Source organism: Ranitomeya imitator, chromosome 8, assembly GCF_032444005.1.
Source record: "Ranitomeya imitator isolate aRanImi1 chromosome 8, aRanImi1.pri, whole genome shotgun sequence".
NCBI classification, from domain to species: Eukaryota; Metazoa; Chordata; class Amphibia; order Anura; family Dendrobatidae; genus Ranitomeya; species Ranitomeya imitator.
The window spans coordinates 88,554,791-88,843,148 of record NC_091289.1 but is presented as its reverse complement, the minus strand read 5'-3'; the positions used below and the strand labels follow the sequence as shown (position 1 = coordinate 88,843,148).

At 45.7% G+C, this 288,358-nt stretch overlaps 1 protein-coding gene across 4 annotated transcripts; it reads right to left on the bottom strand.

Moving 5' to 3' along the window:
• Nucleotides 1–59,966: 59,966 nt before the first annotated feature.
• GORAB (golgin, RAB6 interacting) lies at nt 59,967–277,798 on the bottom strand. Of its 4 annotated transcripts, XM_069737144.1 has the most exons (5): nt 277,648–277,796; nt 229,593–229,899; nt 223,975–224,076; nt 167,327–167,467; nt 59,967–60,561 (listed from the first exon to the last, which is right to left on the bottom strand). In XM_069737144.1, exons 1-5 carry the CDS (start codon nt 277,721–277,723, stop codon nt 60,117–60,119), a joined length of 1,071 nt encoding a protein of 356 aa, XP_069593245.1. In that variant the 5' UTR covers nt 277,724–277,796; the 3' UTR covers nt 59,967–60,116. The 4 variants fall into 4 exon arrangements, 3 of the variants coding, with proteins under 3 accessions (XP_069593245.1, XP_069593247.1, XP_069593246.1); XM_069737146.1 differs by lacking the exon at nt 167,327–167,467 and having other exon boundaries at nt 277,648–277,798; XM_069737145.1 differs by lacking the exon at nt 223,975–224,076 and having other exon boundaries at nt 277,648–277,798.
• Nucleotides 277,799–288,358: the final 10,560 nt, after the last annotated feature.

Below are 288,358 nucleotides of genomic sequence, written 5' to 3'. Positions count from 1 at the left end.
TGCAGACGCCTGCTCCTTTATGTGCGTCAAACTTTGCATCAGCAGATGCATTAGGGGGATGCTCATGCTTATTATGGCGTTGTCTGCACTAACCATCCGTGTGCATTCCTCAAAACACTGAAGGACTTGACAGAGGTCTTGTAGCTTCGACCACTGCACACCTGACAACTCCATGTCTGCCATCCAACTGCCTGCCTGTGTATGTGTATCACCCCACAAATGCATAACAGCACGCCTCTGTTCGTACAGTCTCTGAAGCATGTGCAGTGTGAAGTTCCACCTTGTTGCAACGTCGATGATTAGGCGATGCTGGGGAAGGTTCAAAGATCGCTGATGGTTCTGAATACTGCTGGTGTACGGGCGAACGGCGGATGTGCGCGCAAAGTCTGCGCACCTTCACGAGCAGGTCGGGTAACCCTGGATAACTTTTCAGGAAGCACTGCACCACCAGGTTTAAGGTGTGAGCCAGGCAAGGAATGTTTTTCAGTTGTGAAAGGGCTATGGCAGCCATAAAATTCCTTCCGTTATCACTGACTACCTTGCCTGCCTCAAGATGTACACTGCCCAGCCATGACTGAGTTTCTTGCTGCAAGAACTCGGACAGAACTTCCGCGGTGTGTCTGTTGTCGCCCAAACACTTCATAGCCAATACAGCCTGCTGACGCTTGCCACTAGCTGTTCCATAATGGGACACCTCGTGTGCAACAGTGGCAGCTGCGGATGGAGTGGTTGTGCGACTGCGGTCTGTGGATGAGCTCTTGCTTCTGCTGGAGGATGAGGAGGAGGAGGGGAGAACGCCTACAGCCAACTGTTTCCTAGACCATGGGCTAGGCAGAACAGTCCCAATATTGCTGTCCCCTGCATCCACCACATTAACCCAGTGTGCCGTGATGGACACGTAACGCCCCTGGCCATGCCTACTGGTCCATGCATCTGTTGTCAGGTGCACCTTTCTACTCACAGATTGCCTGAGTACATGGACAATGCGGTCTTTTACATGCTGGTGGAGGGCTGGGATGGCTTTTCTTGAAAAGCAGTGTCAACTGGGTAGCTCGTAGCGTGGTACAGCGTAGTCCATCAGGGCTTTGAAAACTTTGATTTGAACTAACAGGTAGGGCATAATCTATAACGAGATTAGTCTAGCAATGTGGGCGTTCAAACCCTGTGTACGCTGGTGAGAGGATGAGTACTTCCTTTTCCTAATGAGAGTCTCTTGTAGGGTGAGCTGCATTGGAGAGCTGCATATGGTGGAACTAGCGGGGGTGCCGGTGGACATGGCAGTCAGAGAGGGTTGGTGATGGTATTCTTGCTGTTGGCCTACATACAGTGTTTCCTACCAAGAACCTGGTGATTCCCTGAGTGCTTTGGCCTTGCGACGAAACCTCCACATTTGCTGCAGGTGGTGTGGTAAACTGTGGGCTTACAGTGAGGGAAGGGATGTAGCGTTGCTGACTAACTTCATTGTGAGAGGGTGCAACAACGTTAAGGGACATTTGGTAGTTAGTCCAGGCTTGCAAGTGCATGGTCGTTAAATGTCTACGCATGCAACTTGTATTTAGCTTTTAACATTCTGACCTCTGCCGAAGGTCCTTGAGCATTTCTTACAGATGACTTTGCACTGATCATTTGGATCTTGGTTAAAAAAATGCCAGACTGCACTCTTCCTACTATCAGATACCTTTTCAGGCATTGCACACTGAGATACTTTAACCGGATGGCCACGCTGTCCTACAACTGGTTTTTGACAGATACGGGCCTGCCAGATGGAACCTGTTGCGATGTTGATGCCTGCTGCGGCTCCTCCTCCGCTTCAGAGCTACTGGCGGCTGCACCCTGTTCCCCCAATGGCTGCCAATCGGGGTCAACAACTGGGTCATCTATGACCTCCTCTTCTATGTCCTGTGCACCTTCCTCTGTGCTATAGCGTTCGTGGCGGGGCTCCATAGTCTCATCTGGGTCAGATTCTGGATCAGTACACTGCGAGGGCAATGTTGTGATCTGAGTCAAAGGAACAGCATAATAATCTGGCTGTGGCTGTGCATCTGTGCACTCCATGTCCGATTCATCTTGTAATGGGCATGGCCTGTTAACAATTTCCCTTTCTAACCCAGGAACGGTATGTGTAAAGAGCTCCATGGAGTAACCCGTTGTGTCGCCTGACGCATCCTTCTCTGTTGTTCTGGGTGAAGAACGCAAGGAAGAGACTCGTCCCTGAACGGGAACATCCACTGACGACGCGCTGCTTTTACATTTTGCACTTTCTGAAGAGGCAAAAGAGCTAGAGGCAGAGTCCGCAAGGAAAGTCAAAACTTGTTCCTGCTGCTCCGGCTTTATAAGCGGTTTTCCTACTCCCAGAAAAGGGAGCGTTCGAGGCCTTGTGTAGCCAGACGATGACGGTGGCTGAACAACTCGAGACTTAGGTGCTATATTGCTTTTCCCACGACCACCTGATGCTCCACCACCACTACCATCATTACCAGCTGGCAATGACCGCCCACGGCCACAACCTCTTCCACCAGACTTCCTCATTCTTGGAAATATGTAACCAAACTAACAAACAGTATTTGGTATTGTAAAACCAGTTACAAGGTGGACGCAAACTTGTGAATTTAAATCTCTCTTTGTAGGTGTGTGAGACTGCAGGGAAAATCAGGCCCACTGTATTACAGTACACAGCTTCAGTGGCAGATAGTGGCTGACAGATTCCACTAATAGGACTGATGCAGATGCATACACTGGAAATAAAAATCTCCCCTTCTAGACTAGTGAATAAATCTGGTCCACTGTTTTACAGTATAGTTTCTGTGGCAGAAAATGACTGACAGACGGATACCACAGACTGGACTGGCACAGATTTGCCAATATTAATCTCCCCTTTTTGTTTTAATATGGAAGACTAGTGAATAAATCTGGCCCACTGTTTTACAGTATAGTTTCTGTGGCAGAGAATGACTGACAGACGGATACCACAGACTGGACTGGCACAGATTTGCCAATATTAATCTCCCCTTTTTGTTTTAATATGGAAGACTAGTGAATAAATCTGGCCCACTGTTTTACAGTATAGTTTCTGTGGCAGAAAATGACAGACAGATACCACAGACTGGACTGACACAGATGCACAGATTTGCCAATATTAATCTCCCCTTCTTTTTTTTATATGGGAGACTAGTGAATAAATCTGGCCCACTGTTTTACAGTATAGTTTCTGTGGCAGAGAATGAAAGACAGATACCACAGACTGGACTGGCACAGATGCACAGATTTGCCAATATTAATCTCCCTTTTGTTTTTATATGGAAGACTAGTGAATAAATCTGGCCCACTGTTTTACAGTATTGTTTCTGTGGCAGAAAATGACTGACAGATAACACAGACTGGACTGGCACAGATTTGCCAATATTAATCTCCCCTTTTTGTTTTTATATGGAAGACTAGTGAATAAATCTGGCACACTGTTTTACAGTATTGTTTCTGTGGCAGAAAATGACTCTCACCCTATTTTATCTTTCTAAATTTTCTGGTTGTTTATTTACTTTTTGCTATTTTTTCAGTTTTTTTCATCATTTATGCAGTTGTTTTTTCCTTTTGTTTTTTTCTTGTAGTTCTCTCGTTTTTCCTCGTTTGGTCTTTTTCTTTAGTGCATTATTTTCATATATGCTTTTACTTTTATTTTTTATTTATTTATATTTTTTTTATAATTTTTTTATATTTATGCACAGCTCTTTATTTTTTCATCTCTCATCCCTACTGGAGTGAGTATATACCTTCATTTTAGCTTGCTTACTTGGAACAGGTAAAACTCTCCTTACTTAAAACATACAAAACTTCCTCTCTCCTCATTCTTTCATTATTATATTTTTATCTTTTTTTTTTTTTAGTTTTCCATTTTTTCCATTTCCTTTTTTTTTTTTGACTCTGTGACACTCCTGCTTACCCACCTACACCTCCGACACACATACATCCGGTTCCCAGCTTCCCTTTTTCCGTCTTCCCTCTTCTTTCTTTTCCTGTATCTACATGGTACACGCTCCCTAAGATTTCCCTTGCTAGTATCAACATACACGCTCCCTTAGAGCACTACGCATGCGCTGTACCTCCACGCTAGTTACATAGACTCCGATCTAGCGTGCAGCTGTTAGTCACAGTGCAGGCTCCTTCAGGACCCAGCCTCCCTTCCGCCCACAGCCACTGCGCATTGTACTGCGCAGATCTGCATATCGCCGTATAGGCTCCCCGAGCACACTACGCATGCGCCGTATCAATACGCTGTCGGCGCATACCTCTATTCACTCTACGGCCCTCAGCAGCCACAGCGCAGACTCTGTGAGGACATACAGCGTTCCTAGCCTCTTTTTCACCAATAGCCACTGCGCACTGGACTGCGCAGACCCAGATATTGCCATACGGGCCCTCTGCATAAATACCCGCTGCCTTGCACATTTGCTTCTACATCACCCACCAGACGGACACGCTTTCACACAACTCCACCGGAGCTAGTAAATACTAAATCTCTCTCCTCTTCCTTCCAGTGGTCTACATGTTTTACTATTTGTTTTCTCATTCTTTTTCTCTCCCTTCCTTCTGCTTTCCTTTAGCCCTATGGGGACTCGCTCTCTCTTCTCCCCTCTACCTCTTTGGCATAAGGTCAGTATGTTACATCAGCGACTTGATCGCTGCACCTGGTTATCCTGTTTTAGACATATACATGTGCTCTATATGATTGTTTCTCCGTAATAGCCTTACTCCTGCCTGCAAATTTGGGACTTTCCACCCCCATGATATGGTCTTCACAGCATGTTTTTGTAATTGTATGGGACAGATTATTGATGTTACAGCTGTCAAAAAGTACCATTATAAATCTTGGACCAGAAGTTATTGTTGTTTTTGTTGTGGTTTTTCTTGGTTCTTTTTAATATATTACATGTATATACAGTTAGGTCCATATATATTTGGACAGAGACAACATTTTTCTAATTTTTGTTATAGACATTACCACAATGAATTTTAAACAAAACAATTCAGGTGCAGTTAAAGTTCAGACTTTCAGCTTTCATTTGAGGGTATCCACATTAAAATTGGATGAAGGGTTTAGGAGTTTCAGCTCCTTATCATGTGCCACCCTGTTTTTAAAAGGACCAAAAGTAATTGGACAATTGACTCCAGGGCTATTTCATGGACAGGTGTGGGCAATCCCTTCGTTATGTCATTCTCAATTAAGCAGATAAAAGGCCTGGAGTTGATTTGAGGTGTGGTGCTTGCATTTGGAAGGTTTTGCTGTGAAGAAAACATGCGGTCAATGGAGCTCTCCATGCAGGTGAAACAAGCCATTCCTGAGCTGCGAAAACCGAAAAAACCCATCCAAGAAATTGCTATAATATTAGGAGTGGCAAAATCTACAGTTTGGTACATCCTGAGAAAGAAAGAAAGCACTGGTGAACTCGTCAATGCAAAAAGACCTGGGCGCCCACGGAAGACAACAGTGGTGGATGATCGCAGAATAATCTCCATGGTGAAGAGAAACCCCTTCACAACAGCCAACCAAGTGAACAACACTCTCCAGGAGGTAGGCGTATCAATATCCAAATCTACCATAAAGAGAAGACTGCATGAAAGTAAATACAGAGGGTTCACTGCACGGTGCAAGTCACTCATAAACATCAAAAATAAAAAGGCTAGACTGGACTTTGCTAAAAAACATCTAAAAAAGCCAGCAGAGTTCTGGAAGAACATTCTTTGGACAGATGAAACCAAGATCAACCTCTACCACTACCTCTATGCACTACCTAGGATAATACGATTAATCCCCAATCCCCACAGTTTTAAGCGTGCCCTAAAAACTCATTTGTTCAGACTGGCCTACCGCCTCAATGCATTAACCTAACGATCCCTGTGTGGCCTATATTAAAAAAAAAAAAAAAAAATTAATTAACTGGTTCATGCAGCTTTACATGAACACCCAAGCCTTACACTATGGCTGGTCCGAATAACTATAGCAATTGTTACCATCCACCTCTCGTGTCTCCCCTTTTCCTCATAGTTTGTAAGCTTACGAGCAGGGCCCTCACTCCTCTTGATATCTGTTTTGAACTGTATTTCTGTTATGCTGTAATGTCTATTGTATGTACAAGTCCCCTCTATAATTTGTAAAGCGCTGCGGAATATGTTGGCGCTATATAAATAAAAATTATTATTATTATTATTATTATTATTATTACCAGAATGATGGAAAGAGAAAAGTATGGCGAAGGCGTGGTACAGCTCATGATCCAAAGCATACCACATCATCTGTAAAACACCGCGGAGGCAGTGTGATGGCTTGGGCATACATGGCTGCCTGTGGCACTGGGTCACTAGTGTTTATTGATGATGTGACACAGGACAGAAGCAGCCAAATTAATTCAGAGGTATTCAGAGACATACTATGTGCTCAGATCCAGCCAAATGCAGCCAAACTGATTGTCCATTTGTAGTATGAAACGACGACCAATGACCCAAAACATAATGCCAAAGCAACCCAGGAGTTTATTAAAGCAAAGAAGTGGAATATTATTGAGTGGCCAAGTCAGTCACCTGATCTCAACCCAATTGAGCATGCATTTCACTTGTTAAAAACTAAACTTCAGACAGAAACAAACAGCAACTGAAAACCACCACAGTGAAGGCCTGGCAGAGCAACAAAAAGGAGGAAACACAGCGTCTGATGATGTCCATGAGTTCAAGACTTCAGGCAGTCATTGCCAAAAACGGGTTTTCAACCAAGTACTAAAAATGAACATTTTATTTAAAATTATTGAATCTGTCCAATTACTTTTGGTCCCTTTAGAAACAGGGTGGTACATGTTAAAGAGCTGAAACTCCTAAACCCATCATCCAATTTTAATGTGGATACCCTCAAATGAAAGCTGAAAGTATGAACTTCAACTGCATCTGAATTGTTTTGTTTCAAATTCATTGTGGCAATGTCTATAACCAAAATTAGAAAAATGTTGTCTCTGTCCAAAAATATATGGACCTAACTGTATGTACAGTTCACTTATATGTCTATATCTGTTTTACAGTGAGGTTTTGATAAAGACCCGTTTGGGTCGAAACGTTACCCGATTTGAATAGTCCGCCACCTATTTACCTCCAAAAAAGCACCTGGTGATGTTTATTGTATATGTTAATAAAGAAACTACACAGTTTGCAGAACTTTTAACCATTTGAGAACGGCTGATTTTTCCTATACTTGCAGAAAATGACTAACAGATACAACAGACTGGACTGGCACAGATGCACTGATTGGCAATATAAATCTCCCTTTTTAGGTGTGGGACAGTGCAGAAAAATACAGGCCCACTATTTCACACTACAGAGTTTCAGGGGCAGAAAGTGGATGGAAGATATATATATATATATATATATATATATATATATATATATAAGGGACTGTACTACAATTACTATCTCCCTGCAGTAATCTCAGAAAAGTATGGCAGGCAGCAATAAAAAGGACTGCTGCACACAAAATTGTGGACAAACAAACAAGATAGCTGTGCAGAAAGGAAGGAGCAACAGGATCTGTGCTTTGAAAAAAGCAGTTGGTTTGCAGAGCGGCGTACAAACAGCAATGCAGCTATCGGGGAGCCTTCTAGGGCAGCCCAATAAGCTACAGAGCTGATGCACAGAAATCTAGCCTCCACTGTCCCTGCAAGGAAAAGGTGGTGTTGGACAGTGGAAATTGCTACAGCACAAGCGGTTTGGGGGTTTATATTCCCTGCCTAACGCTATCCCTGCTTCTGACGAAGCGGCAGCAACCTCTCCCTATGCTCAGATCAGAGATAATCCAAAAGAAAAGGAAAAGATCATGTCCACATGAATGGGAGCACCACAAACAATTATATAAAGGTTATAAAGTTTTTATTGAAACAATAACACAATAATCAAAGATACATCACACAAAAAAAAAATAAGACTAAAAACATTTAAAAATGCAATGCACAAAACAAACGTGCACAACAGACATTTCCTAGTATAGGGAAAATGACTAGCCACATCCCCCTCCCCTCCCAAGGATAGTGATGGATATACTCAGCACAATGGCCAATGATTTAACCATATAACAGTGCATACAATGCAAATAATCTCTATACAGTACTAATAATAGCTGTGAAATATTGACTCACTAATATCACAGTGCCATATAGTCCCATAGACAATTAAAGCCAAAGAACAGTTGATAATAGCAAAACATATAACAATCAGTGCCTCAATGGCTGCTGGGACAAAGACTCATGCCCCATAAATGCAAATGCAAGTGCACAGGGTAATAAACATAATGATCTGAAATTTGCCTGGATAATGCATAATCCAATATACCTGTGCCTAAAAAGAAGCGCTCCCTATGCTCAGATCAGCAGCAGTAAGATGGCAGTCGGCGTGCACGCCCCTTTATAGCCCCTGTGACGCCGCAGAAAGCAAGCCAATCACTGCCATGCCCTTCTCTAAGATGGTGGGGACTGAGAACCATGTCATCACCCTGCCCACTCTTTGCGTCCTCCTTCATTGGCTGAGAAATGGCGCTGAACGCGTCATATGAAACGCGACTTTGGCGCGAAGGTCGCCGACCGCGTGGCCGACCCCACACAGGGATTGGGTCAGGTTTCATGAAACCCGACTTTGCCAAAAGTCGGCGACTTATGAAAATGACCGATCCGTTTCGCTCAACCCTAGTGTTTATGACTATGATATGGACTTTTAACATGTCTAATTGGAAAATATCTTCTAGATTTCCCCAATGTCAATCACATCTCTTTGACATGGAAATGGGAATAGAACAATGGTTTGGGAAAAGAATCCCAGCACAAGTTAGAAGAGGGGAGTGTTAGAAGGTATTTTGGGAGGATTAGAACAGTAGGAAGTCTAATTAACAATATGGACATCCATACACTTAAATCAGATCTGGAAAATATTAGGTATATTGGAGGTAAAGGGGTAAAAATTCAGAAAAGTTTGAATCAAGTCCTTGAAAAGATGGTTTTGAACACTGCTGCTGTATTGGGATCTACTGTATCACATCTACATGATGCTACTTTAGCTTTAATAGAAATTGAACAGGAATCTCAAGTGGCAAAAACATGTCTAGAAATTCAGATTGAATATTCCACCAATCTGAAAATTATTGCACAAGCATTACAAAGTGGAATTACACCTTTAGGACTAATAAGAAATTTGCCTTAAGAATATAATTTTGCATTAAATCATACAGATTTGTGGGTAAATAAGTGGTTAGGATGTGAACAGAACATTTGTGTAGGGACATCATTGATTCCAGTGTCGGGAAGAGAAGAAACCTTGGTTCCTATAACTGTTTTGGGAATTCCTGTTAGTCATACACAGTTGCTATATTATCAATTACAGTACACAGATTTTGCATTTGACGGTACAAACACTGAACAATTAGACATTTCCTCATGCTTAACCCCTTTCTGCCAATGGACGTACTATTCTGTCCATGTGGGGTGGAACCTACTTTCCAAGCACGGGGAGAGCGCGGCCGATCGCGGACCGGTGTCAGCTGCCTATCACAGCTGACATCCGGAACTATGTGCCAGGAGTGGTCACGGACCGCCCCCGGCACATTAACCCCCGGCACACCACGATCAAACATGATCGCGGTGTGCCGGCGGTATAGGGAAGCATCGCGCAGGGAGGGGGCTCCCTGCGTGCTTCCCTGAGACCCCCACAGCAACGCAATGTTATCGCTTTGCTGTGAGGGTCTCCTTACCTCCCTCCCTGCTCCAGGCCCGGATCCAATATGGCCGCGGCATCCGGGTCCTGCAGGGAGGGAGGTGGCTTACCAAGTGCCTGCTCAGAGCAGGTGCTTGGTAAACCTGCAGGGCTCTGAGACAGATCGGTGATCTGACAGAGTGCTGTGCGAACTGTCAGATCACCGATCTGTGATGTCCCCCCTGGGACAAAGTAAAAAAGTAAAAAAAAATTTTTCCAAATGTGTAAAAAAATAAATAAAAATAAATTCTAAATGAAAAAAAAAATATTCCCATAAATACATTTCTTTATGTAAATAAAAAAAAACAAAACAATAAAAATACACATTTAGTATCGCCGCGTCCATAACGACCCGACCTATAAAACTGGCCCACTAGTTAACCCCTTCAGTAAACACCGTAAGAAAAAAAAAAAAAAGGCAAAAAACAACGCTTTGTTATCATACTGCCGAACAAAAAGAATAACACGCGATCAAAAAGACGGATATAAATAACCATGGTATCACTGGAAGTGTCATCTTGTCCTGCAAAAAATGAGCCGCCATACAGCATCATTAGCAAAAAAATAAAAAAGTTATAGTCCTCAGAATAAAGTGATGCAAAAATAATTATTTTTTCTATAAAATAGTTTTTATCGTATAAAAGCGCCAAAACACAAAAAAAATGATATAAATGAGGTATCGCTGTAATCGTACTGAACCAAAGAATAAAACTGCTTTATCAATTTTACTAAACGCGGAACGGCATAAACGCCTCCCCCAAAAAGAAATTCATGAATAGCTGGTTTTTGGTCATTCTGCCTCACAAAAATCGGAATAAAAAGCGATCAAAACATGTCACGTGCCCGAAAATAAATAAAAACGTCAACTCGTCCCGCAAAAAACAAGACCTCACATGACTCTGTGGACTCAAATATGGAAAAATTATAGCTCTCAAAATGTGGTAACGCAAAAAATATTTTTTGCAATAAAAAGCATCTTTCAGTGTGTGATGGCTGCCAATCATAAAAATCCGCTAAAAAACCCGCCATAAAAGTAAATCAAACCCCCCTTAGTTAGGGAAAATTTTAAAAATTAAAAAAATGTATTTATTTCCATTTTCCCATTAGGGCTAGGGTTAGGGCTAGGGTTAGGGCTACAGTTAGGGTTGGGGCTAAAGTTAGGGTTAGGATTACATTTACGGTTGGGATTAGGGTTAGGGGTGTGTCTGGGTTAGAGGTGTGGTTAGGGTTACCATTGGAATTAGGGTTAGGGGTGTGTTTGGATTAGGGTTTCAGTTATAATTGGGGGGTTTCCACTGTTTAGGCACATCAGGGGCTCTCCAAACGCGACATGGCGTCCGATCTCAATTCCAGCCAATTCTGCGTTGAAAAAGTAAAACAGTGCCCAAACAGGAGTTTACCCCAACATATGGGGTATCAGCGTACTCAGGACAAATTGGACAACAACTTTTGGGGTCCAATTTCTCCTGTTACCCTTGGGAAAATACAAAACTGGGGGCTTAAAAATAATTTTTGTGGGAAAAAAAGATTTTTTATTTTCACGGCTCTGCGCTATAAACTGTAGTGAAACACTTGGGGGCTCAAAGTTCTCACAACACATCTAGATAAGTTCCTTGGGGGGTCTAGTTTCCAATATGGGGTCACTTGTGGGGGGTTTCTACTGTTTAGGTACATTAGGGGCTCTGTAAACGCAATGTGATGCCTGCAGACCATTCCATCTAAGTCTGTATTCCAAATGGCGCTCCTTCCCTTTCGAGCCCTCCCATGCGCCCAAACGGTGGTTCCCCCCACATATAGGGTATCAGCGCACTCAGGACAAATTGCACAACAACTTTTGGGGTCCAATTTCTCCTGTTACCCTTGGGAAAATACAAAACTGGGGGCTAAAAAATAATTTTTGTGGGAAAAAAAGATTTTTTATTTTCACGGCTCTGCGCTATAAACTGTAGTGAAACACTTGGGGGCTCAAAGTTCTCACAACACATCTAGATAAGTTCCTTGGGGGGTCTAGTTTACAATATGGGGTCACTTGTGGGGGGTTTCTACTGTTTAGGTACATTAGGGGCTCTGTAAACGCAATGTGATGCCTGCAGACCATTCCATCTAAGTCTGTATTCCAAATGGCGCTCCTTCCCTTTCGAGCCCTCCCATGCGCCCAAACGGTGGTTCCCCCCACATATAGGGTATCAGCGCACTCAGGACAAATTGCACAACAACTTTTGGGGTCCAATTTCTCCTGTTACCCTCGGGAAAATACAAAACTGGGGGCTAAAAAATAATTTTTGTGGGAAAAAATTTTTTGTTATATTTTTACGGCTCTGCTTTATAAACTTCTGTGAAGCTCTTGGTGGGTCAAAGTGCTCACCACACATCTAGATAAGTTCCTTAGGGGGTCCACTTTCCAAAATGGTGTCACTTGTGGGGGGTTTCAATGTTTAGGCACATCAGTGGCTCTCCAAATGCAACATGGCGTCCCATCTCAATTCCTGTCAATTTTGCATTGAAAAGTCAAACGGCGCTCCTTCCCTTCCGATCTCTCCCATGCGCCCAAACAGTGGTTTACCGCCACATATGGGGTATCAACGTACTCAGGACAAATTGTGAAACAACTTTTGGGGTCCAATTTCTTCTCTTACCCTTGGGAAAATAAAAAATTGGGGGCAAAAAGAAGATTTTTGTGAAAAAAGATTTTTTATTTTTACAGTTCTGCATTATAAACTTCTGTGAACCACTTGGTGGGTCAAAGTGCTCACCACACCTCTAGATAAGTTCCTTAGGGGGTCTAGTTTCCAATATGGGGTCACTTGTGGGGGGTTTCAATGTTTAGACACATCAGTGGCTCTCCAAATGCAACATGGCGTCCCATCTCAATTCCTGTCAATTTTGCATTGAAAAGTCAAATGGCGCTCCTTCGATTCCGATCTCTCCCATGCGCCCAAACAGTGGTTTACCTCCACATATGGGGTATCAGCGTACTCAGGACAAATTGTACAACAATGTTTGGTGTCCATTTTCTCCTGTTACCCTTGGTAAAATAAAACAAATTGGAGCTGAAGTAAATTTTTTGTGAAAAAAAGTTAAATGTTCATTTTTATTTAAACATTCCAAAAATTTCTGTGAAACACCTGAAGGGTTAATAAACTTCTTGAATGTGGTTTTGAAAACCTTGAGGGGTGCAGTTTTTAGAATGGTGTCACACTTGGGTATTTTCTATCATATAGACCCCTCAAAATGACTTCAAATGAGATGTGGTCCCTAAAATAAAATGGTGTTGCAAAAATGAGAAATTGCTGGTCAACTTTTAACCCTTATAACTCCCTAACAAAAAAAAAATTTGGTTCCAAAATTATGCTGATGTAAAGTAGACTGTTAGGGCTAGCGTAACGCACCAAATAATAAGATAGATTAAGGTGCGTTCGCAGCCCGGGGTCCACCGTGCAGAGATGGAACCTGCTGCCAAGTAATGACGGACTACATGGCGGTACAATGTGAATACACACACGGGTTAACTTCACCCTGTGTGAAGGAAGCGAACCCTGTTAAGTCACAGGGCCGCAGTACCGCACACAAGAGCGCAAACAAGGAGTCACAAAGCTCAGACCCAAGACTTGGGATCCGAGTCCGACTAGACTACTTGCGCTCGACACCGCTAATGGGGTGTCAGCGTAACCAAAGTAATAAAAGATGCACAAGAGTGCATGCGTTGCCGCACTGGCAGACGCCACTAACCATGCAGGCTTGGGTCAGGAAAGCGCTGTGAAAGCGCACGGCGCCGCACTGGTGGTCACAGCAATAGACGCTGAATAGTGTGTAACGTGCTGGTAGCTGAGTCGGGCGCTAGATAGCAATCACCCACCTTCCGCGAACAGACATCCAATAGGGAGGGGATTTTAATGAACAACTTTCACTCACAACACACACACGTTTACAAATGTACACTAGCGCATGGCCGTGTGGCCATGCGAGCCTTAAATAGCTGCAGCATGTATAGGACCTTCCAAAGAAGGACCAATGGAATTGCTGCAGTACCTGAGCATGTGACCCTAGATCTCCACGGAGAGATCTTGCCCTGGGCATGCTCAGTGTGTGCAAAGTAGGACTTAGTCTCAAAAACGTCTGCTCGCCGCTGCCCAGCACTGGCTTCAATGGCAGAAGCTGGAAAAGCAGCAGCAACCCTATGCACAGAGTGAGAATGAACAAGACGCTGGGACCGACGTCTCCGCTCATCAGACTCCACTGTGGCTGGAGAAGAATGGGAGACCGCAGCAGAGATGGTTCGAGATTCCCCCTGTGCAGAGGCGGGAACTCGACACCTAACAGTAGACATGTGCAAAATGTTACTTATTAAGTATTTTGTGTGACATATCATATAAAAATTCAAAGTTTGAAAATTGCGAAATTTTCGCCAAATTTCCATTTTTTTCACAAATAAACGCAGGTAATATCAAAGAAATTTTACCACTATCATGAAGTACAATATGTCACGAGAAAACAATGTCAGAATCACCGGGATCCGTTGAAGCGTTCCAGAGTTATAACCTCATAAAGGGACAGTGGTCAGAATTGTAAAAATTGGCCCGGTCCATAACGTGCAAACCACCCTTGGGGGTAAAGGGGTTAAATTTTGTTTCTAAGATAATGTGTTTACCTTGACAGGATAAAGTCATTTATCATTCATGTTTCCATAATCATACCTCATGTCATGCCAGAGTTGAGAATGTACACACGATACATGACTTGGTGACACCAATAAGCGCTAATAAGATTTGTTTCCAAGTTATGTCAGAAAAATAAGTTGTTTCTGCATTTTTTTCATCCTGTGTACATGCTGAAAATCTGACAATAGGTTTATATTGTATTGAGGGAAATGTGAAAACTCAAAGAAGGAAAGAAGTATTAATATTACGTTAATAGCTTCAAGAAATCTAAAAATCCTTCCAATACAGTTCAATTTGTCCCAAATAAATAATTTTCCTTGGAATAAGTGGACAAATGAGATAAGGCAATACAAGGGTTTGTTAAATTTGTTAAAACAATTATAAGAAGCCAAAATTGTATTCAGACATGAGCAAGGAAGTTTAAATGATATTGAACATGAATGGACGAGTATGTCAGGCTCATCTTGGTGGAGAAATTTAGGAAAATCAGTAACTAGTTGGTCACAGTCTTCAGCGAAAATGGCAGCAGGAAATGTATTATCTAATCCGTTTGTTATTATATTTATTATAGTTTTGCTGTGTATAATATATCAAATAGTTATTATGTGTAAAATTAAGAACATTTATAAAAAGATAAAGACAGAAATGAAAAAGGAAGATGACATTTTACGAGAAATGCTAAAAAGAAAAATTTAACTCTCCGATTTAATTTTAATTTAGTCTTCAAAATTTAGATGAAATTCAAGACAGATGTTGATACAAGGTTTTCAGAATAAAGAATGAATGTGATACGAATGGTGAGAGAAAAAGTTTAGGATTGATTATGATATTTCTCAAATTATAATCAGGGGGGAATGTAAAATCATAATAATGAAAATATTAAAGATTACTTAACTTATATACAGAGTTCAATTAATGAAACTAAGTTGGATCAACATGTTAGGGCATGTTAGGTTAGGCTATGGGTTGAACTAGATGGACTTATAGTCTTCCTTCAACCTTAATAACTATGTAACTATGTAAGTTCTAGGCAGTGTGTGACTGAGCTATTCTGAGGATCTTGGCTTACATCTGTTCTCTGTATGTCAAAGTTAGAGGACACTTGTCAAAATGAGGCTATAAGTGGATGACTAATGTTACTTGTAATGAACACAAGCAATATATATTTCGGCAATATGGATTGAGGTAATGTACAGAACCAATATGCATATTCTGCAAGCTACTAGGTTCTGCTAATATGGTACGAGCTATGAACATAATGGTAGATCACCATATGTGGTTATGAGGTAGGAAAATAGTAACCAATGTAAGCCTGTGGGTCAAAAGAGTATATAAGGAAAGACCCAGCTCCAGCTTGGGCAGATCTCTCATTTCTTGAGACTCTCCACATGGACCACGTCATACCTCAGGACCCTATATAAGATCAATGCTTGATTTCGCTTTTATAATCTAATACTTAATTTGTGTGCTATGAACTTATGAATTTACTTTTTCTTCATTTTTGTAATCACTTTTTGAATGGACATTAAACAAGATGTGTTTTATCCACACAATTCAATTTTGCTTTCCTTTTCTATTCTCACCGTATTATTACTTGAAAAAGTAAGAAAGAGTTATTTTTTTCTAACAAATTCCAGTCAATTTTGCATTGAAAAAGTCAAATGGCGCTCCTTCCCTTCTGAGCTCTGCCATGCGCCCAAACAGTGGTTTACCCCCACATATGGGGTATAGGCGTACTCAGGACAAATTGGACAACAACTTTTGGGGTCCAATTTCTCCTGTTAGCCTTGGTAAAATAAAACAAATTGGAGCTGAATCAATTTTTTTGTGAAAAAAAGTTAAATGTTCATTTTTTTAAACATTCCAAAAATTCCTGTGAAACACCTGAAGGGTTAATAAACTTTTTGAATGTGGTTTTGAGCACCTTGAGGGGTGCAGTTTTTAGAATGGTGTCACACTTGGTTATTTTCTATCATATAGACCCCTCAAAATGACTTCAAATGTGATGTGGTCCCTAAAAAAAAAATGGTGTTGTAAAAATGAGAAATTGCTGGTCAACTTTTAACCCTTATAACTCCCTAACAAAAAAAATTTTGGTTCCAAAATTGTGCTGATCTAAAGTAGACATGTGGGAAATGTCTGTCTTTTTGATCACGTGTTATTCCACTTTTTGTTCGGCGGTATGATAATAAAGCGTTGTTTTTTGCCTCTTTTTTTTTTTTTCTTACGGTGTTTACTGAAGGGGTTAACTAGTGGGACAGTTTTATATGTCGGGTCGTTACGGATGCGGCAATACTAAATATGTGCACTTTTATTGGGTTTTTTTTTAATTTAGATGAAGAAATGTATTTATGGGAATATTTTTTATTTTTTTTCATTATTTTGGAATATTTTTTTTTATTTTTTTTTTACACATTTGGAATTTTTTTTTTTAACTTTTTAACTTTGTCCCAGGGGGGGACATCACAGATCAGTGATCTGACAGTTTGCACAGCACTCTGTCAGATCACTGATCTGACTAGCAGCACTGCAGGCTTCACAGTGCCTGCTCTGAGCAGGCTCTGTGAAGCCACCTCCCTCCCTGCAGGACCCGGATCCGCAGCCAAATTGGATCCGGGACTGGAGCAGGCAGGGAGGGAGGTAAGACCCCCGCAGCAACGCGATCACATCGCGTTGCTGCGGGGGGCTCAGGGAAGCCCGCAGGGAGCCCCCTTCCTGCGGGAAGCTTCCCTGCACCGCCGGCACATCGCGATCATGTTTGATCGCGGTGTGCCAGGGGTTAATGTGCCGGGGGCGGTAAGCAGCTGACACCCGGCCGCGATCGGCGGCGCTCCCCCCGTGAGCGCGGCCGATCGCGTATGACGTACTATCCCGTCCAGGGTCAGATAAGCCCAGGGCACCTCGACGGGATAGTATGTCTAAGCTCACAGAGGGGTTAAGGGTATAAAAATTCAAATTTGGAGAATTGCGAAATTTTCCAAATTTTCGTCAAATTTCAGTTTTTTCACAAATAAGCATAGATAATATCAAATACATTTTACCACTATCATGAAGTACAATATGTCACGAGAAAACAATGTCAGAATCACCAGGATCCGTTGAAGCATTCCAGAGTTATAACCTCAAAAGGGACAGTGGTCAGAATTATAAAAATTGTCCTGGTCACTAATGTGCAAACCACACTTGGGGGTAAAGGGGTTAAATTATCTGGTCTTTTTTTACTGCAAAATTGTGTCAATAACTAGGCTAAGACACAGCAAAAACAGTTCAATAGAGCACAAAAATGCCCCAATTTTTAGCCCATAGATTGTTGAGGCGTGACACAGATACCCCACTTTACAATGTCTGTCCTGTTTTTTTTCTTGGCAGCAAAATGTTGTCAATAACTAGACTAATACACAACAAAAAAATGGATTGGAGCCGTGAAATGGCACAATTTTGAGAATAAAAACAGGGGATCCGTGTGGCGGACAAAAAATATAGTTCTTACCGATAATGGTATTTCTCTGAGCCCATGACGGCACCACGGAGAGAGGGGATCCGCCCACCAAGGACAGGAAACCTACAGATAAAAAGGGCGGTACCACTCTCCCGCATCAGTTGTTTACTAGAGAACAATGGGAGACTATGGAACAGCTTATTAGTTTCAATATTACTTAACTTAATTGAGAAACCGCGTGACCTGTCATAAATAAACTATGGCACTATATTAACGTGCACACCCATGAGTGAAGGGAGGGAATGTACGGGTGCCGTCATGGGCTCAGAGAAATACCGTTATCGTTAAGAACTATATTTTTCTCTGTCGCCCATGACGGCACCACGGAGAGATTTCGTAGATTTGTACATTCAGGGAGGGACCACCGCTTCCAGAACCCTTTACCGAAAGTAAGGTCCGAAGAGGAGATAAGGTCCAATCTATAGTGCCTATAGAATGTGGAAGGTGATGACCAAATAGCAGCTCTACATATCTGGTCAATCGAAGCTCCGGCCTTCTCCGCCCAAGAAGCTGCCACTGCTCTCGTTGAGTGAGCCTTCACCTCCACTGGAACAGACATTCCACTTGATGAGTATGATAGGCTGATAGCATCTGTGATCCATCTCGCCAAAGTAGCTTTGGAGGCCTTTTTCCCCTTCCAGGGATCCTGAAAGCACACAGAAAGAGAGGCATCCTCCCTACTCTCTCTGGTGGCTTCTAAGTACTGTATGAAGCATCTCCTGACATCTAGTGTATGCAATGATACCTCCTCCCTATTTTTAGGGTTAAGACAAAAGGAGGGTAGAGATATCTCTTGACTTCTGCGGAACCGGGATGCCACCTTCGGGAGGTATGCTGGATCTATTTTGAGAGTAACACTATCCTCTAAATATTTTGCTTATTCTACGAGTAGATGAGAGGGCGACAAGCAGGTATGTTTTGAGGGAAAGGAGTTTGAATGGGATATCCTCCAAGGGTGCAAAGGCAGTTTAGACAGGGTTTTAAGGACCGAAAATAAATCCCATTGAAGGGAACTTTACTGGAAGTGGCCTCGAACTACCTGCTGCCCTGATGAACATGGAAACCCACCGATTCATAAAGTGATGTTTTAAGGGACAGATTCCCAGAGAAGCCTCTGACCGGGGTTCAAAAGGAGGTTTGGATAGGGATATAATATTCAAGTTTAAATTCCAAGGAGGAGTAAACCGAGAGGGGATGGGTCTAGACCTGGCCAACGCTTTGATGAACCTGGATATCCCCGATACCCAAGCCGGGTCGTAATTGTACAGGGCTCTTAAAGCCAAGACCTGAACTTTTAAAGTATTTGTGGTTAGTCCCTGTTCCAATTCCTTGCAGAAACTCTAAGACAGTTGTTATTGGAGACTCCCTCTTCTAACTTGGAACCTGAAAGGAAGTTCCTCCAGGTATCCCTCCCCCAGAAGTTTGGTGGTTCCTATATGGTCTTCTCTACTCCTGGAAACATTCACGATCAATATTATGGCTAATATTCTGAGGAGTTGCACCAGAGAAGTCTGGGTGACCAGCCTTTTGACCATTGCCACATATTAGGGCTCAGAGTAATGGCCCCCGACCACCTGCTCTATATTTCCCCGAGGAGGGGACTTGGAGAAGCAACATGTGCCTGTTCAGACTGGATTACCCAGTCATGCACCGCGGCGTCTGCTTGCGTCATAAGGGCGCGCTCTCACCCCGCGCGTGTGCACTAGCCTCCGGTCCTGGACTGCGGGAAGATCAAACCAATAACAGTTAGTACATGGATAATGGCAGAGCATTAATAATAATAATAATTTTATTTATATAGCGCCAACATATTCCGCAGCGCTTTACAAATTATAGAGGGGACTTGTACAGACAATAGACATTACAGCATAACAGAAATACAGTTCAAAACAGATACCAGGAGGAGTGAGGGCCCTGCTCGCAAGCTTACAAACTATGGGGAAAAGGGGAGACACGAGAGGTGGATGGTAACAATTGCTTTAGTTATTCGGACCAGCTATAGTGTAAGGCTCAGGTGTTCATGTAAAGCTGCATGAACCAGTTACCTGCCTAAGTATGTAGCAGTACAGACACAGAGGGCTAATACTGCATAAAGTGTATGAGAACATGATGCGAGGAACCTTTTTTTCTTTTTTTTTTATTATAAATAGGCCACACAGGGATCGTTAGGTTAATGCATTGAGGCGGTAGGCCAGTCTGAACAAATGAGTTTTTAGGGCACGCTTAAAACTGTGGGGATTGGGGATTAATCGTATTAACCTAGGTAGTGCATTCCAAAGAATCGGCGCAGCACGTGTAAAGTCTTGGAGACGGGAGTGGGAGGTTCTGATTATTGAGGATGCTAACCTGAGGTCATTAGCGGAGCGGAGGGCACGGGTAGGGGGGTAGACTGAGACCAGAGAGGAGATGTAGGGTGGTGCTGAGCCATGGAGTGCTTTGTGGATGAGGGTAGTAGTTTTGTACTGGATTCTGGAGTGGATGGGTAGCCAGTGTAATGACTGGCACAGGGTAGAGGCATCGGTGTAACGGTTGGTGAGGAATATGATCCTGGCTGCAGCATTCAGGACAGATTGGAGCGGGGAGAGTTTTGCAAGAGGGAGACCGATTAGTAGAGAGTTACAATAGTCCAGACGAGAATGAATAAGTGAAACAGTCAGAGTTTTTGCAGAGTCGAAATTAAGAAAAGGGCGAATTCTAGAAGCATTAGGATGTACACACATTACTCATCCAGGAGATCACGTCTATTCCGAATCCTTAGGTGTTTAAACCCTAAACAAGAGTCAGGTGTTATTGCAACTAAGGAATACACAATCCGGCAGGTAATATTTTCTAATATTACCAGAGTTGGCCTTCTCATTAGAAACGTTGAAAGGGAAACGTGGATCATCACTCCTATTTTACTGATATTACACGCATACACATATCCTAAGAGGCAAGCTTGTCAGTATTATCTATCCACCCAGACAGCCATGGAGGGAGTAGCCATACTCTATGGCTAGAGAAAAGCAGGATTCTTCCCACCAGAGAGGTGCTGATTCGCCACAAGATGCCAAAGGCAGACATGCCGTCCCTGGTAACCATAATGCAATAGACTTATGGGACAAGAATCTGTCTACTAGATGTTAATCAAGGAAACCAGCCTGATTGTCACATGTGGATTTGGGAAATATTTTTTCCTTCCACCTCTTGGTATTTTCTGCTCCCAGGACAGTAGTCTGTCTCTTTATAGGTTGAGAAAAACTGTTCCATACAGAAGAACTGCTAATTTACTCAGACAATTCAAGCAAAGTTGCTTGCTCAGCTAAGCCCTGTTGTAAAGAATGAATCAACAGAAGTTAGAACTGGGTACAAAACCACTAGGACTCTATAAGCCAGGGTTGGGGCCCAAGACAAAAATGTGAAATGGTAGACCAATGATATGCCTTGTGCGTGGCTCCATAACCTAAATCAGAAGGTCTAACCCAGAGCCAACCGAAGTACTAGAAAGCACAGAGGCACTATGATACTAATGATACCCCCTGAGCACAGGGGCACTGAAGTAATATGATGCAAGATGACCGTAAGCACACATTTTGATGCATGGAGGCGCTATTGATGCAATGTGAAGCAAAAAAGCACAATGAAGCACCACGATGCAATATGATGCAATACAAAGCATAAAGGCAAAATGAAGCACTATGATGCAACATGATGTAATATGATGCAACATGATGCACAGAGGCACTGTCAACTATGATGCACAGAGGTAATAAGAAACACTATAATACAACATGATGCACAGAGGCACCATGATGCAATATGATACACAGAGGCACTCGATATGATGTATAGAGGCACTAAGATGCAACATGATGCACATAGGCACTCAATATGATGCAATATGAAGCAGAGGTACACAATATGATGCATAAAGGCACTATAATGCAACATGATGCACAGCGCACTCAATATGATGCATAGAGGCACTGATGCAACATGAAACACGGAGGCACTTAATATCATGCATAAAGGCACCATGATGCAACACGATGCATAGAGGCTCTCAGTATGATGCATAGAGGCACAATAATGCAATATGAAGCACAGAGGCACCCAGTATGAAGCATAGATGCACTATGGTACAATATGACACCCAGAGGCACTCAGTACGATGCATAGAGGCACCATGATGCAATACAACGCGCAGAGGCACTCAATACGATGCCTAGAGGTACCCTGGTGCAACATGATACATAGAGGCATGCAATATAATGCACAAAAACACTATGATGCAATATGATACACAGAGACATGCCATATAATGCATAGAGGCGCCAAGATGCAATATTATGCACAGAGGAACCTAGTATAATGCATAGAGGCACTATGATGCCATATGACGCACAGAGGCACTCCGTAAGATGCACAGAGGCACCATGCTGCAACATGATGCAGGCACGCAACATAAGGCATAGAGGCACCATGATGCAATATGATACGTAGAGGCATGTAATATAATGCATAGAAGCACTATGATGTGACATGATACAGAGGCACGCGATATAATGCATAGAAGCAATATGATACACAGACACGCAATATAATGCATAGAGGCACCGTGACACAGGGGCACTTGGTTAGATGCATAGAGGCTCTAAGATGCAATATGACCCACAGAGTCACTCGATACGATGCACAGAGGAATCATAATGCAACGTGTTGCACTCAATATAATGCATAAAAGTATCAACATGCCATATGATGTCCAGCCACACACAATATAAAGCATAGAGCTACAGTCATGCTTGAAGATGTCAAACCGGCCCATAGTTAAAAGCAAAAGAACAATCTCTCAGAGATACTGATAAGCCTCCACTTTGAATAGTACTCATTTGTCAGACTGACCCCACCCGAAGGAGCTAGCTAATCAGCCTCAGCTGAAGGGCAGTCTTCATGGAGACAAAGTGCTTCATCAACACTATATGTCCTCCCAAGGCATAGAGTAGTTAAGTTGCAAAGAAAAGTGAGACACCTGTTTATCAGACCCCCCCAAAAAAAGAAAACCATGCTTCCAAAGGTCACTTTTGAAGTCCAATCATAAGGCTCTGCGCGGACAAGACTTGCAACTAACTTAAGCCAAATCATGAGATGTAGCCTGGACATATGGCCTTATTATAGCCTAGAGGTCCAAGGTCTGGATGTGTATATGTGAAAACATACCTCGCATATGAAGCTCTAGCACAACTTAGCACAAAGGCATGAGCTATCAACAGAACATTCCGCCATGCACTTACCTGTGCTGGCTCCATATCTGCTAAAAAACAGAGGGAGCTGATAACGCCGAGAGCCCATCATGAGGGGAAGCGGCGTCCCATCAGGAATGCTGTATTGCTGTCAATGATTTTCTCTCCCCCATGAAGTCCAAGCCTGGCAACCGAGGTAGCGGTGGCTTGCCAGTCGGTGTTGGCGCAGAGTGCCTCCACTGTGGGCGGAAGCGCTCCACCCAGGAGTCTTCACTGGTCTCTGTGGCTGAGGGACTCCCCCCTGGAGGGTTTCAGCCCCGGGCTCAGCTCCCGTGCTTCTCTGGAGAAGATTCTGGGAGAGGCAGCATGTGTTTTTTTTTGTTTTTTTTTTCATGCTGCACACCTGGGGCCCCGGCTTTAGCAGATTGCAGGCTTACGCTTCAGGAGAGAGAGCGCCACTCTCCTCTTAACCACAGAGGGACCGCCCTGTATGTTTATCGCTGCTGCGGAATCTTTTTTTTTTTTTGTGGCTAGTGCTGCAGTTTGCGCTGCGGCTCCTTTAACAACTGATTACTGAAGCAGCCTCTTTTTATGCGGCGGCAATTCCCGCCGCTTGATTCAATTATGCGACTGCGCAGAAGCGTCTCTTCCGGCGCCTGTGCAGGAACGCTGTTTGATGGCGCCTGCGGAGTGTGCCATTATCGCTCTTTCCACCAGCTCGCGCACGCGCAGTTTGCTCAAGATGGTGCCGCACAAGACCCGCTGCCCACCGGAGCTCCCGGTCTCTTTGCAGCCTGCCCTAACGCGCGGTCCCTGCATGCCGTTCGGCTATGCAGTGTGCAGGCTGACGCTTCCAAAGGGAGAGCTGCGCCGCTCCTCCTGCAACCACAGAGGGACCCCCCTGGATGTTGCCGCTGCTGCATCTTACCTGGGGAGGTGACCACGAACTCCATGTCACCTCCCCCACACACCCTGAAGGCCTACTAGCCCTAGTGGTGGTGCCTCGGGTCACCACACCAGCCAAGGCAGAGGGACCCCAGCTGCCTGAGTCGGACTGATTGGCCCCGGAATCCCACGACGATCTTCCTTCTGGTAAGTCTGTAAGTCTCCCATCAAGGACAGGAAACCAACTGATGCGGGAGAGTGGTACCGCCCTTTTTATCTATAGGTTTCCTGTCCTTGGTGGGCGGATCCCTTCTCTCCGTGGTGCCGTCATGGGCGACAGAGAAAAACAGTGTAAAATAACTGCCCTGTAGGTAATTTTTTTTAAAGAAAACTGGTGTCAAGAACTTGTATAAGACACTCCAAAAAAATGTTACAGTACCACAAAATGGCAGAATGTTATGCACACTCACATGTGATCACTGTGATGGCCAAACCCCTGTTTAAAATAGCTGTATTTTAATGCTGTAGTATGGAAAGGATCTGGCTGTATTCTGCAGAGGCAACAAGCAAATTGAGAAAATTAAAGTGTGCTCTGGTCTGCTTTTAAATAAAATAATTAGGATTAAGAGGCAAAAAAAATATTCCTTGCCACTGATACTATGTATATGTATATATGGTCAATATCTGTAATAGGCAGCAGACCATAATAGAATGGACCCCCTTGCTGTATGCAATAAAGTATGCCACATACACTGCCTGACTACCTATCACTGATATCTATATTTCCCATAATTAGTCCTTAGAAGGACTTTGTTTAGCTGAATACAATGGTATACTCACACTAACTGATACCCCACCTATTTTGACCCTAGCTCAGCAGCAACTCTCCCTACACTGGTGATTCCAGGGCTGAGTGTGACGAGCAGGGCAGCGCCAGGTCTGACATAGACCTGATGATGCTGTGCGGTCTGTCAATCACCGTAATGCCACAACCAACAGGGCTGCAGCATTACAGTGTGTGGCAGACAATCCCTGCATGTAGATTGGCACTCTAAAGAGCACCAAACATGCAGGGCGGGGACCCGAACTCCCGCCGAGCAACCCCGGAAATGCTTGGCTCTCGCCGAGAATCACGAGCACTGCGATACTCGGGCGAGTACCGAGCATGCGCGATCATCAGTAGTAAGAGAATATCTGTGTACGGTTACAGTATGAGACCCAATCATCTATACAGTATCAATAGCATTTCAATGTTAACAGGATAAAACAAGGAGAGGGGGAAAGCGGGAAAGAGTTAAAATGGAAAATATAAAGCTGAAAATAAAGATAATACTAATGAGAAAAAAACCGTATGGGAGAAAAAATATGGAAAAAAATAAAAATGAATACAATAAATAAATAAAAATAATAAGAAAAAATAGATAAATAATAAATAGCAACAATAAACATTAAATTTAAAAAATACAGAAAAAGAAAATGGTAAGAAAAAGAGATGTAATTTAGTGGCAGTGAAATTCAGCTGTCTGCATAGCTCATGCAGATTACAAAAACAATTTGTGATATAGCCTGCCATATTACATGTTGTAATTTTGTGGTGGTGAAATTGTTTTGTGTGTAGAGGTGTTGCACAGTAGAAAAAACTTTTTTTGGCAGTTGCTAACGTGATTCAGCACGCCATATATCACCTGGGAGACTCACTACTGAGAGGCACAGAAGCAGCCATCTGCAGACCGGACATAACTGCAAGAGAAGTATGCTGCCTTCCAGGTGCGATGATCAAGGATGTGACCGATAGGATACCAAAGCTCTTCAACTCCAAGGACGTCCACCCATTTCTTCTGATACATGTTGGCACCAATGACACGGCAAGGAAGGACCTACCGACAATCTGCAAAGACTTTGAAGAGTTGGGGAAGAAAGTAAAGGAACTGGATGCACAGGTAGTTTTTTCTTCTATCCTTCCAGTAGACGGGCATGGCACCAGGAGATGGAACAGGATCCTTGATGCAAACAACTGGCTAAGACGATGGTGCAGACAACAAGGATTCGGATTCCTGGACCACGGTGTGAATTACTTGTACGATGGACTCCTCGCCAGAGACGGACTACACCTCAACAAACCTGGGAAACACACATTCGCCAGAAGACTCGCTACACTCATCAGGAGGGCGTTAAACTAGAAGAAGAGGGGACGGGAAGAAAAACATTAGACTTGAACAAAGAAGATCCAGGAAAACATACTCAGAAGGGCGGTAAGAACATTTCTAAAACAATCCACAGCGAGGAGATTGGAACAAAACAAAATCCTCTAAACTGCATGCTTGCAAACGCCAGAAGCCTGACAAACAAGATGGAAGAACTAGAAGCAGAAATATCTAGAGGTAACTTTGACATAGTGGGAATAACCGAGACATGGTTAGATGATAGCTATGACTGGGCAGTTAACTTACAGGGTTACAGTCTGTTTAGAAAGGATCGTAAAAATCAGAGAGGAGGAGGGGTTTGTCTCTATGTAAAGTCTTGTCTAAAGTCCACTTTAAGGGAGGATATTAGCGAAGGAAATGAGGATGTCGAGTCCATATGGGTCGAAATTCATGGAGGGAAAAATGGTAACAAAATTCTCATTGGGGTCTGTTACAAACCCCCAAATATGACAGAAACCATGGAAAGTCTACTTCTAAAGCAGATATATGAAGCTGCAACCCATAATGAGGTCCTGGTTATGGGGGACTTTAACTACCCGGATATTAACTGGGAAACAGAAACCTGTGAAACCCATAAAGGCAACAGGTTTCTGCTAATAACCAAGAAAAATTATCTTTCACAATTGGTGCAGAATCCAACCAGAGGAGCAGCACTTTTAGACCTAATACTATCTAATAGACCTGACAGAATAACAAATCTGCAGGTGGTCGGGCATCTAGGAAATAGCGACCACAATATTGTACAGTTTCACCTGTCTTTCACTAGGGGGACTTGTCAGGGAGTCACAAAAACACTGAACTTTAGGAAGGCAAAGTTTGACCAGCTTAGAGATGCCCTTAATCTGGTAGACTGGGACAATATCCTCAGAAATAAGAATACAGATAATAAATGGGAAATGTTTAAGAACATCCTAAAAAGGCAGTGTAAGCGGTTTATACCTTGTGGGAATAAAAGGACTAGAAATAGGAAAAACCCAATGTGGCTAAACAAAGAAGTAAGACAGGCAATTAACAGTAAAAAGAAAGCATTTGCACTACTAAAGCAGGATGGCACCATTGAAGCTCTAAAAAACTATAGGGAGAAAAATACTTTATCTAAAAAACTAATTAAAGCTGCCAAAAAGGAAACAGAGAAGCACATTGCTAAGGAGAGTAAAACTAATCCCAAACTGTTCTTCAACTATATCAATAGTAAAAGAATAAAAACTGAAAATGTAGGCCCCTTAAAAAATAGTGAGGAAAGAATGGTTGTAGATGACGAGGAAAAAGCTAACATATTAAACACCTTCTTCTCCACGGTATTCACGGTGGAAAATGAAATGCTAGGTGAAATCCCAAGAAACAATGAAAACCCTATATTAAGGGTCACCAATCTAACCCAAGAAGAGGTGCGAAACCGGCTAAATAAGATTAAAATAGATAAATCTCCGGGTCCGGATGGCATACACCCACGAGTACTAAGAGAACTAAGTAATGTAATAGATAAACCATTATTTCTTATTTTTAGGGACTCTATAGCGACAGGGTCTGTTCCGCAGGATTGGCGCATAGCAAATGTGGTGCCAATATTCAAAAAGGGCTCTAAAAGTGAACCTGGAAATTACAGGCCAGTAAGTCTAACCTCTATTGTTGGTAAAATATTTGAATGGTTTCTGAGGGATGTTATTCTGGATTATCTCAATGAGAATAACTGTTTAACTCCATATCAGCATGGGTTTATGAGAAATCGCTCCTGTCAAACCAATCTAATCAGTTTTTATGAAGAGGTAAGCTATAGGCTGGACCACGGTGAGTCATTGGACGTGGTATATCTCGATTTTTCCAAAGCGTTTGATACCGTGCCGCACAAGAGGTTGGTACACAAAATGAGAATGCTTGGTCTGGGGGAAATTGTGTGTAAATGGGTTAGTAACTGGCTTAGTGATAGAAAGCAGAGGGTGGTTATAAATGGTATAGTCTCTAACTGGGTCGCTGTGACCAGTGGGGTACCGCAGGGGTCAGTATTGGGACCTGTTCTCTTCAACATATTCATTAATGATCTGGTAGAAGGTTTACACAGTAAAATATCGATATTTGCAGATGATACAAAACTATGTAAAGCAGTTAATACAAGAGAAGATAGTATTCTGCTACAGATGGATCTGGATAAGTTGGAAACTTGGGCTGAAAGGTGGCAGATGAGGTTTAACAATGATAAATGTAAGGTTATACACATGGGAAGAAGGAATCAATGTCACCATTACACACTGAATGGGAAACCACTGGGTAAATCTGACAGGGAGAAGGACTTGGGGATCCTAGTTAATGATAAACTTACCTGGAGCAGCCAGTGCCAGGCAGCAGCTGCCAAGGCAAACAGGATCATGGGGTGCATTAAAAGAGGTCTGGATACACATGATGAGAGCATTATACTGCCTCTGTACAAATCCCTAGTTAGACCGCACATGGAGTACTGTGTCCAGTTTTGGGCACCGGTGCTCAGGAAGGATATAATGGAACTAGAGAGAGTACAAAGGAGGGCAACAAAATTAATAAAGGGGATGGGAGAACTACAATACCCAGATAGATTAGCGAAATTAGGATTATTTAGTCTAGAAAAAAGACGACTGAGGGGCGATCTAATAACCATGTATAAGTATATAAGGGGACAATACAAATATCTCGCTGAGGATCTGTTTATACCAAGGAAGGTGACGGGCACAAGGGGGCATTCTTTGCGTCTGGAGGAGAGAAGGTTTTTCCACCAACATAGAAGAGGATTCTTTACTGTTAGGGCAGTGAGAATCTGGAATTGCTTGCCTGAGGAGGTGGTGATGGTGAACTCAGTCGAGGGGTTCAAGAGAGGCCTGGATGTCTTCCTGGAGCAGAACAATATTGTATCATACAATTAGGTTCTGTAGAAGGACGTAGATCTGGGAATTTATTATGATGGAATATAGGCTGAACTGGATGGACAAATGTCTTATTTCGGCCTTACTAACTATGTTACTATGTTACCTTGTGGTTTAGTGGCGGTGAAATTCAACTCTCTGCATAGCTCATGCAGAATAATAAAAAAACTTTATGTTGCTAAACGTGATACAGCCTTCCATGTCCCACCTTGTCATCTAGTGGCGGTGAAATTGTTCTGTGTACAGAGCTGTTGCACATTAAAAATATATATATATATTTTTTTTTACAAATATGATACAGCAGGATAGATCAGAGTTTGAAATTGCTCGGAGCATATCTTCTTTTTGACCTTGAGAGCCACATTTCGCACTGAGAGAGGGTCGCGAGCCACATTCAGCTCCTGAGAGGTGGTCACGAGCAACATTCTGCTTCTGTCCCCCTCAAAGTTGTGTCAACCAAAGCCACCATTGCGGATATAATGATAACCGAACTTTTCCACAGAAATCACTCCAATGCAGTACACTGAGATCCAGAGGTTCCCGCAATGCTCCAATTCAGTATTATCCTATCAAGGACTCCCAACACACTGTTGAATCCAGCTTTAAGAACCTCCTCTAATAGGTAGTATCATGCTCCAGCATACCATACCTAAAACATCTCTAAACCCTTAAGACCAGTATATGCACATCCAGATCTGCACTTCTGTGCAGGGCAACTCACAAAATTCACCATTTTGAGATGTTCTCTTCATACTAGTTTGCTAGACATGGAGCTAATGCACCAAGCTGGCAGACAGTCGCGAGCCACAATTCCTGGGACCGCGAGCCACATGTGGCTCCCGAGCTACAGATTGGGGACCCCTGTTCTAGATTATACACTCAAACAATTCTTTCTTCTGTTACTAACATCATACAGTAGGGGAGATCTTAGTTTGAAATTGGAGCTTCTATTCTATGTCATACAGGCATCATACAATAAAATATTCTGTTATTAATGTCATACAGTAGGGGACATCTAATTTTGAAATTGTTTGGAGCATATCTTCTTTGTCCTACAGGCCTCATCCACACAAAAAATTTCTTCTGTTACTAACGTTCTAGTTAGGTAGATCTCAGTTTGAAATTGTTTGGAGCATCTAGGCTATGCTATACAGGCCTCATCCACACACACACAAAAAATTATTCTGTTACTAACGTCATACAGTAGGGGAGAGCTTAGTTTCAAATTGTTTGGAGCATGTCTTCTTTGTCATACAGGCCTCATCCACACTCAAACAATTATTTCTTCTGTTACTAATGTCATACAGTCAGGGAGATCTCATTTTGAAAATGTTTGGAGCATGTCTCCTTGGTCATACAGGCCTCATTCATAGGCCGGGGTCACACTTACGAGTGCAATGCTAGAAACTCGCGTGAATCTCTCACATCAATACCCGGCACTGCCGACAGCACTCGGGATCGAAGTGTGCAGCTGTATAGAAATACATGCAGCTCCGGTCCCGAGTGCCGGCAACAGTGCTGGGTATTGATGAGAGTTTCTCGCTTTGCACTTGGAAGTGTGACCCCGGCCTTACTCAAACAATTCTTTCTTCTGTGACTAATCATAAAAAAGCCATAATAGACTTGGGACAAGAAAGGGTACAAGATGAAGCAGTGGTAGTGATTGCCCCAACAAGTCACCGCCATACACAAATGACGTGCGGACCGGAAAACCTCAGGCTACCACAGAGGACATGAATAAAAATGTGGTGAATATTTACATACACTGGTACATCAGATTGCTACCTATATAATAAGATGTCAAAATCCATATTTACAGAAAAAATATATATATTCCTCAGTGGGGTACTAGCGTAAAATAATGCAGCAACCTCGATGGTAGTATAGCAGTATATGGCCAACAGCATCACTCTGGATGTGTAAAAGGGCTATCACATATCTTTGTCCCTCCCCCTTGGTCATGAACAACCGTAAAACTCCCAGTAAGACTGCCCGGTAAATACCAGGGCTAGCCGCCGCAAATGCGTCTTCAGAGTTACCTGTCACAGGGGGGAGTAGAGATAGCCAGGTCCGGTCCCACACGTGCGCCCGCAGATTAAGAGGATAAAGGCAACAATAGGGTGTTCATTAGGATTTAGGATTGATATTTGTGTTTTTTGCTTTTTTTTAATCTTTTTTTTTCAGTAAATATATTTATTGAAATTTTAAACAGGAAAAACAATAAAACGAATCATTACAATGTCCAGAGCTAAACATTACGCCTCTGAGAACACAGCACAAGTGTAGTTGAACAAGGACTCTAGCACATAAAGGATACATGCTTCTCATCTTGAGAATCACCTTGGGACATGGACCTTATATACAGGATACAGAACCTGTAAGAAAAGCAATTGTAGAGATAAGAGAAAAAGAAAGAAAGAGAAGAAGAGAGAGAGAAAAAAAAGGGGGGGGGGGGGGAATGGGGAAGAAGGGGAGTAAGGAGGGGGAAGGAAGGGGGGGTTAAGGGAGACCCAGCAATGTATACACCCACGTATTGAGAATTATGAGTATGTACGCAGCCAAGTCAGGAACCCTGTGCTCTCCTTGAAGGATTGCCAGAGGAACCAGGTGCGTCCCTGGACATATGCAGCATCACCATCACCCGCCACCAGCGACTCTAGATGATGTAATCTATCCATTTCAGCTATCCATTCCTCCGTGGAGGGGACCTCAGTGGACCTCCAATGTCGGGGAATAACTGCCCTGGCAGCTATGAGGCAAAATCTCAGGATCCCCTTTTTAACGGAAGCTATCGAACTGGGTATCAGGGACAGTAGGGCCATTTGGGGGGAGGGCTCGTGGCGGATCCCAGTCATCAAATGAAAGGCATCGAAGACTGAGTTCCAGAAGGGTTGCAGGGGACCACAGGACCACCAAACATGAAGCATAGAGCCCGTGGCGGAGCCACATCTCCAGCAGGCGTCCGAGATCTCCGGGTTAATCCTGTGGAGAAGCGTGTCAGTAATTTATAATTCCTCTCCTGCGCCTGACTGGACATCGTCATCTTATGTGCAAGAGTGAAGATTTTTAGACTATCCGCCTCAGAAAAGGTGATCCCCAGGTCCCTCTCCCAAGCCTCCATAAATCCAAGCGTAGTAGGGGGAAGTGAATTCAAGACCAGGCCATAGAGCACCGAAACCACGTGGGAGGGACCCTCGGTAGGGAGCATTAGGGACTCAAATGGTGTCAGCACCCCCATCGGCCCACTGGAAAGAAAGCTACGCAATTGCAGAAACTCTAGCCAGGACAGCGGTGTCGTAAGATCAGAAACTCGTAACCCCCGCACGCTGGAGAGCCCCGCAAGCTTATCCTTCACCTGACCCAGTCCCACCCCGTCAAGTTGTGACCAACACAGATACGTAGATCTATTCATTGCTGGGGGAAAGGCCGGATTGTCAAAAAGGGGACTCAGTCTGCTCAATCGGGAGGTCAGGCGTAATTTCACATAGGATCTATCCAAGAACCTCAAAACAATCTGTGTGAGTGGAGCAAAACTCGACACAGGTGGGCGTCCGGTCCCCCCCAGCCAAGGCAGCCAGTACAAAGAAGAGGGCGATAAAAGTTTCTCCAGGAGCACCCAGTGTTTATGAGCATCACCGAACCTCCAGTCGACAATCCTAGAGAGCAAGACTGCCTGATAATAACATTTAAAATCAGGAAGGCCTACCCCCCCTTTAGTCTTGGGTCTCACTAACACTGAGAATCGAGTCCGCGGCTTCTTAGTTCCCCAAATAAAGTTATTGATAGCTGACTGCAGGCGCCTGAAAAAGCAATCCAGAACCTGCACTGGAGCAGTCTGAAAAAGATAGAGGAATCGGGGTAAAATATTCATTTTGACCACTCCCACCCGTCCGAACCAAGGTAGCGGAGGTCTGCCATACCGTTTAAGGTCCGAGATAGTTTTCTGCAGGAGCGGGACGTAGTTCAGAGCATATGTTGCGCTAACGTCAGCGGGTATTAAGACTCCTAAATATTTTAAGGCATCGGTCTTTCACTTAAAAGAGAAGGACGCCTGGAGCTGAGAGACTAGATCATCAGGCAGGGAGATATTGAGCGCCTCCGTCTTGGAGTAGTTGACTTTAAAGTTTGAAACCTCCCCGAACCTACGGAACTCTCGGAGGAGTACAGGAAAAGCCACGGTCAGGTTGGTAATGTACAGCAATAAATCATCCGCATACAGGGATATCTTAAACTCATGTTGGCCAATCCGCAGACCCTCAATATCAGGAGTCTTCCATAATGCCACTGCCAGATGCTCCATCGCAAGGATATAAAGTAAGGGGGAAAGGGGGCAACCCTGACGGGTCCCGTTTCTTACGTCAATGGGCGGGGAAAGAGTACCGTTCACTCTAAGACGGGCCGTAGGCCTATGATACAGAGCAAAAATCCTTTCCAACATGTTAGGTCCCACTCCCAGTTGCTTCAGGGAGGCACGTAGAAAGGTCCAGCCTAGGCGATCAAACGCCTTCTCAGCGTCAATAGGTAATAAACATACTGGTACCTTTCCTGTGCGCATGTACAAGGTCAGAATCAACGTCTTCACCGTGTTATCCTTGGCCTCCCTGTGTGGCACAAAGCCCACCTGATCATTATGGATGGACCCAGGGAGAATAGGGTTCAGTCTACCAGCTAACAATTTCGTGAACACCTTCACATACACATTAATGAGGGATATGGGCCTATAGCTTGCACGCAATAGGGGATCTTTTCCCGGTTTAGGAATCACGGTGATTGTGGCCATCAGCGTTTGGGGGGCAAAGGGGCAGCTGGCCAAGATGGAGTTAAACAGTTTGGTCATGAAGGGGACCAGGGCTCCACACAAAATCCCACCCCGTGGGGTCAGAATGATCACAAGAACGGTGAGCAAAAATCCCAGAACCACGCGGGGGGACCTAGTGAATGAACTGCAGAGAGCTGGGACCAATGTAACAAGGCCTACCATAAGTAACACATTACGCCACCATGGACTCAGATCCTGCAGTGCCAGACGTGTCCACCTGCTTAAGCCAGTACATGTCCAGGCCCGTCTGAAGTTTGCTAGAGAGCATTTGGATGATCCAGAGGAGTTTTGGGAGAATGTCCTATGGTCTGATGAAACCAAACTGGAACTGTTTGGTAGAAACACAACTTGTCGTGTTTGGAGGAAAAAGAATACTGAGTTGCATCCATCAAACACCATACCTACTGTAAAGCATGGTGGTGGAAACATCATGCTTTGGGGCTGTTTCTCTGCAAAGGGGCCAGGACGACTGATCCGGGTACATGAAAGAATGAATGGGGCCATGTATTGTGAGATTTTGAGTGCAAACCTCCTTCCATCAGCAAGGGCATTGAAGATGAAATGTGGCTGGGTCTTTCAACATGACAATGATCCAAAGCACACCGCCAGGGCAACGAAGGAGTGGCTTCGTAAGAAGCATTTCAAGGTCCTGGAGTGGCCTAGCCAGTCTCCAGATCTCAACCCTATAGAAAACCTTTGGAGGGAGTTGAAAGTCCGTGTTGCCAAGCGAAAAGCCAAAAACATCACTGCTCTAGAGGAGATCTGCATGGAGGAATGGGCCAACATACCAACAACAGTGTGTGGCAACCTTGTGAAGACTTACAGAAAACGTTTGACCTCTGTCATTGTCAACAAAGGATATATTACAAAGTATTGAGATGAAATTTTGTTTCTGACCAAATACTTATTTTCCACCATAATATGCAAATAAAATAATAAAAAAACAGACAATGTGATTTTCTGGATTTTTTTTTCTCAGTTTGTCTCCCATAGTTGAGGTCTACCTATGATGTAAATTACAGATGCCTATCATCTTTTTAAGTGGTGGAACTTGCACTATTGCTGACTGACTAAATACTTTTTTGCCCCACTGTAACTTATAGAAGGCGGCGGAGAATCCGTCAGGACCAGGGCTTTTACCATTAGCCAACGATTTTATGTCTAAAACCTCCTGTTCCGAGAGAGGACTCTCCAGGGCATCAGACTCCTCCACCGACATAGGCGGGAGCTCAGTGTCCCGGATGTAGTCGTCCACCCGTGCTTGAAACTCGGAAGGGGACATAGACAACGGGCCGCTTAAATTGTAGAGAGAGTCGTAATATGCTCTGAATGAGTCCACAATCTCCTCAGGAAAATGGACCAGTTCACCCGTAGCAGACCTCATGGTAGGGATATAAGTGGTGGGGGCACGGGGGTGCAAAAACCTCGCTAGAGCTCTCCCGGGTTTATCAGAGTACTTATACAGAAATTTATGAAAGCGGTCCCTCTGTCGTGCTAACGTCGTGTCCAACAAGGCACTCAACTCACAGCGTGCCGGAGGAGATCAGCCAGCACCCCAGCATCTCTAGTCTGTTTATGATCCAACTCCAGAGTTTGGATACGAGTCAACAAACCCACAATGTTAGTCTCCCTCTCTCTCTTCAGTCGGGCCCCCTGTTGTATAAATACTCCCCGTATAACTCCTTTCAAAGCCTCCCATTGGTATGGGATGGCCGTGGGGTCATGCTTGTGAAAATCTAAAAAGTCTGAGATTGCTGGCCGCCTGACATGTTAGATCTCCAAGGAGACCAGGGTTTAAGGATCAGGTCCATTCTCTCGGAGAAAGGCTCGGCAGCCAAAGGGAGAGCAAAACTGGGGCATGGTCTGACCACAACATCGTGTCAATGTCAGACTTTGGGTCAAGAGACAGGAGCCCATGGCTGATCAAAAAATAATCCAATCTACTAAAGGAATTATGTACTGTGGAGAAGTAGGTATAATCTCGGGTAGTGGGGTATAATAACCTCCATACATCCACCAACCTTGAGTCCTTCAAGGCCCGCCGCAGTCTCTCCAGCTGTGAGAGGGACACCGCCGACCTGCCCGAAGAGGAATCCACAGCGCGGTCCAACACCATATTGAAGTCCCCTCCTATAATCACATAGCCTTCCGCAAAGGCCGAGAGGTCCCGTAGGTACTTTCTGCACGCTCGGACCTGGTCTTAATTGGGGAGGTAAATGTTAGCTAGAGTGAACAAATCATGGGCAATTTTGAGCTTTAAAAACACATATCGACCATTAGAATGCGCTTTAGAGGCAACTACCTGAGCATGGAAAGACTTGTGCAATGCAATGCTGACACCTTTAGACTTGGAGTCAGAGTTACTGCCATGGAACCACTGTGTGTAGTATTTATGGTTAAGCTTAGTGATTCTGTCTGATCGGAAATGCGTCTCCTGCAACAGAAGTATGTCAACCCGTTTCTTATGCATACCGTATAAAACCTTTGATCGCTTTTCAGGGACATTAAACCCCCTGACTTTAAGCAAGCAGAGTTGTAGGGATGCCATAGGAACTATCGGGCCTGCGGGTGGTACAATCGGGTCGGAAAGGAGTAGGAGGGGTGGAAAGTGGGGAAAAATAGAAACAGAGAAAGTAAAGTAAAGCACCAAGGAAAGAGAGTAGTTCAGCCGGAAGACAGGGTTCCGACCAAAAAGAAAGAGAAAAACCAAGAAGCCACTAGGCTTCAAGGGTACAGGACAATATCAGAGAAAACTCTGAGAAGTAGTGTCAGAGACACACCCTAGTGGGGAGGTGATTGAGCAGAGAGCAACCAGCCGAGCCCCTACAGCAAAAAAGAAAATAAAAAAAATCCAACTCTACCCAGTGGGCCCATGACCCTGGTAACATAAACATTGTTAATGAACATAACAGCGGATCGTGGGCCAAGTACATTTGTCGAAATGAGCAGAGTCATAACAAGCCCCTGAAGGGGTATCATCAAAAGTCACATTTCAGGAGAAAGAGCAGCGTTAGCCAACATAAAATAACATTAACACATTAATGCGGTAGTGCAACAGTTGAGCACAGTACATGAGGAGTCAATTGACGTCGGTGGACATTCAGAAAGAGTGCAAAATGAACCATGCTAGGAACCCCGCCCAGAAGTCCCAGGAAGAATCAAATAAATATGTCATCGCTACAAAACATGTGGCTCCAATTCATCCACAATTAACAGGCTAAAGCAAAGTCACGACCAAGCCCACCGTGGGAGCCTGGCAACATGGAGGGAAAATGTAGGCGGCAAGAAAGCAAAAAGAGAAAAGGGGCAATAGTGATCATAAGGTCTGAATTAGGTGATCAAGTGTCATCAGCATGAGTAACGGAGGCACATCTACGACGGGAGCCCCGTTTCCTCTTTCCCAGCGACCTGGTGGGGGGCCTCCAGCACGGCGTGGGCCCCATAGGTCAGATGCAGTAAGGTGAGGCCAGTCTCCCAGTGTGACCATGGGTAAGCCCAGTGCAGTGAAGTTCTGCAGATCTGACGGGGATCTCAAAATTATCAATCCTTTATCACTGCGTACTTGTAATTGAAATGGGTAACCCCAACTGTAGGGGATCTTATTTTCCCGCAGCACCTCCAGGAGGGGGCGCAGTGCACTCCGTTTAGCCAGGGTGAAGCGTGAGAGGTCAGACAAGAGAAGGACATCAGACCCATTAAAATCAAAAGCATCGTGGTCCCTCGCCTTACGCATGATGTCATCCTTAGTTTGGAAGTAGTGAATCCTGCAGATGATGTCCCTCGGCTTAGATGTATCGGGGTTCTTTGGGCCTAGCGAGCGGTGGGCTCTGTCAATTTCAATGTGTTCAGTGGGTGACCTCCCCAAGAGAGAATTGAAAATGCCATGGAGGGCCGAGGAGAGGTCACGTGGGGCTACGGACTCAGGGATCCCACGGAGCCTGATATTATTCCTCCGGTTCCTGTTCTCAGAGTCCTCCAGCATATCTAAGACCACATTGAAAGTCTCTGAGTGTAGGTCCAGAAGCTGCTGCTGACTCTGCAATTGTGAGGAAAGCGACTCCACTTTAGCTTCTAATGCAGAGACAGTGGTGGTAAGGTGGGACACGTCTTCCTTAAGGGACCCTACTTCACTCCTGCACACTGCCTCCAGACGCTGTATATAGCCCTCCATGTCAACCTTTGTAGGGAAGGCACTCAACTGCGCTCTCAGCTCAGAGGCAGTTATATAGTCATCAGAGGCCAGGGACCTAACAGGAGCCTGTGTGTGGAGGCCATGAGATGCAGTGATGGTGGGCACAATGTCCTGGGGCACTAGGCTGGAAGAGGCCCCTCTCTCATGTCTCCCTGGTGGTAGTAGAGGGGGCCCATTTCAGTTTCCTGAGCCTGATAAGGGTGCAGTATAGTGGGAGACAGGTCCTCAGCCTGTGACACAGTCTGTCCAGGGGGGAGGGGCAGGTCACAGCTCTCACCTCTCCCTTGCTCTGTGCTCGGCTCCCTCCTGTCAGCTTCTGTGGTGAGTGGCTGGTCCCTGGTGCAGCAATCACTCGTCCTCTCTCCTGTGCCTTCTCTGCTGTGGCCCCATTCTTCTGAGTGCCTGCATTTCCAGGTGGAGAGCTCCTGTGTGGGTGCTGCTGCAAGCAGGAGGATGCACCTCCCCCTCCACCATGGCTGAAGGAGCTGCTCTCTTTCCCACCCTCCCAGACACCGACATGTATCTGGTGATACCGGAGCCTGCGGGACCCGCTGTGAGCTCCCTGGGTGCCTGGGAGCGGAGCCCGACCTTGCTCTTCAACATGGGTGGGTGAGTGGAGCTGATGGTGGCTATATAATTGCTGCAGAGGTCTCAGGCACGCTGGAGCTCAGGAGAGATGTGTGCTCACAGCTCCATGCCCAAGCCACGCCCCGCTTTTTTTTTAATGTAATAAAATTTGATTTTTAAGGTTTTTCTATCTTTTGCTGAATTTATAACCTTAGTAAGATTTTATATATTGTTGGGTCTGTATGACAGAAAATACCAAAAAAATAACATTTTAAAAACTGCACCCCTCAAGGTGCTCAAAACCACATTCAAGAAGTGTATTAACCTCCAGGTGCTTCACAGGAATTAATGTAATGTGGAAGGAAAAAAAATAAAATTTAACTTTTTTTTTTTTTACAAATTTTTCTTTAAACTCTAATTTTTAGTTTTTCAAAGTGAAACAGGAGAAAATGGACCCCAAAATGTGTTGTGCTATTTCTCATGAGCATGCGGATACCCCATATGTGGGCTAAACTAATGTTTGGGAGCACATCAGGGCTCAGAAGGGAAAGATCACCATTTCACATTTTGAATGCAAACTTTGCTGGAATCATTAGCGGGCGCCATGTCACGTTTGAAGAGTCACTGATGTGCCTAAACCGTGGAAATCCCCCACAAGTAACCCCATTTTGGAAACTAGACCCCTGAAGGAATGTATGTAGATGTGTGGTGAGCACCTTGAAACTCCTAGTGCATCACAGAATTTTACAACGTTAAGATGTGAAAAAAAATCATTTTTCCCACAAAAATTTTGTTTTAGCTCCTCATTGTTTTTTTCATTTTCATGAGGACAGCGGGAGAAAATGGACCCCAAAAATTGTTATACAATTTCTCCTGATTAAACCAATACCTCATATGTGGTTTAAAACTACTTTAGAGACACAGTGTAAAGCTCAGAAGGGATGGAGCGCCATACTAGAGTTCAGTTTTTGCTGGACTAATTTGAGGGTGCCATGTCACGCTGGCAGAGCCCCTGAGGTGCCAGAACTACAAAACTCCCCATAATGGACCCCATTTTACAAACTAACTTCTCAATGAATTCATCTAGTGGTGCAGTGATCATATTGACACCAAAAGTGGGGAACAGAATTTTATATCATTGGGCAGTGAAGAAAAATATACATTTTTACCACCAAAACCAGATTTTACATTTTCACAATGGGAAATGGATAACGATGGCACCAAAATTTGTACCACAATTTCTGCTAAATCTAGAATTACCCCATTTTCGGCTGTACAGTACTACTTGGCCATGTGGCGAGACCTGGAAGGAATAGAATGAAATTTGCCTCCTGGAGCGCAGAATAGCTTGCAGGCTCCATATAGAAAGCCCCTAAGTGCTAGAAGAACAGAATTCCCCCTCAAATGACCCTATTTTGGAAATTATACCCCTTTAGGATTTTATCTACAGGTGTAGTGATGATTTGACATCATGGATGTTTTCCAGAAACCGGCAGCAGTGGATGTTGCTAAATGAAACTTGCAAACAGCAATTGTAGTGCCCAGCTCATGCTTATGGAGAGACACCCCAGTAAATTAGGCGGGCTCTCATCGCTACAGAAATGCCTAAGGGTATGTGCACACGCTGTGGACTACTCTGCAGATTTTTCCGGACTGATTTTGGTAAATCCGCACTGCGGATTTCCTGCGGAGTTACCGTGTTTTTTTTTTTGCGGATTTCACCTGCGGTTTTACACCTGCGGATCCATTCCTATTATGGAGCAGGTGTAAACTGCTGCGGAATCCGCAAAAAGAATTGACACGCTTTGAAATAAACAACACTGTTTCCGCGCGTTTTTGTCCGCAGCATGTGCACTGCAGATTTTGCATCTCGGCTTTGGGAAAATGGCCGCCGCGATCTCTTCTGCGCACGCACGGCATCCCGTTGCCATTTTCCTGAAGCCCCGTGCAGCAGAGCACTCCATCTGCGCACGCGCGGCCCCAGGAAGATGGCCGCCCCCACCGATGACAGGGGGTGATAGCGCAGATCGCGCGCTGCTTGTTCACGTGCCCACAGTGGATTAGTCACAGCGACATGCGCACACCACTACGCCACCAACGGAAAGCTGAGGAAGAAAGGAGCGATGTCACCACGCCCATCCGACCTGACCAGCCTGATTGACAGGCGAAAACGGCGACTTTGGTAATGTATTTCTCAGCATAGGTGGGGAATCAGGGTACACTACATACACTATAGTAACGCACAGCGCAGGCCCTATTTAACAGTATTTATATCGCAATCTGAAAAAACGGGGTGACAGGTTCCCTTTAAAGGGCCACTGTCACCCCCCTCCAGCCGTTATAAACTAAAAGAGCCACCTTGTGTAGCAGTAATGTTGCATTCTAACAAGGTGGCTCTTTTAGTTTTAGGTTCAAGTATACCCCAAATAAAGCGTTTTTATACTTAGCCACAATTCCTGTCTCTAGCCAGGGAGGTGGGTCCTCACTCCCCAGCTCTAACCGCTCCTCTGCCATCACTCCAATCTTCCTGCGCTTTCGGCGCCACCCCCTCAGCGCTGTGTACGTTTCAAAACCGGCGCCTGCGCAGTGTACTGCGCAGACGCAGTAAGCTCTGGCCGTCTGACGTCCCAGCCAGGCTTGCAGACTGCGCCTGCACGGGCATTGTGGCATGCCACCTTTGGAATCCTGCCCCGCACTGTGTTATGCATTATACACAGTGCGGCGCAGGGATTCCAAAGGTGGCTGGCCGCAATGCCCACGCAGGCGCAGTCTGCAAGCTTGGCTGGGACGTCAGACGGCCAGAGCTTACTGCGTCTGCGCAGCACAGCAGTACACTGCGCAGGCTCCGGTTTTGAAACGTACACAGCGCAGAGGGGGCGGCGCCGAAAGCGCAGGAAGAGTGGAGTGACGGGAGAGGAGCGGTTAGAGCTGGAGAGTGAGGACCCGCTTCCCTGGCTAGAGACAAGAATTGTGGCTAAGTATAAAAACGCTTTATTTGGGGTATACTTGAAGCTAAAACTGAAAGAGCCACCTTGTTAGAATGCAGCATTACTGCTGCACAAGGTGGCTCTTTTAGTTTATAACGGTTGGAGGGGGGTGACAGTGGCCCTTTAATAACTATGTTACTATGACGTATATACTGCACAAGTCAGGAAGGGGTTAAAGTCAAGTTTGCAAGTCTGTATTTTGGTACTTTTCCATGTGTATATATTTTGACATCTACTCTAAAAACGGAACCCGTCACCTCCAAAAATGCCATTTACCTGCAGTTATAGCATTAATGTAACATGTCCAGATCTTTGAGACTGTAATTCGATATACTATGGAGTTGCCAATAGAGTTTTCCACAACTGTGCTTTCTTAGGCCAGGTTCAAATTACATTTAACGCAGTCTGTTAGACGGACTGCGTTACACCGCGGCATAACGCAATCCGTTAATGCTGCCATTAAACTATTTCGGGTGCATTTTGGTCGTGCGCTAGCGATGTGCTGTCATGGAGTGACGGACCCTGGGACGCGGGCTGCAGCGTTTCCGGGTCCGTCACTGCTATCTATCTGCGCTAGCGCAATCGAATTTTGGCACTTTAACGCATGTGTTGAATGGGCTGCATTAACAGTATGTGAACCTAGCCTTATACACATGCAAACATTCAACACAAAATGTCTTCGCTCATTGGTTCCCCCATCCACCACCACAGGTAGTGCCTGCTCCCATTAATCCAATATTAATACATTAATTATTCAAAGTTATTACCGATATTGATATATTTCTTTTTTTACTAGCGTATCTATACCTCACACTTGTGTTTGTAAGTAAGTGGTCAAATGAAGATCCCACTCGGGCATCCAAACACCTATTCATTGTCTGTTACAGCCTTACACATCTATGAGTCCTGGGATATTGTTGTTCAGCTGTGTGAATATCCTAATTCTTCATTAAAACAAGTATTATTGACATTACTGCTGATATTGGTTTGCCAAGACCCAGCAGCTTTACAATGCAGAGGACATTTGGCATCCATGTCCACCAGAGACACTGCTGTGCACAGCATTTTCATCACTTAGTTCATTACCTTGTAAAGATTTATTTTCAGTTTACTATATATCACAGCCAACTCATCACCCAGAGCACTCGGGCAAGTGCAAGGGGTGAGTGGGGATGGGGGAGGGGATATAGCACTAGCCACTTGCCCCCGCATTGTACTTTAAACTGTATGACATACTTACCTCTCCCCGATCCTATGCAGCTACATTCTCTTCAGTGTATTCTAACTCTGTGACAGCTCAGGGCAGATGAAGCAATGATGTTAATACAGCACTCTACGCTGAGCAGTGCAGAGGGTCAGAAAACACAGAGATTTGAGCTGCAGCCAGCAAGGGACGAGGAAAGGTAAGTATTTCATAAAATATAGAGCATTCTATGGGGCCAATTCTGTATGGAGCATTATATTGGGCCCAGTAAACTGTATATAGCAATGTATGGGGCAATTATACTGTATGGAGCACCATGTGGTGCCCATAACAATGCTGTAAGGAGGACCATGTGGTGCCCATAATACTATAAGGACTATGTGGTGCCCACAATACTGTAAGGAGGACTATGTGGTGCCCATAATACTGTAAGGACCATTGTGCCCATAATATTGTAAGGAGCACTATGTCGTGCCCACAGTATTGTAAGGAGCACTATGTGGTGCCCACAATACTGTAAGGAGGACTATGTGGTGCCCACAATACTGTAAGGAGGACTATGTGGTGCCCGCAATACTGCAAGGAGGACTATGTGGTGTCCATAATACTGTAAGGAGGACTATGTGGTGCCCATAATACTGCAAGGAGGACTATGTGGTGTCCATAATACTGTAAGGAGGACTATGTGGTGCCCACAATACTGTAAGGAGGACTATGTGGTGCCCGCAATACTGCAAGGAGGACTATGTGGTGTCCATAATACTGTAAGGAGGACTATGTGGTGCCCATAATACTGTAAGGACTATGTGGTGCCCGTAATATTGTAATGAGCACTATGTGGTGCCCACAATATTGTAAGGAGCACTATGTTTTGCACACAATATTGTACGGAGCACTATGTGGTGCCCACAATACTGTAAGGAGGACTATGTGGCGCCCACAATACTGTAAGGAGGACTATGTGGTGTCCATAATACTGTGAGGACTATGTGGTGTCCATAATACTGTAAGGACTATGTGGTGCCCGTAATATTGTAAGGAGCACTATGTGGTGCCCACAATATTGTAAGGAGCACTATGTGGTGCCCACAGTATTGGAAGGAGAACTATGTGGTGCCCGCAATACTGTAAGGAGGACTATGTAGTGCCCATAATACTGTAAGAAGGACTATGTGGTGCCCACAATATTGTAAGGAGCACTATGTGGTGCCCACAATACTGTAAGGAGGACTATGTGCTGCCCATAATACTGTAAGGAGAACTATGTGGTGCCCATAATACTGTAAGGAAAACTATGTGGTGCCCATAATACTGTAAGGAGGACTATGTGGTGCCCATAATACTTATTGGAGGACTATACTGTCTGGTCCAAAATGAAAAGTCTGCAGTCACTCTGACTGCAGACTTTTGAATCCCCCAAGGGCACCCACTGTGAGACATGAACTTCCACCCCTGAAGAAGCCACATTGTTAGTGGCGATATGTGTGGGGTTCACCCGCTACTAACTCTTGCTCACATGGCTCTTTGCTGGACTTCCAGGTGTCCCAATGGGATCTGAGCACTGGCCTCCTTCTCTGTCTCTTTATTTGTTAGGTGGATAACAGGTTTTGTATAGCAACCGGACAGGGGCATTGGATCAGATACACACAGTTGGGTCATTAGATAGTGTCATTTAAGTTTTCTTTCAAGACCTTTTTTTACATCTTGGATACTATTATCCCCTTTTTGTCCGAGCATGGTTTTTATTGTGTGCTAAAAAAGCCTGTGTATATTTGTTTCCATGTACGCTAATTTTTTTTTTTTTGTACAGGACATATATGCATATATACACCCTTTCCCACCACATATTTTATATGGTACTGTGAATAGATGGGGGCTGCTCTTATTGATATTTTTCCTGTATTTAACATTTATTGTTGAGTCCATGTACACAGCATCGAGCATATTTTTGGTAGTTACGGAATGTCCATGATCCATATTATTAGACATGGCCTTTGTGGATTTTCAGAATTATTTTAAATGTTTTTAAATTGTTGTGTTAGTAGTGTCATGTTTTTTCCATAATAAATTGAGTGTTTAATTTGTTTGGTTGTTCCCTATGTATATGGGCATTTCTTTTCTTGTGTTTTGCATGTTATATACTTATACTGCCCATGGGTGAACCCCATTCTTTAAAAATCTTCTTCATTTCAGTGGTGCCCTCCACATCTTCTCTAATTATCACAATATTGTAAAAAGCACTATGTGTTGCCCACAGTATTGTACGGAGCACTATGTGGTGCCCACAATACTGTAAGGAGGACTATGTGGTACCCATAATACTGTAAGGACTATGTGGTGCCCATAATACTGTAAGCACTATGTGGTGCCCGTAATATTGTAAGGAGCACTATGTGGTGCCCACAATATTGTAAGGAGCATTATGTGGTGCCCACAGTATTGTAAGGAGAACTATGTGGTGCCCACAATACTGTAAGGAGGACTATGTGCTGCCCATAATACTGTAAGGAGAACTATGTGGTGCCCATAATATTGTAAGGAAGACTATGTGGTGCCCATAATACTATAAGGAGGACTATGTGGTGCCCATAATACTTATTGGAGGACTATACTGTCTGGTCCAAAATGAAGAGTCTGCAGTCACTCTGACTGCAGACTTTTGAATCCCCCAAGGGCACCCACTGTCTGATGCGAAGATTTGTGATTTTCTGAGCTTTTGTAAAATTTACAATAAATATCAGTAATGTAATGTAAGAAGTGAAATCTTTGGCATTGTACTATACCTATATTTCTTATCTGTGCATCATGAATTGTGGTATGTGGTAAAGGGGCCCACAGACTCTTTTGCCCAGGGCCCACAAAAACCTGGAGCAAGCCATGCTGTATACAGTACTTGTGGTTCAGCAGCATGAAGAAATTAACCCACCAAAGATTTTGCTTGTAATTCTGCTTACGCATTGAAACAACGCAATCTAACACAGACTTCTGCAAACTCAAATATTTAAAAAATGCGGCTTCAATTTAATAATGTACAGATAAATACATGTAAAATGCTTAGAAATCTAAAAAGCTTTAAAAATAAATGCCTTATACAGAATGATTAAACACCTCCATAATTATCCAAGAAAACCGAGTAGTGTCGTCAAACAATGATCCATAGTGAAAATATTAATCTTACTTTACCTTACTTTCTAAAATAAAAGGTGATTTAGATTTACAAATACATAAACTTTGTGCAAGGATAATCATTAATACCATACAACCATAATATTTTAAGGGCATTTAAGAAGGGATTGTCAGAGCAGTGAACAAGTCTCCAGAGTAAAATAAAAGCTTCCTCCCATGTTGGCATCATTCCAGCGAGGCGGGTGCAAGGATTCCCAGCGCTTGAGTGACATTACTATGTAACTTTAGCACTGCAGCAAACTCAGTCAAAGCAGATATCTAGACTTCAAAGAAAAAAGACGGCGCCACAATGGATGGTGAAAAAATAAAAACTCACATTTATTCTGCCTAAATGAGTTTTTATTTTTTCACCATCCATTGTGGCGCTGTCTTTTTTTCTTTGAATTCTTGGTACGTTGTCCGGGATGGGCTCCCTGGTTCTAGACGTGCGCCCCTGTGTCCACTGACACCTTTATTTGCAAAGTAAAAAAAAAGGGGTGCGGTTTTGACTTTTTTCTGTCCTAAAGCAGATATCTAGTCTGATGGAAAACTGATGAGCACAGCCAATCAGCAACTGCTGACTTATAAGATCATAAGCGTTGCAGCAGCTGCTGATTTGAGATGAGCTGTGTTCGAGTCGAACTGTTCGCCAATTTCAAATTCGAGCCGTTTTGGGCGGTGTTCGAGTCGTTCGACGAACCCGAACAATTTGCTGAAAATTCGGCTGTTCGAGTTTCTGTTCGATAACTAAGTTCACCAAAAGCCTCGCTTGATTCGCACATTAAAACTGTTTATCATTGTTAATAGACTGTTTCAGTGTATAGTGGGCGGGGGTGCGGGGGATAGATCTTTGCTGAAGTAACGCCGATCTCAATTTTTTTTTCTTTCTCGCATTTACAGTGGGGCGGTGCAGTCTCTCAGCCTATCAGCAGTGCGCACACACAGCAATGTGCATGTGATGCACACAAGGGCATGTCATTGGCTGTGTATGTCACATGTCCTTGCCCTATAAGAACCAGCCATTTGCCCCATCGCCACCATTTTCTCACTGATGCAGCTTAGTGTTAGACGGCACCGCTGCTGCTGTGGGCGCTATACATACTAAGTGTTTTTTGGAGCGAATTGTCAGAGAGATAGGTTTAGGGATCCGGGAGGAGTTGGGACTAGTTGTAATATCAGCCCTTTTCAGGGTAGGTTACAGCTGTTTGCCAGCCAGTGCTGTGCAAGTGTTTGTAATCTGAGTAGCCCGCCTGTGAAGCTAGCTACACCGCCTGTGTATCTCAATTTTCACTGCATCTAATCCAGTTATTAGTTTTGGGGCTAGGAGCAGTGTCTGCACGTCAGCAGAGTAGCCCGCCTGTGAAACTAACTACACCGCCTGTGTATCTCTATTTTCACTGCATCTAATCCAGTTATTAGTTTTGGGCCTAGGAGCAGTGTCTGCACGTCAGCAGAGTAGCCCGCCTGTGAAACAAACTAATGGGGTACAATGGTGGAGAACAATGTGGGCCGCAGATTACTTCTCAGACCCCTAGGGATTTTGTTCTGTTGGTGGTACTCCGCCAACGTAGTGCAATGAAGGTCATAAGATACCAATTTCTTTTTGGCTCTTTCGTAGTCTCGTGTCCTCAAGTCCAACACTGGGATTTTGAGGAAATCAGTTGAACTAGTGACCTGGGATAAAATGGTGGTGCTAGTTGCTAGATCGTAGGCAAACGTATCAGATGTCATTTAGGAGGACAGGTGCAAACACCAAGAAACTTCAGCAACATAATGGGGTACAATGGTGTGCACTCAGTCAATTTGGGACGAGGTGCTAGTGCCACGGACTGGAAAGTCCTAGTAATCAAATATTATTTGGAAGACACTGCACACTCTAGTGATAATTTATGCAAGATAATTTGAGTTTATTAGACATAAGTAACACATGGGAGCACATCTACAAACATTGGATAAGCGACCTAATATAATAACACAACATGTATGGGATGGTGAATAAAGAGAACCCTTAATTAGGGATCGTGATGTATAGACTTAATAGGCGCCACCACTGGCCGGCTCTTTATTCACCATCCCCCATTCTATTCTAGGTCCCACTCACAGGGCAGCGTACAGCCATTGGCTTGTGTTTACCTTAACAGCAACTAGGTATTTAAGCAATGACTCCTTCCTTTTTTAATTACCATCAGCCAGCCACACTGGTATTTCCATGTTACTGACCTATATCCCCAATTAACCCTCTACAGCACTACCCACATATCCAAAAGGATATGCTACATTTGCGTATCATTATCACCATAATAAGGTAACTAGTATTTTCTGTCACCTCTCCTGTCTACCTCCTTCCGGTCTAAACCACAACTTCTGGACCACCTATATTCTACATCTCCATGATGGCATTAGCAGCTTATTCACTTTGGTGTACTCATTGGTGCCTTGAAGGTTCTATGGTTGCTGGTCATGCCTCTTTGTGTGTATATATATATATATATATATATATATATATATATATATAAAGACATATATATATATATATGTATATATATATATATATATATATATATATATATATATATATATATACACATATATATATGTACATATTATATGTTGTATTTATCTATGTGTATTTTTTTGTCTTTTAGCGATGGTATGATTAAGGCTCGGGAGAGTCGAAACGTCATGTTGTGTTATTATATTAGGTCGCTTATCCAATGTTTGTAGATGTGCTCTCATGTGTTACTTATGTCTAATAAACACATATCTTGCATAAATTAACACTAGAGTGTGCAGTGTCTTACAAATAATATTTGATTACTAGCACCTCGTCCCAAATTGACTGAGTGCACACCATTGTGAAACAAACTATATGTGTATCTCAATTTTCACTGCATCTAATCCAGTTAATAGTTTTGGGCCTAGTACCACAGTTTGGCCACTCGGTTCTGCTCGGTTTTCATCCATCGGTTGCTGTGCCAATAACTACAGATACAGAGTTGCCAATTAGTTAAGCACTAAAATGAGTGGCAAAAGGCCTGCTGATGGTGGAAAGGGGAATAGGCGTGTTGGAAAGGGAAAAAAAGGTTGTCTCCGTGGGGTAGGTGGTAAAGCAACAGTAACATCTGCAGAAGAAAGACCATCTTCCAGCCAAAGTAAGATGTCTACTTCTTTTCGTGGACAATCGGATATGATCCCTTTCTTACGACCATCGCTATAAGCATCGCCAAAAATTCCAGATGAGGCACAAAAACAGCAGGTGCTTGAATGGATATCAAGTGCTCGTTCAAGTGGGCTCTCCTCCATGTCAACTTCAACATCACAACTATTCCAGTCCTCAGAGTTGTCACCCCAATGGCACTTGCTTCCTCACAGCTCCCAAGTCTCCAGCTGCCCGTCTGAGCATGGGGTAACACACATGGTTGAGTCTGTAGAGCTGTTTACGCATACTATAGCCTGGGAATCAGAGGTCTGTTCCGGAGCTTCTGTGAATCCAGACGAGGAAATGATCTGCACTGTGCCCAGAATCTTTGTGAGTCGGATCCAGGCTCAGATGAAGAAGGTTCTGAGCATAATGTAGACCCTCGTTCCCAAACTAACTCCTGTTGGTGGAGACAATGAGTAAGATGATGATGAGACAGATACCTGATTGGAACGAAAACTTGGCTTTTCGGTCGGGGCAGGAAGAGGTTGGCTCTGAGGACGACGGGTGTGAGAACACACAGGATGATGATGACAAGGTTGTAGACCCCACTTACTGTCAACCCCCAGTCCGCCAGTCCATGAGGTCAGCAGAGGAAGTGGAGGAGGATGCTAGTGACGAGTCTGACGACAAGGTAACGGTACGCCTTCCTGGACAGAGACAGAGTACTGGAAGCACGTCAACAACTGCATCCTCAACCCCAACTGTGCCTCAGACCAGAAGTCGTGGTGGCTCTTCATGTTGCACGGGCTCTAAGCCTTGCATAGCCTGGGCATTTTTTTTACATGAAAAGGATGACCCAACTCAAGTTGTCTGTAAGATTTGTCAACAAAATCGCAGTAGAGGCCAAAAAATCACTAGCTTGAGTACTTCACATGGATATGAGGCATAAGTTGCAGTGGGAAGCTCACTGTGCTACAATGCGGCCCTATTAAGTGCATCCGCGTCCTCTTCATCCTAGGACTGTGGGGACAGCAGTCGCACATGGTTTTGCATGCAGACCTTCGAACTCTTTACCCGCAACAGCCAGTGTGATTGGCAGGTCGTCAGGACATTTGCAAGTGGAAACACCTGCTGGTGTTGAGCGCTCTCCGACATCGACACCACATTTTGATCAAGGCAACATAACATCTCCGCCTGCACTTTTCTCACAGACCAGCAGTTTGCCGGGACACCCTACTCAACTCCGTCTAAGCACGGCAGCCAGCCATCAGTCCCTCAGATGTGGACAAGTAAAAGACCATTTCCTCCTAGCCATGACAAAGCTAAGAGGTTGAATTTCTCCATCTGCAAGCTGTTGGCTACAGAAATGCTGCCTTTCCGCCTGGTGGACACAGAGGAATTTCGAGACCTTATGTCCCTCGCAGTGCCCCAGTACCAGATGCCCATTCGCCACTACTTCTCAAAGAAAGTTGTGCCTGCGCTTCATTGAGAAACTCTGTGTGTGACAGGATGCATTTCACCACAGAGACTTGGACGACTGGACATGGACAGGGGCGTTACATGTCGGTGACTGGGCACTGGGTAACTACGGCGACATCAGGAGAAGGGGCTGCTTTCCAAGTCTTGCAGTCGCCCCGAGTTGCTCGTCGATCCTCTGTATCTAGAAGTTCCTCCACTGCTTCTGCCTCCTCAACCTCCTCTCGGTCCTCCACCTGCACCCAAAGCCTGTCTGGTAATGCCACCCACGTTGTAACTGCGCAGAAGGAATCCTGCACACCTCCTCACTATGCTATCACCAGGGCTCAACGGAATCAGGCAGTAGTCCAGTCAAAATACGAAAAAAAAATACTTTACCCTGAATAAATTCCAAGAAAGCGTTTTATAGTTTTTTTTTGTAGTATTACATGTAGGGAAAAACATACTAAAAGTTTACCAAGATAGGGCTACCACAAAGGGTCCAAATGTGACGTCAAAAATATGGCCGCCAAAGCTGTAAAATGTTAAATGCGACTCGCCTTGCAGTGTCTATCAAATTGTCCACCTCTTGTCCACCAAAAGAAACGGATTATCTGCTCACTCTCATACCAGTAAACTATGGCTGAATTACCAACAGATGGTTGGAATAGCAAGGGAGCTTATCGAGGCCGATCGTACAGGATCCTGGCTGATGCACCTTCATGCTGTAACCGAATGTTTGCCCATTCTTGCAGCTGCTGGGCATGGGAACTATGTGAAGGCCGCCTACCTTTACCTCCAGTCTATGATCACTCTGGAAGATGATATGCCACCAGTCTTCCATAGATTTATGAATGGCTTGCATGTTGTAAGGCGGACTGATCAGTACTGGGCAGGCCTGGGTGGCGACCTAGTCATCGAGCAAGCTCTGATGTACTCCCTAAAAACTGCAGGAGGACTCACCAGAGGAAGTGGAATGTCCAAACATCAGAGGGCCTTGTGGACTCGGTCTGTGCCAGTGTCCTCTTCCTACAGTGATGCAATGCAGGGTTTCACTCGCCAGAGCTTTGTCACCAGTGAACAACACAAGGAGGCAAGAACGTCAAGGACGAGAAGAGATTGTGAAGACCTGGAGAAAATTGTAGATAAACTCAAGACCTTTTCACCTTTCTCTGATTAAGTGTCTCTTCGCAACATTATCACCGGTGTCAATGCAAATAAGGATGTGAATGTTCATAACCTGTTCACCATTGGCAGAGAAATAGTGGCAACAATAGAGGGTCAATCACTGTTTGAGTTAAGTACAAGCGGTCAATGAAAGCCAAGACCCTGGCATCCAGTGAGGCTATTGACGTTGATAAGGACAAAACAATAGACCCCGCTCTTTTGTTCCAAAGGTTTCTTGTGGTGTCTCAAACTGCTGATCTTTCACTTGATGAGGTGATGGCCTATGAACTTTCACCATACCCACCATCCCTCTTTGAGGTAAAACATCTCTTACGCGAACCAAACAAAGCACAACTGATGGCTGCTATAAAAGAACAGAGTTCACATGACGCAGTACTCAAGGATGTACCCGAAGTGGAACATTATGTTCTTGACGGAGGTTCTCTTCTCCATCGACTGAAGTGGTCAGAAGGAAAGACATATTGTTCAATCGCTGAAGACTATGCATCTTTCACACTAAAGCAATATGGTAAGGCTATAGTATTTTATGGTTACATTGGAGGAAAAAAGACTAAGGACATTACCCATCAGCGACAGCGCAAAAAACAAACAAGTAACAAAGTGAACATTGCTGAAGGAACAAAATTTGTCGGGAAAAAGGAAGACTTCCTTTCGAAAGTGGAGAACAAACAGTCTTGTATCAATCTCGTTTCACAGCGCATGAATGACAGAGGTTGCCACATAATACAATTAGAGGGGGATGCAGATGTGGAGATTGCTAAGGCAGCAGTGTCAATGTCATCCAACAAAAGTACTAGTCTCATTGGCGAAGATACAGATCTTTTAGTGTTGTAACTTCATCACGCGTCAACCAGCGATGGCAGCAAGCTTTATTTCTACTCAGATAAAGGGAGTCCTGCAACAGTATACGACATTAAGGTTATGAAGAAGTTCCTGGGAAACCATGCCTGCAGCAGTCTTCTGTTCCTTCATGCATTCACGAGTTGCGATACAACTTCCGCGGTTTTGAAGGGAGACTCGGTCTTAAATAGCTGTGCTAAAATCTTTTCCCCACCTAACAAAAACAGAGCTAAGATTGAAGACGCTGGGTGTAAAGCGATGGTGGCATTGTTTGGGGGCAAACCTGGAGACAATCTGTCTGCAATCAGGTATTTTACTCTCTGCAAAAAAGTTGGTTCAGCCAAAATCTTTGTTACACCTGAATGACTGCCACTGACCTCCTCTGTAACGAAGTATCATGCCCTTTGGAGTTACCTCCAAGTCATGCTTTGGATGGACAATGGTGAGGCCATAGACACTACTGAATGGGGATGGGAATTGCAGAACAACAGTCTAGTTCCAGTGATGATGGATACTTCACCTGCGCCAGAAACACTTCTGAAAATAATTCACTGCAATTGTTCTCGTGGTTGTAGTACACTTCGGTGCACTTGTAAAAGACACAGACTTAAGGCCCCTTCACATTTAGCGACGCTGCAGCGATACCGACAACGATCCGAATCGCTGCAGCGTCGCTGTTTGGTCGCTGGAGAGCTGTCACACAGACCGCTCTCCAGCGACCAACGATGCCGGTAACCAGGGTAAACATCGGGTAACTAAGCGCAGGGCCGCGCTTAGTAACCCGATGTTTACCCTGGTTACCATGCTAAAAGTAAAAAAACAAACAAACAGTACATACTTACCTACAGCTGTCTGTCCTCCAGCGCTGCGCTCTGCTTCTCTGCTCTCCTCCTGTACTGTCTGTGAGCCGGAAAGCAAAGCGGTGACGTCACCGCTCTGCTTTCCGGCTCACAGCCAGTACAGGAGGAGAGCAGAGCGCAGCGCTGGAGGACAGACAGCTGTAGGCAAGTATGTACTGTTTTTTTTTTTTTACTTTTAGCATGGTAACCAGGGTAAACATCGGGTTACTAAGCGCGGCCCTGCGCTTAGTTACCCGATGTTTACCCTGGTTACCAGTGAAGACATCGCTGGATCGGTGTCACACACGCCGATCCAGCGATGTCTCCAGGGAGTCCAGCGACGAAATAAAGTTCTGGACTTTATTCAGCGACCAACGATCTCCCAGCAGGGGCCTGATCGTTGGTCGCTGTCACACATAACGATTTCATTAACGATATCGTTGCTACGTCACAAATAGCAACGATATCGTTAACAATATCGTTATGTGTGAAGGTACCTTTACCTGTTCACGGGTATGCGGACCATGTCAAGAAGGGCATTGTGACAATATGAGTGAGGAAGCAGTGTCTGATGATGAAAATAGTGACTACTGACCTGACACGCTTATTCAGTGATGAAGTAGGTCTTAAAATGCACTGTGTATTAGTTCTATAATTTGTAGAAATGTACATGTATGTCATGACGTCATGGATGACGTCATGACCTCGCCTGTACATGTACTTAGCTAGTATAAAACTTTGTGTAAAAATTGTTATATGAAAATATATAGTATACAAAATGCAAACTCTTCTGTAACCTAAAGCTACAGCTTTGAAATATGGAAATATTCGTTATTTTTAGTGCGATGGCTGTCATCGTCTTATGACATCATAGTTAGGACCTTTGTGGTGATCAATTTTTGGAAAACTTTTAATATGTTGTTCCCCACATATAATAGTAATAAAAAAAATCATAAAACGCTTTCTTGGAATTTGTTCCGAGTCAAACCTTATTTTGACTGGACTACAGTGTTTACATTGAAATGTCTGGGAAATGTGAGTCACAGCTGAGGAGTTGTGGTCAGCTCTGGAGACCGAGTTCCATCAATGGTTGTCTCCACTCAACCTGCAGCCAGGGAAGGCTGTGTGCGACAATGCTGCAAACCTGGGTGCGGCCCTTCGCCGGGGCAGTCACACACGTGCCTTGTGTGGCTCACGTTTTGGACCTGTTGTCCGGCAATTTTTATCACACTATCCTGGACTAGATGGGCTTCTGCAGAGGGCACGGTCGCTGTGTGCTCACTTCCACCGTTCGCATCCCGCAGCTCGAAGACTTGCATCTCTACAGAAGTCGTTGGGCCTGCCAGTTCACCGGCTGAAATGTGCCCACACGGTGGAATTCAACTCTGCACATGTTGCAACGACTCTGGCAGCACCGACGAGCCCTGGTGCAATACGTTATGATGTATAGCCTGGGCTAATGAGATCAAGAGGTGGGGCAAATCACACTGCAGGAGTGGTCTCAGATCAGGGACCTATGCACCCTTCTGCACAGTTTTGAAATAGCAACGAAGATGTTTAGTGCTGACGATGCCATTATCAGCATGACCATTCCGGTGATTTACATGTTGGAGCACACCTTACACAGTGTTCGGAGTCAGGTGGTGGAACAAGAGGAGGAGGAGGAGGAACAGGAGGAGTCATATGCAGAAGGGATCATGTCTCCAAGGTCAAGAAGGTTGGCAGCATCAAGGCGGCATGCATTGGAGGCTGGGGGAGAGGGATTACCGAGGGCGCATGGTAGCAGCCAAACTGTTGAGGAAGGTGCAGGAGGCGAGGAAGAAGTGGAGGATGAACTGGCGCTGGGCATGGAAGACTCATCAGATGAGGGAGACCTTGATCAAATTTCTGTTGTGCGAGGTTTGGGGGAGAGGGCAGACAAAGGAAGCAAGATTCTCACCTCCCCACCAACAAGACAACAAGGACTTGGTCCTCCTGGATGTGCAAGACACATGAGCGCCTTCTTGCTGCACTACCTGCAACATGACCCTTGGATTGTCAGAATCCGAAGTAATGCAGACTACTGGGTTGCCACACTCTTAGATCCCCGGTACAAAAGCAAATTTGACGAAATAATTCCCGCCATTAGAAAGGGATTCACGCATGCAGGAGTATCAGCAGAGACTGTTACAGAATCTAACATCTGCTTTTCCATAAAACACCAGTGGTGCACGTAGTAAATCTATGAGTTCTAACTTGTCAACCGTGGGACTACCGAGTCATCACTCAAACCGTAACAGTAACATCGTATCTGGTGGTAACAGCAATTTTTTCTAAACCGTTTCAAGATTTTTTTAGACCATCCTTTGCAAGGCCACAGGAGACAAGAAGTCTGACGTACAGCCTACCCCTAGAAAGGATGGTACAAGAGTATCTCCAAGTTAACATCGATGCCATGACTGTGGAACTGGACCCCTGCTCATTTTGGGCTTCGAATCTTGAAAAATGGCCTGAGCTTGCCACTCACGCCTTGGAGATCTTGTCATGCCCCGCAGCCAGCGTTCTCTCTGAACGTGTGTTCAGCGCTGCTGGTGGTGTGCTGACAGATAAGCGCACGCAGCTGTCCAGTGATAATGTAGACAGACTAACATTCATCAAGATGAACAAATCCTGGATCCGCAAGGACTTTTCTACCCCTGTGTCATCTTGGGTAGACTGAAAGCTTGATGATTTTTGAAAATCACCTCACCAACCATTTTAAAAAACCTCTGGCGAAATTGATGCCACTTAAGTGGTGTCTGTGGCCGAATTTTTGGAAAACATGGAGACTCTTATTTGATCCCCTTGCTGAGTTTTACATGACGTTGCCATCGTTAATTCCAGGTGGGTAGGGTCATCTGCAGAGTTGTTTCCTTATACTGTCGCCTGGGATTCAGAGGTCTGCTCCAAAGCTTCAGTGTCTGCTTGTCAGCATAGGAGCCCAGCCACCCACCGCCTGTTTACCTAAGCGTATATACTCGAGTATAAGCCGACCCCCCTAATTTTGCCACAAAAAAACTGGGAAAACTTATTGACTCGAGTATAAGCCTAGGGTGGAAAATGCAGCAGCTACCGGTGAATTTCAAAAATAAAAATAGATGCTCCATACCGTTCATTATGGCCCCATATCTGTGCCATATAGTGCTCTGCACCGTTCATTCTTGCCCCATATCTCTGCCATATAGTGCTCTGCACTGTTCATTATTGCCCCATAGCTGTGCCATATACTGCTCTGCACCGTTCATTCTTGCCCCATAGCTCTGCCATATAGTGCTCTGCACCCTTCATTCTTGCCCCATAGCTGCGCCATATAGTGCTCTGCACCGTTCATTTTTGCCCCATAGTTGCTCCATATAGTGCTTTGCTCCGTTCATTCTTGCCCCATAGCTGTGCCATATAGTGCTCTGCACCGTTCATTATTGTCCCATAGCTGTGCCATATAGTGCTCTGCACCGTTCATTAATGCCCCATATCTGTGCCATATAGTGCTCTGCACCGTTCATTAATGCCCCATATCTGTGCCATATAGTGCTCTGCACCGTTCATTCTTGCCCCATAGCTGTGCCCCATATAGTGCTCTGCACCGTTCATTATTGCCCCATATATGCTCCTTATAAAACTCTGCCATTGCTGCTGCTGCTGCTGCTGCAATAAAAAAAAAAAAAAGCCATACTCACCTCTCTTGATTGCAGCTCCCGGTGTCTCTCCCCTCTGACTGATCAGGCAGAGGGCGCCGCGCACACTATATACGTCATCGCGCCCTCTGACCGGAACAGTCAGAGCGCAGAGACGCCGGGAAGACAGAGCGGCGCCGGGAAGATGGCGCGACGCCCGGCGTGTGGAACGGGGACAGGTGAATATAAAATACTCACCTAGTCCTGCCGCTGCCTGTCACACTGTCTCCGGGTGCCGCAGCTCTTCCTGTCAGCGGTCACTGGCACCGCTCAGAGGAATGAATATGTGGCTCCACCCCTATGGGAGTGGAGTTCATATTCATAAGTTTAATGAGCGGTCCCACATGACCGCTGAAGAGGAAGAGCTGCGGCACCCGGAGACAGTGTGACAGGCAGGGGCAGCGTCAGGAGCGCCAGGACTAGGTAAGTATGCCTCAGCGCCCTCTCCCCCTCACCCGCCGACCCTGCCGCCCACCGTGACTCGAGTATAAGCCGAGAGGGGCACTTTCAGCCCAAAAGTTTGGGCTGAAAATCTCGGCTTATACTCGAGTATATACGGTACTATTTTTAACGGCATCTAGCTCAGGAAATCCTTTTGGGCCTAGTAGAATTTGGTGCAACTCAGCAGCGTACCCCACCCATGAAGAAAGCTACACCGCCTGTTTACCTAAGTACTATTTTTTAACGGCATCTAGCCCAGGAAATCCTTTTGGGCCTAGGAGAATTTGGTGCTACTCAGCAGCGTACTTCACCCATGAAGCAAGCTACACCGCCTGTTTACCTAACTACTATTTTGTAAGGCTAGGTTCATATTGCGTTAGAGCAATCCGTTTAGCGCCTAGCGCTAGCGGATTGCGCTAACGCAATGTTGTTTTATGGGGTCGCGTTAACGTCCCCGCTCTCGCAGATCAGAGAACACCGGCACATTGCTAGCGCGTGCCGAAGATGGCACGCGCTAGTGATGAGCGTCCCCATTGCTGTTAATGGGCGTGCTAACGGATGCATTGCACGGCGTTAATTTCGCTGTGCAATGCTGTCCGTTAGCGCGGTCCCATTAACGTAATGGGAACCTAGCCTAACAGCATATAGCCCAGGAAATCCTTTTGGGCCTAGCAGAATTTGGTGCTACTCAGTAGCGTACTTCACCCATGAAGCAAGCTACACCACCTGTTTACCTAACTACTATTTTGTAACGGCATCTAGCCCAGGAAATCCTTTTGGGCCTAGTAGAATTTAGTGATACTCAGCAGCGTACCCCACCCATGAAGAAAGCTACACCGCCTGTTGATCTAATTACTAATTTTTAACTGCATCTAGCCCAGGAAATCGTTTTGTACCTAATAGCATTTTGTGCTACTCAACACAGTATCCCACCCATGAAGCAAGCTACACCGCCTGTTTACCTAATTACTATTTTTTAACGGCATCTGGCCCAGGAAATCCTTTTGGGCCTAGTAGAATTTGGTGCTACTCAGCAGCGTAACTCACCCATGAAGCAAGCTACACCGCCTGTTTACCTAAGTAATGTTTTTTAATGCCATTTGGCCCAGGAAATCCTTTTGGGATTAGTAGCAATTTCTGCTACTCAGCAGAGTACCCCACCCATGAAGCAAGCTACACCGCCTTCTTTCTTTCTCAATCTAACCCCTCGGCTCTGGGGTGTCCACTCTCCCTCCAGCTCTCTCCTTCTCACAGGTGGACTACCGCGTGTTCTCACACTGTGGCGAATCTTTTGGACCCAGGCATAAGAAGTCGTCGAGGTAATGGATATGTGCTGCCTTACAAACGTCCATGACAACACATTCGAGGAAGCAACTAAACGCCTCAAATAGTGAGCAGGATATGGAGCACCCCATGGGCAAACAGCTATCTATGTAGTATGCTCCTTCGCAGAAGCAGCCCAATGGGAGGACACTATTCGGAGGCACAGGTAGTAACCTGAACACCCCCTCAATGTCTCTGTTGGCCATTAGGGTGCCCCTTACCAACTTCTTGACCCGCCTGATTGCCTCGTCAAAGGAGGTACAGTACATAGTACTGTACTTGGTTCCGCGTCAATGTTGTCGTTTACTGACCTGCCCCGTGGATATGACAAATGGTGGATTAGTCTGAATGTATTGGGTTCATTTTTTGGCACAACTCCCAACGGGGGTACCACTTCGCCTTCTAAGGAAAGTGTTCTGATTGGACCCACGGCCATTCTACCTAAAGATATTTATTTTTTATTTTTTTTGTCAAGATGTCTGGGTGTTGGTAGAGTGATTTTAGATTTTTACTCCAGCCTTTCCTGATTTTACAAGGGCACAACATGCCTATATCTGTGTCTCCTCCTCCTTTTACTCCTCCACCTCTTTTCTTTTCGCATGACTATATGTAGTTGTGACTTTTCCATGTGTTTGTGGTGTCTTCTGAGCAGTTTGTCAGCTTTTGGACACCTTTTAACGTGTTTTCTATGTGTTTTCCATGTGTTTGTATGTGTTTGCCTCCCATTGGTTTCAATGGGGTTTGACGGTGTTCGACGAACACGTTCCTGTTTGACGAACCGAACCCGAACACTAGGGAGGTGGCTCAACACTACTGCTGATCCACTGATCTTTGTCAATAGTGCAACAGAGAGGATGTCTGTTTGGACAAAATAGTAAAGGCTGCATCTTCTCAGCATCTGCTGATTGGCTGCAGTGCTCATGTTACATAGAAATATCACGCATCTGGAGATTCACACATCATAGGAAAGGTGCCAGGGAGGTAAGTAAAAGATTTTTATATTTCAGTCTGGAAAAATGGGTATTTATGAAGGAGTTTACCAAGTAGTGGACAACCCTTTAAGAAAAACAAAATTGGAATTCCTTCCTAGAAAGCAACCTACAATATCACCACAGAACTTTTTGGAACTGTCTCAAGAAATTATATCGTCTCCCTGTGAACTTGGACAAGTTTCTCTCTGATTACATTTGCTGGTGTCATCTAAGTCACTAGTTGGCTTAATCTTAGACTGTCCTGAGTGACTTTCTGCACTAGACTCTTTTTCTGAAGGCGACTCAATGGAATCTGGGTTTAAAACCAGCTGGCTCTTATCTGATGCAGAGGGCACTAGCTGCTTCTTTGCTTCAGCTTCTTGTAGTTGTAAAATTTGCTCTACTTCAATTTCCAAGTCCAATCTCTCTTCATCAGCTTCTACTTCCAACTGCTGCATAAGCTCCTCCAGCTTCTTAGCTTTTCGAAGTTCATTCTGTTGTATGATGGTACATAGGTGCTCGGTTAGTTGCTCCTTGATCTGGGTTTTCTTATAAAAGTCTAATTTTGCAGAAACATATTCGGATTCTGCTTTGTCATAACGTTTCCTGTAGGATAAAGAGAAAGCAAGCTATTACAATGTAATGAGTACACTGTTACACAATTCCCATGAGACTTGATTGGGACAAGCTTTTATGCTCACACCAGAAGGTCTGCCTAATTTTGGTCGGGAACACGTTTACTGCTCAATCTACATCTCTAGATTTACAGTATAATAAGCAGCTACACAAGTCAAGGCCTAAATGACTGTTTAACATCCAAAAGTACCCCCTGAAATAGGCCTGTAATGCGCTTTACATACAAGTATATGGACTGCATCTAAACTTACGGTACTTTTCCTGTCTACGATTCTATAACCATTATCACACGCCTTCCCGCCAAGGACAATTTTGGATTTTTCATTCTTTCCTCCAAGAGCCATAACTTTTTTTTATTTTTCCATTCACATAATTGTATGATGGCTTGTTTTTTTGCGAGACAAATTTTAGTTTTGAATGAAAAATATTTAGAATTGAGAGTCCTCAGTGGTTGATACCTTTTAATGGCTAACTGAAAAGATGGTAACAAATTGCAAGCTTTCGAGACTACATATGTCTCTTCATCAGGCAAAGACTAAAACAAATTCTGAAGTTTTGAATGACACTGGAGAGCAGAAAAAAAAACAAATGCATTCAAATTGCAAATAGAGCGCTATTCCAGAATGTATTACTTTTTTTTTTATTTACCATGTTACATATACGGTAAAACTGACCTCACAGTATGAGTCTATGATTCTCCAGGTCAGTACCATTATTAACCCCTTCATGACCCAGCCTATTTTGACCTTAATGACCTGGCCTTTTTTTGCAATTCTGACCAGTATCCCTTTATGAGGTAATAACTCAGGAACACCAACGGATCCTAGTGGTTCTGAGATTGTTTTTTCGTGACATATTGGGCTTCATGTTAGTGGTAAATTTAGGTCGATAATTTTTGAGTTTACTAGTGAAAAAAATGAATATTTGGCTAAAATTTTGAAAATTTCGCAATTTTAACATTTTGAATTTTTATTCTGTTAAACGAGAGAGTTATGTGACACAAAATAATTAATAAATAACATTACCCACATGTCTACTTTACATCAGCACAATTTTGGAAACAATTTTTTTTGCTACAAAGTTATAAGGGTTAAAATTTGACCAGCGATTTCTCATTTTTACAACAAAATTATTTACAAAACCATTTTTTTTAGGGACCACCTCACATTTGAAATCAGTTTGAGGGGTCTATATGGCTGAAAATACCCAAAAGTGACACCATTCTAAAAGCTGCACCCCTCAAGGTGCTCAAAATCACATTCAAGAAGTTTATTAACCCTTCAGGTGCTTCACAGCAGCAGAAGCAACATGGAAGGAAAAAATGAACATTTCACTTTTCAGTCACAAAAATGATCTTTTAGCAACAATTTTTTTATTTTCCCAAGTTTAAAAGGAGAAACTGGACCCCAAAAGTTATTGCACAATTTGTCCTGAGTACGCCGAAACCCCATATGTGGGGGAGAGGGGGGGGGGGGCTGTGGAGGGACCACTGTTTGGGCGCACGACAGGCCTTGGAAGTGAAGGAGCGCCATTTGACTTTTTCAATGAAAAATTGGCTCCAATCTTTAGCGAACACCATGTCGCGTTTGGAGAGCCCCTGTGTGCCTAAACATTGGAGATCCCCCTGGGCAGAGAGGTCAAGATATTCCCCTTTTGACCTTCCCCACCTTTGTAATTCCCACAGTAAATATCGGCAGGCTCTGGCCACCTGCGGCTATGGTAATGAATGTCTGGCCTGCCGCTTTTCAATTGGCCCGCCCTCTGTATCTGTGTGATATATTTTCTGTGTCCTGTGAGTAAAGTGTTGTCATACTGGAAATATGTGGAGACGCAGTGATCTTTTACATGAGCCCATAAAATCAAGGAATTCCAGCCAGCGTCCTTCATTCCGACTCCAGCCAAAGCAGACTGGACCTCCTGAAACACGGGGTGGTACTGAAAGAGGTACTCCAGCACAGCAGACCCCGTTACACTGGTGGCAGACAGCGGGATGTGATAGTCTACAGGAGGAAAGGAATGAATGGAAAACAACTACCAGAAGTTAAAGAGGACTACATTAAAAGATCTGGTGGAAGCTCGAGGGTTAATCGCCAGCAACAAAACAAAAGCAGATTTGATAGCAGCCATCATGGAACACGACAGTGCAGCGCCCCCTAATGTGAACGTGGAGGAGACTGAATTCCAGAGGGAGGTAAAGAACAGACTGGCGTTCTATGGCCCAAACCCTGCAGTAGAGAGCATACGAGATGTGTTGGCTGATGTGCGTACTGATCTGAAGGAAAAGATGGCCGAGCAGACCAGGATACAGTTAACCAAGATGGAGTTGGCAGAGCGGACCAAAGTGGAGCTGGCCAAGATGGAAAGTCAGCGAGCAGGGGGAGCTCTGGCCTCCGCCCAGGTACCTTCAACAGTAAGCCACAAAAAATAGAATTATTCTTACCGTTAATTCGGTTTCTAGGAACCTTCCACGACAGCCACTTCGGAGGTTGTCTTCCCCGCCCTAATAGGGGACAGGAACACAAGAGGTTAAATACCCCTCCCCTTCCTGCACCGCCAGTGTTTTCCTGGACACAGTAGCATGTATAGTTACCACAAAAGTGCAGGAATCATCCAATAAGAATATCAGGTAGGGAGGGAAATTAGTGCTGTCGTGGAAGGTTCCTAGAAACCGAATTAACGGTAAGAATAATTCTATTTTCTCTAGTCACCTTCCACGACAGCCACTTCGGAGTAGTACCAACAGCTAATTTCTCTAGGGAGGGACTACAGCCTGCAGAACACGTCTGCCAAACGTTAAATCCCTATTGAAATTTAGCCGGTAATGTCTGGTGAACGTATGGATGGACGACCAGGTGGCGGCTCTGCATATCTGCTCTGCTGAGGCATTCCCCCTCTCTGCCCACGATGTTGCCATTGCTCGGGTAGAGTGTGCCTTCAGAGAGGCAGGTGGATCTAGTCCCTGCGATGAATAAGCCAAGCAAATAGACTGTTTGATCCAGTTTGCGATGGTGTTTTTTGCCGCCTTCTTTCCCTTATTTCGTCCGGAGAACTGAATGAATAAATTTTGATCAATTCGCCAGGCTTCAGTTTGTTGTAAGTAAAATAGAACCACCCTGCGAACATCCAAGGTGTGGAAGGCCTGTTCTTTAGGGTTGGAGGGGTTTGGGCAAAAAGAAGGAAGTAGAATGTCCTGATCTCTGTGGAAATTTGAGACCACCTTGGGTAAAAAGGATCGGTCTAGTTTTAGTACAATGCTATCCGCAGTGACCGTTAAATAGGGTTCCTGTATTGACAGGGCCTGTAATTCACCAATACGTCTAGCCGTAGTGATTGCGACTAGAAAGATTGTTTTCAAAGTTAAGTTTTTTATGGATATAGCATCCAGGGGTTCGAATGGATCCTGGGTTAGTGCGTTAAGCACAGTATTGAGGTCCCAGGAGGGTACCCTAGTACGGAGTGTAGGACGAATTCTGGATGCGGCTGTCATAAATCGCTTGATCCAGCGGTGATTGGCTAAATTTGAGTCAAAAAAGCTACTAAGGGCCGATACTTGTACTTTGAGTGTGCTAGGGGTAAGGCCTATATCCAAGCCCTTCTGTAAAAATTGTAAGATCCTTGCTATATCAGGATTGAAGGGGTCTGGAACTTCTGGGAAGCACCAGGACGTAAATTTTTTCCAGACCTTAGTGTAGATGGCATTGGTTACTGCCTTTCTGCTTTTTTGAAGGGTCTGGATTACGTCATCTGAGAGTCCTTTAGCTTTTAAGATTGTGGCTTCAGTAGCCATGCAGCCAAGTTCAGTCTGTCTAGGTCCGGATGTAGTAGAGGACCCTGGTGTAGGAGATCGGTCTTTTGAGGTAGAAGGCAGGGACCTTCCAGGGCCATATCTAATAGGGCGCCGTACCAACTCCTCCTGGGCCACAATGGGGCAACCAAGATTGTGGTCACTTCGTCTGTCCTGATTTTTTGCAGGGTTTTCGCCAGCATGGGAATGGGAGGAAAGGCATATGCAAGGTTGAATTTCCACTGGTGTGAAAAGGCATCTATTCCCTGTGCCTTGTCTTTGTAATGAAGGGAGAAAAATGTTTCCACCTTCGCATTTTGCCTGTTGGCGAATAAATCCACCTCTGGAGTACCCCATTTTTCGGCTAGGGACTGAAATACTGCTTGGTTTAGGGACCACTCTCCCGGATGAACGTCTTTCCTGCTGAGGAAATCCGCCTGAGTGTTGTCCAATCCCCTCAGATGTACTGCTGTGACCGATAGAAGGTTCCTCTCTGCCCAGAAGAATATTCTTGCGGCCACTTCTTTTAGAGAGGCATACTTTGTCCCCCCCTGATGTCGTAGATAGGCCACTGTGGTCATATTGTCCGAGTAAATACGAACGTGATGATTTTTGATCAGTGCTGATGATGCCTTTAGGGCCTCCTCCACAGCTTTCAATTCTCTTAGATTCGAGGAGCTGCTGCTGGAGTGTTTTTAGGGGAAGGTGGTCCCAGCTGACCCCTCTCTGGAGATTTTGATAATCTAGCCACCATTTTAGCGCCGATTTCACATGGCCAGGGAGAAGAATCTTCTGATTCAATGGAGTCTGTCGTCTCCTGGAATGTAGGAGAACATAAGTCTGGAGAGTTCGTGTGTGAGCCTGGGCCCAGGAAACCGATTGTATACATGCGGTCAGGGACCCTAGTACAGACATCGATTCTCTGAGGGTCGGTGCACGCTGGCCTCTGAATTTGGTTACCTTGCGGACAAGGTTGATTTGATGATCTTTGGGTAGAAAAGATGTTCTTACATCCGAGTCCAGTAGCACCCCCAGGAATTTTCTTCTTGTGGAGGGATGGACCTCCGATTTCTCCAGATTTGGGATCCAACCCAGGGTTTGTAATATCTCTAGGGACTTTGATACGTCTGTTTCCAGACGGGAGGCAGATGGAGCCATGATAAGCAGGTCGTCTAGATACGGGACTATGCATATTCCCTGCTGACGGATGAAGATTATCGCTTCCGCCATAATCTTTGTGAAGACCCGAGGGGCCGAAGAGATGCCGAAGGGGAGAACATTGAACTGAAAATGTTTGATTTGGTGACCCTTGGAGACTGCGAACCTGAGGAATTTCCTGTGCTCTGGATGGATTGGCACATGGTAGTACGCATCCCTCAGGTCCACAGTCGCCATCATCCAACCCTGACCGATGAGGGGAATCACGGATTTGACTGTCTCCATTTTGAATCTCCTGTATCGGACAGAATCGTTTAAGGGTTTCAAATTTATGATAATTCTGTTCTTCCCCGACGGCTTGGTTATTAGAAAAAGGCGTGAATAATGACCACGTCCTTCCTCTAACTTCGGCACCTGAGAAATCACATTTGATTGTATTAATTTTTGTAGATCTTGTAACAAGGAGTTTTGGAGATCTGGGTTTTGAAGGGAGGTTATCTTTACGCAATGTGGGGGTGGTCTCACGAATTCTATTTTTAATCCTTCTTGAATGGTACGAAGGACCCACTGATTTGTGGAGATGTTTTGCCACTCGGTGAAAAATCGTGAGAGTCGACCCCCGACCGGAGTACAGTCATTGTTTATCTGGGGTTTGCTGGGCCTGAGGGGCCAGGATATTTTTTCCCCTGCCTCCCTTAGGATAACTCCATCTTCCCGTTTTGCCTTTTCCTCTCTGTGAGGTTTGATCACGGGAGGGACGAAAAAAGCGTTTTTTTGGGGTCTTTTGCTCAGGGAGAGATTTCTTTTTATCTGCCGCCTTATCCAAAATATCGTCCAGGACGGGTCCAAATACATTATGACCCTGAAAGGGTATGCTACATAATTTGGACTTGGAGACAAAATCGCCTCCCCAGGATTTTATCCAGAGTGCTCTCCTGGACGAGTTAGAGAGAACGGCAGCTTTCGCGGCTACTCGAACCGATTCAGCAGATGCATCGGCTAGGAACCCTGTAGCTTTCTGTAGTAAGGGTAGGGAGTCTAAAATCTCCTCTCTTGGGGTGCCTTGAGTCAAGTGATCCTCAAGTTTGCGTAACCAGATAAATAGAGATCTGGCCACGCAAGTAGAGGCTATATTAGATTTTAGCAGATTTGTGGAGGTGTCCCAGGACTTTTTTAATAAACTCTCTATTTTACGATCCATCGGATCCTTGAGTTGCGAAGAGTCCTCAAAGGGGAGGGCAGTTTTTTTAGTTACCCTAGACACCTGAACATCTACTTTCGGGGTCTCCCATAAGGAGTTATCCCCATCTAATGGGTACCGGTTTTTCAGTTCCGATGGTATAGTCAGACCTTTTTCAGGGAGGTCCCATTCATGCAGAATTAGATCTCGTAAGTTCTTATGCACCGGGAACCCTTTTTGGTCTTTGGGTTTCAGACCCTCAAACATCTCATCATGTACTGTGAGTGTAACTTCTTCATCCTCTACCCCCATGGTGCTTCTTACTAAACCGATTAGTTCACTCATGTCCTCAGAACTAAAATAATATTTTTTGTTTTCTGATCTACAGGTGGGGGTAGAAGTGGAGCCTTCGTTTTCCCAGTTATCCTCTGAACCTGAGGACTGGATTTCTCCCGAGTCCGGGTCGGATTCTACTGGGGCTTTTTTCCTCTTTTTTGGAGGGGGTGGCTGAGGCACCGACATCTGCGAGAAGGTAGCCATAGAAGAATGGACCTCATCTTTAATGAGGGATCTAATGCTATCCAACAGCGAGGGTTGTTCGGCGCGCAGGACCTCATCCGTACAGGATTGGCAGAGCTTTTTCCCGTATGTTGATGGGAGTTTGGCCGTACACACTTTGCATTTGCGGCTTGACTTTTTAGGGTCGGAAACCTTTTCTCCCTAAGAGAGAGAGAGAGAGGGTTTGCTAAGCCACTTAGAGGAATATCTATATATACATATATACATAAAAGCACATATGTATATAGGGGATAGCTGGGCCCAACACCTGCTACTTACTTTGGTAGGAGGGGGAACGCTGGCATCTGCAGATGCAGAGCAAGGGGGTCTGTCACTGTCCATGTCCGTCAGGTTGCTAACAGTCAGACAGCTTACCTTGCTACCCGGATCTTTTTATAAGGATCGGTGGTCCAGCGTGCAGTGCTCCTCCCCCCACGTGTGGCCCGATTGGGGTAGGTCCAAGAACGCCCCCGACGCTGTTTGTATGGCGTGCTTCTGCTGCTGGACGCCATTGCCGGCCGGCGTGCGCTCCATGGCACGCTTCCTGGTTGAACCGGAAGTGGCGCGCTTTAACCCGGAAGTCATCAGGCTCTCCGGCCCCAGCCCGGGACGCGCGCCACCTCCAGCGCTGCAGCTGTGGAGGAGGGAACCGGGGGGCTGCAGGAGGCCCCCGGCAAGCACATCACCGCCCCGCATTGCCCCCAAAGGGAGCGCCGGAGGGGCGGGAGGGTCCCGAGTCGCTCCGAAGAGAGGAGACGGGAGCGGCATTATCAAGGAGGGAAACCCGACCTTCTTGCCGCCCGGCTTCTGGGTAAGTGGAGCTCCGTCGCCGGCCACGGCAGCCCCTTCAGAAACTCTTCATGCCCCATAGGGGACAGGAAAACACTGGCGGTGCAGGAAGGGGAGGGGTATTTAACCTCTTGTGTTCCTGTCCCCTATTAGGGCGGGGAAGACAACCTCCGAAGTGGCTGTCGTGGAAGGTGACTAGAGAAAGATCCAGTATAATGCCTTCCGGCAGTTGGGGGAGGCAGAGGAAGACATAAATGGCTTTCTGCAGGACTTTGAGCGACAGTGTGCCCTTCATCATGTGAAGCCAGAGGAACGGGTTCAGATTCTGGCCAGCGGACGCCTATCGCACGGTACCGGATGAGGACTGTATGCACTATGAGCGGATCAAAGAAGTGATCTTGGTCCGGTATGCGCTGACACCTGAGGCATACCACCAAAAGTTCCACGGACTTATAAAACGAGTAACCGATACCCACGGTGAATGGGCCTGTAAATGACATAGTTACATAGTTATTAAGGTTGAAGGAAGACTAAGTCCATCTAGTTCAACCCATAGCCTAACCTAACATGCCCAAACATGTTGATCCAGAGGAAGGCAAAAAAAACCCATGTGGCAAAGAGTAAGTTCCACATTGGGGAAAAAAATTCCTTCCTGACTCCACAAACGGCAATCAGACTAGTTCCCTGGATCAACGCCCTATCAAGGAATCTAGTATATATACCCTGCAACATTATACTTTTCCAGAAAGGTATCCAGCCCCCTCTTAAATTTAAGTAATGAATCACTCATTACAACATCATACGGCAGAGAGTTCCATAGTCTCACTGCTCTTACAGTAAAGAATCCGCGTCTGTTATTATGCTTAAACTTTTTTCCTCCAAACGCAGAGGATGCCCCCTTGTCCCTGTTTCAGGTCTACGATTAAAAAGATCATCAGAAAGGTCTTTGTACTGTCCCCTCATATATTAATACATTAAAATAAGATCACCCCTTAGTATTCGTTTTTCCAAACTAAATAGCCCCAAGTGTAATAACCTATCTTGGTATTGCAGACCCCCCAGTCCTCTAATAACCTTGGTCGCTCTTCTCTGCATCCGCTCTAGTTCAGCTATGTCTTTTTATACACCGGAGACCAGAACTGTGCATAGTATTCTAAGTGTGGTCAAACAAGTGACCTGTATAGAGGTAAAATTATGTTCTCCTCATGAGCATCTATGCCTCTTTTAATGCATCCCATTATTTTATTTGCCTTTGTAGCAGCTGCCTGACACTGGCCACTGAATATGAGTTTGTCCTCCACCCATACACCCAGGTCTTTTTCATTGACGGTTTTGCCCAGAGTTTTAGAATTAAGCACATAATTATACATCTTATTACTTCTACCCAAATGCATGACCTTACATTTATCCCCATTAACCCCTTCATGACCCAGCCTATTTTGACCTTAAAGACCTTGCCGTTTTTTGCAATTCTGACCAGTGTCCCTTTATGAGGTAATAACTCAGGAACGCTTCAACGGATCCTAGCGGTTCTGAGATTGTTTTTTTCGTGACATATTGGGCTTCATGTTAGTGGTAAATTTAAGTCAATAAATTCTGCGTTTATTTGTGATAAAAACGGAAATTTGGCGAAAATTTTGAAAATTTCGCAATTTTCACATTTTGAATTTTTATTCTGTTAAACCAGAGAGTTATGTGACACAAAATAGTTAATAAATAACATTTCCCACATGTATACTTTACATCAGCACAATTTTGGAAACAAAATTTTTTTTTTGCTAGGAAGTTATAAGGGTTAAAATTTGACCAGCGATTTCTCATTTTTACAACGAAATTTACAAAACCATTTTTTTTAGGGACCACCTCACATTTGAAGTCAGTTTGAGGGGTCTATATGGCTGAAAATACCCAAAAGTGACACCATTCTAAAAAATGCACCCCTCAAGGTACTCAAAACCACATTCAAGAAGTTTATTAACCCTTCAGGTACTTCACAGCAGCAGAAGCAACATGGAAGGAAAAAATGAACATTTAACTTTTTAGTTACAAAAATTATCTTTTAGCAACAATTTTTTTATTTTCCCAATGGTAAAAGGAGAAACTGAACCACGAATGTTGTTGTCCAATTCGTCCTGAGTACGCTGATACCTCATATATGGGGGTAAACCACTGTTTGGGCGCACGGCAGGGCTTGGAAGGGAAGGAGCGCCATTTGACTATTTGAATGAAAAATTATCTCCATCTTAGCGGACATCATGTCGCGTTTGGAGAGCCCGTGTGCCTAAACATTGGAGCTCCCCCACAAGTGACCCCATTTTGGAAACTAGACCCCCCAAGGAACTTATCAAGATGCATACTGAGCACTTTAAACCCCCAGGTGCTTCACAGAAGTTTATAACGCAGAGCCATGAAAATAAAAAATAATTTTTCTTTCCTCAAAAATGATTTTTTAGCCTGGAACTTCCTATTTTGCCAAGGGTAATAGGAGAAATTGGACCCCAAATGTTGTTGTCCAGTTTGTCCTAACTATGTTGATACCCCATATGTGGGGGTAAACCACTGTTTGGGCGCACGGCAGGGCTCGGAAGCGAAGGCACGCCATTTGGCTTTTTAAATGGAAAATTAGCTCCAATAATTAGCGGACACCATGTCACGTTTGGAGAGCCCCTGTGTGCCTAAACATTGGAGATCCCCCACAAATGACCCCATTTTGGAAACTAGACCCCCAAAGGAACTAATCTAGATGTGTGGTGAGGACTTTGAACCCCCAAGTGCTTCACAGAAGTTTATAATGCAGAGCCATGAAAAAAAAAAAAAAAAAACTATTTTCTCAAAAATGATCTTTTAGCCTACAATTTTTTATTTTCCCAAGGGTAACAGGAGAAATTTGACCCCAAAAGTTGTTGTCCAGTTTCTCCTGAGTACGCTGATACCCCATATGTGGGGGTAAACCACTTTTTGGGCACATGCCCGGGCTCGGAAGTGAAGTAGTGACGTTTTGAAATGCAGACTTTGATGGAATGCTCTGCGGGCGTCACGTTGCGTTTGCAGAGCCCCTGATGTGGCTAAACAGTAGAAACCCCCCTCAAGTGACCCCATTTTGGAAACTAGACCCCGAAAGGAACTTATCTAGATGTGTGGTGAGCACTTTGAACCCCCAAGTGCTTCACAGAAGTTTATAATGCAGAGCTGTGAAAATAATAAATACATTTTCTTTCCTCAAAAATGATGTTTTAGCAAGCATTTTTTTTATTTTCACAAGGGTAACAGGAGAAATTGGACCCCAGTAATTGTTGCGCAGTTTGTCCTGAGTACACTGGTACCCCATATGTGGGGGTAAACCACTGTTTGGGCACACGTCGGGGCTCGGAAGTGAGGGAGCACAATTTGACTTTTTGAATACAAGATTGGCTGGAATCAATGGTGGCGCCATGTTGCGTTTGGAGACCCCTGATGTGCCTAAACAGTGGAAACCCCTCAATTCTACCTCCAACACTAACCCCCCCACACCCCTAACCCTAATCCCAACTGTAGCCATAACCCTAACCACAACCCTAATTCCAACCCTAACCCTAAGGCTATGTGCCCATGTTGCGGATTCATGTGAGATTTTTCAGCATAATTTTTTAAAAATCCGCGGGTAAAAGGCACTGCGTTTTACCTGCGGATTTCCAGCATTTTTTGTGCGGATTTCACCTGTGGATTCCTATTGAGGAACAGGTGTAAAACGCTGCAGAATCCGCACAAAGAATTTACATGCTGCGGAAAATACAACGCAGCGTTTCCGCGCGGTATTTTCCGCACCATGGTCACAGAGGATTTGGTTTTCCATAGGTTTACATGGTACTGTAAACCTGATGGAACACTGCTGCGAATCCTCAGCGGCCAATCCGCTGCGGATCCTCAGCCAAATCCGCACCGTGTGCACATAGCCTAATTCTAAAGGTATGTGCACACACTGCGGAAAACGCTGCGGATCCGCACCAGTTTCCCATGAGTTTACAGTTCAATGTAAACCTATGGGAAACAAAAATCGCTGTACACATGCTGCGGAAAAACTGCACGGAAACGCAGCGGTTTACATTCCGCAGCATGTCACTTGTTTCTGCGGATTCCGCAGCGGTTTTACAACTGCTCCAATAGAAAATCGCAGTTGTAAAACCGCAGTGAAATGCGCAGAAAAACAGCGGTAAATCTGCCATAAATCCGCAGAGGTTTAGCACTGCAGATTTATCAAATCCGCAGCGGAAAAATCCGCAGAGGAACAGAATACGTGTGCACATACCGAAACCCTAACCCTAGCCCTAACCCTAACCATAGTGGAAAAAAAAAATTCTTTATTTTTTTAACGTCCCTACCTATGGGGGTGACAAAGGGAAGGGGGGGGGGGGTGTCATTTATTATTTTTTTGATTTTGATCACTGTGATATAATCTATCACAGTGATCAAAATGCACTTTGGAACGAATCTGCCGACCGGCACATTCAGCGGGCGCACTGCGCATGCGCCCGCCATTTTGGAAGATGGCGGCGCACAGGGAGAAGACGGACGGACCCCGGCAGGATCGGTAAGTATGATGGGGTGGGGGAGGAACACGGGGGGGGGAGGGGGGAATTTGAAGCCACCCCCCCTGGGCTAAACTACCACTCCCCCTGTCCCTGGAGATCGGGTGAAATGGGAGTTAACCCTTTCACCGTATCTGCAGGGACGCGACCTTTCCATGACGCCACATAGGCATCATGGGTCAGATTGGCACCGACTTTCATGACGCCTACGTGGCGTTATGGGTCGGGAAGGGGTTAGAGCTCATTTGCCATCTATCAGCCCAAGCTTCTAGTTTACATAAATCATCCTGTAATATAAAATTGTCCTCCTCTGTATTGATTACTCTGCAGAGTTTAGTGTCATCTGCAAATATTGAAATTCTACTCTAAATTCCCCTTACAAGGTCATTAATAAATATGTTAAAAAGAAGAGGGCCCAATACTGACCCCTTTGGTACCCCACTGCTAACCGCTACCCAGTCTGAGTGTGCTCCATTAATAACCACCCTTTGTTTCCTATCCCTGAGCCAGCTCTCAACCCACTTGCACATATTTTCCCCTATCCCGATTATTCTCATTTTATGTATCGACCTTTTGTGTGGCACCGTATCAAAAGCTTTTGAAAAATCCATATACACTACATCCACTGGGTTCCCTTGGTCCAATCCGGAACTTATCTCTTCATAGAAACTGACCAAATTAGTCTGACATGAACGGTCCCTAGTAAATCCGTGCTGATACTGGGTCATGAGGTTATTCCTCTTCAGATACTCCAGTATAGCATCTCTTAGAATGCCCTCCAGGATTTTACCCATAGTAGAGGCTTACTGGCCTATAATTTCCGAGTTCAGTTTTTGTCCCCTTTTTGAATATTGGCACATTTGCTACACGCCAGTCCTGTGGTACAGACCCTGTTATTATGGAGTCTTTAAAGATTAAAAATAATGGTCTATCAATGACTGTACTTAATTCCTGCAGTACTCGAGGGTGTATCCCATTCGGGCCCGGAGATTTGTCAATTTTAGTGATTTTTAGACGCCGCCGCACTTCCTGCTGGGTTAAGCAGGTGACATTTAATTGGGAATTTTTATCACTAGTCATTTTGTCTGCCATGGAATTTTCTTGTGTAAATACTGATGAAAAAAAGTCATTTAGCATATTGGCTTTTTCCTCGTCTTCATCCACCATTTCACCCAGACTATTTTTAAGGGGGCCAACACTATCATTTTTTAGTTTCTCACTATTTATGTAGTTAAAGAATATTTTAGGATTATTTTTACTCTCTCTGGCAATGAGTCTCACTGTCTCAATCTTTGGTGCCTTGATTTGCTTTTTACAGAATTTATTTAATTTTCTGTATTTAATGCATCCTCACTACCTACTTCCTTTAATTCTCTAAATGCTTTCTTTTTGTCACTTATTGCGCCCCTTACAGCTCTATTTAGCCATATTGGTTTCCTCCTATTTCTAGTATGTTTATTCCCATACGGTATATACTGTGCACAGGTCCTATCCAGGATGCTAATAAATGTCTCCCATTTTCTTTGTGTATTTTTGTGTCTCAGGATATCGTCCCAGTTAATTGCACCAAGATCCTCTCTCATCCGTTGGAAATTTGCCCTCCTGAAGTTTAGTGTCCTTGTAACCCCTCTATTACATATCTTTTTAAAGGATACATGAAAACTTATTATTTTGTGATCGCTATTTCCCAAGTGACCCCCAACCCTTATATTTGCTATGCGGTCTGGCCTGTTGGTTAACATTAGGTCTAGCAGTGCCCCCCTTCTTGTTGGGTCCTGAACCAGTTGTAAAAGGTTATTGTCTCTCATAGTTGTCAAAAACCGATTACCTTTGCTGGTACTGCAGGTTTCTGTTCCCCAATCTATTTCAGGGTAGTTGAAATCCCCCATAATAATGACTTCTCCTTGAGTCGCAGCTTCATCTATTTGCTTTACTTGGATATTGTCCATTGCTGCCATTATTTTTGGAGATTTATAACAAACCCCTATCAGTAATTTATTATTTTTCCCCCCTCCCCTTATCTCCACCCACAGGGATTCTACATTTTCATTAAATTCACCTATATTATCACGCAGGATGGGTTTTAAGGACGATTTTACATACAGACACACCCCTCCCCCTCGCTTATCTGTACGGTCATTTCTGAACAAGCTATAGCCCTGCAAGTTAACAGCCCAGTCATGGCTCTCATCCAGCCATGTTTCAGATATCCCTACCATGTCATAATTATGCTCCAACAACATTAGTTCTAATTCATCCATTTTGTTAGCGAGGCTTCTGGCATTAGTATACATGCACTTGATGTTCCTCTCTGTACCTCTATTTCTTAAATTATTAACTGTTCTAATCCCACCCCCCGGCGGTCACTGCTACATTGGGTACAAGGGAGCCAAGCAACCACTAAGGAGGACGTCCTCCAGCTCTGCTTGTTAGGACAACACTTTAATGGACTAACCCCGGAGAAACAGGAATGGCTTCGGGACAGGCGGCCAACGACTCTTGAGGAGGCTGCTCGTCTGGCCGATGAACATCATGATGCTAGAAGGCCTCAGCTGTCTGGATCAAAGATGGTCTCTAGGGATCTGCACATGGACCTGGAGGCCCCCAAACCACAGAAGATTGTAGGGGGACCAGCTAAAAACCCGGCCTACCACAGTCCCCCTGGGGCGCGATGCCACACCTGCCATCAGCTGGGCCACCTGCAAAGACAATGTCCCAACCGGACTCAGCATACCCAGTGGCCAAAGGCGGGAACAGCTACCCTCTGCCGGGCCGCTGTACACTGCTACCAAGGCGAAGCTGACCCGGCATTGGGGGCTACGACTAACCAGGGGGTGGAAGAGATGGGGGAAGTGCTGCATGAAGTAGACCCCATGCAGGCAGCCCAGGCAGATAATCGACAACAGCATCGACAGGTCGTGTGGGTTAATTGGAAATGTATGCAGGGACTAAGATTCCGGGGCAACATTGACCCTGGTGAAGCCTAATCTCGTCCGGGACCAAGAGAAGACTGACCGGACAGTGACAGTCCGTGTAGCAGGGGGAGCCATACATCGACTGCCCACTGCCAGGATTCACCTGAACTGGGGAGTCGGGGATGGCCTTGTTGAGGTCAGCTTGATGGAGGATTTGCCTGCAGACGTCTTGCTGGGAAATGACTTGGGGCCCATGTTTTCTGCCTTCTCGGTTGCCCCTTTGGCTGAGACATATCCTGTGACCACCCGGAGACAAGCTCGAGCTGCAGAGGCACAGGTAAGACATCCCAGCCCTACACGTATTCCCATAGCCAGACACATTCCTTGGGCCACTCCAGCTGAATTTAAGAGGGAGTTATTTGAGGATACTTCATTGGAGGGATATCGTGGGAAGGCACAGGAGGGGAGAGGGGTACTGGAAGGGGAACAGTTTGTATGGAAGCAGGGACTCCTCTACTAGATCACAGAGCAGCATCACACAGGGACGAGCCCCACTATAAAACGACAGCTGGTAGTTCCCAAGAAGTATAGGCAGGAGTTAGTGCGAATCTCTCATGACATACCCTTGGCCGGGCACTACGGCGTCAGTCACACCAGGCATCATCTGACACAAAATTTCTTTTGGCCGGGGGTAACCTATGATGTTCTTCATTACTGCCAGACCTGCGACAGTTGCCAGCGCATTGGCAAGAGAGGAGATTGATGCAAGGCCAAATTATGCCCCCTCCCCATTGTGGAGGAACCATTTAACCGAGTAGCGGTCAATCTGATAGGGCCGTTAGCCAAACCCAGTCCGTCAGGGAAAAGGTATATATTGACAGCGGCAGATTATGCCACACGGTATCCAGAGGCGGTTGCGTTACCTAACATACTGGCAGAGACGGTGGCGGCCACCCTGCTCCAGGTTTTCTCACGGGTTGGATTTCCCCGGGAGATTCTCTCGGACCAGGGTACTCAGTTTACAGCAGAGGTGACCAACCAACTGTGGAAGCTGTGTGGCGTAAAGTCCATTAGAAGCGCCCCGTACCACCCGCAAAAACCAATGGGTTGTGTGAACGCTTTAGCGGGACGTTTAAACAACTCATTGGGACTTTTACCAGGACCTACAGGGACTGGGAGAAATTCTTGCCACACCTCCTGTTTGCCTATCGGGAGGTGCCCCAAGAATCCACGGGGTTCTCCCCATTCAAACTGGTATATGGGAGGCGGGTAAGGGGACCCCTAGACTTAGTGCTAGAACACTGGGAAGGGGAGGGCATCATAGAAGGGGTACCTATTGTACCCTATGTGCTGGAATTCCGGGACCGCCCACAGGAGCTGACCCAGGCTGTACGAGGGAACATGCAGGTGGCCCAGCGGCGCCAGCGCGTATGGTACGATCAGAGGGCCAGAGAACGCACCTTTGAAATAGGACAGAAGGTCCTGGTGTTAGAGCCCACTAGGCAGGACAAGTTCCAAGCTGCATGGCAGGGGCCCTACCAGGTTGTGGAGAAAATAGCCGACACCACCTATAATGTCGCCGATTGTGACAACCCCAGGGTTATCCGCATAATCCACTAGTCTGGCTTAATCGGGTCTCCGGATAAAACTCCAGATTAGTGCGGTAGAGTTTATCCCTACAACCTCTGGACTTCACCATCCACTACAGACCCGGCAAACAAAACGGTAACGCCGATGGACTAAGTCAACAAACGGAACTTTTACCAACCCCATAAACTTCGGTCATCCCCAAACCGATCTGTTAAGGATCAGACTGTGTATGCCGATCGCGTTGCTGAAAAGGGGAGCCGTGTTACGGAACCCCACCGCACCAAGAATATGTTGTGCAGTTATATGTATGTATAATAGGTTCCAGGTGAGATGCATGTCCCTAATGCATCAGCCCACAGGCTGTGCCCCTGGGCATAGAGGACAAGATATTCCCCTTTTGACCTTCCCCACCTTTGTAATTCCCACAGTAAATATCGGCAGGCTCCGGCCACCTGCGGCTATGGTAATGAATGTCTGGCCTGCCGCTTTTCAATTGGCCCGCCCTCTGTATCTGTGTGATATATATTCTGTGTCCTGTGAGTAAAGTGTTGTCATACTGGAAATATGTGGAGACGCTGTGATCTTTCATATGCGCCCATGTAATCAAGGAATTCCAGCCAGCGTCCTTCATTCAGACCCCAGCCAAAGCAGAGTGGACCTTCTAAAACACGGAGTGGTACTTTAAGAGGTACTCTAGCACGGCAGACCCCATTACACGGGGGTAAACCACTGTTTGGGCACACGGCAGGGCTTGGAAGGGAAGGAGCGCCATTTGACTTTTTGAATGAAAATTTAGCTCCTATCGTTAGCAGACACCATGTCACGTTGGGAGAGCCCCTGTGTGCCTAAACATTGGAACTCCCCCATAAGTGACCCCATTTTGGAAACTTTACCTCCCAAGGAACTAATCTAGATGTGCTGTGACAACTTTAAACCCCCAAGTGCATCACAGAAGTTTATAACGCAGAGCCGTGAAAATGAAAAATCATTTTTCTTTCCTCAAAAATTTTTTTTTTAGCCCGCAATATTTTATTTTCACAAGAGTAACAGGAGAAATTGGACCCCAAAAGTTGTTGTCCAGATTGTTCCGAGTACGCCGATACCCCATATGTGGGGGGGAACCACTGTTTGGGCTCATGTCGGGGCTCGGAAGGGAAGTAGTGACGTTTTGAAATGCAGACTTTGATGTAATGGTCTGCTGGCGTCATGTTACGTTTGCAGAGCCCATGATGTGCCTAAACAGTAGACATCCCACACAAGTGACCCCATTTTGGAAACTAGACCCCCCAAGGAACTTATCTAGATATGTGGTGAGCACTTTGAACCCCCAAGTGCTTCACAGAAGTTTACAACGCAGAGCCGTAAAAATAAAAAATCATTTTTCTTTCCTCAAAAATTATGTTTTAGCATGCAATTTTTTTTATTTTCACAAAGGTAACAGCATAAATCGGAACCCAATAGTTGCTGCCCAGTTTGTCCTGAGTACACAGATACCCCATATGTGGGGGTAAACCACTGTTTGGGCACACGTCGGGGCTCGGAAAGGAAGTAGTGACGTTTTAAAATGCAGACTTTGATGGAATAGTTCGGGCATCATGTCGTGTTTGGAGAGCCCCTGATGTGCCTAAACAGTGGAAACCTCCCAATTTTAACTCCAACCCTAACACACCCCTAATCCCAACCCTACCCCTAATCCCAACCCTAACTTTAGGCACCAACCCTATCCCTAATTTTAGTCCCAACCCTAATGGAAAAACTGGGGCTGGGGGGTGATCAGCGGGACAGGGAGTGATCAGTGGGGCAGGGGGGACATCTGCTGGGCAGGGGGACATCTGCGGGGCAGGGGGACATCTGCGGGGCAGGGGGGACACCAGCGGGGCAGGAGGCAATCCACAGGGCAGGGGGAGATCAGCGGGGGAAGGGGGGAGATCAGCGGGGGAAGGGAGAGATCGGGGGGGAAGGGAGAGATCAGCGGGGCAGGGGGGACATCAGGGGGCAGAAGACATCAGCAGGGCAGGGGGCGATTCACAGGGCAGGGGAGGACATCAGCGGGGCAGAGGGGACAGCAGCGGGGCAGGGGAGGACAGCAGCGGGGCAGAAGGGACAGCAGCGGGGCAGAAGGGACAGCAGCGGGGCAGAAGGGACAGCAGCGGGGCAGAAGGGACAGCAGCGGGGCAGAAGGGACAGCAGCGGGGCAGAAGGGACAGCAGCGGGGCAGAGGGGACAGCAGCGGGGCAGAGGGGACAGCAGCGGGGCAGGGGAGGACAGCAGTGGGGCAGGGGAGGACAGCAATGGGGCAGGGGAGGACAGCAGTGGGGCAGGGGAGGACAGCAGTGGGGCAGGGGAGGACAGCAGTGGGGCAGGGGAGGACAGCAGTGGGGCGATCCACAGGGCAGGGGGGCGATCAGTGGGGGAAGATCAGGGGGGCGATCAGTGGGGAAGATCAGGGGGGGGAAATCAGGGGGGGCGATCAGTGGGGAAGATCAGGGAGGGCGATCAGTGGGGAAGATCAGGGAGGGCGATCAGTGGGGAATATCAGGGGGGCGATCAGTGGGGGGAGATCAGGGGGCGATCAGTGGGGGAAGTTCAGGAGGGCGATCAGTGGGCCGATCAGGGGGATCACTGGGGCGGGGGCTGTCAGGTGCGATGCAGCAGGAGGAAATGCAGCCGGCAGCAGGAGGAAATGCAGCCGGCAGCAGCAGGGGGGTTGATCTCCGGGGCAGGGGGGAGGGGTGATCACTGGGGGGCAGGGGGGAGGGAGCAAAGGTCGGGGGCGTGGAATCGAAGGCAGGGGGGAAGAGAAGCAGAGGGGAGTACCTGGCGGCGGTGGTGATGGCGGCGGCGGTGACTGCAGCGGCGGCGATCGCAGTATGTGGCAGGGCAGCATGCAGGCACCTCGCTGTTCAGCTTCCACGGAAGGCATGAAGTTGGACAGCGAGGCAGCCATGATTTTCTCCGCCCCCCCCCCCCCCCCGGGCTAAAGTACAAGTCCCCTTGTACCTGCAGGTCGGGTGCAATTTCAGTTAACCCTTTCACCTGACCTGCAGGAACGCGATGCCGCCATGACGCATACACTGCGTCACAGGTCGGATTGGCACCGACTTTCATGATGCAGCGTATGAGTCATAGGTCGGGAAGGGGTTAAGATACCAAACATACATTTTTTTATTAATTTATTTTTTTTTAGTGGTGGAAAAAAAATTCCAGAAATGTCTGAAAAAAAAAATTAGCTTGTCGTCATTTTTTGAGTCCTGTAACGGTTTCAATTTTGGTAGATGGTGCTGTGTGAGGCTTATTTTTGTGCACTGAGCTGACATTTTTATTGATACCATTTTGTGTTAGATACAAATTTCTCAATTGCCGTTATTGTATTTCATTAAACCAAAAAGAGGCACACAATAAACAAGCTCTACCATGCAAGGCTATAAGAAAACCAAAGGGAAATGGACACCTGAGCTAAGTAAAATTCTCTTAATTTTATTACAGAATCATTAAACAAATATAAACAAATGCAATAAAGACTAAGAAATTAAAAACAGGAAACGACACCAAAGTGCCACGTCCAAGCAGGAAGAAAATAAACAAGCCTATCCGTAAAACTGAGGGATATCAGTTAAGATTAATGTATACAATGATGGTTTAAATACAGAGGATGTGATCAAACAAGTTGGAGATAGATACTATAGACAATAAAAAGAATATTTTTACAATATTTATACCTGCGCTAAACAAAGTACTTTAGTCAACATTCACGGTGGTTGGTTACCTGTTTGGTGAGAGGATTGTTGGAGGTTCGCCTGTGAGCGTGTGTGACAGTTCAGGGATTGATCGTGGGAAGGGACTGAAATGGGAAACAGTACAAAAATAAAAATAAGATGACAAATACTGAGTAACTTGTGTGTCACTTGGTTATTAAAATAGGGTAGTACCACCTAAAAAGTGATTAGTATATTATGCAGGACTACTATTAGTCCACGTGTAATAAATCACTTGTGTAGAGCTTAAAAACTAATACCCCGCAAAGTGTGTTGCCTGAGATAAGAAGTATGTGCTTCTCTAGTTAACAAGCTAAATGCTCAATAGGTGAAAATCCAATACCTGTAATACTGATGCTTATAGGGAAAAAAGAGGTGAAGTTATATTTAGAAATGTCCATAAATCCTTGGCGATAGTAGTGAAGCAGGCAAGGTAGTTTTGCTTAGCTGAATGGGAGCTGTTCTTGTTGTCTCTCAGGCGGCTTGTGCAGGTGCCGTCCCGGCCGGTGACGGGCGCTCGCGCGGCCTGTGCTTGGTAAGCCTTGTGCGATGCTGTGCAGGACCTGCGGTGACGTTCGGGTCACGTGATCGTTAATCACGTGGTGCCCCTAGTGTTGCTACGGAGCGTTGTGGGAGCCACAAACCAACGCGTTTCGGAAATCCTTCGGTTTCCTTCATCAGGGTTGGCTCCCCCTGCGCTTACTGGCTTTTTATACCAATGGCCTCCTCCTCCATAGGTTCAATTAAATGCAAATAGTTCCACCTCGTTGTTCAGGCCCCTGGGCTTTAGTGTATCCAGTTCAAAAATATGCCTGGTTTCTTCCCGGGACATCTGCTTAATAAAGTCCCCATTACGCCAGTCACGTTGGACTACTTTAATTCCTGCGACTTTAATTCCCTGTATGGATCCTTTATGGTGAATATGAAAATGGTAATGGATGTGTGTCATATTTATTGCGTATGTTCCTAAGGTGTTTATTGATCCTTTTGCATAGGGGACGTTTGGTGCGCCCCACGTATTGTTTACCACATGGGCATTCCATGACGTAAATAACCCCTTGTGTGCTGCATGTTATAAAATCTGTAATGGGGATTTCTCTACCAGTCTTTGATGACACACATTTGTGTTTCATTGGTTTCAGTAGAAGGCACATTGTGTATTTTTGACATGGGAAAAAACAATTAATTATTTGTTTAAAGGAGCCCTTTGTATTACCTATGGGATTGGGATTACGTACCGTGGGGGCAACAATTAAACCTAAATTGTGCGCTTTCCTGAAAACAAAACGCAGGCGGTTTGGTAGTATGTCCCCTAGGAGGCCCCAATGTTTATTCACAATTTTCCTCATTATGTGAATATTCGAATTGTACTGAGTAATGATCGGTATTGCAATTTGGGCCTGTTGATCAGGGGAACAAACATCATCCTTTCCTGCTTCTATATTCTTATCATTTTCACCTAGACGTTTTATTCTGGGGATTTTTCACCTCCTTCTTTGCCGTAAGCAAGGATTCTTTATCATACCCCTTGTTTAGAAATTTATTAATAAGTACATCCGCTTCCCTCTCATAATCCGCAATATTTGTACAGTTACGGTTTGCTCTTATAAGTTGACTACGGGGGACATTTAGTAACCACCTTGGCAGGTGGCAGCTGTTCATAGAAATGAAACTATTAGAGTCTGTAGGTTTCGTATACGTGCATGTCTGCAATTTGCCTTCATTGATTGAAATGTTGAGATCTAAAAATTGTACCCTCTCTTTGCTGGTGTGAGCAGTAAATAGTAAATAAAATTCATTTTTATTCAAATCTATTAAAAATTCCTTAAGATCATCTTCCATCCCTTCACCAAATAAAGAAAATATCATCTATAAAACGCAGCCACAGGGCCAGACCCGTGCGCAGCACACCTCCCCGGTAGATATGGAGCTCCTCCCATCCACCCACATAGAGGTTTGCAAAGCTGGGCGCGAATCTGGTTCCCATGGCTGTACCCCATTGCTGGGTGTAGTAGTCCTTCTCATGTTTAAAAAAAATTATGAGTGAGAATAAAAGTGGCACGTTCTTTGATAAAATTCACCTTGTCTGGTGAAAAATTTTGTGACTTATTAAGAAAGTGTCCCATTGCCGTTTGTCATGTTGTATCACCGTGTATAGTGATGCAATGTCTAGAGTCCCTAGAACATAATGATTTTGCCATTGAAAATTACCCAATACTTGTAGAATATGTTTAGACTCCTTCAGATAGGCGGGTAGAGAAGGTACTATTTTCTGTAAAAAACAATCCACATAGTGTGACAAATTGGATGTCAGATTCCCAATTCCCGAAATAATCGGATGGCCTGGTGGATCTTTGAGGTCCTTATGGCTCTTAGGGAGATAGTAAAAAACTGACGACCTTGGATGCGGTGTGTATATATACTCGTATTCTTGTTTGTTAATGTCCGCCATCCAGACCTTTGATTAGTAAATTTTTCAAATCCTCCGTGAATTTGGCCGAGGGATCACTAGACAATTTCATGTAAGTTCTTGTGTGTTTTATAGATGATATTTTCTTATTTGGTGAAGGGAGGGAAGATGATCTTAAGGAATTTTTAATAGATTTGAATAAAAATGAATTTTATTTACTATTTACTGCTCACACCAGCAAAGAGAGGGTACAATTTTTAGATCTCAACATTTCAATCAATGAAGGCAAATTGCAGACATGCACATATACGAAACCTACAGACTAATAGTTTCATTTCTATGAACAGCTGCCACCTGCCAAGGTGGTTACTAAATGTCCCCCGTAGTCAACTTATAAGAGCAAACCGTAACTGTAAAAATATTGCGGATTATGAGAGGGAAGCGGATGTACTTATTAATAAATTTCTAAACAAGGGGTATGATAAAGAATCCTTGCTTACGGCAAAGAAGGAGGTGAAAAATCCCCAGAATAAAACGTCTAGGTGAAAATGATAAGAATATAGAAGCAGGAAAGGATGATGTTTGTTCCCCTGATCAACAGGCCCAAATTGCAATACCGATCATTACTCAGTACAATTCGAATATTCACATAATGAGGAAAATTGTGAATAAACATTGGGGCCTCCTAAAGGAGGATAAAACAATAGGGAACATACTACCAAACCGCCTGCGTTTTGTTTTCAGGAAAGTGCGCAATTTAGGTTTAATTGTTGTCCCCACGGTACGTAATCCCAATCCCGTGGTAATACAAAGGGCCCCTTTAAACAAATAATTCATGTTTTTTTTCCCTTGTCAAAAATGCAAAATGTGCAAACTACTGAAACCAATGAAACAAAAATGTGTGTCAAAGACTGGTAGAGAAATCCCCATTACAGATTTTATAACATGCAGCACACAAGGGGTTATTTATGTAATGGAATGCCCATGTGGTAAACAATACGTGAGGCGCACCAAACGTCCCCTATGCAAAAGGATCAATGAACACCTTAGGAAAATACGCAATAAATATGACGCACATCCATTATCCAAGCATTTTCTTATTCACCATAAAGGATCCATACAGGGAATTAAAGTCGCAGGAATTAAAGTAGTCCAACGTGACTGGCGTAATGGGGACTTTATTAAGCAGATGTCCCGGGAAGAAGCCAGGCATATTTTTGAACTGGATACACTAAAGCCCAGGGGCCTGAACAACGAGGTGGAACTATTTGCATTTAATTGAACCTATGGAGGAGGTAGCCATTGGTATAAAAAGCCAGTAAGCGCAGGGGGAGCCAACCATGATGAAAGAAACCGAAGGATTTCCAAAACGCGTTGGTTTGTGGCTCCCACAGCACTCCGTAGCATCACTAGGGGCACCACGTGATTAACGATCACGTGACCCGAACGTCACCGCAGGTCCTGCACAGCATCGCACAAGGCTTAGGCCTCTTTCACACTTCAGTGTTTTGGCGTCAGTCACTACCGACATAGTGACGGATTGACGGATCCGTCACAATTGTTGCGAAAACGGTTCTAACGGATCCGTTTTTTTGACGGATCCGTTACTTGGGGGTTGTCTGGGAGAAGTATCTACTTTTTGGAGCATGCGCAATTGAAAAAACGGATTGGGGCGACGGATCCGCCGAAAAAACGGTTGCGGCGGATCCGTCGCCCATAGGCGCCCATTCTATGGAATGGCGGACGCGACGGATCCGTCGCGATCCGCCATTTCGGCGTTGACAAAAAACGTTCCAATGTCCGTCTATTTTCAGAAAACGTCCGCCAAATTTCAACGGATCCGTCGCATGGCGGATGGAACGGACGACCATCCGTCACTAATGCAAGTCTATGGGAAAATAACGGATCCGTCAAAAAAAAAAATGACGGATCCGTTATTTGAGGAAAATGGCGGTTTTAGACTGACGCCAAATAACTGAAGTGTGAAAGAGGCCTTACCAAGCACAGACCGCGCGAGCGCCCGTCACCGGCCGGGACGGCGCCTGCACAAGCCGCCTGAGAGACAACAAGGACAGCTCCCATTCAGCTAAGCAAAACTACCTTGCCTGCTTCACTACTATCGCCAAGGATTTATGGACATTTCTAAATATAACTTCACCTCTTTTTTCCCTATAAGCATCAGTATTACAGGTATTGGATTTTCACCTATTGAGCATTTAGCTTGTTAACTGGAGAAGCACATACTTCTTATCTCAGGCAACGCACTTTGCAGGGTATTAGTTTTTAAGCTCTACACAAGTGATTTATTACACGTGGACTAATAGTAGTCCTGCATAATATACTAATCACTTTTTAGTTGGTACTACCCTATTTTAATAACCAAGTGACACACAAGTTACTCAGTATTTGTCATCTTATTTTTATTTTTGTACTGTTTCCCATTTCAGTCCCTTCCCACGATCAATCCCTGAACTGTCACACACGCTCACAGGAGAACCTCCAACAATCCTCTCACCAAACAGGTAACCACACACCGTGAATGTTGACTAAAGTACTTTAAAGTTTAGCGCAGGTATAAATATTGTAAAAATATTCTTTTTATTGTCTATAGCTCCCTCTTCTCTTTTGTGTGGTAAGGAGCAGTACCCGCAGCCATCCCTATCCATCTCACGAGCGCCGCTACCCCATAAACTTTTGTCCTTGGAGATAGATACTATGTGTAATTTAACCCCTTCATGACCCTGGGTATTTTCGTTTTTAGCTCCCCTCCTTCCCATAGCCATAACTTTTTTGCAGGACGACTTGCACTTTTGAACGACATCATTGGTTTTAGCATGTCATGTACTAGAAAAAAATTCCAAGTACGGTGAAATTCCAGAAAAAGTGCAATCCCACACTGGTTTTTTTGTTTGGCTTTTTTGCTAGGTTCACTAAATTTTAAAACTGACCTGCAATTATGATTCTCCAGATCATTACGAGTTCATAGACACCAAACATGTCTAGGTTATTTTTTATCTAAGTGGTGAAAAAAAACAAGGTCTCCCGATCTGACCCCCTTAGACTTTTATCTTTGGGGTCATTTGAAAGCAATTGTCTATGCTGTGAAAATACGAGATGTGCAGCATCTGAAACAACCAATACTGGAAGCCTGTGCTAGCATTTCTTCTGCGGTGTTGATATCAGTGTGTCATGTGTGGTAGAAGAGGGTTGCATTGACAATCCAACACAATGGGCAGCACTTTGAACACATTTTATAAGTGGTCATAAACTTGTAAATACCTCATGAAAGAATAAAGTTGTGTTAAAACCAAGCACAACATTGTTTTCTTTTGTGAAATTCTCAATAAGTTTGATGTGTCACATGACCCTCTACCCATTGAAAAAAATAAAGTTGGATAAAAATGGCTGACTTCAAAATGGCCGCCATGGTCACCACCCATCTTGAAAGGTTTTCCCCCTCCCATCTAATATATAAAGCTGTGTGTGTGTGTGTGTGTGTGTGTCCGGGATTGGCATCTGAACCGTCACAGCTACAGCCACAAAATTTTGCACAGTCACAAGTCTAGACCCCGAGAGCGTCATAGGCTATGTTGTGAGGTGAAATTTTAACCCCGCGCTTTCCAATTCACCAAACAATTTTGCCCCTATCTACATAATGGGGAAAAAGTGAAAGGAAAAGTGTTGGAGGCAAATTGACAGCTGCCAGATGTGAACAAGGGGGACTTAAAGAATGAGAGCGATAGCGCCAAAGAGTATATACCGTACAGTTGCTAAGGTGGGGCCCCGACATGGGATACTCACCACACACGGGGATATAAACACACCCACAAAATGCGCCACACACTACCACGTGCTTGAACACATATACCACACTCAGCACACATTTCACCACACATACACCAACCTCGCCACATAAAAGTCGAAGCTCAAAACTCGCCACGCGTAATACTCGCTACATGCAAAACTCGCCACACGTGCAAAACTCACCTCATGGGAAAACTCGCCACACGCAAAACTTGCACCTGCGGAAAAATTGCCACATGCACAAAAGTTGCAACACATGCAAAAGTTGCCTCACACAACACTTGCACATACTCAAAAGGCACCACACAAAACTCGCCACGCGCAAAACTCGCCATGCGCAAAACTTGCTGCACACAACTTGCTACACTAACCTGTCACATGCAACTCGACACACAAAAAGTTGCTACACGCATGTCGCCACACAACTCATCTCACAAAAGACGCTACATGCATGTCGCCACACGCAACTCAACACACACAACTTGACACACGAAACTGACCCTAAAACACACACAAGTCTGGTATTATCCTTCAAAAATAAAAATCTGATTAATAAGCAGACACACTACAAGAGCAACAACTGTACCATATAGGAAATACGGCAGCTGTCAGTCACATGACCTGTCTATTATGTGTATGTGTGAGCTAATATACAGTGGGGCAAAAAAGTATTTAGTCAGTCAGCAATAGTGCAAGTTCCACCACTTAAAAAGATGAGAGGCGTCTGTAATTTACATCATAGGTAGACCTCAACTATGGGAGACAAACTGAGAAAAAAAAATCCAGAAAATCACATTGTCTGTTTTTTTAACATTTTATTTGCATATTATGGTGGAAAATAAGTATTTGGTCAGAAACAAACAATCAAGATTTCTGGCTCTCACAGACCTGTAACTTCTTCTTTAAGAGTCTCCTCTTTCCTCCACTCATTACCTGTAGTAATGGCTCCTGTTTAAACTTGTTATCAGTATAAAAAGACACCTGTGCACACCCTCAAACAGTCTGACTCCAAACTCCACTATGGTGAAGACAAAAGAGCTGTCAAAGGACACCAGAAACAAAATTGTAGCCCTGCACCTGGCTGGGAAGACTGAATCTGCAATAGCCAACCAGCTTGGAGTGAAGAAATCAACAGTGGGAGCAATAATTAGAAAATGGAAGACATACAAGACCACTGATAATCTCCCTCAATCTGGGGCTCCACGCAAAATCGCACCCCGTGGGGTCAGAATGATCACAAGAACGGTGAGCAAAAATCCCAGAACCACGCGGGGGGACCTAGTGAATGAACTGCAGAGAGCTGGGACCAATGTAACAAGGCCTACCATAAGTAACACACTACGCCACCATGGACTCAGATCCTGCAGTGCCAGACGTGTCCCACTGCTTAAGCCAGTACATGTCCGGGCCCGTCTGAAGTTTGCTAGAGAGCATTTGGATGATCCAGAGGAGTTTTGGGAGAATGCCCTATGGTCTGATGAAACCAAACTGGAACTGTTTGGTAGAAACACAACTTGTCGTGTTTGGAGGAAAAAGAATACTGAGTTGCATACATCAAACACCATACCTACTGTAAAGCATGGTGGTGGAAACATCATGCTTTGGGGCTGTTTCTCTGCAAAGGGGCCAGGACGACTGATCCGGGTACATGAAAGAATGAATGGGGCCATGTATTGTGAGATTTTGAGTGCAAACCTCCTTCCATCAGCAAGGGCATTGAAGATGAAACGTGGCTGGGTCTTTCAACATGACAATGATCCAAAGCACACCGCCAGGGCAACGAAGGAGTGGCTTCGTAAGAAGCATTTCAAGGTCCTGGAGTGCCCTAGCCAGTCTCCAGATCTCAACCCTATAGAAAACCTTTGGAGGGAGTTGAAAGTCCGTGTTGCCAAGCGAAAAGCCAAAAACATCACTGCTCTAGAGGAGATCTGCATGGAGGAATGGGCCAACATACCAACAACAGTGTGTGGCAACCTTGTGAAGACTTACAGAAAACGTTTGACCTCTGTCATTGCCAACAAAGGATATATTACAAAGTATTGAGATGAAATTTTGTTTCTGACCAAATACTTTTTTTCCACCATAATATGCAAATAAAATGTTAAAAAAACAGACAATGTGATTTTCTGGATTTTTTTTTCTCAGTTTGTCTCCCATAGTTGAGGTCTACCTATGATGTAAATTACAGACGCCTCTCATCTTTTTAAGTGGTGGAACTTGCACTATTGCTGACTGACTAAATACTTTTTTGCCCCACTGTATACTGCCAGGGGGAGGGCTTCCTGTTGGCTGGGGATTTATCAGGCTGCCAATTTAGCTTACAAATACTGAGGTAAAAATACTGACCAAATAATGTGTGAACAAGGTCTAACACAGGAGGAGATGACATACAGATATATACTATGTACAGGGGAGATAACACAGGTATATACTATATACAGAAGAGATGACACACAGGTATATATTATATAGAGGAGGAGATGACATACAGGTACATACTATATACAGGAGGAGATGACCTACAGGTATATACTATATACAGGAGGAGATGACATACAGGTATATGCTATATATAGGAGGAGATGACATACAGGTATATACTATATACAGGGGAGATGACACAGGTATATACTATATACAGGAGGAGATGACAGGTATATACTATATATAGGAGGAGATGACATACAGGTATATACTATATACAGGGGAGATGACATACAGGTATATACTATATACAGGTGATGACATACAGGTGTATACTATATATAAGGGAGATAACAAACATGTATATACTGAGGTGAAAATGAGAGGTGTGAGGTGAAAATGAAAAGGTGTGAGTGCAAAATGAGAGGAGTGAGGGAAAATAGTGGAGTGATCGGAAAATGACAGATGTGAGGTCGAAATGACAAGTGTTAGGGGGGAATGAGAGGAGTGAGGGGGAAAATAAGAGGAGTGAGGGGAAAATGAGAGGTGTGATGGGAAAATAAGAGAAGTGAGGTGCTATAACTAACCACAGATATTTACTATGCCCAGCCAACGCCGGGCTCTTCAGCTAGTATACTAATATACTACAAACAGGAAGTTAATATCACCAACTATTCCCATTTTATTTAGGTGTATCCATATAAATGGCCCACCCTGTATATATAACTGCACCCCAGTAATTTAAATATGCATATATAAAAAAAATCATTGTAAAAGTTTAAGACATACCGTATATACTCGAGTATAAGCCGAGATTTTCAGCCCAAATTTTAGGGCTGAAAGTGCCCCCCTCGGCTTATACTCGAGTCACGGTAGCGGTGGGGTCGGCAGGTGAGGGGCTGAGGGCGCTGGGGTATACTTACCTAGTCCCAGCGATCCTCGCGCTGTCCCTGCCGTCCCACGGGCTTCGGCGCTGCAGCTTCTTCCTCTCTTCAGCGGTCACGTGGGACCGCTCATTACAGAAATGAATAAGCGGCTCCACCTCCCATAGGGGCGGAGCCGCTTATTCATTTCTCTAATCAGCGGTGCCGGTGACCGCTGATAGAGAAAGAAGCTGCAGCGCCGAAGACAGGAGGGGACAGCGCGAGGATCGCCAGGACTAGGTGAGTATGTTATATTCACCTGTCCTCGTTCCAGCCGCCGGGCGCCGATCCATCTTCCCGGCCGGCGCCTCCATCTTCCCGGCGTCTGCGCTCTCTGACTGATCAGGCAGAGGGCGCGATGACGCATATAGTGTGCGCGGCGCCCTCTGCCTGATCAGTCAGAGCAGAGACGCCGGGAAGATGGAGGCGCCGGAACGAGACGCTGGGAGCTGCAATCAAGGGAGGTGAGTATGTGTTTTTTTTTTTTTTATTGCAGCAGTAGCAGCGGCAGCACAGATTAATGTGGAGCATCTATGGGGCACAGTGAACGGTGCAGAGCACCGTATAAGGCACAGCTAGGGGGCACAATGAACGGTGCAGAGCACCGTATAAGGCACAGCTAGGGGGCACAATGAACGGTGCAGAGCACCGTATAAGGCACAGCTAGGGGGCACAATGAACGGTGCAGAGCACCGTATAAGGCACAGCTAGGGGGCACAATGAACGGTGCAGAGCACCGTATAAGGCACAGCTAGGGGGCACAGTGAACGGTGCAGAGCACCGTATATGGCACAGCTAGGGGGCACAGTGAACGGTGCAGAGCACCGTATAAGGCACAGCTAGGGGGCACAATGAACGGTGCAGAGCACCGTATAAGGCACAGCTAGGGGGCACAATGAACGGTGCAGAGCACCGTATAAGGCACAGCTAGGGTGCACAATGAACGGTGCAGAGCACCGTATAAGGCACAGCTAGGGGGCACAATGAACGGTGCAGAGCACCGTATAAGGCACAGCTAGGGGGCACAGTGAACGGTGCAGAGCACCGTATATGGCACAGCTAGGGGGCACAATGAACGGTGCAGAGCACCGTATATGGCACAGCTATGGGGCACAGTGAACGGTGCAGAGCACTGTATATGGCACAGCTAGGGGGCACAGTGAACGGTGCAGAGCACTATATGGGGCACAGCTATGGGGAAATATGAATGGTGTAGAGCACTATATGGCACAGCTATGGGGAAATAATGATCTATTTTTATTTTTGAAATTCACCGGTAAATGCTGCATTTCCACCCTAGGCTTATACTCGAGTCAATAAGTTTTCCCAGTTTTTTGTGGCAAAATTAGGGGGGTCGGCTTATACTCGGGTCGGCTTATACTCGAGTATATACGGTAATCAAATTTCAACATGAGTAAATAATGTAAATAGACTCAATAAGGTGCATAGTGCCATACAGAGTAAAGAATGATATAACCACAATTTGCTAAAAAAATAAAGATATTCTCTTATATACCGTATATAGTTGAGTATAAGCCGAACAGAGTATAAGCCAACCCCTCTAATTTTGCCACAAAAAAGTGGGAAAACTTAATGACTCAAGTATAAGCCTAGGGTGAAAAATGCAGCAGCTACAGGTAAATGTCAAAAATAAAAATAAATACCAATAAAAGTAAAATTAATCGAGACATCAGTAGGCTAAGTGTTTTTGAATATCCATATTGAATCAAGAGCCCCATATAATGCTCCATACAGTTCATGATGGGCCCCATAAAATGCTCCATTCAAAATACGCCCCATATAATGCTGCACAAATGCGGATTATGGCCCCATAAAATGTTCAATAGACATTTGCCCCATATAATGCTCCACAAATGCGGATTATGGCCCCATAAGATGCTCCATACAGTCATTTGCCCCATATAATGCTCCATAAATGTTGATTATGGCCCCATAAGTTGCTCCATACAGTCATTTGCCCCATGTAATGCTCCAGAAATGCCGATAATGGCCCCATAAGATGCTCCATACAGTCATTTGCCCCATGTAATGCTCCATAAATGCTGATTATGGCCCCATAAGATGCTCTATACCAGAGGTGTCAAACTGCATTCCTTGAGGGCCGCAAACAGGTCATGTTTTCAGGATTTCCTTGTATTGCACAGGTGATATTTTAATCACCTGCACAGAATGATTCCAGCACCTTGTGCAATACAAGGAAATCCTGAAAACATGACCTGTTTGCGGCCCTCGAGGAATGCAGTTTGACACCTCTGCTCTATACAGTCATTTGCCCTATATGCTGTTGCTGCGATAAAAATTTTTTTTTAAAAAATCACATACTCACCTCTCGTTGCTCAGGCCCCTGGCATTTTCTATATTCACCTGCTCCGCGTTCCACCACCACCAGCCGCCGCTACGTTCCCCGTCCATTGCACTGACTGCTCAGGCAGAGGGTGGCGCGCACTAATTGCGTCACTGCGCCCTCTGACCTGAGCGTCAGTGCAGAGGATGCAGAAGACGCAGCAGCGGCTGGCGACGGTGGAACGGGGAGCAGGTGAATATAGCGCACTGCTTATACTCACCTGCTCCTGGAGCGGTCCCTGCATCCCCGGCAGCTTCTTCCTGTAGTGAGCGGTCACATGGTACCGCTCATTACAGTAATGCATATGCGGCTCCACCAATATGGGAGTGGAGTGGGGTCCATATAAATTACTGTAATGAGCGGTACCATGTGACAGCTCACTACAGGAAGAAGCTGCCGACGCCGGCAAACCAAGGACCGCGCCAGGAGGTGAGTATGCTTAGACAGCTGCCACTCCACCTCCCCTGACGACCCCTGGGTATGACTCGAGTATAAGCCGAGAGGGGCAGTTTCAGCCTAAAAAAATGGGCTGAAATTCTTAGCTTATACTCGTGTATATACGGTACATGGGCGTCAAGGAGTAAAAGAAGGACAAAAAGACCTAATCATATAAGAGATACTGCAACCATATAGGAGACATCGCAACACTAAAATTAAATCAAATGCAAATGACAAAATATTGCACAGATAGACCAACCTGCAGAGGAAGTGGAGGAAGGGAGACCCCAACTGTGCATTTTGCAGAACGCTTCTTCCGGGGTCGTGGCACATCCTCTGCAGGTCGGACTATCTGTGCAACATTTTGTCATTTGCATTTGATTTCATTTTAGTGTTGCGGTGTCTTCAATATGGTTGTGGTATCTCTTATATGATTAGGTCTTTTTGTCCTTTTACTCCTTGACACATACATATATATATATATATATATATATATATATATATATATATATATATATATATATATATATATATATATATGAATATATTTATCTTTTAGCCAATTGTGGTTACATCATTTTTTACTCTGTATTGCACTATGGCACTATGCACCTTATTGAATCTATGTACATTAATGACTCATGTTGAAATTTGATTATATTTTGAGCTTTTACAAGGATTTCTTTATATATGCATATTTAAACTACTGGGGGTGTGGTTTAATATATATATATATAGTTTATAATTATGTCACTGGGACTATATATTTATGTATAACAACACTTTATATATAAAAAATTACACGTATTTATCGCCAACTTGTTTGATCACATCCTCTGTATTTAAACCATCATTGTATACATTAATCTTAACTGATATCGCTCAGTTTTACAGATAGGCTTGTTTATTTTCTTCCTGTTTGGACATGGCACTTTGGTGTCATCTCCTGTTTCTAATTTGTCTGTGTCTTTATTGCATTTGTTTATATTTGTTTAATGATTCTGTAATAAAATTAGGAGAATTTCTTAGCTCAGATGTCCATTTTACTTTGGTTTTCTTTTCTTTGTTTTTTCTCATTGCGCCATTTACCGATTACATTGATTTATTTTATATATTGATCAGACTTTTACGTATATAGCAGTAACAAATATGTGGTATTTAATTTCTTTATTTTAATGGGTCGGGGGAAAGGGGTGATTTGAACGTTTTTAAAAATATTTTTACATATTTTTTTCCCAGTTTTTAGTGAACTTTTAAGTCCCATTAGGGAACTTGAACCTACGACCATACGATCACTTGTTCTATACACAGAAGTGTTACAATACTGTTTTGTATAGCAAAAAATATGGTCTATGAGTTTTAGTGACAAAACTGGCTTTCACAGATGAACAGTCATGACAAGTACGGAGGTCTTTAGCAGACCCCGACTGTCATGGCAACCCATCAGCGCCCTGCAATCATGTTACTGGGGTGCCGATGGGAGCATAAAATGACATGCTCCACTGAAGTTAAGTCGCGATGTCTGCTCCACCCGCGGCTGTTACAGGCAGATGAAGGCTAAATAATTCAGCCATCATCTGTGGAATTAAAATTTCAATTAAAGCAACTTAGAATTAAAATATTGCATTATTTCAAATAAAATGTTGCTTTGCAACATTTTTTCAAACTGAGTGTTTTTGGTTTTACTATTCTCTTTTGTGTCTTCAGGTTTCTTGGTGGTGTGTGAACATGATCATACAGACTTGTTCACTGTGCAAGTAGCCCATGTGTTCCTGTTTCCATAATTGTTCTCTTGTGTCTACAAGACTGGGGAGTTCCACCACTCCTCTTGGGCTATCTGCACAAAAGCTGTTCTACCCTGTATGCACACATGGATTTTTCCTCTCTGAACCCTGTTCACACAGGTTATATACAGATGATCAGGTTTTTAAATACATCAGATAGGGATTGCATACATTAGTTAGGACTGCTCTGATAAGGGTATACCGTGAAGATTGGTAGAGCAGCTTAGTATACATTTTTTGCAAAAAACGTATCAACCAAATACCCTGTTTTTTACATTTTTTACTAGCACTTGCGGATTACTGCAACATTTTTTCAAACTGAGTGTTTTTGGTTTTACTATTCTCTTTTGTGTCTTCAGGTTTCTTGGTGGTGTGTGAACATGATCATACAGACTTGTTCACTGTGCAAGTAGCCCATGTGTTCCTGTTCCTGTTTCCTGTGTTCCTGTTCCTGTTTAGAATTAAAATATTGCATTATTTCAAATAAAATGTTGCTTTAGCCTCAAAGTTTCATTTTCACAAGCTGTTATTTAGAGAAAATGCACTCCAAGATGTCAGTAAAAGATGTGATCAAAAGTCAAATTGTGTACTACTAGACTGCGTATGCCATTTCCCAGAGGTGTTAAGAACAGTAGAAAACCCGCTAAAATGACCTCATTTCCAAAGCTACACACTTTCATCTATAGGTGTAATGACCATTTTTACCAACAGGTGTGGTTTTACGGTTTTCTTCACAATTGATACCAACTAGATTTAAAGGAACCTGTTACCCCCCTCAGGCGTTGGTAACTAAAAGAGCCACCTTGTGTAGCACTAATGCTGCATTCTGACAAGTTGGCTCTTTTAGTTATGATGCCTGCACACGCTGAAATAAACGTTGATAAAATGTGCCCCCTCATACCCTTAAATCGTCCCGGGGCGGGATTTTCCTTCCTAATCACAGCACAGCCGTCACTCCGGGCCTGTGCGCACCACGGGCGCCGCCTCCTCTTGCTGCATGATCGTCCCCGGTGCCTGCGCTGTAAGTACAAAGGGCAGCGCAACTGTGCATGCCCGAAAAAAAAATTAATGCGCAGGCGCCGGGGACGATAAAGCTGCAAGAGGCGGCACCAGGCGCGCACAGGCCCAGAGTGACGGCTGTGCTGCGTCTGATTAGGAAGGAAAGACCCGCCCCCGGGACAATTTCAGGGTATGAGGGGGCACATTTTATCAACGTTTATTTCAGTGTGTGCGGGCATCATAACTAAAAGAGCCACCTTGTCAGAATGCAGCATTAGTGCTGCACAAGGTAGCTCTTAGTTACAAACGCCTGAGGGGGGTGACAGGTTCCTTTTAACTCAAAATGATTCATTGTTCTACACGTCTAAAAAAAATTAAAACGTTACACTACTTTTTGGGCACATGCTAGCATTCAGAAAAGCACCAACCATTGGGCTTCTGTGGCGCTAATTTTCCTGGAGTAGTTTCTAGTTGTCATTTGCAAACTTGCCAAGGTTCCAGAGCATTAATCCCACATTTATATAGACTTTTCTATATTTTGCACATAAAGTTTTATTTTTTCTTACAAAAAAATAAATTTGATCATTTGTTTTTGCATCACCAAATTCTGAGAGCTATACTTTATTGTTTAGCCAACAAAGCTATATGAGGGATTTATTTTGGCTGGATGAGTTAACGTTTTCAGTGATGTTGTCAAAGTATTTATTTAAGGTTGAAGGAAGCCTTTAAGTCCATCTAGTTCAACCTATTGCCTAGCATGTTGATCCTGAGGACGGCAAAAAAAAAAAAAAACCCATGCAGCAAACACCAAGCTCCACATTGGGGAAAAAAATTCCTTCCCGACTCCACATGCGGCAAACAGACTAGCTCCCTGGATCAAACCCCTATCAAGAAGTCTAGTATATTGTGATGAAAGCACAAACAAAGGCTATTGACCTATCAATTTACCGCAGGGGCTTATTTCAGTTATCCCACTGCTGCTACAATATCACAAACTGCAGGGATTTATGTATATCCCGCTTTCCAGTTCCGGTTTGTAACTTGCAGCACTCTGGCGCCCCCCTTACCCTCAGGTCAGTCTAGGTACTGCAACTAGGGTGACTAGTCGCCAGAAAGGCTACCTGCTATGTACTGGTTATTGGGCTGCCATCGCTACAATGACTCCCAAAAGCACAGAACAAGTATGCTGCCACCAGCTCTGATTAAAAGGGTTCGAAGCCAACCCAAATCAGTGGCGTAATTCACTTCAGAAGACTTAGGGTACGTTTTAGAGCAGGAGAACGATACTAGGTAGTACTTTATAAATTTTACTCCAAAAAAAGATCAGGCAGTGCTTATAAAAGGTATATACAGATGTTACAATTTGAGACAAAGGATATACAAAGCAATTATAAAATAAACATGGATTAAAGAAAGATAAACTGACATTTGCTTAGATCATTTCAGGCAAACCATGCTGGTAGGCGGAGCCCCAAATGTCCCAATGCATCAGGGAGGCTGTCTGTATGGAAGTCTCAGGCAAGAAAGAAGGCTGGGTTAAGTGCAGTAACTTATACCTGCAGGCTTGTGACAACACTAAAGGGGCTAGTTTGCCTGCGTCCTCCCCTAGCTCACAGTTACAGATTCTATCAGCAATACTTACAATTCTCATATCTTAGCTTGAGAACATGGCTGAGTCACAGCACACCCATCATTCCTCTTATATTAAAATTTGCTTTCTATTGACTCTGAATGTGATCTAATTTTCCCACATGGTTCAGGAGAAATCCGTTTCTCTGGTTCTCTTAGGGATAGAGTTTAACAAGAGGCCCCGTAACGATACTCTATCAATGCATGTTCTAAATATGTCCCTGGCATATCTCTGTCATACAATGACGGCTAGCTATGGATCATGAAATATCTCCCCCCTTTTCAGCAAACCTCATGGAGGTTACACAAAGCTTGCACCCGCTCCTGGCTAATTAGCATTCATGGCTTGGAGGAGGGGAAGAGCAGAGGAGTTTAAAGGCCCTATGCTGGGGCTTCAAGTCACAAAGTGTCTCTACTCTTGGATAGAGGAATGCAGGGGGGGAGGTCGCAGCTGCATGTGTGTGACATGGTACTTTCTAGACTAATCTCACATTATGACATTGTTACAGTACCGTGACACCTCCCTCTTTTGGACTGTGCTACGGAGGCAGAACCTTTCGGTACTCCCATGAGCACCTCAGCCGCTTTATTCTGGAGTGACAACTCATCCGCATTTCCATGCTCCCTGCCAGTTTTGTGTTCGATGGTGAAGTCAAACGCTGAAGGGCACGGCTCCAGCGTAGCAACATTCCGATTGTTCAACACATTGAGTTTAGCCAGCGCAGAGGGTTGTGGTCAGTCACCACAGTGAAGGTGTGACCGTACAAGTAGGGCAGCAAGCACTGCAGGGCCCAGACTATGGCCAGGCACTCCTTCTCGATGGTGGAGTAGGCCACTTTCGTCGGCAGAAGTTTCCGACTCAGGTACAACACAGGGTGCTCTTGGTTCTCCAAGTCAACCTGCCTGAGTACAGCACCGAGGCCAAACTCGCTGGCGTCGGTCTGCACCAAGAATGGTCGACTGCTATCGACTGCTTTCAACACAGGGGTGTTGCACAGTGCTGTTTTCAACTCCTGGAAGGTCCCCTAACAGCCGTCGGTCCAGTTGGTTTTGTGGGGTAGCTTCTTCCTGGTGAGGTCCGTCAAGGGTTTTGCCAGGCTACTGTAGTGATGTGCGAAGTGCCTATAGTACCCTGCGGTGCCCAGGAAGGACATCACCTGTTTCTTGGTCCTGGGGGTGGGCCAGTTCACGATCGCTCCCACTTTCTCAGGCTCTGGCTTTAGGGTGCCCCCGCCTACCCGGTGCCCCAGGTAGTGGACCTCACTCACGCCAATGTGGCACTTCCCGGCTTGATAGTCCGTCCGGCTTGGTGAATTCGCCTGAGCACCTCCTCGAGATGCTGCAGGTTTTCATCCCAGGAGGAACTGAAGATGGCAATGTCATCCAAGTACGCCACCGCGTACTTCTCCAGTCCTTCAAGCAGGTCGTTGACCATCCGCTGGAAAGTGGCAGGGGCATTCTTTATGCTGAAGGGCATGACCGCGGACTCGTACAGTCCAAAGGGTGTGATAAAGGCGGACTTCTCCTGCGCCTCGGGGCACAGGGGAATCTGACAGTATCCTCGACTCAGATCCATTATGGTCAGATATTTTGCGCCAGCTAATCTCTCAAGCAGCTCCTCAATACGCGGCATTGGGTGCGCATCAGAGGCTGTGATGTCATTGATCCCCCTGTAGTCCAAGCAGAACCTGGTGGTCCAATCCTACTTTGGCACGAGGACTACAGGTGAGGCCCACGCGCTCTTTAACAGTTGAATCACCCCCAGCTGTAACATCTCATCGATCTCCCGGCGCATAACCTGCTGCACCTCGTCGGAGATTCGATAGGGTATTCGCCGTAATGGTGTATGACTCCCGGTGTCCACCTCATGGACTGCTAACACAGTCCTTCCAGATCAGTTGGAGAACATGGCTCGGAAGGCTTCCAGCTTGGTCACAAACTGCAACCGCTGGGGTTTGGTTAGTGAGGCGCTTACCTCCACGTCCTCAATGGACCCAGCGGCCCTGGCTTGGGCCAGCATGTCCAGGAGGGTGTCTTCCTCCCCGTCTTCGGGCAGGCTGCAGACCGGTAGGACAAAAGGTTCACGTTCGTGATGAGCCTTCATCATGTAGAGGTGAAAGGCCTTTCGCCTACCCCGAGCGTAGTCAAGTGTGAACACGTAGGTGACCGGGTTGAGCTGTTGGTGGACGACGTACGGGCCTTCCCAGGCTGCCTGAAGCTTATCCTTTGGTACAGGGACCAGCACCCACACCTTTTGACCCACGTGGTAGGTCAGCTCCATTCTGGTCGTACCAGTGCTTCTGATCAGCCTGAGCATGCGTCATGCACCAACTGCATCTTGTCACGGAAGCACATGACATACTCCACTATGGACACTTCAGTAGGGTTCGGCTACTCTTCCCAGGATTCCCTTACCAATCCAAGGGGTCCCCGGACTTGCCTGCCGTACAGGAGCTCGAAGGGGGAAAACCCCGTTGAGGCTTATGAAACCTCTCGGTAAGCAAATAGCACGCGTGGGAGGTACCGCTACCAGTCACGCCCTTGGGTCTCAACCAGCATGCGTAGCATCTGCTTGAGGGTACCATTGAAGTGCTCACACAAGCCATTGGTCTGTGGGTGATACGCACTCGATACCAGACGCTTCACCTGCATTCTCTTACAGAGAGCCTCCATTAGGCAAGACACGAATTGGGTCCCTTGATCAGTAAGCATCTCCGTGGAAAATCCTACACGTGAAAAGATAGCCAAACAGGGCATCCACCACCTTATCTGCCCTAGTTGATGGCAGACCTACTGCCTCTGGGTACCAGGTAGCGTAGTCTACCACAGTAAGGATGTATTGCTTTCTAGAGCTGCTGGGGATGGCCAGAGTGCCCACAATGTTCACCGTGATGCTCTGGAAAGGCTCCTCTATCACTGGCAAAGGGATCAGGGGAGCCTTAAGAGCAGGCCCCCGCCTTCCCCACTGACAGGTGACACAGGAGCGGCAGTAGATTGACACATCTGTCCCCATCTTAGGCCAATAGAAGTGTTGAGACAGCCGGGCCTGAGTTTTGCTGATCCCCAAGTGTCCAGCGAGCAGGATCTGATGGGCAATCCGCAAACTCCTTTTGCGATTTTCGGGGTACTGTCTCCCGGTACAACCTCCCTCGTTCCCAGAACACCCTCTCCTTATCAGTCACGGAGGTGGGCGTCTCAGCGAGGTACCTCAAATTCTCCAGGCTCGCATCTGTGTGCAGAGTGGCCTGAAACTCCTGGCTAGGGGAAGCCAGAAGCGAAGTCAGGTTCCCTTCCCCACGGGAAGCCTCTGTTACCTGCTCTGGGTCCATCTCTGGTTCAGTCACGCCTGTGACTGCGGAGGGTCCAGAAGGCAGAACGTTAACTGCATTCCGGGCACTCGGACTACGGGTGACAGCCGCTACGTAGGCTGTCTCCCCGGGGGTTTCCACAGACCCATCAGCCGGCGCTGCTATGGGTAATACCTCCTTATCCACCCCCAACATTCCAGGAACAGTGCTACTTATGGGCCAGTTACCTTCCTCGGTGGCACTGGTCAATTGCATGGCATCACCTTCCTTACGGTTCCCATTCATCTCTACATTTCCTGTAGCACCGAGACTTGCCCCGGCTAAGGGTTCCTCAGCCGTCTCACTCTGCAGAGTGACGTGGCTGAGCACTCCTGTACCTATGGACACATCAACTTTTGCAGAAACATGGTTATCAGGTTCAGTTGGCACAGTTACATAATTTCCAGCATCATACCTAGGTAAAAAATGGTTAACAGATGCATCAATACTAGATAAAGCATGGTCAGGTAACACATGCGATTTCCCATCATCATCATCATCATCAGGGTTAACGTTACCCTTATTAGCAGATTGGGGAGGGGTGTCAGGGACGTAGTATGCAACCATCCTCCCCAAATCAGTCCCCAATAAAACATCAGTGGGCAATTTATCGGACAGCCCTACTTCCTTCACCCCGCTCCCGCCACCCCAATCAATATAAACCCGGGCCATTGGCAAGGGACAGTTGATGCTCCAAATCCCGGTGACAGTCAGGGTTCCGTTCAGGGGCCGCCAGATCGTGTCGGATGGGGGTACGTTTAGCCCCGCTGTCCTTGAGGCCTGTAGCGACATGGCCTCCCACGGTGATGTGCTGTATGTTGTCACACACCCTCCCAACCACCCCACCCACCAAAAGAACTGCTGCAGTGGGGCCTGGGCTGGGGGGTCCTTCTGCTTGCTTGGACAGTAGGGACTGATATGGCCAGTCCGCTTGCAAACATAACACTGGCGGGCAGTGGTAGGCCTGGTGCTGTTGGCCACGGAGATAGGACCTCTGTTGTGTTGGCTGGCAGGGGCACTGGCGTTGGTTGCAGGCTTACCCCCTCTCCAGCTGGCGGTGACTGGCTTCCGCATTTACGGTTGGCCTCGTAGGCATCGGCAATCTGCACTGCTTTCGTCACGTCTTTGGGTTCTCGGTCCATCACGAACTGTCGCACCTCAGCTGGGCAAAGATGAAAGAACTGGTCTTTGATCATCAGATCTCGCAGCTGTGCAAAGGTGGTCACTGACAGTCCTTGGGTCCAATGGTCAAAGTGGGTCCCGAGTCCATGCGCCACATCGCTGTAACTTTCGTGTGGGCCACGTTGGAGGTTCCAGAACTTTCTACAGTAAACCTTGGGTTTAAGCTTGTACTTTGTTATCAGGGCCTGCTTGATGGCCTCGTAGTCACCATATTGTTCTCGCAGAAGCAAAGCAAACACCTCCAGAGCAGACTAGTTCCTTGGATCAATGCCCTATCAAGGAATCTAGTGTATATACACTGTAACATTATACTTTTCAAGAAAGGCATCCAGTCCCCTCTTAAATTTAAGTTCAAGAAAAGCACATCCAGCCCATGAATGGCAGCGCTTCCCAGGACTCACATTCAAAGATGATTTCATATTTTTTTATTTCATAACTTAAAATAGAAGAGATACAACGCGTTTCGGATACAGTATATATCCTTCTTCAGGTATCATAAAAACACCGTACAAATCCTACTAGTATAAAATTCAATTCCTCTTAAATTTAAGTAATGAATCACTCATTACAACATCATACGGCAGAGAGTTCCACAGTCTCACTGCTCTTACAGTAAAGAAACCACTTCTGTTATTATGCTTAAACCTTCTTGCCTCCAGACGTAGATGCCCCCTTGTCCCTTTCTCAGGTCTATGATTAAAAAGATCATCAGAAAGGTCTTTGTTCTGTCCCCTCATATATTTATACATTAACATACGATCACCCCTTAGCCTTCGTTTTTCCAAACTAAATAGCCCCAAGTGTAATAACCTTTCTTGGTATTGCAGACCCCCCAGTCCTCTAATAACCTTGGTCGCTCTTCTCTGCACCCGCTCCAGTTCAGCTATGTCTTTCTTATACACTGGAGACCAGAACTGTACACAGTATTCTAAGTGTGGTCGAACTAGTGACCTGTATAGAGGTAAAATTATGTTCTCCTCATGAGCATCTATGCCTCTTTTAATGCATCCCATTATTTTATTTGCCTTTGCAGCAGCTGCCTGATACTGGCCACTAAATGTGAGTTTGTTATCCACCCATACTCCCAGGTCTTTCATTGACGGTTTTGCCCAGAGTTTTAGAATTAAGCACATAGTTATACATCTTATTACTTCTACCCAAGTGCATGACCTTACATTTATCCCCATTACAGCTAATTTGCCATCTATCAGCCCAAGCTTCTAGTTTACATAAATCCTGTAATATAAAATTGTCCTCCTCTGTATTGATTACCCTGCAGAGTTTAGTGTCATCTGCAAATATTGAAATTCCACTCTGTATGCCCCCTACAAGATCATTAATAAATATGTTAAAAAAGAGGGCCCAATACTGACCCCTGTGGTACCCCACTGTTAACCACGACCCAGTCCGAGTGTGCTCCATTAATAACCACCCTTTGTTTCCTATCCCTAAGCCAGCTCTTATCCCACTTACTCATATTTTCCCCTATCCCCATGGTTCTCATTTTATGTATCAACCTTTTGTGTGGCAACGTATGAAAAGATTTGAAAAGTCAATATACACTACATCCACTGCGTTTCCTTGGTCCAGTCCGGATCTTACCTCTTCATAGAAACTGTTTAGATTAGTCTGACAGGAACGGTCCCTAGTAAACCCATGTTGATATTGGGTTATTCCTCTTCAGATACTCCAGTATAGCGTCCCATAGAATGCCCTCCAGGAATTTACCCACAGTAGAGGTTAAGCTTACTGGCCTATAATTTCAGAGTTCAGTTTTTGTCCCCTTTTTGAATATTGGCACCACATTTGTTATACGCTAGTCCTGTGGTACAGACCCTGTTATTATGGAGTCTTTAAAGATTAAAAATAATGGTCCATGAATAACTGTACTTAATTCCTGCAGTACTCAGGGATGTACCCATCCGGGCACGGGGATTTGTCAATTTTAGTGATTTTTAGACGCCGCCATACTTCCTGCTGGGTTAAGCAGGTGACATTTAATGAGGAAATTTTGTTTTCACTGGTCGTGTCGTTCGTCATGGGATTTTCTTGTGTAAATACCTTTGAAAAAACGTCATTTAGCATATTGGCTTTTTCCTCATCGTCATCCAACATTTCACCAACACTATCATTTTTTAGTTTACTATTTATGTAGTTAAAGAATATTTTGGGATTATTTTTACTCTCTCTGGCAATGAGTCTCTCTGTCTCAATCTTTGATGCCTTGATTTGCTTTTTACATAATTTATTAAATGCCTCATCACTACCTACCGTATATACTCGAGTATAAGCCGAGATTTTCAGCCCATTTTTTGGGGCTGAAAGTCCCCGTCTCGGCTTATACTCGAGTCATACCCAGGGGTCGGCAGGGGAGGGGGAGCGGCAGCTGTGTAATTATACTCACCTACTCCTGGCGCGGTCCCTGCACGTCCCTGCTTCTTTCAGCGCTGCAGCTTCTTCCTGTACTGAGCGGTCACATGGTACCGCTCATTACAGTAATGAATATGCGGCTCCACCTCCCATAGAGGTGGAGCCACATATTCATTACTGTAATGAGCGGTAACTGAGACCGCTCAATACAGGAAGAAGATGCAGCGCTGGAAGAAGCAGGGACAGCGCCAGGAGTAGGTGAGTATACGGGGAGGGGAGCACTGCGCCATATTCACCGCTCCTCATTCCGGTGCAGCTCCGTCTTCAGCATCCTCTGGCTGTGACGCTCAGGTCAGAGAGCGCGGTGACGTGGTCAGTGTGCGCCCTCTGCGTGAACGTCAGTGCTGAAGACGGAGCCGCAACAGAACGAGGAGCGGTGCATATTGAAAGTGCCGGGGGTCCTGAGCGACGAGAGGTGAGTATGTGATTTTTTTTTTATCGCAGCAAAAGCATATGGGGCAAGTGACTGTATGGAGCATCTTATGGGGCCATAACGTTTGTGCAGCACTATATGGGGCAAGTGACTGTATGGATGATCTTATGGGGCCACAAAGGTTGTGCAGCACTATAACGCGGCAAGTGTCTTTATGGATGATCTTATGGGGTCTAAACGTTTGTGCAGCACTATAAGGGGCAAGTGACTGTATGGATGATCTTATGGGGCCATAACGCTTGTGCAGCACTATATGGGGCAAATGACTGTATGGAGCATCTTATGGGGCCATAACGTTTGTGCAGCATTATAAGGGGCAAGTGTCTGTATGGAGCATCTTATGGGGCCATGTGCAGCATTATATGGGGCAATTATCTGTATGGAGCATTTTATGGGGCCAAAACGTTTGTGCAGCACTATATAGGGCAAATATCTCTATGGAGCATCTTATGGGGCCCTAATTACCCTTTATGCAGGATTATATGGGGCATATTTTAATATGGAGCATCTAATGGGGCCCATCAAGCATTATACGGGGCTCCTGATTCAATATGGATATTTAAAAACACTTAACCTACTGATGTCTCAATTTTTATTTTACTGGTATCTATTTTTACTTTTGAAATTTACCGGTAGCTGCTGCATTTTCCACCCTAGGCTTATACTCGAGTCATTAAGTTTTCCCAGTTTTTTGTGGCAAAATTAGGGGGGGTCGGCTTATACTCGAGTATATACAGTACTTGCTTTAATTCTCGAAATGCTTTCTTTTTGTCACTCATTTTGCGCCTTTTAGCCATAGTGGTTTCCTCCTATTTCTAGTATGTTTATTGCCAAAGGGTATATACTGTGCACAGGTTCTATTCAGGATGCTAATAAACGTCTCATTTTTTGTGTACTTTTAGGTCTCAGGATATCGTCTCAGTTTATTGCGCAGTTATGAAATATTACTTTTTGATCCTTTTTACTGAATTTTTTGTGTGTCAGTAGAATAAAAAAAGCTATATTTCTGCCAGGAAAAATAATGGGACAAGTTTATGGCTAGGGTTTTTCTGGATACAGTAATACAAAATTTTGTGTTACATTAAAAAAACAGCGTTTTTAATACTATACCATTTTTCTGATATTTTGTGCTTTAGTAAAAAAGAAAAAAAGGCCAACAAAAGTATGAAAAAAAAAATTCCTTTCACATGTTTGAAAATAAATGCTTATGCATTGCAGGGTATCAAACCTGTCAGTTTTACACTAACAGGAGGCATAGTAGACACTGCTTATTGTATCATAGGTGTGTCAATAGTGATAGGGATACTTCTTCTAAGAACCATCTCCATTCTGCAGTTATTGTCTGTGGCATGTATGGCATGTAAAGGGTTAAATAGCCGCGGTGCTAGAGCCAGTCACAGCTGTTGCAGGAGGTTCTAATATACAACTGACACACATGATGGTATCTTCAGCTTTGCTTCTAAGTCAGTGTCATCATCACACCGTACATGTATAAAGGATGTCAGGAAGGGTTAAATAGTGATGGAGCAAGAGTCAGACTGTTTAAGGAAACACACCATTAAAACCCTTCCCGACCTGTGATGCCACGTAGGCGTCATGAAAGTCGGTGCCAATCCGACCTGTGACGCCTATGTGGCGTCAAGGAGGGATCGCGTCCCTGCAGATCGAGTGAAAGGGTTAACTCCAATTTCACCCGATCTGCAGGGACAGGGGGAATGGTACTTTAGCCCAGAGGGGTGGCTTCACAATCCCCCCCCCCCCTCCCCGTGGCTACGATCGCTCTAAATGGCTGTTGAAAGTGAAACTGCCAATCAGAGCGATTTGTAATGTTTCACCTATGAAAACTGGTGAAATATTACAATCCAGCCATGGCCAATGCTGCAATATCATCGGCCATGGCTGGAAACCCTGACCTTCCCCCCCCCCCCCCCCCCCACCGCAACCGATCTCCTCCCCAGTCCTCCGTCCTGTGCTCCGTTCCCCTCCGTCGTCCTGTCTGCTCCCCCGTTATCCTGTCCGCTCCCCCATGCTCCGAAAACCCCCGTCTTCTCCATGGGCGCCATCTTCCAAAATAGCTGGCGCATGCGCAGTGTGCCCGCTGAATCTGCCGGCCAGCAGATTTGTTCCAGGTATATTTTGATCACTGTGATAAAACCTATCACAGTGATCAAAATAAAAAAAATAGTAAATGACCCTTTATCACCCCCATAGGTAGGGATAATAATAAAATAAAGAAAATATATATATATTTTTTTTCCACTAGGGTTATTATTAGAAGTAGGGTTATTGTTAGAACTAGGGTTAGGGCTAGGGTTAGAACTAAGGTTAGGGTTAGAATTAGGCTATGTGCACACGGTGCCGATTTGGCTGCGGATCCACAGCGCATTGGTCGCTGCGGATTCGTAGCAGTTTTCCATCAGGTTTAATGGTGCGTAAAATACAGTGCGGAAACGCTGCGTTGTATTTTCCGCAGCATGTCAATTCTTTGTGCGGATTCCGCAGCGTTTCACACCTGTTCCTCAATAGGAATCTGCAGGTGAAATCCGCACAAAAAACACTGGAAATCCGCTGGAAATCCGCAGGTAAAAGGCACTGCGTTTTACCTGCGCACTTTTCAAAAATCGTGTGGAAAAATCTCACGAATCTGCAAAGTGGGCAAATAGCCTTAGGGTTAGAATTGGAGTTAGGGTTGGAATTAGGGCTAGGGTTGGAAATAGGGTTAAGATTAGGCTTGTGGTTAGGGTTAGGGGTGTGTTGGGGTTAAAGTTGTGGTTGTGATTGGGGTTATGGGTGTGTTGGAGTTAGGGTTGTGGTTAGGGGTGTGTTGGGGTTAGGGTTGTGGTTAGGGGTGTGTTGGGGTTAGGGTTGTGATTAGGGTTATGGCTACAGTTGGGATTTAGGGTAAGGGGTGTGTTGGGGTTAGTGTTGAAGTTAGAATTGAGGGGTTTCTACTGTATAGGCACATCAGGGGTCTCCAAACGCAACATGGCGCCACCATTGATTCCAGCCAATCTTGCGTTCAAAAAGTCAAATGGTGGTCCCTCCCTTCCGAGCCCCGACGTGCGCCCATACAGTGGTTTACCCCCACATATGGGATATCAGCGTACAAAACACAAACTGGGCAACAAATATTGGGGTCCTCCTCCTGAAAATAAAAAAATGCTTACTAAAATATTTTTGAGGAAAGAAAAATGATTTTTTATTTTCACGGCTCTGCGTTGTAAACTTCTGTGAAGCACTTGGGGGTTGAAAGTGCTCACCACTTATCTAGATAAGTTCCTTGGGGGGTCTTGTTTCCAAAATGGGGTCACTTGTGGGAAGTTTCCACTGTTTAGGCACATCAGGGGCTTGCAAATGCAACGTGACGCCCGCAGACAATTCCATCAAAGTCTGCATTTCAAAACGTCACTACTTCCCTTCCGAGCCCCGACGTGTGTCCAATCAGTGCTTTACCCCCACATATGGGGTATCTGTGTACTCAGGACAAACTGGACAACAACTTTTGGGGTCCAATTTCTCCTGATACTCTTGTGAAAATAAAAAAATTGAAGGCTAAAAAATAATTTTTGAGGAAAGAAAAATGATTTTTTATTTTCCCGGCTCTGCATTGTAAACTTCTGTGAAGCACTTGGGGGTTTAAAGTGGTCACCGCACATCTAGATTAGTTCCATGGGAGGTCTAGTTTCCAAAATGGGGTCACATGTGGGGAAGCTCCAATGTTTAGGCACACAGTGGCTCTCCAAACGCGACATGATGTCCGCTAACGATTGGAGCTAATTTTTCATTCAAAAGTCAAATGGTGCTCCTTCCCTTCCAAGCCTTGCCGTGTGCACAAACAGTGTTTTTTGTTTTTTTTTTAATTTTTATTTTCAAATTTTCAAAATACATGAAGAACAAAGTGGCACACATGAATCAGAGACATAATGTTACAAACTTCTGAATATAATGAGTTATACAATACAGATGCATATTGTTCATCGAAGGTGACCATAGCTTTGGCAATTTGTATGAAATGCTGTTGGCGAGTTTAGGTCACAATTCGGGTTGTGCGACCCGAAACGCTCAAAAGAAAATGGAGAACGCCGAAACATGTGAGCCGAGAGTAACAAAAACTGTAAAAACCGTAAAAGAAGGGGGGAGAGGCACCGGAGGGAAAAGGTGGTCGAAGTAGAAATTTCCAATCACAAGTCCTTCGTCTGAGGAGGACGGGTATAATTAGACTTTAAAACAGCAGGGATTAGACAGGTAATTTCGACCAACTGTAAAAGAGTACTATGGAAAATATTAATCAACACTAATATAGTCAGGTGAGTGAGTAGTGTCCGGGTACATCACAGTGCATTTTCAATAATTTTAATGAGTTCACGGGGGAACAAAATGGTTTTAGCTAAGAAGAATGGCTAGTGGAAGGCAGTGAGGAAGGGTTATTTAACATTTGCCATGGCAACCATGTCCGAAAGAATTTATCGTGTGAGTGAGAATCCCAGCTGGACAATTCCTCCATCCTGCAGATGTCTTGGACTTTTTTGGTCCATTCATCGATATGAGGGGGTTTCTTTTGTCTCCAGTGCAAGGAGATTAAAGGTACCGTCACACTAGACGATATCGCTAGCGATCCGTGACGTTGCAGCGTCCTCGCTAGCGATATCGTCCAGTGTGACAGGCAGCAGCGATCAGGCCCCTACTGTGCTGTCGCGGGTCGGGGAAGAAAGTCCAGAACTTTATTTGGTCGCTGGACTCCCCGCAGACATCGCTGAATCGGCGTGTGTGACACCGATTCAGCGATGTCTTCACTGGTAACCAGGGTAAACATCGGGTAACTAAGCGCAGGGCCGCGCTTAGTAACCCGATGTTTACCCTGGTTACCAGCGTAATAAAACAAACAGTACATACTTACATTCAGCTGTCTGTCCCTTGCCGTCTGCTTCCTGCACTGACTGCTGGCCGTAAAGTGAAAGTGAAAGCACAGCACAGCGGTGAGTCACACAGCGGTGACTCACCGCTGTGGCTGTGCTCTGCTTTCACTTTCACTTTACGGCCAGCAGTCAGTGCAGGAAGCAGACGGCAAGGGACAGACAGCTGAATGTAAGTATGTACTGTTTGTTTTTTTACGCTGGTAACCAGGGTAAACATCGGGTTACTAAGCACGGCCCTGCGCTTAGTTACCCGATGTTTACCCTGGTTACCGGGGACCTCGGGATCGTTGGTCGCTGGAGAGCGGTCTGTGTGACAGCTCTCCAGCGACCAAACAGCGACGCTGCAGCGATCCGGATCGTTGTCGGTATCGCTGCAGCGTCGCTAAGTGTGACGGTACCTTAAGTGTTTGGCTGCGGCTATTAGGAGAGGAAGAAGGTCATGTTTTTTCGGCTTGTATGACTTTGTGGGAAGTGACAATAGAGCTTCTTGGGGTGTTAGGTTGTGAGTTATTAATCCCAACTTGCGAAGTCGGTCGAAGACGTCTTCCCAGAAATTTGTGATAGCTGGGCATGACCAGAATATGTGTGATAATGAACCCTTTGACTCCATACATCTCCAGCAAAGAGGAGAGTCTGAGAGGCCCAGGTGATAGAGTGACTCGGGGGTTCTATACCATCTGGAAAGGACTTTAAATGCATTCTCCTGTAACAGGACACACCTTGAGAACCCATGTGAGTGTCCTAGTACTTGATCTGATTCTCTATTGGTGAGAGAGATGTTCAACTCAGACTCCCAAGAGGATAGGTATAAGGGTTTAAAATTAGTGTTTGGGGAAATTAAGTTATGGTATAGTTTGGATATTAACTTAGGGGGTGTGGGATTGAGTTTTAGTATAAGCTCAAGCCAGAGCCAATCTGGTTTATTTTGGATGTTTGACCTCAGTTTGGATATGATGCGTTGAACATGACGTAGCGGTATGAAGTCTCGGGGACGCTTCCTGGCCTCACATGGCCAACTATTTATACAGTTTATTTGATTAGAAAGCAAATGAGAGACTGGGAGATTCGGTAAAGAGTCCCAGAGGTCAAATGCATCTATGTATTTTGGTTCGATAAGCCAAGGTACTACCCCCAGAGGCATGTTATCCAAAAAGAGACAATATGGCCAGTTGTTTGGGATCAGTTTCCTCCTAATGGACAGTGTGTTGCTAGTTATTTCTTCAAGGGAATTTTGCGGGGGGACGGCTGAGATCCAGAGATATTTCTCAGTCCCTCCTCCCAGTAGCAAGAGTTCAAGGTTAGATGTTTTTTGGGGAAGTCTAGGTTTGGTCAGAGATATCCACCTGGCCAAATGGATTGCCCGGTAGTAAGTCTCAAAATGCGGAAGTCCAAGACCCTTTCTTTCTCGGAAGTGAGATGATTTTGAACGGGAGTCTAGGTCTTTTGCCCTTCCAAACATACCCTTTGACTAGGTTATTGATTGCTGTGAAGAAAGTTTTGGGAAGGGGTATAGGAATCATGTTCATGTGACAGAATATCCTTGGAAGGATGTACGATTTGATTATGTTTATCCTACCAATCCATGAAATGTATGGTAAGTCATAGGTTTTAATGAGTGTTTGGAGGTTGTCCAGGAGGGGTTCAAAATTGTGTTTGTAAAGAGTAGAGGGGTTTGCAGTAATAAAGACACCTAGATATTTCAATTTATCTGTAAGCCAGTTGAAGGGGGTAGACTTTTTGAGATATAAAGCAACCTCGTTTGGTAGTGAGACGTTCATGACTTCTGACTTGTGCATATTTACTTTGAAGCTTGAGACGACCCCGAACTCCTCGAGAAGTTTCGAAATAGAGGGGAATGCAAACTTAGGATTTGAGATCAAGATCATAAGGTCGTCTGCGAAAGCAGCCGTTTTAAATTCTGTGTGATCTACGGTTAGACCCCTGTGAGGCAGTGACCGGTGTCATATGCGAGGGTCGCTATGTGTCCCCCAGGATGTGCTTAGAAGCATATTAGATCCGCTGGAGTGCCCTGTGCTCACAGCAGGTTGCCTGTGAGACACAGGGAAGAATAAAAGTAAGTGTGAACTGGGTCAAGTTATTTGTCCCAGAATTTATTCAGGAAAACCTGGTATGGGCTTTTATTTTGAAACGGACTGCAGGATGGTAGTGGGGCCGGTCCGTTTCCTCCAGCCCAGATCTTATAGTGGCCCATGGCCATAGAATCTGGAGGATAGAAAAAAAAACCCCAGCAAGAGAGTTTGGGTGTGTCAGTCTGGTCTGGGAGTCAGACCTTGCAGGAGGCTTGTGCAAAGCTCCTTCCGTGTGGAGAAACACGGGCCAGGCAGAGCCTGAAAAGCCAGACACCCCAGCGTACACGGGGGTGTAATACGCTCACGGCAGCGGACTATTGTTATTTTTTTCCCGGCTGCATACTGAAGGACTTGTTTGTTTTCTTTTCCGGTTTGTGAGTATGCTGTGTAATAAACAAGACTTTGTTTGAACTTTATATGGGTCACTGCCTATTCACTGCACAGCAAGGACATCGCTACATCACATTTGGTGGAGAATGCGGGCAGTGTGAATTAAGGCATACCCCAACGCCATTTGCATGTCTGTTATTAAGCCTGCTACATTGCAACTCAGGCCTACAGACAAAATGGAGGAGATCCTGAGGCAGCTAGTCCTCACACAGCAACAACAGCAACAAACTAATAATCTGTTGCTGCAGCAAACTACAGCCCTGCGAGAGGCACCTCCAGCACCGACACCGGAACGTCGCGATGCCCGTGACAAGGTCCGCTCTGCTTTGAGGAAATTGAGTCCGGAAGATGACGTGGAAGCTTTCCTCACCGTCTATGAGCGCACGGCAGAACGGGAGAATCTGCCAGCAGCACAGTGGGCTGAAGTTGTGGCTCCGTTCTTGAGGGGTGATGCGCTAAAGGCCTACTTTGACCTCAGTCGGGAGGATGCCCAGGACTATTCCAAGTTAAAAGGTGAGATCCTTGCCCGACTGGGGGTTAATACTTATGTGAGAGCTCAACGGGTGTTTTCTTGGACTTTTGTGGAAGCCCAGCCTGCCCGGTCTCAGATTTTTGACTTATTGCAGCTTGTGAAACGGTGGCTCCAACCTGAGACTCTATCCACAAGTCAGATAGTGGAGAGGGTGGTGGTCGACCGACTGGTGAGGGCTCTGCCAGCGGCCATTCAGCGTTGGGTGGGTCAAGGGGACCCGGGTACCCTAGACCAGGTTGTAGGCCTGATAGAGCGATATAAGGCCACCCAGGACTTTATACGGGACACTGCTCCGCTTCGGCTGTCACGTAAGGCTCCGCCAGCTCAGGAGTCTGAGAAAAGTCCACGGCCCTCCACTGGGACAAGACCGGACCGAGTCCGTGCTGAGGGGTTGTCTCGGAAAGAGAGTGACCACAGACCTGTGTCCCCTAAACTGGCTCCAAGGTTACCTCGTGCCACAGTCATTACGTGTTGGCGGTGCCAAGAACCAGGACATGTGGTTGCTAATTGTCCCCTAACAGAACCCATGGACTGCGGGTATACCCGCCGCGTGTCTATGTATGCCCAGCCAGTCTGCATTGCCACTACAGACCCTGCCGGTACCGAACCTCAGCTGTGCAGAGTGCTCGTTAATGGGTACCAGACGGATGCTCTCTTGGACTCGGGGAGCTTGGTGACCCTGGTACACGGGTCCTTGGTTGCTGGGGACAGTCCTATTGGACAGAAAGTGGGGGTAGTGTGCATACATGGGGACCTTCGAGAGTACCCGACTGCGGAGGTCACGTTCTCCACCCCATGTGGAGAGATAAAACATGTGGTGGGAGTGGTAAAAACTCTTCCGTATGGGACTGTGATGGGTAGAGACTTACCGTTGTTCTGGTCCCTCTGGGAGACCAGAGTTAACCCTCTCAGGGTAAAAAGCATTCCGGGTGCAGAACCCGAAGATCCCGAGTCAGGGATACCTGCCGTAGGGGTCGCCACGATAGGGACAGTGTGTAATCCCGATAGGTTTCCCCTAGAGGTATTGGCAGGGGAAGTGGAAGAGAATCCACCAATTCATGAGCTGGAGGTGTCACCTGGTAAGTTTGGGACTGCCCAGCTCCAGGATCCCACTCTGACCCGGGCAAGGGAAAGAGTAATCGAGGTAAATGGGGTGGCACAACAACCTGGTGCAGAAAAGGAGTTTCCCCGGATGGCGGTCATCCAGGAGTTACTGTACAGGGTTGATAAAATCCGGGATGAGGTGGTAGAACAACTGGTAGTGCCCCAACCCTATCGTCGGGCGGTGCTCGACATGGCTCACACTCACATGTTGGGGGGGCACTTGGGGGCCAAAAAGACGTTAGAGCGCATATTACAGAGGTTCTTTTGGCCTGGTGTCTACGCTGAGGTTACAAAGTACTGTGACACATGTCCTGAGTGTCAACTAACCTCACCCACCACGAACTACCGGAGTCCGTTAGTACCTCTGCCCATCATAGAAGTACCCTTTGAGCGGATAGCGATGGATCTGGTGGGACCAATAGTAAAATCCGCCCAGGGCCATCAGCACATATTAGTAGTCGTAGACTACGCCACCCGGTATCCAGAGGCGATACCGCTTCGGCACACTTCGGCTAAACTAATAGCCCGTGAACTGTTTGCCATGTTTTGTCGTCTTGGGCTTCCCAAGGAGATCCTTACAGATCAGGGAACCCCTTTTATGTCTAAAGTGACTAGGGAGCTATGTAAATTGCTCCAAATTAAACAGTTGCGTACGTCAGTGTACCATCCACAAACCGATGGGTTGGTCGAGAGGTTTAATAAGACCCTCAAGGCCATGCTCAAAAAGGTGGTCGCCAAGGATGGGAAGGATTGGGATATGTTGTTGCCATATTTAATGTTCGCCATACGCGAGGTACCGCAGGCGTCCACGGGGTTCTCCCCATTTGAGCTATTGTATGGCAGGCACCCGAGGGGGCTGCTGGATGTAGCCAAAGAGACGTGGGAACAGGAGCCCACTCCACATAAGAGTGTTATCGAGTATGTGGCAAGTATGCAGGATCGGATTGCAGTCGTGCAACCCATCGTAAAGGAGCATCTGTTGGATGCCCAGGCCGCTCAGAGCCGTACCTATAATAAAAGGGCCACGGTCAGGTCCTTTAAAGAAGGAGACCGGGTGTTGGTACTAGTGCCCACCCCAGAGAGTAAACTCATGGCCAAGTGGCAAGGGCCGTATGAGATACGGGGAAAGGTGGGGGAAGTGAATTACAAAGTGTACCAACCCGGGAAAAGAAAACCCGAGCAGCTGTACCATGTAAACCTGCTAAAGGCCTGGAAGGACCGAGAATGTTTGGTCACAGATGCAACTACGGTCATACAATCGGAGGTCCCTCTGGCCCTGGCCAAGGACACAGCCAGGTGTGAGGTAAAGGTCAATGATGCCCTCACAAAACAGCAGCGGCGGGAGGCTCGAGCTTTGGTACAGCAGAATATGGATGTATTCTCAGAGCTGCCGGGGCGAACCTCAGTGATTCAGCATGACATTGTCACTGAGCCTCGGGTAAAGGTGCGGATGAAACCGTACCGAGTGCCAGAAGCCCGAAGGCAAGCCATCGCGGCCGAGGTAAAGCAAATGCTTCAGTTGGGAGTCATTGAGGAGTCCCGAAGTGAGTGGGCTAGCCCCATTGTACTAATACCAAAACCTGATGGGTCATTACGCTTCTGTAATGACTTTAGGAAGTTAAATGAAGTATCAAAATTTGACCTGTATCCCATGCCACGGGTGGACGAGCTAATTGAGAGACTGGGGAAGGCCCAGTACTTCACCACACTGGATCTCACGAAAGGTTACTGGCAGGTTCCCTTAACAGAGTCAGCGAAGGAAAAGACCGCTTTTATAACCCCAGAGGGTCTCTTTCAATACGTTGTCTTACCTTTTGGGTTACATGGAGCTCCGGCCACATTTCAGAGGCTGATGGACATTGTGTTAGCGCCACATAGAGACTATGCGTCAGCCTATTTGGATGACATAGTCATCTTTAGTACCGACTGGGATACCCATCTGTCCCAGGTACAAGCAGTGCTAGAGTCTCTTAGAGCCGCAGGGTTAACAGCAAACCCAAAGAAATGTGCGATAGGTCTCACGGAAGCCCGGTACTTGGGATACGTGATCGGCCGGGGGGTTATCAAACCTCAAGTGAACAAAATTGAGGCCATTCAAAACTGGCCCAAGCCCTTAAGTTCCAAACAAGTGAGGGCATTCCTTGGCATCATTGGGTATTACCGTCGGTTTATACCCAATTTTGCTGGTAAATCGGCTTCCCTAACGGACCTGTTAAAAGGGAAGAAAACGGTGATGGTCAAGTGGAATCCTCAAGCAGAGGAAGCGTTCCAGTCTCTGAAGTCGGCGTTGTGTGGACAGCCGGTCCTCATCAGCCCCGACTTCAAGAAAACCTTTATTGTGCAAACCGATGCCTCAGAGGTAGGCTTAGGAGCGGTGCTGTCGCAAGAGGTGAACGGGGATGAGCATCCAGTCACCTATTTAAGCAGGAAACTGACCCCGGCAGAGAAAAATTTTAGCGTAGTGGAGAAGGAGTGCTTGGCGATCAAATGGGCCTTGGAGTCCCTACGCTACTATTTGCTCGGGTGTCAGTTTCGGTTGGTAACAGACCATTCACCCCTTGTCTGGATGAGAAATGCAAAGGAAAGGAATGCCCGAGTCACCAGATGGTTTTTGTCCCTACGAAATTTCAGCTTCTCTGTGGAACATCGGGCTGGAAAATCACAGGGAAATGCAGATGCCCTGTCACAGGCACCATGTATGCTGACAAATGTTCAACCCCACAAGTCTGAACAGAGGGGGGGGGGGGTATGTGAGGCAGTGACCGGTGTCATATGCGAGGGTCGCTATGTGTCCCCCAGGATGTGCTTAGAAGCATATTAGATCCGCTGGAGTGCCCTGTGCTCACAGCAGGTTGCCTGTGAGACACAGGGAAGAATAAAAGTAAGTGTGAACTGGGTCAAGTTATTTGTCCCAGAATTTATTCAGGAAAACCTGGTATGGGCTTTTATTTTGAAACGGACTGCAGGATGGTAGTGGGGCCGGTCCGTTTCCTCCAGCCCAGATCTTATAGTGGCCCATGGCCATAGAATCTGGAGGATAGAAAAAAAAAACCCAGCAAGAGAGTTTGGGTGTGTCAGTCTGGTCTGGGAGTCAGACCTTGCAGGAGACTTGTGCAAAGCTCCTTCCGTGTGGAGAAACACGGGCCAGGCAGAGCCTGAAAAGCCAGACACCCCAGCGTACACGGGGATGTAATACGCTCACGGCAGCGGACTATGGACTATTGTTATTTTTTTCCCGGCTGCATACTGAAGGACTTGTTTGTTTTCTTTTCCGGTTTGTGAGTATGCTGTGTAATAAACAAGACTTTGTTTGAACTTTATATGGGTCACTGCCTATTCACTGCACAGCAAGGACATCGCTACATCACACCCCTTATTGACTCTTCCTGTCTTATTTTCTGTATTAGTGTCTCCATAACTAGCACAAAGTGTTGGGGAGAGAGGGCAGCCCTGCCTGGTCCCATTTCCTATCTCAAATGGGTCCGAAAGCAGACCGTTGACTAACTCTAGCGGTTGGAGTTGAATACAGAGTCATGATGGCATCTATAAGAGGCTGTGGGAAGTTAAACTTCTTTAGAGTGCATACCATGTAGTGCCAACTGACTGTCAAAAGCCTTCTTGGCGTCAGTTGATAATAGAGCCAACGGGATTCCAGAGCGTCTGGCGTGTGAGATGGCTAAAAGGATTTTTAATGTGTTGTCCTTCCCTTCACAACCTCTGACAAAACCCACTTGGTCAGGATGTATCAGGGATTCAAGGACACTATTGATCCTAGATGCTAGAATTTTAGCCCAAAGTTTTAGATCAGAGTTCAATAGAGATATTGGGCGATAGTTGCTGCATTGACCGCCATCTCTCCCCTCTTTGGGGATAACAGATATGTGTGCTTCTAGAGTCTGTCTGGTTGGGGGGATTCCTGCAAGAAAGGAGTTAAACAAGGAAGTCAAATGTGGTAGGAGTAGTTCCGAAAATTTTTTGTAGTATGACAGTGGGAAGCCATCTGGGCCCGGAGTTTTATTGGTTGCCATATTTTGTAAAGTGTCGCTAATTTCTTGACTGGTAACTGGAGACAGGAGGGCTGCATGATCTTTGGATTGAACCTCTGGGAGGGAGAGAGGAGCTAAGAAATCCTGAATCTTATCTGCCGCAGCTACGCAGTCTTTCATGGAATCTGGGGGCTCTAAATTATATAGGGATTGGTAGTAGCATCTAAACGCCTCAGCAATATCTTCGGATCTGTCGACCTTCGCGTTTAGATCATTGTGTACATGCTTTATAAATTTGCTCTCCCTCTGTTTTTTGAGAAGGTGGGAGGTCAGCTTGCTATTTTTGTTCCCGTGCATATAGAATCGATGTCTACAATGCATGAAGATCTTAGCCGATTTGACATTAAGCAAGTCTTAACCTGACACGGAGGTCGACCAGCTCCCGTTAAAGATCTTGCATGCTAGTTTTTTTATGAAGGCGCTCTGTGACTGCGATTTGGTGTAGGAGAGACATCATCTCTTTATCTCTTTGTTTTTTTGCATGGGCTCCGATTGGGATGAGTTCTCCTCGGAGTACCGCTTTGTGGGCCTCCCATATGTTGGGTGTTAGTGACCCCTCCGTGACATTTTCTAAAAAATATCGCGAAAGTGCGTACTTTATTTTCTCTAAATTTTGTGGGTTATCTAATAGAGATTCATTTAGTCTCCAAGTTGTTGCTGGGCGGGGCAAGGTATCAATTACAATGTCTATGAATATCGGAGCGTGGTCTGAGATTGTGATTGAGCCAATGCTAGCTGACTTTATTAATTTTAAGGATCTCGATTGTGTCAGGAGGAGGTCAATACGATGGTAGGATGAGTGAGGGGGGGAGAAAAAGGTGAAGTCCTTAGTGGTAGGATGAATGATACGCCATGGGTCAATGAGGTGCAGGTTGGATAGCTTGTTCAGGAGATTATACCTTAATTTTTTAGAAACAAAGGACAGGCCGCTTGAGGAGTCAATCTCTGCATTTAAAGTGATGTTAAAATCTCCCCCTACAATTAGTAACCCCTCGGTGAAGAGTTGTAATACCTCTAGTGTTTTCGATATCCACTGAACCTGGTGTTTATTGGGTGCATAGAGGTTGGCAAATGTGACCAGAGTGTTGGCTAAGTGCCCCTTAACGAAGATATATCTCCCCTCATGGTCACTCAATGTATCCTTGGGCGAGAACGGTAGACCTTTTTTTAGGGCTATACTAACCCCCTTGGACGCAGAAGAGTTACAACTATTGAACCACGTTGGATATGGGGAGAAGGAGGTGTTAGGTGTCCTACCGCTTTTAAAGTGTGTTTCCTGGAGGAAGGCTACTTGGGTTTTTTGTTTCTTAAGGAGATTAAGAATTTGGTTTCTTTTTGCGGGTGTATTGAGGCCTTTCACATTAAAGGAGGCAACTGTGATGGACCCGGAGCTCACCTTATTATTCGCACTCATCATGTCTTGAAGAGAAGATTATCTCATCACGGTACCTAGGAGAAGAGGGGAAGAACATGAACAACAAAATATATACATTTAAATTCTCATCTGGTCTATAGCAATGAAAAAATACAATCAAGTGATTTAAAGATAGAAACTTTAAAAAGGCAGAGGTAGTTATCTGAAAAAAAGAAATCTAAACAATCCAAAACAACTACTCTATTGTACCAAGTGAAGGGCCAAAGGAGGAATAAGGTTTTCATGGTGGGTGTTTCTTAGGGTCTTGTTTCTTGACTTTAGGCGAAGTGTGTTTCTTACTTTGCGACCATTCCAAGGGTTTTTTCATTGGAGGTAGGTTCCAGTCGGAGTCAATTGGCATCCAGGAGGGTATGTTTATTGGAGAGATGTCTAGGGTTTCCCAGGCCTTTTGAAGGTCCTCTGGGGTATGGATCGTAATTTGACGACTGGCGGTATTCACTGCAAGGCCAAAAGGGAATAGCCATTTATATGACAAGTTCTTGGCCTTCAGGGCGGCAATGAGAGGTTTGAGGATTCGTCTTTTTGCTAAAGTGGAAGGGGCTAAGTCTTGGAAAAGCTGTATTTGTGAGGTTTCATGTAGTATTTTGTCTTGTTCTCTAGCGCTTGCTAGGATCGCGGCTGTATCTACAAAGCTAAGAAGTCCACATATGATGTCTCTAGGAGGTTCTTCAGGTTTTGGTTTAGGCCTTAGAGCCCGGTGGATCCTTTCAATTGTAACTTTGGAGGCTCTCTCTGGTCCCAGAGGGTTGGCGAAGATTTCTTTAACCACTTTATCTAACGCCTCTCAGGCGAAGGATTCTGGGACCTCTCTGATCCTAATATTCTTCCTCCTGCTTCTGTTTTCTTGGTCTTCGACGGCTAGCAGTGCTGTGTTCAGATGTTGTTGAAGTTTAAGAGCTTGTTCGTTAAGGCCTCCACCACGTCGACATTTGCGGATTCAAGGGACTCAACTCTGTGGCCAAGATGTTGAAGGTCTGAGCGCATACCTGAGACTTCCTCCATGAGTGGCTTCATGTTTTGGGCCATCAGTTTTCTCATGAAGGCTCTAGAGATAGGGGCAATGTCTCCTGCAGTTGAATCGCTGTCAGAGTCCATCTCACTGGGGTCTGATTCATCAATGTTTTCGGATGAGATCGCTTTTTTGAGAGATCGCCTAGTAGGGGTTTGAGCGACATCATTTTTCTTTTTCAGATATGAGTCAAGAGCACCATGAGCACCTTTTTTCTGATCGTCTGCCATGGTTTTATTTGCTGACTTTTCACGTTCTTTCTGTGATTTAACCATTTTGAAGCTGCTTGTTGACGTGAAGTGCTACGATCACAACCTGGACGTGAAGGAAAAAATCTATTTACATATTGTAATGGAATTAAAGCATATTTTCAGAGTGGCCACTAGGTGTCGCGTTAAGATCAGAAAAGAAAGCGAAAAAATGCCCTGTTGAATCCAGTTATCAATGCATAACGTTGTAGATTGTAAAAAGAAAATACTAGTAGCAGTTTCTACAATTCACCAGAAGATGGCAGAGATGAGCGGTGACTTTTTTCATTAACTCTTTACTTGCTGATAAGATGAAGCAGAGTTGTAATTAACACTCAAATGGGACATTCGGTGCCACAACGCAGGGGAGTTCTGTCTGTCCCAGCACTAATCATCTTAAGTTTAATACACCCTTTAGTTATGGCGTTTAGGGTATATCAGATTTGTTGTTCGCATGGGATATTGTTGTTCCCTTATAACACAGGGTCTGGGGTAGCGAGAGAGCAGCAATGGTGGGGCCACCTCTCTGTGGCAGGGTCGGCTCCAATATGGCGCTGGCGCGATAAACTCCCGCGCTTCTTTAATATATCCACCTCTGCGGGGGTCACCGGTGCATAATAGCTTTAGACCCCCGGTTTCGCCGTGCTCTCCCCTCTCACCTCTATGCCCCAGGAGTCCGGGTCGGGAGACGAGTAGCGGGCGCAGGCACGGAACTCGCGGGTCCCGGAAACACCCGCAGCAGTAGAAGCAGGCGAGCGGAGCGAGTCGGAACGATGGGGTCAGCAGCGGTTCCCAGCAGCGTCGCACGCTCGGCGCTCCGGAGCAGGATGGAGACCAGCACAGCTTCACGTCTCCCCTCAGGTCGGTCTTCCGGCCACAGCGGCCGCGGCGGACTCGGTGACCGGGGGGTGGGGCGACGGGGCCGCAGGGCACCTCTCTCCTTCAGTCCTCTCACCTTCTCACGTCACCGCAGCCCGGCTCCAGCTACTTCCGTCTGTGCTCACGCCGATCAGCCGCTCCGCTCGCAGGGGGAGGCGAGGAGGTTTCCTCCGCAGCACTGTGTCCGGCAATTAGTTTCAGGAGCTCCTAGCTCCCGATCAGCCGCTCCGCTCGCAGGGGGAGGCGAGGAGGTTTCCTCTGCAGCACTGTGTCCGGCAATTAGTTTCAGGAGCTCCTAGCTGGGAGGTGGTCTACCCAGCAGGTCCAAGGCTCACATGTAGGCCTCGGGGCCCAGTCCAGAAACAGCAGTCCGTTACTGGACACAAATGGGCCCAAAAGACTCCTTAGTCGCTGTGGAGCTGCACCAGTGTATAAAAACCCGAAGATGGGCTGTGGGTAGGTGCGGATTAAGTACGATATGCACGGCCAGCAGAGGAGCCTAATGGCCGCACGTCTTGCTCCTTCAGCTGCTGGCCACGCCCCCCACAAACAGTGGTTTTTGACCACATATTAAGTATCGGTGTACTCAGGAGAAATTGCCCAACATTTTAGGATCCATTTTATCCAGTTGCCCATGTGAAAATGAAAAAATTTAGGCTAAAAGAAATTTTTTGTGAAAAAAAAGTACTTTTTCATTTGTATGAAGCACCTGGGGGTTCAAAGTGCTCACTATGCATCTAGATAAGCTCATTGGGGGGTCTAGTTTCCAAAATGGGGTCACTTGTGGGGGAGCTCCAATGTTTAGGCACATAGGGGCTCTCCAAACGCGAAATGTGTCCGCTAAAGATTGGAGCTAATTTTTCATTGAAAAAGTCAAATGGCGCTCCTTCCCTTCCGAGCCCTGTCGTGCGCCCAAACAGTGGTTCCCCCCCACATATGGGGTATCGGCGTCCTCAGGACAAATTGTACAATAACTTTTGTGGTCCAGTTTCTGTTCTTACCCTTAGGAAAATAAAAAAATTGTTGCTAAAAGATCATTTTTGTGACTAAAAAGTTAAATGTTCATTTGTTCCTTCCATGTTGCTTCTGCGGCTGTGAAGCACCTGAAGGGTTAATAAACTTTTTGAATGTGGTTTTGAGCACCTTGAGGGGTGCAGTTTTTAGAATGGTGTCACTTTTGGGCATTTTCAGCCATATAGACCCCTCAAACTGACTTCAAATGTGAGGTGGTGCCTAAAAAAAAAATGGTTTTGTAAATTTCGTTGTAAAAATGAGAAATCGCTGGTCAAATTTTAACCCTTATAACTTCCTAGCAAAAAAAAAATTTGTTTCCAAAATTGTGCTGATGTAAAGTAGACATGTGGGTAATGTTATTTATTAACAATTGTGTCACAACTCTCTCATTTAACCCTTCATGACCTTGGGATTTTTCGTTTTTCCGTGTTCGTTTTTCACTCCCCTCCTTCCCAGAGCCATAACTTTTTTCCGTCAATTTGGGCATGTGAGGGCTTATTTTTTGCGGGACGAGTTGTACTTTTGAACGACATCAATGGTTTTAGCATGTCGTACTAGAAAACGGGAAAAAAATTTTAAGTGCGGTGAAATTGCAAAAAAAGTGCAATCCCACACTTGTTTTTTGTTTGGCTTTTTTGCTAGGTTCACTAAATGCTAAAACTGACCTGACATTATGATTCTCCAGGTCAATACGAGTTCAGACACCTAACATGACTAGGTTATTTTTTACCTAAGTGGTGAAAAAAAATTCCAAACTTTGCTAAAAAAAAAAAAAAAAAAAAAAAAATTTGCGCCATTTTCCAATACTCGATGCGTCTCCATTTTTCATGATCTGGGGTCGGTTGAGGGCTTATTTTTGCGTGCCGAGATGACGTTTTTAATTATAGCATTTTGGTTCAGATACGTTCTTTTGATCGCCCGTTATTGAATTTTAATGCAATGTCTCGGCGACCAAAAAAACGTAATTCTGGTGTTTATAATTTTTTTCTCGCTACGCTGTTTAGTGATCAGGTTAATGCTTTTTTTTTTTTTTTAATTGATAGATCGGGCGATTCTGAACGCGGCGATACCAAATATGTGTAGATTTGATTTTTTTTATTGATTTATTTTGATTGGGGCGAAAGGGGGGTGATTTAAACTTTTATATTTTTTTTTTATTTTTTTCACATTTTTTTTTTTTTTTTTTTAGTTTTGCCATGCTTCAATAGAATCCATGGGAGGCTAGAAGCAGGCACAGCACAATCGCCTCTGCTACACTGCAGCGATCTGCTGTTCGCTGCTATGTAGCAGAAAATCTGGTGTGCTGTGAGCGCCGACCACAGTGTGGCGCTCACAGCTACCGGCGATCAGTAACCATAGAGGTCTCAAGGACCTCTATGGTTACAATATACAAGCATCACCGACCTCCGATCATGTGACGGGGGTCGGTGATGCCGTCATTTCCGGCCGCCCGGCCGGATGCGGTAGTTAAATGCTGCTATCTGCGTTTGACAGCGGCATTTAACTAGTTAATAGGCGCGGGCAGATCGCGATTCTGCCCGCGCCTATTATGGGCACATGTCAGCTGTTCAAAACAGCTGACATGTCCCGGCTTTGATGCGGGCTCACCGCCGGAGCCCGCATCAAAGCGGGGCTTCTGACCTCGGACGTACTATCCCGTCCGAGGTCAGAAAGGGGTTAACAGAATAAAAATTCAAAATTTTCGCCAAATTTTTATTTTTTTCACAAATAAACGCAAAAATAATCAACCTAAATTTACCACTAACATGAAGCCCAATATGTCACGAAAAAACAATCTCAGAACCACTAGGATCCGTTGAAGCGTTCCTGAGTTATTACCTCATAAAGGGACACTGGTCAGAATTGCAAAAAACGGCCAGGTCATTAAGGTCAAAATAGGCTGGGCCATGAAGGGGTTAACAAAGAGCACTGTAATCTCCTACTGTTAATTTATCCATACATTTTTCCCAGAAAGAATAACAGAGGAAGGTCACAACGCAGAGAGGAAAAGATGCTCTTACAAGAGGCAATATAGAAGCCAACAAGTCCCTTTTTTGAACCAATACTAGTAACTCAACAAATAAAACATTGCAATCTCAGATCCTAAAAGTGTATTCACACAGGACAGATACACTGCTCTAATTTCAGAAACTAAAAAGCCGTTCCATAATTCAGAATAATTTTGGCAATATGCATAAGGATTCCTGAATGCCCCATGTAAAGGAATGAATACTGCAGAAATTTGTGCAACCAAACCTGCCAGAAGCGACTATTGTCCTACAGCGTAGCTGTTACGGATCCAAGCCAACAAAAAAATGTACCGTATATACTCTAGTATAAGCCGACCCGAGTATAAGCTGACCCCCCTAATTTTGCCACAAAAAAAACTGGGAAAACTTATTGACTCGAGTATAAGCCTAGGGTGGAAAATGCAGCAGCTACCGGTGAATTGCAAAAATAAAAATAGATGCTCCATACCGTTCATTCTGGCCCCATAGCTGTGCCATATAGTGCTCTGCACCGTTCATTATTGCCCCATAGCTGTGCCATATAGTGCTCTGCGCCGTTCATTATTGCCCCATAGCTGTGTCATATAGTGCTCTGCGCCGTTCATTATTGCCCCATAGCTGTGCCATATAGTGCTCTGCGCCGTTCATTATTGCCCCATAGCTGCCATATAGTGCTCTGCACCATTCATTATTGCCCCATAGCTGCCATATAGTACTCTGCGCCGTTCATTACTGCCCCATAGCTGCCATATAGTACTCTGCGCCGTTCATTATTGCCCCATAGCTGCCATATAGTACTTGCGCCGTTCATTACTGCCCCATAGCTGCCATATAGTACTCTGCACCATTCATTATTGCCCCATAGCTGCCATATAGTACTCTGCGCCGTTCATTACTGCCCCATAGCTGCCATATAGTGCTCTGCGCCGTTCATTATTGCCCCATAGCTGCCATATAGTACTCTGCGCCGTTCATTATTGCCCCATAGCTGCCATATAGTGCTCTGCACCGTTCAGTATTGCCCCATAGCTGCCATATAGTACTCTGCGCCGTTCATTATTGCCCCATAGCTGCCATATAGTACTCTGCGCCGTTCATTATTGCCCCATAGCTGCCATATAGTGCTCTGCGCCGTTCATTATTGCCCCATAGCTGTGCCATAGAAAGCTGTGCCATTGCTGCTGCTGCAATAAAAAAAAAAAAAAAAAAGCCATACTCACCTCTCGCTGCCGCAGCTCCTCTGCGTCCAGTCCCGGCGTCTCTCCGCACTGACTGATCAGGCAGAGGGCGCCACGCACACAAAATGCGTCATCGCGCCCTCTGACCTGCACAGTCAGAGCAAGAGGACGCGAAGACAGAGCGGCGCCCGGCGGGTGGAACGCGGACAGGTGAATATAAAATACTTACCTGCTCCCGGCGTCCCGCTCCTTCTCCCGGACAGCTGGTCTTCGGTGCCGCAGCCTCTTTCTCTATCAGCGGTCAACTGCACCGCTGATTAGAGAAATTAATATGCGGCTCCACCCCTATGGGAAGTGGAGCCGCATATTCATTTCTCTAATCAGCGGTCCCACGTGACCGCTGACAGGAAGAGCTGCAGCACCGAAGACCGTGGGACGGACAGAGGGAGCGTCAGGACCGCCGGGACTAGGTAAGTATTCCTCAGCGCCCTCTCCCCCTCACCCGCCGACCCTGCCGTCCACCGTGACTCGAGTATAAGCCGAGAGGGGCACTTTCAGCCCAAAATTTTGGGCTGAAAATCTCGGCTTATACTCGAGTATATACGGTAACTAAAATATATACCAATAGTTTTATTATACTTCTGCCTTTTCCCTTCTTTCCATGTACTCTCCACACACTGAATAAGGCTACTTTCACATTTGCGTTTTAATCTGCAGTGTTTAACCCCTTCACCCCGGGAGCTTTTTCCGCTTTTTCATTTTCGTTTTTTGCTCCTCTCCTTCCCAGAGTCATAACTTTTTTGTTTTTCCGTCAATATGGCCATGTGAGGGCTTATTTTTTGCGGGACGAGATGTACTTTTGAACGATACCATTGATTTTACCATGCCATGTAACAGAAAACGGGAAAAAAATTCCAAGTGTGATGAAATTGCAAAAAAAGTGCAATCTCACACTTGTTTTTTGTTTGGCTTTTTTGCTAGGTTCACTAAATGCTAAAACTAAACCTGCCATTATGATTCTCCAGGTCATTACGAGTTCATAGACACCAAACATGTCTAGGTTATTTTTTATCTAAGTGGTGAAAAAAAATTCCAAATTTTGCTAAAAAAAAAAAAAAAAAATGCGCGACTTTCCAATATCCGTAGCGTCTCCAATTTTCGTGATCTGGGGTCAGGTGAGGGCTTATTTTTTGCGTGCCGAGCTGGCGTTTTTAATGATACCATTTTGGTGTAGATACATTCTTTTGATCGCCCGTTATTGCATTTTAATGCAATATCGCGGCGACCAAAAAACGCAATTTTGGCGTTTTGATTTTTTTTCTCGCTACGTCATTTAGCGGTCAGGTTAATCCTTTATTTTTATTGATAGATCGGGCGATTCTGAACGCGGCGATACCAAATATGTGTATGTTTGATTTTTTTTTAATTGTTTTATTTTGATTGGGGCGAAAGGGGGGTGATTTGAACTTTTATATATTTTTTATTTTTTTAATATTTTTAATCACTTTTTTTTTTTTTGGCATGCTTCATTAGCCTCCATGGGAGGCTAGAAGCATGCATAACTCGATCGGCTCTGCTACATAGAGGTGAAGTACAGATCACCTCTATGTAGCAGAAATGCAGGGTTGCTTTGAACGCCGACCACAGGGTGGCGCTCAAAGCAATCGGCCATCAACAACCATAGAGGTCTCAAGGAGACCTCTGGTTGTTATGGCGATGCACTGCTGACCCCCGATCATGTGACGGGGGCCAGCAGTGCGAGCAGTCTCGGCCGGGAGCGCTAGTTAAATGCCGCTGTCAGCGCTTGACGGCGGCATTTAACTAGTTAATGGGCGCGGGCGGATCGCGATTCCGCTCGCGCTCATAGCGCGCACATGTCAGCTGTACAAAACAGCTGACATGTCGCGGCTTTGAGGTGGGCTCACCGCCGGAGCCCACCTCAAAGCAGGGGATCTGTCAGCTGACGTACTATTCCGTCAGCTGGCAGAAAGGGGTTAATCCGCAAACGCAAGTACCAGAAAAACGGATAAAAGCGTGTATAAACGCAGCGTTTTTTTAGCGCATGCGTTTAACGCTGCGTTTACATTCTTTGTTATGCGTTTTTCATGCGTTTGCGTTTTTGGTGCGCATGGTGACTCATTTTACAGGAGAAAAGTCTAGATAACCAGACACCGCCAATGGGACTACAGAGGGCGTGTATTATGGGATATCCATATATAGACCCTAGAACTGCTGAAATCTTCAGATTTTGCTCTTGTATCCCGTGTCATGATGGATCTTCACATGGATAGCTTTTACTTCAATCTGGATCTAAGCATCAAGCTTTTTATTGCGTGTGCGTTTGCTTGGGAGCAACACGGAAACCGTGAAAGATGGAGAAGGACCCTGCGTAGGCGTTTTTGGCAACACCCCATTATAGAACTGCGGGAGAGCCGTGGTGCATATCACACACTGTTTGTCGAGCTCAATGACAACCCGGACAAATTCCCGGAATATACCAGGATGTCACAAGATTCTTTCCGGGATTTGCTTGCTCGTGTCCAAGGAGCCATCCGGAGACAGGACACCCAGCTCCGTAGAGCGATTCCACCAGAGGAACGTCTACTTGTAACCTTAAGGTACGTAATAATTCTAAACAAATGCCAGTCATAATTATTGTTGGTATGACATGTATTCTTTGCATTTTTGTAAATTATTTTTTCTTTATTACAGATTTCTTGCAACTGGAGAGAGCTCGTCATCCCTACACTTCCAGTACCGCCTTGGAATTTCCACCCTGTCTGGAATAGTTTTTGACACCTGCCGGGCTTTGTGGGATGTTCTCCGTGAAGAATTTATACCCATACCCAACGAGGACATGTGGATGGAAATAGCTGATAAATTCTGGACTGTGTGATTTCCACAACTGTTTGGGTGCGGTGGATGGGAAGCACATCCAGATTATCAAACCAGCCAGAACGGGATCACAGTTCTTCAACTACAAAAAATATTTTTCAGTAGTTCTCATGGCAATAGCCGATGCAGACTGTCGCTTCATTGCCGTGGACATTGGCGCTTTTGGCCGTGGCAACGATTCACAGACTTTTAAAAACTCGGATATGGGCCGACGTGTTTATGGCAAAAATTTTAATTTTCCACAGCCACGACCTCTCCCCAACACTCAAAGCCCACCGATGCCATTTGTAATGGTTGGGGATGAGGCATTTCAGATGAGTGAAAATCTACTGAAGCCCTATTCAAGTCGGGACTTGAACCGCACAAAACGGGTCTATAACTACAGACTAACCAGGGCCCAAAGAACAGTAGAGTGTGCCTTTGGGATTATGGTGTCAAAATGGCGCATTCTTGCAACAGCCATAAATCTAAAAATGGAGACAGTGGATGAGGTGGTAACAGCATGTGTGGTTCTCCACAATTACATTCTGGCTAAGGAGCAACCCACCATTGAACTTGATGAACAAGTTGGAAACCCTTTGCCTGATTACTGGCATCACCCGCTGCGGTCAACTGTTGAAGTTGGCCACATGCGGGAACAATTTTCTGCCTTTTTTTTATTCAGACCTTGGACGGGTGGAATGGCAAGACAATATGGTGTAAAATATCCTGTTGGCTTTGGGTCTGTAACAGTTATTTTCAAAATGTTGATAATGTTTGTAATAAAATAATTGTGTTTTATTATCTCCACCATGTGTCCCATGTATTTGCTTTACACACCACTTTTGGTTTTTGGGCTTAGGCTGTTGACGTCATTGCTTCCCGACTCGGTTCACCAGTAGCTATTTGACACAGACTGTAGAGACGATAGCTGTTTGGTGCCGTCACATTCAGTATTTGTTTATTACTTAACATCATAATTTGTAAGCCAAAACCAGGAGTGGTTGTTAAATGCAGAGGTGGTGTTTATATTTTTATTTGACTTTTCCTCACATTGATCCACTCCAGGTTTTGGCTTACCAATAGTGATGTAAAATACTGAGCAAATACTGTCAGTGTGACGGAAGGCTACACAACAGATCAATAGTCATCAAGTCAGGTGTCAGAAATAATGAATTCACGATGCACAAATAAATAGCTCATGAATTTATTATTTCTGACATGGCCTGTAGGGTATAGATATGCCTTGCATCACCTCCATCGTACCTTCACTTTGTGTTAAATAGATTTAATGTACAAAGAAGATAAAATTGAGGTAATACAAGGCATTTATCTACTCTGCAGGTCAGGTGTCATAACTAACGATTTTGTGAAGACACGACCAGTTGAGTATAGTTCAGCTGTGTATTGCCACCATTTTGTCTTCAGTCTGTGACAAAAAATCACAGAGTGAAAATACAAGTGCTATTTTTTTGGGCAACCTCAGATCTCTATACCAAACACACACAAACCTTCTGTGTTGTACTAACTACTGGAGCTAGGAGGTGGCCCAAAAAAATGTGTTCGGCGCATTTTTGGATTTGGCGCACGGTGTGTGTTGCCGGCTGCGAAATACACAATTAACCAAACCTTATTGGGGGCAAAAAACATGAATATTTATTGTAACAAAACAAACTAAAATAAAAAATTAACTGCGCCTGCTTGGGGTTGATTGCCGCAATTGGGGGGTGTGGAGCAGTGAGGGCTGGCTAACTATCGACGACGCAGAGATGGCTGGAGAAGGTGCAATAAAATTACTGGGGTCAGGAAAATCGGGGATTGGGCTAGACACATGAGAGGGCAGAACCACACTAGAAGGATGAGACAAACCAGACATTACAGACACATTGGGAGGTGAGGGGGGAGGGATAGCTATTGTCTTTTTTTTATTGCCTTTACCTTTTGTGGATCGGCTCTGCCATCCGGGGAGCCTCGTTGGGCTATTTGGTATTGGCCTGACCGTGGTGGCCGACCTGTCACGGTCCGTGTGCCGTTGTAGTGGCATTCTTGTAGTGGTGGTGGCGGGAAACGCCAGAGTAGGGTCCGGCAGCGGCATTCTTGTAGTGGTGGTGGCGGGGAACGCCAGGGCAGGGTCCGGCAGCGGCATTCTTGTAGTGGTGGTGGTGGGGAACGCCAGGGCAGAGTCCGGCAGCGGCATTTCTGTGGTGGTGGCGGGGAACACCAGGGCAGGGTCTGACAGCGGCATTCCTGTGGTGGTGGTTGGTAACAGGCCTGGGTCCGGCAGCAGCATTCTTGTGGTGGCGGGGAACGACAGGACGGGGTCTTGCGGTTGCCGCATGGTGGTGGCAGTGGAGGAGGTCCAAGCAGGAGCAGCAGTTGTCATGGTGGTGGTGGTGGGCTGTCCTACTGCACTCGGCATGGTGGTGGTGCTATAATAAGGTCCAGCAGTGTTTGGAATGGAGGTGGCCGTGCAGTGGTATGCAGCAGATGTCGGCATAGAGGTAAAGCGTGACAGTGTGGGCACAGGTGGAAATGCCCCCACTGTCTGCTGAAAATACCGACTGCACGTAAGCAGCATTGCAGGCCTGCATAACACTAATCTGGAGATTGGGAGTAAGGTGTTCCGACATGCCCTGTTCTATTTGATTAAAAAAATGATGTGCTGGCCTCTGGAGGTCGGCTTTCACTTGGGCAAGGGCTGTGGTAACCTCCTGGATACGTGTACTCATATGACTAATGGCAGTATCCAGTCGGTTACCCATCGCCTTGAGTCCCTCGTGGAAGACCGAGCTCAAGTGCCAAAACTCGGGCATGAGTGACCTGTCCGCGGCCCTCTGCCAGGAGGAGCCCCAAAAAAATTGGCCAGAGGCAGAGGACTGGGGAAGGGGATCACCTGATTGACCAGCTTCCTGGTCTCCAGTTTGTGTGGCAGGCCCACTTGCTGCAGCGCTGGAGGATGGCTGGGACAGGCCCGTGGCTGACTGATGAAGGACCGCTCCAGAACCTGTGCCAACAGTGGTGCTCCATGTGCTGAGAAAAAAGAATGAAAAAAATGTAAGACCAAAGATTTACAAAATGCAAATTCCTGTGGATTAAAAACAAAGATTAAGGCTGAGGTCACACTAGCAGGATTTGGACAGAGTTTTACCTCACACTTTGCAAGCCAAAATCAGGAGTACTACAGTACGAGCAAAAGTATAATAAAAACATATGCTCCACTTCTGCATTTACACTCCTGGGTTTGGATTTCAAATACTGATGTAGCATATGAAGGGACGATGGAGGTGATACAATGCATATCTACACTCACCAGGACATGTGTCAGAAATAATGAATTCATGAGCCCTTTCTTTGTGCATCATGAATTCATTATTTCTGACACCTGACTTGATGACTATAGATCTGTTGTGTAGGCTGCCGTCACACTGTCAGTATTTGCTCAGTATTTTACATCACTATTGGTAAGCCAAGACCAGGAGTGGAAGTATATGAGGACAAGTATAATAAAAACATATGCTCCACTTCTGCATTTATCTACCACTCCTGGTTTTCATTTACAAAAAATGATGCAAATTATGGACCCAAAAATGGTAGTGTGACGGCAGCCAAATGCATGAAAAAACATCTTTTTTTTCACCAAAAATATACTTACGTTCTCTGGGCAAGGACCGGTCTCAAACATGCAAGGATGCGGTGGTACTTGTATTTACGGATCCTTGCTCCTGAACCACTAAGAAGCCGTCTCTCTTGACGCAGGTCCTTGTTGAAGCGGTCCTTCATCGATCGCCAACGTGTTTTGACTTTGAGCACTGTTGACAAAACAAAACATAATAGTTAGGACAATGGTCTTTTGATCGTGGTCACACAACTGTGTGTGCTGAGAACAATTAATGACTTTCTCTCATCATACACAGTTGTGTGAGCATGGCCAAGGTCTTGGCTGCATCACACTGAATTGCAATACTTACCAAATGCTTTTCGGACCCGAGTTGGGGCGTTGTCCCAGCCATCCCACAACGCTGTGGCCACCTCAATCCAAAGCCGCCGGATCGTCATGTTTTTGGAGTGCAGTGGATCCCGGGTGTCCCACAACGGGACTCGCTCATGGACCAGGGAGATTAGGTGCTCATTCTCGGTGAGGTCCTCATCCCGTTCTGGAACCTAAAAAAAAACAAAAAAACAGAACATTAATGTTGGAGACATTCACATAAGGAAAAAAGAAAACAGAAGCAGAGAAATGGCCTAAATATTAAAAGTTAAAGAAAAAATTAGTACAGAAGCAAGAGGGAAAGAAAGAAAAGTACAGAAATGAAGATACAAGAATTGTAAAGGGAGGAGACAATAAACAGTCAGCCAGGTATACTTAAACGCTGCCGCCGTGCCACCCGACCGTGACTCCGCTGCTCCTGCCCAGTCTCTGCCGCAGTAGAAGAAGAGCTCTGAAAAAAAAGGAAAAATAATTTGTCATATGTGTAGATGTGACAGTGAATACTTACCAATCTGAGGAGGTGAGTACTCACTTCGCTGACATTTTCCGCTTGTGCAGGCCCAGGCGTTTGATCCTCATCAGAAGAAGACATTCTGATGCATGCAGAAAAAAAGAAATGGAAGAAATTAGGACATGTAGAAGCAGAAAATAGAAAATAAAGGCATTGGCTAGGATATACTCACATTGTTCAGTCTCGTTTCCTCCAAGGTGCTTTTCTTTGTCTGGTCTCGTTCTCTGTCTGCTGAGTAGTGACCTGCAAATGTCCACTCCATCTCTATCACCTTGTATGTGGGGGGTGGCTAATTAGTGTCTAGACATGTTTTTCTCTGGTGCAATGCATGCGTTTACAAACGCAAGCAAACGCATGTGCTTGTAAACGCATGCGTTTACATAGACAGCAATGCGTTTTTTTGTCGCAATCGACCGCATACGTTTACAGGCGGCAAATTGCCTCCTCTAAAAATTACTACGTTGCATTTCTGCGCCAAACCGCAGAAATGTTAAATATAGGAATACAAAACGCATGCAGATTTTTGCGGAAGAAACGCTGCGGACACAACTGCAAATGTGAAACCAGCCTAAATTGCTCCTTTTGTAAACTGTATGTACAAATATGACACAATTGTCACGGACATACAATGCAATATTAAGAGCCTGATTGGCTGTCTGTGTCACGTAAAAATTGGACCCCAAAAGTTGTTGTCCAATTTGTCCTGAGTACGCTGATACCCCATACGTGGGGGGGAACCACCGTTTGGGCGCATGGGAGGGCTCGGAAGGGAAGAAGCGCCATTTGGAATGCAGACTTAGATGGAATGGTCTGCAGGCGTCACATTGCGTTTGCAGAGCCCCTGATGTACCTAAACAGTAGAAACCCCCAAGTGACCACATATTGAAAACTAGACCCCCGAAGGAACTTATCTAGATGTGTTGTGAGAACTTTGAACCCCAAGTGTTTCACTACAGCTTATAACGCACAGCCGTGAAAATAAAAAATATTTTTTTCCCACAAAAATTATTTTTTAGCCCCCAGTTCTTTTGATCACTCGTTATTGCATTTTAATGCAATGTCGCCGCGACCAAAAAAACGTAATTCTGACATTTTGACTTTTTTCCTCACTAGGCCGTTTAGCTTTCAGGTTAATCCTTTTTTTTTTTTTGATAAATCGGGCGATTCTGAAAACGGCGATACGAAATATGTGTAGGTTTGATTTTTTTGTTTGTTTTATTTTGAATGGGGCGAAAGGGGGGTGATTTAAACTTACTGTATATACTCGAGTATAAGCCAAGATTTTCAGCCCATTTTTTTGGGCTGAAAGTCCTCCTCTCGGCTTATACTCGAGTCATATCCAGGGGTCAGGCAGGTGAGGGGAGCGGGGGCTGTCTAATTATATTTACCTGCACCTGGCGCGGTCCCTTGGTTCCCGGCGCCGGCAGCTTCCTCCTGCACTTAGCGGTCACATGGTACCGCTCATTACAGTAATGAATATGCGGCTCCACCTCCCATAGAGGTGGAGCCGCATATTAATTACTGTAATGAGCGGTAACGGTGACCGCTCAATACAGAAAGAAGCTGCGGTGCCGGGGAAGCAGGGACTGCACAGCGCCAGAAGCAGGTAAGTATAACGGGGAGGGGAGCGCTGTGCTGCGCGATAGTCACCTGCTCCTCGCTCCGGCGCTGCTCCATCTTCAGCAGTGGCGCTCAGGTCAGAGGGCGCGGTGACGTAGTTAATGCGCACCCTCAGCCTGAACGTCAGTGCTGAAGATGGACCGGTGCTGGAACGATGAGCACGTGAATATTGAAAGCACCGGGGGCCTGAGCGACGGAGAGGTGAGTATGTGATTTTTTTTTATCAAATGGAAATGGGGCAAGTGTCTGTATGGACCATCTATGGGGCCATAACGTTTGTGCAGCACTATATGGGGCCATAACGTTTGTGCAGCACTATAACGGGCCATAACGTTTGTGCAGCCCTATAAGGGGCCATAACGTTTGTGCAGCACTATATGGGGCCATAACGTTTGTGCAGCACTATAAGGGGCCATAACGTTTGTGCAGCACTGTATGGGGCCATAACGTTTGTGCAGCATTATATGGGGCGATAACGTTTGTGCAGCACTATAAGGGGCCATAACGTTTGTGCAGCAATATAAGGGGCCATAACGTTTGTGCAGCATTATACTGGGCCATAACGTTTGTGCAGCACTGTTTGGGGCCATAACGTATGTGCAGCACTGTATGGGGCCATAACGTTTATGCAGCACTGTATGGGGACATAACATTTGTGCAGCACTATATGGGGCAAGTGTCTGTATGGGGCCATAATCTGTTTGTGCAGCACTATATGGGGCAAATATCTTTATGGAGCATCTTATGGGGCCATAATCAGCATTTGCGCAGCATTATATTGGGCAAATGTCTATGGAGCATCTTATGGGGCCATTATTAACCTTTATGCAGGATTATATGGGGCATATTTTAATACTAGCTATTGAACCCGTTCTACGCCCGGGTGGCGAGCATTTATATTGGTATATGGTCTCCATCCTGCGTCCCCATCCTGTCATGTGCTGCTCCATCCTGCGTCCCCATCCTGTCATGTGCTGCTCCATCCTGCGTCCCCATCCTGTCATGTGCTGCTCCCATCCTGCTCCCCTGTTCTGTCATGTGCTGCTCCCATCCTGCGCCCGTTCTGTCATGTGCTGCTCCCATCCTGCGCCCGTTCTGTCATGTGCTGCTCCCATCCTGCGCCCGTTCTGTCATGTGCGCTGCCATCCTGCGCCCGTTCTGTCATGTGCTGCTGCCATCCTGCGCCCGTTCTGTCATGTGCTGCTCCCATCCTGCTCTCCTGTTCTGTCATGTGCTGCTCCCATCCTGCGCCCGTTCTGTCATGTGCTGCTCCCATCCTGCGCCCGTTCTGTCATGTGCTGCTGCCATCCTGCGCCCGTTCTGTCATGTGCTGCTGCCATCCTGCGCCCGTTCTGTCATGTGCTGCTGCCATCCTGACCCCGTTTTGTCATGTGCTGCTCCCATCCTGCGCCACCATTGTATTATATGCCCCCCATAAGACGCTCCAGTGTGTATGCCCCCGTATGCTGCTGCCATATAAAAAAAAAAAAAAAATACCATTCTCACCTATCGTCCGGCTCCACTGCAGGTGTGTCTTCAAGAAAATGGCACCCGAAGGCGCGGACTGCGCAGGCGCCGATTTCGGCAGCCGGAGCCTGCATCAAAGCAGGGGTTCTGCCATCGGACGTACTATTCCATCCGATGGCAGAAAGGGGTTAACATTTATAAAAAAAACCTACAGGTTTTAAAAGGTTAAAAAGGGGGCGGTGCCCCTCGTCTCCGTTGGTTTTCAGAGTATGGCTAGGTTCCCATTGCGTTAATGGGTACGCGCTAACGGACAGCGTTGCACGGCGGAATTAACACCGTGCAACGCGTCCGTTAGCGCGCCCATTCACGGCAATGGGAACGCGCATCACTAGCGCGTGCCATGTTCGGCACGCGCTAGCGACACGCCAGTGTTTTGTGGCGTGCCGCGGAAGCTGCTTGCAGCGTCCGTGGCGCGCCCGAGGTCCGTTCCCCGCTCTCGCAGATCGGGGATCTGCGAGAGCGGGGACGTTAACGCGACCCCGAAACACGGCCCCTTAAAAAACATTGCGTTAGCGCAATTCGCTAGCGCTAAACGGATTGCACTAACGCAATGTGACCCTAGCCTTAGAGAGGAACTGCCCATCGCATTAGAACACAACAAACATGGAAAATAACTCTAGAATATCTTTATGACACACCTTCCTTCAGACTGCAGGAAACCAGTGCTCAAAAACGGGAGGGTATATGCGGGTGCTGTCGTGGACTCTAAAATCCTATTACCGGTACGTACGGTAATAACCGGTTTTCCTATCGCCACGACAGCACTCCACGAGAGACTTTCTGAGACTATCACCTGGGGAGGGACCACAGCATTAAGCACCGATCGGCCAAAGTCTAAACTGGAAGAGGACAAAAGATCAAGATGGTAGTGCCTATAAAAGGTGGAAGGTGATGACCACATTGTCACCTTACAAATGAGATCAATGGACCTTTTCTGCCCAGGACGATACCATGCTCGCACTAAGTGAGCTCTTATTCCTTCTGGTGAAGACTCCCCTTTGAACAAATAGGCTAGGCAGATCGCATCTCTTATCCACCGAGCGATATAGGGATCTTTATGTTACTCACCGTAAAATCCTTTTCTCCGAGACACTCATTGGGGGACACAGGACTGGGGGTGTATGCTTCTGCCGCCAGGAGGCTGACACTAAGTAAACGTGAAAAAAATTAGCTCCTCCTCCATCGTATACACCCTGACACTGGCTACAGGAGACTCCAGTTTGGTGAAAAACCAGTAGGAGAACAAAACACAAGAAATAATATACCAGCATAAATACAGAAAACTTATGTCCAGAAAAAGTCCTACTGACTGATAAAATCAGACAGCCAAAGCAGCCATCAGGCTACCAAGGAGGGGAGCTGTGTCCCCCAATGAGCGTCTCGGAGAAAAGGATTTTACGGTGAGTAACACAAAAATCCCTATTTCTCCTTCGCCTCATTGGGGGACGCAGGACTGTGGGATGTCCTAAAGCAGTCCCTGGGAGGGAAATTAACTCACCAGTAACACATTTTTTTCCAGATAATAGTTGTTTTTTAAGTGCGTCACCGCAGCTTGAAGAATTCTTCTACCCAGACTTGCATCTGCAGAGATCTGGGAGTGGACATTATAATGATTGACAAAAGTAAGCAAACTAGACTAGGTTGCAGCTTTGCAAACCTGTTCTGCTGAGGCCTGGTGCCGAATCGCCCAGGAAGCCCTCACCGCTCTAGTGGAGTGAGCTTTGATTCCAGCCAGAGTCATCATGCCCTTGGCGCGATAGGCTTCCTAAATGGCCGCACGTATCCACCTGGCCAGGGTAGATTTTGAGGCCGCACATCCCTTCCTGCGACCTTCCGGAAGGACAAACAGATCATCCGTCTGGCGGAAAGGAGCCGTTCGGGGAATGTATCTCCTCAGAGCTTTCACTAGGTCCAACGTATGGAGCTTTTTCTACACGGTGCGTAGGCGCTGGACAAAAAGAGGAAAGAACTAAATCCTCATTAATGTGTAATGAGGAAACCACCTTCGGCAAAAAGGAAGGTGCTTGTCTGAGCATGACCTTGTCCTGATGAAAACGTAGAAAGGAAGTATGACAGGAGAGGGCTGCCAGCTCTGATACCCACCTTATGGAAGTTATGGCCACTAAAAATACAACTTTCGAAGAAAGAAAAGTCAAGGAAATTTCTTGAAGAGGCTCAAAAGGAGCTTCTGCAATGCCCTTAAGACTAAATTAAGGTCCCAAGCTTCCAAAGGAGTCTTATAAGTAGGGACCTTATGAGCTACTCCCTAGAAAAATGTCCTGACCTGACGGTTAGTAGCAATCCTGCGGTGAAAATGGACCGATAGGGCTGAAATCTGCCTCTTAAGAGTACAGTACTTGGAGCAAGCCCTGAATCCAGGCCTGCTTGGAGGAAGGCTAGAATATTTGGGACGGAGAAACGCAACGGAGGCAGCCTGCGCTCTCTACACCAGGAAAGGAAAACTTTCCAAGTGTGATAATAAATTCTGGCTGAAACGGTTTTACGTGCACTGACCATGGTACCTACTACCTCTTGGGAGAAACCTGCCTGAGTTAAAACCCAAGATTCAACGGCCAGTCCGTCAAACGTAGGACCCCTGAGTCCTGGTGGTAGATCGGCCCTTGAGATAGAAGATCCGGCCGATCGGGGAGCGGCCACGGAACCTCGGTGAGAAGCTGTACAAGGTTCGCATACCAGGTCCGTTGCGGCCAATCCGGGGTGATCAGAATAGCAAGTACTCTTTCTGACTTGATCTTCTTGATAACCCTCGGGAGTAGTGCCAGAGGAGGGAACAGATAAGAGAGATTGAACTGGTTCCAAATTAGTACTAGCGCATCCACGGCGATTGCCTGTGGGTCTCGGTACCGGGAGAGAAACCTGGGTACCTTGGCATTCCCCCTGGACGCCATTAGATCCACGTCCAGGGTTCCCCATAGATGGCATATCTGCTGAAATACCTCGGGATAGAGACCATTCCCTGGACGCTAGACCCTGACGGCTTAGGAAATCTGCCGCCCAGTTTTCTACGCCTGGAATGTGGACTGCTGAAATCACAGAGTGATTTCTCTCAGCCCAGAACAGTGTTTGATTTACCTCCTGCATGGCTGCCTTGCTGCGGGTGCCCCCTTGATGATTTATGTAGGCCACGGCTGTTGCGTTGTCCGATTGAATTCGGACAGGGCGACCCGCCAGAAGATGGTGAAAATGCTGCAAAGGTAGTCAAACCACCCGAATCTCTAAGAGATTGATGGAGAGATCTGATTCCAGAGGAGACCAGCGCCCCTGAGCTGTGTGGTGAAAAACACTGCTCCCCAACCCAGGTGACTGGCGTCTGTTGTGACCACCAGCCAATTGGTTGGGGGAAAGGGCTTCCCCCCGAGTAGGGATGAGCTGTTAGGCTCTCTCATGGTGCCTAGTCTGACCTGGGAAGACAACCGAAATCTGCGGTTGAGGGAGAGAGGATTCCTGTTCTATACTGCTAGGATTGCCTGTTGGAGAGGTCAAAGATGAAGCTGTGCGAATGGTACTGCTTCTATAGTTGCAACCATCCTTCCTAACACCCTCACGCAAGACCAGATCGTATGAGGGTACAGTTGCTGAAGGTTTGTCACTTCCCGCCGAAGGGCTAGGACCTTGTCCTGGGGAAGGATTGATAGGGCTTGAGAGGTATCGAAAATCATGCCGGTATGTGCGGAAGATGCATGAAGTAATGCATTTACAGACGTTTCCTTCCTATACACATCCGTCCCCAATGTGCCATCAGGCTGTACCTGTATCTTAAGATCAAGAAACGAAATTTCTTTGGGATGCCAAGCGTAAGTTAATCTAATGTTGAAGTCATTGCGGTTCAACCTGGACATGAACAAATCCAGTTCACTGACCGTTCCCTGCCAAATAAAGAAAACATTATCTATAAAGCGGTACCAACCAAGGATCTGGGGGGCGGCATGTGCGTCCACAGGAAAAATTTCCCTCTCCCAAAATCCCAAGAATAAATTTGCATACGAGGGCGCACATGCCGCCCCCATCGCGGTCCCCCGCTTTTGCAGAAAAAAACGGTCTTTAAAAGTAAAAAAATTATGTTCCAGGATGAACCGCAATAAGTCCAACACCAGATCTCTGACATCCGGGTCCACATTACTGGACTCCAGGAAAAATCCTGCAGCCCTCATGCCGTCCTCATGGTCAATACACGTGTAGAGTGTTTTCACGTCAGCCGTCACGAGGAGCATGTCAGGTTCAATCTGCAGGCCATCCAACCGTCTCAGGACGTCCGTAGTGTCCCTGACATAGGAGGGCAGGGTCTCCACCTGTGATCTGAGATAGTAATCAATATATTTACACAGTGGTTCATTGAGCCCCCCTATGCCAGAGACAATAGGACGTCCAGGAGGGTTCTGAGCGTCTTTGTGGACCTTGGGGAGAAGATAAAAAGTGGGTACTCGTGGAAAATCTACAGTCAGGCCATCCCGTAGTTTTTTAGTGATGACCCCTCTCTTGAATGCCATTTCAAGAATGTTATTCACTTGTGCCTGGAAATTTATTAGCGGGTTTTCCTTAAGTAATACGTAGGTTTCTTTGTCCCTCAGCTGCTTAAAAACCTCCCTTTCGTATTTCTCAACCGGCCAGACTACCACATTTCCCCCCTTGTCTGCCGGTTTAATAACCACATCGCTCCTAGCTTTCAATTGTACAAGGGCCTGTTTCTGGTTATAAGTAAGATTATTTTCTTTCTTTGTTCCACTTCGTTTTTTCAGGTCCTCTGTCACCAACCTTGTGAAAATATCCACCTGTGGTACCAATGACAAGGGAGGAAATGTGGCAGATCTGGGGGCAATAGGCGGAGGAGAAATACCTGAATGATCCGGGAGTGCCTCAGCTTCCAATTCCTCCAGGATGTGAAGTGTCTCCTGTTCCGTGATCAATGTCGACTCTGGGGGGGACCTATGTTTAGCGAACAGACGTTTGAGTACCAGCTTCCTTGAAAATAAATTTAAATCTTTTAGGACTGTAAAAAAAATCAAAAGAATTAGTGGGTACAAAAGAGAGTCTAATAACCATGTATAAGTATATAAGGGGACAATACAAATATCTCGCTGAGGATCTGTTTATACCAAGGAAGGTGACGGGCACAAGGGGGCATTCTTTGCGTCTGGAGGAGAGAAGGTTTTTCCACCAACATAGAAGAGGATTCTTTACTGTTAGGGCAGTGAGAATCTGGAATTGCTTGCCTGAGGAGGTGGTGATGGCGAACTCAGTCGAGGGGTTCAAGAGAGGCCTGGATGTCTTCCTGGAGCAGAACAATATTGTATCATACAATTATTAGGTTCTGTAGAAGGACGTAGATCTGGGTATTTATTATGATGGAATATAGGCTGAACTGGATGGACAAATGTCTTTTTTCGGCCTTACTAACTATGTTACTATGTTACTATGTTACTAGAGTCCTAGTTGTAACACAGAAATTTGATCTGTTGTCAAGGGCTGAGTCGACAGGTTTATTACCTCAAGATTATTGGTTTTTGCCTTTTTCTCCCTCTGTGGGGAATTAAAAGCTTTCCTTTTGTTATATGCTTTTCCACTTCTCAACCAATTTTCCCTTGGAGGATCCCTCCTTTCCAATGGGGGTCTCCCTGTCTCGACCACTTGATTCCTCTCCTCATTAGATGATATAGAGGAGAACGATACTGATCTCCCACGTGTTTGGGGGTTCATTATGGGGACATCTCTCCTCCACTTATATATCCTATTATTTTTCAAGTCTGTCAAATCTCCAAACCTCCACGTCCGCTGTGACCAACAGAACGTCATGGTCCACAGAGACTCCGTCAAACCTCGCCAGGACGTCCGTTGTGTCCTTCACAAACGATGGCAATGTTTCCACCAAATTTTTAAGATAAAAATCTACGAACTTACATATCGGGTCGCATAAACCTTGCATCCCTGACACAATGGGACGTCCTGGAGGGTTGACTCGGTCTTTGTGGACTTTCGGAAGAAGGTAAAACGTAGGTACTTTAGGGAATTTGACCGTCAGACCATCTAAAACCTTCTTATCAATTGTTCCCTCCTCAAAGGCCCTGTAAAGAATAGCCTGCAACTGCACCGAGAAGGAGGCAACCGGATTATGGGTGAGCCTGGTATAAACATTATCATTACGCAATTGTTTAAAGGCTTCCTTTTCATACTTCTCCACCGGCCAAACCACGATGTTTTCCCCTTTGTCTGCGGCCTTAAATACCACATCATTGAGGGACTGAAGTTGTTTAATGGCCTCCCTCTCCTTCCATGTTAAATTATCGAAACGCCTCCGCGTGGAGAGTTCTTTGAAATCCTCGGTCACTAATTTAGTAAACACTTCCACCGCAGGGCACAGAGACAAAGGGGGAAACTTCGTGGATTTCGGGAGTATCGCCGGTGGGAACTCACCTTTTACAGGAGCAGACTGCTCCTCCAGCAACTCCTCCAAAATCCGGAGGGCCTCCCCCTCAGTGCAGTCCAGAACATCCGATCCCTGTCCACCTCTGGAATGTAATTTTTTAAGAATCAGCTTACGTGAGAATAAGTGTAAATCTTTTAGGGCTGTAAAAAAATTAAACCCGTTAGTAGGTGAAAACAACAAGCCTTTACTCAATACACTCAGTTGACTCTCAGAGAGGACATGGTCAGACAGGTTAATTACCTGAAGCCCCCCCTGATGACTCCGACCGTCCAACTGTTTGCCCATCGGGCCCCTTTTAACATTTTGTCTTGTAGTCATTCTTGTACTGGTTTGGGGGTCCTCCTTCTCCCTATCCTGGGCACCCTCTATTGCTGTATGCCTATCATCCATGGATGTAGAGGATTTATAAGATGTGGATCGGGAGTAACCATGACAGCACCAGGAAGAGAATTGCAGAGACTAAGCTTAGGGAGGGACCACGGCCTCGAGAACCCTTCGTCCAAAGGTTAAGCCAGACACAGAGGCTAGATTTAATCTATATTGTTTGAAAAAAGTTGATGGTGATGACCAGGTGGCCGCTTTGCAGATTTCTTCAATTGATACCGTTGACCTCTTAGCCCATGAGGTAGCTACCGCTCTAGTGGAATGCGCTTTTATACTATCCGGTACCATATTCCCCGAGGATGAATACGTCAAGGCTATTGCCTCCTTTATCCACCTTGCCAAGGTACCCTTGGATGCCCGGAATCCTTTTCTGGGACCCTGAAAACAGACAAACAAAGAGCCTTCCTTCCTATACTCTCGGGTGGAATCTAAATATTGGACTAGACATCTTCAGACATCTAAATTATGGAATTTTCGCTCTTTCTCATTTTTTGGGTTTGGGCAAAAGGACGGTGTGAAGAAACCAGATTTTATTTTAATTACCCAGACAGCTATGTTTTTGCATAAACAAAAGAACAGTTTTTTTATCTGTATATTGGCTTGTGAATTTAAGTGTTTATGTCTGGTGGGTCAAAAAGACAGACTGCCCACTGATATACTATCTAACATACTGTGTAAAGGTATCGTCACACATAACGATATCGTTAACGATATCGTTGCTTTTTGTGACATAGCAACTATATCGTTAAGGAAATCGTTATGTGTGACAGCGACCAACGATCAGGCCCCTGCTGGGAGATCGTTGGTCGCTGAGGAAAGTCCAGAACTTTATTTTGTCGCTGGACTCCCTGCAGACATCGCTGAATCGGCGTGTGTGACACCGATACAGCGATGTCTTCACTGGTAACCAGGGTAAACATCAGGTTACTAAGCGCAGGGCCGCGCTTAGTAACCGGATGTTTACCCTGGTTACCAGCGTAAACGTTAAAAAAACAAACACTACATACTTACCTTCTGCTGTCTGTTCCCGGCGCTCTGCTTCTCGGCACTCCTACTGCATCCAGTGTCAGCGCCAGCCAGCTGGAAAGCACAGCGGTGACGTCACCGCTTTGCTTTCCGGAGGACCGGCGCTGACAGTGCAGCAAAGCACAGCGCCGGAGGACAGGCAGCTGAATGTAAGTATGTAGTGTTTGTTTTTTTAACGTTTACGCTGGTAACCAGGGTAAACATCGGGTTACTAAGCGCGGCCCTGCGCTTAGTAACCCGATGTTTACCCTGGTTACCGGCATCGTTGGTCGCTGGAGAGCTGTCTGACAGCTCTCCAGCGACGCTGCAGCGATCGACATCGTTGTCGGTATTGCTGCAGCGTCGCTTAGTGTGACGGTACCCTAAAGGCCCCTGCACATTAAGCGACGCTGCAGCGATACCGACAACGATCCGGATCGCTGCAGCGTCGCTGTTTGGTCGCTGGAGAGCTGTCACACAGACCACTCTCCAGCGACCAACGATGCCGGTAACCAGGGTAAACATCGGGTAACTAAGCGCAGGGCCGCGCTTAGTAACCCGATGTTTACCCTGGTTACCATGCTAAAAGTAAAAAAAAAAACAAACACTAGATACTTACCTACCGCTGTCTGTCCTCCAGCGCTGCGCTCTGCTCTCCTCCTGTACTGGCTGTGAGCCGGAAAGCAGAGCGGTGACGTCACCGCTCTGCTTTCCGGCTCACAGCCAGTACAGGAGGAGTGCAGAGCACAGCGCTGGAGGACAGACAGCGGTAGGTAAGTATCTAGTGTTTGTTTTTTTTTTACTTTTAGCATGGTAACCAGGGTAAACATCGGGTTACTAAGCGCGGCCCTGCGCTTAGTTACCCGATGTTTACCCTGGTTACCAGTGAAGACATCGCTGGATCGGTGTCACACACGCCGATCCAGCGATGTCTGCAGGAGTCCAGCGACTAAATAAAGTTCTGGACTTTATTCAGCGACCAACTATCTCCCAGCAGGGGCCTGATCGTTGGTCGCTGTCACACATAACGATTTCATTAACGATATCGTTGCTACGTCACAAATAGCAACGATATCGTTAACAATATCGTTATGTGTGAAGGTACCTTAAGTCTGTAATAGTGACTGTACATTGAGTGGGTTAAGCTTTGTTTATTGATGTGTGCTTATATGCTAATAGTGCTACTTAATCCCATCACCATTGTTTGCCATATCTTGATGTTGAACTAAAGGACACTGGGTAATTCTAAAAATAGCTTACATGCCTTGGGTATAAAAAGACTCAGAGTTGACATCCTGCTAGACTGAAGTACACAGAGCTACCAGCAAGACATTCTGCAAATCACACTACAGACAGAAGAAAGGACTGCAGCCAATTCATCATGACAGCATCACGAGGGACACTGGTCTAGGATTATATGTGATACAACCTAGGGGTTTTTGGCTCCGGTTGGAAGGACACAGATCTGATCCAGTGACCATCTCTGCACCATGGATATGTTTGGAGAAAGCCAGGGTTGGGACCCACTGGTCGCCTGGTTCCATGGAGATGGTCCGATAAGACAGGTGGTGACTCTCGTGTCAACTGGCTTTGGACCTTGTATGGACTCTATGGACAGTTCTTGGTCATCTCCCTATGCTTGTCGTTGCCCTTTCTCTGTGCGTTCATCCACAGATGGAGTAGCGACCCTGGGAGCTCTGACATCGTGTCATACTAGAAATACGTGGAGACGCAGTGATATTTTATATGCGCCCATGTACCCATACAATTCCAGGCATGTTGGGAATGCTCTGTTTGCTATTGTGTGCTGTGGTTCAATAAAGTATTGCCACCCTGATTTACCTTAACCCTGTGTTGTCTGTGTAGTGTATTGCCCACTGGGAGATAGAGCGGGCGACAGCCGGGCCAGCGGACAAGAGCACCCACTGACCCCGCTTCGCCGTAACAGACGGCAGGGACACTTTATATGAAATTTGGATGCCACTTTTGGCAAATAGGCCGGGTCAGGTTTAAGAGTTACTCTCGCATCTAATATTTTTGTAAATGGTGGATTAGCAGACAGGGCTTGAATGTCACTTATTCTGCGTGCAGATGTTATAGCTACCAGAAGAATGGTCTTAAGTGATAGTGCTTATATGGGAATTGTGTCTATGGGTTCAAATGGAAGACCCGTTAGTGAAGAGAGGACTAGGTTTAGGTCCCACGAGGGTATTTTTTGAGTAACTAGAGGTTTTGATCTTGTTACAGCTTTAATAAATCTTATTACCCATGGATTGGCCGCAATATTTTGATTATAGAGTGCTCCTAGAGCTGCCACCTGTACTTTTAGAGTACTGACCGCCAACCTTTCTCCAGACCCTTTTGTAGGAATTCAAGTATTTTATTAATTGAAGCCCCATCCTGGACTTTCACCTTGGAGACAGATAAGAATTTTCTCCAAGTTTTCCCGTAGGCTTTAGTAGCAACTGGTTTCCTACTTTTTAATAATGTAGCTACTAAGTTGTCCGAAAACCCCCTTTCTTTTAATAGTCTTCGTTCAAAATCCGGGCTGTTAAATGTAAGTTCGTCGCCTGCGGGTGGAAAAATCGGTCCTTGATGTAGTAGGTCTGGTATATTCGGTAGGATCCATGGGTCAGAGACCGATAGTATCCTTAGCCAGGAAAACCATGTCATTTTTGGCCAGAATGGAGCTATAAGGATTTTTGTTTTCTCCTCTGTGATTTTCCGAATGACTGCCGGAATCAGAATAATTGGAGGAAAAGCATATGTCAGTTGTGGGTCCACGGGATCAGGAAAGCATCCAGAGCCTGGGGATTCCCCATCGGGTTCAGTGAGCAAAACATTTTTACGTCTTTGTTTTCGAAATTGGCTAACAAGTCTATTGTTGGGGTCCCCCACATTTCTGTAATCTGGTTGAAAATAGATTGGTTTAGGGTCCACTCGCCCTGTTGTAACTGAGTACGACTCAAGTAATCTGCTTTTTCGTTGCTTGACCCCTGAATATGTAGTGCAGAAAGGGATAGTAGATTTTCCTCTGCAAGACTGATAATTTTGGTGGAGGAACTCATCAGTGATCGAGACCTTGTTCCTCCCTGGTGATTTATATATGCCACGGTCACTTTGTTGTCCGAAAAAATTCGGACATGATGTCCTTGGATGTAAGTCAGAAAAAATAGAAGAGCTCGATGCACCGCCCAAAGTTCTTTTTGGTTTGAGGATGCTGATAGTTCCTGATCTGTCCAGTTTCCCTGAGCCACTCTGTTTCCCATGTGAGCTCCCCGCCTCCTGGGACATCGGTTATTATTACTCGAGATATCTTTGCTATCCAAGGAATTCCCTTTGAAAGGTTTTGATTTTTTCCCCACCAGAAAAGGGAATGAGTAACTGAGGAACTTAGGCTGTGGCTGGTTTCACATTTGCGTTTAGTGACGCTGCATTTGTACCACATATAAACGCATGCGTCATGTCTTCCATGCGTTTTTTTTTTTTACACGTTTGGCGACGCATGCGTCTTTTCGATGCTTGCGTCCTGCCGCGGAAATGCAATATGTAGTAATTTCCAGAGGCGTCTATTTTGTGCATGGAAACGCATGCGTTCGTTTGCGCAAGGTTTGCGTTAAAAAAAATACATTGCTGTCTATGTAAACGCATGCGTTTTTACGCACATGCGTTTGGTTGCGTTTTTGAACGCATGTGTTTCAATTGAGATAACCATGTGTAGACACTGATAAGCCACCCCCTACCATCAAGGTGATAAAAGGGAGTGTGTGGACAGTTGCAGGTCACTTCTCACCAGACTCTGAAGAAGACGAGACTTGGCCAGGCAGCATCTTGGAGGACAAGTCTCTGAATAATGTGAGTATATCCTAGCCAATGCCTTTATTTTCTAATTTTTGGCTCTACATGTCCTAATTTCTTCCATTTCTTTCTTTCTACATGCATCAGAATGTCTTCTTTGGAGTCTTCATCCGATGAGGAATTTCAGCCACGTCAGTCGGAAGTGGAGCATGTCAGTGAGGTGCCTATTTGCCTCGTCAGCTTGGTAATTATTCACTGTCACATCGACACATGTGACAATTTGATTTTTACTTTTTTTTTTTTTTTTAGAGCACTTCTACTGAGGCACAGACTGGGCAGGAGCCGCGGAGTCAAGCTCCGGTAGGAAGACGGCAGCGGGTACGTATACAAGGCTGACTGTCCTCAGTGTAATATTCTTGAATCTTCCTTTCTTTCCACTCGTATTTCTTTAATTTTTTCTTCTGGAATCCTTTTGTATGTTGACTTTCCTATTCATGCCATTTCTCAGCATCTGTTGTCTTTCTTTTCCTTATGTAATTGAGCAAACAAATGACTTTATTTAATTTTTAGTTTTCACAACGGGACGATGACCTGATCGACAATGACCTCCTAATCATCCTTGTCCAGGAGCGAGTCCCGTTGTGGGACAGCCGGGATCCACTGCATTTGATCAACACCACGCTCCGGCGTTTATGGAATGAGGTGGCCCAAGCGATGTGGGATGGCTGGGACAACGCCCCGCCACGGGTCCGTAGTGCATTTGGTAAGTATTGCACTGCAGTGTGAAGCAGCAGAGACCTTGGCCGTGCTCACTCAACTGCTGTGTGTGATGAAAGAAACTCTCCGGAGTTTCTCTCATCACACACAGTTGTCTGTGAACGGCAAAAAGTCCATTTCCTGACCATAATGTGTGTTTTTTTTTTTTTAACAGTGGACAAAGTAAAAACACGTTGGCGTTCGATGAAGGACCGCTTCATCTAGGACCTGCGCTAAGAGTCGTGTTGCCAGTGGTTCAGGAGCAAGGTTCCGAACGTACAAGTATCGCGTTCTGTCATTTTTAAGACCGGTCCTTGCCCAGAGAACATAAGTATTTATCATATGCTTTCGGTTGTACTGTATTGCCATAATCTGTATTTTTAAATCCCGCAGGATTTTGCGTCTGGTTAATTTTTGGTATTAATTGTCTTTTTCCTTTTTTCACAGCACATACAGCACGACTGTTGGCCCAGGTTCTGGAGCCGTCCTTCATCCGACAGCCACGGACCCGTCCCAGCCATCCAGCAGCGCAGCAGCAGGTGGGCCTTCCACACTAACTGGAGACCAGGGAGCTGGTCCATCAGGTCTTCCCCTTGCGCAGTCCTCTTCCACTGTCCCATTTTTTCTGGCCTCATCCCGGCAGCGGCAGAGGGCTTCAGACAGGTCACTCATGCCCGAGTTTTTGCACTTGAGCTCGGTTTAACACGAAGCAATCAAGGCTTTAGGTCACCGAATGGATGTTTCACATAACCTCTTGAATGCCCATATCCAGGTCACGAAAAGCCTTGATCAAGTGAAAGCCGACCTCCAGAGGCCAGCTCATCATTTTTTTAACCAAAATGAGCAGGGCATGTCGGAACACCTTACCCCTGATCTCCAGCTCAGTGTCATGCAGGCCTGCAATGCTGCTTACGTGCAGGCTATGCAGCAGAGTCGGTATTTCCAGCAGACAGTGGCGGCATATCCAACTGTGCCGTCACTGTCACGCTTAACCTCAATGCCGACCTCTGCTGCATACCACTGCACGGCCACATCAGTTCCTTCCACAGGCGGACTCCACTACAGCGCCAGCACCATGACGAGTGCAGTTGCACATCCCACCGCCACCACCGTGACAACTGCTGCTCCGGCTTGGACCTCCTCCACTGACACCATGATGCAGCAGGACCCTGGCGTGGCTTTTCGGACCGCCCCCACCACGATGCAGCAGGACCCTGGCATGGCTTTCAGGACCGCCCCCACCACGATGCAGCAGGACCCTGGCATGCCTTTACGGACCAGGCCCACCACGATGCAGCAGGACCCTGGCAGGGCTTTCCGGACCGCCCCCACCACGATGCAGCAGGACCCTGGCATGGTTTTCCGGACCACCACCACCATGAAGCAGCAGGACCGTGGCATGGCTTTATGTACCGCCACCACCACGACGCAGCAGGACCCTGGCATGGCCGTTCCCTCAACAAGCGCTATGGACTGTGAGACAGTGCAGCCGGACCCTGACAGGTCACCCGCCACCACGCCGCGGCATATGAGCCCACCAAGACGTCCCCCTACCAGGCAAACCCAAAAAAAAACTCAGAAAAAAAAAAACCAGAACTCTTAGCATTCCTCCCCCTTCACCTACCGATGTGTCTAATGTCAGTTTTGTCCCACCCTTCCAGTGCGTCTCAAGCCTCTCATGTGTCAAGCCCCATCCCCGAATTTCCAGACTCTTCTAGTTTCATTGCCCCTTCTCCTGCTACCTCTGCGTCGTCCACGGTTAGCCAGGCCTCAGTTCTTCACACCCCCCGTTTACATCACTCTATCCCAAGCCGGTGCAGTAAAAAATAATTTTTGGAATTTGTTAAAATAAAACAAGTTTGATTTGCCACAATTATGTTTGGTTTATTGTGTCTAATCGCCGCCGGCAACACACACCGTGCGCCAAGAAACGTCACCACACACATTTTTTGGGCCACATCATATCTCCAGTAGTTAAAAATACAAGACTGCTGCTATATGTGTGTCTTTAGTATACAGATATGAGGTGGGCCAAAAAATATAACATGTATCTCCATAATCTCTTTTTGTCTATGCTTAGTGTGGCAGTATGAAGAGAAAATGGTGGAAATACAGTGCAGTCCTCTACTGAACAGGTCAGGTGTCAAAAAACTCATTAGTTAAGACACCTGACCTGTTGAGTAGATAACTGCCTTGTATAACCACCATTTTCTCTTCTTTATACATAATCTATTACACACAAATTGAGGGGACAATTGTTGTCACACGCTACATATCTATGCTCACCCGCCCAGGTGTCAGAAATAGTGAATTCATGAGCCTGTATATGTTTATCATGAATTCATTATTTCTGACACCTGACTTGATGAGTATAGATAGCATGACAGTGATTGTCTCTCCATTTTGTGTCCAATGGATACATGAGAAGACAATCCTGATGCAATGACGTCAACAAGCTTACCAATAAAGCAACATGGCTGCCATTACTAGCAGTATGTGGCCAGTGTTTTATATCAGTATTTGTAAACCAAAACAAGGAGTGGAACAATTAGAGGTAAATTATGATATTAACATAACTAGCACCTCTGCCTTTATCACCCACTCCTGGTTTTGGATTACAAAAAATGATTTTAAATACAGATCAAATACTGCCAGTTTTAGGACAACCTTGGTTTGGAGAAGAAAAAGATAGGAGACATGGTCAACACAACCAACACTAAAGTTTATTAATGAAAAATATTATCATTGTAGAAAATTACTGGTACAGATATACTTCCAACAGGACATTTACACAACATTGTCCTGCCATGACACCCGGCCAATATCTGAATCAAAAAAGGCAGCAAATTGGTCCCGCATGTGACCAACGGCTGCAGTTAACCGCAGCGGGTGATGATGGAAATCGGGCAGTGGGTGTGCAACTGGTTCATCCAGTTCAATGTTGGGTCGCTCCTTAGTCATTATGTAATTGTGGAGAACCACACAGGCTTTGACCACCTTGTCGACTGTTTCCACTTTTAGATTTATGGCTGATGCAAGAATGCCAAAGGTACACTCTACTGTTCTTCGGGCCCTGGTCAGTCTGTAGTTAAAGATCCTTCTAGTGTGGTTCAAGTCCCGACTGGAATAGGGCTTCAGTAGGTTTTCACACATCAGGAAGGCCTCATCCCCAACCAGAACAAATGGCAGTGGTGGACCTTGAGTGTTGGGGAGAGGCTGTGGCGGGGGAAAATTGACATTTTTGCCACACATGCTGGCCCATATCCGAGCTGTTGAAAGTCTGGGAATCGTTGCCACGGCCAAAAGCTCCAATTTCCATGGCGATGAAGCGACAGTCCGCATCAGCTATTGCCATGAGCACTACAGAAAAATATTTCTTATCGTTAAAAAACTCCAATTCGGTTCTGGCAGGTTTGATAATGCGGATGTGCTTTCCATCCACCGCTCCTAAACAGTTGGGGAAATCACACAGATTACAGAATTTTTCTGCAATTTCACGCCACATGTCCAAGGTGGGTAGGGGTATAAACTCATCCCGGAGTACATTCCACAAAGCCCGACAGGTGTCCACAACTATTCCGGACAGGGTGGATATTCCAAGCCGGAATTGGAAGTGGAGGGATGATAAACTCTCTCCTGTGGCAAGAAATCTGGAAGAAAAACACACAAAAAAAACATTGCAATCTATTCTTTTTATGGTGTGGTTACAAGAAAGAAAAGGAAAATTCACAAAAAATACATGTCAGAAAAACCAAAATTTGGACTGTCATTGGTTTAGATTTTGAACGTACCTTAATGTAACCAGCAGACGTTCCTCGGGTGGAATCGCTCTACGGAGCTGGGTGTCCTGTCGCCGTATGGCTCCTTGGACACGAGAAAGCAAATCCTGGAACGATTCTTGCGACATTCGCGTGTACTCCTGGAATTTTTCCGGGTTGGCATTCAGCTCGGCATAGAGCGTGTGATAGGCTCCACGGCTCTCACGTAGTTCAATAATGGGGTGCCTCCAAAAACGCCTACGTTGTCTCCTTCTCCATCTTTCGCGATTTCGGTCTTGCTCCCAAGCAAAAGCACAGGCAAGAAACAGCTTGAAGCTGAAATCCAGGTTGAAATAAAAGCTCTCCATGCGAAGATCCATCATGACACAGGATACAGTAGCAAACTGTTAAAATTTCAGTAGCCCTAGGGTCTATATATAGAGATCCCATCATATACGCCCTCTCTAGTCCCATTGGTGGTGTCTGGTTATCTTGATTTTTCTCTTGTGAAATTTCTCTTCTTGCGCAGCAAAAACGCAAACGCAGGAAAAAACGCATGTAAACGCGTACAAATGCAGCGTTTTTTTAGACGCATGCGTTTACACATGCGTCTAAAAAACGCTGCGTTTCTACGCGTTTACATGCGTTTTTTCCACCACTTGCGGATGCGTTTAAAACGCTGCAGATTAAAACGCAAATGTGAAACCAGCCTGTGTGCACATGTTGCAGATCTTTCGCCTTTTTTTGCGTTTTTTCTCTAAAAAACGCGAAAAAAGCGCATACATTATGCATCCCATCATTTAGAATGCATTCCACAATTTTTGTGACATGATGTGCTTTTTTTTCCTGCAAAAAAAAACGCATCGTGGTAAAAAACGCAGCATGTTCATTAATTTTGCAGATTTTTTTGCGGATTTACCACTATATTATTGCATTGGGAACCTCCGGAAAAATCAGCGAAAAAAACGCACCAAAAACGCAGTAAAATCGCGGTAAAACGCATGCGGATTTCTAGCAGAAAATGTCCGGTTTTGCACAGGAAATTTATGCAAGAAATCCTGAACCTGTGCACATAGCCTTAGAGTGATGCGACCTTCTAAATTGTCTTTTTAGTATTGACTGCATTTCCAGTGTATGCCATTGAAGCTCTCTCGTGTGGAATTGTGTGAAAGGCACTGCTGGCAGGCATGAAGAGAGAGAGAGCCCAGTAGCGACATCACCCTCCTTAGTGTCATGGAAGGATTGTGTAGTGTTCGCACTACCATACGCATTATGTTGTCTTTTTTGGAAACTGGGAGTCGGCATTCTTGAACATGGGAGTCTAAGGTTAGTCCCAGAAACTCTTGAATTTGGCAGGGTTCTAACCTTGATTTTTTTGTATTTATGAGCCAGCCTAAGTTTGTCAGAATAGTTATCACTCGGTCACTCTGTTCCCTGCAATTTTGAGCCAAATCGCTTGCCATAAGGAAATCGTCTAAGTAAGGGACTATTAATATATTTTGTTCCCTTATGTGAGCCATCATTTCCGCCACTATTTTTGGGAATACCCGTGGAGCTATTGATATTCCAAATGGGAGGGCTCTGTATTGGAAATTTCTTACTTGTCCGTCTATGGAGACCGCCATCCTGAGAAATTTTCGGGATTGTTTGTGAATGGGCACATGGTAATATGCATCGCTTAAGTCTAGCACAACCATGTAGCAGTTCGGGAAGAGGATTTTTATGGTGGATTTTATTGTTTCCATTTTGAACTTTTGTTTTTTTACATATTTGTTCAGTTTTTTAGATTTATTATCATTCGATAAGAGCCATCCGGTTTTGGCACTAGAAATAATGGGGAGTAAAAACCCCTTCCTAACTCTTGGGGGAGAGATCTCCTGAATTACAGACTTCTGTAATAGGGTTATAATTTCCTTTTCTAGTGCGGTTTGCTCTGCTACTGAGGATCTTGTTTTCGCTATTACATAATTTTGAGGGGGCAAAGAGAAAACGTCTATTTTCAGTCCGAAGTGTATCAGATTTTAAATCCAAGAGTTGTTGGATATTTTCTTCCAGGCGGGAAGGGACGAAGTGAGTTTTCTCCCCACCCCAGGAAAAATGTAATTTAGAGGATTTTTTGTCACAGGAGGTGTTGCCAAAAAGGAAACCCCCGTCCTTTCTTCTTCCTCCCTCGTCCCATCTATTTTGTTCTCTGGGGGGGCCTTCGGCGAAAAAATCTCCAGTTCCGAAAGGACTATCTAAGGCCGGTTTCACATTAGCGTTTCCCTGATCTGCGGCGGGCTGCGGACTTCCTCCGTGAAGCCCCACCCTTGGCCGCACCTCCGTCGCTAGCTCCGCCTACTTCTGCATGCGGCCCCCATGCGGCCTGCGTACCTATCTTTAACATTAGGTACGCAGGTCGTGCGGCTGCATGCGGATGCTGCCGCATGCGTCGTTTTGACGATGCGGCGACCAGCGTAGACGCAGCCTGTAGCATTTTTTTTCCGCATCGTCAAAATAACGCATGCGGCAGCATCCGCATACAGCCGCACGGCCTGCGTACCTAATGTTAAAGATAGGTACGCAGGCCGCATGCGGGCTGCATGCAGAAGTAGGCGGAGCTAGCGGCGGAGGGCAGGGCTTCACGGAGGAAGTCCGCAGCCCGCCGCAGATCAGGTAAACGCTAGTGTGAAACTAGCCTTAATGGAGTTGGTCCTAGGTTTGGAAAACCTTTCTTTTTATCCCCTGCTTTCTGGAGGATGTCATCCAAGGTCTCCCCAAACAAGAAATTTCCTTCACATGGAATAGAACATAGTTTGAGTTTCGCTTAGAGATCCCCCGGCCAACTTTTAAGCCATAATGTTCTTCTGGCTGCGTTGGAGATAGCTGCAGCTTTGGATGTTAAGCGCACGGAGTCCGCCGAGGAATCTGCTAGGAACACTGCTGCAGCTTCAATTACAGGGATTGAATCTAGCATTTTATTCCTGGGTGAACCGTCTTTAATTTGTTTTTCCAACTGGTCAACCCACACCATTAAAGATCTAGAGGTGCATGTCGCTGCTACCGCAGGTCTCAGGCTACCCCCAGCCAATTCCCAGGCACCCTTAAGAAAGGTATCCGCTTTTTTTATCTAAAGGGTCTTTAAGGGTGCCCATATCCTCGAATGGGAGAGCGATTTTTTTTTGAGGCCTTGGCTACAGCGACGTCTAATTTAGGCGCTTCGTCCCAAGAAGTAGATGCCTCGTCTTCGAAAGGATACTTTCTTTTAAGAGAGGGTACAGAGGAATTTCTCCTATCAGGCTTCTCCCATTCTTTTTTAATCAATGTTTGAACGTTAGTATTTAGGGGAAATGATCTCCGCTTTTTCTGCCCCAGGCCACCAAACATTATGTGTTGAGCAGTTCTATCGAGACGGGGATCTTCTACCCCCATAGTAGCTCTAAAAGCTTTTACTAGAGCGTCTACCTCATCTAGTGGGAAGCAGTGACGGCTTGAATCCTCATCTGAGGAAGATGAGGAAGAATCGGATTTATTGGAATCAGCGTCCTGAGATGTAGACTGGTCAGAGTGGGAATATACCACCTTTTTTTTCTTATCTTTCCCTTTTTGAAAGATGTGAGGGCACACAACTTCAGATCTAATTATTGTTTTCAGTGAAGATGCGAAATCAGGGGTTTCTTCACATAATAACCGTTGTATACATGAGTTACAAATCTTTTTGTTCCAGGCTACCGGCAAAGCTTTCTTACAGGTGGGACAGGATCTATTTTTCGTTTTCTCCAACCTCTTCTTTCCCCATTAAGGGAGAAGAAGGAACCCCATTACAAAAAATGAACTTTCTCTGAGGTCACTCACCATTCAGACGTGGACGTAGGTACCGGTTCTGGAGGGGGGCCAGGATCTGGTAGAGGAGAACCATGAGAAAGAGATTCGGTCACTGCAGCAGATCTGCTGCGCTGCGTTGAACGACTGCAGGATCTGCTTTTCCTGGTCCCCTTAGGTTCTGCTTGCTTCTTGTGATGCTGGTGTTGCTGCCTAGGCTGCTGCTCCAGCTCTTGCTGCGTGTCGCTATCCTCCATATTTCCAGGGAGTTTGTGCAACAAGCATGTGTGCACTATCTCCCTATCTGAATTTGCCGCCACCTCCCAGCGTCCGACGTCTTTTCCGGCCTCTACATCACATCCTGGGGAGAAAAAACGCTACCACGCAGGCGCGCAGTGATGACCTGGAAGTCTTACCGCATTTCCGGAGCGGCGGCCATCTTTGTGGACCCCCAGCGTGCGCTTGTCGGCACAGGAGCTCCGGGTGTCTCAGCTCCCCTTCCTCCATCAGAGTGGCGGCGATTCTCCCCCCCCCCCCGCACACCCTGAAGAACCCCTCGGTTCCAGCGATGGCGGCTTCGGGCACCGGACCAGCAGCGACAGGAGCCTCCTCGCTGCCAGAACCCGGCTGGCCGGCCCCGGTCCTTTGGATACGGCATCTCCTTTGCAGGTACCACGCCGAAAAAGGTTCCCCGTCAGGGACAGGAAACCAACTGATGCGAGGGAGAGGTACCGCCCTTTTATCTGTAGGTTTCCTGTCCCTGAAGGGCAGATTCCCTCTCTCCGTGGTACGGTCATGGGAGACCGAGAAAAACCCTTTCCCTTCCTGGCCCCTAGAGACCTCCACCAGGACTCTCTTATCCCTTAACTGTAAAACTTACATTTCCAGGGCCCGTTGGAGGGTCAGGGGAATTTTTGAAAGTTGTTAACAGGAAGGAGTCCGGAGGAATACTCCGAAACTCCAATTTTAGGCCGGATGATATAATACCAAGGATCCAGGCGCTGGATGTTATATGGACCCACTGATTGTAAAAATATTTTAATCTACCACCTACCGGGATATTAAAGCTATTGATAGGTGCGCCTACGCTTGGACGATGAGGCCCCACCGAAGTAAGCACCTCTCTGCTTTGGTTTCGCCGGTTCTCAGTCTGCTTATTTGCTTCGTTAGTACGACCTCTTCTTAAAGGAGTTTGCAGGCATGGTATGGCCCATAATTTTGCTGTAGCATGTGTGTCCCCTTTCCAGCTCTTTAGCCAGATGACTCGGCGGGCAGCGTTCGACGTGCCAGCAGATCTAGCATCCAACCGTAAAGAATCCACTGAAGCATCCGCAAGGTAAGCCGCCCCTGCACGGATTTGTGAGAGGGACTCTAGCAACTTGTCTCTAGGGACCTTAGAACGTAACTGATCCTCCAGCTGGCCCAGCCAGACCATCATGAATCTGGTGGTGCAGGTACTTACAATTGCTGGCTTAAAAGCCCTAGCTGACGACTCCCACACCCGCTTCCGGAGCTTGTCTGCTTTTCTGTCAGACGGATTCTTCAGAAGACCCCCGTATTCCAGGGGTAGTGCAGATCTCTTTGATTAGGAGGCCACAGCCGCATCCACTTTAGGAATCTTAACCCATTCCACCAGTACATCATCCTCTAATGGGTATCTCCGTTTTGCGGTTGAGTGGATGGAAGGAATCCTTTTTCCTGCTTGTCCCATTCCCTTTTAATGAGGCTTTTAACTGTGTCAATTACAAGGAAGGACTTGCGAGTCCTCCGACACAAGCCTGCAAACATAAGATCCTCAGACGATTTGGGCTCTCTACTATCCTTGACCCCCATAGTGGCTCGCACCGACCTCAGCTATGAGTCCATATTTTCAACGGGGAAGCAAGGAATCCCCTCCCCGTCCGAAGATTTAGGGGACTGAGGATTCAAATTGCTGCCCCCCCCCCCCCCCCCATCAATGGACTAGATTCTGAGCTCACTCAGGGGTTTGCCTCTATGTAAAGTCTTGTCTAAAGTCCACTTTAAGGGAGGATATTAGTGAAGGGAATGAGGATGTCGAGTCCATATGGGTCGAAATTCATGGAGGGAAAAATGGTAACAAAATTCTCATTGGGGTCGGTTACAAACCCCCAAATATAACAGAAACCATGGAAAGTCTACTTCTAAAGCAGATAGATGAAGCTGCAACCCATAATGAGGTCCTGGTTATGGGGGACTTTAACTACCCGGATATTAACTGGGAAACAGAAACCTGTGAAATCCATAAAGGCAACAAGTTTCTGCTAATAACCAAGAAAAATTATCTTTCACAATTGGTGCAGAATCCAACCAGAGGAGCAGCACTTTTAGACCTAATACTATCTAATAGACCTGACAGAATAACAAATCTGCAGGTGGTCGGGCATCTAGGAAATAGCGACCACAATATTGTACAGTTTCACCTGTCTTTCACTACGGGGACTTGTCAGGGAGTCACAAAAACACAACTTTAGGAAGGCAAAGTTTGACCAGCTTAGAGATGCCCTTAATCTGGTAGACTGGGACAATATCCTCAGAAATAAGAATACAGATAATAAATGGAAAATGTTTAAGAACATCCTAAATAGGCACTGTAAGCGGTTTATACCTTGTGGGAATAAAAGGACTAGAAATAGGAAAAACCCAATGTGGCTTAACAAAGAAGTAAGACAGGCAATTAACAGTAAAAAGAAAGCATTTGCACTAAAAGCAGGATGGCACCATTGAAGCTCTAAAAAACTATAGGGAGAAAAATACTTTATCTAAAAAACTAATTAAAGCTGCCAAAAAGGAAACAGAGAAGCACATTGCTAAGGAGAGTAAAACTAATCCCAAACTGTTCTTCAACTATATCAATAGTAAAAGAATAAAAACTGAAAATGTAGGCCCCTTAAAAAATAGTGAGGAAAGAATGGTTGTAGATGACGAGGAAAAAGCTAACATATTAAACACCTTCTCCACGGTATTCACGGTGGAAAATGAAATGCTAGGTGAAATCCCAAGAAACAATGAAAACCCTATATTAAGGGTCATCAATCTAACCCAAGAAGAGGTGCAAAACCGGCTGAATAAGACTAAAAATAGATAAATCTCCGGGTCCGGATGGCATACACCCACGAGTACTAAGAGAACGAAGTAATGTAATAGATAAACCATTATTTCTTATTTTTAGGGACTCTATAGCGACAGGGTCTGTTCCGCAGGACTGGCGCATAGCAAATGTGGTGCCAATATTCAAAAAGGGCTCTAAAAGTGAACCTGGAAATTATAGGCCAGTAAGTCTAACCTCTATAGTTGGTAAAATATTTGAAGGGTTTCTGAAGGATGTTATTCTGGATTATCTCAATGAGAATAACTGTTTAACTCCATATCAGCATGGGTTTATGAGAAATCGCTCCTGTCAAACCAATCTAATCAGTTTTTATGAAGAGGTAAGCTATAGGCTGGACCACGGTGAGTCATTGGACGTGGTATATCTCGATTTTTCCAAAGCGTTTGATACCGTGCCGCACAAGAAGTTGGTACACAAAATGAGAATGCTTGGTCTGGGGGAAAATGTGTGTAAATGGGTTAGTAACTGGCTTAGTGATAGAAAGCAGAGGGTGGTTATAAATGGTATAGTCTCTAACTGGGTCGCTGTGACCAGTGGGGTACCGCAGGGGTCGGTATTGGGACCTGTTCTCTTCAACATATTCATTAATGATCTGGTAGAAGGTTTACACAGTAAAATATCGATATTTGCAGATGATACAAAACTATGTAAAGCAGTTAATACAAGAGAAGATAGTATTCTGCTACAGATGGATCTGGATAAGTTGGAAACTTGGGCTGAAAGGTGGCAGATGAGGTTTAACAATGATAAATGTAAGGTTATACACATGGGAAGAAGGAATCAATATCACCATTACACACTGAACGGGAAACCACTGGGTAAATCTGACAGGGAGAAGGACTTGGGGATCCTAGTTAATGATAAACTTACCTGGAGCAGCCAGTGCTAGGCAGCAGCTGCCAAGGCAAACAGGATCATGGGGTGCATTAAGAGAGGTCTGGATACACATGATGAGAGCATTATACTGCCTCTGTACAAATCCCTAGTTAGACCGCACATGGAGTACTGTGTCCAGTTTTGGGCACCGGTGCTCAGGAAGGATATAATGGAACTAGAGAGAGTACAAAGGAGGGCAACAAAATTAATAAAGGGGATGGGAGAACTACAATACCCAGATAGATTAGCGAAATTAGGATTATTTAGTCTAGAAAAAAGACGACTGAGGGGCGATCTAATAATCACGTATAAGTATATAAGGGGACAATACAAATATCTCGCTGAGGATCTGTTTATACCAAGGAAGGTGACGGGCACAAGGGGGCATTCTTTGCGTCTGGAGGAGAGAAGGTTTTTCCACCAACATAGAAGAGGATTCTTTACTGTTAGGGCAGTGAGAATCTGGAATTGCTTGCCTGAGGAGGTGGTGATGGCGAACTCAGTCGAGGGGTTCAAGAGAGGCCTGGATATCTTCCTGGAGCAGAACAATATTGTATCATACAATTATTAGGTTCTGTAGAAGGACGTAGATCTGGGGATTTATTATGATGGAATATAGGCTGAACTGGATGGACAAATGTCTTTTTTCGGCCTCACTATGTTACTATGTTACTCTAATGCTAGCTCAATTATGGGCCCTTCCCTTAAGGGAGCTCCTCATTTCTTCCCTAATGACAGTCCTTAGATCCGATGCAGGAGCCTCCTGCTCCTGGGTCTGGCATATGCAGGACCGACCAAGCCTTCTAGCATAGCTGTCAGGCAGGGGTACTGTGCACAAAGCACATTGCTTGTGCTTCGTTTTTGCTGATCTCTTAACCTGGGAATAGAACATAGAAGGGGGAAGTCAGCTAACCAAGTGATCATACCACACTCACCACCCGAAGCTGTATCTCAGTGGAGTATCGGTTCTGGAGGAGGGGATCCAGTGGACAACGTAGGGGTCCCAGATGGCTGCTGGCCCCATTCACCATTCTTGCTAATGGTTTCGCTCACCCTCGTCCGCTGCTCTTTCTGCGCTGCTCGGACACCTCCACAGGTTGTGCCTCCATATCCCCCAGAGAGGACATTCTTGCTGCACACTGCTGCAGACCCGGCGTCCGCCTAAGAAGGCCTGGCCATGCCTCCTCTCCTCCCCAGTCTTCCCTGGATGTTCTCACCTTCACTTCCGGGTCACAGGCGCTTTACTGCCGTCGGAATTTGCCGCCGGGCAGCTTTCTGGATGATCGCAGGGAGCTTCCCTCCACCTGCGCTGCGCCAGCGCGACCCAGGGCGACCTCCCCCGGGCCCTGGGATCACGATATCCATCTGGCAGACGAGGAGGTGTCTGCGTGCAGAGCACCCCCGACGCTGCATCTGGCGTCCCAGGCTCTGCCATTCTCTCAGATACAGCGCAGAGGCTTGTGGACCTAGGTAAGCTTGCTTCCCGCAGGTTCCCACTTCAGGACAGAAATCCAACTGAGGAGGTGAGGGGGACTGCCCCCTTTTTAACCTGTAGGTTCCTGTCCTGAAGGTGGGAGGATCCCCTCTCTCGAGGGGTGCTGTCGTGGAGATAGGAAAATGAGGGTTTTAACAACCCTCATTTACAATTATTTTGCATTGTAAATGCAGCTTAACTCCTTAGTGACGAAGCCACATTTTTTAAATCTGACCAGTGTCACTTTATGTGGCAATAACTCTGCAATGCTTCAACAAATTCCAGTGATTTTGAGATTGTTTTTTGTGACACATTATACTTTATGATAATGGTAAATTTAGGTCAATATGTTTTGTGTTTATTTATAAAAAATATCAAAAATTTGAGAAAAATGTTAAAAAATTAGCAATTTTCAAAATTTGAATGATTAATGATGATGTAAAGCGCCATGGAATAAATGGCGCTATAACAATAAATAATAATAATTATCCCTTTAATCCAGATGGTCATACCACAGCAAACCATTAATAAATAACATTTCCCTCATGTTTGCTTTACATCAGCGCCATTTGCAAAATGTTCTTTTATTTTGTTAGCATTTTAGGAGGTTTAAAAATGTAGCAGCAATTTTTCATTTTTTCAAGGAAATTTACAACATTTATTTTTTTAGGGAACTATCAAAGGCGTAGCTAGAGGTTCAGCTCAGGGGGGGCGAAACATGTGAGTGGGCCCCTAACAGGCGGACATATCATTAGTGCAAACTATGCGGCAGCACATGGGCCCAAGAGTTAAGGGGGGCCTTTTCTACCTCTAAATAAGGTGCAATTTTGTATTTTTAGAAGTTCTTGGTCTGCAAAGGGCCCATATATTGTTCTTGCACATAGGCCCTTTTCTGTCTGTGACCACAGACAAAATAAATCTCTATACAATAACCAGTACTGATATTACCGCCATACGGTAATACCATATAGTGGTAGAGACCAGTCCTGCATGACATAGAGAGATCACAGTACAGTTGTAGATGGTGACTTCCAGAGGACGTTCTTTCCGGTGGAGCCATTCACTTTTCCCATCTGTGTATACTATTACTTCAACATTTTTCTGTCACCGCTCTGTGTATAGAGAGCGGCGACTGTAACTGATGCCCCGAGACAGACTGACAGCCGGTACAGCACTATCTGCCACCCAGTAGTTAGGCTTCAATGCTTCGTAAGTGCCTACTTAATATTTAGGAGTCCCCCTATGTACAGTAATAATGGCCCCAGCATCGCTGATGAGAGCATGTGATGATTTTCTTCTATTGAGAGAAGTCAAACTTGTCTAGTCAACACGTGCAAATAGCAAACGTGGTCGCATGACCGCCTGACCACACCAGTGGTCTTGGGGTCTCATGACGGCAGGTGCACCCCATCATGATTTGGCAGTCTGTAGAGTGACTGCAGACAATTATCCCAAGCCTTTAATAACTTAAGGGGAACCTGTCACCCCCCAGGGCCTATTAAGGAAAAAGAGCCACCTTCTTCAGCACTAAGGCTGCATTCTGTGAAGGTGGCTCTTATGTTTTTTATCCCTTATAATAACGCTGAAATATTCACTTTTACAAATTGTGCGCCATACCTGTTTTCTCCCCCTGACTCAGCCGCCTCGCAGCCATTCATCATCCCACCGAGCGCCACCTCCTTTCTGTCTTGTGCCGTCACCGGCGCTCTGCAATTATTTCTCGGGCATGCGCAATGCGCGCTGCCCTGGAACTTATATCAAGTGATGTAAGTAGATCGCACCTGCACACAGCGCCAGATTCCAAGCCCTGCAGTGTGAATAAATCATAACACACTGCTGAGCAGGATCTCAGTCCTCCGCTACACGCAGGCGCAATATCAGTACATCAGCTGACGGAAGTTCCAGGGCAGCGCACACGGCGCATGCCCGAAAAATGAGAGCCCAGCCCAGGCATCGGCGCCCGGTGGGATGATGGACGGCTGGTAGACGGTGGTTGTGTCCGGGGACAAAAGACGTACTCCCCAGACTCAATACAGGTATGGCACGCAATTTATAAAAGTGAATATTTCAGCGTTATTAGGGAACAAAAACATAAGAGCCACCTTCACAGAATGCAGCCTTAGTGCTGCTGAAGGGGGCTGGCTGTATTAACTTAATATGCCTAGGGGTGTGTGACAGGTTCCCTTTAATAATTTAATTATAAGCAATTTATTCTTATAACATAGAATGCAGCCCGTGGTTACTGTATTGTTATACTTGTTAGGGGGCAGACAGACGGACATATTTCTCATGTGAGGATCGCATCGCAATCCTCGGACTGACCGTCGGCTCTCCTGACCTGAGGCTGACAGCTGCATAGTAATCTATCACGCTGTCAAGCTTATGTCAGAAGAGGTGTCAGGGCCAGTCCGAGGATTGCAATGCGATCGTCGCATGAGTTATACAGTGTCTGTCTGCGCCCTTATGCTAATACTTATCCTTGTAATAGTAATATTAACCTTCTTTGCTATGCTTGTTTTACTAATACTTATAAAAGACCCAGCTCGCAATAATAAAAACCCCCCGACCTCCCCATCTCCAGCCCCCAAGACAGCAAATATTAGGGTATGTTTCAAAGGGGCGTATTGCTTGGGGCTTTGCTGGGGATTGGATGCCGTGTACATCCGCAGCGTCGAAACCGCAGCTTCCAGATGTTACAGTATAGTGGAGGGGATTTTATGAAATCCCGTCTCCACTATGTGTACATAGACGCAGGTGGCAGACCTGCGTAACCGGACATGTGGCGCGTTTTTCTAGACAGCAGCATGTCTATTGATCTTGTGGAGATGCTCCGTCTCCACAAGATAGATAAAACAGTCTATGAATAGGATGCGGTGATTCCACCTGTGTTCAATGAATATATGCAGAATCACCGTGCGTATAACAGGGGGCAGCGCTTTAGGCGGAGCGGGGTATCTGCTGCGTCCAAAGCGCTGCCAATACACCTCGAGGACAGATACCCTCACATATGATAGAGTGAATATCTCATAACATTAAACAGTATAATAATCAGCGCCCCAGTGCCCCCTCACCCACGTCAGCCCTCACAATACCCTCAAACTCTCCCATTCACCCCCACAGTGCCCTGTCTCCCTCCCACAATACCACCATCCTCTCTCATTTACCCCACAGTGCCCTGTCCTCCTCTCCCACTTCAGCCCCTACAATACCACAATCCTCTCACATTCACCCCCACAGTGACCATGATAAGCCTAAACCGAATTACTCTAATAAACTCCATCCCCACTTACTGATGAAGTTTTCAGGCAGACGGTGAGGAGAACCAGGAAGTGTCCAGATAGATGCACGGAGGGCACTAGGACCCAGCGTGCCTCAGCCAAACCAAGCGTGCACAGCCAGAAAGTAACTGCATCTGCTGCTGCCACCAGGAAGAGACTCCTCGGGTGAGACCACATCGCACTCTGCACGGAGGGGGGCTCTGCAGCTGGCATTGTGCTGCTCTCTCCCTGAAACCTCAGACTTGGCAGTGGATCTCCTGGTGGGCCCCTTCAGGTGACTGGGCCCGGGGCAATGGCCCCCTCTGCGGAACTATCCATGTTTGAAGTGACTTTAGGGGTCTCATATATTGGGAAACCCCCAAACGTGATACCATTTTAAAAACAGCACCCCCTGACATATTGAAAACTGCTTTCAGGTAGTTTATTAACCCTTCAGGTGCTTTACAGGAATTAATGCAAAGTGGTTTGACAGAAACGAAAATGTGTATTTTTACCACCTAAATGTCGGTAACTTCTGAACAGATTACTACAGCACAGCCGTCAGACTAAGGCCGCTATTTGGTCGTGAATTACCATCGCAAACATCAGGACCACACAATCATGATCTGAGGGCACCAATTGGGATAAAGAGGGAGTCCCCACACTCTGTTAACCATTTATAATGATGTAGTCACTATTGACAGCAGCATCTAAAGGGTTAAACAGATATGGACAGTGCCAACATTGATCGTGGGTGATACAGCAAGTTATCAGCTATAGTGTCCAGTCGACAGCTGCTGGATTGTCACCTGTATGGGGACGCTATTCTCTTATATCTCAAGTCAGTTAAAACAGAGGTCCCCAACTCCAGTCCTCAAGGCCCACCAACAGGTCATGTTTTCAGGATTTCCTTTGCATTGCACAGGTGATGCAATTATTACCTGGGGAAGACTAAGGAAATCCTGAAAACATGACCTGTTGGTGGGCCTTGAGGACTGGAGTTGGGGACCTCTGAGTTAAAAGACGTATTGGCTGTCATTAAGGGGTTAATTGTTGGTGAGATCATCAACACTAAAGTGAGTTACTGGGAAGATCCAGAGGATATGAGGGGAGAGATCTCCTTGATCAAGTCCTAGTAACTTATAAATTAGAGCTACACAACAACTTTGTCTATTGCACTGGTCAGGAGGTAAATGATTGTTATATACTACTACTACTACATCCCAGCTGAAGAGTAAAGGATAGGGTCAGAACTGCAACCTACAAGCCACCATGACAGCAATAACAATATGCATAATGCATAACACACTGCGGGGGCTGGGATTCACAAGCTGGGTGGCTGCACAGGCGCAGTCTGCGAGACTGCATCTGAGGTCAGACGGGCAGCGCTCACTGCGCCTGCCCCAGGCAGAACAAAACAGCGCAGGCGCCGGCTTTGATTTGAAAACAGCGCGGAGGGGGCGGCGCTCGGCGCCTTAGAAGCCTTGAGTGACGGCAGTGTGGCGTGTGCAGCAGGGGGTTAAGACCTGCATCCAGGACTAAAGACAGGTATTTTTGCGAAATTATAAAAACGCTTTATTTCTGCTTTGACTGCACCAATAACTAAAAGAGCCACCTTGTCAGAATGCAGCATTACTGCTGCACAAGGTGGCTCTTTTAGTTTCTAATGGCTGGAGGGGGTGAAAGAGTCCCTTTAAACACATGTATTATATATATTTTCAGCAAAAATAAAGTGTTAGGCTATGTTCATAAGCTGCGTTTTTCCATTTTTAATGCAAATTTTCAGCTGTGTTTTACAGTACCAGCAAAGTCTACTTCAGAAATCTCATGCACACAGATTGGTGTCTGTCCTCAGTATTTTGTGCAAAACCTTGTTTTTTTCAAAATGCAGCATATCTCTGAGCGTTTTTCACCCATCAAAAGCACTGGCTGGTGAAAAAAACACAGAAAAATGCAGGTATTGTTTTTGGTGTTAAAACATGATGAAATAGAATCACAATTTTTCTTTTTTTATGCACTAAACTTTATTGGCATGCACAAGAGAAATGTACCCTGACAAAAATTCGGCAAAAACCTGCAGCAAAAAACTAAGGAAAACCTACATTTTTTAAAGAAAGTTTCTTACTGTGAAAAAAGCAGGTTTTACCTGTGGAAAAAAATGCTTAAAAAAACAAATCGTGTGAACTTAGCCTTACACTCCTACCAGTTGTTATAGAGCTTACTTGGCTTGGGAAAACTCAATACATGCTTGCTCAATCCGATTCCTTAAAATACCAATGTCTGTTGACACCATCTCATCCAGGGCTTGAAGCTGCTTCTGGATTTTATTGAGTTTCACAGCCTCTGCTTGTGTCCTTTTTGATCTTCATAGGGAAAAAAAATAAATGAAATAATATAAATGGATTTTCAAAATAAAACATCCATAAAGCATACAAGACATACCAGATTTGTAAGCACCATAAAAGCAATGAAAATCGTCATAACATAGAAAAAAAAGTCAAGAAACTTGCGCCAGATGTATCAAGGACAAGCTTCACTGTCAATCCTGTTCTGCAACAAGCATGTCAGAAATCTCTTAATTAACCCCTTTACTCCCCTAGCCTGTTTGCACATTAACCCCTTTACCCCCAAGGGTGGTTTGCACGTTATGGACCGGGCCAATTTTTACAATTCTGACCACTGTCCCTTTATGAGGTTATAACTCTTGGAACGCTTCAACGGATCCGGGTGATTCTGACAATGTTTTCTCGTGACATATTGTACTTCATGATAGTGGTAAAATTTCTTTGATATTACCTGCGTTTATTTGTGAAAAAACGGAAATATGGCGAAAATTTTGAAAATTTCGCAATTTTCCAACTTTGAATTTTTATGCAATTAAATCACAGAGATATGTCACACAAAATACTTAATAAGTAACATTTCTCACATGTCTACTTTACATCAGCACAATTTTGGAACCAAAATTTTTTTTTGTTAGGGAGTTGTAAGGGTTAAAAGTTGACCAGCAATTTCTCATTTTTACAACACCATTTTCTTTTTAGGGACCACATCACATTTGAAGTCATTTTGAGGGGTCTATATGATAGAAAATACCCAAGTGTGATACCATTCTAAAAACTGCACCCCTCAAGGTTCTCAAAACCACATTCAAGAAGTTTATTAACCCTTCAGGTGTTTCACAGGAATTTTTGGAATGTTTAAATAAAAATGAACATTTAACTTTTTTTCACAAAAAATTTACTTCAGCTCCAATTTGTTTTATTTTACCAAGGGTTACAGGAGAAAATGGACCCCAAACCTTGTTGTACAATTTGTCCTGAGTACGCCGATACCCCATAAGTGGATGTAAACGACTGTTTGGGCGCATGACAGAGCTTGGAAGGGAAGGAGCGCCATTTGACTTTTTAATGCAAAATTGACTGGAATTGAGATGGGACGCCATGTTGCGTTTAGAGAGCCACTGATGTGCCTAAACATTGAAACCCCCCACAAGTGACACCATTTTGGAAAGTAGACCCCCTAAGGAACTTATCTAGATGTGTGGTGAGCACTTTGACCCACCAAGAGCTTCACAGAAGTTTATAATGCAGAGCCGTAAAAATAAAACAAAAATTTTTTCCCACAAATATTTTTTAGCCCTCAGTTTTGTATTTTCCCGAGGGTAACAGGAGAAATTGGACCCCAAAATTTGTTGTGCAATTTGTCCTGAGTGCGCTGATACCCCATATGTGGGGGGGAACCACCGTTTGGGCGCATGGGAAGGCTCGGAAGGGAAGGAGCGCCATTTGAAATACAGACTTAGATGGAATGGTCTGCAGGCGTCACAATGTGTTTGCAGAGCCCCTAATGTACCTAAACAGTAGAAACCCCCCACAAGTGACCCCATATTGGAAACTAGACCCCCCAAGGAACTTATCTAGATGTGTTGTGAGAACTTTGAGCCCCCAAGTGTTTCAATACAGTTTATAACGCAGAGCCGTGAAAATTAAAAAATCTTTTTTTTCCCACAAAAATTATTTTTTAGCCCCCAGTTTTGTATTTTCCCAAGGGTAACAGGAGAAATTGGACCCCAAAATTTGTTGTGCAATTTGTCCTGAGTGCGCTGATACCCCATATGTGGGGGGGAACCACCGTTTGGGCGCATGGGAAGGCTCGGAAGGGAAGGAGCGCCATTTGAAATACAGACTTAGATGGAATGGTCTGCAGGCGTCACAATGTGTTTGCAGAGCCCCTAATGTACCTAAACAGTAGAAACCCCCCACAAGTGACCCCATATTGGAAACTAGACCCCCCAAGGAACTTATCTAGATGTGTTGTGAGAACTTTGAGCCCCCAAGTGTTTCAATACAGTTTATAACGCAGAGCCGTGAAAATTAAAAAATCTTTTTTTTCCCACAAAAATTATTTTTTAGCCCACAGTTTTGTATTTTCCCAAGGGTAACAGGAGAAATTGGACCCCAAAAGTTGTTGTCCAATTTGTCCTGAGTACGCTGATACCCCATATGTTGGGGTAAACTCCTGTTTGGGCACACGGGAGAGCTCAGAAGGGAAGGAGCACTGTTTTACTTTTTCAACGCAGAATTGGCTGGAATTGAGATCGGACGCCATGTCGCGTTTGGAGAGCCCCTTCATGTGTCTAAACAGAGGAAACCCCCCAATTATAACTGAAACCCTAATCCAAACACTCCCCTAACCCTAATTCCAACGGTAACCCTAACCACACCTCTAACCCAAACACACCCCTAACCCTAATCCCAACCGCAAATGTAATCCAAACCCTAACCCTAACTTTAGCCCCAACCCTAACTGTAGCCTTAACCCTAACTGTAGCCTTAACCCTAACTGTAGCCTTAACCCTAACTGTAGCCTTAACCCTAGCCCTAACCATAACCCTAGCCCTAACCCTAGCCCTACCCCTAACCCTAGCCCTAGTCCTAACCCTAGCCCTAACCCTAATGGGAAAATGGAAATAAATACATTTTTTTAATTTTTTTTTATTTTTCCCTAACTTGATTTACTTTTATAGCGGGTTTTTTAGCGGATTTTTATGATTGGCAGCCGTCACACACTGAAAGATGCTTTTTATTGCAAAAAATATTTTTTGCGTTACCACATTTTGAGAGCTATAATTTTTCCACATTTTGGTCCACAGAGTCATGTGAGGTCTTGTTTTTTGCGGGACGAGTTGACGTTTTTATTGGTAACATTTTCGGGCACGTGACATTTTTTGATCGCTTTTTATTCCGATTCTTGTGAGGCAGAATTACCAAAAACCAGCTATTCATGAATTTCTTTTGGGGGAGGCGTTTATACCGTTCCGCGTTTGGTAAAATTGATAAAGCAGTTTTATTCTTCGGGTCAGTATGATTACAGCGACACCTCAGTTATATCATTTTTTTTATGTTTTGGCGCTTTTATACGATAAAAACTATTTTATAGAAAAAATAATTATTTTTGCATCGCTTTATTCTGAGGACTATAACTTTTTTATTTTTTTGCTGATGTTGCTGTATGGCGGCTCGTTTTTTGCGAGACAAGATGCCGCTTTCAGCGGTACCATGGTTATTTATATCCGTCTTTTTGATCGCCTGTTATTCCACTTTTTGTTCGGCGGTATGATAATAAAGCTTTGTTTTTTGTCTTTTTTTTTTTTTTTCTTTCTTACGGTGTTTACTGAAGGGGTTAACTAGTGGGACAGTTTTATAGGTGAGGTCGTTACGGACGCGGCAATACTAAATATGTGTACTTTTATTGTTTTGTTTTTTTATTTAGATAAAGAAATGTATTTATGGGAATAATATATATTTTTTTTTCATTATTTAGGATTTTTTTTTTTACACACTTGTAAAAAATTTTTTTTACTTTTTTACTTTGTCCCAGGGGAGAACAATACAGATCGGTGATCTGCCAGTTTGCACAGCACTCTATCCGGGATTTGCTGCAGGGAGGGAGGTAAGGAGACCCTCGCAGCAACGCAATCACATCGCGTTGCTGCGGGGCCTCAGAGAAGCCTGTTGTGAATTCCGCTCTTGGGCTCCCTCCCTCCCCCCCCCTTGCGCGATGCTTCACTGCACCGCCGGCACATCGCGATCATGTTTGATCGCGGTGTGCCGGGGGTTATTGTGCCGGGGGCGGTCCGTGACCGCTCCTGGCACATAGTGCTGGATGTCAGCTGCGATAAGCAGCTGACACCCGGCCGCGCTCCCCCTGTGAGCGCGGCCGATCGCCTATGACGTACTATTCCGTCCTTGGGCAGTAAGGCCCACCCCACATGGACGGAATCGTACGTCTACTGGCAGAAAGGGGTTAATGACAAGGCCAAGTTATATAATTCTGATAAGTGTCACTTTATGAAGTAATAACTCTGGAACGTTTCAACAAATCCCTCTGATTCGGAGAATGATTTTTCGTGACATTTTGAACTTCATGATAGTGGTAACATTTCTTCGATAGGACGTGTGTTTATTTGTGAAAAAAAATCTAAAATAGTTAACATTTTGCAATTTTTAAACTTTTAAATTTTTACACCCTTAATTCAGAGTTATATCACCTAAAATAGTTAATAAATAACATTTCGCGCATGTCAATTTTACATCAGCACAATTTTTAATCATTTTTTTGTTTTCTTAGGAAGTTATGAGGGTTAAAAGTTAAACCGCAATTTATCAACAAGATTTAAAAATCTTTTATTTTTTAGGGACTACATCACATTTGAAGTGACTCTGAGGGGCCTATATAATAATAATAATCTTTATTTTTATATAGCGCTAACATATTCCGCAGCGCTTTACATTTTGCACACATTATCATCACTGTCCCCGACGGGCTCACAACCTACATTCCCTATCAGTATGTCTTTGGAATGTGGGAGGAAGCCGGAGTACCCGGGGGAAACCCACGCAAACACGGAGAGAACTCTTTGCAGATGTTGTCCTTGGTGGGGTTTGAACCCGGGACTCCAGCGCTGCAAGGCTGCAGTGCTAACCACTGAGCCACCGTGCTACCCCCTATATGACAGAAAATACCCAAAGTGACATCATTCTAAAAACTAAACCCCTCAAGATACTCAAAACCACATTCAAGAAATGTATTAACCCTTTAGGTGTTTCACATGAATTTTTAGAATGTATAAGGGAAAAAAAATGAACATTTAACCTTTCACCAAATTTTTGTTTGGACCCAAATTTTTTTATTTTTACAAACGCAACAGGAAAAAATGGACATCAAAAATTTGTTACGCAATTTCTCCTGAGCACGCCAATACCCCATATGTGAGGGAAACAGGGATTTTTGTGTTACTCACCGTAAAATCCTTTTCTCCGAGTCATTCATTGGGGGACACAGGACTGTGGGTGTATGCTATTGCCGCCAGGAGGCTGACACTAAGTAGACAAAAAAAAAGTTAGCTCCTCCTCCATAGTATACACCTTGCCACTGGCCCTGACAGCTCCAGTTTGGTGCACAAGCAGTAGGAGATAGAGAAAACAAAACAGCATTAGAGCAAAGACAACATGTCTAGAATAATACTACAGTCTGAACAACCCCGTAGAAAAATAACAAGATGAAATAGGGAGGGAGCGGTGTCCCCCAATGAATGACTCGGAGAAAAGGTTTTTACGGTGAGTAACACAAAAATCCCTGTTTCTCCATCGTCTCATTGGGGGACACAGGACTGTGGGATGTCCCAAAGCAGTCTCAGGGTGGGAAAAAAAGACTCACTGGAATAAACCCTTAGGCACTTACCGCCTATAGGTGAGATACCGCAGCCTGAAGAATTTTTCTTCCCAAACTTGCATCAGCAGAGGCCTGAGTGTGGACATTATAATGCTTAGAGAAAGTGTGCAGGCTGGACCAAGTTGCCGCCTTGCAAACCTGTTCTGCTGAAGCTTGGTGCCGTAGTGCCCAGGAAGCCCCTACCGCTCGAGTAGAGTGCGCCCTAATCCCAGGCGGGATGGCTGCACCCTTGACGCGGTAGGCCTCCTGAATGGTGGCTCGTATCCATCTGGCTAAGGTCGACCTAGAGGCTGCGAATCCCTTCCTGTGACCCATAGGAAGAACGAACAGAACATCCGTTTGTCGAAAAGAAGCGGTCCGAGAAACATATCTCCTCAGTGCTCTCACCAGGTCCAGAGTATGGAGAGCTTTTTCCACACGGTGAGAAGGTGCAGGACAAAAAGAAGGCAAGACTATGTCCTCATTGATGTGAAACGAGGAAACTACTTTAGGCAAAAAAGAAGGAACAGGTTTTAATACTACCTTATCCTGATGAAATTGCAGAAATGGCGACTGGCAGGACAAGGCCGCCAATTCCGACACCCGCCTAATGGAGGTTATAGCTACCAAAAACAAAACCTTCCAAGAAAGATACATTAAAGAAACTTCTTGGAGAGGCTCAAATGGAGCCTCCTGAAGAGCGCTCAAGACCAGATTAAGGTCCCAAGCCTCTAGCGGGGCTCTGTAAGGGGGGACCATGTGAGAGACTCCCTGCAAAAAAGTCTTGTCCTGTGAAATGATAGAAATCCTGCGCTGGAAAAGAACCGATAAGGCTGATATTTGCCTCCTAAGGGTACTTGGAGCGAGACCTGAGTCTAAACCAGCTTGGAGAAAAGCTAAAATATTAGGAACGGAGAACCGCAAAGGAGGAAGACCCTTCTTCCTGCACCACGAGAGAAACACTTTCCAGGTGTGGTGGTAAATGCGCGTAGAAACCGTCTTTCGAGCATTAATCATAGTGGAAGCTACCTTCTGAGAAAAACTGGCCTGGGTCAGAATCCAAGATTCAACGGCCAAGCCGTCAAACGAAGGGCCCCTAAGTTCTGGTGCAATATCGGCCCCTGCGACAGAAGATCCGGCCGCATTGGAAGCTGCCAAGGAACCCCGGCGATCAGCTGAACGAGGTCCGCGTACCAAGACCTCCGAGGCCAATCTGGGGCGACTAGAATTGCCGGAACTCCCTCTATCTTGATCTTCCTGACTACCCTTGGAAGGAGCGCCAGAGGAGGAAACAGATACGGAAGACAAAACTGGTTCCAAGGAAGGACCAGTGCGTCTACGGCGAGAGCTCTTGGATCTCGATAACGAGCTACGAATCTGGGGACCTTGGCATTCCACCCGGTTGCCATTAGATCCACGTCCGGGATACCCCAGCGTTGGCAAATCTGCCGAAAAACGTCGGGGTGAAGAGACCATTCCCCGGACGCCAGACCCTGACGGCTCAGAAAGTCCGCTGCCCAGTTCTCCTTGCCCGGGATGTAAACTGCCGAGATCACGGAGTGGTTGCTCTCGGCCCAACGGAGGATTTTCCCTACCTCGCGCATGGCTGACCTGCTGCGGGTGCCCCCCTGATGATTTACGTAAGCCACAGCCGTGGCATTGTCCGATTGGATTCGGACCGGGTGACCCGCCAGAAGATGGTGAAAGTGCTGCAGAGCAAGCCAAATTGCCCTTATCTCCAACAGATTGATTGGAAGAGATGATTCCCCTGGGGACCAAAAACCCTGTGCTGTGTGTTGATGAAACACTGCCCCCCAACCGAGAACACTGGCGTCTGTAGAAACCTACCAGCCAATGAACTGGGGAAAGGCTTTCCCCTGCAGCAGAGAGGAGCTCCTCATCCACCAGATGAGAGATTGCCTGACCCGGGGAGACAGACGGCACCGGAGATTGAGAGAAGCATGACTCCTGTTCCAAGCTGACAAAATTGCCTGCTGGAGAGGGCGAAGATGAAATTGGGCGAATGGTACTGCTTCTATGGCCGCCACCATCCTGCCCAAGACCCTCATGCAAAACCGGATTGAGAGAAAACTCGGTTGCTGCAGAATTCTTACTTCCTGCCGAAGGCAGAGAACCTTGCTCTGGGGTAGGATAGTCAGACCCCGAGAAGTATCGAAGATCATTCCTAAAAAATAAATCTTTCGAGATGGGACTAGAGATGACTTTTTCAAATTGACCAGCCACCCTAGACGGGATAGAGTGTCTAAAGTGATTCTTTGCATGCTTGAAAAGTTGGCCCCTTGACCAAAAGATCGTCCAGGTATGGCAAAATAACTATGCCCCGGGAGTGCAGGATGGACACGACTGTAGACATCACCTTTGTGAACACCCTGGGAGCGGAGGCGAGACCGAAAGGTAATGCTGTGAATTGGAAGTGACGTTCGCCTATGGAAAACCGTAGAAATCTTTGATGCGGAGGAAATATGGGAACATGCAGATAGGCATCTTGGATATCTATGGAAGCAAGGAATTCTCCCTTTTCCATAGCCGCAATAACCGAGCGGAGTGACTCCATACGGAAGCGACGAGTGCTGACGAACTTGTTCAAACACTTTAGGTCCAGAATGGGTCTTACCGTCCCGTCCTTTTTGGGGACCGTAAACAGATTGGAATAGAATCCTTGGAACCTTTCTACCCCTGGAACGGGGACAATGACCCCGTTGGACTGAAGAGACTCGACAGCTTTGAATAAAGCCCTTAGACGGGACTTTGCACTGGGAAGACTGGACGGAAAAAAACGACTTGGAGGGAGAGAGAGAAACTATTTTGTACCCTGAAACCACCAGTTCTCTCACCCATTTGTCGGAAACGACTGATAGCCAGGACTGATGGAACAGAAGTAGACGACCGCCTACCCTGTTGAAAACGACATGAGGGTGCCTCCAGTCATTTTGCCGAGGACCGCGGATATCTAGATCCCCTAGATCTTGATAGCTGATATCGCATTCTTGCCAATGGATTGGCTCTATATGATACCTGGTGTTCCCTGTCTTGGTTAGGCCGACTTGGAGGACCTGAGCTTGGTGCTGCAGACCACCGGGTGTTACGAAAGGATCTAAACCTTGCTTGAAATTGGCGACGAAAAGGTTGCTTCACCCTTTGTTGAGGAAGGAAATTACTCTTTCCCCCTGTGGTATCAGATATAAGTTGATCCAACTTTGCGCCAAAGAGTCGACCACCCTGATAAAGGAGGGAAGTAAGGAACTTTTTCGAAGTAGAGTCCACCTGCCAATTTCTCAGCCATAGCGCCCTTCTGATAGCGATAGCATTAGCAGCTGCCAATGCTGAACAATTTGCCGCATCCAAAGATGCATTGATCAGATAATTCCCAGCCAAGGATATCTGATTAGACATCTCTATCACTTCTACAGGAAACTCCTTATCCTGAAGAACCTTAGTGACGGACTCTGACCAAGCTATCATAGCTGTAGCGACCCAAGTCGCCGCAAAAGACGGCGCGAGGGCTGACCCTGAAGCCTCAAACACTGACCGAGCCAGACTCTCTAAGAGCCGATCAGTTGGATCTTTAATAGCAGATCCATTAGGAAGAGACAGCAGTGTGTTAGAGGCCAAACGGGACACGGGAGGATCTACAGAAGGAGATTCTGCCCATTTTTTACAAATCTCGGGCGCGAAAGGATACCTGGTACCCAGAGCCTTCTGGCCTAAGAAACGTTTGTCCGGTCTCTCCATGTGACGTTGAACTAAATCCTCAAATTCAGGATGAGAGGAAAACACCTTATGAGGTTGCTTGAATCTTTTAAAAGACACCTTATGACTCGAAGGTAAGGTGGCTACATCCTCTACTCCCAAAGACTGGTTAACGGCCTCAATGAGACTGTCAACTGATTCCTGATAATCAGGAGCTTCTAAATCAAAAGACCCTTCAGAGTCAAGGTCCGAACCATGCTCACTCACTCTCACAGGAGAAGGAGACCGAGAGACGGAATTCACAGATGCAGATGCACCCGACGGACCGGGAGACGCTGTATGGGTACGCTTACCCCGCGTCTGCCTAGAGGGAGTACGGCCCCTGCAGGCCGGAGGGTCCTGAGAATTGGAGGATCTTTCCGGAATAGATGGATGAACGTCCCTGACAGGGGTTTGAAGGGACTCAACTGCCTTTGTTAGAGACGCCATAGACTGTGTTAAGGAAACGACCCACTCAGGGGGAGATGCCGCAGTCTCAGATACAGGCATACCCGGCAGAATAACAGGCGGGGTAGCAGGTGGGGGCTCCTGAGCGCGTTCGGGATCGCAAGCTTCACAGATCTGGCTAGTCTGCGCATGCGGAAAAGCAGCCTGGCAAGTAAAGCATGATGTATACAGGACCGTGAGAGACTTGGTCCTTCTAGACATGATGACTATTGCTGCAGAAGCTGCTATGAAAAAAAAACCCCTATGAGCTACTGGGTCTAGAACAAAAAACTGCTGTCAGGCTGAGGAAAGTAGCACTTACCCCAGTCCTGTGTCCCCGTCCGTTCTGAGCACCACACTAAACCGAGCTCTGAGCAGAGACACCTCCTTTATAAAGATCATGAGCGGATGAAAGGTGGGAGGAGCCGCCATAAGGATCGTGCCACAGGCCAAATCAGGGAACTTGCTTTCCCCACCTGCGCACTCCTAGGAACGCTGGGAGCGCGAAACCGGAAGTACACGCCGCCGGAAGGGGCGGAACTTCCGCCCACGACCCCTCAGGAAACTACAGCCACCATAATGCAACTGGTCGCCGGAAACAGTTGCTAGGGGCGGAGCTACCGCCCATGAAGGAAACTACAGCGACCATGATGCCGTTGGCCGCCGGAAGGAAGTGCTAGGGGCGGAACTTCCCGTGCTTTGGAAATGGAGAGACATCCTGGCACCGGCACCGTACGAAGTACGCGCCGCCTGCAGTATGGCGATATAACACGTGCAGTCGCGCAAAGAAGCAGGAGCCCCCCCGCAGCCTCTAACAACACGCCAGGTTAGAGAAGAGGCATAAACGAAAAGCCACATATAAATATATATATACATATGGGAAAAAGACGGTGCAGGCACCCTAACTCCTTCACCCTTCAGAAGGTGAGGAAAGGGACCGTCTGCCTCCTTAAGCGCCGCAGATCAAAACATTGGTGATTGAAGTGGAGGCTGCACGGACAATGCATAAATGCCTGTACAGCCTAGGGTTTCGTTACCTCAGGGTGGTCAGGTTTTTAGTCTGGCAATCCCACGACGCGGGAAAGTATACGTGGAGGCGACACTCACACGTGCTCGCCCGTTGTTGGTTTGGGGAGATCGGACCCCTTCAAAAAGGTCCGTCGCCCCTATCTTATCCTCAAGATAACGGAATCTGGGAAAAAACCCAGAGATGTGCCTCCTACGGACACGAAGCATAAACTGGAGCTGTCAGGGCCAGTGGCAAGGTGTATACTATGGAGGAGGAGCTAACTTTTTTTTTGTCTACTTAGTGTCAGCCTCCTGGCGGCAATAGCATACACCCACAGTCCTGTGTCCCCCAATGAGACGATGGAGAAAACCATTGTTTGGGCGCATGGCAGAACGTGGAAGGGAAGCAGCGCAATTTGTCTTTTTGAATGCAAAATTTGCTGGAATTATTAGCGGATGCCACGTCCCATTTGGAGAGCCCCTGATGTGCCTAAATAGTGGAAACCCCCCATATATGACACAATTTTGGAAACTTGACCACTCAGTGAACTTATCTACATGTGTGGTGAGCACCTTAATGCCATGTTCACACGTTGCAGTTTTTACCACGGATCCGCAGCGTTTTTGATGCTGCGGATCTGCAGCAGTTTCCCATGTGGTTTACAGTACCATGTAAACCTATGGAAAACCAAATCCACTGAGCACATGCTGCAGAAAAAAAACGCGCGGAAACAGTTGTTTTTTCCGCAGCATGTCAATTCTTTGTGTGGATCTGCAGCGTTTCTGCACCCATTGACTTGTATTGAGTCAGGCACATCCGTAGCAAAACCGCAGATGAAAAAAAGATGTGCGGTTTAGCTGCGGGTGAAATGCTGCAGATCGGGAGGAGGGAGTGTGTGGGTGGAGACTGTGTTTGTGGGTGCGGGCGGGGTCTGTGCGGGACGGGTCTCTGCGGTACTGTCGGGGGTCTGTGCGGGGCACTCAGGGGTCTGTGTGTGTGTGTGTGTGTGCAGGCATCGTCTGATGGGACTACAAGTCCCATTGGGCTATGTCTGCTACAATGACAGTGATTGACACATTAGCCAATGATGGGACAGTCCCAACATCCGGCTAATGTGTTGAATGTAAAAAAAGAAAAAACATACAACATATAACACAACACACCACAACACACTGCACCACAACACATACAACAGCACATACCACAGCACACGCAACATACCACAGCACACGCAACATACCACAGCACACGCAACATACCACCTATAACATACCACCTATAACATACAACCTATAACATACAACCTATAACATACAACCTATAACATACAACCTATAACATACAACCTATAACATACAACCTATAACATACAACCTATAACATACAACCTATAACATACAACCTATAACATACAACCTATAACATACAACCTATAACATACAATCTATAACATACAACCTATAACATACAACCTATAACATACAACCTATAACATACAACCTATAACATACAACCTATAACATACAATCTATAACAGTGCATACAACATATAACAGTACATACAACATATAACAAAGTTCATTCATACATTACATACATACAGACATACAGCATCAGCTGATGCGACCGCTCTCCAGGGGCTGCAGAAATACAATGACGGAAGGTATCCCGCACTTCATTGTCACTATCACTGCAAAAAATAGTCCCTAGTCTCACTTGTGGCACTGCTGTGTTCCTAAGCAGCATTGCCATAAAGCGAGAGAGTGAACTCCGGTAACCTCAGTGATGCGCTGCAGGAGCCATTGTCTCCTGTCAGTGTGTCACTGAAGGTCTATAGAGCAGTGGACTGCGTCGGAAAGGGAGGATACGGTTTATTATTTTAAATTTTTTACAGGCAAACAAGTATGGTAAGTATGGTTAAATTAAGAATATTGAAATACTTTTTAACCCTCCGTCACATACAATATTCGGACTAACGAGTTCACATACAATGTGCCTGTCAGGCGCCTGCTGGAAAAATACCTATAATATCTAATGTTTGCAATTTCAGTGCTCTAAAAGTGATCAGTGACCTTCATAGGGATGTAATAAAAGAGACTACACAATCAGTTGCAAAAAAAAACATTTATTAACATAAAACTAATAACTATGAAATACAAACTTTTCAAAACTCCCGCCAAATAGTCCCCAGTTCGACTCTCAAAAAAATGTACAAAGAAAATTTTTGAACACAAACTTAATTTTAAGGTACCTTAAGTACTATTAAAAACATATTCAATCAGAAGTAGATGCTGAGGTTTCCCCAGAAAAGTCACACTTGCAGAGCAAATAGCAAGAATTACACACCATTTTTGCATGTGTCAGGCAAATTGCTTTATGACATTTGAGACATTCATAATTTGAAAGCCTTCTGGTTCCGCTTTCCGTTTGGCAGGTGGTGCATCTCCTTCTTTTGTGAGGTGGTGCAGATGGTGACTTTTCACCATCATCTTCTGGGCGGAACCTTTTGAGCTGAACTTGAAGGCGAGAGGGGATACCGATTGTTTTCACGCTTCTCCTGCGTAGCTCTCCAAGTACTAGTTCATGGGCCAATTTTTTCAGATACAATCGTCTACGGAGTGGTTCAAGCTTGTTTTCAAGATAAACTAGATGGGTATTTCCTGAAGGAACTACAGATAGTGCTTTGGAATGATGCCCGGGCTGCCCCTGCAAGACTTTCACACTTGGGTGCCCCTCAGGCGCCGGTTTGGTTTGCGGGGTCACTCTGGGTCCGATTTGGTGGGCGGGGTCACTCTGGGTCCGATTTGGTGGGCGGGGCCCCTCGGCCTCTGATTTGGTGGGCGGGGCACCTCGGCCTCTGATTTGGTGGGCGGGGCACCTCGGCCTCCGATTTGGTGGCCGAGGGGCCCCGACCTCCGATTCCCCTCGGCCTCCGATTTGGAGGTCGGGGCCCCTCGGCCTCCGATTTGGAGGTCGGGGCCCCTCGGCCTACGATTTGGAGGCCGGGGCCCCTCGGCCTCCGATTTGGAGGCCGGGGCCCCTCGGCCTCCGATTTGGTGGTCGGGGCCCCTCGGCCTCCGATTTGGTGGTCGGGGCCCCTCGGCCTCCGATTTGGTGGTCGGGGCCCTCGGCCTCCGATTTGGTGGTCGGGGCCCCTCGGCCTCCGATTTGGTGGTCGGGGCCCCTCGGCCTCCGATTTGGTGGTCGGGGCCCCTCGGCCTCCGATTTGGTGGTCGGGGCCCCTCGGCCTCCGATTTGGTGGTCGGGGCCCCTCAGGGTCCGATTTGGTGGGCTGGGCACCTCAGGGTCAGATTTGGTGTGCGGGTCACTTTAAGAGCTGATATTATCTGGCAAAACTGTGTCCTGGTGGGGTCATGTAGAGTTCGTAGGCATTGGCATAGTAACTGGGTGTGACTGCACATAGCAATGAGCTAATCAGCCAGGTGGCAGTTAGCAGTTATTTTGAAATTGCCTCAGAAATCAGCCATTGGAACAATTTCCTCATTGAAATGCATTGAGACAAAATTTTCAAACGCCAATTGCGCCAAAACTACAAATCCGATCGACACGAAAAATACTTAGCACACCTGCCAGGAACGCTGGCTTCGAAATGACACCTCACTGGAGTCTGTGCGTGCAGCGGTTCGGGCCGCATTAATTGCGGACTGAATAATAATAATAATAAGAAGAATAAGTTGACTACGGTGGAATAACAATATAGTGCTTTTTACAAAGCACTATAATTACTTGTGAATTTATACCACCCAAATTCAACATAGCAAAAAATAGGGATTTTTGGTTACTCACCGTAAAATCCTTTTCTCCAAGACGCTCATTGGGGGACACAGGACTGTGGGGTGTATGCTTCTGCCGCCAGGAGGCTGACACTAAGTAAACTTAAAAAAAAAAAAGTTAGCTCCTCCTTCATCGTATACACCCTGACACTGGCTACCAGAGACTCCAGTTTGGTGCAAAAAGCAGGAGAACAAAAAACACAAAAAATAATATAACAGCATAAATACAGAAACTTTATGTCTAGAAAAGATCCTACTGACTAATGTAATCAGATATAACCAAAGCAGCCATAAGGCTACCAGGGAGGGAGCTGTGTCCCCCAATGAGCGTCTTGGAGAAAAGGATTTTACGGTGAGTAACCAAAAATCCCTATTTCTCCTTCGCCTCATTGGGGGACACAGGACTGTGGGATGTCCTAAAGCAGTCCCTGGGTGGGAAAAATCACTCACCAGAAAAAAAACATCCAGATAATGTTTGTCTATAAATGCGCCACTGCCGCTTGAAGAATTCTTCTACCCAGACTTGCATCTGCAGAGGTCTGGGAATGGACATTATAATGTTTAACAAATGTATGCAGACTAGACCAGGTCGCAGCCTTGCAAACCTGTTCTGCTGAGGCCTGGTGCCGAACGGCCCAGGAAGCCCCCACTGCTCTAGTCGAATGAGCCTCGACTCCGGCCGGCACCGTCAAGCCCATGGAGCGATAAGCCTCCTGAATGGTCGCCCTTATCCATCTGGCCAGGGTAGATTTTGAAGCCGCGCATCCCTTCCTGCGACCTTGCGGAAGGACAAACAGAGCATCCGTCTGGCGAAAGGGGGCCGTACGGGAAACGTACCTCCTCAGAGCCCTCACCAGATCCAACGTATGGAGAGCTTTTTCTACACGGTGCGTAGGTGCCGGACAAAAAGAGGGCAGAACAATATCTTCATTAATGTGAAATGATGAAACAACCTTCGGCAAAAAGGACGGTGCTGGTCTGAGCACCACCTTGTCCTGATGAAATCGCAAAAAAGGAGGACGACAAGAAAGAGCTGCCAGCTCCGATACCCGTCTTATGGACGTTATGGCCACTAAAAATACGACTTTCCAAGAGAGAAACATCAAAGAAACCTCCTGAAGAGGCTCAAAAGGAGCGTCCTGTAAAGCCCTTAAGATCAGATTAAGGTCCCAAGCTTCCAAAGGAGTCTTACAAGGAGGGACCTTATGAGCGACTCCCTGGAAAAAAGTCCTGACTTGACGATTAGGAGCAATCCTGCACTGAAAAAGTACTGATAAAGCCGAAACCTGCCTTTTAAGGGTACTCGGAGCAAGCCCAGAATCCAGGCCTGCTTGAAGGAAGGCTAAAATGTTAGGAACGGAGAAACGCAGAGGGGGCAGCCCACGTTCTCTACACCAGGAAAGAAACACCTTCCAAGTGTGATAATAAATCCTGACCGAAACGGACTTACGTGCACTGATCATGGTATCAGACACTTCTTGAGAAAAACCAGCCTGAGTTAAAACCCAAGATTCAACGGCCAGGCCGTCAAACGTAGGACCTCTGAGTTCTGGTGGTAGATCGGCCCTTGAGATAGAAGATCTGGCCGATCGGGGAGCCGCCAAGGAACCCCGGCTAGAAGTTGTACCATGTCTGCATACCAGGTCCGTCGTGGCCAATCCGGAGCGATCAGGATGGCCGGCACTCTCTCTGATTTGATCTTCTTGATTACTCTCGGGAGCAGTGCCAGAGGAGGGAACAGATAAGAGAGATGAAATTGGTTCCAAGACAGTACCAGCGCATCCACAGCGATAGCCTGGGGATCTCGGTACCGAGAGACAAAACTGGGCACCTTGGCATTCACCTTGGACGCCATTAGATCCACGTCTGGAGTTCCCCAAAGATGGCATATCTGCAAAAATACCTCGGGGTGGAGAGACCATTCCCCGGAGGCTAGACCCTGACGGCTTAGGAAATCTGCCGCCCAGTTTTCTTCGCCCGGAATGTGGACCGCTGAGATCACAGAGTGATTTCTCTCCGCCCAGAGTAGAATCAGTTTTACCTCCTGCATGGCTGCCTTGCTGCGGGTGCCCCCCTGGTGATTTATGTAAGCTACCGCTGTGGCGTTGTCCGATTGAATCCGGACAGGGCGACCCGCCAGAAGATGGTGAAAACGTAACAAGGCTATCCAGACCGCTCGAATCTCTAAGATATTGATGGGGAGTTCTGATTGTCGAGGAGACCAGCGTCCCTGAGCTGTGTGATGGAAGAACACTGCTCCCCAACCCAGGAGACTGGCATCTGTTGTGACCACTAGCCAATTGGTTGGGGGAAAGGGCTTCCCCCTGAGTAGAGATGAGCTGTTTAGCCACCAAGCGAGAGCCTGTTTGGTCTGGAAAGACAACCGGAATTTGCGGTTGAGAGAGAGAGGATTTCTGTTCCATGCTGATAGGATTGCACGTTGGAGGGGTCGAAGATGAAACTGTGCAAACGGAACCGCCTCTATGGTTGCAACCATCTTTCCTAACACCCTCATCCCGGACCGAATCGTATGAGGGTATGGTTGTAGAAGGTTCCTCACTTCCCGCGGAAGGGCTAGGACCTTGTCCTGGGGAAGGATAGTTAAGGCTTGAGAGGTGTCGAAGATCATGCCTAAAAAAGATTTTTCGAGACGGCCGTAGAGAGGACTTCCTTAAATTTACCAACCAACCTAGACGGGAAAGGGTGTCCAGAGTGATGTCGACATTTTCCTTGCAAGACTGAAATGTCGGTCCCTTGATCAGCAGATCGTCTAGGTATGGCAAGACGACAATACCTCGGGAGTGCAGAATGGACACCACAGTCGACATGACTTTTGTGAACACCCTGGGAGCGGAAGCCAGTCCGAAAGGTAATGCCGTGAACTGGAAATGTAGATTGTTTACGGCAAACCGGAGAAATCTTTGATGGAGCGGAAAGATGGGAATATGAAGATAAGCATCCTGAATGTCTACTGAGGCCAAAAATTCTCCCTTTTCCAGAGAGGCGATGACCGACCGCAGAGACTCCATCCGAAAGTGTCGAACGCGGACAAACTTGTTTAAGAGTTTGAGATCTAGGATAGGCCTCACTGCTCCATCCTTTTTGGGCACTACAAAAAGATTGGAATAAAAGCCCTGGAATCTTTCTTCCTTTGGAACAGGAGAAATGACACCACTGATACGGAGAGACTCTATGGAATTGAACAAGCTTTGACGAAGAGATTTGCACTTGGGAAGACGGGATGGGAAGAACCGGGGAGGAGGGAGACAGACCAGCTCTATTTTGTAACCTGAAGATATGAGCTCTGCCACCCACTGGTCATGGATTACCTGAAGCCAGACCTGGCGAAATAAAAGTAGACGTCCACCTACCTTTTTGAGATGCCCGGAAGAGGCCTCCAGTCACTTGGCCGAAAATCTTTGCGTCCTAGATCCTCTAGATCTAGAAGACTGGGGACGCATTCTTCCCCCCTGGCTGGCCGAATAAGGGGTCCGACCGTCTCGGTCCTGATTGGGCCGACCCTGCGCAGGAGAACCTGATGCTGGGGCCCATCTGACATAGCGAAAGGTTCTAAAGCGAGCCTGAAAATGGCGCCGAAAAGGCTGTCTGGCCCTCTGCTGAGGAAGGAACTTACTTTTCCCTCCTGTGGAGTCAGAAATGAGCTGATCCAGCTTTTCTCCGAACAAACGACCACTCTGATACGGCAGGGATGTAAGAGATTTCTTAGAGGTAGAATCAGCCCGCCAGGACCTTAACCAAAGGGCCCTTCTGATGGCAATAGCATTAGATGCAGCCGAGGAAGCACAATCTGCCACAAGAGATGCGTTAATCAGATAACTACCGGCCATAGCTACCTGAGATGACATTTCAGCCAATTCTGCTGACACATTACCTTCCTGGAGAGCCTTAGATAACGAGTCAGACCAAGATATCATAGCCCTGGCAACCCAGGTTGCCGCAAAAGAAGGAAAAAGTGCTGAGCTTGAGGCCTCAAAGATGGAACGAGCCAAGCTCTCTATAAGACGATCCGTAGGATCCTTAATCGATGAGCCATTAGGGAGAGATAGTAACGTGTTAGAGGCTAAACGGGACACTGGAGGATCTACAGAAGGATTTTCTGCCCAATCACTACAAAGTTTCGAAGCAAAGGGATACCTAGCCTTCAGAGCTCTTTGCCCTGAAAAGCGTTTGTCCGGGTGCTCCCTATTGCGTCGAATCAGGTCCTCAAACTCAGGATGAGAGGAAAAAACCCTATGGGCCCGTTTAGACCGCTTAAATTAGACCTTATGATCAGAGGAAGAGACGAGCTCGTCTTCTATCCCCAAAGACTGATTGACAGCTTCAATTAGGCTGTCTACTGACTCCTGAAACCCAGGTTTATCAAAATTAAGAGACCCTTCTGACTCGTAGTCAGTCTCAAATTCACCGCTTTCTGCGGGGGAAGGAGAGCGAGATACGGAACTCCAGGATGCGGAAGCACCTGAGTGCCTGGGAGACGCTTTGCATGCGTCTGTTGAGTGAGAGCGCGCCCTCTGCAGGCCGAAGACTCCTGCGACCCCAAGGCCCTCTCTGAGACAGGCGGATTACCGGTCCCGACCGCCGGGGTCTGCAGCGATTTGATCGCTTCAGTAAGGGACGCCATGGATTGTGACAAGGACGTGACCCATTCCGGTGGAGCTACCACAGCATCTGGCTGAGGGACCGGAGCTGGAGAGACTACTGGAGGACTGGCAGGGGGGGGGGCTACTGGACATGTTCAGGGTCACAGGCCTCACAGAGGCGATTACTTTGGGCGTGCGGAAAAAGGGCATTACAAGATACACAACCGGTAAACAGAACCGTGTGAGTCTTAACCTTTCTAGACATAATGATCCGTAATGCTATACCCAGGGCCAAAGACTGGGAAAAAAAGGAATGCTTCAGTCCAGCTGGAGAGAGAAGCACTTACCCCAGTCCTGTGTCCCCACGAATACAGAGAAGGATCCTGACAGCACGATACTCCAAATGTGCTGCCTTATATGTCCAGCAGGCTATAGGGAGGGAGAGACCGCCAAACTAAGCCACAGCCTAGAGCAGGCCCGAAGCCGCCGCCTCAATTTCCCCCTCAGAGACCGGAGAAACCGGAACCGGACGTGACGCGCCGGAAGGGGCGGAGCCCCGCAGTGCGGCCTGCCGCCCGGAAGTCCCGGGCTCCAGGAACAGCCCCACGCCTGCAGTGAGCCAGGCAGAGCCGAAGCCTCCGGAGGAACAGCGGCGCCGATCTCTCTACACCGCGGTGCCGCTCCGGAGCGCTGCGGCGCCGCCGACCGAACGCCGCGGCGCCGCTCCAGCGTCTGTCGAGTGCCGCAGGCGCCTCAGCGCCGGACCACCGCCGATCCACACAAAAAAGGACGCCAGCCTCACCCGGAGCCGGACCACCGCACTACCCAGGGCCAGTGCAACAGGTACTCAGGAGCCCCCCCTGACACACCACACTCAGCGAGGGGTGGAAAGAATGACGGTGCAGGCACCCAAACTCCATTATCCCAGGATAAGGAGAGGGACCGTCCTCCACCCCAGCTAACACCCCCGGCAGGGGTGTAGAAATCAGGGGGAACACACGGACGTCTAGGTGCACCTGTACAGCCTGGGGTCTAGATACCTCAGGGTGGTCAGGGCCAAGTCCAGTGAAAAATCCCACGTAGCGGGGAAGGATACGTGGAGTAGTATCACACGTGCTTGCCCGTTGATGATTTGGGGAGATCGGACCCTCAAAAAGGTCCGTCGCCCCCTCAATCCAGAAGTTGAAAGTCAGGTCCAAAAAATCCAGGACCCAGAGATGTGCCTCCTTGAGACACTAAGCATAAACTGGAGTCTCTGGTAGCCAGTGTCAGGGTGTATACGATGAAGGAGGAGCTAACTTTTTTTTTTTTTAAGTTTACTTAGTGTCAGCCTCCTGGCGGCAGAAGCATACACCCCACAGTCCTGTGTCCCCCAATGAGGCGAAGGAGAAATATGACCATTGGCCAGCGTTTGATGTTTCTGCTGACGTTGAAAGTGGAGCACATCTGATCTGCTGTATCCACACCCCCTTTGGTGGCATTGTAAAATGTAATTATCTCCGTTTTTTTTTCTGCCCCAGTCCCAGGATCGATGGCAGCATCATCATGAAGTGTTGATAGAAGAAGTACGATTTTTTTGGCATGTGATACATAGGAAACTAAAGCCTTTCCATTATGGAATGCAAACATACTGCTGTACTGTTGTCTCTCTTTCACACTTACAAACTGTGGCGGCAATTCCCTTTTGTTTTTTCTTACAGTTCCCACATATGACAGCTTCTGAATTTTCAGATAATCAATCAGATCACAACTTGTAAACCAATTGTCAGCTGTAATATTGCGACCCGATCCAAATAAGGGTTCAGCCAGTCTTTTTACAACATCAATGGGTTTGTTGCTCACACAGTAAGGACCTTCTGGTTGTTTTCCTGCATAAACTTCCAGGTTGTAAGTGTAGGTCTTACTGGCATCAACAAGGGCATACATTTTTATTCCATATTTGTTTGGCTTTGATGGAATATTGACGAAAGGCACATCTACCACGAAAACCAGGGAGCATTTCGTCAATAGTGAGATTCTCTCCAGGGTAATAACTTTGTTTACAGTTTACAACAAATCTTTGAAATATATCACGAATTGGAGCAAGTCGGTCATGTGTTTTGCGTTCGGTTCGGGTAGTTCTGTCGTCAAACCGAAGGCAACGAATTAGAATCTTGAATCTGTTTATGGATATAACAAGGCTAAATTTTTCAACTCCATCCCCATCTTTACCCCAAAGTTCCTCCAAACTTTGTCTATTTGCCCTATAAGCTCCTGCAAGGTACAGTAATCCAAAAAAAGCACGCAGTTCTATTTCATCTGTGGGCTTGATGGTTCTGTTGCAGATGTACTTGTCCTTTATAATGTCTATATATTGGTTGGTATATGTGACAATAGAGTCCAGAATGTCATCTGTAAATATACTGTTCCAGCATTCAACTGCAGTTTTTGCATTACGTGCAGTTCCTATTACTGCAGGAAGGTGAGTAATAATGTTTAAAGGTTCCCTAGTTTTTTCTGGAATGGCTTCTTGTTCCATTTAGTATTTTTATCTTTTCCAATATAATATGATCCAACTTCTTCATCCTCACCACTGTCACCATCTTGCTCTGTTTCAGAATCCAGGACACATTCTTCCACCTCATCATGAGAATCAATCTCAATTTCCTCTCCTAAATCCTCATTTAGTGTGAGGTCTCTATCATCTAACAGCATGTTTGTTACTTCCTCAACATCAAGTTGTTTGGATAAATTGTACATTTTCCTCTCCATTTCAGCAGATAATCTGAAGCAAGAGAAGGAATATGTTAGGGAACTACTGTATATGCCTGAGCAGCACACTTTCTTTTATAAAATCTCCCTTATTTCTATGAAATATCCTCACATTTTGTGCTATATATTCATAAAACAAGCTAAATAAACTATTGTGATGAATAAAAACATAAAATAACAACCTTACTGAATGTGACGTATTCACATACAATGAGCCTGAGAGATCTGTGCAGCTATATCCTCTCCCCTGAAGCTCTGAAATCCAACTGTGATATCAGGTTTCAGAGACCTTCAAGAGACAGGAGACTACCTGGAGGGAGGGGGTTTCCTCACAATCTGGTGAGGAAGGAGAAATGAAAGTAAAAGAGAAGCGCCTGTCAGATCAGTTGTATGTGACGGAGGGTTAATATTTTTTTTCTGGCTGTGTCTTTTTTTTTTTAACCCCTTTCTGACATATGACGTACTATCCCATCGAGGTGGGGTGGGCCCGTATGACCACCGACAGGATAGTAGGTCATACGCGATCGGCCGCGCTCACGGGGGGAGCACGGCCGAGTGTCAGCTGCCTATCGCAGCTGACATCCGGCACTATGTGCCAGGAGCGGTCACGGACCGCCACAGGCACATTAACCCCCGGCACACCGCGATCAAACATGATCGCGATGTGCCGGCGGTATAGGGAAGCATCTCGCAGGGGGGAAGGGTGTTGTGAATTCTGTTGTCGAACTCCCTCCGTGGTCGTGAATGGTACTTTGGCGAGTTCTGTCTATGGGCTCCCTCTGGTGGTTATGAGTGAAGCTGCTGCTTCTGAGGTTCCTTACACAGGTGACGTGGTTTATCCTTTGGTTGGCTTCTCTATTTAACTCCACTCAGATCGTTACTCCATGCCAACTGTCAATGTTTTAGCATTGGTTCAGTTCGCTCCTGGATCTGCCTGGTGACCTGTCATCTCCTGCAGAAGCTAAGTTCCTTATTGTTATTTTTGCTCATTGTTTCTTTGTCCAGCTGGTTATCCTGATTTTGTCTTGCTAGCTGGAAGCTCTGGGATGCAGAGTGGCACCCCGCACCGTGAGTCGGTGCGGAGGACCCTTTTGCACACTCTGCGTGGTCTTTTGTAGGTTTTTGTGCTGACCGCAAAGATTCCTTTCCTATCCTCTGTCTATTTAGTAAGTCTGGCCTCCCTTTGCTGAAACCTATTTCATTTCTGCGTTTGTGACTTTCATCTTTACTCACAGTCATTATATGTGGGGGGCTGCCTATTCCTTTGGGGAATTTCTCTGAGGCAAGGTAGGCTTTATTTTCTATCTCTAGGGCTAGCTAGCTCTGAGGCTGTGACGAGGCGCCTAGGGAGCGTCAGGAGCGCTCCACAGCTATTTTTAGTGTGTGCGATAGGATTAGGGCTTGCGGTCAGCAGAGCTCCCACATCCCAGAGCTCGTCCTGTATGAGTTTAACTATCAGGTCGGGTGCTCCTAACCACCAGGTCATAACAGAGGGGGCTCCCTGCGGGCTTCTGTTATGATCTGGTGATTAAGGAGCGACATGTGACTAGCTCTGAGCAGGTGGGAACTATACTGACCTCAGTCCCTAAGCTCAACACAACACTAGAAGTAGCCGTGGAATGCTCCTAACTCTGCCTAGGCATCTCGTCACAGCCTAAGAGCTAACTACCCCTAAAGATAGAAGCAGGAAAACTATCTTGCCTCAGAGAAAATCCCCAAAGGAAAGATAGCCCCCCACATGTAATGATTGAGAGAAGGAAATGACAAACGTAGTGTGAAACAAGATTTAGCACAGGAGGCCACTTCTAATCTAGATAGGAATAGTACAGGAAAGAGCACTGTGCGGTCAGTAATAAAACCTAGAAAAAGTCCACCGCAGAAAAATGCAAAAATCTCCACACCTGACTAAAGGTGTGGAGGGCAAACTCTGCTGTCCAGAGCTTCCAGCTTAGCTGAATAGATCCATACTGAAAAACTGGACAAAAGAGCAAAAACAAAGACAGTACTGAACAACAAAGTCCACAGAAGTGAACTGCAAAGGACAAGCAAGGACTTGGCTTTGCAGAACTGGTCAGAGTGTCAGGAAAATCCAAAGAGCAATGACTCCAGGCTGGAACAATTGACAACTGGCATTAAATGAGGGCTAAGGCCAGACTAATATAGCCGAGCCCAAAGACGATCAGTGAAAACAGCTGCAGAAGCTAAATCCAAGAAGCCAAAGAGCGGAATTCACAACAGTACCCCCCCCTTGAGGAGGGGTCACCGGACCCTCACCAGAGCCCTCAGGCCGATCAGGACGAGCCAAATGAAAAGCACGAACCAAATCAGCGGCATGAACATCGGAGGCAACAACCCAAGAATTATCCTCCTGGCCATAACCCTTCCACTTGACAAGGTACCGAAGCTTCCGCCTAGAAAAACGAGAATCCAAAATTTTCTCAACCACATATTCCAACTCCCCCTCAACCAACATTGGGGCAGGAGGATCAACAGATGGAACAACGGGCACCACATAGCTCCGCAACAAAGATCTATGGAAAACATTGTGGATGGCAAAAGAAGCTGGAAGGGCCAAACGAAAAGACACAGGATTGATAATCTCAGAAATCTTATAAGGACCAATAAACCGAGGCTTGAACTTAGGGGAAGAAACCTTCATAGGGACATGACGAGAGGACAACCAGACCAAATCCCCCACACGAAGCCGAGGACCAACACACCGACGGCGGTTAACAAAACGTTGAGCCCTGTCCTGGGACAACGTCAAATTGTCCACCACATGAGCCCAAATCCGCTGCAACCTGTCCACCACAGAATCCACACCAGGACAATCAGAAGGCTCAACCTGCCCTGAAGAAAAACGAGGATGGAAACCAAAATTACAAAAGAAAGGCGAAACCAAAGTAGCCGAACTGGCCCGATTATTAAGGGCAAACTCGGCCAACGGCAAAAAAGTCACCCAATCATCCTGATCAGCAGACACAAAGAATCACAAATAGGTTTCCAAGGTTTGATTAGTTCGCTCAGTTTGGCCATTTGTCTGAGGATGGAACGCCGAAGAAAAAGACAAATCAATCCCCATCCTAGCACAAAAGGCCCGCCAAAACCTGGAAACAAACTGGGAACCTCTATCAGACACAATATTCTCCGGAATGCCATGCAAACGAACCACATGTTGAAAAAACAATGGAACCAAATCAGAGGAGGAAGGCAATTTAGGCAAAGGTACCAAATGGACCATTTTAGAGAACCGGTCACAAACCACCCAGATAACAGACATCCTCTGGGACACAGGAAGATCCGAAGTAAAATCCATGGATATATGCGTCCAAGGCCTCTCCGGAATGTGCAAAGGCAAAAGCAACTCACTAGCACGGGAACAGCAAGGCTTAGCCCGGGCACAGGTCCCACAGGACTGCACAAAAGAACGCACATCCCGCGACAAGGAAGGCCACCAAAAGGACCTAGCAACCAAATCTCTGGTACCAAAAATCCCAGGATGACCGGCCAACACAGAACAATGGACCTCAGAAATTACCTTACTTGTCCATCTATCAGTAACAAACAGCTTTCCCACAGGACAGCGGTCAGGCTTAGCCTGAAATTCCTGAAGCGCCCGCCGCAAATCAGGGGAGATGGCAGATAAAATCAACCCTTCCCTAAGAATGCCAACCGGCACAAGGACTCCAGGGGAATCAGGCAAAAAACTCCTAGAGAGGGCATCCGCCTTAACATTCTTAGATCCTGGAACATATGAGACCACAAAATCAAAACAGGAGAAAAACAGGGACCACCGAGCCTGTCTAGGGTTCAGCCGCTTGGCCGTCTCAAGGTAAATCAGATTCTTATGATCGGTCAAGACCACAATGCTGTGCTTGGCTCCCTCAAGCCAATGTCGCCACTCCTCAAATGCCCACTTCATAGCCAACAACTCCCGATTGCCGACATCATAATTGCGTTCCGCAGGCGAAAACTTCCGAGAAAAGAAGGCACATGGCTTCATCAAGGAACCATCAGAATTCCTCTTTGACAAAACGGCCCCTGCCCCAATCTCAGAAGCGTCAACCTCAACCTGAAAAGGAAGAGAAACATCCAGCTGACACAACACAGGGGCAGAAGTAAATCGGCGTTTAAGTTCCCGAAAGGCCTCAACAGCCTCAGAGGACCAATTTGTCACATCAGCGCCTTTCTTCGTCAAATCGGTCAGGGGTTTAACCACACTAGAGAAGTTGGCAATGAAACGGCGATAAAAATTAGCAAAGCCCAAAAATTTCTGAAGGCTCTTCACAGATGTGGGTTGAATCCAGTCATGAATGGCTTGGACCTTAACAGGATCCATTTCTATAGACGAAGGAGAAAAAATAAACCCCAAAAAAGAGACCACCTGAACTCCGAATAGGCACTTAGACCCCTTCACAAATAGAGCATTATCACGAAGGATCTGGAATACCATCCTGACCTGCTTCACATGAGACTCCCAATTATTGGAAAAAATCAAAATATCATTCAAATACACAATCAAGAATTTGTCAAGATAATTGCGAAAAATATCATGCATAAAGGACTGAAATACAGAAGGAGCATTAGAGAGCCCAAATGGCATCACAAGGTATTCAAAATGGCCTTCGGGCGTATTAAATACAGTTTTCCATTCGTCACCCTGTTTAATACGAACAAGATTATATGCCCCTCGGAGGTCAATCTTCGTAAACCAACTAGCCCCCTTAATCTGAGCAAACAAATCAGTAAGCAAAGGCAAGGGGTATTGGAATTTGACCGTGACCTTATTAAGAAGACGATAATCAATACAGGGTCTCAAGGAGCCATCCTTCTTAGCAACAAAAAAGAAACCCGCTCCCAATGGTGACGAAGAGGGCCGAATATGCCCTTTCTCCAATGATTCCTTAACATAGCTCCGGATGGCGGCATGCTCTGGCACAGACACATTGAAAAGTCGGCCCTTAGGGAACTTACAACCTGGAATCAAGTTAATAGCACAATCACAGTCCCTATGTGGAGGAAGGGAACTGGACTTGGGCTCATCAAATACATCCTGGAAATCCGACAAAAACTCAGGGACCTCAGAAGAGGGGGAAGAGAAAATTGACATCAAAGGAAGGTCACTATGCACCCCTTGACAACCCCAACTAGTCACAGACATAGTTTTCCAATCCAGCACCGGATTATGTTCCTGTAACCATGGAAATCCCAGTACAACAACATCATGCAGGTTATGCAACACCAGAAAACGGCAATCTTCCTGATGTGCAGGAGCCATGTAAATAGTCATCTGTGTCCAGTACTGAGGTTTATCCTTGGCCAAGGGTGTAGCATCAATGCCCCTCAAAGGAATAGGGCTCTGCAACGGCTGCAAGAAAAAACCACAGCGCCTGGCAAATTCTAAGTCCATTAAGTTCAGGGCAGCGCCTGAATCCACAAATGCCATGACAGAAAAGGACGACAATGAGCAAATCAGGGTCATAGATAAGAGAAATTTAGGCTGTATAGTACTAATGGTAACAGACCTAGCGACTCTCTTAGTACGCTTAGGGCAATCAGAGATAACATGAGCCGAATCACCAAAGTAAAAACACAGCCTATTCTGACGTCTGAATTCCTGCCGTTCTATTCTAGTCAAAATCCTATCACATTGCATAGGTTCAGGACTTTGCTCAGAGGATACTGCCATATGGTGCACAGCTTTGCGCTCGCGCAGACGCCGATCAATCTGAATGGCTAGAGACATAGATTCGCTCAAACCGGCAGGCGTAAAAAAGCCCACCATAACATCTTTAAGGGTTTCATAAAGACCTTTTCTGAAAATAGCAGCCAGAGCCTCTTCATTCCAGTTAGTGAGCACAGACCATTTTCTAAATTTCTGGCAGTATAACTCTGCAGCTTCCTGACCCTGACACAGGGCCAATAGTGTTTTCTCAGCATGCTTTACAGAGTTAGGTTCGTCATACAATAATCCGAGCGATTGAAAAAATGCATCTACATTAAGCAATGCCAGATTCCCTGACTCACACACTTAGATAGGAGAAAAAAGGATCATCCCTGCGCTGCCGCATGAAGAATTTCAAAAATTGTAGAGGTTTCAATGTGGTTTATTCTACGCGTTTCAGGGTTCAGGTGACCCCTTCATCAGGACATACCACAAATATTGTGGTACATATAATACAATATATAGTACAATATTTGTGGTATGTCCTGATGAAGGGGTCACCTGAACCCTGAAACGCGTAGAATAAACCACGTTGAAACCTCTACAATTTTTGAAATTCTTCATGCGGCAGCGCGGGGATGATCCTTTTTTCTCCTATCTAAGTGTGTGCTTCAATCAGGTCCTGCACTGACCTGTGGATCTGCAGCAGCCGCCATTAATATATGTCCTTCCTTCAATCTCACCAGGTGAGTAGTTCTCTTGGTGGGCAACTTTGTGTAACGTTTGATAAGACCCTATTTGCGCTTTTGTGTCTCCCTCTTTTCACTGACTAGATTCCCTGACTCAAGAGAGAATGCCCAGTCCTGAGGATCGCCACGCAGCAGAGAAATAACTATCTTTACTTGCTGAATGGGATCACCAGAGGAACGGGGTTTCAGAGCAAAAAACAATTTGCAGTTATTTTTAAAGTTCAAAAACTTAGATCTATCCCCGTAAAACAAATCCGGAGTAGGAATTCTAGGCTCTAAGGCCGGAGTCTGAACAACATAACCTTGAATACTCTGTACTCTTGCAGCAAGCTGATCCACACGAGAAAATAACCCCTGAACATCCATGCCTGCATCCAAATCCAGAATCACCCAGAGATCAAGAGGAAGAAAAAAAGACAAAACAAACCAAAGAAAAAAAAATGACTCAGAACTCCTTTTCTTTTTCTTCTTTTGAGATGCATTCAGCTCATTTTTGGCCAGTTGTACTGTTATGATCTGGTGATTAAGGAGCGACATGTGACTAGCTCTGAGCAGGTGGGAACTTGTAATGATCCCAATGGCAGGGGATCACAAAAGGACAAGCACAAAAATAAAACAAGCTCTAGGGTGATGGAACCTGAGCTGACCGCGATCCTGAACCTAAACACACAACTAGCAGTAGCCGGATAACGTGCCTACGATGATTCCTAGACGTCTCGCGCCAGCCGAAGGATTAACTTCCCCTATCAGAAGAAACACAGACCTCACTTGCCTCCAGAGAAACACCCCACAGAAATAGCAGCCCCCCACATGTAATAACGGTGAAATGAGAGGAAAGCACATACGTAGTTATGAAAACAGAATCAGCAAAAATGAGGCCCGTTAAAGCTAGATAGCAGAGGATACAAAAGTGAACTGCGCGGTCAGCGAAAAACCCTTCAAAAAACCATCCTGAAATTACTTGAACTCATGTGCCAACTCATGGAACATGAGGAGCAATTTCAGCCCACCAGAGCAACCAGCAGCAAGGAATCACATATCTGCAAGCTGGACTAAGACAAAAATTAAGCAAAACGAGGAACAGGAAAATCAAAACTTAGCTTGTCCTGAAGATTACAGAAGCAGGTAACAGAGGTAAAAAGACACACTGATTACATTGCTAGCCGGTGAGGAAATGACAAGAAAGCCAGGTTAAATAGGAAACTCCCATAACCTGATGGAACAGGTGGACACCAGAGACCGCAGAGAACACAAGTCACCCAGTACCATCAGTAACCACCAGAGGGAGCCCAAAAACAGAACTCACAACAGGAACTATACTGACCGCAGTCCCTAAGCTCAACACAACACTAGAAGTAGCCGTGGAATGCTCCTAACTCTGCCTAGGCATCTCGTCACAGCCTAAGAGCTAACTACCCCTAAAGATAGAAGCAGGAAAACTATCTTGCCTCAGAGAAAATCCCCAAAGGAAAGACAGCCCCCCACATGTAATGATTGAGAGGAGAAGGAAATGACAAACGTAGTATGAAACAAGATTTAGCACAGGAGGCCACTTCTATCTAGATAGGAATAGTACAGGAAAGAGCACTGTGCGGTCAGTAAAAAAAACCTAGAAAAAGTCCACCGCAGAGAAATGCAAAAATCTCCACACCTGACTAAAGGTGTGGAGGGCAAACTCTGCTGCCCAGAGCCTCCAGCTTAGCTGAATAGATCCATACTGAAAAACTGGACAAAAGTGCAAAAACAAAGACCGTACTGAACAACAAAGTCCACAAAAGAGAACTGCAAAGGACAAGCAAGGGACTTAGCTTTGCAGAACTGGTCAGAGTGTCAGGAAAATCCAAAGAGCAATGACTCCAGGCTGGAACAATTGACAACTGGAATTGAATGAGGGCTAAGGCCAGACTAATATAGCCGAGCCCAAAGACAATCAGTGAAAACAGCTGCAGAAGCAAAATCCAAGAAGCAGCCATACCACTCAAAACCACAGGAGGGAGCCCAAGAGCAGAACTCACAAAAATACTACTTACAACCACCGGAGGGAGCCCAAGAGCGGAATTCACAACAGGCTTCCCTGAGACCCCAGCAGCAACGCGATGTGATTGCGTTGCTGCGAGGGTCTCCTTACATCCCTCCCTGCAGCAGGCCCAGATCCAAGTTGGCCGCGGCATCCAGGTTCTGCAGGGAGGGAGGTGGCTTACCAAGTGCCTGCTCAGAGCAGGCGCTTGGTTAGCCTGCACTGCTCTCAGACAGATCGGTGATCTGACAGAGTGCTGTGCAAACTGTCAGATCAACGATCTGTGATGTCACCCCCTGGCACAAAGTAAAAAAGTAAAAAAAAAGATTCCAAATGTGTAAAAAAAAATCCTAAATAATGAAAAAAATATATATATTATTCCCATACATTTCTTTATCTAAATAAAAAAAAAAAAAAACAATAAAAGTACACATATTTAGTATCGCCGCGTCCGTAACGACCCGACCTATAAAACTGGCCCACTAGTTAACCCCTTCAGTAAACACCGTAAGAAAAGAAAAAAACGAGGCAAAAAACAACGCTTTATTATCATACCGCCAAACAAAAAGTGGAATAACACATGATCAAAAAAACGGATATAAATAACCATGGTACCGCTGAAAACGTCATCTTGTCCCCCAAAAAACGAGCCACCACAGATCATCAGCGAAAAAATAAAAAAGTTATAGTCCTGAGAATAAAGCGATGCAAAAATAATTATTTTTTCTATAAAATAGTTTTTATCGTATAAAAGCGCCAAAACAGAAAAAAATGATATAAATGAGGTATCGCTGTAATCGTACTGATCTGAAGAATAAAACTGCTTTATCAATTTTACCAAACGCGGAACGGTATAAACGCCTCCCCCAAAAGAAATTCATGAATAGCTGGTTTTTGGTCATTCTACCTCACAAAAATCGGAATAAAAAGCAATCAAAAAAATGTCACGTGCCCGAAAAGGTTACCAATAAAAACGGCAACTCGTCCCGCAAAAAACAAGACCTCACATGACTCTGTGGACCAAAATATGGAAAAATTATAGCTCTCAAAATGTGGTAACGCAAAAAATATTTTTTGCAATAAAAAGCATCTTTCAGTGTGTGACGGCTGCCAATCATAAAAATCCGCTAAAAAAACCCGCTATAAAAGTAAATCAAACCCCCCTTCATCACCCCCTTAGTGAGGGAAAAATTAAAAAAATGTATTTATTTCCATTTTCCCATTAGGGCTAGGGATAGGGCTAGCGTTAAGGCTAGGGTTAAGGCTACGGTTAGGGTTGGGTTAGGGCAGTGGTCCCCAACTCCAGGCCTCGAGGGCCGCCAACAGTGCAGGTTTTCAGGATTTCTTTAGTATTACCACCGATGCAATACTAAAGAAATCCTGAAAACCTGCACTGTTGGCGGCCCTCGAGGCCTGGAGTTGGGGACCACTGGGTTAGGGTTAGGGCTAGGGTAAAGGCTACAGTTAGTGACACCATTTTGGAAAGTAGACCCCCTAAGGAACATATCTAGATGTGTGGTGAGCACTTTGACCCACCAAGTGCTTCACAGAAGTTTATAATGCAGAGCCGTAAAAATAAAAAATCTTTTTCACAAAAATGATCTTTTCGCCCCCAATTTTTTATTTTCCCAAGGGTAAGAGAAGAAATTGGACCCCAAAAGTTGTTGTACTATTTGTCCTGAGTACGCTGATACCCCATATGTGGGGGTAAACCACTGTTTGGGCGCATGGCAGAGCTCGGAAGGGAAGGAGCGTCGTTTGACTTTTCAATGCAAAATTGACTGGAATTGAGATGGGACGCCATGTTGCGTTTGGAGAGCCACTAATGTGCCTAAACATTGAAACCTCCCACAAGTGACACCATTTTGGAAAGTAGACCTCCTAAGGAACTTCTCTAGATGTGTTTTGAGCGCTTTGACCCACCAAGGGCTTCACAGAAGTTTATAATGCAGAGCCGTTAAAATAAAACAAAAATTTTTTCCCACAAAAATTATTTTTTTAGCCCCCAGTTTTGTATTTTCCCGAGGGTAACAGGAGAAATTGGACCCCAAAATTTGTTGCCCAATTTGTCCTGAGTGCGATTATACACAATATGTGGGGGGAACCACTGTTTGGGCGCATGGGAGGGCTCAGAAGGGAAGGAGCGCCATTTGGAATGCAGACTTAAGGTACCTTCACACATAACGATATTGTTAACGATATCGTTGCTTTTTGTGACGTAGCAACGATATCGTTAATAAAATCGTTATGTGTGACAGCGACCAACGATCAGGCCCCTGCTGGGAGATCGTTGGTCGCTGAACAAAGTCCAGAACTTTATTTCGTCGCTGGATCTCCCGTGGACATCGCTGGATCGGCGTGTGTGACACCGATCCAGCGATGTCACTGGTAACCAGGGTAAACATCGGGTAACTAAGCGCAGGGCCGCGCTTAGTAACCCGATGTTTACCCTGGTTACCATCCTAAAAGTAAAAAAAAAAAAACAGTACATACTTACCTAACGCTGTCTGTCCCCGGCGCTGTGCTCTGCACTCCTCCTGTACTGGCTGTGAGCGTCGGTCAGCCGGAAAGCAGAGCGGTGACGTCACCGCTCTGCTTTCCGGCCGCTGTGCTCACAGTCAGTACAGGAGGAGTGCAGAGCACAGCGCTGGAGGACAGACAGCGTTAGGTAAGTATGTACTGTTTGTTTTTTTTTACTTTTAGGATGGTAACCAGGGTAAACATCGGGTTACTAAGCGCGGCCCTGCGCTTAGTTACCCGATGTTTACCCTGGTTACCGGCATCGTTGGTCGCTGGAGAGCTGTCTGTGTGACAGCTCTCCAGCGACCAAACAGTGACGCTGCAGCGATCCGGATCGTTGTCGGTATCGCTGCAGCATCGCTTAATGTGAAGGGGCCTTTAGATGGAATGGTCTGCAGGTGTCACATTGCGTTTGCAGAGCCCCTATGTACCTAAACAGTAGAAAATCCCCACAAGTGACACCATTTTGGAAACTAGACACCCTAAGGAACTCATCTTGATGTGTTGTTAGAGCTTTGAACCCCCAAGTGTTTCACTACAGTTTGTAACGCAGAGCCGTGAAAATAAAAAATCTTTTTTTTTCCCACAAAAATAGGGATTTTTGTGTGTACTCACCGTAAAATCCTTTTCTCCGAGCCACTCATTGGGGGACACAGGACCATGGGTTATGCTGCTGTCACTAGGAGGCTGACACTAAGCTGAGACAAAAAAAGGTTAGCTCCTCCCCTGCAGTATACACCCTCATGCTGGCTTCCAGAGACCCAGTTCAGTGCAAAAGCAGTAGGATAATAATATATCAAGTAACATTAGAATATAACATGTCAAACAAACAGTCAAAGACCAAAAAAGGTAACGAGCCGTAAGGCTACCAGGGTGGGTGCTGTGTCCCCCAATGAGTGGCTCGGAGAAAAGGATTTTACGGTGAGTACACACAAAAATCCCTATTTCTCCTTCGCCTCATTGGGGGACACAGGACCATGGGACGTCCCAAAGCAGTCCCTGGGAGGGAAACAATACAACCAAATAACTCCGTGTACCATCTGACTACAAATGCGCAACGGCCGCTTGCAGGATACGCCTGCCAAGGGCCGCGTCCGCAGAGGAGTGAATGTGGACATTGTAATGCTTTGTGAAAGTATGCAGGCTGGACCACGTTGCGGCCTTGCAAACCTGCTCCGCTGTTGCCTGGTGCCGGATGGCCCAGGAAGCACCCACCGACCGAGTGGAGTGTGCTCTAATCCCCGCCGGGATAGGACTGCCCCTGACCCGATAGGATTCCTGGATAGCAGATCGGATCCATCTGGCTATCGTGGATTTAGACGCAGCCAAACCCTTTCTGTGACCCTCCGGGAGCACGAAAAAGGCGTCCGATTTTCTGAAATGAGCCGTTCTGGAAATGTACCTCCTGAGGGCCCGTACCACGTCCAGAGTATGGAGAGCCTTCTCGACCCTATGTTTGGGCTGCGGGCAAAAGGAGGGAAGAATGATGTCCTCGTTAAGGTGGAAAGATGAGACCACCTTTGGAAGAAACGCCGGGGAAGGGCGTAGGACTACTTTGTCCTGATGAAAGGCAAGAAAAAGAGCCCGGCAGGATAAAGCGGCGAGCTCTGAAACCCTTCTGATGGACGTCACCGCTACCAGGAAGGCAACCTTCCAAGAGAGGACAGAGAGCGGAACGTCTTGAATGGGTTCGAACGGAGGTTCCTGAAGAACCCCCAGGACCAAGTTGAGATCCCAGGTCTCTAACGGCATCCTGTAGGGAGGAACCACATGGGAGACTCCCTGGATGAAAGTCTTGACCTGAAGGTTGGTGGCGATCCTACGCTGGAACAGCACGGATAACGCTGAGATCTGACCTTTGAGGGAACTCAGGGCCAAACCGGAGTCCAGACCAGACTGAAGAAAATTCAAGATACAAGGGATAGAGAAAACGAGCGGAGGGTGCCCTCGGAGCCTGCACCATGAGAAGAAGGTTTTCCAGACGCGGTGGTAGATGGAGGTGGAAGACGCCTTGCGAGCACTTAACATGGTGGGAATGACCTGCTGAGAGAAACCGGCACGAGTTAGAATCCAGGTTTCAACAGCCACGCGGTTAAACGTAGGGCCCCTGAGCTCTGATGGTAGATCGGTCCTTGGCGAAGCAGGTCTGGGCGGCCTGGCAACCGCAAGGGAACGTCGGCTACGAGCTGGACGAGTTCCGCGTACCAGGCGCGACGAGGCCAGTCTGGGGCGACCAGGATGACCGGAACTCCCTCCGTCTTGATCTTTCGGATCACCTTCGGCAGTAAGGGAAGGGGAGGGAACACGTATGGGAGCTGAAACTGATGCCACGGAGAAATCAGCGCGTCCGCTCCTATGGCCTGGGGATCCCGAGAACGTGCAATGAAGTTGTGGACTTTGGCGTTCAATCTGGACGCCATCAGATCCACGTCCGGGGTCCCCCAGCGAAGACAGATCTGGTGAAAAACCTCTGGGTGGAGTTCCCACTCCCCCGAGGCAAGGCCCTGGCGGCTCAGGAAGTCCGCCGCCCAGTTCTCGACTCCCGGAATGTGCACCGCAGAGATGATGGAATGGTTGGTTTCGGCCCAACGAAGGATGAGAGAGACTTCCTGCATCGCCGCCCTGCTGCGGGTACCCCCCTGGTGGTTGATGTAAGCCACCGCCGTGACGTTGTCCGATTGGACTCGTATTGGGTGACCCGCGAGCAGGGCGTGAAAGCGACTCAGTGCAAGTCTGATAGCACGAGTCTCCAGGATGTTGATGGGGAGTCTGGATTCCCGAACTGTCCAACGGCCCTGGGCAGAGTGGTGAAGAAACACCACCCCCCAGCCAAGAAGACTGGCGTCGGTGGTTACCACTAACCAGCGGATCGGGAGGAAGGACTTCCCCTGGAGAAGAGATGGGCCCCGGGTCCACCATACGAGAGATTGTCTGACCCGCGGGGACAGGGGACAAGGGCGGTCGAGAGTTGAGAGACTCCTGTCCCAATTGTCCAGCAAAGCCTGTTGCAAGGGACGGAGATGGAGTTGAGCAAAAGGAACCGCTTCGATTGCTGCAACCATCTTTCCCAGGATCTTCATGGCGAACCGAATGGTTCGCGGACGAGGATGGCAAAGCGTACGGGCTCCCTGGCGGAGTGCTTGGGCCTTGGACCGCGGAAGCAAGACCAGCCCCCTCAAAGTGTCCAGGATCATTCCCAGAAAGGAGATCCGACGGGCAGGAACGGGAGGGGACTTGTCCAAGTTGATCAACCAACCCAGGCGCGAAAGAGAATCCAGGGTAATGTGGACGCTTGACTCGCAGGCTTGAAAAGACGGGCCCTTTATGAGGAGATCGTCTAAGTAAGGTAACACGACGACTCCTCGAGAATGAAGGATGGCCATGACAGCCGCCATGACCTTGGTAAATACCCTGGGCGCCGTGGCAAGACCGAAGGGTAAGGCCGTGAACTGGAAGTCATCCTCCAGAACGGCAAAGCGGAGGAACCTCTGATGAGGCAGGAAAATTGGGATGTGAAGATAGGCATCCTTGATGTCTATCGAGGCCAAGAATTCCCCTCTTTCCATCGAAGAGATGACCGATCTGAGCGATTCCACCCTGAAGTGCCGGACTCTTACGCACTTGTTCAGGAGCTTCAGATCCAAAATGGGACGCACTTTTCCGTCCTTCTTTGGCATGACGAAGAGGTTTGAGTAGAAACCTTTGAACCTCTCGTGTTCCGGGACCGGGACAATGACCCCGCTTTGGCGGAGGGAGTGAATGGCGCAAAGAAGGGCGCGAGACTGAGCTCCCGAACTGGGGAGACGAGAGGGGAAAAACCGAGTTGGAGGAGGAGAGGAGAACTCTATTTTGTAGCCAGACGATACCAGATCCCTGACCCATTCGTCGTGAACGACGGAGAGCCAGGCTTGCTGAAAAAGGAGTAGACGTCCGCCTACTCTGATGGTATCGACTGGCGCCGTTCCCGAGTCATTGAGACGGGAATCTGGGAGGTCTGGAACCTTGGGTTCTGGGCTGCCTCGGTTTCCCACACCAGAAAGGATTCGGCCTGAAGGAGGGACGAGCGTCTCTGTCTGTGCGAGCGGAACGGTCCGATCTGGGAAGACCGGTGGGATTGGACCAGGCTGGGCTGGTACGAAAAGGCCGAAAGCGAAAGTAAGGCTGGCGCTGGAAAGCCGCCTTGGGCCTCTGTTGGGGAAGGAACTTGCTCTTTCCCCCTGTGGCGTCGGAAATAAGCTGGTCAAGCTTTTCTCCGAAAAGACGCCCGCTTGGAAATGGGAGAGAGATCAGAGATTTTTTAGAGGAAGAATCTGCGCACCACTCTCTGAGCCAAAGAGCCCTTCTGATAGCGATGGCGTTGGAAGCCGCCGATGCTGCGCAATTCGCCGCGTCGAGGGATGCGAACATCACGTAATCACTAGCCATGGCTAACTGCTTGGCTAGGTCCGCCATCTCAGACGGGAGGTCCTGTTCATTAATGGATTTCGCTAGAGCATCCACCCAGGAAACCATTGCCTTGGTCACCCAAGCCGCGGCGAAGGAGGGGGACAGGGAAGAGCCCGAGGCTTCATACACTGAACGAGCTAGAGAGTCTAGCTGGCGTTCAGTGGGACTCTTAATTGAAGCGCCATACGGAACTGAAAGAAGCGTTTTAGAAGCCAGGCGCGAGACCGGCGGATCTACTATAGGGGGATCCGTCCAGTCTTTCACGAGATCAGCTGAGAAGGGATACTTTGATACCAGGTCCTTCTTACCCGTGAAACGCTTATCTGGACGCTCCCTGTGACGCCTGACTATATCCAGAAAGGCTGGATGAGAGGCAAAAGATTTGTGGGAACGTTTGGTTCTGGTAAAAGAGACCGCGTGTTCCGGAGCGGAATTAGAGTCGTCATCCACCTTAAGTACGTGATTGACTGCTACAATGAGGGAGTCAACCGTAGCTCTGAACTCCGGAGCCTCCGGGTCCAATGATACCTCGGACTCATGTTCAGAGTCGTGAACGCTGTGAGCCCCCAAAGAGGGTGAGCGAGAGGTGGAGCTGCCAGAGTCTGAGTGGCGAGGTGAGCGCTCAGGAGGTAGTGCGGATCCGTTTTCGGGATGACCGTGCCTCTTTATGGAGAGAGCGGCCCCTGCTGACCGACGATTCCCCTGCTATGGAGGGATCTCTTAACACCTGTAACGGATTACCCCGTTCCCCGGGAGGATTTTGAATGGATTTGATGGCGTTGGCTAAAAAATCCACGGACTGCTAGAGTGAAGCAACCCACGGGGGGGACTAGGTACGCCAGAGTCGGTGGCGGTGGAGGGCTCCTGGGCACATGGAGCATCGCAGGCAGAGCAGAGGGGGGAACTTTGAGGCCTAGGAAGTGGGGCCTGGCAGGTGGTACACGCAGAAAATAAAGGTCGTATGCACCTTAGAGGATTTTCTAGACCTTGACTGCGACATGATTCTAATGCAAAAAAACCACAGGGTCTATAATCTATGACCGTGCCTGGGAAGCAGAGGGCGACGCTGCAGAGGAGAGGCTGACGATGTCTCCTTACCCCGGTCCTGTGTCCCGTTGTCCTGAGAAGATGAACTGTGATGCCTGAGTTGAGGAAACAGGCTGCACGTGGGCGCTGTGACACACAGAGATGCTGCAGAGCTGGAGCTGCGGCGTGCAGTGAGGGACCAAGATGGCAGCCGAGATCAGGAGAGAGATCTCGGCGGCTGCGAGAAGCGCCAGGACCGGGGGGCGGCGCCGCCGATGACGCGCAGGGGTGGGCGGAGCCTATCGGCAGCGACCAGCGGCTAGGCCGAAGCCGGGGGCTAAATTTGCGGCCTCGGCCCGGCGCGCGGCCGCAAGTGCCGAGAAAAAAGGGGGAAACTGCGGCTTCAGCCCACCGATGTGCCGCTACTTAGGAGGAGCCCTCCGGACCGCTGGCGACCCCCCCCATCCCCCACGAGACACTTACCCCGAGGAGGTGAGAGGAGCCTTGAATGGCAGGGACGGTGCAGGGGTTGGGAAGCCTCTATCCACCAGCCCCCGACGGGGGGGTGGAGAGGAACCGTCCACCACCTGAGTCACGCAGAGCATTGGTGATGCAGTGTGGTCTGCACGGACGCCACGGAGATAGAGCCTCTGTACAGCCGAGGGTAAAACCTGGTGGACAGGGCAGATGTCCGGCAACAAAAAAGCCTGGCTGCAGAGGAGGATACTGGAGGTAAAACACCAGTGCTCATCTGTATAAAGTGGGGAGATCGGCGCCCTTTTAGGAAAAAAACCGTCGCCCAAAAAAGGTCAGCTCAGGCAGTGGCTCCCACGTCGCAGGAGAGGATACGGTGAGGTGAAACTCCCGTGCTCGCCTGTTGCTGGTTCGGGGGAGATCGGACCTTGAAAGAATCCGTCGCCTCCTTCGTCCGGAATAGATTAAAAGGAAAAAATCCGTAGACTAAAAATCAGTGTGCCTCCTACGGACACTAAGCTTGAACTGGGTTTCTGGAAGCCAGCATGAGGGTGTATACTGCAGGGGAGGAGCTAACCTTTTTTTCTCTCAGCTTAGTGTCAGCCTCCTAGTGACAGCAGCATAACCCATGGCCCTGTGTCCCCCAATGAGACGAAGGAGAAATTATTTTTTAGCCCCCAGTTTTGTATTTTCCCAAAGGTAACAGGAGAAATTGGACCCCAAAAGTTGTTGTCCTATTTGTCCTGAGTACGCTGATACCCCAATATGTTGGGGTAAACCCCTGTTTGGGCACACGGGAGAGCTCGGAAGGGAAGGAGCACCGTTTTACTTTTTCAATGCAGAATTGGCTGGAATTGAGATCGGACGCCATGTCGTTTGGAGAGCCCCTGATGTGCCTAAACAGTGGAAACCCCCCCAATTATAACTGAAACCCTAATCCAAACACACCCCTAACCCTAATTCCAACAGTAACCCTAACCACACCTCTAACCCTGACACACCCCTAACCCTAATCCGAACCCTATTCCCAACTGTAAATGTAATCTAAACCCTAACCCTAACTTTAGCCCCAACCCTAACTGTAGCCCAAACCCTAACCCTAGCCCTAACCCTAGCCCTAACCCTAATGGGAAAATGGAAATAAATACATTTTTTTAATTTTTCCCTAACTAAGGGGGTGATGAAGGGGGGTTTGATTTACTTTTATAGCGAGTTTTTTAGCGGATTTTTATGATTGGCAGCCGTCACACACTGAAAAACGCTTTTTATTGCAAAAAATATTTTTTGCGTTACCACATTTTGAGAGCTATAATTTTTCCATATTTTGGTCCACAGAGTCATGTGAGGTCTTGTTTTTTGCGGGACGAGTTGACGTTTTTATTGGTAACATTTTCGGCATGTGACATTTTTTGATCGCTTTTTATTCCGATTTTTGTGAGGAAGAATGACCAAAACCCAGCTATTCATGAATTTCTTTTGGGGGAGGCGTTTATACCGTTCCGCGTATGGTAAAATTGATAAAGCAGTTTTATTCTTCGGGTCAGTACGATTACAGCGACACCTCATTTATATCATTTTTTTTATGTTTTGGCGCTTTTATACAATAAAAACTATTTTACAGAAAAAATAATTATTTTTGCATCGTTTTATTCTCAGGACTATAACTTTTTTATTTTTTTGCTTATGCTTTGTGGCGGCTCGTTTTTTGTGGGACAAGATGACGCTTTCAGCGGTACCATGGATATTTATATCTGTCTTTTTGATTGCATGTTATTCCACTTTTTGTTTGGCGGTATGATAATAAAGCGTTGTTTTTTGCCTCTTTTTTTTTCTTAAGGTGTTTACTGAAGGGGTTAACTAGTGGGCTAGTTTTATAGGTTGGGTCGTTACAGATGCGGCGATACTAAATGTGTGTACTTTTATTGTTTTGTTTTGTTTTTTATTTAGATGAAGAAATGTATTTATGGGAATAATATTTTTTTTTTCTCATTATTTAGGAATTTTTTTTTTTTTTTCACATTTGGAAATTTTTTTTTTTTTACTTTTTTATTTTGTCCCAGGGGGGGGACATCACAGATCGGTGATCTGACAGTTTGCACAGCACTCTGTCAGATCACCGATCTGACATGCAGCACTGCAGGCTTCACAGTGCCTGCTCTGAGCAGGCTCTGTGAAGCCACCTCCCTCCCTGCAGGACCCGGATCCGCGGCCATCTTGGATCCGGGGCTGGAGCAGGCAGGGAGGGAGGTAAGACCCTCGCAGCAACGCGATCACATCGCGTTGCTGCGGGGGGCTCAGGGAAGCCCGCAGGGAGCCCCCTCCCTGCGGGAAGCTTCCCTATACCGCCGGCACATCGCGATCATCTTTGATCGCGGTGTGCCAGGGGTTAATGTGCCGGGGGCGGTCCGTGACCGCTCCTGGCACATGGTGCCGCATGTCAGCTGCGATAGGCAGCTGACACCCGGCCGCGCTCCCCCCGTGAGCGCTGCCGATCGCATATGACGTGCTATCCCGTCGGTGGTCATAGGGGCCCACCCCACCTCAACAGGATAGAACATCTAATGTCAGAAAGGGGTTAAAAAGATCATAAGAAAGGTCTTTGTACTGTCCCCTCATATACTTATACATTAAAATAAGATCACCCCTTAGCCTTTGTTTTTCCAAACTAAAAAGCCCCAAGTGTAATAATCTATCTTGATATTGCAGACGCCTCAGTCCTCTAATAACCTCTCTCTTCTCTGCACCCGCTCTAGTTCAGCTATGTCTTTCTTATACACCGGAGACCAGAACTGTACAACGTATTCTAAGTGTGGTCGAACTAGTGACTTGTATAGAGGTAAAATTATGTTCTCCTTATGAGCATCTGTGCCTCTTTTAACCCCTTTACCCCCAAGGGTTGTTTGCACGTTAATGACCGGGCCAATTTTTACAATTCTGACCACTGTCCCTTTATGAGGTTATAACTCTGGAACGCTTCAACGGTTCCCAGTGATTCTGACAGTGTTTTCTCGTGACATATTGTACTTCATGATAGTCGTAAAATTTCTTTGATATTACCTGCGTTTATTTGTGAAAAAAACTTGGCGAAAATTTTGAAAATATCGCAATTTTCTAACTTTGAATTTTTATGCAATTAAATCACAGAGATATGTCACACAAAATACTTAATAAGTAACATTTCCCACATGTCTACTTTACATCAGCACAATTTTGGAACCAACATTGTTTTTTCTTAGGGAGTTGTAAGGGTTAAAAGTTGACCAGCAATTTCTCATTTTTACAACACCATTTGTTTTTAGGGACCACTTCTCATTTGAAGTCATTTTGAGGGGTCTATATGATAGAAAATAAACAAGTGTGACACTATTCTAAAAACTGCACCCCTCAAGATGCTCAAAACCACATTCAAGAAGTTTATTAACCCTTCTGGTGCTTCACAGGAATTTTTGGAATGTTTAAATAAAATGAACATTTAACTTGTTTTCACAAAAAAATTTACTTCAGCTCCAATTTGTTTTGTTTTATTTTACCAAGGGTAACAGAAGAAAATGGACCCCAAAAGTCGTTGTACAATTTGTCCTGAGTACACTGATACCCCATATGTGGGGGTAAACCACTGTTTGGGAGCATGGGAGAACTCGGAAGGGAAGGAGCGCCATTTGACTTTTCAATGCAAAATTGACTGGAATTGAGATGGGACGCCATGTTTCATTTGGAGAGCCACTGATGTGCCTAAACATTGAAACCCCCCACAAGTGACACCATTTTGGAAAGTAGACCGCCTAAGGAACTTATCTAGATGTGTGGTGAGCACTTTGACCCACCAAGGGCTTCACAGAAGTTTATAATGCAGAGCCGTAAAAATAAAAATTCATTTTTTTCCCCACAAAAATTATTTTTTAGCCCCCAGTTTTGTATTTTCCCAAGGGTAACAGGAGAAATTTGACCCAAAAGTTGTTGTCCACTTTGTCCTGAGTACGCTGATACCCCATATGTGGGGGGGGAACCACCGTTTGGGCGCATGGGAGGGCTTGGAAGGGAAGAAGCGCCATTTGGAATGCAGACTTAGATGAAAAGGTCTGCAGGCTTCACATTGCGTTTGCAGAGCCCCTAATGTACCTAAACAGTAGAAATCCCCCACAAGTGACACCATTTTGGAAAGTAGACCGCTAAGAAACTCATCTAGATGTGTTGTGAGAGATTTGAACCCCCAAGTGTTTCACTACAGTTTATAACGCAGAGCCGTGAAAACAAAAAAATATTTTTTTTTTCCACAAAAATTATTTTTTAGCCCCCAGTTTTGTATTTTTCCTAGAGTAACAGTTGAAATTGGACCATAAAAGTTGTTGTCCTATTTGTCCTGAGTACGCTGATACCCCATATGTTGGGGTAAACCCTTGTTTGGGCACACGGGAGAGCTCGGAAGGGAAGGAGCACTGTTTTACTTTTTCAACGCAGAATTGGCTGGAATTGAGATCGGACGCCATGTCGCGTTTGGAGAGCCCCTGATGTGCCTAAACAGTGGAAACCCCCCAATTATAACTGAAACCCTAATCCAAACACACCCCTAACCCTAATCCCAACGGTAACCCTAACCACACCTCTAACCCTGACAAACCCCTAACCCTAATCCACACCCTATTCCCAACCGTAAATGTAATCCAAACCCTAACCGTAACTTTAGCCCCAACCCTAACTTTAGCCCCAACCCTAACTGTAGCCTTAACCCTAGCCCCAACCCTAACCCTAACGGGAAAATGGAAATGAATACATTTTTTAAAAAATTTTTTCCCTAACTAAGGGGGTGATGAAGGGGGGTTTGATTTACTTTTATAGCGGGTTTTTTAGCGGATTTTTATGATTGGCAGCCGTCATACACTGAAAGACGCTTTTTATTGCAAAAAATATTTTTTGCGTTACCACATTTTGAGAGCTATAATTTTTCCAGATTTTGGTCCACAGAGTCATGTGAGGTCTTGTTTTTTGCAGGACGAGTTGACGTTTTTATTGGTAACCTTTTCGGGCACGTGACATTTTTTTGATCGCTTTTTATTCCGACTTTTGGGAGGCAGAATGACCAAAAACCAGCTATTCATGAATTTCTTTTGGGGGAGGCGTTTATACCGTTCCGCGTTTGGTAAAATTGATAAAGCAGTTTTATTCTTCTGATCAGTACGATTACAGCGATACCTCATTTATATCATTTTTTTATGTTTTGGCGCTTTTATACGATAAAAACTATTTGTGACGGGGTGTACGGCAGAGCAAGAAGGGACAACCGGCCGAGGGATGATTCAACAGATTTATTATCAAGAACGCTGGAACAACACATGCAGGTAGATCTACAGAGTCCACAATTAGTCCAATGGAACAGGTTCGGGGGCACCTCCCGATAATCCTTGTGCCAGGTAACAAAGCAATAGTCCACAATTAGTCCAAGGGATCCCAAAACAATCTCACGAACGACGAGATATGTCCTCAGCTCAAGTCTCGCCCCGTTCGCTTCCACAGTCCCAGATGGACATGGGGTCTTGCCTCAGCTAAGAATCCCCACTCCTTCTCCTTCAAGGATCAACTCACATCTGATCTCAAAATAAGAATGGATTGTCTGAGCTCCTGGGATCCGCCCATGAAGGGGGGGGTCACACCTTCTATTCAATGGTTGGGTCCACAAGAAGATTCTAGACTGGTGGGCTCCAGGCAGTCTAGGTAGTATTTACATTTGACTAGCCACCTGCTGTGAGGAAGAATGGCTATTCTTTCCCTAGTGGTGTGGACAAAGCTTAATTACATTATAGCTCAGGGCTGCAAGTATTGGGGGAAGGAGACAGGTTAGTTACATACACCCCATGACATTGCAAAATGTACAGTAAATACAACGAAAGAGAAGTCACATCACATGACATATTATACAAAATACAGGACAGGGATAAAAGTACAGATCATGACACTATTTTATAGAAAAAATAATTATTTTTGCATCGCTTTATTCTCAGGACTATAACTTTTTTACTTTTTTGCTGATGATGATCTGTGGCGGCTCGTTTTTTGCGGGACAAGATGACGTTTTCAGCGGTACCATGGTTATTTATATCCGTTTTTTTGATCACGTGTTATTCCACTTTTTGTTCGGCGGTATGATAATAAAGCGTTGTTTTTTGCCTCTTTTTTTTTCTTACGGTGTTTACTGAAGGGGTTCACTAGTGGGCCAGATTTATAGGTCGGGTCGTAACGGACGTGGCGATACTAAATATGTGTACTTTTATTGTTTTTTTTTTTTGTTTTTTTTAGATAAAGAAATGTATTTATAGGAACAATATATATAATTATTTTTTACACATGTGAATATTTTTTGTTTTTTACACTATAACATTGCCCCAGGAGGGTTCATCATGTTAGGCTACGTTCACATTAGCGTCATGCGACGCTGCGTCGTCGATGCACGACAACGCATGCGTCATGCGCCCCTATCTTTATCATTGGGGACGCATGCGTTGCGTTGTCGTGCGTTTTCGGTAAAACGCACGACGCATGCGTCGTTTCACCGCACCTGGGTGGCGTCGGAGACGCTACATGTTGCATTTTTGTAGCGTCTAAAAAAAGCACGCGTCGCACTTGCGTCATTGCGTTACAATTTCCCATTGAAACCAATTGACAACGCACTTGCGTCGCGTGTGTGCGTCGTGCGTGCGTTGTGCAACGCATGAGTCGTTAGATAAAATTAAACAAAAAAATGTCTAGACAGTGCAAACAGTGATAAAAACATCCCCCATATATAAAGAAAATGTTTGGATTGTTTGTCACTTCTGCTGCAGGCTACACATCAGGCTACACATCAGACTACATCAGACCAGACTGTCTTTTCATCCGCTGTCCAGAGATGTAAGTATAGAATGATTCTCTGCATTTTCTACATGTTTTTTAAAATTGTTTTTGCAAGTTGTGTATTATATTCTGCACTGTGGTTGTTTAAAGATAGTGTTGTATTTTTCGTCTGGTTGTGATGTATGGCGTTGTATAGGATGGCGTTTCATTGTCTGCGGCCTTGATTATTGTTCTTTCCAGGATAGATTTTTCTTTTCCATTTTTTGGTTTGGTGGTGTTTTTTTGTATTCAGTTGTGATGTTTTATTCTTGCGTTATATGAATTTTATTGTCTCCGGCCATGTTGGTTTTGTTGTAAAGTATGGTAGTGTATAGAATGATTCTGCGCCCTTTTATTAAATGTAATAATTTTTTTTGCAAGTTGTGTATTATGTTCAGCACTGTGGTTGTGTAAAGACATTGTTGTATGTTTCTGGTTGTGATGTATGGCCTTTTATTGTATCCGTCCCTGTTGGATTTATTGTAAAGTATAGTATAGAATGATTCTGCGCCCTTTTATTAAATGTAATAATTTATATTGCAAGTTGTGTATTATGTTCTGCACTGTGGTTGTGTAAAGACATTGTTGTATGTTTCTGGTTGTGATGTATGGCCTTTTATTGTTTTTGGCCCTGTCGGTTTTATTGTAAAGTATGGTGTGTTATTATCGTTTCTGCCCTTAATTTTTGGGGGTTGTTAATTTTTTCCTTTCAAAAATCTATTGTGTTTTTTGGGTTGCTCCGTGCATACTGTATTTAAAAAAAAAAAAAAAAAAACTCTTTTGGGATTACGACATAGGGTCTGTTGTATATTTGTTTTATCATCTTTAGGCTTTTGTTTACTCTGGCATTGGGTTGTCTCTGCCATTGTTTCTTTTAATCAATGTGGCAGTGTTGTTTGCTTAGCGTTGGGGTACCGTCACACTATACGATTTACCTACGATCACGACCAGCGATATGACCTGGCCGTGATCGTAGGTAAATCGTAGTGTGGTCGCCGGAGAGCTGTCACACAGACAGCTCTCCAGCAACCAACGATGCCGAGGTCCCTGGGTAACCAGGGTAAACATCGGGTAACTAAGCGCAGGACCGCGCTTAGTTACCCGATGTTTACCCTGGTTACAAGCGTTAAACTAAAAAACAAACAAACAGCACATACTTACATCTGGTGTCCGTCACGTCCCTTGCCGTCTCTGCTTCCCGCACTCAGTGACTGCCGGCCGTAAAGTGAAAGTGAAAGCACAGCCGCTGTGCTCTGCTTTCACTTTACGGCCGGCAGTCACAGTGCGGGAAGCAGACGGCAAGGGACCTGACGGACACCAGAATGTAAGTATGTGCTGTTTGTTTTTTTTTAGTTTAACGCTTGTAACCAGGGTAAACATCGGGTAACTAAGCGCGGTCCTGCGCTTAGTTACCCGATGTTTACCCTGGTTACAAGCGAACGCATCGCTGGATCGCATCGCTAGATCGCTAGATCGGTGTCACACACACCGATCTAGCGATGACAGCGGGAGATCCAGCGATGAAAGAAAGTTCCAAACGATCTGCTACGACGTACGATTCTCAGCAGGATCCCTGATCGCTGCTGCGTGTCAGACACAGCGATATCGTAACGATATCGCTGGAACGTCACGAATCGTACCGTCGTAGCGATCAAAATGGTATAGTGTGACGGTACCCTTAGTTCAGTTGGAGTGCAATGTTCTTTGTGGTTGAAATGTAAATGTTTTTTATTTTCTTTTTTTTTTTTTGTTTTTTTTATATTGCTGTATTGTGCATAGGAGCATAGGATAAATGTTATCTTGTTCTTTATTTCAGAATTGCATTATGGCCAGCGATTCCAGCAACACCCCACCGCTGAGGAGTCCGGCGAGTACATGATCTACTATTGCTTACTATTCGCTGTCATTTGTAGATGGGTCACTCAACTTTTTGGTAAACTATTTTGCAGGCTTCTTCAAGTGAGGAGGAGAGCCAGGAGGAACAGAGGGAGCAGGAGCAGAGACCACGGGGCCAAGCTGTGGTTGCAGGACGGCGAGCAAGTTTTTATGTCAAACCTATTCCTTTTTTTTCGTTAATTTTTTTGTTTTTGAGGGTATGGGGGGTGGTGGGAGGGGGTGGAGGTGGAGGTGGTGGTGGTAGGTGGCGGTGTAGGAGGTAGGGACAACATTTTTCATCTTGCAAACATTAATATTTTACATTTATTCTAGGTTTCACTACGGGCCCATGATGACCCACTGGATATCGACATGATGGTGGCATCCATAGAGGAACGGGGCCCGTTGTGGGACAGCCGTGACCCCCGGCACGCGGACCAGGGCATATTGCGCCATTTGTGGATAGAGGTGGCACAATCGCTGTGGGATGGCTTCGACAGCGCTTCCCCCACGGGCCAAACTAAATTTCGTAAGTATTTCCAAAATGCAGCTGTGACCCATCATGCCAGGATTACACAACCGTCTGTGATGTCTTCTATTGGGATTGCACACGGTTGCATAATCGTTTTCAATATATTCTCTAAAACTTTTTTTTTTTTTTAATTTATACACAGTTAAACAATTGAAGACCAGATGGCGCTCCATGAAGGACCGTTTCAAGAGGGGCCTGAAAAAGGAGGGACAGATCCGTAGTGGTGCTGCAGCGTCAAGGACCTCTGTCTACAAATACAACCGTATATTGCAGTTCTTGCGACCGGTCCTTGACAGCAGAGAGTAAGTATAGTACCTATGCACACACCTAGTTTTTACAACATGCATATTCACGTACTATATTCCAGCCACGTAGCTTATTGCCCAGCCATTTATTTTGGCAAGTACGAAGTATAGAAATGAAGAAAAAAATGCAAGCTCACCGAGGCGTGAAAAGTAAAAAATACATACTTTTATCCACTTCAATCATAAGCAGAGGATGAAACATCAGCACAATACAATAGACACTATCTACGCGTTTCAGGTGACAGGGAACATCAGACCTGAAACGCGTAGATAGTGTTTTTATTGTATTGTGCAGATGTTTCATCCTCTGCTTCTGATTGAAGTGAATAAAGTATTTAGTTTTTACTTTTCACGCCTTGGTTAACTTGGATTTTTTTATTCATTTCTGGTCTTCTAACGCTTGACACAGCGGCTCCGTGCTCTGAGCCTTCTGGGATTACTACAATGGTGAGCTTGACTTACTATTTATTTCCCTGAAATCAGAAGTATACAGAACACAGAAAGATAGTAGATTGGCCATGCCCAGGCAATATTTCATAGTGGAGTAGTATAGTGCCCATCCAGGTGTATCCCAGTTTTTTTACACACAAAAACTTAAAATATAATAGACACGGCATACCTTCTACTGCAAGGCAGGTTATGTTCCCATGGTTGCTCAGCTCGCAGGACCTGTGATGATGTCTCGGTCACATGACCGTGACGTCATGGCAGTTCCAACGATAAGCGTAATTGTCGGGCGTTACAAACCGCAACCATGGGTGACTATTTTGAAATAAATAAATGCTTTTTTTTATATATATTGATGCGGCATATGCAGTGTCAATATTAAAAATAGGTTAATATTAACGGCGGCAATGGATACCGCCGGTAAAGTTAATTAATGACGCATGTGAAATGTTATATTTAGTATACTAATGGTTTCCTTATGTTTTCACAGAACACACAGCAGCACCCGCGAGACTGTCCGACCCTCTGGAGCGGTCCTTCGTGAAGCGCCATCTGAACCGTCGCAGCCATCCCACAGCGAGAGCAGGTCTGCACCACCACAATCTGGCAAACCGGCAGCCGGTCCATCAGATGTTCCCCTGGCCGAGGCCTCTGTCGCTCCTTCCTTCGGGTCTTCCCGACAGCGTCAGCGTGCCTCGGACAGGGCGGTCATGCCCGAATTTTTACATTTGAGCACCGTATTCCAGAATGGTTTCAAGGCGCTGTGCGATAAAATGTCCAATATCGACCGGCGTCTTGAAAACATCGAATCGGAGCTCTCGAGGCCGGCCAAACATTTTTTTAGTGCCATTCACAAGAGCATGGTTGAACATCTTACGCCGGAACTCCAGATTTCGGTCATGCAGGGCTGCAACAACGCATATGTCACTGCTCTGCAGCAGGCTCGGGTCATGCAGTCAGCGACAAATGTGCCCGCAGTACCATCGCTGGCTGCCATGACTCCGACTCCTGCTGCAGAGCACCACCACAGAGCTCCGCGTGCCGAGGGCCACCGCCACCGCCACCACAGAACAGAGCCCCAAAGTTCTGATCATGCCAGGCCTTCAAGGGCACACAGACGGGAAGCCGACCCACACCCAGAGGGAGAGAGGAGGAAAAAAAGAAGAAGACGACGACAAGCACTACAACCTTGGCTATGGCTGCTCCCAAAACAACCACCAGTACACAGCCTGGGTCGACCCGGAGAACACCAAGTACCCAGCCTGGGTCTACACGGAGTACACCCAGTACCCAGCCTGGGTCTACAAGGAGTACACCTAGTACACAGCCTGGGTCTACCCGGAGCCGGAGTAGCCAGCCAAGGACACTGGTCGTCCCTCCTCCTCCCTCACCTCCTGCTTTGGCAGTCTCGCCACCGTCAACTGGCTGGATTGATGTCGGCATCCCGTCTGGTGTCATAGACTATGCTGCTTCCTCCCCCTCGTCCTCCTCCTCAGTCTCCTCAACACCCCCCAAAAGTGGGGTATATCAATCCCCCTTAATTGCAGACATAGATACCCCATAACATTTCCCTTTTCTTTTTTTTTTGTGTCCCTAATAAAATTGTTATTTTTTTTAAAAATACTGAGTTTTTACTGTCTCAAATAAAGTTTGCACCAAATCACACCATGCGCCGTATACACAAATCTTGTCTTTGTAACACCTGATGTGCAATGTCTGACAATATTTTATAAAATTTTTTTTTTATTTTTTTATAGGGCTGTCGCTCATTGTACTATGAGATGTTACAAACACAAACAGCATTGCTCAATATGTCAAGTTTAAAATGTACCATCACACAACGATTTCAGTAACGATATAGTTGGTTTTTGTGTGTAACCAACGTTATCTTTTCTGAAATCATACAACAATTAGGCCCCTGCTGTGAGATTTTTGGTGTCAGCGAATGATTAGGAATTTTTGGGGGTAACTTATCACACGCTGTCATTGTTGGATCGGCATGTTTGACACCGATCCAGCGATGTCTTTGTTTTAAACAAGGGAATATTGGGTTACTAGCGCAGTGTTTTAAACACTCAAATAAATGAACAATACCCCAAAAGAAAAAAAAAAAAGGTGTCAACCACGTCCCTCGCCGTCATCTTTCCGCACTGACTGACACTGATAACCGCCCGTAAAGCAGAGCACACCGTTGACTTAATAATAAACGCTGTGCTGTGCTTTAGGGCTGGCACAGTACGGAAAGCTGACGGCGATGGACATGTCACACACCGGAATGTAAGGGTTTTTTTATTTTTTTAAATTACATTTACAATGGTAAACAGGGAAAACATCGTGAGTGCGGCCATGCGCTTCATAACATTACCCAGATTACACGGGGACTTGCTCTTTTTTGGTCGCTGGAGAGCTGTCTGTGTGACAGCTCTCCAGCAACCACGCGACAACTAAACAACGATCACGGTCCGGTCGTATCACTGGTCGGTATCGTTGGATAATAGTTTTATTACGGTACCTTAAGAATATTGGTCAGGTGAGGTGGTAGCAATGTTCACAGTGTCACCACTATTTGACTCTGGACGAATTCTAGCATCCTGAGTGCAATAGTGTTAACTCTGTAGAGTTTTGCAAACATGATCGTCTCCCTCCTTGTCAAGCCAGGTTCCATATGCAAATAGTCTGCAGGATTAAAAATGGTTGACAAGGTGGGAGCCGATCATGTTATACGTCAAAACTATGGAACACACGGCTGAAATAATCTTTTGTTTTGTCACAGTCCATTTGGGTACTGGTGCTCACATAAATTTTGTGGGACACACATTACTTTCCATAACATTGGATTTTACAATTTGATTACTATGGAAAAACATATGGGAGATTTGTTTTGTGAAAACGGAAAGGCACAAGAACTTTATTTCAGAACACAACGCATTAGACAATCAGGGGACATTATAACAATGACCTTACATAGGATGGTAAAATGACATGGACTCCACAGTGTTTACATGACATCATAATACCAAGATGAATTAAACCATTTGATCTTGCCATGAAACACGGCCAACATCTGAAACAAAGTATGCAGCAAATTGGTCCCTCATATGAGCAATCTCCACAGTTGTCCGCAGAGGATGATCTTGATAATCAGGCAATGGATTTGGTATGGGTTCATCGAGTTCCACGTTGACTCTCTCTTTATCAATAATAAAATTGTGGAGAACCACACACGCCTTCACCACCTCATCCACTGTCTCAATTTTCAAATTTATAGCGGATCCTAAGATACGCCATTTGGAGACAAGGATTCCAAAGGCGCACTCCACAGTTCTTCTGGCCCTGGACAGTCTATAATTAAAAATACTTTTGGTGCGGTCCAACCCCCGACTGGAGTACGGTTTAAGTAGGTTGCCACTCATTTGAAAAGCCTCATCCCCAACCACAACAAATGGCAGGGCCGGGCCTTCGGTGTTGGGAAGAAGTCGTGGTTGGGGGAAATTAAAATTGTTCTCGTATAATCTTCGGCCCATGTCAGACTCCTTAAATGTCCGTGAATCATTTGCACGGCCAAACGCTACAATGTCCACAGCGAGAAACCTGCAGTCCGCACCTGCAATTGCCATGAGCACAGTGGAAAAGTATTTTTTATAATTAAAAAACAGAGATCCACTTCTTGAAGGCTTGGTAATCCTAATGTGCTTCCCATCCACGGCTCCAATACAGTTAGGGAAAGAACACACTTGTTCGAATTTTTGGGCGTTGGCCTGCCATAATTCTGTTGTAGGGATGGGTAAAAATTCCTCCCGGAGGTTGTCCCACAATGCGCGGCATGTGTCGGCAATAATACCAGACAGTGTGGAGACTCCAATCCGAAACTGGAAATGCAGTGATCTCAAGGTCTCTCCGGTAGCAAGGAAACTGACAAGAAGAAAAATAAATAAATGTAATTAAATTGTTATGAAAGAATTTTTCATTCTTAATTACAATCCCCCACCCCACAAAACCAAAACACGTTACTTTAAAAAATGGCAAGAACATATAAATCCCTCACATTGCATTACGTACCGTAGAGTCACCAGCAGACGTTCCTTGGGGGAAATCGATTTACGGAGCTGCGTGTCCTGCCTGGAAATGGTTCCTTCCACCAGACGCAGCAGATATCGGAAGCTGTTTTGTGACATCCTGGTGTATTCAAAGTATTTCTCCTGGTTCTCATTTAATTCGCCAAACAGACAATGGTAGGCTCCACGACTCTCTCGGACTTCCACTATAGGGTGTAGCCAAAAACGCCGACGACTCCTTCTCCGTAGTTTGTCTCTTTTCCTCTGTTCATGACAGGCAATAGCATAAGCAATAGCAAGGGCTAATTCCAGCTCAAAATTGAGGTAGATACTCTCCATGGGACGATCCATCTTGATGCTGTATGGTTGGAAATAATCTATGCCGGGGTATATATACCACTATTACATTAATACCCACCCTCATCTACCCATTGGTGGCATTATCTATTGTCTAGACACTAGACCCACCCTCTTCTATTCATTGGTGGTGTTATCTAGTGTCTAGACACTAAATTGTGTGGAAAGATAACATCATTGTTTGACAACGCATGCGTCGTAAAACGCTGCGCTTTTTGGAAAAACGCAAAAAAAAACGCACAAAAAACGCTGCGTTTTACGACGCATCCGTTCGACGCATGCGTCAAAAATGGTGCGTTTTTGCGTGCGTTTCCGATCCGTCGTGCGTTGCGTCGGCGACGCAGCGTCGCATGACGCTAATGTGAACGTAGGCTTATAGTGTAAGATCGCTGATCGGACACTTTGCTGTGCACTGTGTCAGATCTGATGTGCACTTTTGAAGGCTTCCCGACGCCTGCTCCCTGCAGGACCCAGATGCCGCGGCCATTTTGGATCCGGGCCTGCTGCAGGGAGGAGGAGGTAAGAGACCCTCGCAGCAACGCGATCACATCGCGTTGCTCCGGGGGTCTCAGGGAAGCCCGCAGGGAGCCCCCTCCCTGCGCGATGCTTCCCTATACCGCCGGAACACTGCGATCATGTTTGATCGCAGTGTGCCGGGGGTTAATGTGCCGGGTGTGGTCCATGACCGCTCCTGGCACATAGTGCCGGATGTCAGCTGCGATAGTCAGCTGACACCCGGCCGCGATCGGCCGTGCTCCCCCCGTGGGCGCAGCTGATGGCGCTGGACGTACTATTCCGTCCTTGGGAAGTAGGGCCCACCCCACATGGACGGAATGGTATGTCCAATGGCAAAAAGGGGTTAATGCATTCCATTATTTGCCTTTGTAGCAGCTGCCTGACACTGGCCACTACACGTGAGTTTGTCATCCACCCATACACTCTTTTTTATTGACTGTTTCGCCCAGAGTTTTAGAATTAAGCACATAGTAATACATCTTATTACTTCTGCCCAAGTGCATGACCTTACATTTATCCCCATTAAAGCTCATTTTAAAAGCTCATTAAGGCTCATTTGCCATCAACTATTGCTTCAATCAGGTCTTTGTGTAAACACATTGTTTTCAATGTATATTTTTTTGTATTCACTTTATTATGGACAAAAGCAAAATCTAAAAATAAAGGAATATACAGTGCCTTGCAAAAGTATTCGGCCCCCTGGAACTTTTCAACCTTTTCACACATATCTTGCTTCAAACAAAGAAACCAAATGTAAATTTTTGGTGAAGAAAGTGGAACACAATTGTGAAGTCGAACGAAATTTATTGGTTATTTTAAATTTTTATGGAAATTCAAAAACTGAAAAGTGGGGCGTGCAATATTATTCAGACCCTTTAACTTAATACTTTGTTGCGCCACCTTTTGCTGCGATTACAGCTGCAAGTCGCTTGGGGTATGTCTTTATCAGCTTTAAAGGGAACCTGTCACCCCGAAAATCGCGGGTGAGGTAATCCCACCGGCATCAGGGGCTTATCTGCAGCATTCTGTAATGCTGTAGATAAGCCCCCGATGTTACCTGAAAAAGGAGAAAAAGACGTTAGATTATACTCACCCAGGGGCGGTGCCGCTGCTGGTCAGGTCGGATGGGCGTCTCCGGTCCGCTCCGGCGCCTCCTATCTTCTTTCCATGACGTCCTCTTCTGATCTTCAGCCACGGCTCCGGCGCAGGCGTACTTTGCTCTGCCCTCTTGAGGGCAGAGGATAGTACTGCAGTGCGCAGGCGCCGGAAAGGTCAGAGGCCCGGCGCCTGCACACTGCAGTACTTTGTCTGCCCTCAACAGGGCAGAGCAAAGTACGCCTGCGCCAGAGCCGTGGCTGAAGATCAGAAGAGGACGTCATGGAAAGAAGATAGGAGGCGCCGGAGCGGACCGGAGACGCCCATCCGACCTGACCAGCAGCGGGACCGCCCCTGGGTGAGTATAATATAACGTCTTTTTCTCCTTTTTCAGGTAACATCGGGGGCTTATCTACAGCATTACAGAATGCTGCAGATAAGCCCCTGATGCCGGTGGGATTACCTCACCCGCGATTTTCGGGGTGACAGGTTCCCTTTAAACATCGAGAGACTGAAATGCTTTCCCATTCTTCCTTGTCAAACATCTCAAGCTCAGTGAGGTTTGATGGAGATCGTTTGTGAACAGTAGTTTTCAGCTCTTTCCACAGATTCTCGATTGGATTGAGGTCTGGACTTTGACTTGGCCACTCTAAAACCTGGATACGTTTATTTGTGAACCGTTCCATTGCATATTTTGCTTTATGTTTGGGATCATTGTCTTGTTGGAAGACAAATCTCTGTCCCAGTCTCAGGTCTTTTGCAGACTCCAACTGGTTTTCTTCAAGAATGGTCCTGTATTTGGCTCCATCCATCTTCTCATCAATTTTAACCATCTTCCCTGTACCTGCTGAAGAAAAGCAGGCCCAAACCATGATGCTGCCACCACCATGTTTGACAGTGGGGATGGTGTGTTCAGGGTGATGAGCTGTGTTGCCTTTATGCCAAACATATCGTTTGGCATTGCTGCCAAAAAGTTCGATTTTCGTTTCACCTGACCAGGGCACCTTCTTCCACATGTTTGGTGTGTTTCCCAGGTGGCTTGTTGCAAACTTTAAACAACACTTTTTATGGATATCTTTGAGAAATGGCTTTCTTCTTGCCACTCTTAAATAAAGGCCAGATTTGTGCAGTGTACGACTGATTGTTGTCCTATGGACAGACTGTCCCACTTCAGTTGTAGATCTCTGCAGTTCATCCAGAGTGATCATGGGCCTCTTGGCTGCATCTCTGATCAGTCTTCTCCTTGTTTGAGATGAAAGTTTAGAAAGACGCCCGGGTCTTGGTAGATTTGCAGTGGTATGATACTCCTTCCATTTCAATATGATCGCTTGCACAGTGCTCCTTGGAATGTTTAAAGTTTTGGAAAACATTTTGTATCTAAGTCCGGCTTTAAAGTTCTCCACAACAGTATCACGGAACTGCCTGCTGTGTTCCTTGGTCTTCATGATGCTCTCTGTGCTTCAAACCAAACCCTGAGACTATCACAGAGCAGGTGCATTTATACTGAGACTTGATTACACACAGGTGGATTATATTTATCATCATTAGGCATTTAGGACAACATTGGATCATTCAGAGATCCACAATGAACTTCTGGAGTGAGTTTGCCCCGTGAAAGTAAAGGGGCCAAATAATATTGCACGCCCCACTTTTCAGTTTTCCACAAAAATTTTAAAAAAATAAATAAATAAATTTTGTTCATCTTCACAACTGTGTTCCACTTGTTGTTGATTCTTCACCAAAAATGTACATTTGGTATCTTCATGTTTGAAGCATGATATGTGGGAAAAGGTTGAAAAGTTTAAGGGGTCGAACACTTTCGCAAGGCACTGTAATATGAAACAAAGAAAGAGCTTCACCTTTCAGCAATTGCTTTTGCAAGTAGAGCTTTCTTGCGTTTATTCTTTTCTTCCATTAAACGCTGCTCTAGTTGAAGTTGTTCCAAACGAGTTTTCTCTCTTCTGTTGGTAGAAAGGCTACAGTAAGTGTCATTTTTAATGTATCACGGTAATACAAATTTGAGAACAGAACAAAAAGTTTACCTCTAGGATTAATTGTAAAGCAAAATATATTATCTACTACAATAAAAAAATAATGGAAACATTTGCTTACAGATGTTGTAGCACTCCATGCTGTGGAACTGTAAATTGTGGTCTAAAAGATTCTAAGGAAAGTATTTACCTCAATAGTTGCTCCTCAGCATCTTTATAGCTGGCTCCACTAGGGCAGGGCTGTGATCTATGACCAAAGTTTTGATGCAGGGAGTCAGACACACTTACTGTCTTATCAGTGTTCAGTCTTCAGTTCTCTCTCCTCCTGCCAGCTCTGCCTCCTCACATACCTTTTTTATCCGAAGAAGTAAATTCTTATATACTACTAGCTTAAAACAGAGTTTAGACAGATGCATGTAAAATTGTTCAATTTTTCTCTAGATAAAAAGAACAATTGGTCAACTCTGCCATCTGTATGTCCATTTTTCAGATCTGTATATAAGTTTCTGGCATTTAATTTTATACACTGAAAAAAAAATTATACAAGGCCAAATTCAGATCCTATGCTAATATTTGCAATGAATCCATTAAAAAATTTTGCCACACAGATGATGGCGGTATGGAATTTGTTATTTTTACGCAGCAATTGAAGTTAATGGGAGACTCCAATTTTCTAGACGCAGACCATAAATTATCTGAACTACCTATTCAAGTGCATTGATCTATGCAAGCTGTCTGGGATATTGAGAGCACAAGGATCAAAAACACGTGACTGAATGAGTCAGTACAAGGAGATCAGACACTGTACAGCAAGGAGACTGCTGGTATAGTAGCTTGTTATAATCCGTGAGAAAAGGTAGACAAGCCGGCAACTGCAAAACATACACTTTGACAAAAGAGACAATAAAGATAAACCGGATAGTAGGTTTAAAAAGCTTCTCACCTGTTGAATTATTTTTTAATAATCTGATCTGTGCTGTATTGTAATATGAAAGTTTTTTTTTCTTTTTAATATCTTCCCTTTGAGGATTTTCACTCCTTTACAGTCTCTTCTATCAGTTTAGGCAGCTTCCTGTGATTTTTTATTTTTACTAACAAAACCCATCATCCTTTTCACCGCCCACACAGTAAGTGCAAGCACCATGCTACCCAAGCTGTAGGGGGTGCTCTTCTCTGCAACGCTCACTACACCCTCATTAGCTGTCTAGAGAGCGTGCTCCCACATTGCTCTGAAACATTCATTTCAGCATTGGAACAGTAACAGAGAAGCTATTCTGGGTCTTCTCATCCCTGATGTTACAGTCAGCGCTATGAGTGGGAGTCGATTTTGGTGAAGTCAGAGTAAGTATAAAATGGAGCGACTCCACTCCTAAAATATATAATAAATTGGGTTCAGTACAGGATTTGCAGTAAATGTTTTCATAAAAATTTGGAAAAGCTATGAAATTTCCTATAAATGTATGTTCTGTTCCTGGTCTAAGGATCACTGCTTTTAGCAGATATGAATCTGTGCTGCACTTTATGTACATGCTCAGTAGTGACCAGTGCTATGGAGTCGGAAATCAGGGAAATGGAGGAGTCTGAGTCAGAGTCGGTGGTTTGGCTTACCGACTCCACAACCATGGTTACAGCACCAGTCAGCTACCCTTTATTACAATTCTGGATGTAGAGGTCAGTGTTACATATCACCCTTTAGAGTGCGTGTCCACGGTCCGGATTGTCGGCGCTTTGGACAGAGCAGAAAACCCACTCCGCCCAAAGTGCCGCCCCCTTCTGTACGAGCGATGATTTTGGATGTGTTCATTGCACACATCCGGAATCGCCGCACCCTATACATAGGACCCTGTTATTTACCTTGCGGCGACGGAGCATCGCCGCAAGGCAAACAGACATGCTGCGATATAAAAAGACGGGCCGCATGTCCGTAAACGCAAGGCCGCACACATAGTGGAGACGGGATTTCATAAAATGCTGTAACATCTGGACGCTGCAGTTGTGCGCAGCGTTCAATCCGCAGCTAATCCGGATGTAATCCGGCCCGTGGACACATACCCTTAGTGTATTGTGCAATAAAAACTGGACCAGCATCCAAACTTCCTGTAGTATGTCAGCCAGCCCCTTATCTCCTGCTGTTACACTGTTTCTTATGCTGGTTTGTTTGGGGGAGCTGCGTGGATGATATATTATTAGTGATCCACACAAAGCAGGGCAGGAAGACTGCGATTAGGAGTTTAAAGGAGGCGCTGAGCAAGACCAGCAACGCTCTCTCTACTGCATCGCCCTTTATGGAAGGATTATAAAAGGTATTTTTGGGGATATGCAGAGTGGATGGGGACTTAAATACAGGTTGCTAGACTGCTTTAAGTGTCAATAATGTTGATGGCTTTAGCTTATATTGAGAAAACCTAGTGCCAGAATCCCATTTAACCCTTTTTACCGTCCAGGTTTATGGACAGGGGATTTCCTGCTGCATCCAACCTTGTACAGCGTCAACACTTCATCTACAGAGCAGTATACCAAAAGCACAGGAAACATATGTAACATGTTCTACTCTGTTGCCCTGTCACAACATCAATTACAAAATTCTGCAAAATAAATATACTTATGCGCGCCATATATACAGTACCTGTAACATTTGCATACACCTGTTTGTAGATACAGACTGAAGGCGGAAAAACTATGATGGGACACATACAGGAACAAAGAGTAAAGAAACATGCAAAACAAACCAGAATGTGTTAAACATTAGATCATTCAAAGCATCTCCATTTTCCTCTGATGATAACTTTTAAGAAACCAGATTGTATCTTAATTACCCAGACAGCTACGTTTTTGCATAAACAAAAGAACAGTTTTTTTATCTGTATATTGGCTTGTGAATTTAAGTGTTTATGTCTGGTGGGTCAAAAAGACAGACTGCCCACTGACATACTATCTAACATACTGTGTACGTCTGTAATAGTGACTGTACATTGAGTGGGTTAAGCTCACCATTGTTTACCTTATCTTGATGTTGGACTGAAAGACCCTGGGTAATTCTAAAAATAAGTATATAGAAAATGAGGTGCTCACTACCCTGATTAGGAGCTCAGGAGAAAAATAGAAACATCCAAAAAAGTAACTCCGACACACAATAAAAGTCAATATGATTCACATATGAATTTATTGGAAATTCCCATAACGTTGCAAATGACGTTTCAAATGACGTTTATCCGTTTAAAGAAAAAAAGATTAACATCACATACGTAGTGAGAAAAAGGAGGCAATAGTATTCATCACTTCACAGGTAATTATTTCGACGTTTTGGCTTACGAGCCTTTTTCAAGAAAACCTGTACATGTATCAGTGACGGGGGTCCGGCCGTGCGAGGTCCGCACTAAGGACTTTGCACGGCCGGACCTCCGTCACTGATACATGTACAGGTTTTCTTGAAAAAGGCTCATAAGCCGAAACGTCGAAATAATTACCTGTGAAGTGATGAATACTATTGCCTCCTTTTTCTCACTACGTATGTGGTGTTAATCTTTTTTCTTTAAATGGATAAACGTCATTTGAAACGTCATTTGCAACGTTATGGGAATTTCCAATAAATTCATATGTGAATCATATTGACTTTTATTGTGTGCCGGAGTTACTTTTTTGGATAATTCTAAAAAAAGCTTACATGCCTTGGGTATAAATTGACTCAGCGTTCACATCCTGGGAGACTGAAGTACACAGAGCTACCAGCAAGACATTCTGCAAACCACACAAACAGACAGAAGAAAGGACTGCAGCCAATTCATCATGGCACCATCACGAGGGACACTGGTCTAGGATTCTATAGGATACAACCTAGGGGTTTTCGGCTCCGGTTGGAAGGATCTGATCCAGTGACCATCTCTGCACCATGGATATGTTTGGAGAAAACCAGGGTTGGGACCCGCTGGTCGCCTGGTTCCATGGAGATGGTCCGATAAGACAGGTGGTGACTCTCGTGTCAACTGGCTTTGGACCTTGTATGGACTCTATGGACAGTTCTTGGTCATCTCCCTATGCTTGTCGTTGCCCCTTCTCTGTGCGTTCATCCACAGATGGAGTAGCGACCCTGGGAGCTCTAATATCATGTCAACTGGCTTTGGACCTTGTATGGACTCTATGGACAGTTCTTGGTCATCTCCCTATGCTTGTCGTTACCCCTTCTCTGTGCATTCATCCACAGATGGAGTAGCGACCCTGGGAGCTCTGACATCGTGTCATACTAGAAATACGTGGAGACGCAGTGATATTTTATATGCGCCCATGTACCCATACAATTCCAGGCATGTTGGGAATGCTGTTTGCTATTGTGTGCTGTGGTTCAATAAAGTATTGCCACCCTGTTTTACCTTAACCCTGTGTTGTCTGTGTAGTGTATTGACCACTGGGAGATAGAGCGGGCGACAGCCGGGCCAGCGGACAAGAGCACCCACTGACCCCGCTTCCCCGTAACAATAACTTTACACACTCTTCTCAATTTATCAAGCAGCTTCAGTAGATTGTAACCTGGAATATCCTTCCAACGGTGTTCAAGAAATTCCCAGACATGTAGAGCTGGTTTGCCTTCACTCTGTCATTCAACTTCTCCTAAACATCTCGGTTGTGTTGAGGTAGCGCAATTCTGAAGGTCATGTCACCTGATACAGAACTACATCCCTCTCCATCACATAGCCCTTACGTAGCTTAAAGGTCTGGTAAGGATCATAGTTTTCATAAATACACTTAAAGATTCCATCAAGGTTCTAGAAATTTTCTGGATTCACTGTCACATCATAAAGTAATGATTGACTTTTTTCTCTTTCTTTAGCTGACAGACTCTTGCTATATTCTGCCTTAGGGTGCAGACAGAAGGCGGTATTTCTTGTGTGAGGATCGCATTGCAATCCTGGGACTGCAATCCAGCTCTACTGACCTAGGAGTGACAGCTGCACAGAATTACATCACGTTGTCATGCTCAGGTCACGAGAGGTGCCGGACCAGTCCGTGCACTGCAACGCAATCCTCGCACAAGAAATACAGCTGTCTGTCTGCACCCTAAAAACAGTTGTGGGATAGGGCTCAGTACTGTATGGATCCATGTGCCAACACACCTGAGGATCGCAAATACATTCTGAAATCCAGTGATGCCACAAAAACGCTTGATGAGGCAGCCCTGTTCATCGGAAGCTATTCCAGGTGACAACCAGGTGAAGCTGCTTGAGAGAATGCCAAGGGGATGCAAAGTTAGATTAAGAGGCCCTACTTTGAGGAATCTAATGTTTTACACATATTCTAGTTTGTTTCACGTGTTACTTTACAACTTGTTTTTAGTGGTTTTGCCGCTTTTATTCTGAATCTACAATTTGCACATCCCAATAAAAATAGAAAACCATTATATGAACAGGAGTTACCAATATTTTGACTAGAATCGTATACAATTTTTTATTAATTTGTATTTGTGTACATATAAAGGAAAAAGACTTACTAACAGTTCCACATCTTTTTTTGACAGTTCTTCATCCTCCTTTGCCCTCATACTAGGTGACTCTGATGTCGTTTCTTTGTTGTCCACAACTGGTTGCTTTGGTGTTTCTTCTAGTGGTTTGGTGACTTGGGTTGAACCAGGCAAGTTTTCTGTAGTATTATTTTGTTTAATGGATGAGGAATGGTCTTGTGCAACAGGGACTTTATCTTGCTTAGCCAACTTCTGAACTGGGACCTTTTTCCTTTGAGGTTGTTGGCGGCTTAAAAATGCTTCAGGTGGACAAGCTCCTGGATCCTTAGGGTCTGGCAATTCTGATAAAATATAGAAATCAAATACATTTGGTAAATTATATTGTAAATTATATCGTATTTATTCATGAATCTACTTTAGCTAGGGAACAGAAGACAAAAGATCAGCACACAAGCTTCGCCCATTCTGAGCCCCCCAACTATCTGGACAGAAATATTTTTCTGTTTGTAGATTTCATGTCAGACAAAAGAGTGGCATAAGGCTTAGAAACAGAAAGTGGTAAATGCTAAAGCTGTACTTACAATAAGTCTCTGGGTTCCTCTTATCAGAGAACGGGGTCCCCTGACCACTGTTTAACATTCTTGGAAGGAGACCATGACTGAGAGGTAGCTGTAACATGACTGTTACACTAATACCCAGAGGGGCCGATGATTCAAGGTTGGCATTTTGTATGCCCACCTAGATATGAAGTCAGCTGGAGTAAGATGTGCCAAATTAATGAAGCAGTATGCACATTACACTGAGACAAGATGTACTCCAGTCAACTTTTCAAAGAGTTTGCGGAGCTGACAAAAAAACTGAAAATTTGGGGGCAACTCCACATTGCACAAAAATTCTTCAAAGGTTTCCGGGTACACACTGTTAAATGAAAAAGGATTAGAATCTTCGGTGTAACGTTATATAAATACATGGTCTTCTCATTGAGAGAGAACAGAGTCCTTATTTTCCAAATTGGTGGAAGTCCCACTATTCAGAAAGCTCCTTTAAATGTTGTATTCCCTATTGTAAAATAAAGAGAAGATGCTCACCTCCTGTGCTGGGCTGCAAGGAATCGTGTGGCATTGTTATGTCACGGGACTCCTACTAAACAGTGCTATGGAGTCTGTAAGATAAAGCTCTTACTCCATGACTCAATTTCCATGAGACAGGCTCCACCAAAATGGGCTCTGACTCAAGACTCTATGAATCCGACTCCACAGCCCTGCTGAAAAGGCTGCTTTATTCACACTTCCTCCAGATGAGAACTCGAGACATCTAAGTTAAGTGGTGGCAAATTAGGAGGATGTGCTTTTTATTCTTCATTGGGGAATATAGCATTTAAAGTGAACCTGTCACCACTTTTCTGTCCTACCAGCTAAAAATTTCATTGTATTCAGTGTCAGCTATGCATTCCTTAAACATTTATTTAATCCCCCCCTCCCCATGCATCACCCATAAAAACCTTTTATATTTCTCCCGCGATGTATGCTAATAGGGTCTGTCTGGTCCGATGGGTGTGGCTTCGGTTCACTCTCTCAATGCCTCTCTTCGGCTGCTGCACGCAGTCATTGATGTGGATAGCGTAAATCGCTGTGCGATATCGCACCCGCGCAGTCCAATGGTTTCTCGCCTGTGCGCAGTATGCTTTGCCCAACTATGGGCAAAGCTGAAAAGCAGAAGTGTGCACGCGTAAGAAACCATTTGACTGTGTGAGCGCAATATCTTACAGCGATATGCGCTATCCACATCAAGGACTGCGTGCAGCAGACGAGGAGAGGCGTGGAGTGAGTGAACCGAAGCCATACCCATCGGACCAGACAAACCCTATTAGCATACATAGCGGAAGAAATATAAAAGGTTTTTATGGGTGAAACATGGGGAGGGGGGTTACATAAGTATTTAGGGAATGCATAGCTGACAGTGAATAAAATTATATTTTTAGCTGGTTGGACAGAAACGTGGTGACAGGTTCGCTTTAAGAAGGGGATGTACGAGTAGTGGACAACCGTTTAATTCCTTTAGGAGTGCTGGCTTTGATTTAGGTTTTACTGCTTTGTAGGGTGTGGCTGCCTCCTGGGCCCTGCACCCTTATCCACTCATCTTTTCCAGACAGATTCATTTGAGGTCTGGTTAGGATCATAGAGAGCCGAGACACCAGAGCTAGGGAACCTCCATCAAAGTTCACAAAGTACCTAGTTTTTAGAAGTGTAGTGGAATTCATGTGTTCCTTAATCAGTGTATAATGGAACTAGAGCGAGTACAAAGGAGGGCAACAAAATTAATAAAGGGGATAGGTGTACTACAATACCCAGAGAGATTAGCAAAATTAGGATTATTTAATCTAGAAAAAAGACGACTGAGGGGCAATCTAATAACCATATCTAATATATAAAGCTGAATGTGTGTATGTGTGTGTGTGTATGTGTGTATGTCCGGGATTGGCATCTGCACCGTCGCAGCTACAGCCACAAAATTTTGCACAGTCACACGTCTGGACCCCGAGAGCGTCATAGGCTATGTTGTGAGGTGAAATTTTAACCCCGCGCTTTCCAATTCACCAAACAATTTTGCCCCTATCTACATAATGGGAAAAAATGAAAGGAAAAGTGTAGGAGGCAAATTGACAGCTGCCAGATGTGAACAAGGGGGACTTAAAAAATGAGAGCGATGGCGCCAAAGAGTATATACCGTACAGTTGCTAAGGTGGGGCCCCGACATGGGATACTCACCACACATGGGGATATGAACACACACAAAATGCGCCACACACTACCACGTGCTTGAACACATATTACCCTCAGCACACATTTCACCACACATACACCAACCTCGCCACATAAAAGTTAAAACACAAAAGTCGCCACGCGCAGAACTTGCCACATGCAAAAACTAGGCTCTTGCAAAACTCGCCACAAGTGCAAAACTCACCTCATGGAAAACTCGCCACACGCAAAACTTGCACACGCGGAAAAATTGCCACATGCACAAAAGTTGCAACACATGCAAAAGTTGCCTCACACAAAACTTGCACATACTCAAAAGGCACCACACATAAAACTCGCCACACGCAAAACTCGCCATGCGCAAAACTTGCTGCACACAACTTGCTACACTAACCTGTCACATGCAACTCGACACACAAAAAGTTCCTACACGCATGTTGCCACACAAAACTCATCTCACAAAAGTCGCTACATGCATGTCGCCACACGCAACTCAACACACACAACTTGACAAACGAAACTCGCCCTAAAACACACACAAGTCTGGTATTATCCTTCAAAAATAAAAATCTGATTAATAAGCAGACAAACTACAACAAATGTACCATATAGGAAATACAGCAGCTGTCAGTCACATGACCTGTCTATTATGTGTATGTGTGAGCTAATATATACTGCCAGGGGGAGGGCTTCCTGTTGGCTGGGGATTTATCAGGCTGCCAATTTAGCTTACAAATACTGAGGTAAAAATACTGAGCAAATAACGTGTGAACGAGGTCTAATACAGGAGGAGATGACACACAGGTATATACTATATACAGGGGAGATGACACACAGATATATACTATATACAGGAGAGATGACACAGGTATATACTATATAGAGGAGGAGATGACATACAGGTACATATATATAGGAGATGACACAGGTATATACTATATAGAGGAGGAGATGACATACAGGTATATGCTATATATAGAAGATGACATGCAGGTATATACTATATACAGGGGAGATGACACAGGTATATACTATATACAGGAGGAGATGACATACAGGTATATACTATATATAGGGGAGATGACACACAGCAGGTATATACTATATACAGGGGAGATGACATGCAGGTATATACTATATACAGGAGATGACATACAGATGTATACTATATATAAGGGAGATGACAAACATGTATATACTGAGGTAATGAGGTGAAAATGAGAGGTGTGAGGTGAAAATGGAAAGGTGTGAGTGCAAAATGAGAGGAGTGAGGAAAAATAGTGGAGTGATCAGAAAATGACAGATGTGAGGTTGAAATGACAAGTGTTAGGGGGGAATGAGAGGAGTGAGGGAGAAAATGAGAGATGTGAGGGGGAAAATGAGAGGCGTGATGGGAAAATAAGAGAAGTGAGGTGCTATAACTAACCACAGATATTTACTATGCCCAGGCAACGCCGGGCTCTTCAGCTAGTATAAGTATATAAGGGGACAATAAAAATATCTCTTCGAGGATCTGTTTATACCAAGGAAGGTGACAGTCACAAAGGGGCATTCTCTGCATCTGAAGGAGATAAGGTTTTTCCACCAACAGAGAAGAGGATTCTTTACTGTTAGGGCAGTGAAAGTCTGGAATTTCTTGCCTGAGGAGGTGATGATAGCAAACTCAGTCAAGGGGTTCAAGAGAGGCCTGGATGTCTTCCTGGAGCATAACAATATTGTCTCTTAAAGAATGCACTGGGGGCTGACATCTTGGTTTTGCAGCAGTAGCAGGGCAAAATCAGTGTCAGATTACGGCACCCCATGGACATAGGAGATAATAGACCAGCGCTGACCTATCTCTAACGTAGCAACATTAGCAGTGAGCTGGGCACGCCTCTGTGGGCTGCACAATTCACTGCTGTAGGTGTGAATAGCTGCCATTTTATTATAGCCCTGTGCTCTCTATCGCAGGACAGAAGAAGCCCTCACTGCTCCTCTCTACTCCAGGCAGGCACACATCCTCTGCTCCTCACATGCTGCCCTCCCTGTGTGCTTCTCCTGCTGTGTCTCCCCCTCCCCCCTCACACACAGTCCCTGTGATCTCCAGTAAGCTGCACTCACAGCCTGCAGAGAGGGAGGTGACACCTGGAGAGAGAGCAGGGCAGCTGACAGGACAGGGATTAAAGGGACTCTGTCACCTGAATTTGGCGGGACTGGTTTTGGGTCATATGGGCGGAGTTTTCGGGTGTTTGATTCACCCTTTCCTTACCCGCTGGCTGCATGCTGGCTGCAATATTGGATTGAAGTTCATTCTCTGTCCTCCATAGTACACGCCTGCGCAAAGCAATCTTGTCTTGCACAGGCGTGTACTACGGAGGACAGAGAATTAACTTCAATCCAATATTGCAGCCAGCATGCAGCCAGCGGGTAAGGAAAGGGTGAATCAAACACCCGAAAACTCCGCCCATATGACCCAAAACCAGTCCCGCCAAATTCAGGTGACAGGTTCCCTTTAAGGTGGGGGAAGGGGAATGGCAAGAATGTTATTCACAAAAAATGCTGCTGAGCCCACTGTGTTCTGCTCCTCTGTAAACAAGCTGTGCCTCTGATGCAGTAACTGCTGGTGATAGCAGGTCACAGGGCAGTCACACACAAAATGGTGCTGCCCTGTGATTCTGCTCTTCATTCTTACGGTTAGCAGCAAAATTGGGGCAGTAACTGCTGACATCACCATTTCCCTCCCCTTTTGGGTGGTCTAATATCCCTGGGGCAGAGCTGCTAAATCTTACTATATCTGCTTGAGGTCTAAAACGGAAAATGCTCCCCCTAGTGGTAAATATGTATATTTGTAGAAAAATATATAATATTTTTCATATAGAAATGTTTGCAAACAGTGCAAACATTGCATTAATACATTTTAATTACTATTTTAAGCTTAATTTCACAAAAAAACAAAATACAAGAAAACTGGTGGCACCTTCCCTTTAACCCCTTTCTGACATTAGACGTACTATCCCGTCGAGGTGGGGTGGGGCCCTATGACCACCGACGGGATAGTACGTCATATGCGATCGGCAGCGCTCACGGGGGGAGCGCCGCCGATCGCGGCCGGGAGTCAGCTGCCTATCGCAGCTGACATCCGGCACTATGTGCCAGGAGCGGTCACGGACCACCCCCGGCACATTAACCCCCGGCACACCGCGATCAAACATGATCGCGATGTGCCGGCGGTACAGGGTAGCATCGCGCAGGGAGGGGGCTCCCTGCGGGCTTCCCTGAGCCCCCGCAGCAATGCGATGTAATCGCGTTGCTGCGAGGGTCTTCCTACCTCCCTCCCTTCAGCAGGCCCGGATCCAAGATGGCCGCGGACCCGGGTCCTGCAGGGAGGGAGGTGGCTTCACAGAGCCTGCTCAGAGCAGGCACTGTGAAGCCTGCACTGCTCTAAGTCAGATCGGTGATCTGACAGAGTGCTGTGCAAACTGTCAGATCACCGATCTGTGATGTCCCCCCCTGGGACAAAGTAAAAAAGTAAAAAAAAAATTTCCAAATGTGTAAAAAAAAAAAAAAAATTATTCCTAAATAATGAAAAAAAAAATTATTGTTTATTCCCATAAATACATTTCTTTATCTAAATAAAAAAACACAATAAAAGTACACATATTTAGTATCGTCGTGTCTGTAACGACCCAACCTATAAAACTGGCCCACTAGTTAACCCCTTCAGTAAACACCGTAAGAAAAGAAAAAAAAACCGAGGCAAAAAAACGCTTTATTCTCATACCGCCGAACAAAATGTGGAATAACACGCAATCAAAAAGACAGATATAAATAACCATGATATCGCTGAAAACGTCATCTTGTCTTGCAAAAAACGAGCCACCATACAGCATCAGCAAAAAAAAAAAAGTTATAGTCCTGAGAATAAAGCGATGCAAAAATAATTATTTTTTCTGTAAAATAGTTTTTATCGTATAAAAGCGCCAAAACATAAAAAAAATTATATAAATGAGGTATCGCTGTAATCGTACTGACCCGAAGAATAAAACTGCTTTATCAATTTTACCAAACGCAGAACGGTATAAACGCCTCCCCCAAAAGATATTCATGAATAGCTGGTTTTTGGTCATTCTGCCTCACAAAAATCGGAATAAAAAGCAATAAAAAAAATGTCACGTGCCCGAAAATGTTACCAATAAAAACGTCAACTCGTCCCGCAAAAAACAAGACCTCACATGACTATGTGGACCAAAATATGGAAAAATTATAGCTCTCAAAATGTGGTAACGCAAAAAAATATTTTTTGGAATAATAAGCATCTTTCAGTGTGTGACGGCTGCTAATCATAAAAATCCGCTAAAAAACCCGCTATAAAAGTAAATCAAACCCCCCTTCATCACCCCCTTAGTTAGGGAAAAATAAAAAAAAAGTGTATTTATTTCCATTTTCCGGTTAGGGCTAGGGTTAGGGCTAGGGTTAGGGTTGGGGCTAAAGTTAGGGTTAGGGTTGGGGCTAAAGTTAGGGTTAAGATTACATTTACAGTTGGGAATAGGGTTGGGATTAGGGTTAGGGGTGTGTCAGGGTTAGAGGAGTGTCAGGGTTAGAGGTGTGGTTAGGGTTACTGTTGGGATTAGGGTTAGGGGTGTGTTTGGATTAGGGTTTCAGTTATAATTGGGGGGTTTCCACTGTTTAGGCACATCAGGGGCTCTCCAAACGCGACATGGCGTCCGATCTCAATTCCAGCCAATTCTGCGTTGAAAAAGTAAAACAGTGCTCCTTCCCTTCCAAGCTCTCCCGTGTGCCCAAACAAGGGTTTACCCCAACATATGGGGTATCAGCGTACTCAGGACAAATAGGACAACAACTTTTGGGGTCCAATTTCTACTGTTACCCTTGGGAAAATACAAAACTGGGGGCTAAATATAATTTTTGTGGGGAAAAAAGATTTTTTATTTTCACGGCTCTCCGTTATAAACTGTAGTGAAACACTTGGGGGTTCAAAGTTCTCACAACACATCTAGACGAGTTCCCTGGGAGGTCTAGTTTCCAATATGGGGTAACTTGTGGGGGGTTTCTACTGTTTAGGTACATTAGGGGCTCTGCAAACGCAATGTGACACCTGCAGACCATTCCATCTAAGTCTGCATTCCAAATGGCGCTCCTACCCTTCCGAGCCCTCCCATGCTCCCAAACAGTGGTTCCCCCCACATATTGTGTATCATCGCACTCAGGACAAACTGGGCAACACATTTTGGGGTCCAATTTCTCCTGTTACCCTTGGGAAAATACAAAACTGTGGGCTAAAAAATAATTTTTGTGGGAAAAAAATTTTTGTTTTATTTTTACGGCTCTGCATTATAAACTTCTGTGAAGCCCATGGTGGGTCAAAGCGCTGAAAACACATCTAGATAAGTTCCTTAGGGGGTCTACTTTCCAAAATGGTGTCACTTGTGGGGGGTTTCAATGTTTCAATATAAAAAAAAAAATGACACTCACCTCTCCTTGCTAGCTGCCCCTCAGCATCCCGTCTCTCCGCACTGACTATTCAGGCAGAGGGCGGCGCGCACACTAATACGTCATCGCGCCCTCTGACCTGGTCACTGCAAGAGGACGGGAAGACGGAGTGGCACCCGGCGTGGTCCCTGGCAGCTTCTTCCAGACAGATGGTCTCCGGGAGCCGGCAGCTTCATCCTCTGTTCAGCGGTCACATGGTACCGCTCATTACGGGAATGAATATGCTGCTCCACCCCTATAGGAGTGGAGTCCATATTCATTACTTTAATGAGCGGTACCATGTGATCGCTGAACAGAGGAAGAAAGAGCCGGCTCCCGGAGACCATGGGACAGGCAGGGACCGCATCAGGGGCGCCAGGAGCAGGTGAGTATGCGACAGTCCTCTCTCCCCCTCACCCGCCGACGACCATGACTCAAGTATAAGCGTGGAGCGGCACTTTCAGCCCAAAAATTTGGGCTGATAATCGGCTTATACTCAAGTATATACGGTAACTTGATGTTGAAATAACATTTCTATAGTCTTTTTTCATTTTGGCGTTTACTTCCGTGTTCATTTATGGGATGTGTTAATATTGGAAGTGCCAGTTATCTAGGCCTAGTATTTTATTTTTTTGTTTGTTTTTCGTTAATTTTAGTTATTTAAATAATTTAAAAAAATAACATGAGGACCCCTCCATTCTTGATAACCAAGCTTGCTGAAGCTGACAGCTGGGAGTTGAAGCCCCCAGCTGTGAGTTTTGCCTGGTTGGTCAAGGAAACAGGGGAGGAACCCAAGTCGGGTTTTTCATTAATTTATTTAGTTAGATCGCAGGCTGCAGCTGTGGAATACCCCCATCTTCCGCTCCTGCTGTCACTGTTATTAGAGGCAGCAGGTGTCGGATGACGGGGGTAAGAGTCCCAAAAGCCCCCACCTGATGTCATCGCCTGGATATCAATCTCCTATGCTTGCGCCGATCACTGGCAGAGCAGGGGAGAATGACGAGAGGCGGCTTCAGCTCCAGCCGATGGGGAACATGGCTTACTGTACCGCTTGTTCCCCGTTGGCCGTCCGTGTGATACTGATGCATCACACAGCCGACATCCGTGTGCGGTACGTGTTTACACGGACTCATTGACTTGAATGGGTCCGTGTGATCCATGCAGCTGCACAAAAACGGACATGTCTACGTGTGTCACTTGGATACACGGTCCGTGAGAAAAAAAAAAAAAAAGGTATGTGCACAGACCCATTCATTTGAATCGGTCTACGTGTGTCAGTGTCTCCAGTACATGTAAAAACTGTCACCACACGTACCGGAGACACTTATGTGTGAAACCAGCCTAACATGAAGTAGAATATGTCACAAGAAAACAGTCTCAGAATCAGCAGGATCCATAAAAGCGCTCCAGAGTTATTACCTCATAAAGTGACAGTGGTCAAAATTGTAAAATTTGGCTTGGTCATGAAAGTGAAAACAGGCTTCGGGGTGAAGAGGTTTTCCCATGAACGTTCATTTTAATCCATAGATCTTGAAATAATAATAGTTTCCACAATTGGATGTGTTTAAACCTTTTCCGACATCAGGTGTAAATGTACGCCGATGTCGGACTCCCTCACTTTAGGGTTTGTGCACACGTTGCGGATTCTCTGCGAATCCGCAGCGTTTTTTGAGGTGCAGGAACGCTGCAGATCCGCAATTGATTTACAGTACAATGTAAATCAATGAGAAAAAAAAAATGCTGTGCACACTTTGCGGAAAATCAGCTGCGGAAACGCTGCGGTTTAAAAGAAGTAGCATATTACTTCTTTTTTGTGAATCTGCAGCGTTTTTGTACCCATTCCATTATAGAAAACCGCAGGGGTAAAAAACGCAGCAAATCCGCAAGAAAACCGCAGCAAAAATGCACAAAAAACGCTGCGGAACCGCACAAAAAACGCGACAAATCGGCAGGTGTGTTTTCTGCCAGGAGGCAGAATCCGCACCAGAAATTCCTAAGCCTAATCCGCAACATGTGCACATAGCCTTAATGTGAAAGAACATATCCAGGTGAAGTGTCACTGGATGAGCTGCTGATAATTGAATGAAATTAATATTATCCTTAGAAACTTTATTTTAACAGGTTTACAAAGTCAACACGTTTCGAGGTCAGCACAGGACCCTTTCATCAGGACAAAAACCTAGACCTGTGCGGACCTCAAAATGCGTTGACTTTGTAAACCTGATAAAATAAAGCTTCTAAGGATAATATTCGCTTAATAAAATTTTCAGCAGTGCATCCAGTGACACTTTACACGGATATGTTCTTTCTCTACGTCCTTTGGACTCGTGTCTTGCAGCAGCTGGTACACTGGTACATGCGTTTATTACATGTTGCTTTGTTGCAACACCAACAGGTGAGCAGGTCCACGTTGGTTCATGTGTTTTAAACATTTAAAACCCTATTGAGTGCTCTTACTTATCCCAGTTTGCCTTACTACTCCCTTTGATGTGGGCTCAGGCGGTGAGCTCACATCTTTCCAGTCACATGTCAGTTGTTTTGAACAGCTGACATGTGCCCGGAACAGCTGCAGGTGGAATCGCGATTCAACCACCTCTATTAACCATTAAATGCTGCTATCAAACTGACAGCGGCATTTAACATTCGCTTCTGGCAATCGCACCGGAAATCCGCCCATTTGTGATCATTGCCTGTATGAAGCAGAGCCGATCAGAGAAGTGCAGCTTCTAGTCTCTCATGGAGACTATTGAAGCTTGCAAAAAGTAAAAAAAAAAAAAAAGTTTTAAAATTAAAAAAAATATATAAAAGTTCAAATCACCCCTCTTTCGCCCCATTCAACATAAAAAAAAAATCAAGACACATTTGGTATCGCCGCGAGACACATTTGGTATCGCCGCGTTCCGAATCGTCCCATCAATATTGAAAAAAAATTAACCCGGTCGCTAAACTGCGTAACGAGGAAAAAATTAAAAACGCCAGAATTACTTTTTTTGGTTGCATTAACATTATATTAAAATGCAGTAACTGGCGATCAAAAGAATGTATCTGCACTGAAATGGTATCATTAAAAACATCAGCTCGACATGCAAAAAATAAGCCCTCACCCAACCCGAGATAACGAAAAGTGGAGACGCTATGGGTATCAGAAAATGGCACAATTTTTTTTTTTCTTTAACAAATGGAATTTTTTTCGCACACAAATAAAAAACCTAGACATGTTTGGTGTCCAGGAACTCGTAATGACATGGAGAATCAAAATGTCAGGTTACTTTTAGCATTTAGTGAACACTGTGGGGGGGGGGGGGGAACAAAAACACAAAAACTGTGGGATTGCACTTTTTTGCAATTTAACTGCACTTGGAATTTTTTTCCCCGTTTTCGAGTAGAAGACATAGTAAGACCAATGGAGTCGTTAAAAAAGTACGACTGGAACTGCAAAAAACAAGCCCTAAGGCTGGTTTCACATTTGCGTTTTTTGCCGCAGCGTTTGTGCTGCATATAAACGCATGCGTCGTGTTTTCCTATATTTAACATTAAAAACGCATGCGGTTTTTCTTTGTTCGCGTTTTGCCACGTTTGACGACACATGCGTCGTTTCGATGCTTGCGTCTTGGCGCGGAAATGCAACATGTAGTAATTTCTAGAGGTGTCATTTGCCGCCAGGAAACGCATGCGTTCGATTGCGCAAGGTTTGCGTCAAAAAAACGTATTGCTGTCTATGTAAACGCATGCGTTTTTAAGCACATGCGTTTGGTTGCGTTTTTTAATGCATGCGTTTCAATAGAGAAAAACAAGTCTAGACACTGATAAGCCACCCCCCACCATCAAGGTGATAAAGGGATTCAAGCCCTAACCCTAATGGGAAAATGGAAATAAATACATTTTTTAAATTTTTTTAATTTTTCCATAACTAAGGAGTTGATGAAGGGGGTTTGATTTCTATTTATAGAGGGGTTTTCTAGTGGATTTTTAGGATTGGCAGCTGTCACACACTAAAAGACGCTTTTTATTCCAAAAAATATTTTTTGCGTTACCACATTTTGAGAGCTACAATTTTTCCATATTTTGGTCCACAGAGTCATGTGAGGTCTTGTTTTTTGCGGGACGAGTGGACATTTTTATTGGTAACATTTTCGATCACTTTTTATTCCGATTTTTGTGAAGCAGAATGAACAAAAACCAGCTATTCATGAATTTCTTTTGGGGGGCCATTATACCGTTCCGCGTTTCATCATAATACACGCCCTCTGTAGTCCCATTGGCGGTGTCTGGTTATCTTGATTTTTCTCTTGTGAAATTTCTCATCATGCGCACCAGAAACACAAACGCAGGAAAAAAACGCATGTAAATGCATACAAATGCGGCGTTTCTTTAACCGCATGCGACAACGCATGCATCTAAAACCGGTTTTTACGTACCGGTAATAGGATTTTACAGAGTCCACGACAGCACCCACAACGAGAGAGGGGATCCGCCCACCTTCCGGACAGGAACCTACAGGTTAAAAAGGGGCGGTCCCCCTCGCCCTCCAGTTTGTGTTCCAGAGTACAAGGGATAAAGCCAATAAATCAGTACATGACAATATTATCTTAAACATTACTAAATACCACCACCTCTAAAGAGTGATCTTTAAGGCACACCTTCCAACAGAGTGCAGGAATAAGTAACTAAATACGGGGGGGAATGTATGGGTGCTGTCGTGGACTCTGTAAAATCCTATTACCGGTACGTAAAAACCGGTTTTCCTATCGCCACGACAGCACCCACAACGAGAGACTTTCAAAGACTATTTAACTGGGAGGGACTACAGCACTAAGTACTGAACGGCCAAATTGTAAGCTGGAATTAGCAGATAGATCAAGGCGATAGTGCTTATAAAAGGTGGAAGGTGATGACCAAGTTGCCGCCTTACATATCATTTCAATGGGGACATCTGCCTTCTCCGCCCAGGATGATGCCATGGCCCGAGTGGAGTGCGCCCTGATGCCTTCTGGTGGTGTTACTCCCCTGGCAGAATAGGCAAGACATATTGCTTCTCTAATCCATCTAGCGATAGAGCTCTTCGTGACCCCAGAACCTTTTTTCTGATTCTGGAAAGAAACAAACAGAGCCCTACTCTGTCTCCAGCTTTGTGTCCTATCCAGGTATTCTAATATCGCCCTCTTTACATCTAGAGTATGATATTTTTTCTCCTCTTCTGAACCTGGATTTTCATAGAAAGATGGTAAATAAATCTCCTGACTTCTATGAAATTTAGTTGCTACTTTTGGTAAATATGCAGGATCGGGTTTTAGGACAATCTTATCCTGGAGAATTATTAGATAGGGAGGATCTACTGATAACGCGTGTATATCACTGACCCTCCTGGCAGATGTTAAGGCTAAGAGTAGAGCTGTTTTTAAGGTTAAATTTTTTATAGAAATAGAGTCTAATGGCTCGAACGGAGGTTCAGTCAATGCCTCAAGAACCAAATTTAAATCCCAAGGGGGTATTCTTACAATATGGATTGGGTTCGAACGCTGACATGCCTTAATAAATCTAGCAACCCATCTATTACCAGCTATATCACTGTTATATAGAGCTCCCAAGGCTGAAACATGAACTCTTAGAGTGTTGACTGCTAAACCAATTCCCAGCCTTTCTGAAGGAATTCTAGAATAGCTGAAATCGGAGCCTTATCTCCTAATGGTTGCTGATGAAACATAAGGAATTTTTTCCAAATTTTTGTATAGATCTTTGTAGTAATCTCCTTTCTGCTTTTCAATAAGGTATTAATTAAAGCATTGGAGAACCCCCTCTCCTTCAGAAGCTCCCTCTCAAGTTCCAAGCCGTTAAGTGAAGAGTCTCCAAATTTGGATGACGAAACGGACCTTGAGAAAGGAGCTCCGGAACCACTGGCAACACCCAGGGATCCGTCACTGACATCGTTCTGAGGAGAGAGAACCAAGGCCTCCTGGGCCAGAAGGGGGCGATTAGGATCACTCTGGCTCCTTCTTCCCGGATCTTCCTGAGAACTATCGGAATCAGACACATAGGAGGAAAGGCATAAGCCAGCTGGAGGTCCCAACGGACACGAAGGGAATCCACTATGAATGGTTGGTCTGCCATGTGTAAGGATGCGAACCTCCTGACCTTCCTGTTCTTTCTCGTAGCAAATAGGTCTATTATCGGTACACCCCACAGATTGACTATTTGATCGAATACCTGTTGGTCTAGGGACCACTCTCCCTGACGAAGGGAATGGCGACTGAGATAGTCCGCCTCTATATTGAGTTCTCCTTTTATGTGAACTGCCGACAGGGATTGTAAGTGATTCTCGGCCAGAGACAATATCTGTGCTGTAGTGGTCATTAGGGATCGAGATCTTGTCCCCCCCTGATGATTGATATAGGCTACCACAGTCATATTGTCTGTTTGTATCTGTACATGTGCATTCCTCAGGGATGGTAGTAAGCAAAGAAGAGCCTGTTTGACTGCCACAAGCTCTCTTAGATTTGAGGAATACTGGGATTCTTGAATCGACCATTGCCCTTGGGTCAGAATGTCCTCCATATGGGCTCCCCAACCGAACGGACTGGCATCTGTTGTAATTACATTGTTCGGAGTGATGGTCCAGAGAACCCCTTTTGACAGATGTGCCAGATCGAGCCACCATTTTAGATCGTGAAGAGTGGCGGGTCATAGATCGAATTTTCTGTTCATAGCACCATGAAGATCTTTCTCCGCTTGAAGAACCTCGTATTGAAGCATTCGAGTGTGAACCTGAGCCCATCTCACTGCCGATATACACGCGGTTAAAGATCCTAGTAGAGACATTGCGTCTCTTAGACTTAAGTTTGGAGTTTTCCTTACAGCCCTGATTCTTTGAATAATCTTCTGCTTCTTCTCTTCTGGTAGGAAGGATGACTGGTCTTCTGAGTCTAGCAGAACTCCTAGAAAGGTCTGACGTCTTGTGGGTTCTAGTTTTGATTTTTTCCAGTTGACTATCCAACAGAGTTCCTGTAGGGATGATATTATGGCATTTACCCTACATGTACACTAAGCAATTGAATTTCCAATTATCAAAAAATCATCTAGATAGGGCACTACAAGGGTTCACTTTTCCCTAATATGGGCCATTACTTCCGAGATAACTTTAGTAAAAATTCTAGGTGCCATGGACAGGCCAAAGGGCATTGCCAAATATTGGAAATGTTTAATCTGATGGTTTACCCATACTGCCATCCTGAGGAATTGCTGGTGATTTCTGTGAACTGGAAGATGGTAGTACGCATCTTTTAGATCCAAGACCGACATGTAGCACCTAGGAAACAAAAGCTTAGTTGTTGACTTAATGGATTCCATCTTAAAAGCGTGGTACTGAAGATATCTATTCAATTTTCGTAAATTTATGATAGTCCTAAAGGACCCATCAGGTTTAGAGATTAAGAATAGCGGAGAATAAAAGCCCGTCTTCTCCTGATGTTTTGGTACTTCTTCAATAACTCGCTTTGTAAGCAATTGTTGAATCTCTAATTCTAAGGCCTGTTGTTGGGCCGGAGTGTCCAGTGATGTTATCACAAAATGATTTGGTGGAGTTCTCAAAAATTCTAATTTTAATCCCGACTCAACCACCCCCATTATCCAGGCACTAGAAGTAATCTTTTCCCATCTTTCTGAGAAGAACTTTAGTCTTCCCCCTACTGGTAGATCAGTTTTATCTGTAATTACGTCTACGTCTTGAGAAAGATGGAGGGTTCTTATAGTATCCACCTTTCTTCTTTTGATCCGATGTTTCCCAGTCGCGATTATTTCCCTGCTGGTCTGACTGGAATCTTCTGAAGGGCATGCGTCTCCGGAAGGCATTCCTAAAAGTGGGATTAAATGTTTTAGGGAATCCCTTCTTTCTGTCTTCTGCCTTTGCCAGGATGTCATCCAGCACCGGGCCGAATAGGTACTCACCCCTACATGGAATGGAGCACAATTTAGTTTTTGCCTGAGCATCCCCCTTCCAGGTCTTCAGCCAAAGTGCCCGTCGGGCTGCGTTTGAGAGACCCGCCGATCTTGCAGCCAATTTCAGGGAATCAATCGATGCATCCGCTAGATAAGCCGCTCCTTCCCTGACCTGAGACAGGGAGTTTAACAATTTATCCCTGGGTACTTTTGCTTTAAGCTGCTCCTCCAGCTGAGTCACCCAGACCATAACTGATCTTGCCGTACAGGTGCCTGCGATTGCGGGCTTAAAGGCTCCAGATGATGCTTCCCACACCTTCTTAAGGAGCATGTCAGCCTTCCTGTCTGAAGGATCTTTAAGGAGTCCTACATCCTCCAATGGTAGCGAGCCTGTTTTCGAGGTAGAGGCTACTGCCGCATCTATTTTTGGGATCTTCATCCACTGGGATAAGGTGTCATCCTCAAAGGGGTACCTTCTTTTTGCGGCCGAAGGTAAGAACCCTTTATCCAGCTTGTCCCACTCCCGTTTGACCAGATCTTTAATGGTCTCTACTACCGGGAAAGCTTTGCGACTTCTCTGGCTCAGCCCTGCGAACATGATTTCCTGGGTTGTCTTAGGCTCTTTACTCTCAGCTACACCCATCGTCGCACGGACTGCCTTAATTAAAGCCTCCATATTATCTGTGGCAAAGCAAGGCCTTCCTTCCTCATCTGAGGAGGATGGTGATGAACTCTCCGAGCACTCACCCTCCTGCAACGAAGGGCTGGAATCGGATACCAATTCCATACTAATCTTCTCCTGCCGTTTAGATTTAAGAGAAGATTTTATCTCTTCCCTGATAACTTCCCTCAAATCCGATACACGAAGGGGGGCCTCTTCCTCTAACGTGCGGCATATACACGTCTGACATAATTTCTTTACATAGGTGTCAGGTAGTGGTTCCATGCATAATGCACACTGCTTATGTTTGGATTTTGAGACCTTCTTCCCCTATAATAAAACATAGTATAGAAGACAATTGTATCAGCCAGTGGCTCAGATATAACACTCACCACTGCTGATGAAATTAGAGTACCGGTTTCTGAGGGGGTGAGGTGCGATGTGGCGTGCCAGGATCCTGCTGCCCGCGTGCCACATCTCCACTCTGACATCTGCTGCTGCTCCTTTGCTGCTCTCCTTTTCGGTGTTCGGCGTCTCCTGTGGAAGACATATCGCCGCACACCACTCACCAAGCGCTGCCTTCTTTTCAAAGGTCCCGCGCTCCTCCTCCCGGCCTCCTCCGGAAGTCGTTGGTTCACTTCCGGGTCATAAGCGCCGACCTGCTCCCGCAGTGTCGCGCGCGTGTGGACGACCCAGGGCGGCGTGCCTTCCCCTGGGAACGCCACTTCAGCGTTCAGCCGCTCCTTGCCAGACGAGGGGGGAAGCTGGACACAGAACTTCCCCTGACGCTGCTTCCGGGCCCCCGACTCTGCCGTTCCCACCTGGACACCGCACAGAGGCTTGGCGGACCCGGGAAGGTGAAAAACGACCTGTAGGCTCCCGCCGTCCGGACAGGAACCCAAACTGGAGGGCGAGGGGGACCGCCCCTTTTTAACCTGTAGGTTCCTGTCCGGAAGGTGGGCGGATCCCCTCTCTCGTTGTGGGTGCTGTCGTGGCGATAGGAAAAAAACGCTGCGTTTCCACCACTTGCGGATGCGTTTTAAACGCTGCGGATTTAAGTGCAAATGTGAAACTAGCCTTACATGGTCATTTTGACCAAAAAAATATTTAAAAAAGTTATGGCTCTGAGAAAAAGGAGCAAAAAACAAAAATGCAAAAACAAAAATATCTCTGGTCGTTAAGGGGTTAAATAAAATGTTCCTGAGCTGAGAATTTTATAATAAATGTGCCCCTGCTATACAGAGTGCACAGCAGGGGTGCATTTATAAGATTATCTCAGCACTGGAACAATTTGTATAAACACTTCCAACTGAGGAAATTATTATTCCAAGATGTATGGTTTAAAATCAACTTTAAAATTAACTTTGCTAGTGGGAAAATCCCTTTAAGCACACAATTTTAAATTACCTGTGTGTCAATTTGTCCTGCAGATTTTTACAGCAGATGTCACTTTATGGTATGTTCTGTTTTGGCTAAAGGCTTCGTGGCAGAAAGTTCTGTCCCATTACTGAAATGAATGGTACTAATTCAGTTGCAGTCATGTCTTCAATAAGACCTGCAGTGAGAATTCCCCCTTACTATGAATGTACAGGGCAAGCCCTGAGGGTCATCGGCAGCATTTCTGCTACAACTCTAAGGCTATGTTCACAAATAGCGTCCTGTCCCTGCGGGTTCTCCCGCAGCGGATTTGATAAATCTGCAGGGCAAACCCGCTGCGGTTATCCCTGCAGATTTATCGCGGTTTGCCCTGCGGGTTCCGCTGCGGGATTTTACCCCTACTATTGATGCTGCATATGCAGCAATATTTGAAAACATAAAAGCGCACAGAGAGGTCAAAAAATACTCTGTTGTAAAAAAGTCACAGTAAATAAGCAAGTGCTAGTCAAAAAATGAAAAAATACAGGGTATTTAGATAATACGTTTTTTGGCAAAAAAAAGTATGTTAAGCTGCTCCACCAATCACCAAGGTATACCCATAATAGAGCAGTCCTGTCTAATGTATATAATCCCTATCTGATGTATTTAAAAACCTGATCATCCGTATAGCACCTGTATGAACAGGGCTGAGAGAAAATATCCACGTTGAACATGCGAGATGGAACAGCTACAATGCAAATGACCCACAGAGGAGTGGTGAACTCCCCAGTCTTGTAGAAACAAGAGAACAATTATAAAACCAAAAACACATGGGCCACCTGCATAGCGAACAAGTCTGTAGGAACCTGTTCACACCTCAAAGAACTTGAAAACACAAAAGCGCACAGAGGGGTCAAAAAATACTCTGTTGTAAAAAAACTCACAGTAAATAAGCAAGTGCTAGTCAAAAAATGAAAAAACACCAAGGTTACTTACTGGTAGCCGGTTTTTCCGGAGCCCATGACAGCACACCTGAGAGAGGGATCTGCCCAGTCAGGACAGGAAACCTACTGAAATAAAAGGGCGGTACCTCTCCCTCGCTTCAGTTGGTTTTCAGAGCATGAGAGGCCCCCTTGGTTAGTACACATGGTTAGTTGGTTGGTTAGTACACAATCTACCACCACATCATAATAACAAATAACACCCAGCTAAAAAGTGCGCACCAAAGGGTGAAAAAAATTAGGGAGGGAATATACAGGTGCTGTCATGGGCTCCGGAAAAACCGGCTACCAGTAAGTAACCTTGGTGTTTTCCCGTCTCCCATGACAGCACACCTGAGAGATTTTTGGAGAAAGAAACACCTTAGGGAGGGACCACTGCTTGTAGCACCCTTCTACCAAAGGTAAGGTCAGTTGAAGAGGATATATCTAGTCGGTAATGTCTAAAGAAGGTAGAGGGTGAGGACCAGGTAGCGGCCTTACAAATTTGATCAATCGATACCTCTGCTTTTTCTGCCCAGGAAGTAGCCACAGCTCTGGTGGAGTGAGCCTTGATGCCTTCAGGGATCGGGGTACCACGAGAAGCATAGGATAAGGAAATGGCCTCCCTAATCCACCTAGCAATAGTACCCTTGGATACCCCATATCCCTTCCTGCTACCCTGGAAAGCTACAAATAAGGACTGATCCTTCCTCCACTGACTAGTCAAAGATCTCTACTGCAAAATAGCTCTTCTTACATCCAGTGTATGAAATTTCTCTTCTCCTGGGTTCTTGGGATTATCACAAAAAGAGGGTAATACAATTTCTTGACATCTATGGAACTTAAGTACTACTTTCAGCAGATATGCCGGATCTGGTCTGAGTACTACTCTGTCATCAAATATCTGTGTGTAAGGAGCGGAAATAGACAGGGCTTGCAAGTCACTCACCCTACGGGCTGGTGTCAACGCTACCAGAAGTACTGTCTTAAGAGTGAGTATTTTTATCGATGATTCCTGCAAAGGTTCAAATGGATCACTAGTTAGAGCCTTTATCACCAGATTCAAATCCCATGGAGGAACCCTCTGAATTACCACTGGTCTAGACCTACTACAAGATTTTATAAAGCGGGACACCCATCTATCGGAGTACAAGGCTCCTAATGCCGACACTTGTACTTTGAGCGTATTAGTTGCCAACCCCAGTTGTAAACCCGCCTGTAAAAACTCTAAAATAGTACCTACAGGAGCCTTGTCCCCCAAAGGTTGCCCTGAAAAATCCAGAAACTTTTTCCATGTTCTACCATATATTCTCGATGTGACTGGCTTTCTACTTTTCAACAAGGTGGAGACTAACCCTGGTGAAAACCCCTGCCTACTCAGTAATGCCCTCTCAAATTCCAGGCTGCAAGATGGAAGCCCTTCACTTGAGAGTGGCATATTGGACCCTGGGTAAGCAGGTCCGGAATTTCTGGGAGAATCCATGGATCGGTTATTGACATCTGTCTCAGGAGGGAAAACCAAGGTCTTTTTGGCCAAAATGGAGCAATCAAAATTACTCTCGTCTGCTCCATTCTGATCTTTCTTACCACTGCCGGAATCATCGCTATCGGTGGAAACACATAAGCAAGACTGAATTTCCATTGTATTTGAAGTGCATCCACCGTGAAAGGTTTCTCTCTCGGGTCTAACGAACAGAAACTCTCTACTTTCCTGTTGCTTAGTGACAAATAAATCTATTACAGGTATGCCCCAAGCCTGCACTATCTGTTGAAACACCTGGGGATTCAAAGACCACTCTCCCTGTCTCAGTGTCTTGCGACTTAGGTAGTCCGCTTTCGTATTCTCGACTCCCTTTATGTGGAGAGCCGAGAGGGATAGAAGGTGGCGCTCTTTTAGTTGTAGGAGGACAGACGCTGACTTCATCAGGGAAGGGGATCTCGTCCCCCCTTGGTGGTTGATATACGCAACCACTGCGTGATTGTCTGACATGAATCTGGTATTGTGACCCTAAAGGATGGGAAGGAAATGTTTTACAGCTCTCTCTACGGCCCATAACTCTCTTAAATTTGACGCCTGCTGTGATTCTAGTTGGGACCAGGATCCCTGAACTGAGAGAGTCCCTAAATGAGCCCCCATCCTGTACCGCTTGCGTCTGTGGTGATGATCTGCTCTATCGGAGTTATCCACTGGACCCCCGATGCCAAATGATCTCTTACGGCTCACCATTTTAGGGAATCTGTTACCTCCAATGAAAGGCGTAGCTTCCCCTCTAAATGCCCTTTTAACCACTTTTGTGCTGACAGGACCTCCCACTGTAACTATCTTAGATGGAACTGTGCCCATCTTACTGCGGGTATACAGGACGTCAGAGAACCCAACATGGACAATGCCTTTCTCAACGTCATTACAGGGTGTTGAATTGCTGACTCCACAAGATTTTGAATTTTGACCAGCTTGTTTTCTGGTAGGAGACAAAGCTGACGCCTGGAGTCCAGAACGAAGCCCAGAAAGGACCGAACTAGCTCCGGCATCAACCTTGATTTGGTGAGATTTATTTTCCACCCCAACCGCTCTAGCGTTGTTATGACTTGTTTTATTTGTGCCAGGCAATGTGCTGCTGAATTCCCTATTATAAGGGAGTCATCTAGATACGGAACTATAACCACATTCTGAGAGCGGAGGAAGGACATGACCTCTGACATTAAATTGGTAAATATTCTTTGCGCTATTGACAGGCCGAATGGGAGGGCAGCATATTGATAGTGCCTGAGACAGCCTTGGACATAAACTGCTACTCTTAGGAATTTTTGGTAGTCCCGATGGATTGGGACATAGTAATAGGCGTCCTTTAAGTCTATAGCTGCCATGAAGCAATCTGGGAACAAGAGTTTTATCGCTATATTCACAGACTCCATTTTGAAGGAGCAGTTTACTACCGACTGGTTTAGATTTTTTAAATTGACAATGGTTCTCAGTGACACGTCCGGTTTTCGTATTAAAAAAAAAAAAAAATAAAGAGGGGAATAAAAACCTTTTCCCTGCTCTTCCCCCGGGACTTCTACCAGAATTCGTTTTGATACTAGCTCCAATACCTCTGCTTCCAAGGCTAGCTGCTCCTCCGGGGTTTTTCTTTGGGGTGTTAAAACAAAAGTTTGTCGCGGTGGATAAACAAAATCTATTTTTAGGCCGTCTTTGATGACCTTCAGAGTCCAATGACTGGGAGAGATGTTTACCCAGGCTGGGAAAAAAGATGAAAGCCTTCCCCCCACCTCTGGCCTGGCGTCATTGGGAGGGCTTTTTCGCTGATGTTGAGGGACCTTTAAACATATATCCAGAACCCTTTCTGTCTCTGGAGTCCCAATTCCTTCTATCTCCCGGGGGGGGCGGCCCCTACTAAATTTGCCCCTCCAAAAATAAGGTCTTCTAAAGTCCACTGGAAAGCGAGGAAAACCCTTTTTTCTGTCTCCTGCTTTCTCCAAAATGTCAATAAGGGAGCGCGCGACACAGGTCCCCGCAATTACCGGTTTTAAACCCCCTGCAGTCACTTCCCAGGTGTGTCTTAGGAACCCATCCGCTTTCTTGTCTAAGGGATCCCTTAAAGGGACACTGTCACCTGAATCCAGAGGGAACAATCCCCAGCCACGGAGGCGGGGCTTTTGACTCACCCCCTCCCCACCCGCCGGCCGCACGCCGGCCGCAACACTGGACAGAAGCTCACTCTCTGCCCTCCGCAGCACACGCCCGCACAAGGCAATCTTGCCCCGCGCAGGCATGCACCACGGAGGACAGAGAACGAACCCCAATCCAACACCGCAGCCAGCACGCAGCCAGCGGGCAAGGAAAGGGCGAACCAAAAACCCCAAAACCCCGCCTCCATGGCCGAAGACCGCCCCCCCAAACCCAGGCGACAGCGTCCCTCTAACACACCAGAGTCTAAGGGAAGGGATAACTTTTTAGACGATCTAGCTACCGCACCATTGATTTTCGGAACTTTATCCCATGTCTCCGAATCTTTCTCCTCAAAGGGGTAACGTCTTTTAGAAGCCGAGGGTAGATTACCCGATTTTTCCGGCTTACTCCATTCCTTCTCTATAAGGGCTTTTACTTTGGAGTTAACTGGAAAGGTGCGCTTTCTCTTTTCCTCTAGACCCCCGAACATTATGTCCTCCAGGGACTTGGCCGCTTTCTCATCTTTTAGGCCCATTGAAGCTCTAATGGCTTTTACTAGCTTGTCCGTGTTCTCGGTTAGAAAGCACGGACGGCCCCCAACATCACTATCAGAAGAGGAGCCAGAGGACTTCGAGGAAGAGGAGCAGGGAGACAATGGTTCCTCCTGACATTCCTCGTCAGAATGAGAAAACTCGGAAACAGAAACTGGTTCTGGGTTTCTACTACCCTTTTTCTTAAGGGCTGCTTTTACAGAGCCTTCTACTTCTGCTCTGATTATTGCCCTAAGACTAGAGGCAAAGTCAGGGGTCACTTCCTGGATAGTCTTTTGGATGCAATCTATACAAAGACTTTTCTGCCAGTGGACTGCCAACGGAACTCTACAGAGGGCACATTCCTTATTCCTTGACTTGGATCTAGCCTTCCTCGGCGTCTGCCAAGTAAACAGAAAATGTAGCCCATTACCACCAGGGTGACATTCACGTAGATCACTCACCACCCGCTGACCGGATTCCGAGGCGGATTAGGAGCACGGGGAACGTTCCTCCAGGAGGATGAAGAGTCCTGTGACGTCTGGCTAGGCGGCTATTCTTAGCACGTTGGTGAGCCGGTGCTCTTGCTGCTGCTGAAATGGCTGCTGCTGCTGATCCATACGATCCTCTATCTCTGGAAATCTGTATGGAAGTGAGCGCCGTTCCGCGCAGCTACACCCTTAATAAAGGGTCATCCACAGTGCTCTCGACCTCTTCCGGTATCCATTGCGCTCTTCTCCCCCTCTTGAGTACCGCCGGGAAGCCTGTAATGTCTCCGGCATTCATTTTATGGGCGCCGCCATCTTGGATCCGGCGCGCCGCTCTGACGTCACGCAGGCACGCCCATTCCCAGCGTGCCTTGCGCTCAACGCCAGCCATGCACCCGGAAGTCGCCCAGCAGAGGGGGAGAGAGCGGTGTGGCAGACACAGAATTGCCCCCAGAGTCCGGACTGTGCTGGACCGACGCCCGCACGTGCGCAAGAGCCCGGAGGATCTGCGAACGGCGCTACCATCAACCTGAAGGCCGGCATACAGGCGCCCTGCCTGCGCTTCCAGTGCCGGGACAGGAGTGGGTAAGTGGATCTTCAATCAAAAATACCGCCGTGATTTCAGCACAAGGGTTCCCATCAGGACAGGAAACCCAACTGAAGCGAGGGAGAGGTACCGCCCTTTTATTTCAGTAGGTTTCCTGTCCTGACTGGGCAGATCCCTCTCTCAGGTGTGCTGTCATGGGAGACGGGAAAATTCAGGGTATTTAGTTAATACGTTTTTTTGCAAAAAAAGTATGTTAAGCTGCTCCACCAATCGCCAAGGTATACCCATAATAGAGCAGTCCTGTCTAATGTATATAATCCCTGTGAACAGGTTCCTACAGACTTGTTCGCTATGCAGGTGGCCCATGTGATTTTGGTTTTATAATTGTTCTCTTGTTTCTACAAGACTGGGGAGTTCACCACTTCTCTGTGGGTCATTTGCATTGTAGCTGTTCCATCTCGCACGTTCAACGTGGATATTTTCTCTCTGAGCCCTGTTCATACAGGTACTATACGGATGATCAGGTTTTTAAATACATCAGATAGAGATTATATACATTAGACAGGACTGCTCTATTATGGGTATACCTTGGCGATTGGTGGAGCAGCTTAACATACTTTTTTTTCCAAAAAACGTATTAACTAAATACCCTGTATTTTTTCATTTTTTGACTAGCACTTGCTTATTTACTGTGACTTTTTTACAACAGAGTATTTTTTGACCTCTCTGCGCTTTTGTGTTTTCAAGTTCTTTGGTGGTGTAGACAGGTTCCTACAGACTTGTTCGCTATGCAGGTGGCCCATGTGTTTTTGGTTTTATATGCAGCATCAATAGTAATGTTAAAAATAATAAAATGCTGATATACTCAACCTCTGACGTCCCGCTCTCCTCGGCGCTGCAGGCGGCGGTCCGGTTCCAAAGATGCTGTGCGACCAAGACCTTCGTGACGTCACTGTCATGTGACCGCGACTTCACCGCAGGTCCTGGTCGCATAGCAAACCTGAGACCGGACGGCCGCGTGCAGCGCTGAGACTTCAGAGATGAGTATATCATGATTTTTTATTTTAATTCTTTTTTTTTTTTTTTTTTTACACAAATATGGTTCCCGGGGCCTGGAGGAGAGTCTCCTCTCCTCCACCCTGGGTACCACCTGCATATTATCCGCTTACTTCCCGCATGGTGGGCACAGCCCCATGCGGGAAGTAAGCAGATCAATGCATTTCTATGGGTGCAGAATCGCTGCGATTCTGCACAAAGAAGTGACATGCTGCGGGTTGTAAACCGCTGCGTTCCCACGCGTTTTTTCCCGCAGCATGTGCACAGCGGTTTGCGGTTTCCATAGGGTTTACATGTTACTGTAAACGCTATGGAAACTGCTGCGGACCCGCAGCTGCAAAATCGCCGCGGTTCCGCGGTAAAAACCGCAATGTGTGAACATAGCCTAAGAGTATGTGCACACGCTGCGGATTTTGCTGCGCGCGGCTCTCGGAGATCCTTGGGGGTGTGTGCACGTGCAGGCATCGTCCGATGGGACTACAAGTCCCATCGAGCGATGCCTGCTACAGTGAGAGTGAATGACACATTAGCTAATTGATGGGATAGTAGTAGTCCCATCAACCGGCTAATGTGTTGAATGTAATGGAAAAAAAAAAATAAAAAATAGGGATTCTTGTGTTACTCACCGTAAAATCGTTTTCTCCGACACGCTCATTGGGGGACACAGGACTGTGGACGTATGCTTCTGCCGCCAGGAGGCTGACACTAAACGTGAAAAAAAAGTTAGCTCCTCCTCCGTCGTATACACCCTGACACTGGCTACCGGAGAATCCAGTTTGGTGCAAAAGCACTAGGAGAACAAAACACGAGAAATAATATAACAGCATAAATACAGAAAACTTATGTCTAGCAAAAGTCCTACGGACTGATAAAATCAAATACAGCCAAAGCAGCCATCAGGCTACCAGGGAGGGAGCTGTGTCCCCCAATGAGCGTCTCGGAGAAAAGGATTTTACGTTGAGTAACACAAAAATCCTTATTTCTCCTTCGCCTCATTGGGGGACACAGGACTGTGGGATGTCCCAAAGCAGTCCCTGGGAGTGGACATTATAATAAAAAAAAAATTAAAAAAAAAAAACACAAAATTGAGCTTAACTTAAGTTGGTATACATGCATAGGTTAAACGCATGTTCACAAAGGCCACAAAACATTAAAACCTACAAGAGAAAAAAGTAAATGAAAACCCTGATGTAACTAAGTAAAAAAGCAAAAGTGCTTTCATTTACTTTTTTCTCTTGTATGTTTTAATGTTTTGTGGCCATTGTGAACATGCGTTTAACCTATGCATGTATACCAACTTAAGTTAAGCTCAATTTTGTGTTTTTTTTTTCTCTGTATTGTTGCATTCTGTGCAACCCGGGGAGTGGCCTCCCTGTTTCTGAGCTAGAGACTATATAAGGCTTCCCCAGTCTAGTATTTCACTGGTTGGGCCCAGTCCTTTCGTCTGCCGTTATTCACACTGAGGTCAACATTGATTGATAGTGTAGGACTGTCCCGATCAGAGTTACCGTGACGAGGTGGGATGGCTTTTGTGCTATTTTTTGATCAAAAAACAGTATTACTAAAAACTCTTATTTAAATGCACTTTTGCTTTTTTACTTAGTTACATCAGGGTTTTCATTTACTTTTTTCTCTTGTAGGTTTTAGTGGACATTATAATGTTTGACAAAAGTATGCAAACTAGACCAGGTCGCAGCTTTGCAAACCTGTTCTGCTGAGGCCTCGTGCCGAATCGCCCAAGAAGCCTCCACTGCTCTAGTTGAGTGAGCATTGATTCCAGCCGGAATCATCATGCCCTTGGCGCGATAGGCTTCCTGAATGGCCGCACGTATCCACCAGGCCAGGGTAGATTTTGAGGCCGCGCAGCCCTTCCTGCGACCTTCCGGAAGGACAAACAGAGCATCCGTCTGGCGGAAAGGAGCCGTTCGGGGAATGTATCTCCTCAGAGCTCTCACTAGGTCCAACGTATGGAGAGCTTTTTCTACACGGTGCGTAGGCGCTGGACAAAAAGAGGGAAGAACTATATCCTCATTAATGTGGAAAGAGGAAACAACCTTCGGAAGAAAGGAAAGTGCTGGTCTGAGCACTACCTTGTCCTGGTGAAGACGTAGAAAGGGGGTACGACAGGAGAGGGGTGCCAGCTTTGATACCCGCCTTATGGAAATTATGGCACTAAAAATACAACTTTCCAAGAAAGGATAGTCGAGGAAATATCTTGAAGAGACTCAAAAGGAGCTTCCTGCAATGCCCTTAAGACCAAATTAAGTTCCCAAGCTTCCAAAGGAGTCTTATAAGGAGGGACCTTATGAGCGACTCCCTGGAAAAAAGTCCTGACCTGACGGTTAGTAGCAATCCTGCGCTGAAAAAGGATCGATAGGGTCGAAATCTGCCTCTTAAGAGTACAGTACTTGGAGCACGCCCTGAATCCAGGCCTGCTTGCAGGAAGGCTAGAATATTTGGGACGGAAAAATGCAAAGGAGGCAGCCCGCGCTCTCTACACCAGGAAAGGAAAACTTTCCAAGTGTGATAATTAATTCTGGCTGAAACGGTTTTACGTGCACTGATCATGGTATCTGCTACCTCTTGGGAGAAACCTGCCTGAGTTAAAACCCAAGATTCAACGGCCAGGCCGTCAAACGTAGGACCCCTGAGTTCTGGTGGTAGATCGGCCCTTGAGATAGAAGATCTGGGCGATCGGGGAGAAGATCTGGATGATCAGGGAGCCGCCATGGAACCCCGGCGAAGCTGTACTATGTTCGCATACCAGGTCCGTCGCGGCCAGTCCGGGGCGATCAGAATAGCAAGTACTCTTTCTGACTTGATCTTCTTGATAACCCTCGGGAGTAGTGCCAGAGGAGGGAACAGATAAGAGAGATTGAACTGGTTCCAAATTAGTACTAGCGCATCCACGGCGATGGCCTGTGGGTCTCTGTACCGGGACACAAACCTGGGTACCTTGGCATTCCCCCTGGACGCCATTAGATCGACGTCCTGGGCCCCGTCATAGATGGCATATCTGCTGAAATACTTTGGGATGGAGAGACCATTTCCTGGACGCTAGACCCTGATGGCTTAGGAAATCTGCCGCCCAGTTTTCCACGCCTGGAATGTGGACTGCTGAAATCACAGAGTGATTTCTCTCGGCCCAGAACAGTATTTGTTTTACCTCCTGCATGGCTGCCTTGCTGCGGGTGCCCCCTTGATGATTTATGTAGGCCACGGCTGTGGCGTTGTTCGATTGAATTCGGACAGGGCGACCCGCCAGAAGATGGTGAAAATGCTGCAAAGCTAGTCGAACCGCCCGAATCTCTAAAGGTACCTTCACACTCAATGATATCGCTAGCGATCCGTGACATTGCAGCGTCCTGGCTAGCGATATCATTGTGTTTGACACGCAGCAGCGATCTGGATCCTGCTGTGCCATCGCTGGTCAGAGCTAGAAGGCCAGAACTTTATTTCGTCGCTGGATCTCCCGCAGACATCGCTGAATCGGCGTGTGTGACGCCGATTCAGCGATGTCTTCACTGCTAACCAGGGTAAACATCGGGTTACTAAGCGCAGGGCCGCGCTTAGTAACCCTATGTTTACCCTGGTTACCAGCGTAAACGTAAAAAAAAAAAAAAAATACACTACATACTTACCTTCCGCTGTCTGTCCTCCAGCGCTGTGCTTCTCTGCACTGTGAGCGCCGGCCAGCCGGAAAGCAGATTACAGCGGTGACGTCACCGCTGTGCTTTCCGGCTGGCGCTCACAGTCAGTGCAGAGAAGCACAGCGCCCGGGACAGACACCGGAAGGTAAGTATGTAGTGTTTGTTTGTTTTTTTTTACGTTTACGCTGGTAACCAGGGTAAACATTGGGTTACTAAGCGCGACCCTGCGCTTAGTAACCTGATGTTTACCCTGGTTACCAGGGGACCGGCATCGTTGGTCGCTGGAGAGCTGTCTGTGTGACAGCTCTCCAGCGACCAAACAGCGACGCTGCAGCGATCGGGATCGTTGTCTGGATCGCTGCAGCGTCGCTAAATGTGAAGGTACCTTTAGAGATTGATGGGGAGATCTGATTCCCGAGGAGACCAGTGCCCTTGAGCTGTGTGGTGAAAAAACACTGCTCCCCAACCCAGGCGACTTGCATCTGTTGTGACCACCAGCCAATTGGTTGGGGGAAAGGGCTTCCACCCTGAGTAGGGATGAGCTGTTTAACCACAATGAGAGAGCCTGCCTGACCTGGGGAGACAACCGAAATCTGCGGTTGAGGGAGACTGGATTTCTGTTCCATACTGCTAGGATTGCCTGTTGGAGAGGTCGAAGATGAAGCTGTGCGAATGGTACTGCTTCTATAGTTGCAACCATCCTTCCTAACCCCCTCACGCAAGACCGGATCGTATGAGGGTACGGTTGCTGAAGATTCCTCACTTCCCGCCGAAGGGCTAGGACCTTGTCCTGGGGAAAGATTGACAGGGCTTGAGAGGTATCGAAAATCATTCCTGGAAATGAGATCCTCCGAGATGGTTGTAGGGATGACTTTCTTAAATTTACTAGCCAACCAGACGAACAAGTGTGTCTAGAGTAATGCTGACATTTTCCTTGCAAGCTTGAAAGGTCGGCCCCTTGATCAGAAGATCGTCCAGATATGGCAAGACTACTATGCCTCGAGAGTGCAGAATGGACACCACAGTTGACATGACTTTAGTGAACAACCTGGGGGCGGAGGCCAGCCCGAAAGGTAAATATAAAGAAAAACCTTGCACTCAACTTTATGCTCTTAGTGAATTTTAATGTAGTACCCAAAAAAACGTTTCGGTCCAACACACCGGACCTTCATCAGTTACGTACTATGTGAGGAGATAGGAGGAGAGACAAAAACTGTCTCTGGGCACACAGAAAGAGCAGCGTCTGAGATGAAGACAGGCAAGAGTTAACATTCACTTAAAAAGAGGAGGGGGTGGTGTGTGCCGTGCATAGACAAGCGGAGGACTCCGCGTAATCTATCACCGTAATCTATCACCGCAGCGGAGCAGAGGTGTAGGAATATAGGGGGGGGGGGGGGGGGTCACACGGACATCAAAGGGCACCTGTACAGCCTAGGGTCTAAATACCTCAGGGTGGTTAGGGCCAAGTCCGGTGAGGGATTCCACGTCGCGGGAAAGGATACGTGGAGGAACTCGCACGTGCTTGCCCGTTGTTGGTTTGGTGAGATCGGACCCTCAAAAGGGTCCGTCGCCCCCTCAATCCATAGATGTAGCGATGAAAAAAAGGGTCCAAAGGATCCGGGACCCAGAGGTGTGCCTCCTTGAGACACTAAGCATGAACTGGATTCTCCGGTAGCCAGTGTCGGGGTGTATACGACGGAGGAGGAGCTAACTTTTTTTTCTTGTTTTCTTAGTGTCAGCCTCCTGGTGGCAGAAGCATACATCCACAGTCCTGTGTCTCCCAATGAGGCGAAGGAGAAAAAACACGAACATACAACGTTACTATACACACACCATACACACGCACACACCATACACACACACACACACACATACACACACCATACACACACACACACACACACACACACACCATACACACACACACACACACACCATACACACACACACACACCACACACACACCATACACACACACACACCATACACACACACACACACACACACACACCATACACACACACACACACACACACCATACACACACACACACCATACACACACACACACACACACACACACACACCATACACACACACACCATACACACACACCATACACACACACCATACACACACACCATACACACACACCATACACACACACCATACACACACACCATACACACACACCATACACACACACCATACACACACACCATACACACACACCATACACACACACACCATACACACACACACCATACACACACACACCATACACACACACACCATACACACACACACCATACACACACACCATACACACACACCATACACACACACACCATACACACACACACACACCATACACACACACACACACACACACACACCATACACACACACACACCATACACACCATACACACACACACACACACACACACACACACCATACACACCATACACACCATACACACACACACACACCATACACACACACACACACCATACACACACACACACCATACACACACCATACACACACACACACACACCATACACACACACACACACCATACACACACACCATACACACACACCATACACACACCATACACACACACTACACACACACACACACACACACACACCATACACACACACACACACCAACCATACACACACACACACCATACACACACACACACACACACACCATACACACACCATACACACACCATACACACCATACACACACACACACACACCATACACACACACACACCATACACACACCATACACACACACACCATACACACACACACACACACACCATACACACACACCATACACACACACCATACACACACACCATACACACACACACACACCATACACACACACACACACACACACACACCATACACACACACACACCATACACACACACACACACCATACACACACACACACACACACACACCATACACACACCATACACACCATACACACACACACACACACCATACACACACACACACCATACACACACCATACACACACACACACACACCATACACACACACACACACACCATACACACACACACACACACCATACACACACACCATACACACACACCATACACACACACCATACACACACACCATACACACACACCATACACACACACACACACACACACACACCATACACACACACACACACACCAACCATACACACACACACACCATACACACACACACACACACACACACACACACCATACACACACCATACACACACCATACACACACACACACACACACCATACACACACACACACCATACACACACCATACACACACACACACCATACACACACACACACACACCATACACACACACCATACACACACACCATACACACACACACACACACACACACCATACACACACACACACACCAACCATACACACACCATACACACACACCATACACACACACACACACACACACCATACACACACACACACACACACACCATACACACACACACACCATACACACACACACACCATACACACACACACACCATACACACACACCATACACACACACACCATACACACACACCATACACACACACCATACACACACACCATACAGTACATATAAAAGATTACATACTCACCATCACTTGTCACTTCGCTCCCCGAAGCCAGTGTCACCTGTAAAAAATATTAAAACAAACAAACAATATATTCCCTGATCCGCAGAAATCCACAAGTGTCCCACGACGATCTCCCGTGGAGAGAAGCAGCATCAGCTGATGCAACTGCTCCCTAGGGGCTCCAGGAATACAATGACGGGAGGGAGGTATCCTTCCGCACTGTATTCCTCCGCCACAGCAAAAAAATAGTCCCTAGTCTCACTTTTGGCATTGCTGTGTGAGAAAGTTCCCAAGCAGCAATTGCCATAAAGTGAGACCAGTGAACTACAGTAACCTCTCAGTGATACACTGCAAGAGCCATTGTCTCCTGTCAGTGTGTCACTGGAGGTCCTATAGAGCAGTGACATCACCCGATGTCACTGTCCTATAGGGGAGATCGTCGTCGGACACTCGTTATTAATTGGACTGCGTCGGACAGGGAGTATACGGTTTATTATTTTACGTTTTTTGCAGGCGCTGAAGTATGGTAAGTATGGTTAAATTAAGAAGAATAAAATACTTTTTTCTGGCTCTGTCTTTTTTAGGCTGGTTTCACACTTGCGTTTCAAAACGCATGCGTTTTAAAATAAAAACGCATGGTGAAAAAACGCATGTAAATGCGTGCAAACGCTGCATTTTTTTGACGCATGCGTTTTTGCATGTGGTGAAAAAACGTTGCGTTTTGACACGTTTACATGCGTTTTTTCATGCGTTTGCGTTTTTTAAACGCATGCAGATAAATGTGTGACAGCTGCCAATCAAAATAAAGTAAAAAGCCCACTATAAACAGAAAGAGCTAGGGTTAGGGTTAGGGGTAGGGATCCTAACCCTACCTCTAACCCTACCCTTAAAGGGATTAGGGTTAGGGGTAGGGTTAGGGGTAGGGTTAGGGGTAGGATCCCTTTATCAATTTTATGGTGTGGGGTGGTTTATCAGTGTGTTTTTATGGTTTTTTAAAAAAACGCTTGCGTTTTTAACGCATGCACAAAAAAACTCATGCGTTCCCATTGACTCCAATGTGTTTTTTTAACCAAAAAAAACGCATGAAAACGCATGCGTTTTTTTGTGTCCAAAAAACGCCTCAAACATACTACAAGTTGCATTTTTGAAAATGAACGCATGCAGTAAAAAAACGCATGCGAATGAAAACGCGACCAAACGCGTACACAAAAAAACGCATGCGTTTTCAATGTTAATTATAGGGAAAAAAAACGCATGCTTTTTTTGTGCAAAAAACGCTGCAGACAAAAACGCAAGTGTGAAACCACCCTTACCTCTTTCACTACTGTAGGATTAATAATGGAGAGGTGTCTTATTGACGCCTCTCCATTATTAACCCGGCTTAATGTCACCTTAAAATAACAGGCATAGGCATTATTATTGATTCCATGGTGCTGTACATGAGAAGGGGTTACATCCAAATACAAATATCACTTACAGTAAACAAAACTAACAATGACAGACTGATACAGAGGGGCGAGGACCCTGCCCTTGCGGGCTTACATTCTACAGGATGGTGGGGAAGGAGACAGTAGGTCGAGGGTTGCAGTAGCTCCAATGGTGTTGAGCTGGCCGTGTGGTCTTTACAGGCTGTAAGCTTCCTTGAAGAGGTGGGTTTTCAGGTTTCTTTTGAATGATCCAAACGTAGTGGCTAACCATATGTGTTGTGGCACTGAATTCCAGAGGATGGGGGATATTCGGGAGAAGTCTTGGAGGTGATTGAGTGAGGAGCGAATAAGCGTGGAGGAAAGGAGGTGGTCTTGGGAGGACCGGAGTTTACGTAAGGGAAGATATTGAGAGATTAGTGTGGAAATATACGGAGGAGAAATGTTATGGATGGCTTTGTAGGTCAGTGTTAGTAATTTAAACTGGATACGCTGGGAAATTGGGAGCCAGTGAAGGGATTTGCAAAGAGGTGAAGCAGGAGTGTAGCGAGGACAGAGATTAATTAGTCAGGCAGCAGAGTTAAGGATGGACTGGAGGGGTGCGAGAGTGTTAGAAGGTAGGCCACAGAGGAGTATGTTGCAGTAGTCGAGGCGGGGAGATGATTAGGGCATGCACGAGCATTTTGGTAGAGTGTGGGTTGAGGAAGGGACTGATTCTGGAAATATTGTTGAGCTAAAGGCGACAGGAGGTGGCGAGAGCTTGGATGTGCGGTTTGAAGGACAGGGCAGAGTCGAGGGTTACTCCAAAGGCAGGGGATTTGGGGGACAGGGGAAATTATGTCCAATACTCCAGGCTCTTCAAAGCAGCCACCCCCCGCTCCGATGACTGCCCCGCACACCCCCGGCACTCTTAATCCAATAAATAACCACTTGTATGCAAGGTATATGTCATGCACTACTAGACATAAATCATCCCAAATAAAACGTGCAACACAAAGACACCGTATTAAAATTAATTTTATTAATAGTAATTTTTAAAGTAAGAAAAATATACAAAAAATAAAAATAAAGCTCATAGATATTGAACACACTATAATGGTATAATAGGACACCTAAAAAAAAAAAAAAAAATATATATATATATATATATATATATATATATATATATATATATATATATATATATATATATATATATATATATATATATATATATATATGTATATATATATATACACACACACATACATAAATATTTGTGCAAAAATGCAAAAAATAGTTCAAAATATGAACCCCAAAACTACCGAATCAATATAAAGCAGTGTATGTGAAAAAACTAATAGACCAAAAAAGGAAAAGAAAAGGGAGATAAATACTGCTAAGTATATCCAATATATTGCACAACCCAACTAATATATATATATATATATATATATATATATATATATATATATATATATATATATATATATATATATATATATATATATATATACACATACACAGTTAGAGCCAGAAATATTTGGACAGTGACAATTTTCGCGAGTTGGGCTCTGCATGCCACCACATTGGATTTGAAATGAAACCTCTACAACAGAATTCAAGTGCAGATTGTAACGTTTAATTTGAAGGGTTGAACAAAAATATCTGATAGAAAATGTAGGAATTGTACACATTTCTTTACAAACACTCCACATTTTAGGAGGTCAAAAGTAATTGGACAAATAAACATAACCCAAACAAAATATTTTTATTTTCAATATTTTGTTGCAAATCCTTTGGAGGCAATCACTGCCTTAAGTCTGGAACCCATGGACATCACCAAACGCTGGGTTTCCTCCTTCTTAATGCTTTGCCAGGCCTTTAAAGCCGCAGCCTTCAGGTCTTGCTTGTTTGTGGGTCTTTCCGTCTTAAGTCTGGATTTGAGCAAGTGAAATGCATGCTCAATTGGGTTTAGATCTGGAGATTGACTTGGCCATTGCAGAATGTGCCACTTTTTGGCACTCATGAACTCCTGGGTAGCTTTGGCTGTATGCTTGGGGTCATTGTCCATCTGTACTATGAAGCGCCGTCCAATCAACTTTGCAGCATTTGGCTGAATCTGGGCTGAAAGTATATCCCGGTACACTTCAGAATTCATCCGGCTACTCTTGTCTGCTCTTATGTCATCAATAAACACAAGTGACCCAGTGCCATTGAAAGCCATGCATTCCCATGCCATCACGTTGCCTCCACCATGTTTTACATGCATATATATATATATACACAAATAGTGCTAAATAAGGTTCTGGGTGCTAAGGCGGCATTCAGCCGAAACGTACGTAGGGACTGAGCAATTATAGGTATGTGGAGCCTCTGTTAGCAATCTAACTTTTACTTATGCTACCTATGCTGCTGCTAGTGTACAATAGCGGCGGTTTCATTTAGGCACGGTTTGCACTTTAGTATCTAGGTTATATTACCCTATTTTATCATTGTTGCACTACTCCTTATTGTGGTCTTAGCGTGGTATTTTGCAAAATAGGGACCCAGTATTGGCCATCAGCACGTCTGCACTTTCAAGCAGCACACCTTAAGGCCCCTTCACATTTAGCGACGCTGCAGCGATACCGACAACGATCCGAATCGCTGCAGCGTCGCTGTTTGGTCGCTGGAGAGCTGTCACACAGACCGCTCTCCAGCTACCAACTATGCCGGTAACCAGGGTAAACATCGGGTAACTAAGCGCAGGGCCGCGCTTAGTAACCCGATGTTTACCCTGGTTACCATGCTAAAAGTAAAAAAAAACAAACACTAGATACTTACCGTATATACTCGAGTATAAACCGACCCGAGTATAAGCCGACCCCCCTAATTTTGCCACAAAAAACTGGGAAAACTTATTGACTCGAGTATAAGCCTAGGGTGGAAATGCAGCATTTACCGGTGAATTTCAAAAATAAAAATAGATCATTATTTCCCCATAGCTGTGCCATATAGTGCTCTGCACCGTTCATATTTCCCCATAGGTGTGAACCATATAGTGCTCTGCACCGTTCATTGTGCCCCCTAGCTGTGCCATATACAGTGCTCTGCACCGTTCACTGTGCCCCATAGCTGTGCTGTGCCATATACGGTGCTCTGCACCGTTCACTGTGCCCCATAGCTGTGCTGTGCCATATACGGTGCTCTGCACCGTTCACTGTGCCCCATAGCTGTGCTGTGCCATATACGGTGCTCTGCACCGTTCACTGTGCCCCATAGCTGTGCTGTGCCATATACGGTGCTCTGCACCGTTCACTGTGCCCCATAGCTGTGCTGTGCCATATACGGTGCTCTGCACCGTTCACTGTGCCCCATAGCTGTGCTGTGCCATATACGGTGCTCTGCACCGTTCACTGTGCCCCATAGCTGTGCTGTGCCATATACGGTGCTCTGCACCGTTCACTGTGCCCCATAGCTGTGCTGTGCCATATACGGTGCTCTGCACCGTTCACTGTGCCCCATAGTTGTGCTGTGCCATATACGGTGCTCTGCACCGTTCACTGTACCCCATAGCTGTGCTGTGCCATATACGGTGCTCTGCACCGTTCACTGTGCCCCATAGCTGTGCTGTGCCATATACGGTGCTCTGCACCGTTCACTGTACCCCATAGCTGTGCTGTGCCATATACGGTGCTCTGCACCGTTCACTGTGCCCCATAGATGTTCCACATAAATTTGTGCCGCCGCTGCCGCAATAAAGAAAAAAAAACACATACTCACCTCCCTTGATTGCAGCTCCCGGCGTCTCGTTCCGGCGCCTCCATCTTCCCGGCGTCTCTGCTCTGACTGATCAGGCAGAGGGCGCCGCGCACACTGTATGCGTCATCGCGCCCTCTGCCTGAACAGTCAGAGAGCAGAGACGCCGGGAAGATGGAGGCGCCGGCCGGGAAGATGGAGCGGCGCCCGGCGGCTGGAACGAGGACAGGTGAATATGCTATACTTACCTAGTCCTGGCGATCCTCGCGCTGTCCCCTCCTGTCTTCGGTGCCGCAGCTTCTTTCTCTATCAGCGGTCACCGGCACCGCTGATTAGAGAAATGAATAAGCGGCTCCGCCCCTATGGGAGGTGGAGCCGCTTATTCATTTCTGTAATGAGCGGTCCCACGTGACCGCTGAAGAGAGGAAGAAACTGCAGCGCCGAAGCCCGTGGGACAGCAGGGACAGCGCGAGGATCGCTGGGACTAGGTAAGTATACCCCAGCGCCCTCACCCCCTCACCCGCCGACCCCACCGCTACCGTGACTCGAGTATAAGCCGAGGGGGGCACTTTCAGCCCTAAAATTTGGGCTGAAAATCTCGGCTTATACTCGAGTATATACGGTACCTACAGCCGTCTGTCCTCCAGCGCTGCGCTCTGCTTCTCTGCTCTCCTCCTGTACTGTCTGGGAGCCGGAAAGCAGAGCGGTGACGTCACCGCTCTGCTTTCCGGCTCACAGCCAGTACAGGAGGAGTGCAGAGCGCAGCGCTGGAGGACAGACAGCGGTAGGTAAGTATCTAGTGTTTGTTTTTTTTTACTTTTAGCATGGTAACCAGGGTAAACATCGGGTTACTAAACGCGGCCCTGCGCTTAGTTACCCGATGTTTACCCTGGTTACCAGTGAAGACATCGCTGGATCGGTGTCACACACGCCGATCCAGCGATGTCAGCAGGAGTCCAGCGACGAAATAAAGTTCTGGACTTTCCTCAGCGACCAACGATCTCCCAGCAGGGGCCTGATCGTTGGTCGCTGTCACACATAACGATTTCATTAACGATATCGTTGCTACGTCACAAATAGCAACGATATCGTTAACAATATCGTTATGTGTGAAGGTACCTTTATACTATATGCAGGGATTGCAATATTGCATACACCATTTTGCACTTTCTAGCGCCCAGATTTTTATTTAGCACTATTTGCACATATATTGTGCAATATAGGGACCTAGTATAGGCTAATAGTATTAGCACGTTTGCACTTTATAGCAGCACACTTATATTATATGCAGGGATTGCAATATTGCATACACAATTTTTGCACTTTTTAGCACCCAGAACCTTATTTAGCACTATTTGCACATATATATTTTACATTTTTTGAGGTGTCCTATTATACCATTATAGTGTGTTCAATATCTATCAGCTTTATTATTTTTTGTATATTATTTTTCTTACTTTAAAAATTACTATTAATAAAATTAATTTTAATACGGTGTCTTTGTGTTGCACGTTTTATTTGGGATGATTTACCCCCGGCACTCTCCCTACGAGCCCCAAGAGGCAGTCACCGGGAATGGTCCTCAATTCAAAGGTGTGCCCTGTCAGGTTTAATAAGTGGGATTTCTTGCCTTATAAATGGGGTTGGGACCATCAGTTGTGTTGTGCAGAAGTCTGGTGGATACACAGCTGATAGTCCTACTGAATAGACTGTCAGAATTTGTATTATGGCAAGAAAAAAGCAGCTAAGTAAAGAAAAACGAGTGGCCATCATTACTTTAAAAAATGAAGGTCAGTCAGTCCGAAAAATTGGGCAAACCTTGAAAATGTCCCCAAAGGCAGTGGCAAAAACCATCAAGCGCTACAAAGAAACAGGGTCACATGAGGACCACCCCAGGAAAGGAAGACCAAGAGTCACCTCTGCTTCTGAGGATACGTTTATCCGAGTCACCAGCCTCAGAAATCGCAGGTTAAGGCTACATTCACATTAGCGTTTTGCGTGTTTGCGTCGGGCGCCGCAGCAGCGATGACGCATGCGTCCCTATATTTAACATGGGGGGCGCATGGACATGCGTTGTGCTGCGTTGTGCGACGCATGCGTTTTTTTTGCCGCATGCGTTAAGCGCAGAAAACGCAACAAGTTGCATTTTATTTGCGTCCAAATTTCGGCAAAAAAGGACGCATGCGTCGCAAAACACAGCGTTTTAGCGTTCGTTTTGGTGCGTTGCCGACGCAGCGGCGCACAACGCAAATGTGAACATAGCCTAACAGCAGCTCAGATTAGAGACCAGGTCAATGCCACACAGAGGTCTAGCAGCAGACACATCTCTACAACAACTGTTAAGAGGAGACTGTGCAGCAGACCTTCAGGGTAAAATAGCTGCTAGGAAACCACTGCTAAGGACAGACAACAAGCAGAAGAGACTTCATCCGTTTTTTGCCGGATCCGTCAAAAAAGCTGTTCCCGCCGGACGGAAAACACATACAGAGGAACGGTTTTTCTGTCCGGCGAAAAAACGCACAGCGACGGATCCGGCGAAAAAAGTATGAAACAGATGTTAAATGATGAATCTGGCCTCCGAATCTGTTTTTTCATGCATGTTTCCATTAAAATCATGCACATTTTCCGTTTGCTCTCTTTTAAAAAAAACGAATCAGTTGCATCAGTTTTTCACTATTTGCAACAGATCCGTTTTTATCAAAAATTCGTCGGATCCTGCCTGATGGAAACAAACTGATGTGTGAAAGTAGCCCAACTATCCATATATATATCTACATCTATCCATCTCATTCCTTATATCTATCCCAGGCCGGCGTCACACTTGGCGTAGGAAAATGTGGTCCATTTTTTACTGGAGCAATACGCAAAAATGTTCCCAAAACAGTGTTCTGTATGTAATCCGTTGGCAAGGTTGGCAAGACTTTCATTGGCGGAATTTTTGCGCAATACGCTGACAAACGCAGCATGCTGCGATTTTCAACGCCCGTAAAATGCAGCTTCAAAATATACGGCAGATACGAGCTGCCCCATAGAGAATCATTGGTCTGTGTGCAATGCGTTGTTATTGCGCCTCTCATACGTCCGTAAAACTCTAGTGTGACGCCAGCCTTATTCCTTCTATCTATCTCATTCTTTCTGTCTGTCTAGCTATCTGTCTGTCTGTCTATCTGTGTGTAATGGAGTGTGGGTTGGAAATAATGTAAAAGAGGAGGTTGGACAAGCAATGACATCACAAATCTTTTTTGTCAATAATAGATTTTTATTTAGCTTTCAAAAACGCATACAAATCCGCATGGAAAAAACGCAACAAAATGCAGCAAAAACGCGACAAAACCGCACCTGCGTTTTCTGGCAAGAGAGGGAAGCATCTGCAGCAGAAATTCCTAAAGGTACCTTCACACTCAGCGACGCTGCAGCGATACCAATGATGTTGATTGCTGCAGCGTCGCTGTTTGGTCGCTGGAGAGCTGTCACACAGACAGCTCTACAGCGACCAACGATGCTGGTAACCAGGGTAAACATCGGGTTACTAAGCGCAGGGCAGCACTTAGTAACCCGATGTTTACCCTGGTTACCATCGTAAAAGTTAAAAAAAAAAAAAAAACACTACATACTTACCTTCCGTGTCTGTCCCCGGCGCTGTGCTTTCCTGTGCTGACTGAGCACAGCGGCCGGAAAGCAGAGCGGTGACGTCACCGCTCTGCTTTCCGGCTGGCCGGCGCTCACAGCCAGTGCAGGAAAGCATGTAGTGTTTGTTTTTTTTACTTTTACGCTGGTAACCAGGGTAAACTTCGGGTTACTAAGCGCGGCCCTGCGCTTAGTAACCCCATGTTTACCCTGGTTACCAGTGAAGACATCGCTGAATCGGCGTCACACACGCCGATTCAGCGATGTCTGCAGGAGATCCAGCGACGAAATAAAGTTCTGGACTTTCTGCAGTGACCAACGATGTCACAGCAGGATCCTGATCGCTGCTGCATGTCAAACTGAACGATATCGCTAGCCAGGACGCTGCAACGTCACGGATGTACTCACCATGTACCGAGCGTCTTCTCCCTGCAGTCCCCGGATCCAAAATGGCCGCTGGGCTGCATCCGGGTCCTGCAGGGAGCACTTCCGGGTCGCCTGCAGCTCTGTAAGCCTGCAGCGATATCAGTGAGATCGCCGATCTTACAGAGTGCTGTGCAAACTGTAAGATCGGCGATCTGTGATGTCCACCCCTGGGACAAAGTAAAAAAGTTAAAAAAAAAAATTTCCACATGTGTAAAAAAAAATTACTAAATAAATAAAAAAATAAAATTTCCCATAAATACATTTCTTTCACTAAAAAAAAAAAACAAAAAAAACAATAAAAGTACACATATTTAGTATCGCCGCGTCTGTAACGACCCGACCTATAAAACTGTCCTACTAGTTAACCCCTTCAGTGAACACCGTAAGAAAAAAAAAAAAAAAAACGAGCCAAAAAAACAACGCTTTATTATCATACCGCCGAACAAAAAGTGGAATAACACGCGATCAAAAAGACGGATATAAATAACCATGATACCGCTGAAAACGTCATCTTGTCCCGCAAAAAACGAGCCGCCACAAAGCATAAGCAAAAAAATAAAAAAGTTATAGTCCTGAGAATAGAGCGATGCCAAAATATTTTTTCTATAAAATAGCTTTTATCGTATAAAAGCGCCAAAACATAAAAAAAATAATATAAATGAGGTATCGCTGCAATCGTACTGACCCGACGAATAAAACTGCTTCATCCACTTTACCAAACGCGGAACGGTATATATGCCTCCCCCAAAAGAAATTCATGAATAGCTGGTTTTTGGTCATTCTGCCTCACAAAAATAAATAAAAAGTGATCAAAAACTGTCACGTGTCCAAAAATGTTACCAATAAAAACGTCAACTCGTCCCGCAAAAAACAAGACCTCAAATGACTCTGTGGACCAAAAAATTGAAAAATTATAGGTCTCAAAATGTGGAGACGCAAAAACTTTTTTGCTATAAAAAAAGCGTATTTTAGTGCGTGACGGCTGCCAATCATAAAAAGCCGATATAAAAAACGCTATAAAAGTAAATTAAACCCCCCTTCATCACCCCCTTAGTTAGGGAAAAATAATAAAATTAAAAAAATGTATTTATTTCCATTTTCCCATCAGGGTTGGGGTTAGGGTTGGAGCTAAAGTTGGGGCTAGGGTTGGGGCTAGGGTTGGGGCTAGGGTTGGGGCTAGGGTTGGGGCTAGGGTTGGGGCTAGGGTTGGGGCTAGGGTTGGGGCTAGGGTTGGGGCTAGGGTTGGGGCTAGGGTTGGGGCTAGGGTTGGGGCTAAAGTTAGGGTTAGGGTTTGGATTATATTTACGGTTGGGATTAGGGTTGGGATTAGAATTAGGGGTGTGTCAGGGTTAGGGGTGTGGATAGGGTTACCATTGGGATTAGGGTTAGGGGTGTGTTAGGGTTAGGGTTTCAGGTAGAATTGGGGAGTTTCCACTGTTCAGGCACATCAGAGGCTCTCCAAACGCGACATGGCGTCCGATCTCAATTCCAGCCAATTCTTCGTTGAAAAAGTAAAACAGTGCTCCTTCCCTTCCGAGCTCTCCGGTGCGCCCAAACAGGGGTTTACCCCAACATATGGGGTATCAGCGTACTCAGGACAAATTGGACAACAACTTTTGGGGTCCAAGTTCTCTTGTTATCCTTGGGAAAATAAAAATGTGGGGGGCTAAAAATCATTTTTGTGGGAAAAATAAGATTTTTTTTATTTTCGCAGCTCTGCGTTGTAAACTGCAGTGAAACACTTGGGGGTTCAAAGTTCTCACAACACATCTAGATAGGTTCCTTGGGAGGTCTAGTTTCCAATATGGGGTCACTTGTGGGGGGTTTGTACTGTTTGGGTACATCAGGGGCTCTGCAAATGCAACGTGACGCCTGCAGACCAATGCATCTAAGTCTGTATCCCAAATGGCGCTCCTCCCCTTCCGAGCTCTGCCATGCGCCCAAACAGTGCTTCCCCCCCACATATGGGGTATCAGCATACTCAGGACAAATTGGACAACAACTTTTGGGGTACAATTTATCCTGTTACCCTTGTGAAAATACATAACTGGGGGCTAAAAAATCATTTTTTGAAAAAAAAAAGAATTTTTATTTTCACGGCTCTGCGTTATAAACTGTAGTGAAACACTTGGGGGTTCAAAGCTCTCAAAACACATCTAGATAAGTTCCTTAGGGGGTCTACTTTCCAAAATGGTGTCACTTGTGGGGGGGTTTCAATGTTTAGGCACATCAGGGGCTCTCCAAACGCAACATGGCGTCCCATCTCAATTCCAGTCAATTTTGCATTGAAAAGTCAAATGGCGCTCCTTCCCTTCCGTGCTCTGCCATGCGCCCAAACAATGGTTTACACCCACATATGGGGTATCAGCGTACTCAGAACCAATTGCCCAACAACTTTTGTGGTCTAATTTCTTCTCTTACCCTTGGGAAAATAAAAAATTGGGGGCAAAAAGATCATTTTTGTGAAAAAATTTGATTTTTTTATTTTTACGCTCTGCATTATAAACTTCTATGAAGCACTTGGTGGGTCAAAGTGCTCACCACACATCTAGATAAGTTCCTTAAGGGGTCTACTTTCCAAAATGGTGTCACTTGTGGGGGGTTTCAATGTTTAGGCACATCAGGGGCTATCCAAACGCAACATGGCATCCCATCTCAATTCCAGTCAATTTTGCATTGAAAACTCAAATGGCGCTCCTTCCTTTCCGAGCTCTGCCATGCGCCCAAACAATGGTTTACACCCACATATGGGGTATCAGCGTACTCAGGACCAATTGCACAACAACTTTTGTGGTCTAATTTCTTCTCTTACCCTTGGGAAAATAAAACAAATTGGAGCTGAAATAAATTTTGTGTGAAAAAAAGTTAAATGTTCATTTTTATTTAAACATTCCAAAAATTCCTGTAAAACACCTGAAGGGTTAATAAACTTCTTGAATGTGGTTTTGAGCACCTTGAGGGGTGTAGTTTTTAGAATGGTGTCACATTTGGGTATTTTCTATCATATAGACCCCTCAAAATGACTTCAAATGAGATGTGGTCCCTAAAAAAAAAAAATGGTGTTGCAAAAATGAGAAATTGCTGGTCAAATTTTAACCCTTATAACTCCCTAACAAAAAAAAATTTTGGTTCCAAAATTGTGCTGATGTAAAGTAGACATGTGGGAAATGTTACTTATTAAGTATTTTGCATGACATATCTCTGTGATTTAAGGGTATAAAAATTCAAAGTTGGAAAATTGCAAAATTTTCAAAATTTTCGCCAAATTTCCATTTTTTTCCCCAAATAAACACAAGTTATATCGAATAAATTTTACCACTATCATGAAGTACAACACGTCACGAGAAAACAATGTCAGAATCGCCAAGATCCGTTGAAGCGTTCCAGAGTTATAACCTCATAAAGGGACAGTGGTCAGAATTGTAAAAATTGGCCCAGTCATTAACGTGCAAACCACCCTCGGGGCTTAAGGGGTTAAGGCTAATCCGCAACGTGTGCACATACCCTAACTCTTGGTGCAAATTGTGCGGCATAAATATTGCTGTGAATCAGTCCTGTGTGTGCGTCTTACGGTACGTGCACACGTTGCGTATCTCCTGCGGAAACGATGCAGATCCGCAAGTGATTTACAGTACAATGTAAATCAATAGGAAAAAAAATGCTGTACTAACGGTGCGGAAAATTCTGTGCGGAAAGCTGCGGATTAAAAGAAGTAGCATGTCGCTTCTTTTGTGCGGATCTGCAGCGTTTTTGCACCCATTCCATTGTAGAAATCCTGAGGGGTAAAAAATACAGTAAATACACACAAAATTTGCAGTAAATCCGTAGCAAATCTGCACAAAAAACGCGTCATATCCGCACCTGCCTTTTCTGCCAAGAGATGCAGAATCCACACAAAAAATTCCTGAGGCTAATCTGCAACGTGTGCACATAGCCTTAAGGGTATGTGCACACGCTGCAGATTTCCTGCAGATCCGCAAGTGATTTACCGTACAATATAAATCAATGGCAAAAAAAAAATAATGCTGTGCTAACGGTGCAGAAAAATCTGCACGGAAAACGCAACAGATTAAAAAAAGGACCATGTCAATTCTTTTTGCCGATCTGCTGCGTTTCTGCACCCACTCCATAATAGAAACCCGCAGGGGTGAAAAAAGGAAGAAATCCGTACAAAAATCTGCAACGTGAGCACATACCAAAAAAGGCACGGATTCTGACCTGCAATTTCTGCCAAGAAATGCAGAATCTAAACAGAAAATTCCACAGTCAACTCTGCAATGTGTGCATACTGCCTCTGAAGATTTCAGCTGTTCAAGGGTCTATATATAGAGATCCCATAAAACACGCCCTCTGTAGTCCCATTGGCGCTGTCTGGTTATCTAGATTTTTCTCCTGTAAAATTTTTCACCCTAGGCACCAAAAACGCAAACGCAGAAAAAAACGCATAGAAACACGTAAAACGCAGCGTTTTTTAACCGCATGCGTTCCCCGCATGCGTCTATCAAACGCCACGTTTGTAAATGTTTCTATGCGTTTTTTCCTGCACTTGCGGATGCGGATTAAACGCTGCGGATTCTACCACAAATGTGAAACTAGCCTTAGTAAAGGTTTTTTGTTTTTTCAAACATCTTCACTCCCTGTACTTTGTTGCATAATTTCTTTGCAGATTTTGCCACAAATAAAAGAATTACGAACTCTGTGTCTAGGCCATCCCTTTATGAGCCAAAATAATAATATTTATTTTTATATAGCGCTAACATATTCCGCAGCGCTTTACAGTTTGCACGCATTATCATCGCTGTCCCCGTTGTGGCTCAATCTAAATTCCCTATCAGTATGTCTTTGGAATGTGCGAGGAAACCCACGCAAACACGGGGAGAACATACAAACTCTTTGCAGATGTTGTCCTTAGTGGGGCTTGAACCCAGGACTCCAGCGCTGCAAGGCTGCTGTGCTATCCACTGCGCCACCGTGCTGCCCAAAATGAACAGGTGATGGACATATGTCACATTTACTAAAACAGGTGCACCAATGAGCCACACTCCTGCAGGTAAGGCTGTATGCACGCGTTTTTTGTCTATAAAAACGCATACATATGAATCCCATCATTTACATTGCATTCCGCAATTTTATGCTTATGTTGCGTTTTTTCCACACACAAAAATGCATTGCGGTAAAAACGCAGCATGTTAATTAATTTTGCGGATTTTTTTCAGATTTCCCATTATATTATTGCATTGGGAACCTCCAGAAAAATCCGCAAAAAAAAAACGCAAGTGGATTTCTTGCAGAAAATCTCCGGTTTTGTTCAGGAAATTTCTGCAAGAAATCCTGACGTGTGCACATAGCCTAACTGTACACGCCAGTTCTCGCAACTTCATTGCCAAATTTAAAGGGGTTTTCCACCTTTAGTAAAGCGGTTCCCAAATGCTCTAACATAAACAGATCTGATACTCATCCTCCCAAGGTACGGCACCACCTCTCTGGACGCTGCTCACGTCTCAGTGTTTTGGCTGTAGCAGTTACATCACAGTGGAAGCTCACCGCTGCAGACAATCACTAAGCTCAGCGACTGGGCCAAGATTGACTACAAGGGTAGCTAAACTCAGTGATTGGCTGCAGTGGTGACCAGAGCAACAGCAGGGAGGTGGCAGCGCCAGGGAGGGCAAGTACTTGTTTGCTATTTTACAGAATTTGGGGTAAAACCCATTAAAAGGTTACCTGTCACCAGAAAAACGCTATTAACCAGCAAATATGGGGTTAATCTGCAGGTTAGTGTTATTATGCTGCCCAATGTCTGCGCGTAGCCGAACAAAGCAGAGAGAAAGTGAAAAGTGTCACCATGTCACAGAGAGAGGCAGAGAGGCAGGTGGAACCGGTATTAGGGCCGGCTGTGAGCAGTGAAGGAACCCTGGCCACGGTAACTCTGCTGAAGAGAATAAAGATCATTGTCTCCCTGAAGCGTTCAGCTATGGGGTGAAAGCATTATTTTCTGGCGACAGGGTCCCTTTAGGGCAATATCCCCAATATAAATGTTTCCAGTGGGTAATGAACCTGTTGAAACCAGTGACGCCCGTGGACTGAGGCCAGTCACAGCCCTGCAGCACTCTACCTCGCCGGGATCTCATCCTTCTAAGCTCGTCCTCAGAGAAGCCGGCCCAGCCCGCCATCCGCGCAGCTCCTGACATGGGAGAATTAAAGCAGCCTCCTCAGTAGTCAGTACAGCTTCCGCCTCCTCACACGCGTCCTGCTACGTCACCGTCTGGGCTCAGGACCCCAGAGGGCTGTCCTACGCTGCCTGACGGGGGATACTGGGAACGAGCTCCTCTGCCCCCTGTCCTCCCCAGCCCAGACAGGCAGGACTGAGCCGCCAGCCTGTTGCTATGGAACGACAGTTTACTTCTGGTGACTGTCACATCTGCTGGGCGGGACCGCTCGTCACTGAGTGAGTGTGCGGACGTGGACGGAGCTGTGACCCGAGGAGACTTTTGGCTATGTGCACACGTTCAGGTTTTTTCGCGGTTTTTCGCGGTAAAAACGCTAGCTATGTGCACACGTTCAGGAATTCATGCAGAAAATTCCTGTGGAAATCCGGACATTTCTGTCTGATATCCGCATGCGTTTTTTGCGCGTTTTTGACGCGGTTTTTGCACGTTTTTTCCCAATGCATTAGACAGTGGGAAATCCTTGAAAAAACCGCAAAATTAATGAACAAGTTCATTATTTTTCCGCAATGCATTTTTCATGCGGAAAAACGCACATCATGTGCACAGAAATTGCGGATTCCATCATAAATGATGGGATGCTTAATGTATGCAGATTATTTGCGGTTTTATAGCGTTTTTATAGCGCAAAAACGCTAAAAAAAATGCAAATAATCTGAAACGTGTGCACGTAGCCTAAAAACTCATTAAAAACGCATGCATTATGCATCCTATCATTTTGAATGCATTCTGCATGTTTTGTGCACATGATGCGTTTTTTTTCGTGAAAAAAATGCATCACGCGCGGTAAAAAAAGCAGCATGTTCATTAATTTTGCGGATTTTCTGCGTTTTTCCCGCTATTTTATGCATTTGGGAAAAAACGCGGTAAAAACGCATGCGGATTTCTGGCAGAAATGTCCGTTTTTTGTCAGGAAAATCTCTGCAAGAAATCCTGATGTGTGCACATACCCTTAGAATCTAACTTGAGCAGTGCGGTGTGGATCGGGCGCCAGGCCCTGCAGCCTTCATATGGAGGCTAAGGCTTCTTTCACACCTCCGTCGGAACGCGGCAGTCGCTAAGCGTCGGCGCGAAGTACCGACGGACGTTTGTGATTTTTTGCTCAACGTGGGCAGCGGACACAGTGTTTCAACGCGTCCGCTGCCCATAGTAAACTCCCAACGTGTGTCCATACGTCGCGATGCGTTGGTAATACAAGTCTATGTGAAAAAACCGCATCCTGCAGGCAACACTGCAGGATGCGTTTTTTCCACAAAACGACGCATTGTGACGGTCGGGAAAAGACGGAGGTGTGAAAGTAGCCTAATGCGAAGGCTTCTTTCACACTTCCGTCGGTACGGGGCCGTCACAAAGCGTCGGCGCAACGTACCGACGGACAGTGGTGATTTTTTTTCACAACGTGGGCAGCGGAGTGTTTCAACGCATCCGCTGCCCACAGTAAACTCCCAGGTAGGAGGGGGTGGAGTTATGGCTGGGCATGCGCAGTCGGCAATACAAGTCTATGAGAAAAAAACGCATCCTGCGGGTAGATTTGCAGGATGCGTTTTTTTCCCAAAACGACACATTGTGACACATCAATAAAGACGGAAGTGTGAAAGAAGCCTAAGTTCTCAGTCACAAACCTTATGTACCCAGCACTGCCAGTCAGACCAGTGCCACTATGCTGGTCAGTCACACTGTCACCATGCTGTACCCGGCAGCCCCCCCCCCTCCCCCGTCAACTGCTGGCTACTGCTGGTCACACATCCTGCCACTGCCTGTCGCCATGCTGCTCCTGATTCCCAGTGCCACCCCCTCACCTGCTGTCTGCTGCCGGCCACATACATTGGCCCTGCCTGCCACCATGCCAACCCCCCCCCCCCCGCCTCACCTGCTGACTACTGCTGGTCACATACAGTGACCCTGCCTGCCACCATGCTGCTCCAGTTCCTCACTTACCTGCTGGCTACTGCTGGTGACATACAGTATATCTTCAGAAGACTTGACTTTCCTCTCCTGCTAGGCCGGAATCGCGGATCAGTCAGTGCAGAGACATTATCACACACTGGTAGGAGGAGGCAGAGCCCAGCAACATTGTTGCTTGTAGAGTCCCAGACTATGGCTACTTTCACACTTGCGTCGGGCCGACGTACCGACGCACGTTGTGAAATTTATGCAAAAAAAGTTACATTGAACTTTTTTTGTGACGATGGTCCGCCAAAACACGACGGATCCGTCACACGACGGACGCGACATGTGGCCATCCATCGCGATCCGTCGCTGATACAAGTCTATGGGCAAAAAACGCATCCTGCGAGCACATTTGCAGGATCCGTTTTTTGCCCAAAACGACGGATTGCAAAAAACGCAAGTGTGAAAGTATCCTATGAGAAATAAGATTCTCTGGTCTGATGAGACGAAGATAGACCTTTTTGGTGATAATTTTAAGTGGTATGTATTGAGAAAACCAGGCACTGCTCATCACCCAATAAAATCCCAACAATGAAATGTGGTGGCAGCATCATGCTATGGTGTTGTTTTTCAGCTGCAGGGACAGGACAACTGGTTGTCATTGAAGGAAACATGAATGCGGCCAAGTACAGAGATATCCTGGATGAAAACCTCTTCCAGAGTGCTCTAGACCTCAGACTTGGGTCCAACAAGACAATGACCCTAAGCACACAGCTAAAATAACAAAAGGAGTGGCTTCAGAACAACTCTGTGACCATTCTTGACTGGCCCAGCCAGAGCCCTGACCTAAACACAATTGAGCATCTCTGAAGAGACCTGAAAATGGCTGTCCACCAATGTTCACCATCCAACCTGTCAGAACTGGAGAGGATCTGCAAGGAAAAATCCCCAAATCCAGGTGTGAAAAACTTGTTGCATCATTCCCAAGAAGACTCATGGCTGTACTAGCTCAAAAGGGTGTTTCTACTCAATACTGAGCAAAGGGTCTGAATACTTATAACCATGTGATATTTCAGTTTCTCTTTTTTAATAAATTTGCAAAAATCTCTACATTTCTGTTTGTATTTCATTCAAGATCGGGTGCAGAGTGTACATTAATGAGAAAAAAATGAACATTTTTTAAAATTTACCAAATGGCTGCAATGAAACAAAGAGTGAAAAATTTAAAGGGGTCTGAATACTTTGCCTACTTAGTCAAGCCATGGTCCTGGGGTTAAAATACCAGGAAGAAAGCGGATCAAGGCAAAGGGATGGTCTGAACGCACTAGATCAGAGCACAAAGTAGATCAGAAAAACAAGGCAAACATACACCAGTGAGCAAGAAGCTATAACTGGCACTAGTCAGAACACAGGTGTATCTAGGAGGGTACAGCTGGGGCATATGCCCCAGACGCAGCCGGCAGGAGGGCGCAGCCGGGCCACCTAATGCAGACGTCTGAGGTGTCTTCCCCAGTGGCTACATTTTGCCGCCAACCCCCAGACAGGGAGTTTGCAGCTCTCTTAGCAGGCTATCAAGCTGACAGCCGGCTCAGCGTGCCAGCTCTGAGTGAACCATTGTACTTGCGTCCTTCGGATGTCTTTCAGACGCGAGTACAATTGATGCTCTGACGTCAGGAGCATGATCAGGTAATGTGATCACGCTGCTGACATATCTTGGCACTGCTGACGTCACTCGCTGGCGCCCAGAGGCAAGTGCTCCACACAAGTGGAGCTGAAGACACCCAACGGTTGATGATTTAGGGGTGATTTATAGTTGGGGTATTTAATGGATTTTGGATTGTGTCTGAGTATTCTCTGTGTGTGGTGGGGGAGATTTATTTACTGTGTGTGGGAGATAACAAGGCCAGGGAAGATTTACTTTGTGTGGGGGGATTTACTTGGTGTAGGAGTATTTACTGTGTGGGGGAGATTTAATGAAATGGGGCAGGGGGTGATTTACTGTGTGGGGGTATTTACTGTGTGTGTGGAGGGAGATTTACTGTGGTATGTGTGATTTACTGTGTGGTGAGATTTAGTATAGTGGAGACTGATTTGATGACACAAGTTTGGGGATCAAGGAAGGGACAGGTGCAGACAATATGGGGAGCAGGAGAAATTTGAAGGCACAATATGAGGAGCAAGGTGGGAGATGGAGCATGTATTAGGAAACAGTATGTGGGGATGGGGGCAGACACAGTCTGAGGAGCAAGGAAAAAATGTATGTGGACACAGTATGGAGAGCCAGGATAATGGGATCAATGCAGACAGTATGGGGGGATGCGTAAGGAAGCAGTATGGAGAGTGAGAGGGTAAATGTGTAAGGATACTATTGAGAGGAATTGTGGAAGTAGACAGTATGGGGGGGGTAAGAGTGAGTGGACACAGGATAAAGACATTATTGTGAAGGAGGGTAGCATGGGTGAACAGTGTAAGGTCACAGCCAGGAAAGGATACTAAGCCAAGGAGGGGGAATGTGTTGAGGGGACATAGTATAGAGACTGAGCAGTATAGAGGAGGGACACAGTGTGAGAGGACAGTATGAAGTGGGGGCCCAGTATGAAAAAGAGAAAAGTGTGGAGGGCATGTACCATAAGAGGGACAGTATGGGGGTCATATTTTATTCAATGAATATAGTGAGGGGCAATTATTCAGGGGCTCGACGTAGGGCAGATATTTTTATTCAGGAGAATTGTAATGACACTTTAACCCCTTTACCCCCAAGGGTGGTTTGCACGTTAATGACCGGGCCAATTTTTACAATTCTGACCACTGTCCCTTTATGAGGTTATAACTCTGGAACGCTTCAACGGATCCCAGTGATTCTGACATTGTTTTCTCGTGACATATTGTACTTCATGATAGTGGTAAAATTACTTTGATATTACCTGCGTTTATTTGTAAAAAAAAATGGAAATTTGGCGAAAATTTTGAAAATTTCGCAATTTTCCAACTTTGAATTTTTATGCAATTAAATCACAGAGATATGCCACACAAAATACTTAATAAGTAACATTTCCCACATGTCTACTTTACATCAGCACAATTTTGGAACCAAATTTTTTTTTTTGTTAGGGAGTTATAAGGGTTAAAAGTTGACCAGCAATTTCTCATTTTTACAACACCATTTTTTTTTAGGGACCACATCTCATTTGAAGTCATTTTGAGGGGTCTATATGATAGAAAATACCCAAGTGTGACACCATTCTAAAATCTCTACCCCTCAAGGTGCTCAAAACCATATTCAAGAAGTTTATTAACCCTTCTGGTGCTTCACAGGAATTTTTGGAATGTTTAAATAAAAATGAACATTTAACTTTTTTTCACAAAAAATTTACTTCAGCTTCAATTTGTTTTATTTTACCAAGGGTAACAGGAGAAAATGGACCCCAAAAGTTGTTGTACAGTTTATCCTGAGTACACCGATACCCCATATGTGGGGGTAAACCACTGTTTGGGCGCATGACAGAGCTCGGAAGCGAAGGAGCGCCATTTGACTTTTCAATGCAAAATTGACTGGAATCGAGATGGGACACCATGTTGCATTTGGAGAGCCCCTGATGTGCTAAACATTGAAACCCCCCACAAGTGACACCATTTTGGAAAGTAGACCCCCTAAGGAACTTATCTAGAGGTGTAGTGAGCACTTTGACCCACCAAGTGCTTTACAGAAGTTTATAATGCAGAACCGTAAAAATAAAAAATCATGTTTTTTCACAAAAATTATCTTTACGCCCCCAATTTTTTATTTTCCCAAGAGTAAGAGAAGAAATTGGACCCCAAAAGTTGTTGTACAGTTTATCCTGAGTACACCGATACCCCATATGTGGGGGTAAACCACTGTTTGGGCGCATGACAGAGCTCGGAAGCGAAGGAGCGCCATTTGACTTTTCAATGCAAAATTGACAGGAATTGAGATGGGAAGCTATGTTGCTTTTGTAGAGCCATTGATAGTAACATAGTTAGTAAGGCCGAAAAAAGACATTTGTCCATCCAGTTCAGCCTATATTCCATCATAATAAATACCCAGATCTACGTCCTTCTACAGAACCTAATAATTGTATGATACAATATTGTTCTGCTCCAGGAAGACATCCAGGCCTCTCTTGAACCCCTCGACTGAGTTCGCCATCACCACCTCCTCAGGCAAGCAATTCCAGATTCTCACTGCCCTAACAGTAAAGAATCCTCTTCTATGTTGGTGGAAAAACCTTCTCTCCTCCAGACGCAAAGAATGCCCCCTTGTGCCCGTCACCTTCCTTGGTATAAACAGATCCTCAGCGAGATATTTGTATTGTCCCCTTATATACTTATACATGTTTATTAGATCGCCCCTCAGTCGTCTTTTTTCTAGACTAAATAATCCTAATTTCGCTAATCTATCTGGGTATTGTAGTTCTCCCATCCCCTTTATTAATTTTGTTGCCCTCCTTTGTACTCTCTCTAGTTCCATTATATCCTTCCTGAGCACCGGTGCCCAAAACTGGACACAGTACTCCATGTGCGGTCTAACTAGGGATTTGTACAGAGGCAGTATAATGCTCTCATCATGTGTATCCAGACCTCTTTTAATGCACCCCATGATCCTGTTTGCCTTGGCAGCTGCTGCCTGGCACTGGCTGCTCCAGGTGATGTGCCTAAACATTGAAACCCCCCACAAGTGACACCATTTTGGAAATTAGACCCCCTAAGGAACTCATCTAGATGTGTTGTGAGAGCTTTGAACCCCCAAATGTTTCACTACAGTTTATAACGCAGAGCCGTGAAAATTTTAAAAAAAACTTTCCCCCAAAAATTATTTTTTAGCCCCCAGATTTGTGTTTTCCCGAGGGTAAGAGGAGAAATTCGACCCCAAAAGTTGTTATCCAATTTGTCCTGAGTACGCTGATACTCCATATGTGGGGGGGGAACCGCCGTTTGGGCGCATGGGAGGTCTCGGAAGGGAAGGAACGCCATTTGGAATGCAGACTTAGATGGAATGGTCTGCAAGCGTCACATTGCGTTTGCAGAGCCCCTAATGTACCTAAACAGTAGAAACCCCCCACAAGTGACCCCATATTGGAAACTAGACCCCCCAAGGAACTTATCTAGATGTGTTGTGAGAACTTTGAGCGCCCAAGTGTTTCACTACAGTTTATAACGCAGAGTCTTGAAAATAAAAAATCTTTTTTTTTTCCCCACAAAAATTATTTTTTAGCCCCACAGTTTTGTATTTTCCCAAGGGTAACAGGAGAAATTGGACCCCAAAAGTTGTTGTCCTATTTGTCCTGAGTACGCTGATACCCCATATATTAGGGTAAACCTCTATTTGGGCACACGGGAGAGCTCGGAAGGGAATGAGCACTATTTTACATTTTCAACGCAGAATTGGCTGGAATTGAGATCGGACGCCATGTCGGGTTTGGAGAGCCCCTGATGTGCCTAAACAGTGGAAACCCCCCAAATTATAACTGAAACCCTATTCCAAGCACACCCCTAACCCAAATCCCAACAGTAACCCTAACCACACCTCTAACCCTGACACACCCCTAACCCTAATCCCAACCCTATTCCCAACCGTAATGTAAATGTAATCCAAACCCTAACCGTAACTTTAGCCCCAACCCTAACCCTAACTTTAGCCCCAACCCGAACTGTAGCCTTAACCCTAGCCCCAACGCTAACCCTAGCCCTAACCTTAGCCCTAATGGGAAAATGGAAATAAATACATTTTTTTAATTTTTCCCTAACTAAGAGAGTGATGAAGGGGGTTTGATTTACTTTTATAGCGGGTTTTTTACTGGATTTTTACGATTGGCAGCCGTCACACACTGAAAGACGCTTTTTATTGCAAAAAATATTTTTTGCGTTACCACATTTTGAGAGCTATAATTTTTCCATATTTTGGTCCACAGAGTCATGTGAGGTCTTGTTTTTTGCGGGACGAGTTGACGTTTTTATTGGTAACATTTTCGGGCACGTGACATTTTTTGATCGCTTTTTATTCCGATTTTTGTGAGGCAGAATGACCAAAAACCAGCCATTCATGAATTTCTTTTGGGGAAGGCGTTTATACCGCGTTTGGTTAAATTGATGAAGCAGTTTTATTCTTCGGGTCAGTACGATTACAGCGATACCTCATTTATATCATTTTTTTATGTTTTGGCGCTTTTATACGATAAAAACTATTTTATAGAAAAAATAATTATTTTTGCATCGCTTTATTCTCAGGACTATAACTTTTAGATTTTTTTGCTGATGATGCTGTGTGGTGGCTCGTTTTTTGCGGAACAAGATGACGTTTTCAGCGGTACCATGGTTATTTATATCTCTCTTTTTGATCGCGTGTTATTCCACTTTTTGTTCGGCGGTATGATAATAAAGCGTTGTTTTTTGCCTCTTTTTTTTTTTTTTCTTACGGTGTTTACTGAAGGGGTTAACTAGTGGGCCAGTTTTATAGGTCGGGTTGTTACGGACGCGGCGATACTAGATATGTGTACTTTTGTTGTTTGTTTTTTTATTTAGATAAAGAAATGTATTTATGGGAATAATTTTTTTTTTTTCATTATTTAGGAATTTTTTTTACACATTTGGAAAACATTTTTTTTACTTTTTTACTTTGTCCCAGGGGGGACATCACAGATCGATGATCTGACAGTTTGCATAGCACTCTGTCAGATCACTGATCTGACTTACAGTACTGCAGGCTTACCAAGCACCTGCTCTGAGCAGGCGCTTGGTAAGCCACCTCCCTCCCTGCAGGACCCGGATGCCGCGGCCATCTTGGATCCGGGCCTGGAGCAGGGAGGGAGGTAGGGAGACCCTCGCAGCAACGCGATCACATCGCGTTGCTGCCGGGGTCTCTGGGAAGCCCGCAGGGAGCCCCCTCCCTGCGCGATGCTTCCCTACACCGCCGTCACATCGCGATCATGTTTGATCGTGGTGTGCCAGGGGTTAATGTGCCGGGGGCGGTCCGTGACCGCTCCTGGCACATAGTGCCGGATGTCAGCTGAGATAGGCAGCTGACACCCGGCTGCGATCGGCCTCGCTCCCCTCGTGAGCGCTGCTGATCGCATATGATGTACTATCCCGTTGGTGGGCATACGGGCCCAACCCACCTCGACGGGATAGTACGTCATATGTCAGAAAGGGGTTAAGGGCAATGTGTGGGGATGTGCTGCAGAAGACTGGAGAAGATGGAAGTCTGCAGAGACGGGCTGTGGATAAGAAAATTCGTAATGAAATCTGGACAAGATCAAGAAGAAAAGAAAGAGAATGACTCCAGAGACAATATCATCTATCAGGTATCTGGATATACAGTGGGCAAAAAATGTATTTAGTCAGCCACCAATTGTGCAAGTTCTCCCACTAAGGCCGGCGTCACACTTGCGAGTTTTACGGACGTATGAGCGCAGAAAATACGTCCGTAAAACTCGCAAAACAAACGTCCCAATTATTCTCTATGCCCCTGCTCCTATCTGCCGTATTTTACTGATCAGTATTATACGGCTTTCTACGGCCGTAGAAAATCGCAGCATGCTGCGTTTGTCACCGTATCGCGCAAATAAAACGCCAATGAAAGTCTATGGAAGCCCCAAAAATACGGATTACACACGGACCAGCAGTGTGACTTGCGAGAAATACGCAGCGCTGTTAGAAAAGCCGGTAATTCAGTGCGGTGTACAGTAAAATCACACTGACAGCTTACAATAGAATAGGTAGAATAAATGTGTACACATAGAATAGGTATATATATATATATATATGTCAGTGAGACACATATATGTATATATATTATTACTTCATACAGCGCTAGATAGCTTTAAAGCCGGTAATTCAATTACCGGCTTTTGCTATCTCCTTCCTAAACCCGACATGATATGAGACATGGTTTACATACTAGAAAGCTCCCAGGCTTGAGTTCATATGAGGACAACCAGCAGAGGGCGCCCTCTTATGAACTCGAGCCTGGGAGCTTTCCAGGAAAGTTCCCATGATCTAGGGACAACCAGCAGAGGGCGTCTCACCGCAAATGCAGGTAAATATAGGTCATTGACCTACTTTACCTTCATTCTCCGGGGTTTTGCAGCAAGGAGCAGCCTGCATTAGCAGAACTCCTGGCTGCAAAATATTTTAACCCCTTCAGATGGATTTACATCGTTGGACCTTACAGATCTTCGGAAGGTATGTATATTGTTGGTTTATTATTTTGACTTTGTTACAGATCGAGGGTCTTCAGTGAGTGGATTGAGCGTAGAATAAATTATTACAACAACCTTTGTGATTTTTTCGTTAAAATAATTTTTAATAATGTGTGTGTGTTTTTTTTAACCCTTTACTAGTATTGGATTAATAATGGATAGGTGTCATAATTGACGCCTCTCCATTATTAATTTGGCTTAATGTCACCTTACAATAGCAAGGTGGCATTAACTCTTCATTACCCCATATCCCACCGCTACACGGGAATGGGAAGAGAGTGGCCAAGTGCCAGAATAGGCGCATCTTCCAGATGTGCCTTTTCTGGGGTGGCTGGGGGCAGATGTTTTCAGCCAGGGGGGGGGCAATAACCATGGACCCTTTCCAGGCTATTAATATCTGCCCTCAGTCAGTGGCTTTACTACTCTGGCGGAGAAAATTGCGCGGGAGCCCACGCCAATTTTTTCCACCATTTAACCCTTTAATTTAATAGAA

What these genes read in the sequence shown, in the direction of transcription:
- GORAB (XM_069737144.1), bottom strand. Translation starts at nt 277,723, where the DNA reads ATGTCAGGAGCTGCGCGGATGGCGGGCTGGGCCGGCTTCTCTGAGGAC. An exon ending in AAGGATGAGATCCCGGCGAG is followed by an intron (nt 229,900 to 277,647) that starts GTAGAGTGCTGC and finishes ATATTTTATCAG; the next exon opens with AATTGCCAGACCCTAAGGAT. An exon ending in TCAAAAAAAGATGTGGAACT is followed by an intron (nt 224,077 to 229,592) that starts GTTAGTAAGTCT and finishes TTCTACCAACAG; the next exon opens with AAGAGAGAAAACTCGTTTGG.